The sequence below is a fragment of the Tachypleus tridentatus genome, chromosome 11, assembly GCF_004210375.1.
Source record: "Tachypleus tridentatus isolate NWPU-2018 chromosome 11, ASM421037v1, whole genome shotgun sequence".
NCBI classification, from domain to species: domain Eukaryota; kingdom Metazoa; phylum Arthropoda; class Merostomata; order Xiphosura; family Limulidae; genus Tachypleus; species Tachypleus tridentatus.
The window spans coordinates 66,659,112-66,896,970 of NC_134835.1; the positions used below are offsets into that span (position 1 = coordinate 66,659,112).

The following is a 237,859-nucleotide window of genomic DNA, read 5'->3' on the forward strand; positions in this document are numbered from 1 at the left end:
ATGAAAAGGCAGGGATTTAAAGTTTTAGTATGTTTTCCTTTGTTTGATATGTACATCTACACTTAAATAAAATAGAATCACTCCCTTTTGTTGTATATACTAATAAGTATGTGTATCAGCTAAGAATGACCAATTTATAGGTTTGATTTTGTCACCCTTTCTTTCTAGTTTTGTAAAAGAATTAATTCTCTGTTTCCTATTTTCATTGTGTTTTTAATGTTGTATTTAAAATTGTATTCTCAGTGCTTTTATTTTATTTTTTCTTTCATCTTTTGTTTTAAGTTATGAAATAATTTTTTATTTCTCTTCATGTACAAACTTTAAAGTTTTATTTTAACATTTTGAATTTTGGCTTTTAAGGACCTCAGTTTCTTTTTAGTTTACCTTTCTGGCAGATTGTTCATTCCTAAAGTTGGTTAGGTATGTGATTTTAGTAACTATTTTTTGCGACTGTAAGTGTGTGATGACACTGTTAATTGGTTATCAAAAGGTAATTTATGTTTTATTTTCTTGTTTAAACGTAATACTATGTCATGTGATATGATATTTTAGTACCGAGATTTTAAAGTTTAAAACTTGCTTTTTCATTTACTTTAGAGCTTGGGTCGTAATTATCAGTTACCTCAAATTTTGTTTCCTGAATTATGGTTAAAAAAACTTCTCACAGTAGAAGTTAATACTATGTAAGAACATTAATCTTCATTTTTATTCCCACTTAAATTCTTCTTTTGTTAAATGTTTATGTCTGTATTAATTGTAATCCATTTTTAAAGAGTCGTCTTGTGTCATGTACTGATATAATTTATTTTTAAAAGCTTTTGTGTTGTCTTTGTGATGTGCAAATATTTTAGGAATAAGATGAAAGTAATTATGTTGCAAATTTAAAGGATGATTGTTTTAAAAGTTAAATTTAATTGTCGGTTTTCTGAAGACAGGTCTGAGAAAGGGGAAGGACTGTGATATGTAATCCCATATTATGGGATTCCTGCATTTTCTAGTAACATATAATTTTTTCAAATTATTTGTTATTCGTTTTATACATTTAATGTCAGCAACACATGGACAATAGTTGCCAGCATTATACTGTGCTGGTCACTTCACTGTAGGAGACATATTCTATTCACGTTGCATATGGATGAAACGAGTTGAAACTAGAATAGCCTTTGCTGGTCGATTTTAATAACAAATGAAACTGGAAGACACTCATGATGACGGGAAATCCACTTGAAGCAAAAATGTATTCTAAAGAGGACTGATACAGGTATTAAAACTTTAATTAAGCGTTTCGACCTTCTTAGGCTATCTTCAGGTTAACAAAGAGTTTATTTTAGAATACAAAACTGGAAGACAACCAATGGTGTCTGGGAGAAAAGATCACAAAGTGATGTCGTCCACCAGGCCAAGAAAGTAAGTTAACACTCTGAATCCAGAGGAGCTCTCTCAGTAAAGTTTTTATTCTAGATGATCTACAGGAAGGACGTGTTTTTTTTTCTTCACTCGACGTTGTCTTGTTTGGTGTTGCAGCATTTAATCTTAAGAAGGAAGCGAGAAGACTGAACAACCGTTAGAGAGGAAAATTACTGTTTACTGTCAGTGAGAGACTGCATGCTGGTTCTAATCTTTCTGTTTATTGTTAGAATAAAGATCTTGTTTGTTTATACAAAACAAGACGTGACTTATTATTTAACTTATATAGGGAGAAAGCCAGTCGCATAATCTCGCAATAACACTCATAAATTCCATGGCTAACTCTGCAGTCATTGTTGGGCATTTTATCTCACACTTATTGGGATATCGATTTTAACAGACACTACCACACCAGTGTCAACAGTTCTGCAATTTATAAGCTAAATAGTCAGGTCTTCTTGTAGAACTAGGCCTACATCATCATAATACAGTCATTACTTTGAAGTATTATGGCAATACTTGAGCTTCTAATAATTTATTAATATATACAATACTTACAGTTAATTTAATCTTAAAATACTTAAAATTAAGTGAACAAATAACAACAATTACATATATGTCGAAAGAAACCGACATATCTACCGTTTTTTAAAAATATTTGATCACCTAAATACGTAATAGTTATATGGCATTTTCCTAGCACATGCACCTCCAACGAAATAGCACACGACTGGTACAGCTCATGAGTGACGACTATATCTCCAGTTTGTATCATATAGAATTCATCGGTCTAGACAAAATAATTATTTGTGTGAGAGTCAAATAGTAAAGAAGTACTATTAAGAGAACATTGCGTAATTTTCGAGTTAGTAAGATTTAAAGACATCCTGTTATCATATACATTAACATCTGTTAATAGAATTCTCGTACAGCTACAAAATATTGCATTCACAGACAGAATAAGTTGGAGAAATATCTTAATGTCATCAGCTACACATTAAACGAACATTTGAATACTGACAGCATCATTAATGATCAGCGGAATGTCATACATCATGAGAATACATTCAATAGTATAATAACTTAGAATATTATAATACATTTTCGTATAATACAAAATACTTGTTTATGCGTTTGTTTTTCTTATAGCAAAGCCACATCGAGCTATCTGCTGAGCCCATCGAGGGGAATCAAACCCCTCATTTTAGCGTTGTAAATCCGTAGACTTACCGCAAAACTAGCGGGGAGGCGCATACAAAATAACAAATGATTAATCAGATACAATTTATAAAACAATATATGATACAACTGGGCAGTTGTTCTATGTTTACTTTAGTAATTTGGACAAGCACGGCTTTAAGGACAGGAACTGCCCTTACTAGTGCGTGTTCTTATATCCTATAAATGAAAACAAAACAAAACACAACAAACAAGCAAAATCTAAAGGAAAACAACTTGAAGTTGAGATTAAGAAAAGTTAAATGGCTATGTGAAATCCAAGTCCAAATTTAGTAAAGAAATTAACTTAAAGCGTTTATATAATTTAAGCAAGTGTAAAATGTCCGATATGTATGCATATCACAAGTATACTTCTATAGTAGATAATGTTTATTCTACCTAAGGGATACTGCAGCAACATGTAGTACCTGTGTTGAAAGAATTACCTGCTGTAATGACTTTTCTGATCAGACTAGCAATGTCTGTGTGTCACAGCTAACCAATGCTGTGAGAGAACAAGGATCATGAGGTGACGCTGGTGATTGGACAAAGAAACTGAGTTTACCTCTACAACTGAAGCACGTTTTGTTACCTTAGTTCTACCTGAAGATCCACAAGTTCATTCAGTTTGGAAATCAAAAGAAAGTTGCAGACCTAATCACAGTCTAGTTGAAGCTACTGTCGTTTTGTAACTGCAAGTGCGCACACTTTATTTTTGTGTCGTTTGCTTATAATAAAGATTGGATTCATTGTATTAAACTTGTCAAACTTCACTATTTATCACACGCAAGTAAACTCACTGAAGTTTTCTCACACAGATTGCTATACAAATGTTAGGGTCGAATATTCTGTTATTAGCGTATCTAACTACCTGATACTTGTAAAAAAAATCAGTTAAAGTTTGAATTTTGACTGTGGAAAGTGTGACTGAAAATCTTAAGTATCTTAAGACGAACAACAATGTAACCTGTAAGTGTTGCAATACTATAAATGGGTAATTAAAATACTTAGAATGGTAAAACATATTTGGCTAGTATACATTATATTGTAAGCACACGTAATATCGGAACAGATGTAATATTGAATACTTGGTACAATAGGAACATGTCATGTGCTTAGTATACTGATAGAACCACATTCTGGTTAGTTAGTTTCATGTATATAAAAATAAACTACAGCCTTTTTGATAAGATGCCTCATTCACTGATGAAGAGAGCCAAAGTTTAAATCATTTCTGCAATTATTTAACTGCTAAATATTTCTTTCAAACAACATCCAGGTAATAAAACTCACTGGTCAATTAACAAACAGTACTGATAAAATAATCTCAAGGATTTGTTTTTATTAAATGCTATAGAAAATGGAAAAGAGGAAGAAAGGCCGACTAGACTTCCAAATTTTTTAATTTCATACCTGTAATCCAACCAACTTAAACCTATCCTATTGCTCCAAGCATATATTTTCATTTATTTCACAACCATATGTTTCAACTGTTTCTAGGAGAATAATTCACACAAAACTCAAGTTCTATTATTTTAAAGAAGATTTAATATCAGGTTAATATGTAACGATAATTTATTTTAGTATACAGTTGAAGCTCCGATAAAAATTAATCTCTCGAAATCATCACAATTTATAAAAACAATTTGGTAATGAAGTAGAATAAGGGTGAATGATACTGTTTTTAACTGATACCCAGATTCATGGTAATTTTTTTCCAACATTTCTTACCCTTGTACTAGTCTTTCAGGTCTAGCGGGTAAAATTCGAGTTATTGATATAATTTTAGCTTTAGTTTAGTTGCCTTTTCTTCTATTAATTTAACAAGCGCATTATTCCATAGGAGATTTTGGTATTTGTCAAAAACATTTATTTATACCGTAGCATCTAGAATTTTCAATGCTTAAGAAGAATTTGGTATATTTGTTATACCATATGCCCATATATATATATAAATACACATTCCAGTTATGTTGTCCTAAGATGTTTTATAGATTTAATTATTTACGCATTCTCTTATATTTAACAGAGCACTTTACGAAAAAAACGTAGGTTTGGCAATACATTAACTATCTAAAGTGACCTATGAAATAAGGGCGTCATTGCTATGCTTCATATGTGAAAAGTTTCTTGAATATTGTGAAGATGTTTGAAGTATGACATGAATGATGACGAACCCACAGAACAAATTTTTATTTCAGCGTAAAACATATTCAGCGTAAACATAAGTCCGAACTTAGAAATCTCTGAATTGGCTAATTATCTTATAAGAACTCTTCTGGTTTAAAATACCAAAAACCAATAATCTGATATCACTTTACCATGCCAAAGATATTTATAAAAATACCTTATCCAGTGTTTCTTGTAAATTATTCAGTTTTACATCAAACTTCGTGTGTATAGAATAGTAGATATGATTTTATCAAATAATAAGTACCCACGTAGTGATGGCACTCTCAGTAATAACTTTTTATAAGCGGTGGCTAAACCATGTCTTATTCAACGCAGTTGATTTGCGTTACTTTGAGAATAACCTTCGTGATAACGATGTCTCCAAAATATATGAAGTTATTTAAGGTTGTTGTGGTAATTAAGGAACATTTTGAGTATAATATTTTCCATTTTAATCAACTTTTTAAGACGAAAAAATCAGAACTCACGATTTTCTGAAAGCGTAATAAATTCAACAGTAAACATTCTGTTAGGCCACACTGCAAACAGGGTGTAAGTTAAATATTCCACTACAAACACATTACAGCTTACACTATTTTTGCCGATTAATTATGATGGATACAGTCACATGTATCCTGATTCATTATGTAAAACAATAAAGACAAATCGTAATTTGTAACACAATATCAATCACCTTTTCTGCTCTTTGTAGTACAGATCACAAGATGATTATCAATTACGTGATCTGAAAGTAGGTATTGGCTATTCAGTCTTTGGTTTTAAATTGGTTTTACACAATCTTGTTTCACAGTGTTTAAAGTATTCTAAATCATCCATGAATCCTGGTTAAATATTGAAGAAGACATCTGAATGTTTTGTTCATTTGTATAGCAATCAGACCAATGGAAACTAACCAATCACAGAAGGCTGTTTTTAAGTGTTCTTAGAAGAATGTGAAACTACACCCAAATCAGTCATAGAGTTTTCAGACCAGACATAGAAATAAGACGAGACAAAACAGGTCATCAGTCATAATAATGGTGAACAATAATAGTTTGATGTTAATTTTGACTCGATGCAGTCAAAAGGAATCAGCACCGAAACTTAATTTGATGTCTGCAGCCGAGAATGGATACCTGCCAATTAAGATACTAAAGAAGAAATTTTACAAATTCCAGACGGTATGATAAATGACCAGCGAAAAGCAAATTACAAAACAAGGGCTCGCCTACAATGGTATTAAGAATGTGTCCAGTGAACTAATAAATATGAAGTAATATGCTTTTTACAGGTGAGTTACGCTTCACCATGAAACCGGATAGCGGGCGAATACTCATTTAGTAATAAATTGGAACTAAGTTCAACTTTTTTTTTTTTTACAGCAAAGTGATGTTTATGAAGTGATGGAAGCATGCTCTGAGCAGGAATAATCATTGGTAGATGTGACACCCTTTACATCCTGTAGAACACCACTATTGATTTCACAGACTATGGAGGCCACATCCTATGTTCATTTTTATACCTTGTGTCAGACTAATGATGATAACGACCTCTTCCACCATTTTAAAATTGCCGACGCATTCTTTGAAATATACACAATTATTGGACTTCAATCCTATCAAGTTTGTGTAGGATTCTGTAAGGGTACGTTTTCCATCTCAACAAGTGACTACAGACACTAAAATACCCTGTAAAGAGGTCTTTTAGAAGAGTACTTCTGAGAACATGTCAGAGTCTTATCAGCAATTTGGTTTTAAATATGTAATATGAGCACCGTATTTCTAGTTTACTTCTGAAGAAGGAAGATCTTCCTCTCGAAAACACTCGGATTTTAGGGTATCGTATTTTTGTGTTCAATTAATTACATGAACCTACATATATTTCTAACATCAATGTTTGTTATGCTATTCTCCACACTAAAGTAAAATGCATGAATTGTAAAGATGTACATATACAACAACCCATACAGAATGTTTATTTATGAGCATGTGTGGAATAGCCAATCGTGAAGAGAAGGGAAGGGGTGATTAACATTTTTTTAGAATACTGTTGTCTTGCCATAACTAAAATATCATAAATTCTGCCTATCCTTTAAACGTTTGATCAAGTGTAATACGACTTATTTGAAAATTTATAACACAGTTTATTTTCTATTGTCTCTGGAGACATTTCCTTGGCACATAGAACTAAAAATACTATACACATTGTTAACAGTTTCAGAAAGTTGTAATTTTCGATTTACCGCAATTAACACACCAGTTTCCTATTGATTTTAACTCGCTAAATCTTTGGAGGCAGTAAGTTTCTCAGGAAAAAATGTGTTGCTTTCTAACAGCTATTAGTAATGTCATATACAAAAATAGTACTTAGAAGAACAAATATAATAGGATTCGTATTTATGAGAAAGCTATTAAGGCTGTTGACCACCACATTCAGTTTTAGAGTGCTGACCAGTGGGAAGGTTGCCAATCATCATCCACACTAAGGACTTTGTATGTTATTCTTAGAACACACCAACAGATTACAGTGTGGGAATATTTTGTGGCATTGCACGTATTCGAGTCTCGTTCGCCAGCTTCGCAATCAAGAGCTCCATAACAAGAACAACCAACACGCAGAAGTAGAGAACATGGGATATTACCCTTCTAAAATAACAAAGTAGTTTTCGTAATGGTTTTAGTTAAAATATCTTGCTATGTTCACTTAATAAATGTTAGTATATATGATTTACTTTGGAAAAACACTTATTAGTCATTGATTTTATGTTACATTCCCCTTAAAATCCTGGCAATAAAAACAAAATACTAACAAACTTTTAAAAGTATGGTATAACTGCAATGAAATATTATTTTATGTCAAATAACAAACAAACCACAACGCCTGTCTTGTAAAAGTACCAGTCGAGTGAATCATGTTTTTTTTTTCCTTCGTCTTGAAATTTCATTTAAAAACGCGTGCAATTCTATTAGCGAAGGTTGGTTTTGAGGTTAAGCAGCGGATGATATTTTCTAATGAAAGTTAATCTCGTAAGCAGCAAACTATGGTGAAACGTTTCACATAATACAAGATAGACTGAAATGTGGTGCTTAAAATACCTGTACAAAGTAATTACAAGGGATTCCGAAACCCTATAATGACCGTTCATCTCCAAGTTTGTAATGGCCATCAGATGAGTTGACCACATGGTCACGAGACTAAAACACAAGCTCACCAACTGTCTTACGAGGAAGCCAAATAAGAAAAATTATTAGACTAACACAGGAATCAAATACCTTTCTTTTATGATCGTTGACAGCGTATGGGATTTCGAAATCATAACGAGATTTCTTTTTGGCGTTCGTAATCAATTTACTATTGGTTGAAAAAAATTACACGTGCGTGGCATCATCTAGTTAAGGCGGTAGAAGCTGTTTGTAACCGTACCCTGAAAAATATTCTGGAACGAAATTTTCACTTCCGCTTTCTAATATCTGTGGTCGCTCTTTTTACGAAAAAAAATCGTATCATGAAGTCCTAAATTTGTTGTGTTACTCAGGTATATATTAAAACAGACAGCTAAAGTCTGTTACCTCCAGTTATTCTTAAATTTGTGATCCCACTTGTTTCTGTGTTATACAGGTGTATGTCAGTAAAACATATTGCTAAAGTGCATATATATATACGTGTAGCTCTGTTTAATTTCTTAATTTGTGAAACTTGTCATGGAGTATAAGTCTATCAGTGAACACATACCATTTAAGACTCTGCCTGATCCAGGTGATCGGTTTGAAGTACAAGAACTCGTTGGAACAGGAACTTATTCTACCGTATACTCTGCAATCGATAAGCAAACAAGTAAGAAGTCGTTGTTGGTGTTGTTTTTTTCTTTTCAGTATTACAGAAAAAAAGAAATTTTGTGAATTATCGCTGCTTATAATTTTACTACTTGAAGCTATGGTGCTCTGTTTCAGATAGTATATACAAGGCAAAGAGAAAAAACGTGTGCTTTTGTACGAGCCTTTCGTACATATATTTTGATTATTTATGCTTCGTAAAAATTTCATTCAGGCAAAATACCTCGAAAAATTAGATGCTAAAATAGTTCTAAGACAATTAATAGTTACATTCTTTAGTACATATTATTGTTTTTTACCCTTCTATAAAATAGAACATTCATCTATTGGTCAAAGCGAAAGGACCTGGGTTTAAGCTTTACATTTTAAAAATACAAACCAGTTAAGATGAATAGGAGTGAAAGCTGCTTAAAGCATTGTATGTAATAAAGCATAAGTTGCTTTCTTCATTTTTCTGAGCCAGTACTACAGATTAAGTTTCATTTAATCCCATGCAGTTTGGCTGTTGCTTAATATACATCTTTCTGTATACAGTTGATGTACTAAGTTCTTTGCTTGCATATGATGGTTTCTTTCGTCATTATTTTTACCACGTTCGTTCTGTCTTCAAAAAGCATCATAAAAACTATTCAATAAGTATAAATATGTGATAAGACTAATAACTAAGCATTAACTTTTAGCTTTGTTCGATTGAAATTATAGATTATTAATTACGAGACTAATGGCAGTCAATAACAACAAAAACACGTGTATATGCTAGTTGTGTCAAGTTGCGTATGGAGGGATCCAAAGTTAGAGCTGTATTATTTCACTGAGAACACTCCGTATGGATGCATTGTCACTGTGATAATCAATTTTGTTATCAGATAAAGAGCAACAATGTAAACGGAGGGTTTTGCTTGCTGTTTATCTTTCCTGTAGTTGGTAGTTCTAAATTAGAGATGTCTTTACTTGAACCTCACGGGTGTCTGATCTGGCTGTTTACTATAAGGTATCGTTAAAGTTGAAATTGACAAAAAAAAAAAAAAAACGCCTGAAAATCAGTTTTATAGTATTTGCAATGTAATGAACAGGAAAACGAACCTGTCTTTCCACAACTTAGTTTTTATACTACCGTGGTATTTTTGAATTCATGAACTTTGTTCTAAGTTATTCATTCTCCGATTCAGTTCGTTATTATTTTCATTTGTAACTATGAAGTTTCATAGCCCTTACATTAATTTAGCTTGCACTATTATTAACTCATTACTAAATTATTTTACAGATACACATTTAATAAATTTTATAGTTTGACCCAAATATATTAATCTAGTAGACTAATTTCAACGAGTGTTTTTATTATAAACAGAATATCTTAACAATATGTAAATTTTCATTTAAAGTACATGTTTAAAAATATAAGTAAATTATTATAAAATATTAGTAATGATGAGGAAAGAAATAAACTAATGAAGAACCTGATTATCGTGTCAATTTCCCACAAGTCTCTACGTGTGGCATTTGAAAAACACGTGAATCTGTATCCGATATAGTTGCTTTACTTTCCAATCAGTCGTGTAACAAGTAGTTATCGTTTTAATTATCACGAAAATACTGTAGCTAGTTAGTGTTTTAGACCTCCTTTCGTTGAACTTTCTGTTCATTACCTGTTTCTCTTGTTTTCTCATTGCTTCTGTAAGACAAGAAGGTAGCGCTGAAGGTTATAGGGCACATTGCAGAAAACCTACTTGATATCGAAACCGAATATCGTACTTATAAAGCTGTAAGTGGAGTGGATTTTTTCCCCGAATTTCGTGGTGCTTTTTTCAAGCGTGGTGAACGAGAAACTGACAATGAAGTATGGCTGGGGATGGAGGTATAAAGTTTCTTTACGTATATTTATATTTAGAAAAAGCAGAGAGAACTGATGACTGGATTTCTTTTAACCTTTTCTCAGATCTATTTTATTGAATTTTTCAGTTTCAATAATTAAATCTTTATGTCAGAAATAAGATGTATCAACTAAAAATTCAACACTGAGATATCTGTTCTTTAGAATGAAAGAGAAATAGAATTTCATTGTGAACCTGACGATGACCGAAGGTCGAAACGTTGTTCGTTCCTCTACATAAAAACTTTTCTCAACCCAAACAAGCCGCTTTTACATATACATTTTTCTCTACAAGTGGGTTTTCTCGACATCACTGAGAATTACCTACGTTTTGAATATAGATAATACTAAATTTTAAAAGAACCTTTTAATGTTGATAATCGGAATATATTTTACATCTAGATTTTAATGTGTTCGTAACTGAATATTTGAAAATATCTTTAAAGTACTGACAGACTTTGAAAGTTGGAATGAAAATTTGCTTCAGAAACTTAATTCTATCCATTCCATCTTGAAAATTGTATTTTTCAACATGATATCGATATCTCTGAAATTCTCACCGTTTGTTATGATTATATCTGTTCCTTCTTATTCTTGCACACTGTAACAATAAAATAATTCAGGGTAACATGCATCGTTCACTTAGGTGGATTAACAGTAAGGATTAATCATATTCGGTTTTATTTTAGAAATAACGGGTGTTTTAAGATCTATACGAATCTGGTTATTTTCATAACAGTAAAAGTTCTGGAAAAAATAGACTATCTTCATACTTTAGTCACAGTTTCTGTAACAAAACCAACTTGGATCGTTCCCAACATTATGCTGAATGTTTTATCATTTTATGTTATCTCACAGTTCTTGGAAGAAGGGACAGCAGCTGACTTACTTGCAACACACAGAAGGGTTGGTATTCACTTGAAAGAAGACCTGATTGCTTTAATAATCAAGGATGTTGTGCGAGTAAGTCATACACTCATTTAAATCACTTGAAATATATTATACGAGTAAATTATAACTCATTATATGTTGTATAGGTTATAATTTCATTTAAATTACTAGAAAATCCCAGTTTCACAGATACATTATATATTAATATCAATTTTTTGAACGTTTAAAACGAATTTGAATTCATAGGTATGTAACATAACGAAATTGTAATAATTACTGTAAAAAATTCAACTGCAAATAAACTGCTTTCTTTCAAATGAAACGTCGTTTCGTTTTCATAAAATTTTGTAGACAAAGATCGTACAAGATACGTACACTATTCTGATGAAAAATATATCTGAAATTGACTTATTGCAATACTTTCATCCTTATTAGACTTTATCTTCTCACACGACACTTCACGGGAGAATGTTATTTATTATACATGATACTTATATGTTCATTTAACTATTGGAACTCAGATATATTCGTTAGTCAAATTAGATCCACGACCTTCCCGATTGCTGTGCCACCTACCATTTAATCATTTATATTGTATGAAAAATGTTGTACAAGTAAGCTATAAATAACTTTTAATGGTAAAAGTACCGTAACTATTTTATGATGAAATTTTGTTAATGGATGTGTGGTTGGTTATAAAAGTTTATAACTGGCCAATGATTGGTTATTGAGGTTTGTAAGTGGACATGTGATTGGTTATAGAAGTTTGTTGTTTTCAGGCTGTGCAGTACTTACATGAAAACAGCATTATCCACAGAGATATTCGTGCTGCCAACGTAATGTTTTCTAAGGAGGGATATGTCAAATTAATTGATTTTGGTAAGTTTTATTTATAATCTAAAGAATTAGCATCTCCATGCAAAATTTATATTTACAACTTACTACTCAATAAAATTATTTTCACGTAATTTTTTGTAGTTTAAATGAATAGCTTCTTCATAATATTTGCCATTAAAGGATCATAGTATGTCAAAACTATTCAAAATGAAACACGAATTAATCAAATGGAAATTTGATAAATTTTGGTTCAGGGAAAGAACCTCTAATTAAAATGAGCATTGTTATTAGAATATATATATATTCATTAGTTAAAGGACCTATATGCTAATTTACGGTTTTATTAACAAGTAATTCGCCGTAATTAAGTACAGGAATGTTTCACCTGATTTTTGTTGTTGTTTTTAAGTTGAAGATAAACGTGCTTAACTTTATGAGGATTAAGAGAATGATAAGTTTCTAGAGAAGTAGAGATACTTAAACTGTATCAACTAATTTTCTCTGAACTCTTTAATTTAACATAACAAGTTTCTGAAACCTTATCTGTTCGTGAAAACAAAACTTGTTATTTATCATGAATCACATTTCTGCTCGATATAAGTTTTGTATTGTATGGATGCTATTCATGCTTTATATTATCATAATAACACCACAGAATCCGCTTAACGAATATAGTGTCAAATTACAATTACCCCAACTTTTTTATAAATGAATTGATATTTTTGAAAGGAGGTATTTATGATCAAGCTTGATGCACGTATATATATATATTGCATATTTTCAGGTCTCTCTGCTTCGGTAAAAAACACGAACGGCAAAGCACAGTCTTCTGTGGGCTCCCCCTATTGGATGGCTCCCGAGGTAGGATTTCATAAATACATAAGTAAAACAACTTATAATATTGTAAAGATTCGTTGATCGTTGATAAGGCCGAAACTATTCAAGGCGCTATCTGCGCTGTGTCCACCACGGGGTATTGAACCTCAGATTTTAGGGTTATAAGTTATAAAGCTCACTATTGAGCAAGAGTGGGCCAGATTTTAAAACTACATATTGAGAAATTCTATAGTTGTGCACAAATACTTTAATATGTAGACTTGTTTTTACGAGGAAAAAGAATGATCTCATGAGACCATTTATGAATTTACAGAAAGGACAATATTAGTAACAAGCAAATTTAACCAACAGTGGAAGCTTTGTTACTCTAATTCATACTTTACATCGAAAGAAATACTTCCTTCCACTGTTTTTCCTCTCTAAAAATTGCAAGTTTTTTTGTTTTCTAATGATGTTTCTCCCTGAGACGCAGAATAATTTTTATTATTGAAATATCTTAATGTCTCTTTAAAATGTATCTAAATTATGGTTGCAATATCTTCAGTTTAGTGGATATTTTGGCCCTTTCATCTCTGGATATTCTGGATATTCCAAATTCGTAGATATTACACCAATTTACAACCGTGAAATACTCCATCCCTTTGTAATTGCCCTGAGGTCTATTAAAAATATGTACATTTGTATCTTACTGCCATCTGAAGTCTAAATACTTATGTTTCACATCTAATTAATATTTGTTGTTTAAACTTGGTTTTGACGAAGTGTATAAGGTAAACTTGATGTAATTTATTTAACAGCTCTAACAAACTCCGTGTATTTTGTAGGTGATATCATGCGACTGCCTTCAAGAACCTTATAGTTATGCATGTGACGTTTGGTCTATTGGAATAACTGCTATAGAATTAGCAGAAACAGCGCCTTCACTGAGTAATATCCATGCTTTACGCGCCATGTTCCGGATTAACAGGTCAGCATTCTTAACTAAGGTGTTATTTGTTAGCATAATGGTTATTCTAAATGATTTTGATCTGATAACCTGTAATACAAAACAGGTTTTTACACACTTTTCAGGTTTATAAACAGTTCTTCTTCAAGTTTCATATACTTCTGGTTGATGTATATTAAATTAATGTTCCGTTCAATCAATAACGCTTTCTAACAGGTGAGCTTCACATTTCTAGTATTCTCGTGCATTTTATTCCACGTTCGTCAAATCAAACCTTAATTTATTATTGATCAGATTTCAGCCACAAATAAACATTTAAGATAGAAATGGAAGAACTGAAACTGTTTAACTAACTTTTTCCACCACTCAGTAACCTAACTACAAATTAATGGAATGATTTTGTATAAACAATATGTCAGAAAGTTCAGTAAATTGATGTTACAAAGTAACATAATAAGAATAAATTCAGTAACAAAGTTATAACACATTCTCACAACATTAAGCACAAAGTAGTTAGGCTTTAACAGTTAATTGCTGTTATAACATGCATACTAATGTAAGACAAGATAGATATTTGAAACAAATTTCGTCTCATTCTTGAAAACAATATAAATTCTAATTTTACTTATCAATAGTATAGGAAGGAATTGCAAACTTGGGGTGCCTGCTAAGCCTAATAATAATATAATTTAAAGTTGCTATATAAGTCAAATATGTAAAAGTAGGGGTGCTGTACCCCAGCATCCTTGGTTTATATTGATAAGCATTGTGCATTCCATTATTTCACTGACTTCTTTACGTTTAACTACTTTGGTTCTTCTTGGAAAAGTTTGCTTCTTATTCTAGTTTAACGCTGATTGGTTGAACATTTAGGTCGATTTGCTTCTTCTGTTATAATATATTCTAGGCTATAATCTTATTTAAATAAAGTATTATTTCGTTTTTCTTTTGTATAATATTGTTTTAATTTTATTATAAATCTCTACAGTTTCGAAGTGTTAAGATACATTTTATTTGGTAATTAGAATTATTATTTTCATGCTATTATTATTAAAACACATGTTATTTTTACCCAGAAATCCTCCTCCTAATGTCAGGAGAGAAACACGCTGGTCAGAAACATTGAAAGATTTCATCAGCGAGTGAGTTTTGAGGTTTATCTCTTATTATCATTATATTTCATGTTAGTTCGTTTATTAGAGTATCAAAATGTTTAACGTAGTTTGACTTCTATTGGCTATAAAGGAAAAAATCTAATTGCATGTATTTATTACATGTTTTAGTTGCTATATAAAACATATAATACGCTGTGCAGTGTTGTAACAACTTGGTATTTTTATGATAAACGTTGGATTGAAATAATTCCTCAGTACAATATCGTAATGTGATAAGTTATTTTAGAGCACGCGATGTTTGATGATAATGTTAGCAAGCTATTTTTGCTGTTCAGAAGCTCTCTATTTCATACAATCTGGTACGTTTATAAATTCAATATCATTTTAAACAAAAGTACCAAAACTTCTCGTTAGTTTTTGTTTCTATGTTTCACTTCTAATATTAAAAGTTATATATATACTATTACACTAGTAACATTAAAAGATACATTAAAATGTTGTCCTAACAGCCTCAACTATGACATGAGTACAATGAATTATTTCTCATCATTCTGATTTCAATATATTATTTTTTGTTTACCTTTATTATCTATAACCAAGGCTTAGCGGGTAAACAAACTGTAGGATTGGCGAGAAAAAAAAATAGCAATAAGAAATACAAAAATAAAGAGAAAACTAAAGTTTGGACAAATTAAGTGAAAAAAATGGAATAAGGAAACTAAGAGAAAGAACAAAATAAATAATATACAGTTTAACACTAAGGGGAAGAAGAAACTGATTAAACCGAAACACAGCAAAATTTGTAATGCTAGTAATACCATTGTAGTAGAAAGGCATTAATAACGTTTAAATACATGAATACTTATTTTTTTCCTGAACTGGACTGTGCTGCGCCACCTATTGTTATAACAGAATATTATAAATCATCATGGAATCACCTAGGTTTAGAACCTTCTCGAATTTACTCTGAACCTCAGTACAACGACAAAAAAGTTGTGGCCACAGCCGGAAGGTTACAAGTTGTAGCCATGTTGTTGTGTCCTTGAAAGAGAAACTTTACCTTGGTTTTGTAATAGGTAGTTGAGGTTAACCTAAGATGACCCATCCAGATGGAATGTGTTACCTTTCTTATCTAATAAAACTGGAGTTCAGTACTGGATTCTCTGTGTCGTCCAGGCATGCGATGGACTTTGATTTAATCTAAAGTTTTGTGACGCAAATTACAGTTTCCTACTATTTGATTGTATTGCCAATTGGTATACAAAGTAAAGTGTTTCATCCATTTTTTTTATTTCAGATGGTAGCCACCGTATGTCTGAATTAACAAATTTAATGGAAGAACCAGAAGACACATGTAAACGTCCTATTAAATATTTTTTGAAGAAGGATTGTCAAATAGTTAAATAATGGTTATATAAAGAAGACAATGAGCAAATGTTAACAGCAAGAAAATAAGAGATACTAATGCGTTTTTCCAGGTAATGAATAATCAAAGTTTGAAAGCAGCTCTGAAAACAAGAATTAGAAAACTTATAGCTATCATAAAGTTTTCAGTTTCTTACACCTTGAAAAACTTCAGACTGTCTAGCTGAGTATAAGGATGGTAGATTTTTGATATTAATCCACAATCTTTTGTCATTTTTATCTTTTAATAACATTTGAGGCCAACGAAATGCAGAGAACACTTAAATTAAGAAATTAGGAAATAACTCAAAATGAATTGTGCAGATGCTATATATAATTTGCAAAATCATTCACAAAATAACAAGCTAAGGGGAAAATGTAAAATTCTACTTTTTTTTATGGATTGTACTCCAGATGTGAGTTACAAAGAACACTTGACAATGATTGTTCAGTTCATTATAGAAGGTTTTGATAAAGTCAAAGCTAGTCAAGATCTGTTTAAGAGATTTATCAAAACAAAAGGCTCAGTGACATTCATGACGGAACTGGTACTGTAAAAACTTTACTTCTTAGGATTCAGTCTTAAGTTTACAATAATTCGAGTCAGAAAGATAAGAACAGTGGAATTCATTCTAAAGTTCTGGCACACAATGCTATTTCAATCATCTAATTTTCTTGTTAAAATGGTACTGGAAAGACTTGTCTGAAAGCTGTATATTTTCTTTTCTTTTGAGTGATTCAGATATTTTTTTCTTCTTTATATTTTCTTTCTGTGTTCGTAAACAAGTAGAATGTTCTCAAGAATTTTGTAATTACATTAATTATTAATTCAGTCTCAGGCATACGAAGAGAGAACAGATTAAAAGTTGTAGTTGCTGTACGTTACCAAGTTATAGAGGAGTAGAATGATTGGTTTATTAGCCCTAGCAGAAATCAATTAGCTCTTCAGAAGTTAAGGAGTGTGTGTGTTTTCTTATAACAACGTCACATAGGATTCTCTGCTGTGTCTACCGAGGAGATTCGAACCCCTGATTTCAGCATTGTAAATCTAAAGACTTACTCCTGTCCCACGGGAAGTGGAACTCAAGGAACAATAAGGTGTGAAGCTTATCTTTGGATCCTCAAATTTTTATGTTGTCTCGTGATTTATTTTATCAAATGAACAAAGAAGTAAAATACTACAAACCTCTCACTTAGATTTTTTTTTCATTTGCGATTCCTAAAAATATATTAAGAGATTTGCAAAACCTCTGAAAGGTGTGAAATACTTGTAGAAGAAAGGGGGATTGGTGTGAAATTTCAATCAGTGTCTGAAGTTTGTTTAAAACAAAAGAAATATGTGTTTTGATCATAAGAAATGGAATGAACCTGTTCAATTCGATGCAACAGTTGAAGATGACTTTCTATACAGTATTGAACACCGCTTTTCAGAAACTGAAAGAAAGATTCCTTCACATCACATCCTTCCATTACATGTGTGCTATACTGAAGCATACAAGTAAATGAAAATTCAGACGAACGTCAGAACGTCCACTGAATGAACCTATTGCTTTTTCAGGTCAAAATCTCAATCAAGAGACACTGAAGCTCTGTGGTGACAAAGAGTTAGTAATTCCACTGGGAGTGATCCCAATTCACGCAGTGGATCATCTAGTAGAAAATAAAGTCATTTCTCTATTCTCACATCTTCTTACAATTTAGTTGGGAGCGAGGCTTCTAAATATCTAAAGTAATCAAAACTCTATTGAAATCCAAGATGTTAAAAAGACATTTAATTGGTTTCTTTGTCATATAACTGATTATCACATGGTGAATCGTTGTGTTAGAAGGAACTGGTTCTATCCTTTGTTTCATTAACAAAAAATGTTAGCTTTTGTTTTCGTTTTCGTCATGTAGGTATTGCAGCACAACATGTGAAAAGTTTGGTTTCTAACGGAAAATTCAATTTAAAAATTTTACGTTTATTTAAGGGCAGGATCGTTAAGAGTTCATTAATATACGAGATCATCCTGTAATTTTGTTAAATGTCTCATTTCCGGGACAAAAGCTTTAGAACGTATATATCAGAAGCCATTTTGGTAGGTCCGACCTCTTTAACAATTTAGATCTGTCAACCTATTTAGGCTGTTGTATGTATTTTCGTTATATTATAGTTTCATTTTTAATAATACACATCAAGTTTATTTTAATAAACTGTAATAAAAGAGAGATTTGCTTAATATTTTTTTTTGCTACCTTGCGGTGAAACACAGAAGTCCATCTGTCTGTTTGTTAAACCAAGATTCTTCAACATATAAATAATTAATATTTGGTATTAGTCTTAGCTTTTTTATATATTACGAATATTTTCACTTGAGGAAAAGATCGTACAAGTTCAACCTGCCATTGTTCAAAGCTGTTTTATTACGAGACTCCATGCAGAACATTGCACAATTTTAGTTGTTAAACTCTGTGTAACGGGAAAATCGAAAATTATAAAACGCACGGTGGTGAACAATTACCAACAAAATTGATTAGTATCCCGCGCATAGCCAGCTTTTTTTAAATTCAAATGTCAAATTAAACGTTGTCAGAAAATGTGTTTGACACCCGTTAACTGAATTAATAGAAACATAGGCACTAGGTGATCAATTAGTAAATTAGTAAAACTAAAATTATATTATTATTTGTGTAATTTAATCTGATGGCTGTGAGTTTTGATAAATGCAGGAAACCCCATTTTGTTTAAATTTCTAATATTTGCTTGTTATTATTTTCATTTATTTTTTTGCAGATGTTTGGTGAAAAATCCCGAATATCGACCATGTATCCAAGAAATTCCCCAACACCCATTTTTAGCTCAGATTGAAGGGAAAGAAGATCAGGTTTGTGATCCCAGTATCTTTTCACGGTGTTATTAAATATTGTTTATAAACATTATACATGTTCATTGAGAGAATACAGACAGTTAAAAGAATTTTGTTAATCAAATGTATGTCAGTATGTTACATGAGTTTCGCACATTAAATTATTAGAGATTGTAGTGTATCTTCGATGAGAAATATACTGTTAGATTATATTCATTATTTAAAAATTAAAAAAATATAATGGTCGAGATAAGACTTAAGTAGAAACAACTTGTAAATGTAAAGTAACGTTTGTTTTATGATGATATGCTTTGGTATCGATATATCATTGTAATTACATTATTGTTTTTCAGATGTTTTAAAAGAATTTTATACAAAATATTGTGTTGTTCTTTCATTGTGCTGGTTGTGTTAAGGTATTGAGTTCAAATAAAGCCCAGTTCACTTTACGATTAAAAACTTTTCACTAGCTGCTTCCATTTCTACAATGTTGTAGGCATAACTTTACAAATGACATTCAAACGGAAATACATTGTTAATGGTAGTGTACTAAAGAAAAAATAAACTTAATTTTAGGCATAACTTTACAAACGACATTCAAACGGAAATACATTGTTAATGGTAGTATACTAAAGAAAAAATAAACTTAATTTTAGGCATAACTTTACAAATGACATTCAAACGGAAATACATTGTTAATGGTAGTATACTAAAGAAAAATAAACTTACGATTTCGTGGCTAATCGATTGAATAATTGAACACATGCGATAACTAACGCTGATTCAAACACTTTACTCAAAATGCACTCTTAAAAACAACTGATTTTTCATTATTAATTCACAAATCACCATTCTCTTGAAGTAAGACACAGATTCTTGTACTTATGATCTACCCATGTTTCAGGATGCTTCAAGAAGTTACTAGATATTCATGACGTGATCTGGGTCGTTCTAGGTCTGGTTACAAAATTTACTTGATTTCGTTTTGCGCTAAATAACGCGTACGGAGACACGTTAAATTTTATTTTGAGTTTGCTAGTTTTGAATATCGCGCAAAGCTACACGAGGGTCATCTGAGCTGGCCGTCCTTAATTTAGCAGTGTGAGACCAGAGTAAAGTAAGTTAGTCATTATCACCCACTGCCAACTCTTTTAGCAACGAATAGTGGGATTATCCGTCACATTATAACGATTCCACGGCTGAAAGGACGGGCATATTTGATGTAATAGGAATTCGAATTCGTGAACTTCGCATTACGAATCAGGTGCCTTAACCACCTGGAAATGCTGGGCATTGATTTTTAGAAGGAAAAATTTAATAAGTGTGTGTTTTCTTTTATCAAAGCCACATCAAGCTATCTGCTGATACCATCGAGGGGAATCGAACCTCTAATTTTAGTGTTGTTAATCTATAGACTTACCGCTGTACCAGGGGACATTTAATAAGTAAACAAAGGCTTAAAATGTTTCTAAAATCTTGTTTTTCTTCTGATATTTGAGTAAAGCTCTACATGGACTATGTGCACTATCCATTTGTAATGTTGAATTAACAGACTAGAACGGCAGCTCAACAACAACACACACCGAGAACTCTTGGTTTACTTTATTCTAATTTCAAACTTTGATCAGTTCTCTTAAAACGCTCCTACGGCTCCAAAGTGCGAAACGCAACTTTGTGGCACTGGGCGAACCACGAACCTTCACACTCATAGTGTAGCATACTAATTATTAGGCAACACCCCCTCTGCTTCACTAGAAATAACTGGTAAATTCAAAGTGACATTTCATCTGTGCTAATATGGTATCCTCATATCACTGAATAAAACTTAAGAAAATCTCAGTTTCATAAAGAATTTCTTGAGTTCAGTTTCGCATAAATATGTTTATCAAAACGTAGATAAAAACTGTTAGATCGAATCTGTCGTAAAAATTAAAGGTACATAATTTTAAATTTTATAGATTCGCTCAGACCTGGTGGATATCTTGAAGAAGAATTCTGGGGAAAAGTTGCGACATAAGCCACACAACGTAACTTTCAAAAATGGTCATCTTAAGACAATCAGTGGACAACCACATGAGAAAATTTATGTTGATGACCTGGCATTTCTTGACAACCCGACGGAGGTACGTATCCTGTAGATAACTAAATATTTTAACCCGCGATCCTTAGGCTACGAGTCGAAGTACCATAATCACCTGGCCATGCAGGTCCCGACGTGTATTTGTTTTTATAACAAGGACACATCAGATTACTTGCTATGCCCATCGAGGGGAATCAAACTCTTGATTTACACAACGGGCTATCCATGCTCTGCCCACAACGGGTATCAAAACCACATTTCTATCAGTGTAAGTCCGCAGCCATACTTTTGTGCCACTGGGAGCTCAGTACGAAGACTTACTATTTAAGTTGCTGGACGCTGTGACTGTGAATTTCTATATGATAGGAGAGTAGAAATGGAAGCAAGTAAACTGTCGTCCTTGTACACTAGGAGGATTGTGGAACGTCTTCATAGAAACATGCATCGGTTTGGACATGATAGTCTTAGACCAGGCATAAATATTGTTTTTAAAATCACAATTTTTCTCGTACAATTAATCGAAGCTTGGATAATATTTATTTAATGTTTCATCGTGTCTGACACGTGATATAAATGTCATAGTGGCCTGGCTTCAGGAACAAAACACAATAGTCTGATTAAGCAATCAGTTGTGTCTTAGCTATTTGTATATACATTACTTCTTACCTTTAACCTTTCCTTCAAGAATTATAGAAATAAACTTGGTAATCCTGTTTTTAAATGTTCTTTATTAGCTGAGTTTAAAGAATATTTTGATTTTAGTTTAACAGGGAAAGAAAAGAATAAATAAAACTAACTGTAAACTAAACAATCCACATCTCATTCAGTTGTTGAATGAGACTAAATTCAACATTTAGTCAACAATTCTCATTCAAATGAGAATTTCTAAAGAAACTGGAGTGTAGATACTTAAAAAAAGTTGTTCTTATATATTTTATACATAAAATGGAGAGGAAAGTTTATGACATCGCTGTTGTTTATATGTACGTTACTATAGGAAGTAGTCCTGGAGAATCTGGAGCAGCGATATAAAAAAGGAGAGATTCATACATTTGCCGGAGATGTTTTGCTGACTCTAAACCCTGGCAAAGTTTTCCCGCTCTACGGAGATCAGGTAAACATAAATATCTTTGTTGACTTGCAAAACTAAAAAAATCACTTACAATCTATTCTTTGAGTTTTAAAAATAAAATGATTCCTTATCGAATAACTTGTAGTCCTTAATGCACATAAAACCTTTAAGTTGTATATTCAGTAGCGCAAGACTCAAAAAAATATCGCAAACGTATGTTAGGTGCAAACAATTTAAAGGTTTTTTTACTTTACAAACAACATTGTTTGTTCAGTCGTTAAATGTACGGTTTTTGACTTAATCGAACAATGTTCGATCACAAGAGAGCGCTGATTACTTTCTTTGAAAAGAATCTAGTATTTTAAGTCTAGAAGATAATCATCCACAAATGACGAACACTTCCAGAGATATGATGAACAAAAATGGATACTTTTATGCACAAACTTAGACAAATTGGTTCAGAATACACAGTCTAGGTGCAGAAAGATGTGTTCTGTCGAAATACAATTGCACTAACTGCTCCTATTTTTTCAGCAATTTACTAATACACAGGCTTAGATTTCTATCTGTACAAATGTACCTCATACTTGTAGGCGAGTTGATCAACAATGTGATGCTGCAGAATCTGGTTTTGATCTTTAGAACGACCAAATTTTATTGTAACAATAACGAATGGTATATATACACACACAAAAGAAGTTTTATTTTTAAATGTTAATAAGTATAAATTTAACCAAACTCGTCTCAAAGAAACATGTCATTTCATTTAACTATCAAGAGAAAAACTTGATGCCACAAAGACTTTGAATTTGTTTTCATTCTTACTAATTAGTCTATGGGTGTGTGTAATATATTGTTTCTGTTCTGGAAGCTAGCAAAAGTTAATATATATATATATATAAGCATAAGTACCGCTTTCTGTTTTAGATACCAGTGACAGCTAATGTATCTATACCTATAAGAATGAATACTGATTTCTGTCCTGGTTAGTAGCAACAATTAATATATTTATATCTAAAAACATAAATGCCGGTTTCTGTTCTGGATGCAAGCAACGGTTAATACATGTATAAGGATAAACACCGGTTTCGTGTATTCAAGAATACTCTTCAGCTTCCGAAACTTTTTTGATAACACCTAAAACATTGTTTGTTTTAAATGAATAATAATAAAAGAGTTTTAAGATGTATGTAGTTTCTGACACACAAACAAATATAATATTCACAGAATTTGATTTGATATGTTTAATATTTTTTGAAATAAAAAGATTGTTTGAAGTTCCAGACACTAATGTAGAAATGTTTTTAATAGTTTATAAATTTCTTTTTACTATTTGAATGCTTCTAATTATTAAAACTTAAACAATCGGTTTCAGTATCAGTTGCATACTTAAAAGTATACAACAATTTTAATCCCTTTTTCCTCATTGCTACCAAATTTTTTTTCTTTCTTCTACATGCATTTATAGATTTATAAAATCTAAACCTCATTTATAGTCTGCATTTTTGGAACTTTGAAATATAATTCTAATAGATAAATTACCTAAAGAAATATAATTTCAACTTATTAAAATAATCAAATAGTTTGGTAACAGGGATTTGTTTTCACAGCAGGTTATTAATTCATTTGGTATAACTTCATCTTATGCCAAGTTATAACGACTTTTTTTATTAAATTAACAATAATTTTAAGTAATACAGTTATTTAAAAAATCATCATAAAGTTTAGTTACTTAAATATTTGTGATTTTTATGTGGCGCAACGATAAAATCGAGCAAACGAACTTACACAGTTTTTCTCGGACATAGACTGCTGCAAAATATTGTGAAAAAGGAAGATCGGATAATTCGCCTCACGTTTTCGCAGTAGCTGATCGAGCTTACCAGCAGATGTTACATCATAAAAGCCCCCAGGTAAGATTTGCAGGAATGGATTTTGAGCCAATCAAAAACAAAAACCAAAAACGCGCGTGCTTTCTTTCAGCAAAGCCACATTGAGCTATCTGCTGTGTCCGCCGAGGGGAATCGAACCTCTAAGTTGAGTATTTCAAATCCCAAACTTATCGCTGTCCCAAAGGAGAAGACAACAACAACCTACAAAACATAGACATAGTTGACTTCAATGATACTTAGTTCTAGTTAAGCACAATCTTTAATTTTTAAGGCTTAGCCAGAATGTTTAAATTATTGAAATAAAATTATGCTTTGTTTTCAGTCAATATACATTTTGAGCTTCAAATATGAGAATAATGCAGTTTGATTGTTGTTTTGTGGCTAATATGAAAATATATAGTTACACCTGTCATGACGTCTTTATACTCGCAATTTAAATTAATAAATTTTCATGTTTCTCATTTTTCTTAATAACAATATTTGTAATTAAACATCTTTAATAATGCATTTAAACTGGAATATTAAACTATATTTCAAATTTTCCTTAATAGATTTATCTTATTATTTCTTATATTTACACGGCAGCTTAAGTTTAATGCGAGAATTATGATTTATATAGTTTATGTTTGTTTGTAATTAAGAGCATAAGTCTACACCGTGGGATATCTGTGGTATGCCCACCACGAGTACTAAAACTCGGTTTCTAGCATTGTAAGTCTACAGACATGTCACTGTGACACTGGTGGCTATAGTTTAGGTAGTGCGAATGTTAAATTTAGTTATTTTCAGAATAGATAATTTATGACAAGCTTGTTTACGTAACTGTTTACGAATAATATGTTGTATAGTTCGATAGTCATGATTTGGAGATTGTTATATTATTGTGTCATGTTACTAGAACCTTTTGAGTCTGGTATTTTCCCGTTATACTCCCATAAAGTTTTTACAATATAAATACATTGCTTCTTAATATATTTTTAGAAATGTATATATTATAATCATTATACAATTTTTTTATATATAACATTTATTATATTTATTGTATAACGGAAAAGTACCCTGTGGTTTTCTCGTTATTTTAATTGTGTATTATTCCATCGTAATATCTTGTAATGTATCTAGAACGTTCTTGACCTTTGTCAGGGTACAAATACATTTTGAAAATTTAGCTTCATAAATAGATTTAGACTGTGTATTTATGAATTTAGTCATAAAGAGCATATAATGCGATTTTAAAAGTGAAATTATCACAGATTGTATTGTAATAACACAGTAGAAAATAATAATTTGCTTGTCAGACTGTGTTCTAAAGTAATTGAACCAGCTTATGTGAACCTTGACGATAAAGAGACTTTTATTTAAGGCTTTATATACAACTGTGATAATCAATAGCATAACAAACATTTGTATATAAGTTTGATTTGTTTTAATATATTATTTAAAAAAAAAGTGTATTGTGTGCTGTTTATTTATAGTTGAAATTTATCTCCACTTTATTCATTTATAGGCAGTTATTTTGAGTGGTGTAAGTGGATCAGGGAAATCATTTTGCACTCATCAAGTCGTTAGGCATTTAGCCTATCTTGGAGCTGTAAGTACAAAGTATTTCTAGATATCTGTTATTTTGCGTATCTTTATATTTATACATGTCATTCTATGCATTTATACACCTGTTGCTCTGTAATCAGCATTTACATGTGAATTAATTATCGCAGAACGCTTCACACCCCAAAATATTACATATTAACGTGAGTACTATAAACACTATAATATAACGTTAATTTTAATGAAGGTAGAATAGAGTATAAAAATATCTTGTTTGTCGTTAAACATGCAGCTAGTTGCAGTCGTCTATTTATGCTCTACCTACTTCGGTATCATATACCGATTTTAGTGTTATAAGCTTTCAAACTTATCCTTGATCCACTGGAAGGAATTATAACAATACAAAATAAATGAAGCACATAGCTGAACAATGAACTTTGTGCACTTTTCCCACTGCAGAGATCGAACCACGCATTTTAGCATTGTAAGCTTTAAAGCTTGCCACTCAATCATAATTAAAAAGTGTTTACAAAGCTTGATACAGTGAAAAAGAGTGAAAAGCCCTAGTGGATATATTTTTTCTTTGCAATACACCCCTGCCAGGTGGCTCAGTGATAAATCTCACATCTTGTAACGCTGAATAAGAGGGTTTTGGGAAGAGCATAAACAGCCCACTGTGAAGATTTGTGCTTAATAACAAACAAAAAAAACGTTCATGTAATACACATTTTTCTTTGTTTCGAAGAAAAACAGAAAATGACTGCAGTAATTGCTTGCTGTGTCTTTGTTGTAACCGTTCTTGTTCTCACATTCATGATATAAATTTTCAAAATAGATAAGTCAACCCAATTTCACGGTATTTATATCCATAAAAAAACAAAACAAAAGAAGTAGCTAAAACATGAACAAACAGGGTTGAAACAAACATGTAAAAGAAGCATTGTGAAAATAATGTTCATAGCTTTGTTGTCCTGGGGAGGATTGAAAGAAAAACAATTTAAAATCTTGTTTTTATATCATGGACTTTAAATCCGGACATAGAATTGAACGGGAAACAATATTTGATGGAGCTCAAATTATTTGTTTATTTTCACGTATTACTACATATAAACGGACACGTTAATTTGATTTCTATCAAAACACCTGTTTATGTTAGCTGAGTTTATAGTAAATGAACAGTTGCTTCGAAATGTCATAGGTATATCTAAATCATACTTCATAAAATTATTCGTGAAATAACAGTTCATATACCAGCGATCTGTTTATCATTACATGATATATATAGGTCATCTTCTAGCGAGAAAGGAAAATAAAATTATATAATTTTGAAATTGGTATAAAAGGCATTTCCGACCGTGGTGATGTCTTATTATATCATCTCTTACAAGTGTCATCCAATGTCACACATTTCGCTACATTACCCTCTCTTTAGAAAACTTCAAACATTTTAAACAGTTTTAGCTTTGTCTACTAGAAGTGTGTTTCATCAAGCACTCCTTGGAATGGTATAAATCATTAACAATATTGTGACGAAAAATTGACTAGTTTATCAAGTGTATTTTATTGTAGACTAGTGTCTCATTCTTTGTGCGATACTTTTTTGTTTCAGCAAAATAAGGAAGGAATGAGAGAAAAGTTTGAGTATTTATGCCCTCTGCTGGACACTTTGGGAAATGCATATACTTCTACTAATCCGAATAGTAGTCATTTTGTAAAAATTTTAGAAATTACGTTTACTAAAACTGGCAAAATAACTGGAGGTAAGAAACGTTTCTCTTACTCATTTGTGTTTTGTAAATATACAGGTGAGGTTTCTTCAGTAATATAGGCCAACACAAAATACAGCTAAAAAGAGACATATTTTACAACTGAACACATTACAAAAATCGTTTACATTTATCTTCGGGTCGGTTTTACTTGCTAATTGCTTAACAAATTGTCTCAGTAAATTACATGTAACATTGGTAAAAATTCGGTTTTGTAGAATAAAATATTTCTTGCTTACATGCAAGTATTAAATATTTGCTTAAAGGGTTTAATATGGCCAGGTGGATAAGACACTCGACTCGTAATGTGAGGGTCGCGGGTTCGTATCCCCGTCACGCCAAACATGCTCGCCCTTTCAGCCATAGGAGCGTTATAATGTGACAATCAATCCCTCTAATCGTTGGTAAAAGAGCCCAAGAGTTGGCGGTTGGTAGTGATGATTAACTGCCTTCCCTCTCGTCTTACACTACTAAATTAGGGACGGCTAGCTTTGCGCGAAATTCAAAACAAACAAACAATTTTGCTTAAAGTTCTGTAAAAGTGTCTTCTATTTCAGTAACTAAGGCGTTTTGATTAATGTTTAGGCCAAAAAGTTTGTTGGTACATAATAAAAACTGAAAACGACCTGTTAAATGTTATTTTTCTATCATGCAATATTTTCGAAACAAATTCCGCAGTTCATGCTATTAGATCTCAAAAATGATTTAAGTTATATCGTCAAATAAGAATCTAGTAATTTTTTATTCATTACTATAGTAGTTATTTTGCAGAAAAAGTTTTTAAAGGTCATAAAAATATGTACATTTATCAAATATGAGAGAGCGTATGTAAAAACGCACCAAAGTGTATGACGAACAACTTACAAGTTATTTTGCAAGATGAAACTTCTAAAGTGTTGTTGTGGGACAAACAGCTTAGTACCAAAACGTACTCAGCCCAGGATGATATAGTGATCATTAAGTATGAAAAGTAATGATGGATGATTAGAATCTGGGCAATATAAAATATATTGTATTTGTCAATACTTTTAAACAAAATTTATTTAGGTTTTTAGCATAAAGCAGTATTTAAAGATGAGGCTATTACAGTTTCATCTAAAATGATAATAAAAATGTGCAGAAAAACTTATTATGTCAAACTTCACACATATTTCAGGTGCAATTAAAACACATTTCATTTTTAACATTACATTTCTTATAGCATTCCAACTGCAGTGAATATATTGCAAATCTTAAAATAGAACATCAGTTACATTTTACGTGGACAAGCTGTATACGTTGAATTGCAGTCGAAGATGCTATGATAGCTGTATTACCACGAACGACATTTTTACCACTTATTTCCTGGGTTCAGGCAAATGTCACATTTATCGACAGTGAAATGTTTCAAGACGTAGACTTATGATTCGGTATTAACATATGGTATTTCTAAAAATAAATCTTCATATAACAAGACTGTTAACCAATGTCAGATCAAAGTAGCTTTCATTTGTTTTCATGATGAAAAAAACAAAAAATTGAAACCACAACAATATTATTCGGCCACCTACCTGTGAAACGGCCCGGCATGGCCAAGCGCGTAAGGCGTGCGACTCGTAATCCGAGGGTCGCGGGTTCGCGCCCGCGTCACGCTAAACATGCTCGTCCTCCCAGCCGTGGGGGTGTATAATGTGACGGTCAATCCCACTATTCGTTGGTAAAAGAGTAGCCCAAGAGTTGGCGGTGGGTGGTGATGACTAGCTGCCTTCCCTCTAGTCTTACACTGCTAAATTAGGGACGGCTAGCACAGATAGCCCTCGAATAGCTTTGTGCGAAATTCCAAAAAAACAAAACAAAACAAACCTACCTGTGAAATCTTCCAATATAAATCAAGTAGAATTGTGTCTGTAATTTGCTTCGTATGGTCTTGGAAACTGTAAGTTTGGTTAAAGTTTTTTTTTTAGATCTATGATCTAAGAGTTATCTCATCAGTTTTCGTGAAAACTTGTCAAAATGGAAATTGCATTGTCGCACAATTAGCGCACATTCGTGGCAATCAAATTGAGCACGTTTGGCAATGGAGAAAATAGTTACAAGGGAAAGGAGGTTGCAAAAGATCTTTACCATGAAATGCAATTACCCTCAGTACACTACCATTACAGTGAACAGTGATTAAGCAGTAAATCTAAGTGTTCTTATGATACGCCATTTATACATTCCAATACTTCACGTATGCTGTAACTATATACGAGATGTATTAAACTGTACTACCATGGGATATAAGAATTTTCAATATATAAAAACCCAACGAACAATTAGCAAATATATTTAAATACTTCTGTGTGTATATGTGTGTATGGTGAGCAATACTTGTTTTGAAAATACCGAACAAACATTTATTGTAAAACTAGTATAAGGTAGTTAAGTAAAGTAACTGAAAAGTTATATACAGTTAAAGGTTACGAAACTTACTGCCACAAAAATAAGATAAAAGCAATTATTAACATTTACTTTTTCTTATGAGAGATACTATCTTATTGTACAAAAGAATTTTTAATGAGCTTGTTTTCTTACTAAAGTTTTCATTACTTTTACTTTTAATTTTATTAGGCCAAAAAAAAAAGTCTAAAGGTTATGCCTCATGATGATACGACTGTTTTGGTGTTGTGTTGTATATTGTAGTTATTTAATTTTAATACTTATAGCATCAAGCGGATAAAACAAATATACATCTTTTGCAGCTATTCTTTTTACATTTTTACTGGAAGCAAGACGACTCACGGATATTCCAAAGTGAGTAAAGAGGAGACTCAGCATTTATTTACCTTTTTATTTTGAATTGAAAAATCACACGTCGAGTTCTATCATGGTTAACAAAATATTAGGTAAAAATGTATTTGGATTTATCTCATCCTCATCCTCATCATACTCATCCACTAAAATCATTACTGTTACATGAGTGACGTAACATTACTCACTTAGTCACTGCTTTTATCCTACTTTATGCATAAAATGAGAATTTTTAATTTTTCTTTCAGGGGTGAAAGAAATTTTCACGTGTTTTACTACTTTTACGAGGGTCTGCGATCTGAGGGAAGACTAAAAGAATTTGGACTAGAAGAAAAGAACTACCGTTACCTACCGGAGTTAAAATCTTCCAACTCGTCAGAGTATGTTGAAGGATATCAACAATTCTGGAAAGCATTGACTTCTTTGGCTTTCACAGAAGAGGTAGGCCTAACTAGATCTGTATTGTTAACCACAGATATTGGAGATTATATCAATTATAATGAATCGTAAGGTACGCATGGAATATACGTTTTAACAACAACAACAAAAAAACGACAAACACTAAATGTTATAAAGAGTTAAAGTAAAGGACTTTAAAGTAGTCTAAAGAATTATTAAATTCATCAGTTTGGTATGAAAATAATTTCAAAAATGCCAAATACCAATCGTCAATAAAAACAGTTGTTAACTGAACAGTTAATAATATTAACATGAAATATGAAATTAGATAAATTTGTGTTATTATTAGCACAAAGTTATATAATGGGTTATCTGTCCTGTGCCCACCACGAATTTCTAAACCCGATTCTTAGCATTATAAACCTCATTGCGGACTGTATAAAAACATATTTTCAAACATACTTGTTATTTGTATTTCATTCTAGCCGCAACTGAAATTCTTGACATTTTCGAAAAAGGTGTCGAATACCTCAAGTTTTCAGAAGAATTTGAGAAACCCTTTTAGATTAGATTAATTTAGACAATGGAATTGTGCATTTACATAATTACGAATAGGTTACCTAAAACGCCAAAGCTTTATAAATTGTATTATTACTGGCTCTATGAACAATTATTATAAAATAAAAATATTTTAACCTATTGCAGCTTGTGTGGCTTCACTGATATCTAATTACCTAAGTGTCTTAATAGGAAATTTTCGCCATTCAGAAAGTATTAGCAGCCATTTTGTTACTAGGAGAAACAGAGATTCAAAACACTGCAGGTAAGTTTATTTTACTGATCTTTATTGAATTTCTAACAGACACACTCGAAGTATGTTGGCGGAAGCTGTCATTAATATAACAATAATAGACGAGAGGGTTTCTTTTATGAAAAAATTGGATTTTATTGTTACTCTTACAAAACACCCACAGTTCCAAAGTGTGGAGGGCATAACTTTAGGGGTAACTGAGCACCAATCACGAAAGATCAAATTCAAATCTGCAGTGTAGAATACTAAGCACTGGGCCACGCTTGGCTTGAGCAAGTAAATATTTACTGTTTGATTATTGATGTCCACAAAACTGCACAATAGGATATCTGGGCTGTGCCGATCGCGCATATCAAAACCAGATATTTAGCGTTATAAGCCCGCTGATATATCACTGAACCACCAGTAGCCAGGTAAGAGTTGAAAAACTCGATTAATATTCAGTATAACTGTTTTTTTGTCAGGTTACATCCACAAGCTAGGGCATAGATATCACTAGAATCAATTATTGTTCACCGTGTGATCTTAGCTTTGTCTGTTACTGGTTGTTTTTATATGTTAATTGTGTAAAGAGCAAAGAATTATATGCTAATAAAAGTTCCTCATTACCCAAAAATAAAAGTTTCGGTTTTGAGTTTAATCCTTTTTAACCCTTTGTTTTCACGAGACATTCATGACACTAAAGTCATACAACAAAATATTTTCCATCTTTATTTTAGCATTTAAACTTTTGGGTGCTCAGTCAAGCGAACTGGAAAACACCCTAACTGAAGACGTCAATGCACGAGACGTTTACGCACGAGCTATGTACCTCCGTTTATTTTCTTGGATCGTTGCAGTGGTGAACAGGCAGTTATCATTTTCGCGCCTTGTGTTGTAAGTAAATAAAAACTCCACAAAGTAGAAGAAAATACACGTTTAGTGTTCTTGTCAAAAGCTATATTTATTCAAATGCATTTATGTAAGGAAGAAAGATATTTCTCCGTAAAAACAAAAAACAAGAACACAGAAACAGAATAACTAATAACACCTGGACATAATTTACATGGTGTAGAAATACATAATTTATGCTCATTGTAAATAGGAAGTAAGACCTACACATCTATTTACACTATCTTCTGCAATTTCTGTTGTTTTCTTTTTGATAGAGAAAGAATTTGTTCCTTAAACTAGTATTTATTTATTTTCAACGGTTTGGTTTGATTCTCTTTAAGAGTACTCCTCTCTTACTTGACTGCATCTCCAGTATTATTAGTATTTTGCATAATTTACGATGTAGCATAAAGAATATGGAAAACTAGGAAATCATTTGATTATGAAAGCACTTGTTAGTCTTAATTTTTATATAACTACTAAAGAAATTTCCTAATTGACAATCTGATGTTAAATTCAAACTGTGATTTTAATAGTTATGAATAATTTTACGGAATTTTATGTAAATGAGAAACACACAAGAAACATTCATCGCTAACGTCATTCTCAGTCAGCATTATTTTTTATAGAAGTTTGTTGGAAAGGTGAAAACTTTAGATACATTACTTGTGTGTTTGTTTGTGTTTTCTTATAGCAAAGCCACATCGGGCTATCTGCTGAATTACTTGTGTATATTACAATCAATAATTTGTTTGTTGCTAGTGGAATATGTTTTACGTCATATTGCGGTTTACTAACCCTTTTATCAAACATCTTTTTTTTTTTTTTTTTAGTGGTGACGTTTATTCTGTGACAGTAATTGACTCTCCTGGCTTCGAGGATGGATCCCACAATTCCTTGCGTGAACTCTGTGCTAATGTTATCAGTGATAATCTGCAGAATTACATTCAACAAATTATTTTCTTTAAGGAACTGGTAAAAAGAACACAGCAAAGATATTTCTTTAATTGAACTACTACAATAAAACTGGTTTTGTTTTTCTGTAGTACAAAATATTTTGCGAAACGAATATTATCTTATAGAAATAGTAATCTAAAACTTTAATCAGTGATGTCAAGAAAACCCACTTGTAGAGAAATATATATGCAAAAACGGCTCGTTTCGGTTGAGAAAATATTTTACATAGAAGAGCGAAAACGTTTCGACCTTCTTCGATGACCTGACGATGACCGCTCTTCTATGTAAAATATTTTATCAACCCAAACGAGCCGTTTTTGCATATATAATAATCTAAAACTTTAATAATTTGTATGGATAATTCGAATGTGCATTTATTTAACTCTTCAAAATATTATTATAGTAATCGCAATACGAAATAATACAATAAATAATTTTGTAAAACACGAGTATTTCATAAATATTTAAACCTCATTGCTAACGCAAAAGCTAAAACTGAACTATGCAATATTCGAATAAAAAACTAAAAGCCTTTCTATCTATGTTGTTATGTAGCAATTCATGTTTTCGTTGATATATAAACAAATATACATATATCATAAATAAGCCGTTTGTGAATATGTTAACATTAGGTTCGTTAGACAGTCCTAGCAAATTTATGTACATAATTACCCAATTATTCTAAAGGATGTGACAGTTAGATAGATAAATGTTTCTAAAGAAAATTTCTTTGTAGGAAGAATATGGCGAAGAAGGCGTAACTGTTCCTTTCAACTTAGAAGGAGGAGTTGACCACAGGACTTTAGTGAATAAGTTGATGGATAGTGGTCAAGGATTACTAACTGCTATAAGCAAGGCAACTCAATACCAGAGAAAAGGAGAATCCGGATGGATGGGTGAGTTTTACTAATCAGCACTTACCTCATACTAAATCCTTTTTAGTCAGTCTTTTACTTACAATTATGAAACCCGCTGTTCTTTTAATTTGCATTTTTTACTGAATTGTTAGCTTTCAATGTGTAATCAGTCGTGAAATAGGATACGTTTCATGGACAAATTAGCGAGGATTAAATGTTTTTTGAAAGTGTCTGATTTAGTTGTGATTCTAATTGTACTCTTTTTACATTTTAAATATTTAATCTACAATGGACATTAGTGTTTACCTTATGCTTATACACATTATGAAAGGTAACATTCGGGTTCAATAGGAAGTCGGCCCCCTACGGCCAAGTGGTTAAGGCGCTCGAATCGTAATCTTAAGGTCGCAATTTCAAATCCCCGTCACACCAACATGCTGGCAGTTTCAGCCGTGGAGGCATATATAATGTTACGGTCAATCCCGCTATTCGTTGGTAAAAGAGTAGCCCAGTAGCTGGTGGTGGGTGGTGATTACTAGCTACCTTCCCTCTAGTCTTACACTGCTGAACTAGGAACGATTAGTGCAGATAGCCCTCATGTGGCTTTGCGTGAAATTCCAAACAAACAAAGAATCAATCAACGGAAGGTTGGTAAATAGTTTTCGGTTTTCGACAAGGATGGCGAAAGTTTATTACAATAGAAATTGAAGTATCAAGCAGTAGTATTGTGTAACCACGACCATCATTCTTGACGATAGAGACACAGGTATTTGTACGAAAACAGTATTTATGGGAAGAAAAATAATAAATTGACTGTCACACTTATAACGCATCCACAGCTTAAATTGCATAAAATATATTGTGGTATCACACTGATTAAAACCCTACTCATCAGATCCGAGCTTCAGAGCCTCACCACATGACCAAAGATACAAGACCTGGAATATCAGTAGTCTTGTGTCTTTGGTGACAGATACAAAACCATTGTGACATAAGAAAGTGTTTTATTACTTGAGAAATAAGCTTTATGGAAATGTATTATTAATAGGGATATCATACGAGTACAAGTTTTATGAGCGTGTATTATTTGTTAGTGATAAGTTTATTTTTTTAAATGAAAGTATGTTTTTAGTTAAGGAATCTGTTCTTAGCAACACATTTTAAACCTAAAGAAAGTGTTTTAGTAGCGAGGGAGTTGTACTTTTTAAACCAGAAAATTAACGAAAGTGTAATTTGTACAGCAATGTAAAGGTTAACCGGAAATATCAATCCCATGCAGATAAGGGTAAAGTTTTTCAACTGTACGACTAGTAGCAATATGTGCTCATGTTATAAAAGTGTGTTACAAGATGATATGTTTTATTAAAATGAGTCGATTGTTGGAACAATAACTTCTTATTTTAGTGTTTTATCAGCTTAACATTTACATTATTTCAAAGTTTATTCATAACAGATGTATACATTATATAAATGCATGCAACTAACCAACGAATTTGAAGCGGTGGAATAAGTTTTATTTAAGTTGTTATAGTGAGTACAGTTTTATGAAAAAACGTGTTATTAGCTTAGGTTTTATATTTTATAAATTGTGTTATTATCTGAGGTAGCTATATAGCCAAGTACCAAAGTTTGGGTATGCCTGGCCTTATGATAGACGGACAGTAGATGTACACACCCTTATAGGTGAGTCTCAGTGTTCGGATGTGAGACCCACCAAATAGAGTACGAGTACTCATAGGGGCCTGGTATTAAGTGGGCAAGTTACAACACTGACTTGAGGCTGTATGGTTCAGTAATGTTTGACATTAGCTGAAAAAATAAATATTATGAAAGCGCTAAGTTGTAATGATATACATATCTTAAAGCTATTCTTTTATACAGAGATATATATTTCATGCAGTTGTGTTGTTAAGTACAGGTTTCTGTTTTATGTAGGTGTATAGTAGTGCTATTATATAGGGGTATATATACATATATTTTTATGTAAACGTGTAGTAATAATGTTATATAGGGGTATGCACTTTATGTAGGCGTGTAGTAATAATATTATAGAGAGTACATGTTTTAAGTACGTTTGTCGTGGTACTGTTATATAGAAGTATATGTTTCATATAGGTGCGTAGTAGTATTGTTATATAGAATGTATGTTTTATGTATATAAAAGTATATTTTATAAAAAAAATGTTATTTTATTAATCGGAAGTATATATTTTTTACATAGTAATATTTATCAGAGAGCATATATTTTTTTAAAAAATTTACACATTGAGTTATTTGTAATCTGTCCACCGCTGGAAATCGAAACCCTGATTTTCGCAATGTTATTCTTGAGACTTACCAATAACGCAACGGAAGGACATTAGTGAAGGTGATTACAATTTATTATTTAAATGCTATAGATTTCCAACATATTGATTGACAATATTTTATTTTTACAGCCAGTCTTCAGGAAGCAGACAGTGAAGAATTGGTTGAGTTTTCTAACGTAAACGGTAAACCTATCGTTTCGGTAAAACACATTTTTAAAAAGGTTTGTGGCGACTTGTTTTATGTTAATAGCACAATTTTTGTCATATCGTAAAAGACAGTAAAACTGTTGCTAAAAATTGTAACGATTTAGAATAGTTGTTTTTTCTTGTATAAGTTTTACCCCTTTACGACTTTAAGTTTAACTAACTTGGTATCGGTCGGTTCTAAGCCAAGAATGTTTACAACTTAGTGGCTGGCGCAGTCAGCAACAATATAAGACCAGCATGTTCGGTCACAGGGTTTCAAACTCGCGATCCAAGCGCCTAAGTCACCAGACTTTTGGAATGTACAACGTTGCTTAATTATTCAAAAATTTATATTATATTCTCAAGCTATACATGAACATATCTTACTTATTTTATTTTACCCTATCACTGCTGTGATGATTCCTTTTTACAAGAAACAAAATAATCGAACGAGAAAACAAACATCAGAAGTTGTACATACTCAGTGTTTAAAAATAACTTTAAAATACTTACCCATTTAAAAGTATATTGCCTTGAGAAACTCCAATATTCACTATTTTCCAAGATATATATACATACAACTTTTTTTTTTTTTACCGAAGCTGTCATAATCTGAAAACTTATAGTATTTATAATAGAAGTATTTATTTATAGGTAGAAATTTGGAAATTCACTTCAGGATCATCAGAACATGAAATCTATAAACTTATGCTAACAACAAATAATTTTTTATCACTGTAAGTACAAACTTAGTGAGATAACTAGATTCAACTGAGGAGGTTTATAAAGAAGTTACCCTGGTTTTGACATGTCATTATGATCAAATACTATATCCGGTTACGAAAAAAAAATATTTTCGAAAAATACTTTTTTTTTTAGAAATCAAGTTATTGAAGCAATTCATTAACCGAACAAATAAACATAAGCATTAAATAAAGACTGGATTATTTCAGGTACATTACGATGCAACAGACTTGGTTAAGAAGAATGTTGAAGATAAAACAAGAACTCTGACGTTAACCATGCAAAGATCCTGTTATCCTAGAATACGAGCGATTTTTTCTAGCGGTAAGTGTGTGTGTTTTCTTATTGCAAAGCCATGTTGGACTATCTGCAGACTAGTGGTATGTTTAAAGAGTCTGTTCTGTTCAATTTCGCGCAAGGCTCTCCAGGGCTATTTGCGCTGGTCGTACCTAATTAGAAGTGGAAGCCAAGTCCAAAAAATGAAGATAGTTGATAAAACATACATTTTGCTGATAACGTTTGAACGTTTCGGAAAAAATTTATTCCACCTTCAAAGAAATCTGATAATCGTGTTACGAAGATGATAATTGAATAAAATTATAATAACATAATCATTCGTTTATCTAGTTATTAAGAACAGCAGTAAATGAACGGATAAAACAATGATTATATATATATATATATTACACAACTATCGTCAGGGTTACCAAAGGAGCTAAGCAGTTTTATACTTCTGTTTATCATAAAATAACTTTCACTGATCTCTACACTAATTTCAATAGTTTGGCTCAGCATGGCATTCGACTCGTAATCTGAGGGTCGAGGGTTCGAATCCCCGTAGCACCAAACATACTCGCCCTTTCAGCCTTGGGGGTATTATAATGTGACGGCCAATCCCACTATTTGTTGGTAAAAGAGTAGCCCAAGAGTTGGCGTTGGGTGGTGATGACTAGCTGCCTTCCCTCTAGTCTTACATTGTTAAATTAGGGACTTCTAGAGCAGATAGCCCTTGTGTAGCTTTGCGCGAAATTCAAAAACAAACATACAATTTCAATAGTTTTTATCTTTAACTTCTTCAAACGTATTTTGATTATACCATTATCAAACAGAATGTTTAACCTTTGTTTCAGTTATTTTATTTTACACAAATACATTATTCATCTACATAAACACGTGTTAAGTAATGACAACCAACTGATTTTTAACGAAAATTATACCCAATCTTCAAAACAATAAATTCCAACTATTAGCGAATGTACGTACTGTCCCTGTATTTCACCTAATTATTTAATCTTCCTTTTGCGGGTTCGCAATCTTAAAAATTAAAAAAAAAAACTCTCTTCCTTGATTAAAAAAAAAATTCTACCCTCAAATTCAGCTTAAAGTAATATACAGACCTAGCTTCTACATAAAACACTTGTTTCAGTACAAAGATCAAGTACCTAGACTCGTACTGACTTTAAGAGCACCTACAGTTGTGATACAAAACGTCATTCAAAAACTAGGGTCTGTGAACATTTAGGAGTATCTAACAGAACCAGTTTTCCATTACTTACACCCAGTCACTCTATTCGTTTTTTTCACATTCTGAAACCACAGGTCACAATATTTCATTTAACGATTTCTCTGTCATTACCACAGAATCTTCAGACCTTGAAATCTACATTAAAGAAAGTCAACGTATAACCAAAGACCGTGTGATTTACAAAGCTCTTTAGATTTGAAACTTTTCTCAATCCTCATATTTAAATCAGCTGTTGTGTAATATGTATGTAATCACTATTTTATACGTCCCTTTACCGCTCATGACTACATTATTATATTGTACTTTTGTTAATAATTATCTCTGTAATACGATTTTCAGATATAGCTGAAAATGGAATAAGCTATTCAGAATCGTTCGAACCTTGTAAATAAAGTATTTGGCTTTTGATTAACCGTCTTCATTAATTTGTGGCATTTTGTTTTGTTTGTTTGTTTGGGAATTTCGCACAAAGCTACTCGAGGGCTATCTGTGCTAGCCGTCCCTAATTTAGCAGTGTAAGACTAGAAGGAAGGCAGCTAGTCATCACCACCCACCGCCAACTCTTGGGCTATTCTTTTACCAACGAATAGTGGGATTGACCGTAACATTATACACCCCCACGGCTGGGAGGGCGAGCATGTTTAGCGCGACGCGGGCGCGAAATTTTGTTTTGTAAACACGTTTTCTCTGACCAATCAAGGACGTTTGATAGAATTGAAAATTATGAGAGACCTTGATAAAATTATGTTTTTTCTTAGTTTATATTGTAAGAATTAATTTAATAACGAGCATTTTCACTAAACCAATGTATTTTTTTTTCTGCAAATACAATACTGATTTACATAGCTTTTTAACAAATACTAACTTCCGGATATATTTTAAAAACAAGTCAGTCAGTTATACCTGGTTTTAATGTTATCCGTTTCTCTAAGGTAAAAACAGGATTTGTATGTAGTTTTATCAAGATTATTGTAATTCAAAAGTGATTATAAAGTAAATCTCTGTTTAAATGGCTTTGTAGCTAATGTTTGTTGTTTTTGTTTCTAATTTCGCGCAAAGCTACTCGAGGGCTGTCTGCGCTAGCCATTCCTAATTTAGCAGTGTAAGACTAGAAGGAAGGCAGCTATTCATCACCACCCACTGCCAATTCTTGGACTACTCTTTTACCAACTAATAGTGGGATTGATTGTCACATTATAACGCTCCCACGACTGAAAGGGCGAGCATGTTTGGTGCGACGGGGATTCGAACCTGCGATTCTCAGATTACGAGTCGAACTCCTTAACTCATCTGGTCATCTGTAGCTAATGAGTGATGCAGTTTTTAATAAGTAGGAAGTGGATTGAAGGATTTCATCAAAAACAAGTTGTACATTGTTTTGGGGTGTCGGTAACAATATCAGGTGTTTGAATTACCCTACCCCCCTCTCCATCACGTCCCCATGCATAACAATTTGTGCATCCAAACTGAAAAAGATGTGATAAATTGTTGAAGCCGATTTAAATCAGTTTAATAAGATTTCTTTACATGAAATCGATTGATAATTAAAATAATTGCAATACTTGATTACGGTGTGATTTATAACGTGTTTTAGTTGCATAAATACGCAAGTAATCCTGTACCCGTAATAAGGTTTTATAAGGTAGTTATGAGCATTGGACTCTGCTTTCTACCATATAATCCTAGGTTTTATCCCCTTTCCTTTTTAAGCTAATCTTCTGTTTTTACCACAATCTAACTTATAACCACTTTTATACCTCTTGTTTTAAGAATCTATAAGTAAATATCCTTATGTTAAGAAAACAAAGTGTTGACTTGTAAAAATATTTAAAAATAAAACAAAAAGTTTATTTCATCCAGAAAACCCGATTCCATTCCTGAACAGTCCCCGAAGATCATCTATTCAGGTAATGTTTATAATTTTCTTTACTTAGTAACTAATTGTGGACAAGCTTACAACTTGTGACACCGTTAACTAAACGATTGGTTTGGTTTTTGGAATTTCGCACAAAGCTACTCGAGGGCTATCTGTGCTAGCCGTCCCTAATTTTGCAGTGTAAGACTAGAGGGAAGGCAGCTAGTCATCACCACCCACCACCAATTCTTGGGCTACTCTTTTACCAACGAATAGTGGGATTGACCGTCACATTATACGCCCCCACGGCTGGGAGGGTGAGCATGTTTAGCGCGACGCGGGCGCGAACCCGCGACCCTCGGATTACGAGTCGCACGCCTTACGCGCTTGGCCATGCCAGGCCGCCGATGATGGAAGGATTAGTCTAAGGGTTGGCTTTTGTAACGCAAAAATAGGATCATCCTTTTTATAAAATGTAATATATCCATAGTAATCAGATACTTTTGATCGAGATAGCTAATAAATGGACGTAGATGTAATTTTTCACATGTAGAGAAAACAAAACAAAAATATTTCATCTTTTGCATTGATTTATATCTTTTCTTCATAAACTATTTTGAATATTGTGGACGTCTAACACTGTAACTAATAATTCAACAGTGACACTTACCAAGAGTCGTTGGAAGTCGCTCATGTACGAATTTCATATTTTTAAACATATAATTATGTTCCTTAGCCAATAGAAAATCACTAGTTATGATGTCGTTTGTTAAATATGAATTGTCATACGACATTCAAATCCATGTTAGTTTATAACTCAATGATACTTAACTTACAATTACGAATATAACTTTTAATTGTCTAAAATTAAATTACTTCTGTGCAACAACAGTAAAATTACCAGAAGCTAATTAAATACTTTTCAGTTCCAACCTAAGGACGCCAAAAATACAAAAAATAAATTTAGTGGTGTCGTCTGCACTTTACATTTTAATATTTTAAATCAAATGTTGTTTTATATTTTATAAATTCTCGTCATCCATGGTTAAAATAATCTTATATTTTGATGCGTACATTTTTTATTACATGATGAAAGATTCGTTTTCTTATAGCAAAGCCACATTGGGCTCTCTGCTGAGTCCATGGAGGGGAATCGAACCGCTGATTTTAGTATTGTAAATTCGACGACTTACCGCTGTACTATCGGGTGACGCGATGAAAAAGAAAACGCATTCTGTTTATTACACCAGAAATAAACAGTTTTTCTCTACGTTTAAATTACTGACATTAACGTGTCATGGAAAAAAAACAAACAACTAAATATCGCTGGATGGAAAGATCTCTCAGAATATTTTATAGCAATAATAAAATTTCATTAATAATAGATAGGAGACTACATGACTGTTTAATCAAGAGTGACAGCTTCATGTTTATAACTAACTCGTATTAAACAGTTTACATTGAACTAACATACTTTTCGCTTTGAAGCACAATTCATAACTTTATTGCAGGAAAAGCTGTTTTTATACTTTACTTACTTAGCTAGTGGGACGCTCACTCCAGACTGAAAAAAACTTTATTATGAGACTTCACTGATTTACTTTGTGGTACGCTTACTCTAAACTTATAAAAACTGTTTATTGGACTTCACAGATTAACCGAGTGTGACACTTAATTCAGATTGATAAAACCTTTTACTAAACTTCACTGATTAACTTAGTGGTACACTTACCTCAAATTGATAGAAACTGTTTATTAGCCTTCACTAGTCAACTGAGTGGGACACTTACTTCAGATTGAACTAAAGCTATTTATTGTATTTCACCAATTTTCTCCATTAGTCCTGACCACATTGTGGATTGATATTTTGTTTTGTTAATCCAGGAAAACATGCTGTTACCAGAGAGGACAGTAACTGATTCTCTTCATTCAGCTCTCTCTTCAATTTTGAATCTTGCCAGCACCGAAGATCCTCCACATCTAATTCTGTGTGTGCGGCCACAGAAGAAAGAACTGACTAGCGACTATGACAGTAAATCTGTCCAAATCCAAATATATGGTCTCAATGTTCTAGAAACAATCCTTATCCGCCAGTTTGGATTTGCTCGGCGTATTCCGTTCGTCGATTTTCTCAATCGGTATGCTATTGTTTTGTTTTTTCATAGACAAGATTGAAACATCTAAATAATGATAAATGTTAAAATAATATGATTATATTCAATTCTAAGAAATAATATGTGTAATCCAAAATACCAATCGATGTTTTAATGGATAATGGCAAAGAAAACTGTGAAACTCATATTGTGTTTTTAACCTATGACTTCTGTTATTCTGTTAGCGTGGGAAAAACTCTCAAGTTTGGCTTGTTTTTTATCCCAGATATTCTCTAAAAGTCTGTTAAAATTCACAATGAACTATTTTATTACATATGTGTTAGATATCAGTATCTGGCTTTTGATTTTAACGAGAACGTTGAGTTAACCAAGGAAAACTGTCGTCTGCTGCTACTTCGACTTAAGATGGACGGATGGACCCTAGGGAAAAAAAAGGTTGGTGAAATCCTTTTACCTTTCCATAAGCTTATAATTTCCTCAGTAGAGACTGACGTGAGAAAAGTGTAAAAGTCAGAGAAGAAAGTTTATTTCTCAAGTTTCATCATCCATTCTCTTAAAAATTGATCTAAAGAGCTTTGAGCTTGAACTTTGAATTGTACAATTTTAATTGACTTTATCTAGAATAATTACCACAAGATCCCTCACGTCTACTTGACTTTCTAAAGCAAGATAACATTAAAATTATTTGTGCACTGCTTGTCTCTCTGGAGTGTGATAACACTAAACGTCTCCCCACATATCTTGACTTTCTAGAGAATAGTACGACTACTAAAATCCGATTGCCCTACTTGTCTTTCTGGAATATGAAAACACTAACAGTACCCGGCCAGGTGGTTTAAACACTCGACTCGTAATTTGAGGGTCGTGGGTTCGAATCCCCGTCGCACCAAACATGCTCGCCTTTTCAACCGTGGGGGCGTTATAAAATGGTGTCCAATCCCATTATTCATTGGTACAATAGTAGCTCAAGAGCTGGCGGTGGATGGTGATGACTAGCTGCCTTCCCTCTAGTCTTACACTGGAAAATTAGGGATGGCTAGCGCAGTCAACACTCGTGTAGTTTTGCGCAAAATTCAAAATAAACCAAATTATAAATAAGAGTACTCGTACATTTGTTTACATTTTAAAGAATAGTAATACTAAGAACCCCGTGTACTGCATGATATTCCTGAACGTGATAACACTAAAAGTCTCCCCGCAGCTCTTGACTTTTTGAGAATAATAATATTATTACTCCGAACACTGCTTAACGTTCTGATGTATGATAACACTAAAAAGTCCCGTACACTTCTTGATTTTAAAAAGAATAATAATAGTAAACACCTCGTGCACCTTTTTCTAACTTTTTGGAGCATGATAAAACTAAAACCTGGAAGCAATGTTTTTCGGACTTACTTTAATTTACATCACAAAAATCAATCATTTTTCATATTGTGAACACACATATAAGGAAAAATAAAACTTAACTGATAAGCGTATAAATAATACACATTATGAGAAGACACAAGTGTTGTAACTTTTACAAAAAAAAATCCAGAACTGGAAATAATGCAATCCAATACCTTATTCAGGATTTTTAATTATTTTCTGACATCACACGATGATTAAAATATAATAATGAATTAGACAAATAGTAAATACTGGCTGCTATTGTCAGTTTATACGGCATTATTTGTGACAAACAAAACATTAAAACTCTGAAAGAGTAAAATATTCGTTATTTTAAGGTTGTTTGTCTTGCAGGTGTTCCTGAAGTATTACTCAGAGGAGTATCTCTCACGTATTTATGAAACCCACATCAAAAAGATCGTCAAGATTCAGGCCATTGCAAGGAAATACATCGTCAAAGTTCGCCAGTCAAAGACCCAAACACGCTAGTTGTACTGTGTAGCTACAGTTGCACCGTTTTCTTAGTTTCTACTTAAATGATTGAAACTTCATGTCTTTATTTGAATTTACATACTTTGTGAAATGAAATTTAGCATTTGTTTCAAAAGATTTGAAATTTGAGGTTTACGCCTGTTTTTAGTATTATCTTATAAATCTGACAGTACTAACAAATATGAATCAGGCAATACTAAATATATAACTTAATGGTTTATCATAGAATATATAATAAACATATTTATATTATGTGCATTACTAATATTGTCGTTAGCTTTTCATGTAGTGCTAAGAAGAAGATTGAAGTAATTGTGTGTAATGTGTAATTTTTATGTTAATGAGTAATAAATTAGGCTTAATTATGCAGTTAATGGTAAAACTACCTAGATTTAAACTGTTTTTTTTCAGTACCTAATGTTATAGTTTGAAATGAAACAAAGCACTTATGGTGGCAGTGACTTTGAAATAAAAGTACAGTAAATACAGTAAGTGTATTAATTAATTAGATAATTATTATAATGTAAAGACTATCCCAACGTAAGGAGACAACTACAGCGTATTACTAAGATGTTATTCTAATGTAAAGAGAAACAAATAAAACTTCAACGTATTACCAAAGTGTTAATTTAATGTAGAAAATAACAACAAGAACAAACTACTGCGTATTATCAATGTGTTAACCTAATATAAAGACAACAATAAAACTACGATATATTACCAAGGTGTTATCCTAATGTAAAAAAAAGAACAAACGACAACGTACTGCCAAGGTGTTAACCTAAAGTAGAAACAAACAAAACAAACGTTTATAAGTAAAAAAAATCTGAAGTATTTATTTCGATGTCATTCAAATTTCTTTGATATTCTATACGTCGATATTAGTGTTATTATAGTCATGAGTCGTAAGCTCAGTATTGTCTGTATCTTAAATCCCGATAGGCTATAAGTAAAGCTCTTGTATTCGTTACATAGTACAGAAATATACAAATACAGGATTGTGTACAAACACGAGCACGCGAGTCTACATATATCTAAGTCGAATTTATGCCAACAAAAATATTGTAAAAAGCTTGTCTCGGACACAAAGATAGATAGAAATATCGACCTGAATTTGATTTTGAACTACATTATCAAACTTATTGCATACTCTTGAAATTTATCAAGACACTACCTACGTTTATTTCAAAAACAAACAAGTTAAAATTTATTGCATGTGGTCAACGTATTAATGGATCAAATAGGAGAATCGTTGAGGGGATAAGACCTTCAAAAAATTACACGAATTTTGCACTTTTTGAAGAAAGAGTTAAATATGGCACAGGCGTGTCTTTGGGTTTATGGAACATTGCCACAATGAGACCTCCCTGGATCCTGTCTTGGAAGATTACTACAGGTTACTACGCGTTTTCCTGCTACAAAAACAAATCTATAGTGATAATAACATACATTATTGTTTCTCCAGATGGAGAGCTTAGTGTGGTTTTCCCAAACGAATAAGTCATGCTATCTCATGATGTTTAGTGTTATACAGTCAAGAGTAAGTGTGTGTAGAGGATTAAGGGTACACAAACACTTTCTGCTACAGTTGTTACATAATTGTAAAGTGAGCATTAGAACTGTGACACACTGTTGAGAAAATAATTGTGAACTAAATACATTACTAATAGGTTGTATCTAATTTTTATCGAATATATCAAAAGGACACATTAATTCGTTCACAAGGAAACCTTCTACATATTATTGATACTTATAAAATTTTGCATATGTTCAAATAACACGACACCGTATAAACAGCTAATGGTCCATAATAATTTTACATACACTACTAGTAAAATCAAATAATTAATGAGACATATAGATGTTGCTGAACAATGACAGCCCTCTATAATATAGCTTTTAAAAGGTGACAGGATGCTTGTATGGAACAATGGTCTGCAAATGTGCCTCTGTGCTAGTCAGTTAACCACGACTGTCTTCACTGTAGCTACATAGTATTTCATGGAAATTTGCAAACCTTCCCTGGCTTGCAGGCACATTTGGTCAGCTCTTGTTTACAGCTTGAGAAAGTGTTGCCCATTTTGGCTACCGCATTCCCATCTCCAATTTCTAACTCCTGATAACTGGAGTGGACAATGCAAGTAAAGAGTTAATTTTATATGTTGGAACAAGTCTGTTCTTGTACAAGGTATGCTGTCAATTTATATGGATGTTTTGGATTTGTTGACATTTTGCCATTCATGAGGATGATGAACCTTCTATCATCACTACTATCTGAGATTTACGACTTACTGCTTGACTGAATCTGTCACGAGAAAAATGTCCTTCTATACGACTTACACTATTACATTATTGAAAATTAAGTCTTTTTGTAGTTTTGAAGCACCCACAGAAGTTTCTTGTTTGTATCCTGGTATATTTACACATAGATTCCATCTCGTTGTTTTTGTTTTTAGATGTAGAAGCAGGTTCCATACTTTTTATCATAGTCATGTTTCTCAGTGCATTGTGTGTCTCTAACAAATGTGTTGAAACCATTATCTAATGAAATGGGAAAACTGCATATATGAACCTGAAGCCAAAGAAGAGAACACGTGCTGACAGACAGATAAAACGAAACATGGCCACAAAATATAATTAACAACAGATAAAATGTTTACGATTTGGACTCTGTCCACTTTATTACCTCCTCTCTTCCACTGAAGCTATATTATATGTTAACTCATATTTCTTTCTAAAATAATAGTCGGTGATGCAATATATAAAACACAGACGCCAATGGATGTTTATCTACCAGGTTGTTATGTGTTTGATAAAGGTTTTGGTATTTCTCTCACAAACACTGAATTGTCAACCTGCAAATGTTGAAAAACAATAATTAAGTGGAACATTTATTCATCACTGTTATAACAAATTGTATATCCTTCTGGCCATTTATGAATGTTTTGTAGTACATATTCATCAATGTCACATAAAAGTTGGAAAGAGAATATGTAAACAAAATTACCCTCAAGTGCCACCCTCTCCCTGGTGATTCCTAAGTGTGATTCATGGTGACCTTATTCTGAAAATATTTACTGTAGTCCCACAGTTTCGTACTGTGCAAAGTTAATGGTCGTATTTCCCATACTAGAAAAGAATATTGAAGTTAACAGGAAACTTTCTTATTGGTAGGGAAACAGCAACAGACTGAGGCTATACTTAAATATCAAAACATCAACCAGAATAATTTTACTGTTTAATCCAGAACTAATAGAAAATGTGTAGTAGAGTAAAGAAAACAGACGCTCTAAAAGTAAAAGCAATGATTTCAAATAAAAGAAATCCAAGAGTTAAATCTAAACTGAGCCTTGTGACTCTAAAAAAATTGATAAATAATAATGTTTTTTCTTTCATATTTATGAGTGATACTACAAGCTCTGATATTTTGGAACACTATAAATTGAATACAAAATCTGAAAATTTCGTTAGATAAAATATTTAAAGTCCATCGTTTTCTACATTAGCAGTTTTAATGTAAAAATTATTCTCCAAGTCAGTTTAGTAACAAAAATAGCAGCAAGAAATAACAGAATATAGATTAATGAAAAGTACTTTACATTAATATGGCTAGCGGTGCCTGTTAACTTCTTAACCGAACTTAAAGTAGAAGCACGATTGAAGACGCCGTACAATTCAATCTAATATAAAACATAGTACTTGATAAAGCGGATATTGACTGCTCCACGGTGCTGCTTACGAGAGTAGCTCGAGAGCTGTGATTTTTTGTGTGTGAAAGGATTCAAAGAAGAACTTGGGTAAGTTTGGATTTGTCAGTACAATATGGCAGATGTTAAAGGTAGTATTGGTGATTTGAGAAGCCTTGTGTGTAGGTTAAATAAAGTAAACGGTAGTTCCAAATTGGAAAGTACTTTCACTTTCGATTAATGTTCCTCTGGCCAGTCTATATAGCCTGCTCTCTCTCTTTCCTCTGATTAGTAGAAAGCCCGATGTGTCTTTGCTATAAGAAAAACACACACTCTCCTATGAAAAGAATGTAGTGGCTAGATAACACAGTGATAAGTACAGTTTGGCTAAACTGTCGTATTAGATGACTCAACGTAAGTCTGGCAAATTAGCTGTAACAAAATTACTCCTCACTGGCTCAGCAGTAAGTCTGAAAGACTCTCACGCTATTGAGTTACGGTACCTGTTATGGGTTCAGCACACATAGTCCATTAAGTACAAACAAATAAACCAATGAAATGCGATTAACAAATCCTCTAATATAATAACATAAAATATGTTAAATAAACGAGAAGATGAAACATATATCTTTAAGTGAACCGATACAGTGTGTGATATTCAAATCAATACGCACAACACGTAATTGACTAAGTGGCTAATATGCCATGTGTCTGACACATATTAACGATTTCTTGTCTTCGTGTGTGTGTATGTATATAAATATAGACGGTATATGCTACAGATACCTAAATATAGTGCATATAACTAATACATAAATTCCATGAATATTACAGATACATAAATATACGTATAAAAGCAACTGAAACGTAAGGAAAATGAATTGTTTATTTTACATTTTATCAACATCAAAGTTATTATTAAACCATTTGCAATACAAAATCACTGTAAGCAAAAAATATTGAAATATAAATTAATTTTAATCATATTTCTCGTTTTTTTGTTCATTTCTAATAACTGTTGCTAACAGCCTGCTAAAACTTATTAGAAGTATGAAACACAGAAATATACATATGTGTTACTGATAAATCTTACGAATTTCACGAATATTTATTAAACTTTCGAAATGTTTTGGTAAACGAAAATTTAGGGTAATAAAAAAGTCTGTAAACTATCTCATGGTTTCTTAGCTTAAGCTTCATTTTAAATTATTATGTGATTTAGTAACAGAAACTATGATATTTATTTTCGAAATCGTCGCTTCATCTGTCCCTTATTTGAGTATGTATGTGTGTTTTCTTATAGCAAAGACACATCGGGTTATCATCACCGAGGGGGAATCGAAGCCTTAATTTTAGCATTGTAAATCCGTAGACTTACCATTGTTCTAGTAGAGACGTTTTTTGAATAATATGAGTTCTTACAAGACACCATTTTCTTATCAATTTCTTTTTGTTACAGCATTACCATTAATTGACCTCTACTGGTATGCTTGAGATTTCATAACGCTCAATTTCAAGGTCCAATCCAAGCAGAGAACAAAGCACAGACAACTATTAGGTTGACAATTTCAGCGTCGCTTTCTTAAAATATCTCTCGCTCTACCATACCCGAGACAGACAGACAAAAGAAAGTTGGATACAATCTAAACTAGGTTTCGAGAACAACCGGTAATTGTTTGGGATTTTCCACAACCTGTTTGAAACCTTAGTTTTCCGAAGAGCTCTTGCTTCACACGTTAGGTGAGTATTTAACCTAAATTACTATGTATAAAAGTTCTTCTATTTTCGGACTTCTCATCATTTTACTTCACCTGACAAAACAGCTTTGGGAGGCCAAAAGTTGAAGAAATCTTTCTTAAAGTAAGTACCATGTTCATTATAAGCAAAATGATACAAAGAATGGTAACAGAAAAGTTGTCTTTTATACGTTTAGAGTGGGTACTACTATTAAAGTAAAAAATAACATGCTTGTTTTGTTTTTCATTGTGAAAAGGTTTAAAGTTATTGTACGTTTGTAAAGGGCACCGCATGACAAGGTGGTTAAGGCACTCGACTCATAATTCGCGGGTTCGAATCTCCGTCATACTAAACATGCTCGCCCTTTCAGGGCTTTATAATGTGACCACCAATTCCATTATTCGTTGGTAAAAGAGTAGCCCAAAAGTTGACGGTGGGTGGTGATTACTAGCTGCCTTCCCTCTGGCCTTACACTACTAAACTAGGGACGGCTAGCGCAAATAGCCCTCGAGTTCAGCTTTACGCGAAATTCAAAACAAACCAAACATTTGTTAAAGCGAGTAACGGATTGTAAATTATATTTTATTCATATAAATTGTCTAAGTTTTTATAAAACCAATGACTTGATAACGAATAAAAAAATCGGTTTATGATTATTTTTGTAGCGAATGAGTACTAAACTACTGAAACTTACCGAAAATATACAGTTGTTAGGTTAGGGAATCAAAGCTTAAAATTAAAATGTCTTATCCTAGATGAACCTAGAAAATACGAAGAATTAACCAAATGGATTCGAAGAGAAATGATGACGTTATGTATAATTGATGCAAAGTTTCTAAACAATGTTAGTTTTAAAATACCTTATCTACTTTCCAACGTTGGTTTCCCTTCCTATGTATCAGATACGAGATTCACTACTTTCACTTTGTAACTGTTCTTTATTCCCTTGATTATTCGTGAAAATCAGAACAAAAACAAAACCGAGTTGAATTTAACGCAATGCTTTTCAATTACTTATTCGATTACAATACAATATTAGCTGAATTAGCCAAATGACTCGAGGAAATCCGAGAAAAGACAATGCCTTCGTTATTTAACTCAAAATCACTTTGATGTATGCCCCAAAATTTTATTAAAATATTAATTTTCATTTTTTTACCTTTATTATTTACAGAAACAGATTTTACCATGAGATTTGTTGTGCTTGTGCCCTTAGTGATTGCCGCCATGGTCACTGCAGTAATGGCAACTCATTATCATAGAAAATATGGAGGTATGTACCCTTTAAATCTCGTTCAGCTATTTAAAGCTTTAAAGAAGGACTAAAAACACTGATTTAGCATAATATCTATAACTGTTAGTGTAACCATGAAACTAGTCATTCAACTTGGCCTTTTCATTAAAATATTTTCTTCTTATTATAAACAATCAAATTAAGTCCTCAATACAACTTAACCAGTTTAACCTAAACTGTATTGTATATCACAGTACAAGAAATATAAAGAAATTTTCGATGAATAATACAGCTGTTAAAGTTCCCAAACCAGCACGTAAGCAACTCTTCATCAAAATATTCAAATCACAACCTCATAATTTTTATCATTTCTTTTTAGATTCTATCGTATTTCCAGGTGAATATCAAGGCGGCTATCACAGACACTACGGATTCTCAGGGCATCTAGGTTCACTAGGTTACCACGGCTATCCTAGCTACCCTCAGTATTACCATGGCTACAGTCGGCCCTACGCTACTTACCATAATCAGTACCACAGATTCCCACATCGTGAATTTTACTAATCGATCCACTTTGTTTTAGTAATAATTTTATAAACATAACCTGTCTGTATAACCTAAATAATTTTTTTTTTTTATAATATATAGTTTTAATTCTCTTTCATTTCTGAGGCAGTGGTCAATCATACCATTAATAACGTTACTTTTGGCGTCAGTTCAAAATGTATAGGAGAAAGTTTATATAAACGTATCCTAATTATCTGTTCGTCGTCGTAATATTGCAAAATTTTCGAAGGCAACCTACTGAAATGTTCTAATGCATTTTAGCCAATAAAATAAACCACTTTTTGATCTCCAGTTTCCAATCGTTATGTTATTTTAAAGTAAGCATTCAAAATTAAAGAAAACATTTTCTGAATAAAAAATATATTTTTCGTCAAACTTTATTCGACTAATAGTTTAATTAAATGACACATTGAGGTGAATCAATGAAATTCAAACATAGTATATCGGTATTAAGTAATCAAAACATATGGACACAAAACAAATAGTGTGAAATGAAACCATGTTGTCACTACTTACTCACATCACAGTAGCCAAAGAAAAGTCTTATAAAACAGGGCTTTCTTATCAATATTTTACCGTATTTTTATTGTTGGAAGTGAAAAATATTTTATTTAACAGTACATCCAAATTCTGTGTGAACACTGTGATTGCTTTCTGTATTACATGAACACAAAATTAATAACAAGCATTAGTTCAGAATAATTATAATTTTAAATTGACTCAAACTACAAATATTACACATCTATGTCGAGCAACATATGACGTCCAGCATTAACTGCCATGTGATGGTTACCAATTAATTTTAAATATTGATAATTTCATACTTTGTCTGTTAAGATTACTTCTTAAATAACTTAGTGTTCTAATATTTATTTTATCTATTATGTATTTTACCAGTCCGTGGCAGGTGCAGGGTTTGCAGTTAGTTCAAGTACTGGTTTATAGTGTATCATATGTTGAGAATAGCATCTGTTATCACGTGTCCCATCTTCGGAGTTTTGAGTAAATGCCTCCTCTGGTATTTCAGATTCGCTTTTCACATAATTATAAATATTTGACAAGATAGTTTCGAGTTCATACATTCAGTTGATAAGCAAGAAATATGGGAAACTGGTGACTTGAACGTTCTTTAAAAGAATGGGAATATGTATACGTGACTAACTGCATGTTAGGTAGGTACGTACTTAATTAACCCTCAGTAATGTGGCAGGTCAAACTGCGTTTGTCGCGACGAATTAGCTAGTTACGTTCAAAATTTAATTAAATTACTAAGTTATCATGGTATAATAACGAACTTGACATCAGACCATAGATAATAAACCAACTTTTAATATTGTATAAGTTTTAAGCTTTAATTGTATATGAAAATATTTGAAAACAACCACACCATAGTGTGATAATTTGGATATTTGTTGTTGAGCCGTCTTCTCTACTGGATTTTTTTTACCACCCCTACAAATCTATGAAACATTAAGTAATATATCTATAAATTATTCATTGGTCATGATATCTTAAATCTATATTTTTATATTTTTTAATTTTATGGGGTTAAAGAGCAGTCAATAAAAATTTAGAAATCATTTTTCACGTCAGCCTCTGACATGCTTTAATTTATAATTTGCTAATTGATTTTTCTGAGGCCGACTCCAATTATATTTATAACCATTAGAAAGACTATATTTGAGCTGCTTCATTCCCATAGTCGTCGTACCACGTGAACTTACAGATAATTAAAAATTGGTTTGATGTGAAGAAACATTTTGCCATAAGAAGACATTGGGAAGAATAGTTGTATTTTAACTGCTCAAGATATATGATTAGAGATGCTAGAGTATTAATACCATTGCAAACTCTCGACATGTGTACGAAGGTCACTTTATTTATGCCAATATACACAGGACTCTGGACACTAATAAAAGAGTTTCTTATTCTGTTGACATGTAACACATGAACATCCAAACACATGAGTTTACAAAAATGAAGTATATTAACATGGATGCTTTTTTTATTGCTTGCTTACGAAGTTACCCTTGACATATAAAATCCAAATTTGATTTCGATATACTATGGGTATATTTTTATTATTTACGTAAAGTTATCATTCTGGTATAGTAACGTAGAACCAGGCTTTCATAAACGACAGTAATATAACATGCAAGTATTTCTGTTATTTGAAAAATTGTTATTCATAACATATTGCAATATCACATCCAAATTTGTATAATTTAAATAAGTATAAATAACTGTAGTTCTTTCTGCGAAAATCTTAGATTAATTGTAATTTACAACAGCAATAACACAAAATTAGTTACTGAAGTTTCCACCAAAGGGTGAAATAAAAATGTGCTATTTATTATGTAACATGTTTGCCTTGTTGAAAACATTGAATCATGATATAGAACCTAGTAATGTGTGTTGAATTTGGGTTTATGGATTATATATAAGTTATGTTTCTTTGCTGTAAGCAGTATAGAGGTCGCTGTGCAAAAAATAAAAGAATGCAAGCCTATCTAAGTTGACGTCATGAGTTCTGGATGTACATAAATTTTGTCTCCAACTAACTCAGAGTGTTAACTGTGTTCCGCCCACAAAAATTTTATTTATTTTCTATTCACGTAGAGTTTCATCTCTGTTCAGATCACGTGTGGAGATTTGTCTATAAATAAGTTATCTTAAATGGCCCGGCATGGCCAGGTGGGTTAAGGCGTTCGACTGGTAATCTGAGAATCGCGGGTTCAAATCTCCGTCACATCAAACATGCTCGCCTTTTCAACGGCGGGGGCGCAATAATATGACGGTCAATTCCTCTATTCGTTGGTAAAATAGTAGCCCAAGAGTTGGCGAAGAGTGGTGATGGCTAGCTGTCTTCTCTCTAGTCTTACACTGCTAAATTAGGGACAGCTAGCGCAGATAGTTCTCAAGTAGCTTTTCGCGAAATTCACAAACAAACAAACAAGTTATCTTAAATGACATTTTGTCTACGATAATACATCATAACATAAATGATTGCAAATTTTCAAGTATTTGCTTGTGATGATTATTATTATATATTAACCGATATATCTAACTACACTGCACAACAATTTTTTGAAAAGTTTTTGCTGATTGTGACAGGTACCTGGTGGGTATGCACAAATATCGTTTTGGTTTTGCTTCGTAACGTAGGAACTCTGAGAAATAGACAGTTAACTGTTTACCGGCAATAACGTATTTAATTGCGTTTATGTTTCTAATACGCTATTAAGTTCAACATAATTAAAAGTGTTTTGTTCCTAATTTTCGTTTGTATTCAATGTCCGGTAAATCACTTTGCAGTGTCCAACAGTGGTCAGCAAGCATTGATGGATTCCAGTTGCCCTGATATCGTTTTTCCATTGTAGCAATGTCCTGGTGAAACTGAAGATTTCGATGAAACGGTACGTGATGGGCAAATTTGGATGTGATTTTCTTGATCAGCAGCCAAAAATCTATAAGGAACACACAACAGTGTTCAAGAAGCAAAAACTTTGTTGTGCAGTGCTATCGGTATGGAACTGATTCTACTTGGAATTTTAAAAGTCATCTTTTTTATCTTATGTAATGGAAAGCCAATATTTTTCATTATTGGTCTACATTTAAAATTTGAGAACTAACAGCAATCTTTGCGTCCTACAAAGTTATCCTGTTTTTAATATAGAAATGAGTCAAAGAGGTAACTTATATACAACAAAATTGTGCGTATATACTTATAACTTTGTAAACATACTGACTTAATTATAACGAAAGAATAAAGTGTGTGTGTTTTTCTTATAGCAAAGCCACATCGAGCTATCTGTTGTGTTCAGGGGAAGAATCGAAGATATGAGAGAAAAACGTTAATGAAAAGTGTAAAATATACATGTAAAAACAGCTCATTTGGGTTGAGAAAATATTTTAGGTAGAGGAGCGAACAACGTTTCGACATTCTTCGGTCATCGTCAGGTTCACAAAGAAAGAAAGAGGTCACTGACTGGAAGCTGACCACATGTTTGAAAGGGGTTGTGTAAAGTGAAGTGTCGGAATGTAGAGGGCGTGCTTAAATGTTTGAACATATAATTTTATATTATTTATTTTCTTCTTATTATTAGTTATTATATTATTTTTAATATAGTTGTTCCTTTATATTGGTTTATTTTGGGCTTGAGTTGTTGTATAAGTAAGGCTTCTTTAACTTTGCGTTTGTTTATGTTTGTTTCTTTATTTAGTATATGAGTGTTTTCTTTGGTTATGTTGTGTTTATTTGACTTGCAGTGTTCGAAAACGTAAAGTGACTTTTTATGTTCTTTGAATCTGGTTTCCTTTTTTCTACTTGTTTCTCCAATATAAATGTCGTGGCAGTTATCACATTGTATTTTATAAATAATGTTGGTGTGGTGTCTGTCAGTGTAGTTTTTACATAGTATAGACCTCAATTTTGTGCCTGGTTTTTGAATAAATTTGGTATTAACTAGAATGTCATATTTTGTTACTAGTTTTTGCCAAATGTTGGTTATTTTTCTGCTTATGTCGGGAATATATGGTATGCAGCAACACACAGTTTCGTGATTTTTTGATTCGTGAGATATATTTACTTTTGTTGGTTGATTTTACTTTCTGTCTAGGTGTGTACGTATAATGTTGTCTGCGGTTTGTGGAGGAAACTTATTAATGTTGATGAAGTATTGTTTTATTTTATCTAATTCATCGTTAATTTATCTGGTGAGCATAGTTTTATGGCTGTGTTTATTTGGTTTCTTAGTCAGTTACCTCTTCCTTTCTTTGTGAACCTGACGATGACCGAAGAAGGTCGAAACGTTGTTTGCTCCTCTACGCAAAATATTTTCTCAACCCAAACGAGCCGTTTTTACATGTATATTTTTCTCTACAAGTGGGTTTTCTCAACATCACTGATTAATGAAAAGTGATTACACCAATACTGTCAAATATATCAACTAATAACAAAACATCTGTGAAATTAAGGACTCATTATTTATGAAAACAAATCACACAAATATATCGCTAAAAATCGGATTTCGACACCCACTATGAGCAGAGTACAAACAACCCATTGTGGAACTTCGGTTTGGTTGGTTTGAATTTCGCGCGAATCTACATGATGGTTATCTGCACTAGCCGTCCCTAATTTAGCAGTGATAGACGAAAGGGAAGGCAGCTAGTCAACACTACCTATCGCCAATTCTTGGGCTACTTTGTTACTTACGCGCAGTGGGATTGATCATCACATATAACGCCCCACGGCTGCGTGTAGCTTTATATTTAAGTATAAGCAAACTCTCTACACTGATATTTCGTTAGAGAAAGCTATTAGTTCGCGACCTGAGTTGACTACCTTAACTTCAGATACGATAAACGGGTTATAATATCATTGACAGTTAAATAATAACATATTATATTAATTAACAATTAAATAATAACATATTATATTCATTAACAGTTAAATAATAACATATTATATTTACGACTAGGTCTTGGGATGAGTATACAATCAAAACTTGCCGCACAATTATAAATCGTATATTTTTTTCAGTCACAAAATCACATTAATGAGTAAATCAAGTATTTAAACTGCAAACACCCACATTGAAAGTCTACAGTTAAATATGAACACAAATCCGGTTTAGTTCTAATATAATTTTAAGAATAATTAGTAAAAGTTATCGTCTGGTTGTTTGTTGTTAAACGTAGAGCTACGAATTGTACTACGCGTGCTAAGTCTACCGTTGACTTTCAAACCCACATTTTTGCGTTGTAAGTCCTCAGACGTATTACTGAGCCTCAGGGACAGGATGATTGCCAGAAAGTGTTTTTTTTTTTTTTTAATTTCGCACAAAGCTACACTAGGGCTATCTGTGTTAGCCGTCCCTAATTTAGTAGTGCAAGACTAGAGGGATGCAGCTAGTCATCACCACCCACCGCCAACTGATCGTCACATTATAACGCTCCACGGCTGAAAGGGCAAGCATGTTTGCACGACGGGGATGCGAACCCGCGACTCTCAGATTACGAATCGCAAGCCTTAACACGCTTGGCCATGCCGAGCCCACCAGAAAGTGTTTGTGGCATGAATAAATAACTAGTTTAAACAATTTCTATAAATGGAATGAAATTAACAATAATTTCATTATTAGTAATATCAGTGAAATGTTGAACGAATTCTCCACTCCTTAAGTCTTAAAACTTGATGTGGCTAAGAAACTAACAATAGCGTTACCACATACACTACTATGAAAGAAAAATTCTATTTATTAAGAACTTAACTTCAATCTTAGATAGAATATATCCACAATATATCCACATATGTAAATTATACACATGTTTAAATCTGTCTGAGAATTTTTAAGAATGTCACCTTTATGGCTTTGTATGTATGTCCAATCACCTAGAGTTAGTAAAACCAGATTTGGAAGACAAACACGCGGGGACCTAAGGAATATTTTTATATATATAGCATACTCAACTTACTAAGGAGGCACCAAGAGTGGCTAAAATGCCATCGAACGATCACCCAGGATTAATTTCAATCTACAAACTTAATTGTTCTGGAAAAACGAGTCTGAAGTGACCCAGCAGTTAGAGCACTCGACTCACAATATGAGGCTGGTGGGTTCAAACCCCATTACTAAATATGCTCGCCTATTCTGTCGTAATGGTGTTATAATGTGACAATCAATCCTCTATTCGATTAGAGTAGCCCAAGAGCTGACAGTGGATGGTATTAATTAGCTGTTTTTCCTCTAGTTTATCGCTTCTTAAATAGGCTTGGCTAAAGCAGATAGCTCTTGTGTAGCTTAACGTGAAATTGAAAAAAAAATCGAACAAAAACTTGATGCGCAGTCGAATACATAAGCTCAAACGCTAGAGAGTTATCTGTTCGTATAAAATAACATACTGTTGGGAAATCTGAGACCTCGTTTAATATGGTGTACGGCTGTCTTACAAACTTTTAGCCTCCTGCAAGGTATTTAATTATATATACATTCATAAACCGAATTGGCGCAAAACTGGAAAATTTGTATAACAGCTTGAGAGCTATATAAGATGAACCAAAAACCATTTTCAAATATATTTTGATATAAAACTCTTTATTCTCATGGAAACAATGGGTTAAATAACTAGATCAGAGAACCTTATGAGTAAGGAAAGCCGTCCCTAATTTTGAGATCCGAATCAGAGGGTTGTAAACTAGTTAATAGCATTCACTAGCTGAACTGAACAGCAGGAATAGCTGTCACTCTTATATTATACTTAAATTAAAGTAATAAAAACTGATTGATAACATCACTTTTCGAACTTCATATCCCTAGTCCGATACTTTAACAACTAGACTACTTTTGGACCTTGTATTGTGAAACACAATATAAATCTCACAAAGTTGAAGCAATGCTAAAATTGTATAAATAATATCAGCATACATAAATGCACACTGTTCACGATGGTCTTATATTCAACGAGTTGTTTAAGTTACCACAGTAACCACAATCTTAGCGGAGGAGTTGAAAGTATTGAAACATGTTAGTTTCTGTTTATCTATTTATTTTGTCATGTGATTTCCGAAAAATAAAGACAATTTCTAGGTTAACTAAAAATGTATAAGCATTTTGATTTCATAAGCTTTCATTAAATAATGGGTAGTAAAATTAGTACTACAATGCTTAAATGCTAAAACCGAAATAAAACCGGTTTCTAGCAATATAAGTCCGCAGATATACTACTGTGGTACTTGGGGACGAGGTTTAATCTATTGACACATAAAATTTTGTATAAAAATCCTAAGTATATCTAAGCAATAATTTATTCATATTCCCTATGGCCCCGGCATGGCCTAGAGCGTTAAGGCGTGCGACTCGTAATCTGAGGGTCGCGGGTTCGCATCCCCGTCGCGCTAAACATGCTTGCCCTTTCAGCCGTGGGGGTGTTATAATGTACGGTCAATCCCACTATTCGTTGGTAAAAGAGTAGCCCAAGAGTCGGCGGTCGGCGGTGATGATTAGCTGCCTTCCCTTTAGTCTTACACTACTAAATTAGGGACGGCTAGCACAGATAGCTCTCAAGTAGCTTTGCGCGAAATTCAAAAACAAACACACTTATTCACTATTATGATAAGGTTTAAAATCACGGCAGCCGTTTTTTTTTTCATTTTTAGCTTTTAGCATGTGTAACGTGTATCAAATCATGTTAAGCAGCTTCCTGCTTTTACTTGTAGATATAAGTTCAATGTTGATAGCGTCATAAATATGAATTTTACCAATACTCCAGTAATATGAGTAATTACAGAATTTTTTCCCCACCTCAGGCCAAAAATGACTTAAAAAAGGTCCTAGAGAGGGGGATGTCTTTTTGAGATAATTATTCATCAAAAGACAGCAAAACGTTTAGATGGTAAATTTCAAATTTTTGATGTTCTGAATAATAATTGTTCCATATTGCAGAAGACACAAGTATTAACTTTATAGTTAATCCACACATTTGGAGATCACCAAACATATTTTTATTATTTTTAATCCAGCATGGCCAGGCGGTTAGGGTATTCGACTCGCAATATGAGGGTCGTGGGTTCGAATCTCCATCACACCAAATATGTTCGCCCTCTCAGCTGTGGTCAATCCTTGATAAAATATTACCCAAGAGTTGGCGGTGGGTGATGATGACAAGCTTCTTTCCCTCTAATCTTACAGTGCTAAATTAGGAACGGCTAGCGCAGATAGCCTTCGTGTAGCTTTGCGTGAAATTCAAAACAAACAAGCAGTTATTTTTAAATGTTTTGCATATTTGATAGAAATATAGGAGGGTCCTTCAGTGAATTTCAAAATAAAATAGCATGTGCTTTAGGTCAATAATGACCGCGTAATCCTCCAAAACTATTTGAAAAAACGTTAAACTTTGTAAGACGTGAAGTTAAAATAACCCCCTATTTCTTTCTTTCTTTCTTTTTATGACGAATGAGCCATTTACTCATATTCATGTTTTGCTTTTTGTCTCAGGTTTTGAGTTTAATGATCAGCCGGAGCGGAAGTAAACGAAATACACCTCTTTCAGAAACTTTAGGGTACGGGTGAAAAGTTATTTCTCTCGGTCTCTTTTAATTACAGTTAGTATCTGGTTAACGTAAGTATAAGGTAATATATTTTGATATATAGATTTAACAGTTTGGTTTCGATCCACAAAAGTTTTTACAAGATTTTGTTATACCCAGTTTGACAGATACGAATATTACCATGTAAAAGTTTTAAAACCAAATAAGACAGGCCAACCCTAGTTCAGAAATTAGACACTAATTTGACTAAGACTGCAACATGAGAGTGACTAATGGCATTAGTAATGTTATAATTGTTAGACTTGGTGTTAAGTGAACACAAATATTGCATGGCTTTAGTATATGTTAGTGTTTTGACAACTTCTAATTATTTAGTTGTTGCATTATTGCTGATTAAACTATGTACAATCCTGCGTGAATATGAAACTGTGAGTGTCACTGGGTGTGAACTATTTTTACAAGACCAGCACAATGCAGTTATCGCTACTGCATGATTCATTATATATTTTGATAGTAGTAGTATCAATAATATAATATTAATTTAATAAATCATACCTGGTAGGCCATTAAGCCAAGTTAGTATATAAATATTTTATATTTTTAAGCTATTCAATTTTATCCTGTTCTTGGCTGTCTTAAATTATAGTTATTAGCAACTTTATGGAACTTTTCGAATGATGAGGCAGATGTCATCATAAATATCAATGGGATGCAATGGCAGAAACATGCACAGATGATTCTTCACATATAATAACTATAGCCAGTTTTTACATTGTATCACCATTGAGCAATGACTTCCATGGGAACAATTCTCTAGGATTACAAAACCTGTCAGTGGTATATCTCAAATACTTTTTCTGAGTTTGTTCAAACTTATCATTTTCTTTGTTATCATAATAAGTGCCCACAGCAATTGATTTTCACAACCAACATAGAAAGTACTGCAATATAACTTAGTAGTATAGTTCATCAGAAATAGGAGATCTTGATTCCACATTTAATGGTTATCACTCAACCATATTAGTACAGGTAGGGTTGATTTTATGCATATCAGTACATGGCAGTAACTAAATAATTATTCATTGCTTATAATGATTACATTTGATATATACTACCTTGATAAACACTCAAACTCGATATTAACACTGAGTTTTCATTCTTGAGTTTGATTCAAGCTGTAGGCTCAACATTGCTGCTTTACAGTTTTACCAGTAAACAAAAATTCAGTTGTGTAAATTTGTACCCATTTATAAGACTTTGTTAGCCTCAGTACTCAACAGTGGGAAGATTATATAGATATTAAGGTGATTATGAGTACAGAAATTTTGGTATTGCCAACTAAAACTTCTCTTTGTTTGCATCTTTTAAATGTTTAAATTGTTACTTATATCTAATTTTGAACATTGAAAATTTGCTACCTTTTAGGTGAATGTTTCAGTTTTATTTTGGTTTAATGATAGATTCAACATTAATGATTTTGGCCTAAGCCATCTCTATCTATTCTCTGGTACCCTTAATTTGATTATAATTTTGCAAAGATACTCCTAAAATTAAGGTTGTTATACTTCATTGACTATTTTTTGACACATTTAATTGACAAAATCAATGTATTTGTGTGTGTGTAAAAGTGTGGAACTTTATAGTGATCACTATTTGAAGCTGTACCTTTCTGTAAATAAAAATTGTACCAATAATTTGAAAACTAGCTTCAAATAAAAAAATTACTTATGAAGGGTTCATTATAAATTAATAGCATTTCTTACAACTGTGAGTAGGTTCTTTTTATACTTTTAATGATATTTTGTCTGCTGTTTTGTTAAGCTTGGATAGAAAAGATTTGTTTGTAGGTATTACATTATATTTAATTTCCTTCTGATTTTTATGTGTTTTAAGTAAGAATTATTGAGAATTTTGTTAGTTTTGTGTTTGAAAAATACCAACACATTTTTGTCAAAAAATTATTGTGGTTGCATAATTTGCATATTTATTTAATCACTGTTTATTAAATTTTGTATTTATGTATTTGATATATACTTTATAATGTTTTTTGTCCAAAGTTTGAATGTATTTTAAGACTTAATTATTTAAACCACTGAATTTTGACACTGATGTATATTATTTCCCAAGAATGTTGCTGTCATTGCTTCTGAGTGATAACGAGATATGGATGTACATGTAACTCATTTTTTGATGTAGTAACATGTAAATCTTTAAAGATAAAATCTTATATTTACAGTACATAAATATCTAAGAATGCTATCCATGTTCTTTTATTTTCTGATAAAAATGTGTTGGAATATTTATGTTTACATATTCAACTATGTATAACATAATTTAAAAATGTAACAATAACTTGTCTTTTCTTTGTTATTGTTAGGGTTTTAGCAGTAAATATTATTATTGTAATTTTTAGTCAAAATGTCAATGTGGAAAGCAACTGTTGGGAGAGATGTTAAAGTGAATAATAAGAATAATGCAGATGATGACGATTGGGAGACAGATCCAGACTTTATTGTAGGTGTCGCTCATACTTTGTTTTGTAAATTCAGTTATTAAATATTGTATATGCATGATGGCATTTTATGGGAGTAAACAATTCTGGTTGGTGTTCTATAAAATAACAGCAACAACAAAGGTAGCTAAGTGTTATTGTAGTGTGAAAAGCCTGCAAGAAGTTGAAACTAATTTTTTAGCTATTGTATAACAGCATGTTAATTTTGTAAATGTTGAATGGTAAAGAGCAAACACTGAATTATTAGTAACTTGAGATTAATAGGAAACTAATTGTATAAGTATAACCAATAATAATTTGCAATTAATGTACATCTATTGAAAATAATAGTGTAATGATGAACTGACTAGCAAATAATGTTAAAAATAAATAAGTGAAACAACACTTTACTAAATAAAACTGCTTTATGCCAGTTGTATAAATGAAATTAATTTGGTGCCAAAAATAAATGCCTAATATTACATCTTACTTTGTATAGTATTGCTATCATATAGATGTAGAAAGTAAAACTTCAGATATAGTGCAAAAAAAAAAGTTTACAGATATACAATGAAATGACAATAGCATATTGGTTCAGTAAGTTATATAGTATAATACTTTAGTTCAAATTAAGAATGCAAGAACAATAAGTTACAAATAAACTAGGGGTGAAAGTCACTTCTTTAATGCATAATTTAATTATAGAGTGACGAACCTAAAGTAACTAAAAGTTAAAACTACAATAAATTCTGTTTTCTAGAATGACGTAACTGAAGAGGAACAGAGATGGGGCTCTAAGACTATTGAGGGATCTGGCCGTACAGCTGGTGCTATTGAGTGTGTGAAAAAAATTTCTCTCTTTTGTTGTTTTCTGCTCAGTTATAATATGTGATGTACATAGCCTTGATCTGTAATTTAATTGTTTAATCACAAGCAAGATCTATTATGCACTATTCTTTAATAAATTCACATTGGTTTATGAATTAAGGAAGTTCTTACAAGTAGAACAGTGTTGATTTTGTTGTTGCTTGTTAAACTTTGATTTATGAAAAACAACCAAATTTGTCAGAATTGGCACTAATTTTAGAAATTATATAAAGCAGGTTGTGAAAAAGCATCCCAGAGAAATTTATTTATTTGGGTTCTTTGAAAGATTATAATAACAATTTTGCTAAAATTGTACTGGAATTCACATTATTATATCATGTTTATGAATTTATTAAAATGCTATTATGAGTTAAAATATGTTCAAGAACACTTAATGCTATAGGAAGCAATGAAGTTCTTGTGATTTAATTTGTAAGATTTTGTTTAAAAAAAAGAAGACTGATTTGCATTAAGAATGTTATTAAGGTGATCACACATGGTTTGATATGTGTTTCAGATTTTTACATGTAAATGAAAGTAATAATGTGATACAATAAAACAAATTGAAAAGCAAGTTACTCTTTACATTTTGTTGACCTGAAATCTTGTATATATGATATATTTTCTCAGATACTGCAAATGCAAACTGTTTAAGTTGTTTTGTACTATCATGGAAATACAAATGTGGAAAAGAATTTGTTAAATTTATGTAAGGCAATAAGCCATATTTAATTAATTGATTGTGCTGAAGAAAAGGTTCAAGAAAATTCTCTATCATAGTCCAAAAATATGTATTTCATTCCTACAGTTTTATTATTCCTGACATATAAGTATTATAGTGGCCATTTTTAATTTGCCTCCTTTAAAAAGATCAGACAAACTAAAACTGTAAAAATAGAATATTTTTACATAGCTACATATCTTAATCTTCTAATTTCATAATGTTCTGTGGTCAGAAAGTAGGAATTGCATAATAGTTTTCCTTGTGGTTGATTGTTGAAGTGCATCTTCAAAGCTGTTATTTGACACCAATGTTGAGATGATTTTTGTACATGCACCAAACTGTGAATGAAATTCCCAACCCCTATGCATATTAATGTGTACTGAATTGGTCTGTGCTTCAATTAGCATTACACCATAGCTACTCACATGTTCTACTGCAGTACTTCTTCTGAGCCCACCGCTAGTTCTACGCTAAAATGCAGTGGGCTGAGCAGATAGCCCTATGTGGCTTTGCTATACGAAACACACACAGTACTTCTTCTGAACATATTGTATGTATACAAATGCTATTTATTTTCTTAGCATTACAAATGCTTCAGACCTGTCTTGTTTTCATTATAAATCATGGAAATTTTACACTTATTTTAAGGTTTTAGTTAACATTCAGAATGTTTTCTTTCTTAGAAAGATACTGTATTTACTAATTTCAATTAGAATTTTTGGAAAAAATTATCTTTATAAATTTAAATAAAATTATGAGATTTGGGACATGTAACCCAGGGTTTCTGATATTGTTTCTCTGACAGAAATATTCTCTATCATTATTTACTCAGTTTGTATTTCAATAATTAGTATCAATTTCATTATTACATCTATGACCTCAATGTTTTTGTTTTTTTAAAATCTAAATAATTCTTAGTTACTAAGCGTGATAAATTAATGAAATTCTACATATCAGTGTACTTATTATTTTTTAGTATTCAACTATATATATAAATCCTAAAAAAATTTTGATATGCTTTACATGTGAAATTTTAAAAGACTTAGCAATGAATGCACAGCAACTTGTATATTATACCGAGCTGACTGCAAGAGGGTGAAGAAGAAAATTTAAAAAAAATTTAAATTGTTTCATGGATCAGCTTGACTATGAATTTGCACATTTGTGAGTTTGACATCTACTGAGATCCTGGCATTCCAAAACATGAGTGATTTTTTATAATTTAAATATCAGTTGGAGGTATTTTAATAATGTTTTGATGACATGTCAAGCTGTTTTAAGCAGTTTCTTTTGCTTCTGGTCCTTCCTCTCATGTTGAGGGACAAGTGATCCCATTTTTATATTTTACTGCTTTGTGTACACAGGTACATGACCCTTTTTCTTCATTTTTTTTACTGAATCTGAGATCATCCTGCTGCATAATCTCTTGGTGTGGATTCTTGTACGTGGTGAGGGGACCTCACAGGGAAGGTTCTGTTCTTTCAGTTTACCTCCTCTGGGATCTAAACATCCACACATATGTTTGCTGTGTGTGGTGACTCATGTAGGGGAGGAAAGGATCCTGGTGGTTGAGGGGCCCAACCCAAACACACCACTTTGGCCTTGAATTCCTGTAGACAGGTCACCTTGGGGTGAACCTCCTTGGGTCAGTTGGCTGGTCCATTTGGGCTAGGGTCAACCAAGTACTAGTATTGGATGTTCTCAACAGGTGTAGTGGACATTGTATCTGATACTGGTGTTTGGGTATATTGCTCACGAAACCCTGGCGTTGCTGCAGTGTCCTTGTTTGACACTGCAGTGCATCCCCTCGTAGGGCTTCATGGTGAGTGGGGTCAGTGGGCACTGAAGTATTCCTTTTTTTTTATTATGGATCCTCAAAATAAAACTTAAATAAAATAGTGAAAAAACAGTCCATAGGTAAATGATCACGTCTTGAAGATTCTGAGCAGCAATCTTCAACATCTGTAACTCCTGTTGTACCTCATTTTCTAATATGACATTTTCTTTTAGACAAACCTTCAGGGCAAATGTCTTTCTTTTTCGTTCAGAAGGGACTAGAGGGACTTGCTGGTTCTCCAAAGTCAGTAAAGAAGCTTCAATCTGGTGATATGTTGGTGGAAAGCATCCATATCTCAACACACTGAACTCCTTTTGCATTCAAAGGCAATTTGAGATATACCTATTGTGGATACACCTCATGCTACTTTGAATTCTTCACAAGGAGCTGTTGTTAAGAGGGGTTTAAGGAACATCCCCGAGTCAGAGATTCTCGCTGGTTTAACCACCCAAGGAGTTTCTGCAGTGAGGCATATCTCCACTTGCAAAGATGGAATTATGATGCCGACTAGTGTCCTCATTTTGACATTTACATCATCATGTCCACCTGCCACCATCAAGGTGGGTTATCTTAATTGCAGGGTATGGCCATACATTCCAAACCCTCTCAGATGTTTCCAGTGAAAGTGGTTTGGTCACTCAAAGACATCATGGTTCATTGACACATACTCATTGTGGTGGCAAGGACCACAATGCCTATGAGTGTGAAATGGACCTTCATTGCATCAATTGCAATGGCTCTCACCTGTTCTATTTTTGTTCTTGCTCTAAATGGTTGGAAGGAAAAGAGGTGCAGCATTTGAAAATGATTCAAAATGTTACTTATTCTGAGGATCGAAAGTTGCTGTCCACCACTTCATTTCATCCTAGACGTATCCTGCTGCACTTAGTTCCACTACTACAGTGGGAGTGCAGACGGATCTCTCTGTGCCTCCAAAACAATTGTTCTCAAACTAAATGAAAAGTCTTTTGACCTCCATGGTTAAAAACGTTGAGTTGACTTCAACATCCATCTCTGTCCTTAACATACATTCCAGCAAATCCCAAGATCCATCTCCTTTGATTTCAGGTATGGGCATTTCCACAGGTACATCTTCTCCCACCCCAAGATACCAAATGATCATTTGTTCACGTCCTCAGTCACTAGAATTTTCTTCGAACATCAAAGACCTGCCTGATTCACCCAAGGCAGGATCCATGAAGGTTGATAGACCTCCGTCAAATAAAGAGAGTAAAGAAAAAGGATGTGGTTGTAAACAGAAGGGGTCTCCATCCACTTTGTCTACACGTAAATGATCTGAATGACATCAAAACACTGATTGTTTCCTACTATCCCATATGTCTTTCCTTACAGTAAACCTTTTAAAACCTGCCAATATAGTCACCTTTTGGTGGTTTTATTTGTACAGAAATGACAGGCTGTGTGATGGATGAGTGCATGGAGGGGTGGCACTGTTGGTTGATCAGCATGTGCCCACTCTGTCTTGACACACCCTTGGAGGCTGTAGCCATCCATGTTTCCTTGGGTCATACCATCACTGTTTGTTTTCTCTATCTGTTACCTGGAGAAACCTATGATCAATCAGACCTTTATGCTCTCATTGAACAGTTGCTGTCTTCCTTTTTAATCTTGGGAGACTTTAATGGACTACATCCCCTATGCGAAGTGCTGATATTGATGGTAGGAGTCGCTTTGTAGAGCATATGCTCTCTGATCAAAACCTTTCTCTTTCCAGTAGCTGTTCTTATACTTATTTTCATGCATCTAGTCAGTCCTTTACTGCTATTGATCTCTCAGTTTGCTCCCCTTCACTATTCTCCCACTTTTCATGGAGGGTTGACAATAATCCAGGAGGCAGTGATCATTTTCCTGTAATTTTGAGAGGGACTGGCTGTGGTCAATTCCACCTGACCTGCATGCTGCTGTGGAAGCTGGATCAAGCAAACTGGACCTCTTTCACTGCTATCACAGAACTTGATCCTGCCATCGTCTGTAAGCCATCAATAGATGATGGTGTGGCAGCAGTAACTGACTGTATTATACAGGCAGCTGCTGAATGCATTCCTAAAACCTCAGCACCTTTTCCACGATATCCTTGTCTGTGGTGGAATCCTTTCTGCCACATGGCATGGAAGGCTTAAAATTGGGCCTGTTATAATTTTTGTAGGTATTCCACACTTTCACGCCGCATCACTTTCCAGTAGGCCCGTATACATGCTTGGTGGGTAAGATGTCAAAGCCAGAAGGAATCTTGGATTAAGTTCGCAACCAGCATATCTTCTACCACCATTTCCAGAGTAATAGGGGACAAGATTTGAAAGGTCAGTGGGCAGTGTAATTCTATCCACCTCACAATCTTGTGCTGTGATGGCCAGGAAATACCTGATACCCAGAGCATTGCTGATACTGTAGGTGAATGTTTTTGCTGGGCATCTAGCTCTTTTGCTTCTTCCATCACATTCTTAGCCATCAAGACTTGGGCAGAGAGATCACCTTTTTCCTTTCAAGCTGATTGTCTCTATGACTATAATTGCCCCTTTACACTGGTGGAACTCAAACTGGCCCTTCATCGGTCTGGCAGTATATTGGTCAGATCTGATGATATTCACTTTGAAATACACATCATCTGTTTTCTGCTTCTCTTGCTATTCTTCTGATTGTTTTTAACTGGATCTGGCAGGAGAATGTTTTTCCTCTCTTCCACCATTTGGGGAGCAGATCGATGTTCTATGCTAAAGATATATTGTACTCTTATTAGATTGAAACTCAACTATGGATCACTGGTCTATGGCTCTGCCAGGACCTCAGCCTTAAAGATGCTGGGCCAATTCATCATCAAGGACTTCGGCTCTGCATGAGGGCTTTCCACACTTTTGCAGTTTAAAGGTTATATACAGAGTCTCATTAACCTTCTTTGCACCTCTGCTATTTGCAACTGTCTTTACTATATGCTTTGAAACTTCATTCCTTACCAACGAATCCAACCTGGGGTTGTGTTTTCCTTCCTTGGTGGGCTATACTTTTTTAGAACAGATGATCTGCCATTGCTCCTTTTGGCCTTTGTATCCAGGTGCAGTTGGATGAATTGGGCCTGTCCTTGGATAACATTGCTGTATCCACTGGTCAGCCCATCCCACCATGGCTTCTTACAGTTCCCAAATGTCACCTATCTTTAAGTCATCAGAGTAAAGCAGACACTTCCGATTGGAAATACTGTCTGTTATTTGCTGAACATCTTTTGAACCATCCTTTCATTTCTATTTATACAGATGGTTTGAAATCAGATGACTATGTGGGTTCTGCCATGGTTTGTTGTGGTTTGGTGGTTGTGTGCAGAATCCTTTCTGCAGTTTCTGTGTTTACTGCTGAACTTTATGCCATTTCTCTTGCCCTGGATCACATAGAAACTAAGCAGTACTCAAACTTCACTGTTTATACTGACTCACTGTACTGATCTTGGAATTGCTTCATGCTAGATCACACTTGGTTCTCTCCAATATTTAAGACTGACTGGCCCATTTATCTTTAATACCTACTTCTATACAGTTTTTCTAGATACTGGGCCATGTAGATATTTGCAGGAAATGAGCTCTCTGACACTGCAGCTAAATCCATCTGCTCTGGCACTATCACTGCTGTGACTGTTCCATGCATGGACTATGGTCCTGTATTCAAGGCTCAGCTGCATGCCAGTTGGCAGTCGACTTGGAATGAGAAACATCAAAACAAACTTTTCCAAATAAAACCCTATATTGGACTTTGGCCATCTTGCTTCCGTAAGGATTGGAAAGAGGAAGTTGTTTTAACTAGACTACTCATGAGTCACAGTTTTTTAACTCATTGTTTTCTTTTATCTGGAACTGATGCACCAGTATGTAGTCTGTGTAACTCTTAGATCACAATAAGCCACATTTTACAATCTTGCCATTGTTATGACTCTATGATGATACAGTTTTAAACATTTTCTGTCCCAAAGTTTATCCATAACATTAGACAGTATTATTGGTGATGGTCACGCACTCTATCACCTTGGGAATGTTTTTGGTTTTTTTTAAAGGCCATTAAACTTTTTAATGCTATTTAAGTTTTTTAATTTATACATTAGACCTCTTTTTAATGTGATTCCCTTTTAAGAGTCAAAGTACATCCAGTTTGATTTGAAATTAGAAAATGGCTATAACGTCATATAACATGAAACCAGGACTGGAAAGGCCAACTTCAGGTGACTAATGCTGCTGTTTGAACTACTCATTAGTCATGCTGTTGAATTATAATAATTAAAATTTTTCCAGAAGTCTTATAAAACTTGTATTACTTTCTGTAATTGGCCATAACGTCAAGTAACTCAAAAGCAGGACTGGAAAGGCCAATTTCAGGTGACTAACAGTGGTTATTGAACTGGTGAGTTATGATAATTACAGTTATGCTACAGAAAGTTCTTTACAACTTGTATTACTGTAGTTTTTCTCTTAAAGCTGTAGATTAGATGTAAAAATTGGATTTATTGGTATTTGTTTCTAATTTAAAAATTAATCTTTGCCTTGTTTCACCTTAATTTCCTGTTATGAATTTTATTAATTTTACTTTAATTTTAATTTTTTACCAGATGTTTAGTGCAGATAGTATGGTTGCTTTGTGCCATAAAACACCAAACCAACAAATCAACCTATTTGGTGACTCTTTTCACCACCAAGTTTTCACTTTTTCTCTGTTCCTAGTCCATAACTCTGCAGTTCTGATTGTAGATGCTTTGAGCCAGAATTGATTGAATTTCCTCTTGAATGTTTTTCACTCTCTTATGTGTCTTCTCTGGTCATTTCTGTTTCTTTGTCCAGTTCTTATGTGCCTCTTCTGAGTCTTTTTAATCAGTCATTCTGTTGATCTGGTTCCTTTGTTTAGTACTCAGGGCTCCTACTTGTCCTCTATTTGAAGTTTTGAGCAACTCTTCTATATGCCATCCTTCTTTAAAAATGTATTTCTTCTTGCTTGTGAGAGATATTCACAAACATCTTTGCCTTTGATATCTCCAATGCTATTTATCACGGGGATAGGTTGATTTTATTCTCAGACTGTTCCTTTCTTCCAAAAATTGGACTGGCTGGAGGGCTGCTTGGATGTTTCCCTTATCACACTTCTTTCTCTCTTTTCTGTATATGGTCACATTTATCTACTTTGTCCTATTTTCTTGTGGGATTCTTCTTCCTCTCATGACATTTCTGCTGTTTTGATCAGATGGATCAAATAGTTCATGTAGCTAAGTTTATTCCACAATGGAGGATTACACTTGTTGTTTTTGCATGTGTGTCAACTTCCATAAAGATTTTCATCTCATGGCATATCTTGTCTCTGGCTTGTGTTGTACTCTGGATGATGAGTTCTTGTCAGGTGGATTTGTAGATGATGCCAGATGCCTTTGTGTCACGTTTCTCACAACATTATGGTTGTCTGCTTGTGGTTTTTCATTATCTTCCATTTGCCATTTTCCAGTTATATACAGAGGATATAAAACTGTGATTTATTGATTATTATTATTTTATTTTTTAAGCCCCCACAACTACCATGTTATTAGCTTTGTAACTATATACTAGAGATATTACAACCTACCACATGGGTGGTGTTGCCTCATGGGGTATACATTTCTTTTCTAAAATCCACATCAAGTAGAGGATTAAAGATAGTGTTAAGCTCATCTCTGCTGGCTCAGTGTCTGTTGCTGAGATAGAGTTTTCTGCTAGATTGTTTTGGCAGTGTGTGTATATATATTTTCCAGGTTGTACTTCAAGAGAAAAGTAGAAAGAAAAACATGATCCTATCCACACACCTGGCTACAGTGTGGGACTTTTTGCAGATGAGATGATTTCTGTTTTGTCAGCCTACCTTTTTAGTATTCACCCTTTTATGATTCTAGTTTCATATAGTGTAGCAGAAGAACCTTTGTTTCTTCAGTCCCAAGCTACTGGGATGATCAGTATTAAAAGTTTCCCCTTGATTCAGTGTAAATACAAAAGTATGGGACTGATTGGATGTTCCCATCAATCAGAATTAGGGCTAAGGTTTTACCTTTCAGTGCAATATGGGCCATCCCCTAGACCTAAGGCAAGATCAAATTTTGTGCATCTTAAGGCCACTTTAATTTGTTCAGAAACATTTCATGTTTATACATGATTGATTTAAATGAAGGTTTTGCTAAGTTTATGTGTAATATGATCAAGCCAAACTGATGGAGTCAAGTTTTGAGTAGTAAGTTTGGGAACTGGGTGTGTAAGAAAGTGTAAGTTCAATGTATTTTTCTACACTACATACCCAGAGTCTTCTGGTTATAAATGAAATGATTCATACCAGCATCAGTTGTATTGAATCGTTCAACACTTTGTAACAATTGTTATGCTAAAGGCACATGCTAGAGAAATAATAAGTGGCTTGTAGCTTAGGCTTCTCTACATTAAATGTATGGAATTCTTGTCACAGCACAGGTGTTGCTGTGTAAAGTCATGTAGTAAGGGTGCCTCAGGTTTGATCTGATCATGAATGCCTAAACCACTTGTATACCAAGATGTTTAATGTTGTTACTACAAAGTAACAAGAGGGAATCTTTCATGTAAGATTAGAGTAAATTAATCTATAAACCTAGAACATGGTTAAATACATCAGTCAAAAGGGTTTGACTTCTTGAGACCAAAATGTAATTAGATCTTAAATTGGTGAAGAGATGTTGTGGCTGCGAGCTAAAGCTTGTAGTTGGAAAACCTTGGAGCCGTTCTATGAATTACTTTTCTGGGGGTAAAAAAGTAGTGAATAAAACCTGTGTTTCAATAGATCTTTGGAAAGTACTTATTGTTTGACTTTTAACTGCAGCATTGCTGATTTGAGAGCAAGGGTCACTCAAGATGATGCTGATTTCAAGAAGAAAGAAATGGAGTCAGGGCCCAAGGCTTCATTTGGATATGGGGGAAAGTTTGGTGTACAGCAAGACAGAATGGACAAGGTGATTAATTATTATAAAACTGTTACATTTTACTTAAGTATAATATTAATTTTAATAATGTATAACCAAGAAACTAAATATTTAATGCTACTCAAACATTGTAATGGCACTTTTACATAATGATATGCAAATAAGTTAATAAATAACTGAACTGAAAGAATTTATTACATAAGTAGTTCATAATTTTATCATATGCAACTGATAATTTTAAAATCATAATTTACGTGTGAAGCTAATTGCTGAAATATTTAAACCCAAAGCTGTGAATTCAATAACCTTTTTTTTATTAGCTACAAATTTATAATTGAGTATCTCCAGTAAACAAAAAAATCATAATTAAATAGATAAAAAAAAATGAGTAGTTGAATAAAATGAAGTCTCATTCAGTATCAGTACAAGGTAACAAGTTATCATTCGGTATTAGTACAAGGTAACAAGTTATTCTTTGGTTTTTGTGAGGTTTTTCTTCACAATTATGAGGTTGAAAAACAACTCAAAACAGTTTACTTGCTTTTTGTTAATATGAGTTCAGTGTGAGTGTAAGTGATTTCTTCTCGTTAAATCTTTACTGCTTTTCATGTGCTAGGAGATTTTAAATTATGGTTTTACACTTACTTTGCTAGAACTTCCTTCAGACACTGTAATTCAGTGTCTGATAAAATTTTAGTGAAAAAATCACAGATTTTCTGGGTGTTATGTCATTTTTATAATGTATTATTCATGATGTCATAACTAACAAAGAAATGTAGGAAATAACAATCTAATAGTAAATTTGTTTTCTAGAGGTTTAATTAAAAAAATAACCCACTGATAATATTTTTGCATACAGTCTGCTGTAGGACATGACTATGTAGCTAAAGTGGAGAAACATGTGTCACAGACAGATGCTGTTAAAGGGTTTGGTGGAAAATATGGGGTGCAAAAAGATCGAAAAGATAAGGTAAGTTTGAAGGAAAAAATTAAATATCTAGAACTTTTTATATAATTATTACATATTTGTTTTACTGAATAAATCAGTGATATATTTATAGTATACTATTGTATAGTGCCCGGCATGGTCGAGCACGTTAGGCGTGCGACTTATAATCCGAGGGTTGCGGGCTCGCATCCCAGTCGCACTAAACATGCTCGCCCTTTCAGCTGTGGGGCATTATAATGTGACGGTCAATCCCACTATTCGTTGGTTAAAGAGTACCCCAAGAGTTAGCGGTGGGTGGTGTTGACTAGTTGCCTTCCCTCTTGTCTTACACTGCTAAATTAGGGATGGCTAAGGTTTCTCCTCCTGGTTGGGGGTTGTGTGGTAGGCTAACAATCTACTCACTTAAAAAACCAGCCTATTAATGAATCTGCAAGAGATTGCGGCCCTATGTTCCTTCATGGAATCAAGAGGCATAAATAATAATATAATACTATTGTACGATTAACTAATGATTGTATATTGCTAATACCCTAGGATTTCTCATACTATTAAGATTGGTTTTGGCTGTAGAGTTGATGGTAATAACGTTTATTAATTATGTATTTTAGTTAAGTATTTTTTGTAGTGTTGAGAATGATGCAGTTGCAGTCTTTGTAAAATTCCAACCTGGTTTAGATTTCACAAAATGTTTAACTAATTTAATTTATATTTGGCTGATAAAGTTTTGATTACTATAACTTATTAAATGGTAAAAGGTGTTAGTATGATCCTGTATATATTTATTGAAAGTTAGTGGAGAATATTTTGTTTGACTTTGTAGGAATCCACTTTTTATTTTTCATGAAATTTCTGAACATATTCAAATATATGGGTGCTACATGTAGATTGTAATTGCAAAAAGAAAGTTTTGTTGAAATACTCATTTAAACATTAGTATTTTTACTTTTCTTCCAAAATAGATACCCTAACAAAACACCTTGTAAGTAGCTGCTGTGAGTTTGAATAACAGTACTACAGTGTAGTTAAAACTTTATGGGTGTATAGTTTTTTTTAATCATATAATAACACAACAGATTCTTTTAAATATGAAATTAGAGAATTCATCTTTTTTATTAATGCAGTCTGCACTTGGATGGGATTATCATGAAAAACTGGAGAAACATGCTTCTCAGAAAGGTGAGAGAAAGGTTTATACTTGATTTACATTTGTGTGTGTATATATGCATATTTGAATCTCATCACTTTCAAAAGATTGACTTGTAACTGAAGTAATTTTCATAATCCCTAAAAATACATATATGTTGAGTCCAGTCCAGCATATTTTACTTATATTTTTGTGCAATTATTATTTTTATATCATATTTATAATATGATATCAAATAATAATTTATAATGTGATATAAAATAAAATAATGAAAAATGAATTTCATAATTTTTACTTAGCATTTAGTAGTAGGCTTTGTGAATCATTACAATTAATGAAATTTGAATGTAGTAATTAACAATATAAACTCCACCCTCCCTGTGTAATTTTCTCATCATTGAACATTTTAGTCCCTTTACAGTCATATAATTACCATCTTTAAATTTCAGATTTTCTATTGATAAAAATTTTCCAAATGGTTAACCTTTCATACTTCAGTCTGTTATGGAGAGATGTTTTAACTCATTTCATACAACAAATACACAAATAACAAAAATACTAAGTTAAATGCATGTATGTGCTGTATTTATTTTGGATATTAAAGAATTTACTAAAATGAAATGAGATCTTTCTCTTCCTTCTTTTCATGTCTAAAGCTGTTTGAGTGAACTTATTTTTTAAATTCATCATAATTTCTGTGATAATAAATATTTATTTTATTGTGGATAAGTAGTTTTTATTTTACAGTCATAAATATAAACAAATTTGGTATTTGCTTGTTTAACATAAATTCAGTGTAACAGACTCTTGATAAGAATTTTGATCTGGAAAAGAAGAATCTATTTTAGCATGCTTGATAAAGTCCATAATTCTGATTCTTTTTGGTCTGTATTTTCAATTAAATATTTCAAAGAAGCAAGTACTGAATTAACACTTATCATGAGCTTAGTCAATTTGACCTAAATCTTAATCTTAAATTGACCTTTAGAGTTTCCATGTAATTTTTAATATGTTTTGTGTATCTTCATAACCTTTTAAACCTTAAATAAGCAGTACAAGTCTTTTATACAGAAAATATTAGAATATTTAATGAAATATTTTGTTTTAAAAATTCTTTGTGAATAGACAGAGTCAAAATCTAACTGTTCTAAGTGCATAATAAGTTTTATATTATGATGAAAAACACTTTCTTTTATCAGAAAATTGTGAAATTTCATTTACATCATCTGTATAATTTTATCAATAAATTTCAAATATTTTAACAATGAAACTTCGTTTTATTTTCTCTACCTTAATTCTATATGCATTTGATCAAGTTGACTGATTTTGTAACCACCATAGAAAAATATGAAATAAATCTAAGTTATCCCTTTTTCTTTCTAGAGTGACTTAAAATTGAAACATGAAACAACTTTTATTTATTTTAAATAGCTTACAGCTGGTATCATCTATTTGGACTTAAATTTTATTGTTTCATTGCTTTTTGAACTGTAACTGATAATTCGACCATACAAGTTATAAATCACTCAGCTAGATGTGTAACTGTTGTTACCTCATTGGATTGTGTTTCTTATGTGTCTGTCTTGTGAAAATTTGTTTTCTTTATTTTTCTTCATTTAACATAAATTTCTAATTTTTAAACTTCACAAACTTTATAATAATAAAGAACACTCATGTAAAATGAGAAATAGAATACTTATTAGGTTTGTTTTTTTTACTATAAATTGTCAATAAAACTTAATCCTACTTTTTTATTTGTAGTAATTGTATTACTACACTAAAAAATTATTTATTTAATTAAATAATGCATCTAATAAAACAGAAAAATAACACACAAAAAGCAGATAATACCCTATAAATCTTAATTTTCTGGATTGCTAACTATGTGATAAGAGCCATTAAAAATTCAGCTAAGCTTGTTGAGGTGTTTTTTATGAGACTATAATTTGAACTGGAAGCCAAATAGATAAACAGTGTAATGTAATGTCATTCTAAAACATACCATCTACAGACAGTATAGCTATTTTTGGACATTTGCTTTGCCTATCTAAGCATTTGTCTTGCATGCTCCAGTATTTTGTGCCAAACTTAAATGCCACTGGCAATATCTAATTTGCAGATTTATTCACTCTCGCTAGTGTGCCCTCTATTTTAGTAATGTATATGAGCACATCAGTTGGATAATGTAATAACTTTTTCTTGACAAAACAGTGATCAAGGTTTGCTCTGATAAAGTGTTACATGCCATCCCATTATGGATTGAGATTTTCATGCTGCCTTGTGTATTTCAATATAATCATAATTTACAAAAAACAAAAAAAAATTTTCATAGACATGATATTTGTGGGTATGGATCTCTGTATTACTCTTGTTAGCAAGGTGACTGACTAATTCAACCTCCTGTACTTCTTTATTATCTAGCATCTCTCTATGGTTGGGGGGCATACTTTTGGTTGTAGATGTCCATGTATATTTTTTTCTCTGAGAGATGGACATACTCAATTAGCCTGAGGTGTTTTCTCCTAGATATTCTGAAATTGCTTTTTTGTTGATCCTGGGAGAGAATTTGTATTCTGTTTTATGACACATTTCTTTACAAAGTTGGCTTCTCATAGGTTCAGTTTGATCCATTTCCTACTCCTTTTCTTCTGTTGGTGGTTTGGATTTTTGAGATTTTGGGGTTTTGTTCCTTCTGAGTTGGTTGAGGAGAGAAGGATTATTTAGTTTCTTCTCCTTCCTGATTTTTCTGGTTTAGGCTGGAAGATTTACTGTTTTATTACATGACAGGATACAAAAATTGTATCTTCTTTTATCTGTTTGCTTGCCTTTGTTTTCTGCTTCTTGGTAGAACATTTTTTTTTGGCAGCTGACATGTTGATGTCATATGTTGGAGTTTGTTGGCATGTTTGTAAGTCTGTCTTTCCTTAGGGCCTACTATATCCTGATAGGTGCTTTCTTTTTAAGTCTATGGCAAATAGGGAAGAAGATACATCCATCTTTGCAGTTATTTTGCCATATGTTTTTAACCTTTGCAATCAATTGTAATCTGATTGATTTTGACCTATTGGATGTGGAAGTGTTATGTGACCTACTTTATCTCCTTTTGTGGTGATTGTCTTGACAGTACATATATTAGGATACTTCAGTTTCCCTTGATTTTCCCATTTTCGTAGAGGTAGATTCTGAAAGATTCTTTTTGTATATTTGGTCTTTACAAGTGAGGTATCTTTTGAGTTACATCTCATCTAATTTACCACATTTGTCTTTTTTGCCCATTTCATTTATCCAGTTTTGGACATTTTACACGTCAGTATTTAGACTTCTCCCAGTGCTTTTCTCTCATGTTCTTTACATACTTAGGCAGCTTTTCTCTGGAGCTTTCCTCTACCTTATGATCATTTTTAACAACATCAACTGGATTATAATGAGAGGAAGCACTTTTATCACAATCTTGTCTTTTGGTTTCCCAGAGTCCCTTATGTCTTGCTTTCACTGGATTCCACTTTATTGTGAATGTTACCCATACAGATATGCTTCTCTCAGTCCAGTTCCACACTAACAACCACTCTGATTATCATTACTACTGGTTGCAACAGGCTATGTAGAAGTGAGGTGTTTCATTAGGTTCTAGGTGCTTATTGTATGGTATTACCATATTATTATGGATTGCTTCTCATGTACTACCATGAGTAAAGCTAAAGGAGATGCTGCCTGTCCCTGTTGGTCTTCAGATTGAATAAATTGGTATCAGTTTGTTTTTAAAAATTTAGGGTACTTAGTTCTACTGCACTGTTCCTTAGGGTTCCCCAAAGAGTTATATCCCTTAGTTTCTACTAATGGAGCTAGGGAGTTCTTACCACCACCAGTTTCCAGTCACTGGGGTAGTGGATAGTGTTAAAGTGTGTTCCTCCATTCTTGGAGAAGAGGGTGAAGTTGAGATGCCCACTTACTCGGGTCCTTGGATGTTTTTCTCAGATGTTAGTATAAGTGACACCAGCCTCCATGAGAGCCTACTTGTAATTCCAATTCAGATTTGACACTACTCTATCTTGCTGGTGTCTACTTGGCCTTTTCTTTGATCAACATTGGCTTTGTATATTGTTTATAGAAGGAAGTCCACTATCTTCATGTAATTTTAAGCATGAAGTGCTGTCATCATAAATTTCTGGTTGAGCACAGGTTCCATGTCATCTCCATAATTTCAGGGGCAAGCGAAATACTCCTTGCATACTTGACTTGGGAATGAGGATAAATGTTCATAATTCTAGACTGGATAAGTTCTCCTTGATTGAGTATGGCCTACATGAATCTATTGTTCTGAGCCTAGAGTGTTGTATTTTGGACCTCTTCAGGTGGAGGAGAAAGTTTGTCCACTGCGGTGTTTCTTTCTCACCGTAATTCTGGTGGTGCAAAATGCACCACTCTCTGGCTACAGAATGAAATCCAGTCAAAAGTGTGTGTGTGTGTGTGTGTATATATATATATATATATATATCTGTTACATTGTAGCCCAATAGTACTAGCTACCAATGTGGAATATAGGGACCAAGACCTCATAATTTCAACTCTGAGTTGTGGATCTTCTACTGTCTGTGTGGGGTTTGCCTATACTGATGATTACTCATGTACCTATTCTATCCTGGGTACAGGAGCTAGGTTCCAGGTGAAGAGCATACCTGTTCTGAATGTAGTGTAGCTCCCAAACTTGTATGCCACTTATATCTTGGTATACTACTGTTCTCTGTACACTTTCTGTATGGTAATGCTTGCATAAGCCCTTTTACTTTCTCAGTATGTTCTAATAATACTTTTCTCCTTTGATACTTTTCCTCCCTGCCTTCCCAATAACAGCCAGTATAAGTCTTGAAAAATGAATACATTATTTATGTGAGGTGCTTATAAACAGTAACAGGATAGAGGGCATACTGATGAGGGTAGAGAGATTTTCAAAGTGCATATTGCCAAGGGCATTTAAGTGGAGTATAAAAAAACAAGCATGCAGGACCAATGTTTAGATAGTCAAAGCTGATGTTGAATAATAACTGTATTATTGGAAATACATTTTCAGTTTAGGAAAATGTTAACTTTGATAGAGTAAAACTTTTTTTTATTGGTTAAAAATAATATGGTATTAAATGTCGGAGAGAATGGTAATTTTTGAAAGAGAGAATGACGGGGGGGCATAGTAAGAGAGATCTGATTTTTTGTTTTATGGCTCTATAACTAAATAAGATTGAATGTTATAAAAATAATGCTTTGCCTGAGCAATGATAACATTATAATGAGTGTTTTATGTTAAATTTTATACTTCTTGGAGGAATGGTAAATAAATTAGAAGTAGGATACCAAGAGAGCAAATGTCAGACCTCTTGTGCTAGAAGAAATACAGAATTTTTGCAATAATGATTTACAAAATTAAGAACTAAAAACTTGTATTAAAAATTTTCTTATTAGATGCATTCTTATGCCAAGTTTCCTTTATGTACCATGGTGATAAAATATTTTAATTGAATTTTGAATGTAATTAAACAGTTGTGACATGCACACTTACTTTTGGCTGTTCCGTAGCAAGAGGATTAATAAGGGTTTGATTTAGAAGTACAATGATCATTTTATGTTTAAGGAAAGCACTCAGTATATTTATAGATAGTAAAGTCCATGTATGAAAATTTGTAGGTACAAAAGAAAGGAAGATAGTTTTAATTTACTTAAAAGTACTGTTCTTTAATGTTCTTTAAAGTTTCAATTGATAATTTATAAGAGTATTTCCAAAACAAAAATTGAGTTTCTTATCACTGTTAATCTCACAGAGTAATGAAATAAACAATTACAGATATTCAGTCATTTTGAAAAGCATCTGATGATGAATGTTGACCCATTGAAGTTCACTTCTTTTCTGCAAATAAAATATATTGCTTAATTATAAATATTTTAGTGAAATATTTGTATTTTTTTGTATAAGCCCTGCTTAATTCTGTATACCTAAACACAAATCCATAATGTTAAGGTATTAAAGTTAAAGGCTATCAAAGTAACATTAAGGGAATACTCATAATTATAACTCAAAATTTAATATAAGGATAGAAATTTTGAATCTTGAAATTTATCTTTCATAATCTAGTGTACTGTTGCTATTTAATCACAAACTTGATGTCTTAACATCACATTCTGTAAATGCACTTGAATGTTCCAAGTTTTTGATCAAAAGTTTTCATAAGGTATCATCCTTTTTTTGAATGGAAATAAACTTCTCATTTTTTCAGAGCACTTATCCACATTGAACTTCTGTCTAAATAATATTTTTCCAATTTGATGGTAATTATGCATTTTACATATTAATAGTGAATTTTAAAACAGTAAGTCTGCATACACATGGTAATACAAAATGTAAGTTGTGATTTGGAAATATTGATTCAGTTTTTTTTGTTTGATACGTGATCAGATACATTTATTATGCTAGACGTAAGTTGTGAAAAATACATGGTAAAAGTAAAGTAATAATAAGACTAGCCTTAAAGTCAATCAAATGTTTGTAAATAAATAATTAGTGAAAGTGGTTTCAGAGACTTAGTATTTGTGAAAATAGAATTAATATCTCACCATAGGATGAGTCAGGGACTAGCAAGTTAACATGATTTGGAACTACTTGTAAGAAGGTAGACTTTATATCTTGGAAAATTAGTGTACATACACAAATAGACTTTATTGAGAAGATATTTTTTTTGTATTAAATTTGTTTCCAGATTATGCCACAGGATTTGGTGGGAAGTATGGGGTTCAAGAAGATAGAAAAGATAAGTCAGCACTTGGATGGGATTATCATGAAAAAACACAAAAACATGAATCACAGACTGATTATGCAAAGGGTTTTGGTGGAAAATATGGTGTTCAGGAAGATCGACAAGACAAGTCAGCATTAGGGTGGGAGTATCATGAAAAAACACAGAAACATGAATCACAGACTGATTATGCAAAAGGTTTTGGTGGAAAATATGGTGTTCAGGAAGATCGACAAGACAAGTCAGCACTGGGGTGGGAGTATCATGAAAAATCACAGAAACATGAATCACAGACTGATTATGCAAAGGGTTTTGGTGGAAAATATGGTGTTCAGGAAGATCGACAAGACAAGTCAGCATTGGGATGGGAGTATCACGAAAAAACTGATAAGCATCCTTCCCAGAAAGGTAAATACTATTGTATTAACATTTATTATAGCATTAAATATATATATATTTTCTGAGTAGAGCTGGGCAATTAGTGGAATTTAATTATTAATTTATCATTGAGCTCTTTAATTAAGTACATTCACCAAATTATTCTCATACGAGATTAGGATAGCTGGAATAATGAAAGAAACTGTACTAATTTTGATTAGTTTGTTATTTTTGTGAGACATTATACCAGTAGAAGGTGAACAATAAATAGATTAACATTAATCATAAGTTTTTTATTTGTCAGTTAATTTAAATGACACTAATCAATTCACATATTTCAACTGAGTTATATGCCCTGCTCTATATTTGAGTTTTGAGTAAATTGAAAACAATCAGCTAAATAAGGTATATGATTTTTGTTTTTGTTTTATAACCTTGGAACAGCTCACTTATATAAATACAATTTTATGTCTAAAGCAATAATTATTATGATACATTACTCTCTTTTTTTTTTTTTGCATTAACACAGTTTCATTTCAGATACTATAAAGTATTGATAGTTTTCTGGTACTTGATGAAGAAATCTTATTTAATTGTTAATTAATATTACATAGTGAAATATTCTCTTCTTTATTTCTTAAATATTTATCTTGTAAAAACATGAATTGGTTATGGTGTTAATGGTTTAGCATGCATAATCATGAATACAATGGTCCATGAACCATGTCCCACTGATGCATACCCATGGTTTAAACTTTGAAGCTGAGTGTGCATTATAAGTGTGACAGTTAATTTCCATAATTTGTTCACAGTAGTTCAATAGTTGATGGTTGATACCGCTGACTAGGAAAGTGTAGGGGATGGCTGGTGCAGGTTGCTGTTGTGTAAGTGTCTGGGAATATCTAAAACAAACATTTGTATTATGGTATATCCTGCATGAAGTTGTGCATTCAGTAATAATGGTATGTTACTCTGCCTAGACTATTCTCAAGGATTTGGAGGAAAATATGGTGTTCAAGTGGACAGGAAGGACAAGTCAGCTCATGGATGGGAGGAAGTTACCAAGGCAGAAGCACATCCTTCTCAAGTGGACATGAAAAAGGGTTTTGGAGGCAAATATGGAATCCAGTCAGAAAATCAAGATAAGGTATCAATAACATTGTTATGTGTTGAAATTGCTTTGTTTTGGAACAATACATCATTCAGTGTGGAAAGATATGTATGTGAGATCAGGAGTAAATGTCAAAGTGCATATTTCATGACATTTTAGAGTTACATTTATAATTTACATAAACTACTTTACTATTGGTGGAGATGGATAAACTTAAATTAAAAAGTCTTCATTCTCTGCTAGTATAAGAATTGCAGCATTTGTTTTCTAGATCTTTGCTCTTCTAATTTATTTACTGTCCTACTGAGAAATATGGAATTTGATATAAATCACTCATTATAATGTAGATATTACTCAGACAAAGCATAATTTTTATATTGTTCAATCTCGTATGTTTATATTATCATAAATTAGAAAATCAGACTCGCATGTTGTGCCCTATTGTCAAATTCCATATTTTACAAATTGCCAGTAGTTCTATCTGACATTTTATAGTATATATTTATAACCAATAGAAAACCAAAGTATATTGTATTTCATCATTCAGTTTCAAATTTATTCCCAGAGGAATCACATCAATGAGCATTGTTGAATTTTAGAAGGCTCTTATCACATAGAAAACCAGATAATTTATTATAGTTAAGACATTGTTTGCATTTTGTATGTCTTTTTTTCTATGGTATTAGATGCTGTATTTAATTAAGTTAAGAAATTGGTGTTGTAGTACATTATAAAAAAAGTAGGCTTAAGTTTTATCATCAATCTACAGCAAATAGTAAGCACTATATTTCTTGTTTTTTCATGAGTATTTATTTTATTATAAAAGTAATTAAAATGTAAAAATTAGGAACTTAGGTAAGGTTAGATAATTAAGGTAAGATAATAAAAAATAAATTTTTATTAGTTATGTTTGTGAACACGTATGCTAAATAATTTGATATGGTAATGTGAGCTACATGTTTTTGATACATTTACAACTTGTGTAGCAGGATTATTAGTTAGATATGATTTAAGCTATCCAAGTGTAGTTTCTCATTAGAATTGGCAGTCATTCTAGAAAAAAAAGATCTAAATTTCATGTTTCTTATGGTGGTTATGAGGGCAGTATAATTGGTTAAATGCATATAGAGTTAAGGTAGAGAAAAATAACAGATAATACAAAGTTTTACTGAGAAAACATTTTAAATTTATTTAGAAGGTTTTACAGATTACTTAAAAGAAATTTGACAAATTTCAGATGAATAAAAGTATTTTTGATCTTAACATGAAGATTACCGTACTTGAAGCAGTCAACATTGTGACTCCAAATATTCATGGAGAAATTTTTGGTAAAAATATTTAATTAAAAATTCTGAATTTTGTTTATAAAAGATATGTGTACTGATAGCTTACAAAATTTTGTGAAGATACATGAAACATATTGAAAGTTATTTTATGGAAAGTATGACATATGGCTACTTTGGAATCATGGACTAGGTTAAATTGGCCAAAGTTGTAGCAAAAGTGTTAAAGAAGTTGTTTTATAAATTTATGTGGCAGACTTGTTGGATTGATTTTTAAAGAAGGTTACTATTGTAAAAATGTTTTAAGTACTCTGTGTTTTCATGAAGTTGTGTAATAAATGTCAGTATATTAGAGCAAGTAATAATCTTTACATGATGATGAAACAGAATGGTATATTATTTCAGTATTGTAAATGAACTTTTCTCTTCAGTCAGCATTACCTTACACAGATGTAGAAAAGCCCAAGTCTTCCTATGAAAAGGTGAAACCAGAAAAAGGTTAGAATAGCAGCATATGTAATTCAGTACAGGTTCTCTGTGATAGTTTTAATGTAAAAACAAGTATTCGTGTGTTCTGTAAGGTTAAACTTTATTCTTTCTTTCTTTACTTTAATTAACAGTATTGTTTAGAAGGTATTTTTATTCTTATACTTTAATGACAAAGACCGTTATGCATTGTTAACTTACTATATGGAATTAGGACTAACCTAAATCTTCAAAGCTGGCCAAACCTCATGAAATGTTATTTACAGCTGAAAATATTATTAACCCTGTGGAGTAGTTTTCTGAAGAAACAATGTGTTCTAATGTTTATGAGTAAGAACTGAAGTATATTTAACTGGCTATACTCATTACTATGTTAATTTAGTTTTGATTTAAACAGGTAGGTTGTTTCAATTGGAAGTCAATATTAATTTCTGCATACATGAGAGAAGGTTTGCTTATAATTGTTTGGATGAATCACAGCTACTCTGACATTCAAGTGGTCAAAATGTATAACAGATGAACTTTATAATTTTCTAAATGTGTGTATATTTGTGTATCTAAATTTGCCATTGAAAATAGCATAGGTAAATTTATAGTGTAAATAATTTAACAAATTTTGAGTAAAGGTTTTCTCTTAGAAATGTTTAATTATATCATTTCAAGAATAAGCTATACATTTGTAACATTCAGTAAACAATTGTGCTATAAAATATAAATTGAATTTTTGGGTAAAAAGCTTCAATGGTTGTAAAATAAACTTTTATGTCTCACTTTTGTCAGGAACATGAATATCTTCAGGAAAATTATTTATCAAAGAATTTAAGTTCCATTAATTAATTTTCGTTTGGTTAAGCATTGATAATTTATTACTTGTTTGCCTTTCTAGTTTATCTCATGAAGCTTTAAAAAGTAAAATTTCAGGAGTCTGAAAATAGTTGGAATAAATATAATTAAGATGTACTTTGTATAACTAAATTTGTCTTTACTGGGTTGATGCTGTCTGTGAGATGCATATGGAGAGGATTGATCTTCAGGAAAATAAGAGATTTAAAAAGAAAAATTAAAATGTAACTATAAAGTGAAAATATTGACTTTTGAAATGTAACCATAAAGTTAAAATATTGACTTTTGAAATGTAACCATAAAGTGAAAATATTTAGTTTTAAAATGTAACTATAAAGTGAAAATAATGACTTTTGAAATGTAACCATAAAGTGAAAATATTAATGCCCCATTAGAGGTTAAGCTCAAAGAACAAAATCCCTCAGCCACTGAAGTAAATGAAACTTTTGAATTCTTCCTCATATATCACTAATTATAAAATTTTAAAATGTTTTGTACTATAACTAGTGTCACCTGTATTAAACACCTTAAGCTTTTAATTTCACCTGATCAATACGTGTGCAACTCACAATTCTGAGAAGTACATGGTTTCCACATTTGTAACAAGTAAACTGTGTAATTGTTGTTCTAGTGGAAAGCCGAGATCGTAAATACAAGTTTAAAGCAATAAACTATTATAAAGCCTGAGCGGTACATCAGTGACTTTGAGTTCATACCTTCATAAATAGTTTACATAGTTCATACATTTTGCTGCATAGTTGGTGGTCTAGCAATGTAGTGGAGTTTTTTTTTTTTTTTAAATTCACAATTATTATTTGTTAGTATATTCAAGCATGATATGGGTATAAGGTGAAATACATAATTGTTTTCCCTTTTTAATTTTGTTATTATGTTTGTAGTTACACTGTATAGAAAGTGTGTGTGTGTATACGTAATGTATTTTTATCTTGCAGTTCCCCAGAAAGCCACTGGCCTCAGAGCTAAGTTTGAAAATCTTGCACAAGCTGAAAAAGAAGAAGCAAATAAGCGAGCAGAAGGAGAAAGAGCAAGAAGGTTGGCAAGGGAACAACAAGAAAGAGAAGAAGCTAAAAAGGCAGAAGAGGCAAGTTTATGATAGTTGTTCTTGGAAATACTAACAAGTACTGTTGCATTTGTCATTACTTGCCACAAGGCTAATTGTACAGACATTGTGAACTATTTAGATTAATACTAATTTTTATAAAGTTGAATGGTATGCATGCATTAAATTCCCATGATATTATGGCAATGTAAATTTTGTGTTGTAAGTTTTTGGATGCTATTTTTTTGGAGTCCTATACAAAGTAGAGATTGCAGGACTGGAATTTTTTATGAAGTACCCATCTTTTTTTGAACTTTGCGTTGAGTTTGTGAAAAACGTTTCAGGTTAGAATTAATAATAAATTCAAGTAATGCAATGTTTATCTTATAGTTGGCATTTCAAAAATTGAATTTCTTGTAGGAAAGACAAAAAAAATTAGCTGAAGAAAGAAGAAACATGCCAGAAGAAATAGAGGATCAACCACAAGAAAAAGCTTTATCTTCATTTGAAGAAGAAACACCTAAAGGTCCCTACATTCCAGCAGGAGCTCAATCTGTCATTCCTCAAGTATGTTTTTATATTAAATCTATCAGCAGATGTACCCAAGTAGTAGTTTATTTAGGTAGGAGCTAGATGTGGCTCAGTCCCAGTGCCCATGGTCTTAATAGGGGCCCATTGATAATTTTATTCTGTGTAAAATTACATGGGATGTAGGGCCCACAAAAGTTGTTAGTACTTGGGTCCACACAACCTTAAATCTGCCACCTCACCCAAGCTAGGCGTGACTTTATTTTGTTGGCTTTATGGTTGTAGGATGATGGTTATTTATTTCATTTCATGGTAGTGAGACAAGGGAGGGGATTTAAATCACTGTTAGACTCCTAAGAATTATAAAATAAATAATGTAAGGTGTCTCAAACCCTCTGGCACATAACAAAGAATTCCTGAAAGCATCATAGTCATTGGAAGTCGGGATGATGGAAAATATTATCAGGCCGACAAACAGGAGCCACTTTGAAGTATATGTAAATTTAAACTCCATCTGAGTTTCCTAAGTGAAACCTACATTAAAGCTTAAGTCTATGACAACTGACATGCAATCTGCATGACCTAATGTTATTACAGCTATATTTCTTTCCAAAAATAAAACTAGTTGATGAAATAGGACAAAAGTTTACTAAAAGTATATGGTTTCAAAAATAAAATGTTTAATTTTTATTTTTTATACTGTTTTTAGTAATTTATTGAATGTAGCTATTTGCAAATTTTTTTTTTTGTGGAGATACAACAATATGATCTGCAGAAGGTCTGCTTTAGTACTTAATATATGGCATGGTGTTTGCTCTTGCCACTTTTCACTGTGCATGACCAGTGAAGTGACAAGTAGAAAAACTTAAGTAATCAGTAGCCCTTTTAATTATGAATTTTAAAACATAATACACAGCTAACAAGTATGAAAAGTAAAACCTAAATACAACTTAACTGTATCATACTAATATGTACAAGTCAAGAACAAATATCAAAGAGGTAGGAACACTGATCTCCACAACAGGTATAAAATGGAATTTGCTTGTCATTTGAAAAATATTCTGTTACTTACTTGCTCCTATTCTGCAGAGATTGTTATATCTACTCTTTCTATTGGTTATAATAATCCCATTCAAGGGTACTAAAGACTGTTGCTTAGCTGCATATTACTTTAGAATGTGAGCTTGGTGTCTAGCAGGATTGGTTGACATAAATGTTTTCTTGGAATTCTAGTCATGTTGTGACATAAAAGTAATATTTGGAATTTTAACTTCTATGTTTAGAAGGTCATCTGACCTGTTATAGAGGTGTCAAGGGTGAACTGTAAAGACATATAAGCTACCACATGTAAGATTTTTCAACTGCACAGACATAATATAACAAACTGAAGTTTTAATTGTTTGTTTCAGATGTTTCTTTCAAAATAAAGGAACAATAATCTGGAGAATATAAAACTTTGAATTATAACATACTTGATAATGTTAAGTTCACTAAACTACTTTGAAAGTAAAGTACTTTAATTAAATTTTTAACGTAACATAAACATTTTGTGCTGTGCAAAAAAGAATTTAAAAAGTGTGCCAGTAATCATAGAGTCATGATTACTTATGAGATGCTCATTAAAGCTTCTGTGGGAAGTTTAACCGCATTCTTATGCCCATGTTAAGAATGTAATGTGCAATTCTTTAAATATACTTATACATTGAAATTGCACTAAAGTTGAGTCTGTCATTTGTGATTTAAAAAAACAAAAACTAAAATGGTATGAGGATGAGAATTGATGGAAGGCTATAAGGTATTATGCAAAGTAAATGAAATATGCTAGAAAACTGCATTTCAGCTAAGCACTACAACTGTGGTATTGAATGAAAATTGCTATTGTTTTTGTTTTATTTATTGTAGTGCTTCTGGATATGGTGTTGAAAGTTAGTTGATGACGATATATATTTAAAGAGTGCAGTCTCATCATTAAAAAAATAATTATTTCTGAATTTTCACATTGGATTAAATATTCCCATTAGTTGAACTTGCATACACAACTTTTTAATAAGACAGTTTAACTTTCTTTTCGTATTTACTCCATGCAACCCATAGAATATGAACATGAAAAATTTTGTGTGTCATGTATGTAAGGGTGGAGCTGGTAGATACAGAAGTTTACATTTCTTAAAAGAATGCTTTGAATTTAAAAGAATGGTTTTATTCAGTTATGTTTTTCACTTTTAAAAACTAAAGTTCATCTTTTAGACTGCAAGTTTCTTTTGTATGTAAACTTCTTTTAATTGAGATTTCAACAAATATTTTCAGATCTACAAGCCAGATGTGCCTAACCTAATTTTACTACTCTTTGTACCGGGAAATTGGAGCTATACTAATGCCTTGATTATCCATGTTTTGTTTTTTTTCTCCATGTTTTCTTAAAATAATTGTGCTATTATATTTCTACATGATAATTTACAGAAGTTCAAGTTTTGCGTGATGTTTTTGTTTTATTTAATTCTAAGAAGATTAATGGAACTGTCAGTTAATCTTCAAATTTAATTTATGTACTCATAGTTTCAAATTTCTGCAAATAATTACTTTAGTTTTTGTTCAATAATTTTGTCATTGTTATTGTTATCAGATATGTTTAACTTTGCTATTTATTATTTTTTGTTAGCATTAGTGTAATCATATGTTATGAAAGGTTTAAACATGTAGTTAATGTGAAAAGGTATATTTTTGAGTTAAGCTATGTTAGATGTGGGTCAGGAGAGCAGACCATGGCTTCATTTACTTTTTGTGAAGGATGGAACTTCATTATTTTTTCCCTTATTGGCATGTACTAATTAATTTAGCTTGTAAATTGTGTTATAATACTAGTATCATTACATATGCAGTTTGTTTTTCCTTTCCAGAGTCTGGTCATGCGACATGTGACAGAGGAACCTCAAGAACCAGTCCAGCCATCAGTCATAACTGAGGAACTTCAGCCACCCAGTCAGTTTGAAGATGAGTCAAAAACTAGTCAGGAACTTCAGGAAGAAGGTAAATCATCATGTGTGCATTTTAACTCTCTTGCTTTGTATTTAATATTTATTCATGGACTTTGGGAAAAATGGTAATTTATCAGTGATATATTTTCTTTCTCCTGATTGATATATAATATCTCATCAGATCCTCAGGAAGAAGATCTTACATGTTTGCACCATTCTATGTAATATTCATCCTGTAACTACAATATAATGCTTAAAATCTTAGGTACTTGAGGAAGTAAAACTATATAAAAATCATAGTTTAAATTATAAACAAACAGTTTTTGTCATTATCATGATTAGTACTGTTGGTTTTGTACTTAATTAACCCTTGTGTTTCAATTATTAACATGCAATTATTTTCAGGAGAATTGTGGGTGATAGATTTGAATTTGTCTCCTGATTGGAATACATTTGTTTTGACTGACACTTAACTAAAATTATATGACTGGTTGTCAAGACCCTACTGATTAATTCTGAGTAACCATGTGAATTTTGTAGAAAAGATAAATTATGCTGCACAAGCTAAGAGTGTTTTCTGTTAACTAGATAATTTCCTTTTCTTGTTGTCATTTTTGTATTTTATCCATTATTATGAAAATCATCCTTCATGGTATAATGGGTCATTAAGGTATCTATCTATTGTATTCCTGAATTTGTATCAGTGTATCTTGATACTCTATTCTGTTATATACACATCTGGTTGGGAACCTTGGGAATACAATTTTATTTACACATACGTATTATTTGTACATATTTTTTGAGTTTCAACATGGAACAACTTCCCAATTTATTTATTGTTTGTGATTTTACTCTTGTTTTTTGTTTTTGTTTCATTACCAAGTGTGAAACTGTTCACACAACACAAAGCTACCAGAGGAACTGAATAATTTGAAGTATATATTCCAAGATATATCAAAAACATTACTACTCTTATTATCATTTCAGTACTTTTATAGACTTGATATTAAGGGATACCATAAATCTGAATAGGAACTTGCTTACTCTGAAATGTATCTATAAATATATCCTCTGGTAACTTTGTGTTGTGCGAACAGTTTCACACTTGGTTATGAAACAAAAACAAAAAACACGAGTAAAATCACAAACAGTAAATAAATTGGGAAGTTGTTCTATGTTGAAACTCAAAAAATATGTACAAATAATTAAAATGTATCTATAACAACTGCATAACATTAAAATGTATCTGTAACAACTGTGTGACGTTAAAATGTATCTGTAACAACTGTGTGACGTTAAAATGTATCTGTAACAACTGTGTGACGTAAAAATGTATCTGTAACAACTGTGTGACGTTGAAATGTATCTGTAACAACTGTGTGACGTTGAAATGTATCTGTAACAACTGTGTGACGTTGAAATGTATCTGTAACAACTGTGTGACGTTGAAATGTATCTGTAACAACTGTGTGATGTATGATAATTTACTTTGGAAAGTTAGGCATCTTTATTATGACTGCTTATTTTGCTCATAATTGTAAAATGAAGTACCAAAACTAGACTGTTACACCAGATAGAAGTAGTGTTTAATCAAAGGTTTAACAGTTTGGAATGTTTGTTTTCTTCAGTGCACTATGAAACACTTCAGCCTGTGGAGGAGATTCAACAGAGTTTTGAAGTGCCTGCTGGATCAGGAATTACTGCAGTTGCATTGTATGACTATCAAGCTGGTTTGTATTACCGAGTTTATTTGTGATATTTATGGTTTTCCTTTTGCAATTTGAGGAAAGATTAAAAACTAGGTATTTTCTACCTGTAACAGGTTTTATGTAATGTAGAACTGTGAAGACATCAATTTACAGAATATTCAAACTTCAGAAGGTTTAAAACATGTTGTATCATGTTAATTCTTTAAAAGTTACATCCAGAACAGCTTTCTACTGCTACTTGTATTGTGTAATTCTAAAAGAAGTAAAAGTAATTAATGCATGATCTTATAATTATATGGTGTTATTACTGTACCTAATATTACACTGAAACTTTCAGTTAAGTATTTCATTTTTATAAAAGTATTTACATTTTCATATATCTAATATTTTTTAATGGTTTTCTCAGCAGTTATTATGTTAGTTGTGGTAGTATTCCTGTGTTATTTGTTATGAATTATGTAGATGATAATGTTTTGTTAGTGTTTTATTTTAACCAATTATTGTGTTTTTTATAGCTGATATTGATGAAATATCATTTGACCCAGATGATATCATCACAAACATAGAAATGGTGAGTTTTTGATTTTGAAATTCACGATACATCGGTTTAAAAGAAAACATAGTAATACTTCTAAGATTACCTTCAAGACTTTAAGGATAATTGAAGGGTACTTCCTAAAAATTTTGTTTTGAAATGTAGGTTATATTACCATCTTGTATACTAGTTGTGGATGAATCTGTAAGTTTATTCTGATATTCAAAAGTCAAAACGGGAACAACAGGAAAGAGGAAAATAATTTTTTTGTTCACTATTTATTTGTGAAGTTGTATTATTTTTATACAAGTGAGATACAATGCCCACACATGAATTTAATCTGTTCTGATGAAAAAACGAGATGAGATAAAGAACAAACACTTTAAGTGTGCCAACAATTTCCTTGTTTATTTTTCTTTTTCAATTTAAAACTATAATTTTATTTAGTTGTATCATATTTTAGGATATGAAATTTCCAAACTTTTGAGTGTAAAAAAACATGAAAAAAAAATTTTCATTCTGGGATTTCATTTCCTTTTTTTAATGTTGATTAAGAAGACCTATTTGATGTATGCAGTAGTTTCAATGTGATTGGTAATAATTTTTTTGATATTTTACTTTGACAATTGTAGTAGCAGTCACTGTTAATTTTAAATAATGAAAAACATATTAGATAAAAGAGTAATAGTGATGCTTATTAAGCGAGATTTCATGATTTTTAGAGAATGTTGTATTTGAAAAATATAATTTCTTCAGATGGAAAATGAAGTTAATTCCAAAATATATCACACACTAAACATGCTTGCCCTTTCAGCCATGGGGGCATTATAATATGATGATCAATCCCACTATTTGTTGGTAAAAGAGTAGCCCAACAGTTGGTGGTGGGTGGTGGTGATGACTAGCTGCCTTCCCTCTAGTCTTACACTGCTAAATTGAGGAACAGCTAGTGTAGATAGCCCTCGAGTAGGTTTGCATGAAATTCAAAACAAAACAAAACCAAAATTTTTGTCTACTATTTTTGTCCATAAACTTAGTTTCTCAGATTACATTTTTTCATATGAATGTATTTACAGAACTCTAATCATTTGCTAGTTTTAACAAAGATAGTAGCACCAAATATAGCATGCTTTATCAAACCTAAATTTTTAAAAAGTAGCATTGGTCATCCTTCTGTAACTTATTTTTAAAATACCCCTCTGGTATCACACAAGTTAAGTTTTTTGCCTTAAAGAGAACTTGCCAGTAACTAAAATGTCATTGTTAACTGGCTAGATAGAGGTACAGGTGTTATAAATTTAAACAGCTCTTATTATGTCTCCAAAATTGAAGACACTTTAAATGACAGAACAAACTTTAAACCCCCCGATAATGACTGGCTTAAACTTATTCTCAGGCATGAGGAAAAGCTACAACTGGCTTTAAGATATTTTAAAAATTGTAAACTCAACCAATAGAAAGCCAGCATTTTCATCTATCACATGATATGTTATGTTGCGTTCTGAACAAAAAATTGCCAATTTCTCATAGTAGAAGCTTTATTCCCATGGGAAAAATAAAGACTAACTTGGATGAATTTGTACCAGCTCTTGTCTTTCTAGTTAGTAAGCCAGAAAAATTGTGATAGGTGGAGGAAATTATCTGCTTTTTGCTTGGTACTGTTTTCTATTTTGATGTATTATTTAATTGAAAATTATTTTATTACTATCATTAGTTTAAAAAAGTAGTGTTAAGTGTCATCGATAGCCAACAGCAAAATAAAGAAGAAAAGTGCAAGTACTTCTAGTTTTTCTTGTTTATTTTTTATTTATTGTTATAAAAGTAGCTAAAGCACAAAAATAGGGAACTTTTTAGGTTTCAGTTAAGGTAAAATACGTAATACAATAAAAATGTTTCACAAGGCATGCATGCGAGCAGGTCACGAGTAATATAATTCAATAAAAGTACTATTTATTAAAAATATTTCACAAAAAATATGGTTGTGTGTGTGAAAGACTTATTGCATACTGAAAGATTCCTAAACTTTTGTGAAGATATACACAGTGTATTGAAAGTTAGAAGTCTTGAATCTATAAAGACTGAGTACAAAGAGGTCACATGGTGGGTCAAATTGATCAAGTTTGTATTGAGAGAGCTGGACAAGTATGCCATGTTTTACCATACATTCCATTATACTTAATTTAAACCTGTTCTTTCTAAACTTTCAGTTGAATAAAAAATATTGCTCAATAGCTAATACTATTTATTATGGTTGGAATATTACAACCTAAGTTTTGTTTTGCAATTTTAATGCTTATGCTTGAATTTGAGGAAATTCTCAAACATCTGTATTAAAGATTTTTTTTGGGTGATACTGTGTTTTTTTTCATTTATAATTTTATTAAATGTTTCATTTTGTTGTTCAAGTCCTTTATTTGAGTAAAATAATTGAACAATAGTATTCAATAAACAAGGGTTTGAATTATCAAAATATCTTGACATCACCTACTGTACCCTCTAAATCTAGGCTTATCTTAATTCTTGTTGTAGAATAAACGTTGTGTAATTTTTAAACAAATATGAATTAACATGAAAATATTATCAGTTGCAAAATAAAATACAGGGTGTTCGGAAAGTCACTGTGCAGTTTTGTCTGTTAATAAATATATAAGTTCACAGTGACTTTCTGAACACCCTGTATAAAAGAAACCATAAAATAACTAGGTCTGTGTTTTGTTCCTAAGTCTTTAAAAACTTTGTTAGATTCCTGTTTTTGATCCCTACAGAAGTTGTAGCTAGTATCTGTGTACATAAACTATAGATTACAGACTAAGAATTGAATGTTTGAACAGTTTTTCTTTGTGAATTATAGTAAATAAATGTTATCAAATAATGCAGTATTAATCCTAATGTTTTTGAAGTGAAAATTATAGAAATAGATAGAGTTCAATTTCTCATTGATACAATTTAATACAATTTTATTCAGAATATGTAGTGCACATTTTGTTAAGAAATCATTTTTTTTTAAATGCTGTTGACAGTAATTTCAGTATCAAACCACAAGACAAATTCTACACATTTATGCAGCATATAATAAGTTTTCTAATTGGTCAATGAACTGCAGTGGGATGTATCTCATTTCATGATTATTTATATAAGAAACTACTGATACGTTATTGCTGATTCAAGAGAATTGTGGAATAATGATTTCATTAAGTATTAAGCCATGGTTATGAAAGAAGACTGCATGTTTAGCATTTATGAGTTGTGTTGAATTGTCATTAGTGTGTTTTAGTTATCAAATGTTAAATGTATCTTTCAGATTGACGAGGGCTGGTGGAGAGGAGAATGCCGAGGTGTACTTGGATTGTTTCCAGCTAATTATGTTGAGCTTCTTAATCACTGACATCCAGCAAAAAAAAAGAAAAAAGAAAGAAATAATGTGTTACCTGCGATCTATGAATTATAACTATATTTTTGTGAATTTTTTCTGGAATAATAATAATTAATCTTAAATAAATTCACCCAGGCAAATTGCTGTTGCTCGAATTAGGTCTACATCTGGTATCATCATTTATTTGTATGATCTGTTTCTTTATAATGGTTTAAAGAATGTAGAATACAAAATGTTCATCAAATTTTGCAAAGAAATATATTTTTAATAATGAAAAAAGAAAGTATAATATTTTTCATGGTTTCTATAAATATGATTTTTTCAAGTGTGTTTGGAAAATAGTTTTTTGCTTTTTTTTACATTAAATAAGCTGACAAGAGGTCTTCCAGTTGTGTCTTACAGAATCAGCTGTAACTAGAAGTTTCATTTGTCATCATGGAATTTACAGTCGTTGTAATCCAAACAGTATAAAAGAAAAAAATATATTTTTGAACTCTTGTTTATGAACATAATTTTCCTTGTGAAGCAAAGCTTCAAAATTTCTTTTCATGGTAATAAGCGTGACAGAATACTATTGTTTTATTTTTTTCATTGTCATATTAGGAAATTAGGTTCTACCTTCATGAAGAGTAATTTAAAAATTAGAATAGAAAACAAAACTCAACTTTATGTTTAAGTAGGAATGGAATGTCCACAAAGCATTGAGTAGTTGTATAGTTAGTATTTCTATGTATTTTAGTCTTCATACTTAGTCTTGTTTATCAAGCTGCAGGTACTTGACAAACAACTTCAAAATGTGTATTATGTTTTCCTCAATTTTATACATTTTTATTAAAGTGTATTATGTTGTATGAAGAAACTTAATTGTTCAGAAAACCTGAACCTATGGTTTGATTTGATTTAGTATTAGCTTTGTTTCTCAGTTATCCTGATGTGTAGTGGTAAAAAATTCAAGGTCCTAGTGAACATTTTTTGAAAAAAATTCTATTATACATATGTTTTTCATCACTGAAAACATGTTATAGGATACTTTGTGCATTATATGTTAAAAACAATTTAAAGTAAAGCATACTCTACTATCACCTATTCACAACAGAAAATACTGGTGCTTAAAAATGTTGTTTTTTAAAAACATTTAAAATATGTTTTGTATAATATTTTATGTATGTTATATAATTCTAAAAACTTACAATCTAGGTTTCTTAATGGATTTGAAAATTGAGCTTGCTTAGATTGAATTAACAAATATTTCTATTAAATAAACAATGTAATGGGAAGGATAAAATAATTTTTGTTATGAAAAATGAAATATGTTGGTACTGAAATAAACAGTTTAGGTTATCAAGAAAAAACTTCCATTCTAATCTTCTTTTTCATGAACAATGCACTGAGAGTCTGTACAAAAGTAAGTCTTGGAAATCACAAATCCATTTTTGAAACTGAATTCAGAAATTATAATGTCTATTACATCATAAATCCTAAAAATGTTTAAGAAGTTATAAGATTTATTACATTTCTTTTAGTGATAACATTTGATCTATTTTTATTACATACATTGTTTTTGTTTTTTGTATATGTAGATATATCAAGCACTAGGCTTGAACTACATAGATTCACCAAATGACATTTATTAGATTTCTTAAAATTTGTGATTTATGTACAGGATATTAGCTTCAGAAATTCTGAAACGAGCTTAGGCCTAACAATGATGACATAGTTAATGCTATTACTTTCACCTATTCAAATTTTATATTGAATTTATTTTTAAAATTTTCAAAATTACACAAAGCTATGGTAGACTATGAATGTAACTTCAGAACAGAACTTGGAATCCATGTTAGGTGAGAGGGAGAGAACTTGAATCACTTTGGGCATCATAGAGTCTTAAGACTATTTCATGTGTATTTAATCACATTCAACAAAATATTAGTGTTTGGCATTTAAATTACAATTGATAACTGGAACCAATTCTTATTTTGTGAATATTTAAATTATTAGGCTTGGTAAAACTTGATAGTTTATTAGGATCCAATAACAGTATGAAGCATTTTCAATGTGTGACATATAACTGTCCACCTGTATGTTGAAAATACTTGTTTCATGTCATTACAGGTTTATTTGAAGGTTACATTGAAATGGTATTTTCAAGTAGACAAAACATTAGGACTTTATTATATGTCAACTCAAATGAGCTAAATTTTATACTTAAAAACTGTGATAAATAACCCAGTAAATAAAAATTGTTAGTTGTTAAACATGAAGTACTTTTAATGTTAGGAAGACTTTATCTAAAGATTGTGACATGTTTACTTAACCATATTTTTGAAGAGTAGTTTGTTTTTTAAACATGCTTTTCCTGTTACAGCAAAATTTCAAAAAGTTTGGAATGTGCTAATAACTTAATGTATTAAATTAATTATACTTAGTAACTCCATTATTTACAAAAATGTACACCCAAACTTATACCAGATTAACTGTGTGCAGTTGGATTACATTTAAATTTGTAGTTGATCAACATTGTAGAACTGAAAGCTGTAAATGAGCAACATATTACAGTTGAAATCTTCATATGTAGCTCTTTCACATTGTGATATTCATCCAGTTATATTTACTGGGTTTAGTATAATACAGAGTGAACTTAAATTGGAAATATTAAGTAAGTTGAGTACTGTTCTATATTTAAATTGAACAATTTTGGTGTATCGAAATCCCTTCAAGTAAACAAATATGATTGTCAAAGCACTTCCATAGACAGTTATATAATACTGAATTAAATTTGAATAAGTATTGATTAAATTATAATGAAGTGATTTACAGGTGACTAGCTTTCCTTTTATTGTGATGACTGTTTTGTGCATCTCACTTTGCTTGTTAGATGATGCTGCATGGTTATATTACTTAAAACTTTCAGATAAATATTAATATTGTACTTATGATGCATCTGCTGGCAGATTCAGGTGAATGGTGTGAAGTGTTGGACTTGGAAAAGCTGAGATACACAATTTTTTGTATCAGTACTTTGATCCAATTTGTATTATCAGATTACTGAATAAAACAACGATTTTCTTAGATACAAGGATAGCTTATGATCCAGTATACTTACTTTCAAAGTCTATACATGCTATAATATTACATACTTTAAATACAGGTGAAATGAAACTGATATTTGAAAACATGGAGCACTGCTATTGCAAAAAATGTAAAAAGTTTGCCACTTTCAATTATCATAAAGTCTCAATTCCTGAGAAAATGTGTCCACTTACACTGTCTTTAAATAACAGACATCACAAATTGCTTTTGGTCAGATTGATATAAAATGTATATGGGATATATAAAAAAACTATAGATGAAACTAGTTGCAACTTCAAATTTTAATCTGAATCACAAAACTACTATTTTAAAGTGTCATTTGTATGGTAGAGAACTAATAAATCTATATAATAATTCAAATCTTGCTCTAGGGCTAAATAAAGCTAAAACTTTATCCATCATTTTATAAAACAAAACTTCCACCTCAAGTTATTTATCATTTATTGGATAAAAGTATCTTGTAAGTCGTAATGGAAGGATAACCCAGTTTCTTCACTTTGGAACTTCTCTTCAATCCACTCATCCATGACTTGATTCATTTCTTTAGTGAAGTAATTTTTCCAGTCACCTACAATTCCTGCAAAGAAAGTGTTCTACAATGATCACAGGAAAACATTCTAATTAACTTTATTAAAGCAATGTTTAAAGCATATGGTTAATTATATGCCCAGACTATATTTTTATTCCTTACTAACAACATACACAATGGGTGAATATCATGAGCACACAAAAAATATGGATCTGCAAGTTTGGCATTTGCATCCAATTACACTAAAATCTAATAGTCGATCAGTCTAAAGCCATCCATGCAATAGATTTTGATGATGAGAAATCCACTTGAAATAAAAATGTATCTCAATGTTTGGTAAGGATATTAACACTTTTGGATAAGCAGAGAACAAAATTTTGACCTTCCTAGGTCATCTTAACCTGAAGATGACCTAGGAAGGTTGAAATGTTGTTCGCTGCTTATCAGTAAAAGTGTTATTACCCATACCAGCCATTCTGAGATACATCCAAGCAGTGTGCTATTGCAAATAGAATTTAAGATTATATCTACAGAAATATTGCATACAAGTCTAAAGAGGTTATAATTTAATTGTACATGTCACTAGTTAGGTCACATTTGGAATATTGTGCACAGTCTTAGGTTCCTTTCCTTGGGAAGGTTATCAAATTGTTGGAAAGGTTCAGAGAAGGGCTACTAGAATGGTGCCTGGGATGGAGGGGTTTGTCCTATGAGTAGAGACTAAAATCTCTCAAATTGTTTTATCTTGGGGAAAAAAAAAAGAGAAGGGTGATCTGATTGAGTTGTTTATGTATCATCTTTCTTTGTATTTAACCAAGAATAGGAGGAATATGGAGTACAAGTATAAATTTTGGCAGGGAAGGAGTCATCTTCAGCTGAGACAGTTTTATTTTCCTAACAGGGTGGTTGACCTTTGGAATAGGTTGCCTTCAGGTGTTGAAAAAGCACTAAATGTAAATACATTTAAGAAAAACTTAAGTATACAAATGGTAAGGGGTTGCTTTAATTTTTGTTTGTTTAGTGTGTGGAACAGCTGAAATAGACCAATAAGTCCCATGTTGTCCCAAAATTTTACAATATGTTACTTTAGTAGTCAAATTTTATTGCAAGTCCTTTTGTTGAGAGTAACTAACCATGATAATAAGTTATCATGTTTGTTTTGTTGTATTATGTATTACTGATACTACATCTTTCTTTAACACACAGTTTGCAATTTATGGTTGAAATAGTTATGTGTTTATTAGTATATTTCATACTTTAAGATTTAGTTTTTAGTATGAAACTACAGCATACATAATTATGCAACATGTTGAAACTATAGCACACATTATGATGCTACATGCTCACTCCTACCCCTCCAGTTATAGCTGCTTAATGCAATGCAATGGACAAGTATAATTAAAACTATTTTAGTAAAATAAAATGAATGTTTTAGTACACTTTTTTTTTATAAAATGTGCCATGTTTGTGATTTTTTACACTTAGAAATACTATAATGTTTTTTAAATCCGTTCACTACAGAACTTTTTTTTTTTCTGATGAAATATTCAGGCCTGTAATGGTAATGTAATTTTGATGTAAGTACATACAATACAAATTAGCATCTAGTATTCAAAACTTGCTGGTGATAAATCTTGGGACTTCTTGACATTTTTCAGGTGATAAGGACAAAAACCTCTTGTATAAATTAAGATTATAATAGCCACAGAGCAACATACAGTTGCAAAATCAACAACTACTGGAGTGGCCACAAAGATGCATCCCTAAACTTGTGTGAATTAAAATTACTCTGCTAAAGATATGTGGTAGTCACATTACAAAATTACATGGTCAACATAATATATAAACATTATGAAACTTACTTCCTTGCAATGGAAACCAAAGCAAATACACATGTACAGGGATATAGGGAGAGAAGGCTAGTTACACATTATGACTTAAGGATGACCAAAATATTTTTCAGTCTCATTACAATGTTGTTGGTTTTTGTACTAGTCATTATTGTTTTATAGTGCTGATGTAATTACCCTTTGACAAATAATACATTTAATAGCATTAGAATTATTGATATATACATGTACTAAAGATGTTATGTTACAATTCACATAGCAGGAATGAGAACATCTGATGAAATTTTTGGCTAGTCTGAGGTCCAAGCCAAGAATGTATAGTGCCCCAAAATAGTCTAAAATGCAGGAGAATCAGTAAACATTGGACTTCTGCTATTTTAACTATTGTTTTAATGATAAAAACTGGTAATTTTGTGAAATATTTTGATACTGCCTACAAGTATTTATAACTGCAATGATTACATCAGTTCATTAAATACTGATTCATTACTTGTACCTATTAGCTTTCTTCAGATCAAATTACTGATCATTAATTTACAAACTTGAGTCTTTTAAAATGTAGTATGGAATATTAAAGATACATTGGTGCATGAACCTCTACCTATCCTACTAGATTGTTTTCAATTCTAAAGTACGATGTATATTGAGATTTTTTTTTATTGTGACATTTTCTTAGTACATGTTGATTAATAAAGAGATAATGGATTAGATCAGTAAGATGCAAAAATATTTTTTATATTAAATTTGTCAAACAGGAAATTTGACTTGCATTTAAATGCAAAGAAGTATTATTGTGTTATAAAATGTAATTGAAATGGAACTGTTTGTTGATTCCTTAATAGCAAGCTTTCTGAGCACACAAAATACATTAAATATATAAATGTTATAAAACTGTTGTTTGTTTGAATTTTGTGCAAAGCGAGATGAGGGATATCTGCACTAGCTATCTCTAATTTTGCAGTGTGAGACTAGGGAAGGCAGCTAGTCATCACCACTCACTGCCAACTCTTGGGCTGTTCTTTTCCAAACGAATAGTGGGATTGACTGTCACATTATAATGCCTGGCGAGCATGTTTGGTGTGATGGGGATTCAAACCTGTGACCCTCAGATTACAAGTCAAGTGCCTTAACCACCTGGCCATATCTATAAATACTGTATTGTAATATGTGTTCATTCAGTTTATTTGAAACAATGCAAAATGATAGCTTTTGAGGTTGAAAATATTTTTGGATTCCTTGACATTTAATATGTTTTCATTCACAACAGAGTCCTCAACTACTGAAAACAATTTTGTCATCTATCTGCTCTCCTCAAGTTTTACCAGACTATGTCTCTCTGTCATATTTAGGTTTCATTTAAATTATCACAACCATGAAAGAAACATTCTTAAGGCAATGATAAAACAAGTGCACATAATTAAGGCAGACGGAATAACATTCAAAGTCTTTCTGATTGTCTACCATAACATTTGAAGGAGTTAATACAATTCCAAATATTCAGTAACCTATTGGTGTAACTTATCAATTTGATCTTAGTGTAAACATCACAGTAAACAAGGCAAAATCTAATCAAACTTATTAAGACAATTGGGTTGTCTGCAATCCCAACTTTTCTCTTACCAGATTTGAATGAATTTGGTGAACAACCAATTTGACAAGAGAAATAGCCAAATAGCGACCATATCTCAACACTGAAATGTATATCCTGCTGTAGACTTTGTGCAGTGAAAGGGTTAAAAATTAATTTTGACAGACATAACAAAAAGTTCTGATGTATTAAGATAATACACACTGTATCTTGCAAGGTTTTGCAAAAATTAATTTTTTTTGTAGGAAAGTTACTGACATTGGTTCGGAAGTAAATCATTACATAGAACTGAATATAGATGTAATGTTTAAAAATTATCATAAATAAATGCACACAACATTACAAAAAATAAAAGATGGAAACTTAATTTACATAAAGCACAAAACTGTAAGTTAATGTTGTTACCTTTCCTCATAAACTTGGATTCATTCTTGTTTCGAAAATCAAGATCATCCCAGTGTGAATAATTGACAGAAGGATTTTTAGCCATTTGTTGAAAAGAACAATGATAAGCAATTCTTTTTATTTCTTCTTCAGTAAGAGATTTTCCAAGAAAATCAGCAATCCTCTTCACATTTGCCACAATATTCTGAACAACATTTGTGAAAAACAGAAGTCTAAATAAATGTATGTTTATTTTATAAATTTCACCTACCCAACAATGTGCAGCAGAAAATCAGTAAGAAAAGCTAAATAAGTAATGATGACTAGAATTATTACCAACATAAGAAACCTATCAAACTAATTAACTAAATGTATTTCAACACTAACATTTTGAATGAATTTAACAGCTATTTATCTATCATTAATATTATTATTTATCCACCTAGAGCTCAGTGCTCTTTAAACTTGAATATGAGTTATGTATCTTCCACAACATTTGAAGTGTTAACAACAGCTGACCAACAATAATTAATTTCATTCACAACACTAATTTTATGAGTGACTTGTAGTGTTCCCTCTTGGCTGTGTGACTGCCCAACAACCAATCAAATGCCATGCACTTCATTATTCCAGCCTCTCACATCCTTAGTAATGGTGAACACATTGATAGTCTTAGTGACCCTGACAGTTGATACACCTAAGGCTCAAATAGCCAAATGGTAGCATTTCAAAGCAGCCTAATAATCCAATAGGGTTGATGATCTTAAAATAACCCCAACCTCTAAAAAAAGCTAGTAGTGCACATGAAAAAATTCATTATATATACTGATTATAAAAGTTAAAGGGAACATTGGTGATTTGCACAGAATATTAACGTGCTTGTAAATGTATGATAGGTAGTAATGATAAATATGTGTATAATAGCCTTTCTACAATTTCTTACACATTTATGTACCTTGTGAAGATCTTCATAAAAAAGAAACAACACATTTTCATCATTCCTGTGTTCCCACCATTCTAGGTAATGTTTCCATATGGGTCCATAAGGAACTAAATAGTAATAATGAAATTTATGATAAAACATTTCATGGAAGGGAACATAAAACTCTGCTGTAAGTGACACAAAATTTCTAAATTAGAACTTGAATGTGCATGCAAGATGACTTTACCTTCTTTAATTTATTCCCTTCATACATATAAAATTACAGAATAACTAAGAAAGAAAACAAAGAATACTACCGAATATATTTTTCATTTGCTTCAAATAACACCTGGGTCATTAAAACAAAACTTAGTACATATTAGGTCAGTGAATAAACACATTTATTTTTGAAAATTATAAAATATTTTTCAAGTAAGGGTTCTACACTTACTTTTACCATCAAGAAAGCTTTTGAAAAATTCTTCAAAAGAACCCTTGTAACTTATTTCTTTCACCATGCGTAAAAAGTGGTAATATGAAACCAATACATCCTTAGGGTTACGCACTATGTACACTACCTGAAAACAGCAAGTGAAAAAAGCTATTGGTAAACTGTATCAGATGCCTAAATATTACTTTGATAATTATAACATACAAATGACGTTTAGAAGCAAGACAGAGCTTTCAATAAGCTTAAAAAATCTGATTTCATACTAATAACTACTCACATAAGTTCCAAATTAGGTTTTTTTTCTCAGGAGAATGTTAGTTTCTTATCAACAACAATAGTCATATTTTAATCAGATATGCTACTGTACTTGACTAGACAACTGTAATTAAATCAGAAAGAAAGTTACTTTTGGTTTAATCTGATGTGCTTCTGGAGGAAGTAATGAGTATGGGAGATGGCTTTTCAAGAAACGAGGGGAAGACATCTTCTTTATGGTGTTTAGGCCAGGATAGAGAAATTCTATAAATGGAAATCGCTGTTCAAGATTCTTTGCTTGAGCAGCAGTGAAGTCCATATCTGTTGCTATGATATAAACCAACTCTTGAACCCAAGTTGTTCCTTTTGAAATAAAATATGTTTTTAATAATAAAATCTGTAAACTATATTTTCATAATTTTCTGTATAATAAACTAGAAGGCCTTATCCTTGTAAAGATGTTACTCCCATTAAACAACTTGTTCACAATGGTGTGGTTAACACTGCAAATGTTTCTCACAAATCCTCTTTTCTAGTTAATAAGAATTTATTAATTATAAAGACATTCACATGAAAAGTACGTAAGTATGATTATTAAGTTTCAAACACTGATCACAACAACTTTGAGGGAAAAAATTGGTTTGTACAAACATTCTTTGCTTATGTTGGCTGAAAATCTTATTACAAAATTGCCTTTACCATAACAATCTTTAAGGACAGTGGTTCCCAAACTTTTTCAGCTTGTTACCCAATTTAACATGCCACATTAAGCATATTATCCCTTTCACAAAATGTTTTCAACATTGATATATATGGCTAAATTAAACTAGAGATATATTGCACTTTATTTATTTACAACTTATTTACACTGAATAACACTTTTAATTATTGTATTTGATCATTGTGCATTTCTAATGAATATTGCCAAAGATGTCAAGAACATCAGTGGGATGGATGGAGTTGCATACTTGAAGCTAGTTCAGGAATTCTTGGCTTTGTGGTTGAAAGTGCCAGCCTGGCATCATTTGCAACATTCAAGCGAGTCCTCTTTTTTGTTTTCATCCCCAGCACGGTTGAGAACCCCTTTTCGCACAGATACGTTGTTGAGAATGATACCAACAACTTCAAGGCTCTCTTGGACAGAGTTGGCGAGTCAGCTAGTTGTGAAATCCAAAAGGAATCTGCATTTTGGTTTTGGAATTTGACTTTCAAGGCTTCATTTGCTCGCATTGTGATTCACTCCTCCTTTGCAGGGAAATCATCATCATGAATGGCCTCATCAGGTACAGAAAAGGGATGAATGATCCACTGAAGACTGGCTGTTTTTAGGTCACTCTCTGGAAAGTAGTGCTGCATGCTTGTTTCAAGCCCTTTCAAATAGTCACTCATCTCTTAGTTGATGGTCTGTAAAAGTGATCCAGTATCATAACTATTCTCCTCAACAAACTGGTCTAGGGTGGGAAACTGAGCGATCACTCCTTTCTCCAAGCGTCGAATCCAGAGTCTCAGTTTTCCCAGAAATGCAGTCACAGTGTGATGGGCATCAATGACAGTCGTGTTTTGGCCCTGGGTTGCAGATTATCACTGTTCAGCTCGCAAATATGTCAGCCAAGTTACAAAGTCGAGCAAGCCACTCCTTATCAGTGAACTTGGTAGCAAAGGAGATTCTTCTTGTTTCAGAAATTCCTGAAGAGCCGTTCGAGACTCAATGACTCGACGTACAACCTTGCCTGTGACAACCAGCAAACATTGGTGTGGTAGAGCAGAACTTGATACTGCTCTCCCATTTCCTTGCACAGCTCCCTGAATATGCACAAATTCACATCCCTGGACTTGATGAAATTGACGATTTTCAACACATCTTCAAACACTAATTTCAGATTACCAGGCAGGCTTTTTTGATCCAAGAGAGTACCGATGAATGATGCAATGATCAACAGAAATTTCTGGATTCACAGCTTGTATGGGGCCCCGTAATCCACGATTATGACCCATCTCTTGATGGTGCTCCATCGACCTAGATTAAAAAAAGAAAAACTATTATAGATTGCGTCAGTTAGTCATTCTTACTTATCTTTTGCTTTATAATTATATGGTTTTAATTTAATTTATTTTGGTACTTTAGTATTTCAGTATGACAGGCATGATACTTTTTTGTGAATTATGTATAAAATATTAGCTACACTACAGCTACTTGTACAATAAATAAAACTATATGAGTATATGCCATGTAATTCATTGTATTTATACTAATCTAGACTTTATATAAACATCTCTCCCTACCTGTTGAACGCTGTTCCAATCCAATCCATTCGTGGTAAAGAAACTGTTGATGATATTGAAGATATCTTCTCCCTTCGTGGTTGTTAGCAGATCTTCGCATAATAGGAACTCTTCTTTGATCTTGTCCTGGTGGGCGTAGCGAACGAACCCAAGGAGAACAGCACAACTGGCTACATCACACAATTCATCAAATTGCAAGGAGAATTTGCTATATGAGCTTTCCTTGATCTCTGTTGTAACTTGGGACAGAATATCTGATGCCATGTCATTGACGGATTGTGTTGTTTGATAGAGATATAACACTCAGTTTCTTCGCTTGATCCTCCCCACATACCTTGCTTACCATCTGTATGCACAAGGCATAATCAGATTCTCTGCAATGGTGTGGCATTTTTGTTGTTCGGCAACTTTATATGCAACAAAGTAAGATGCTTTGACCGCAGCTTGAAGCTTTTGGGCTTGAATTCCAGATGAACCGAACTGGATATTCTTCAGTGCTACAGCCCAGTGCTGAAAATAAGCCTGATCCTCATTTTGAAGATTTGGATGGCACTTCTGGAAGTGAGCTGAGAGTTTTGATGGCTTGAGGCTTTCATTTGTCAACACTTTGTGACATACTACACATTGTGGCCGATCCTCTCCACCAAAAGGTAAATTCACAAAGCCATAGCGAAGAAAGGCGTCAGAGTAGGTGCGTTTTTTAGACATTTTATTGTTTAATCTGCAGAAAAAGAAAAAGAAAAACTGCATAAAAAAGTGTGAACAATGTGAACTTATTATTTATTTTTTCATGACATTCTAGATAACATTAAAAGAGCTTATTCAGCAGAGGAATGATGTAATAGTAGGTAAATACTAACTATACTGCACAGGGCAGTACACATACATACCAGGTTTTGTCTACCTCGGCTGATGCTCACATAGAAACTGACAGTGTGAAATAGAGGCAACCTCAGGCAGTGAGTGATGTGTACTGGATACGTCGATGAGTCATCAGGGTTACTGAGTGACTTGTGTTCTGAAGCATACTTGTCAAAATACTTTTAGGTTACCACACACTTAGATACATATTTTTTCTTTTCTACTACTGCATATTAGTTTTTGATGTTTATTGTTATTTGGTTTAACTTTATTACATACTTAAAATAGGTTTAATTTACAACATTACATACTAAGATTAAGTTAACATTAATCCTAATACCAGCTACCTCAAAGTTTTCTTGATTTTCAGAATTTTAACTTTTTTTCTGTCACCCCTCCATTACCCCCGATAAATTGTTAAATTACCCCCAAGGGGTAATTTACCCCTAGTTTGGGAACCACTGTTTAAGAACAACAAAGGACCTACTGGTCCATCTAGGCTGTCCCTTACTTTGAATTAAACTAAAATTATTAAATAACCAAATTGAAAGAAAAAGGCCAGCCTTTATTATTTATATAGTTATGAAGATTTCTCTTAGTCACATAAATTTACTTCCCCTGCAACAACTGAAGGTAACCCATACCATAGTCCGACCACTTTGCTAGAAAACTAAAACTGTCTTAACTGAAAATGTTTTCTACTTTATATACACATATATTTCCCTTGTCTTACTGTTTTTGCCATTAAATATGAAAAAAAAAACATGATACATCTACACTAGCAATTTCCTTTACAATCTTAAACACATCAGCCAGATTCCCTCTAACTTTTCTTTTTCTAAAGAGAAATCCATTTCAGAGGTCTTAACCTCTCCTCACATCACACCCTTCTACTCCAGGCACCATTCTAGTAGTCCTTTTGAAACCTATCCAACAGTTTAATGTCCTTTCCTAAGGCAAGAAGCCCAAGACTGAACACAATATTCCAAACATAAAATAAAATTATAACCTCTTTAGACTTGTATTCCATATTTCCGTAGATACAACCTAAAATCCTATTTGCCTTACCACTATCAGCAGCACACTGCTTGAATGGCTTTAGAGACTGATCAACCATTACACCAAAAGACTTGTAAGACAAGATATTCCCTTGGTTTTGAATTTGGCTCAAAGCTACATAAGGGCTATCTGCACTCACTATCCCTAATTTAGCAGTGATATATTAGAGGGAAGGTAGCTACATAACAACAACACCATATCTTGGGATATTCTTTTTTTGCTAATGACTAATGGGATTGTCTATCACATTATACTGTCCCCATGGTTGAAAATATAAACATGTTTAGCAATGGAGATACAAACTTGTAACCCTCAGATTAAGGGTTGAACATCCTAACCATCAGGCCTTTATAAGATTGTATTTCAAATGAAGGTATTGAGTAATGACCAAAATGCCCACAATGTATTTTATAATACTTAATGATGGACAATAAAGTATAACAGAATAACTGTATTTCAATCATTAGAAACTTAAAATTCAAAAAGCGAAATTCCAATTCTTTCAATACGAGAGTCCTGTTTTCATTACCTATTCTAAAATATCAAATATAGCACACATAAATCAGTACATTTAGACTAGTATCCAGAATGTTAGCTTGTTAATAATGATATACTACTTTTGTACATCGGCTCCTGATATAAAAACAAAAAAAATTTTGTATCTAAAAATTTCTTAATGCCTTTCAAGTTCATAATAGTAAAATACATATAGGGTTATAAAAGTTTGATACATCAAGATATTCGACAAAGCCCAAACACTTCTGACAAATGCAAGTTTCTTCTGAAAGGACAAAACTATTGAAAGAAATTGGTTTTCAATGACTTTGTTTAAATATTTTTGAGTAAATTTACAAAGTTATAAAATTGTTAAAAGTTAATCCTATTTAAGTATTACTCTTTATGGAAATCTAGCATAAAAAAAGAACTGAAGAAGTTATAATAATATAAAGAATATTTCATTTTTTGACAAATTTCAATAACCAGTTTGCCATGGCAACTAAAAATTTCATCATGGCATCTAATAACTTCTCCCATTTTATTCATGCATAGGGTTATACTAAACAGAACTCATTCCTGAATAATTCTGGGCTCTTGGCATGAAGGTTAGGTGGACGTGTGGAGATGTATGCAAATTTGCAGTTTCACATTCTGTGTTTTTTATTTTTTTTGGACATTTTTTATAATTACATATAAAGGAAGCAACTTTTCATGTTCTAAGATGGCTTGTAATTAATCATGAATTTACATAACCTCTGTCCAGGAGATGTGTACTCCAGCTACTAACTTAATATTGTTATTAGTCTATGCACTTAAAGTATAAAATGAAATGTTAACATAATAAAAATTAAAAAAATATTTGTTGATTTTGTAATTTTAGAGTCTCAGTTTATTTAAAGAGGTTTTTTTAATTAAAAATGTTCATGATATAAGAGAAAATAACTTAATAGAAAAACGGTTTGCTTAATATTCAACTGATATATCTACTTTCATAATAAATTTTATACAATTGGCTATAGTCCAGGTGATTTCATATTGTGTCTTTACTTTAGGGCTTGCCATATAACACTCACTAACTTTATTTGTAAAGATGATTGTTCACAGTTTGCAATTACAAGAATTTAAGGTTAACTTTTCAAATCTGCCAACTTTAAAACTTGTTTTATAAACTTTCAATTCTAAATGAGTAAATACAAATTCCTACTTAAAAGTAATAAACACAAAAACACAATGCATATTTTTATCTTTTCACTTTTTGAAGGCCTGGCATGGTCTAGCAGTTAATGAGCTTAACTCATAATTTGTGGGTTGCAGGTTCAAATTATTACCAAACATATTCACTCATGAGAGCATTATAATGTTACAGTCAATCCTACCATTCATTTGTAAAAGAGTAGCCCAAAAGTTTGCAGTAGGTGGTGTTGACTAAGCTGTTTTCTCTCTAGTCTATCACTGCTAAATTAGGGATGGCTAGCATAGATAACCCTTAAATAGGTTTATGACAAACTCAGTGTCCACAAAATCCACTTTTTGAATGCAATTACAGATATGAAATACAGACATTACTACATTCCACTTTTACATGTTAATAGATTGGGAAATTAGATTATGAGTGGGTCTCAGCAGATTTCTATCCATATCTAATTAACAACAGTCATCACTAAATGCTCATGATCTTACCTAATTTCATATATTCATTTTTTGGATAAAGCATGTATATAGTTTATGATGGGTATATTGGGTTTCAAAAAGTAATGCTATAAAAATCATTTTTAACACTTGAGTTATTATATTTGTAATATTATATTATATTTATTTAAAATGTATTTTCAACATAAAAAGTCTCAGTATTCATTTCATGAAGTATGTTGTTTATTATATGTATTAACAATACATATAAGCTTCATTGTCTGTAATATTTCTAAACTTAATCACATTTTACTTTCACTTAGTGTTTATTTTATTCAGACACACATGAAGATTTTTAAACAACTGAGTCATTATTTATAAAACGAGTTTCAATGTTGAAATTATTAAAATATGAAGGTATGAAATTTTGCAAAAATATTTATTTTTCTTCAAGAAATAGGTATTGAAAAGTTGTATAGTTGTTGAAACAAGTATGAAGTATACAGCCTAGTGTTTAACTGGCATCTATGTAAAGAATTTCTACTTTAAATATATAAATCTGTAAAAGTCCAGTGAGGCCAGGTTTTATTTGAAATACTGTGTTCAAACTTAGCCTCTTGACTAAACCTATTTTAACTGCATACAAGCACGAGTAAAGACATTAGCTATTACACTTCTGCCTAGTTTAAACATTTTGCCAAAAACATTCCAAATAGTTGGACTAATTTCCTGTATAGCTTACATATAGAAGTAATAGACAAGGCTTGAATTAGAAGTCTAAATTCATTAGGGGCTAAAATAGTCTTTCTGTGACATTCTGTTTGAGTATAGCAAATAACAACCACATAGAAATGCAAACTTAAGTGGTAAGTGGAAAATACAAACTTTGAAACTTAGACCCAGAAATGGTTCCTGAAAAAAAGTATTTGTATATGAGATTTAAAAGCTTATGGCACAATTTATCACACACATTTTTTTATTCTGCTAATTTAAATTTTATACATTTCTCATGTGGATGTGAAAGGCTACATTTGGGTTTGTTTAGCAGTTTTGTCAATTCCAATGGATCAAGTTAGTTACTATAGCTTAGTCCTTCTTTTGTTCTTAACTGCTAATGAATATATTTGATAAAATTACTTGTAGACAAATAGATGTAAATATAGAAATCAAAGAAAATACCTGTTTTGGGAAAAGAAACTACAAAAATATCATCTTCACGCACTTTAAAATCCATCAGGTCTCTCATGATACCTTTTAGAAATAGATTCTGTGGAATAATATAGCCCTTGTACCTCATAAAGACCATATTTTCTGAGTAGTTCGAATCATGGGGTAGAAGCTCACAGTCTTGTAGTAGTTCTCTCTTACTTTTTTGTCGTTTTCTTTTCACAAAGATTGTTATTATCAATGTACTACCAAATAAAAAAGTTGAAAAGAGTCGTTTTATTAATTTCCACTTCTTTAAATCTACATGTTCTGATCCAAACCCACTCATAAAATGCACACATAAATGCAAAGGGTTAGACATTGTTTGTAAAAGTTTATTAGGAGCATTTCTTAATGTTTGTGAATAAAAGGTCCTAGTATTCAACAATATAAACATTTGATGAGCTTGAGAAAACCAACGTGTTGGATGGTGACTGCAAATAGATGAATACTTTTGATACAGATGTATCTGCAAATTATTCACAAATTGTCTTCCCAACATACAGTGAAATATTCCCATCTTGTTATTCCAAAATGTTATTGACCTATTAAAAAGAAATAAAAAAAAACATGCAAGTAAATATAAAATAACATTATATTTTAAAAGTTGTCTTGATTTTTTTAAACAATCCTTTTATAGAAAAAATCAATTCTGTGATACCCAGAAAGTGAAGGAATTTTGACAAATATAACAGGCAATGAAAAATTTATGAGCAAAAATAGTTTGCATAATAGCAAGTAACAAACCAAATCAGAACCCCATCTAGTACGTGTAACAGTTTATCTATGTATATATATATATATTTGTAGGTTCCTAATAGTGGTACCAATTTACAGAGTGAATACTGACTTAATAACCCTTCAAATACTGCAATTCAAATAATAGAATATTTTCAAAAAAAACCAGTCTCTGTAATAAACATGAATAAAATAATAAAAGCAACTGATAAAAATATGCATCACTATCAACTAACATGGACCATTTGTGGTAGGATATGTCCTACATATGTCCACCAAGTTGCAACAAAATATAATCATTTCTGACTGTGTTATTGAGAAGAACTAGCATGAAAATCAATCCCAATTTTAATAGATAGAGAATTAATTTTTTTTTTTACATTTTAATCTTGACTTTACAAAAGCTAGTAACTTCTATGTTGGGTCATATTCCAAGTGTATACTAACTTTCATCCACATCAATTTGCCAATTTTCAAAAAATCCTGTTAACAAATGCACATACATACACACATCCTTGGCAAAAAAAACAGCTCATAATCTACTTTAACTTTTTTTACTTTATACATGGCAATAATTTTGACACAACAATTTAATACTTCAAGGATGTCCTTGTATATTTTGCCTCTGAGAAAAAAAACACAGTATTTAAATACATCCTTTATTTTTTAGAAAATAAACTATTTCAAAGTACCAGGCTCCACTTTTGCTGATATTAACTTGTTCCACAAGGTAAAAAACCTGTTGGATAAAAAACCCAAAAACACTGTCTTAGTTGAGCCTAGCTTGACTTTTCTACATCTTAAGCTTATGACCTCCTTACTTACTGTTTTTAGAACACAACATAAACAAATCAGAAACCTTCCTCCTATCAAATCCACTTTTTATCTTGAAGTCAGGTACTCATTAACGATTAACAATCAATGCAAAATGACATCCATTCCGTCCCTCCAGTTGGATCCTTGACCATTTGATAAAGAAAATCGTTCTGTATCAATTAAAAAAATTTTATCTACTTGAATTTATACAATTCCAATAATGAAGTCTAAAATTAAAGTCTCTAATGATTAGTTCATCAATATTTTAATCATGATCATAATCTAAATATAAAATATTTTAATTAACATTACAATACAGTTAAATATTTTAAACTTTTCTTTTATTGGTATTTTTAAAACTAAATTGCTAAGAATGTCCATTTTGGTAAACAATACTGATTTGAAACTGAAAATTAGACAGTCTTAGAATAAAGAATAATGTGATAAAGGAAATCAAAGAATAAAATTGTCTGTAATGCATGATGTAGCTTTGATTTATTTAAAATGTTATTCAAGGCTATACTTCAGAAAACTTAGTTTTCTCAATATTTCACTATAAATTATTATTTCATCAACAGAACTTGTTACCCTATATCAGCATAACTGAATTCACAAACATATGGGAGAAATTTTGGTGTCTCGTTAAAATGACAAAAAAAAGTTACAATTATTAATTACTTTCTGAAACTTTTGGTTGAGTTTATTTATTTATTGTTAAAGAATGTTTTTCATTTATGAATAAGGAAGCTGTGGATATTATACAAGACTTTGATGAAGTTTCTGCATGCTATTTCTTATTCTTTTTTACAAAATACTAGAACACAATGATACCTAATTTAAGAATTATGATCTAAAAAGAAAGGCTTACAGTTGTATATTTTGTAATGCTGTAAAACTAGATATATCTTAACAGTAGTATTTGAAACTGAGGTCTTAAACAAGCTATATTATTATTATTATGCATAGATATAATTATTTTGGTGGTTGGCAAGGGTAAGTTAGATGAGTGTTTTATGAACTTGTGTATCTGACATAGTTTAGCATGAGAATATTAAAAAACTTAGAAGTATAAAATGCAAACTGCTACAGGTTGTCATAACAGTAATATCAAAAATTTGTAAATCATTTATGCAGTTTTAATAATAACATCCCTTCGTTACATGTTGTATTCATACTTTTAGTTATATTCTTATCAACAGGTCCAACAGATGTGTATATGTATATATTTTACCTATACATATAAAAGTAAATTGTAGGTCTGATGATTCCTCATTTGACCAATCACCCCCAAACTTGGCACCATGACCTCTACAGTCTCCAAAAGTAACATGAAAGAACAAGATTTCCACTTGGTTACCACAAAACTAATTTTTGGCTTTTAATTCACTTACTGTCTTTATGCCACATTCCTTTTGGTTGTGCTTAACACTATATATTGTTGCTTAGGGATAAAACTATCACAATATTGTTGTTAGGCCAACAATGTTGTTTACATTGAATTAACTGAACCCTTAATGTATTTGGTAGTTTGTGGTTTGTTTTCATTTTCCTGTTTTTATCTTTGGTGATATAAAGGTAAATGGTTGAATTCAGAAACTTCTTCTTACGTTAGTGTTGGAAAGTTTCCAATCAATCAATCAAACAACTACACTACTATGCTAGACAAATGTAAAAACTTAGTTAAGGATGCAGAACAGCTAAAGGAAAAGTTGTTCCCTAATGTTTGTCACAATTAGTAATGGTTGTGTGAAAGAGTAATCCTTACACTTCAAAATGATATTGTTCATGACATAAGTGATCAGTTATTGCAAAAGTTTCCTTGGCAAGAATTCACCTATGGCTCAGCTGTCAGTGTTCTGGTTACACTTGATGGTGTAAATTAACCAACTGAGTTTGTAATTTTTCTTGAACCACCAGATATGTTAGGTCACATTCTGAAATCAAAGGTTGGTTCACCAATAATGTTGTCAATAAATTTTCATCCTCCAGAATTACGTAATGCCATAAGTTTAGTTTTAAGACTTTACTGCCACGTTATTGAAGCAACAACTACAACTGGCCATGCCAAAAGTGAAGATGCCCTCATTTTATGAATTATTTTGCTATAAAGTGCTTACTTCTTGGAATTTAGAAGACTCCAATTTCCAGTCACAATTTATTTTACAATTTCAAGGCACAAGGTCAAAATTTAAAGATTTAAAGCTGCTGGATTGTTCCTAAAGCAACCTTGCTTTTCACATGGCCAATTATATCATGTAGAATGTAAATGGTTGGAACTCATCAAAACCTGTTTATGTTGTCAGAAGGAACAACAGCCAATGTTCTATTTCAAGAAGTTTAATTTAGATTATATAGTTTTTGTTTTGAAAATCAAAAGTTTAAACAAAAATTAAATTGTTATGAAAATAGAATTTTTAAAATAAATGTTCTTTCATTGTGTTTTTGAATACAAATTTCAAGAAATTTGGGCACATGCAGGAAACGGGTAAATCAGTTAATACTAGTGATACATATATACTCACACACAAACACATCTGTGTGTTGCAACATCATACCTCAAAATCGAAAATTGATTAATTGAAAAGTCGTGACTTTCAATTACGTGACCTTAGTTGCTACAGAATTAAATCCTAAAACACTACTCACTTTCCAATACTATGTAACACCAAACCATTCACATGTTAGTCGTTCTACATCGTTAAAGCAAAGCGTCTGCAATTTGACGACATTTTAGGGGCCATTTAATAATTAAAGTATTACCTTATTTTAGAATTAGACATATTCAGTGTTTTTAAGAAAGGAAATTAATATTTATTTTTTTTAAAATTAACCTGTAAGAAATTATAACTTTATAACACATTTTTTTATTTCTAGTCCGATAAACGTCTATTTGTTATTACCTTATAAAACTTTTAACAGCACACATATCATTTTGTCACTTTAAATTATCTATAACATTTGAATTAAATATTTTTATAACTGTATTAGCTTACCCATGTTTTAGTATTTAGAATAACTTAATTGAGTACTATTATAACTGCACTTAATTAGTTCATTTTCTAACTCGGGCTTGATAACAAGTATTAAATTTGGATCCTCATCTCATGAGGACTCAGTCACAGGGTCAAAGTGAAAGGGACCTCTGGTCATTGGTATACGCATCTTTACTTAAGCAAAAATATTAGTATATGTTTACAACCCTTGGAAATCTGTTTAACAAGATTGCCATGCTTCGAGCCACTGGCATACCACCTACGGTGATGTGTTACAATTTCAATCCACTTTTTACATTGAAACTGAATTTCAACACAGGGTTATAATGCTAAAAGTTATTGTTCAACATCCGTGGTAGGCACAACGTATATACCCCACTAAGTAGCTACGCTCTTAAACACAAACTAAGAAACAAACTGTGGTGGCGAATAGGACTTTAGTATTTACTGTTTATTCAGATTGAGATCCGGTAATTATGTTGATTAAAAAAATGATTAAAGACATTGTTATGCTTTTCTCATTAGTATTGGTCAATTACAACATAGTGGGTTTCTGTTTGTTTGTTTGTTTGTTTGTTTTTTGGAATTTCGCACAAAGCTACTCGAGGGCTATCTGTGCTAGCCGTTTCTAATTTAGCAGTGTAAGACTAGAGGGAAGGCAGCTAGTCTTCACCACTCATCGTCAACTCTTGAGCTACTCTTTTACCAACGAATAGTGGGATTGACTGTCACATTATAACGCCCCCACGGCTGAAAGGGCGAGCATGTTTGGCGCGACTTGGATGCGAACCCGCGACCGTCAGATTACGAAGCAAACGCCTTAACGCGCTAGGCCATGCCAGGCCAGTGGGTTTCTTCTTCCAGTTACTCATTGTTTGTTCGCATTTTTTATTTAAGGCATAAATAAAATATTGCTTTCATGTTTGTATTTAAAATAAGCAGTTTTCACAATGGTTGTCGACTGCTACAGGCGTGCGACTCGTAATAAACATGCTCGCCCTCCCAGCCGTCGTTATAATGTTACGGTCAATCCCACTATTCGTTGGTAAAGAGTAGCCCAACAGTTGGCGGTGGGTGGTGATGACTAGCTGCCTTCCCTCTAGTCTTACACTACTAAATTGGCACAGATAGAGTAGCTTTGTGCGAAATTCCAAAACAAACAAACAAAACAAAAGCTACATAATAAATTCGTAAAGTCCTTCTCATATTGGAAGAACTATGAACACTGTTGAAAGTCAAGTTGTCTGAGGTAGAGTATGATATCTATTGCATTTTATGATTCCACCCAATCGCTTTCATTTTCAGTTTGTCACAAGCGGCTGGCAGCCACAATTTTCTCAGAAGAAAAAATAACCTTTCAACTGTCACTGCTTTTAAACTCAAATGACTTTAAGCAGCTGGTTATAGAATCATTTTTTGATAAAGTTTCTCCTAATTGACATTTCTTTGGAAACTGAATAGGTCTTTGTTCTTATCCATTGTTTTGCATATTTAATAATAATAATGATATTACTAGGACTCCATATTTATTGTTTTCAAGCAATCGCAAAGCATAATTAGCCCATTTTACATATGCAATTAAATGAAGCAAAACAGAATAAATTTAAAATGTGGCGTTCTTAAATGTGGAATAACATTGTCAAAGTTTTTGTTGAATTGTTTGTTTGTTGATTTGTAAAGACAGATTTACACAAAAGACTAACTGTGGGTGAGCTCACAACGTTTAACGAAACCAAGTTTTTGTTAAAATTCTTCAGACTTTCCGCTAAGTAAACGGGTGGGAGACTTGTTGATTTGATTATTATATTTCTTACATATGTATAAACATATATATTTATATATAGCTGAATGTTATTATAAAGTTTTAAGGCTTAAAACTTTACCCAATTTGAAGCTGCTAAAAATGGCAACGAAAACGAATTAGATTTTATATTATTTTGTTGCCAAAACAAATACAGGTACAGTTTCTTAGCCAAGTGATTACCTTCAGTTGTGAGGTCGCCTTTACTACATTATCTGGAGGAGAAGTTTTATCATTTAAATGAATTTTATATAATCCTGGGCATATTTATCATAATTATTTTTATCGACTGTTTTCAATCCTTGGTCTTAGATAAAACGTTGTGCACTGTCCACTCACCTGGCCCTCTATCTGACTGCTTTCAGGAGAGGTGGGAAATTTAACAACAAATATCATTATTTAGTTCTCAATAAACTTGAAGTTGCAAATTTATTTTTAATTTTACTTACTTTTTAACTAAAAACAGTTAGCCAAATCTTCTTGGAGTATTCATTAATGTTTACTAGTGATGTTCAAGGTTTAAATATTTTTGCATTTTCCGTACCTCGTCATTGCGAGTACTATTTTTGTCATTAATTTTCTAGTATTAGAAGAAGATCAGTTAGGCACGAGTGTTTTTGAAATAGCACAACAAAATAGATAGAGAGAAAAAGTGAAGAAATGTAACTCATTCACACTATCACTAAGTGTACTCCAAACTGCTCAATACATGCTTCCCTACAGGGTTATGGAATGCTATATCAACAGCTAGCTCAACATTTTATTAGAGCTTCAAATAACTATTCCAAGAGCTTTCTCAACAGTGGCTGCTCACTGGAGCTACAGAGAGCTATACTAATAGCCTATTAAACTTTCACTGCTCATTAGAGCTATACAAACAGACTGCTTAATACTGGCTATTTACTAAAACTACAGAAAACTATACCAACCGCTTTCTCAACATTGGTTGCTCACTAGAGGCACAAACAGCCTGCTGAACATTGGTTGGTTATTTTAGCTATAGAGAGCTATATCAACAGCCTGTTCAACTGGCTGCTTTGCAAGAAGCAGAAGAAAGTTCATTTGTGATTTAATTTCTTGTCACTCCAAACATGCTCGCCCTTTCAGCTGTGGGGTCGTTGTAATGTAACACTCTATTCCATTTTTCGTTAGCAGAGTAGTAGCCCACGAGTTGACGATGGGTTGTGATGATTAGCTGGCTTTTCTCTAGTCTTTCACTGCTAAATTAGGGATTGCTAGTGGAAATAGCCTTCATGTAGCGCTGTGCGAAATAAAAAACAAAAACACAATAGCAATACTGATTTGACAAGGGCTTTCTGGCTGTTTCCTGCACTATTGGTTTCCCGTTTTGAATTTACCAGATATTCCGTACAGTAATTTGTTTTTCGGTAGTTTTATCCCTTCTGAATTGAGTGGTAACTTCCTAGTGCAGACAAGAATAATAATATTTCAGTAGATGATACTGAATGGTTTTTATTCCATGTTGTTTATTAACAAGTAATCGTAATTCATAAATTTACTGTTAACTACATTCAATTGTTTGTTTTTAATTTCGCGCAAATCTACTCGAGGGCTATCTACATTAGGCGTCCATAATTTAGCAGTGTAAGACTAGAGGGAAGTCATCACCACCCACCGCCAACACTTGGCCTACTTTTTTACCAACGAATAGTGGAATTGATCATCACTTTATAATGCCCCCACGGCTGAAAGAGTGAGCATGATTGGTGCGACCGGGATTTGAACCCGCGTCCCTCAGATTACGAGTCTCGTGCCTTAACCACCTGGCCATGCCGGGCCTAACTATATTCAGCTGTAATACTGCAACATAAGTTTTATCTGCACAAATACCTATCGGAATTTAATTACGAAATTAGAAATGATTTTACTTATTTATTAAGGTTAACTTTTACCTTTTTTTATTATTAAAGTCGCATGGGGCTATCTGTTGTGCCTACCCATAGGAATTGAACTACTGATTTTGGAATTATGAATCTGCAGATTTATTGCTTTCTCACAGAGGGGCTGTTTAACTTTTTCAGTATCAACAAGAAGCATGTTTGTGTTGTGTGTGGTCCCTTCTCCCTTACCCCAGTATTGTCCAATGATTAGGGTCAATAGTAAACTGTATTTTTATTTTTACTTTTGTATTTCGAGTGCATTTTAATTTTAGGTTTTCGATCTGTAATGTGTAATTTTTATGTATTTTATTTTTGTTTATTCAGTTGGTTAACGTGTCCAATTATATATTCAGTTTTATTTAATTTTGTTTGTAAGGGGTTGAATCTGTTCTTCGTTGGGACAGCGGTAAGTCTTCGGATTTACAACACTAACATCAGCCGTTCGGTTCTCCTGAGTGGACACAGCAGATAGATCAATGTGGTTTTGCTATAAGAAAAAAAAAACAGCAACATAAAAACACACAGAGACGGTGGTTGGAATTCTAATTTTCTTATGTATCTGATGTTTTATTTAGTTTGCATTCGTTTTATTATTATTGTTTGTAATTTGCGTGTATTTATAATTTACATTGACTAACAGTTAGCTTCAATAATAAACTGTCAAATAATTGTTTAGATTATTATTATTACTTTTTACACTTGCCTTGTTAGAAGTTAATTCTATTCTTAGGGTCCTTTATGGTACTAATTCTGTCACACAGTATATCCTAATATTTATAGGTTTTTTTCCCTATAAATTATTTAAGTTAAGGAATGTAAGGAAGTTAAGTAATGAGGAAATACCCAGTAAGTATTACTATAATTGTGTATGCCGTTTCAGCATCGTCTTTATTCTCGGACTGACATGAAGAATCATCGTCGGCCCGTTTTAACGTTTGCTTATTGGTTTGACAACTCACGGTGTTGAACTATTATTTCAAGATTTTTCGATCTATGATATTCTGGTGCCTTTAGATTTAAGATTACGAAAGACAGCTTTTAAAGGCACAACTTAAAACAATTCGAAGTTTTAAAATTTTCCTATTTTCCTTGGAAACTGGGTAGAGACAGTCGTAAAGACACAACCATTTATAGTTTCTTTAATTATCAGTTGAAAGATAGATCTATCTATAGACACAGAGTAATTCAGTGACTAATAACCTGTTAAAACAAAGTTCACCCATTCCCTACGGCTTTGATGTATACTTTCTAGTTCCACACCCCCTCGCGCTGCGTCTGGAACAAATGTTTCCCACTATCGACGCATTTTACATTTCCCTGCTAGTTCCAGGTTTATCATTACTAGGAGGAGAGCTAGCATTGACTTGTCTCGTTGTCTCTCCACAAACACGCATTTGAACTGGACACTATGTGACACACTTTTACTATCTTCTAAACTATCTGAGTCAAGCGTATCAACATATTTACACAGTAATTAGGGTTATTACTCGCTGCTCTAGCGATGCGGATAGTGTCGGCAAACAGTTACCATACAATACTCTAGGGCATCTTGTTGAACAAAGAAGAACTGAGCGGAAGACAATGAGGAAAACCATATACAGTATTAACATTAGATGTGATGTCAGTGAATATTTCCCAACTCATTTTACAACTATATGTCAAGCGCGTCAGTTTTGAATGACAACAAATCACAGTAAGTCAGTCGAGAAACATGTACGGAACTGAAGCAAATGCCATGATCGAGACAATAAAAAATACATTCATATAATTCATACAACAGTAGAATAACGCTCAAAACGGCATAGACGTTTTCACGCTCGTAATATCAATTGCTAAACAACACCATATCCCTATTATACCACACATTATACATCTATTTGTAACCATAAATACCACATAATATACTAACAGGATGTCTGCAAAGCAAATATAAAACTACCCAATACTAGCTTCACCTACACTGGCCATAAGGTAAAATCCATGAACTTCGCCCTGAAAATGACCCCCGCTAGTACAGAGGTAAGTCTACGGATTTACAACGCTAAAATCAGGGATTCGATTCCCCTCGGTGGACTCAGCAGATAGCCTGATGTTGCTTTGCTATAAGGAATAACACAACGCCCTGAAAACAACTGGATAATATAAAATTTAAAACCAAGCATAAACTTGTTTGTTTGTTTGGGAATTTCGCACAAAGCTACTCGAGGGCTATCTGTGCTAGCCGTCCCTGATTTAGCAGTGTAAGACAAGAGGGAAGGCAGTTAGTCATCACCACCCACCGCCAACTCTTGGGCTACTCTTTACCAACGAATAGTGGGATTGACCGTCACATTATACACCCCCACGGCTGGGAGGGCGAGCATGTTTAGCACGTCACGGGCGCGAACTCGCGACACTCGGATTACGAGTCGCACGCCTTACGCGTTAGGCCATGGCGGGCCAAGCATAAACTAAATAGCATTAAGTATAAGTTAAAATGTTTGTCAAAGAAGGAGGAAGAGGTCAACTTGAATCTGACCTTCCCAGGTCTTCAAGACCTGAATACTGATAGGTCGCAATGTGAAGGGGTGTGAGCACTGAGGAATAAACGTTCCAATTGCAGTGAAAAGTTATAAATATGAATATTTAATTGTGCATTAAAATGTCTGTACATATTTTTGATAAAAGCCGCGTTTTGCATTTAAAAAGATTCTTTAAATATGCGTATTGTAAAAGCAACAATTTTTATTTTTAAAATGTTTAACATTTTGGCATTATCAATTACCTGGTGATTATTAATTTTAGCTACATTGTTAAATTCTTTTGAGTTTACGCATGATAAAACGTAAGACCTTTGCTGGTTCTAATTTTATGTAGCGACTAATTAAACTATTTAAAAATAATCAGCTGAAATTTGTTGATCTAAAGTAGGTGATCAGATGTGCAATATTTATTTAACATCACTTCCTTCAACTGCCACAAATATTCTTTTATTTCCGTTATAATTAAATTTAGTGATGAAAGGTTTAAGATAACATATAAACCACGTTTTGAATATTAGCAACCTTAATTACAACTAGAGAATGGAGCTGAAAGAAGAATTTTGAAAATGATGTCAAACACTGAAACAGTTTAGTGGCTGAATATTTTGAAACGAAAACACTGATTCTGATAGATTTGAAAGAAAACAAACAAATTAAACCTGTGACTTTATTATAAGCTTCTTTATAGGGTTTTAATTCCCCAAATAAAATTAGAGGTATTCAGCTGGATGAAGTGAAACTCTTTTGAAAAAAAAAAAATCTATGTGTGAGCATAGAGAACGACAAAGAAGCTCAAACAAGTCCCGGCACTAGTACCGCTTTAAAAAATAGTTCCAGTAGTTAGTACCGGTGGGTATCGACAGAATTTCACTCCTGCTTCCAAATTTAGCTTTACTTCTCCAGATAATGTCTTATGAGGCAATTGTTTAGCTTTTTGCTATCTATATGGTGATCATACTTGTAAAATTTTGATAGTGAGGCTTGTGAATAAGCTAAAAATATTGTACTGGTGCCTCTGTCTATTTGTGGTCTGTTTACTTCCAGTCAAGAGGAGACTTACATTATAGTTTCCAACTCCATTCTTCTGCTACTTCTAAGAAACTTGAATGCTCTATCATCCTTATGTAGTATGCTTTTGTTCTACAAAATGGTAAATGCTGTCTCTGGTATATGGACCATTTGTGACCATAATGAAAGGTTTTATGACTGTTCCCACACCATTGCACTATTTGCTTACCCTTGTAATGAATCTTGCTTTCGACTTTAACTCTGTTAGAGCCTGTGCTGCACACCAGAATGTTGTTAGCCAAGGTCAGCATACGACATCTAGTTGTTTCGTTGAGGCAAAAGGTGTAGATTCAGAAGAATACTTGTGCGAGGGGTTATTCTTAAGGTATACAAACATTGATGGTGGTCCAGTGTAATTGTTGTCCTTCTATGGATCATGATGTATCATCTAGTAGTTAGTGCAGATGTAACACATTTTACACATGTTACACTTATGTCTAGTCCGAGCCTTTCAGGAAGAATGGGCAGGTGGAATGTATTGCAAACATGTTTCAGGTATGAAATTACCATCTAGGTGTTCTGACTAGTTTCAAAGTTTTCTCATGTATCAGTTGAGATTACATCAGCATTGATACAAGTTACTTTTTTACTGTGATATTAAACACCTAATTATGATAGCAGTAGCTGTTAGGTTTGATAGGAAGCTAAAGTATTATCTGAGATATTACCAGTACTGTTTTGTAGGGTGAACATTCAATAGCTTTCAAGCCATAAGTGATCCTTCAAGAGTTGGATTAGGATTTGATAAAACTATCAATCAATATTTCAAGGATGATATCTGCTGCTCAGCTACTTAACTATATAAACTTCTTAAAGGTGGAGATTGTTACACTATATGGACATGGAGTCTTGCGCTTAGACGTATGTTTTTAAGCCCTTTGTTCAGGCTAAATTTGATTTCTATATCTACCTGTAGTTACAGCTCAGATAAAAATTGCTATAGTTTGAGTTTCTTCTGCTTGTTACCATGGTCATAATGGCTGATGTATTAGCACATGAATGCCTTGTCTCAGTCTTCATCTGTGTATAAAGGGATACTATCATTATTGTAAGTGACCTATATTACTTCGTGTTTTAAGTTTTTATGCGAACTATAAGTTTTTGGAAGTCCAAGTATGAAGTTTGTGTTAGAGTGTCCTTAGTGTATAGGTTGTTCCAATTCGTGTCATGTTCTTATATAATATGATTGTCAGAGAGCATAGGCTTTATTATACACAATCTGTGCCTTCTCAGCTAAGACTGGGTCATTTCTTATTTAGATGAGCTCATTCTGGATTTGTTTTCACAGTCTTTATCCTTATTATTATTTTACAAGTATGGCGTGTTTCTTTTACAGAATTTGTTGACTTTTTTATCTTTATGGTGATGAAATGTTTCATAGTGGAGGGGATATCAGTGTTGCCAGAAATATTTGGTGTCCTTGTATGGATTTCTAGATTGCTTTATTCAACTCGCGATCGAGTTGAACACTGCGAACATTATGTCTTCTATGCCAGGTTAGAGTTATCAAAAGCAAGGTATATACAGGAATCTCTATCAACTTGGCACTCAGTGATTCTTGATTCTCTCAAGTTTAGCAATATAATGTTGGAGGTTATACTGTGCAATAGAGTTATGAGGAAATACTCCACGATATAGAGTGGTGGAGAGCTATACCAACATCTTTCTGGAATATGACTGCCATGCCAATCAGAATTATGTACAAATCCATACTATTACTTGGGATATCAACCCAGGTAACGTGACTATAATATTGGTATTAAAAAGACAAAATTTCAACAAACATTTCACCTGAAAGTCGCATAGTCTGTAGTTCAATAGGCCTAGGATAACACTAGTGACTGAACTCGTCAGGAGTGGAGAGTGCATGAAGAAATTTCTGTCTGTAAACCATCATAATATTTTTAACGAAAGGTTCCAGAAATTGAGAACACAGATATAGGTTTTGGTAGGTGGTCATTTGAAGCCCATCTAAATAAAGAAGACTATCACATATAAGATAGATGAACAACTGAATTACTACGTACCTATTTACCTAGCAACTCAATTAACATACAACTTGGCCGAATCAACCATTATTCACACTAATGGTGTCAGCTAATGGAACTATTTCAATTTAGAATGAGTAGCCACGGAATGACAGGGTGATGTCAGTTGCCACTAGGACAATGTTTAGTAGCTTTTCTGTAAGCTTCAAATGTGAAAAAGTTTTTCAAACATTATGTCTCTAATAAACCTAATAGGTTATGTCTCTTTATGAAACTGTTTGTAACCTGAGACTGATCAGCCAAGTAACATTTAAGGAGCCTCACTATACAAAATATGGAAAGTTTCTTTAAGTAAGTGAATTAGATGTTAGACAATTCCTTTGAGTCTAAATAAGAAAATACTAACTGAAATGGCAAATACTCCTGAAAATCAACTGCAATATCCTGTCATAAATCAGCCTAAAATTTTATTTTATTTCTTTTTTTTTGCAATTTAGTCTTAATTATTGTTAAGATCGACCTTATGAAATTTGGGTACTTTCTTGGAATAACACTGCATATGACTATCCTATGTTGTTTCCATAGAATGTTGTATCTAGCTAATTGTCTATTTGGTGAAAAGATTAGTAGTGAGGTAAGATTAGATAGAACGCTTCCGACTTCACAAAAGGTTGACAACGTATTTGAATTGGATTAGGGATTTTATTTAAAGAACCAAGCATAGCTTTTATTTATCAATTACTTCGTATCTCATAGAACATTTTTATGTTCAGTTCTTTTTTGTGGGGCACAAAGTTATGCAATGAGCTATCTGTGCTGTGCTTTCCACGGGTATTTAAATCCGGTTTTTGGCATTGGAAGCTTTCACACTCACCACTATGGAGGCTTTATGTTCAGATTTAGATAAAAATTACAAGGTTATTATAAAAAGAAAAACATATTTAACTTAAACGTACTTGGTCAAGAGAAACAAATGTTCAAAAAGGGACATTAAACATCAAAAGTTTTATTTAGGAAAGTATAGGCATAATACAGAAGCTTCAAACCTTTTAATATTGAATATCTAAAATTGTTCTTTCAAATCAAAATTATTTTATTTTTTCCTGTCTTTTTAAACAATAAGAAACTGATGATGATATAAATACCGCAAGTCCAAAGAAAATTATTACTTATCTTTCAGAGTACTGACAACTTTTAACACTCATATAAAGAACATTTGAATTATGATAAGCGAGAAACCCACATATTCGTATTAGAAGTTTCTGGTATCTGACAGTTAATAAATCACCACAATAACACTAATGGGTAATAAAGCTATTGTTTCATGATTGTTCTGGGCAATACTAGACCTTTCTCAGACTTACATTGAAGGCATTTTCCTAGAAAGCAAGTGGTTCAATCATTGTAAAGTGTATATACTTGTGGCAAATTGTTACTATAAAGAAGATAGGTACCCATAATATACCAGTTTCAGGAAGCTTGATAATGCATTTAAGCAAGTAAGTGTATTTTCTCTAGAAAAGGTAGTAAAATTCTTGACTCGTTGGCATCCCAAAAAAAAGGGTTTGTAGACATAAAAATGATGTCTCATTTAGGTCAAACAATAATTGTAGGAAACTTAATTGCTGAATGGCCTTGTGGTTGAAGAAGATTAATAATACGCGGTTCTTTATAATTCAGTTGATTAACACAATACTGAACCCAATGCACTTTGCATTTTTAATCAAATTTGAAATGATGGAAGTGCCAAATGTTTGTTTGTTTGTTTTTGAATTTTGCACAAAGCTACTCGAGGGCTATCTGTGCTAGCCGTCCCTAATTTAGCAGTGTAAGACTAGAGGAAAGGCAGCTAATCATCACCCCCCACAGACAACTCTTGGGCTACTCTTTTACCAACGAATAGTGGGATTGACTGTCACATTATAACGCCCCCACGGCTGAAAGGGCGAGCATGTTTGGCGCGACAGGCATGCGAACCCGCGACCTTTACATTACGAGTCGCACGCCTTAACACGCTTGGCCATGCCGGGCCAGTGCCAAAAGATTAGTATATTGCTCTAAGTGGTTTACTAGGATTAACTAGAGATACAGTTGAGAATTCTGAAGCACAATGTGTTTCTTTCACTTTTATACACTCGTGTTACATAAAAATTGACTCAGGGTGCTATTGACATATTTTAATAAAAGCCAATATTCAATAGTCTCAATAACATGAAATAGCCATACATGTGGATATTGTCTGGTTTATTGCTATATTATAGAATACTTCAGTCCTCCCTAAACTATTATGACAGGTGGATAATGGCCGACAAATTAATAAATATGGATCTATTTCTTGAATAAATGTTAATTAAACACCCGCGAGTACTTTTACAGAGCATTACGGGCATGGAGTTTCTTTCCTAAATTTATTTCAAATACACGTGAGAATTCTGACAACGGGTAATGCCTGATCTTTGCAGTCAAGGTTAGTAAACAACAATTTTTTCCTTTCAAGAAACCCTAAAATGCATTTAAGGTAGTTGGTTATGTTTATTATTTTATCGAAACCTATAAATATTGACTTTATTTTTGTACAGCTCCTGAGAAAAAATACAACAGATTTTAAATCTAGTTTAGTCGAGATCTGCACACAGAAATATTCTCTTTGAATCGAGTCTTGAGAAAATATTCACAAGAAATTATGTTTTTTGTCTTTTTAGTTAATACATGCAATGTTTAAGTTAATCAAGAGTTACCAGATGTTTTTGCACTGTTTTTTATTTATCTACTAAAACATTATATTTTCTTGTACAGTAAGTAATTCTATCCCATCGTTAAACTAAGATTCCTTTATTGCATTTTCTAATCTGATTTTCTATCTTGTGAGCATTTATCCTTGGCTCAGTTTGAATACATAAACAACAAATGGAGTACATTCGTTTTAATTAATCAGGGACATATATGAAAACCAGTTAACTCCTGCAAAGTTTATATGTCGACAGCTGCAGCTTCCTTGATAAATTCAACAGCTCGTTCAGCAACCATGATAATAGCAGCATGAGGTGGTCCTGAAGTTTGACTGGGGAAGACGGAACCATCTACAATTCTGAGTCCCTTCACACCTCTTACCCTGAAATTTCATTCCAAACAAGACGTGATCTAATAAGCCTATTGAACACCCTATTATTAATAATTTCTTAAAGCTGTCACTAGCTGAGTGAGATGTTTTTATCTGAATCAATTGGTGTTAATGATTTTGACTCATGTGTTAAGATGGAAAACCTTTAATTTTTTCAAGACGATATTTTCAAAACAGCAACTATGTATGATATTTCCCAGGATAGGAATGATAACTGTTCCAAGTATTATAATGTTTTGTTATTTTTATCATACATGTAAGATAAAATTAATTCATTTATCTGATTCACGTACAGATTAATCTGAGAATAAAGTAATACTTTACTTTTTGTATATTTTTAATATCGAATACAACACGATATTGATTATTAATACCTTCACGTTTTTACTAAAATAACAAAACAAAGACAGACTATTTCTAGGAAGTGTAGTTAGAATGTATCTAATATTTAATTGGGTTCTAGAGAGAAAAATCATTTTTTTACAATGAAATATACGGTAATGTGCAGGTCATGATGGGAAAAATTTATAACAAACAGATCGGAATAATAGAATTCTTGGATTAAAAGATTAGTTGAATAAATGTCATATCGACCAACATTTAGATTGCTGCAAGAGAACGGGAACGGATTAAATAATGTTTGCTTAATAATTTAACTTATAATAATAGCACAGAAGGGATTACTCATTTAAGTAGTTAAAACTCTGAAAATAATTAACTAATATTCTACGAAACATATTTTTATCAAAATGACGTTTCAATATATAAAATCACGTAATTTGATTAAATCAAAATATACTTTGATAAGAAAAATTATTGTGAAGTGTCAATGTAGACGCAGACAGACCTCCTGTTTTTTACTAAAATAAAACGATTGTTTGTTTTTGAATTTCGCGCAAAGCTACGCGAGGGCTATCTGCGCTAGCCGTCCCTAATTTAACTGTGTAAGACTAGAGGGAAGGCAGCTAATCACCATCACCCACTGCTAATTCTTGGGTTACTCTTTTACTAAAGTAAAATGGGATTGACTATCACATTATAACGCCTCACAGCGAAAAGGGCGAGCATGTTTAGTGTGATGAAGATTCGAGCCAGCGACCCTCAGATTACGAGTCCAGCGCCTTAACCACCTGGATATGCTGGGCAAGTAAAACAAAAGCAGACTCTTTGTAAACTGCAATTAAACTGATATAATTGGATTTTAGTGACATGTAAATTCTGAATTTTGTTTCTGTAAAATTATAAATAGTTGCCAGTAGGTTATGTCAACTCAACTAAATTAGTATTCGATGAAATACGCCACCTGTCTGGTCAATATTATAACTTACCTGATGTTGTCTCTGTCATCTGAACTCATAAAATTAATCCGTGTTAAAAGAAAACGAACAGTGTTAAATAACTCGTGAGAGAAGTTCTTCACTAACTTGAACGTAATTTCTATTCATTTATTTAAATTTGTTCATGTTAAAAAATAAACCTTTGGAGCCAAATATTGACCTGATTTTAATTTAAACCATTTGTTCCTACCTTAGTTTAGAGTCCACCACAGAATCGGGATTATTGTCAGTTCCCATGCGACACGTGCTCATTGGATGGTACCCTGTTATTCCACCAGTCCTTACCCAGCATTCCAAATACCGTAGATCGCGCATGGTTTGGTTGTACTGAGAACATTCTGAGTAATCTGGGAGGTGAAGTTTAACTCCTAGCCGTCGGAAAGGCTCAGCTTTAGCGAGACGAGCAGCAAGTTTCATTGCTATTAAAATATTCCATTATTTCATTCTCAATATAAAAACGAATTATGTGTAATATATAAACTATAATTCTAGAAAAAAAGCTACCAAGGATTCTGGGAAATATATATCGTATAGTTATGACAGTTCCTTCTTATTTAGATACGAACGAAAGAGGAGCATAAAAATTGCAGAATTTGGTCATAGAATTAAGTTATTAACCTAATTCATTACACATTTAATGGATACTTTATTAGGTATACCTATCTAGCACTTTCTTTTACTTCCAAAACAGGCTGAAACATTTGTAAGGGATTTTGGTCCATGCTGACTCGATAGCATCACGCGGTTCCTGCAGATCTGTCGGCCACATATTCATGCTGCGAACCTCCCTTTCCACTTTATCTCAAAGATTCTCGGTTGGATTGGGATCTGGGGACTGTGCAAGCCATTGGAGTACACTGAACTTGCTCTCAAGTTAATGGAACGAGTTTCAGATGATACGTGCTTTGTGATGTGATGCATTATCCTGCTGGAAGTAGCCATTAAAAACGGGTAGACTGTGGCCATAAAAGAATGCACATGGTTAACAGTAATGCTCAGGTACGTTGTGACATTCAAATCATGCTCAATTGGTATTAAGGAGCCTGATGTGTGCTAAGAAAATATTCTCCACACCATTACACTACCACTGCCAGTCTGTGCGGTTGATACAAGGCAGGATATATCCATGGTTCCATAATGTTTACACCAAATTCTGACAGTACCATCTGCATGCCGCAGTAGAAATCGAAATTCGTCAGACCATGTGATGTTTGTCCAATCTCCAATCGTTCAGTTTTGGTGATCCTGTACCAACTGTAGCAGGCTCGGCATGGCCAGCTGGTTAAGGTACTTGACTCGTAATCCGAGGGTTGCGGGTTCGAACCCCATCACACCAAACATGCTCGCCCTTTCAGCCGTGGAGGCGTTATAATGTAATGGTCAATCCCACTATTCGTTGTTAAAATAGTATCTCAAGAGCTGGCAGTGGATGGTGATGACTAGCTACCTTCCCTCTAGCCTTACGTTGTTAAATTATGGATGGATAGCGAAAATAGCCCTTGTGCAGCTTTGCGCGAAATCCAAAAACAATCGTTTTATTTTAGTAAAAACCAGGAGGTCTGTCTGCGTCTACATTGAAACTTCACAAGTGGTCTTCTGCTGCTGTTGCTCTTCTGCCTTAAGGTACGACGCATTGTGCGTTCAGAGATATCCTTCTGTACACTACTATTGTAAAGAGTGGTTATTTGAGTATTTGTGGCCTTTCTACCAGTTTGAATGAGTATGGCCATTCAGCTCTGAGCTTTTTCATTAGTAAGCTCACAGAATATCCGCTTACTGGATGTTTTTTTTTGTTTTTCACACAATTCTCTGTAAACTTTAGAGACTGTAGTATGTTAAAATCCTAGGAGGTCAGCAGTTTCTGAAATGCTGAGACCATCACGTCTGACACCAACAATCATTGTACGCTCAAAGTCGCTTAGATCACACATCTTCCCCATAATAATTTTGGTCGAACAACAATTGGATCTCTTGACCATGTGTTTATACCTTATATTTTGAGTTGCAGCCACATGATTCGCTGTTTGGCGTTTTCAGCGTTAAAGAGCAGGTGTACCTAATAAAATGGCCACTGAGTGTATTTTGATATGCGGAAAAGTCATATTTTCATTTATGTTGAGCTAAAATCTATGAAAATAAAGCAGGACATCTGATTACATTTATCAAGGATGATAAGATTTTCACAAATCATCAGAATTAACGCTAGATGACTATACAGGGTGCTCGGAAAGTCACTGTGCAGTTTTGTAATCATATGTTATTATATTTCAGATTTTGATCCCAATATGGTTTTAACAACAAAATATGAAGGCTGTATTGATCCAAGCCTGTATTGATGCCAACAGGGGTCACTTTCAACATTGTTTATAACTGTCATTCATATTTACGTCCTGTATTCTATATTAAAACATGTTTGTTAATAAATATATAGGTGCACAGTGAATTTCCGAACACCCTGTATTTTAAATTAGATTTTGTTTTGAATTTCGCGCAAAGCTACTCGAGGGCTATCTGCACTAGCCGTCCCTAGTTTAGCAGTGTAAGACTAGAGGGAAGGCAGCTACTCATCATCACCCACCGCCAACTCTTGGGCTACTCTTTTACAACGAATAGTGGGATTGACCGTAACATTATAATGCCCCCACGGCATTAAGGGCGAGCATGTTTGGTGCGACCGCGATTCGAATCCGTGACCCCCGGATTACGAGTCGAACGCCTTAAATTAGACAAGTGAAAAACGTCGGACGGCAAAAGTATGAATACAGAAGTATTTTACAACGCTAAAATCAGGGGTTCGATTCCCCTCGGTGAGCTGAGCAGATAGCCCTTTGTGGCTTTGCTATACGAAACACACACACAGAAGTATTTTGCTGTTATTATTACCATAATCTGTTTAAGCTGCCCACACACATGGTATTCTAGAATGATTCATAATAATTTGTAAGAATATATTAATAATTATGAAGGTAGGTAACTGGTTTATAAAACAGTACATCATTCTAAGGCTGAACATAAAAGATTCCAGAATCATTACAGTGTTGTTTATTTCTTTATAATTAAACACAAAGCTGCAAACTGGTCTACTTGTGCTCTTCTCATCACTGGTATATAAACTTGGTTTTAGAATTATATGTTCGCAGACATTCTTCTGCGTCACTGGAGGGTAATTATTAGTAACTACAGCTTTGTACTAACTTTTCCATGAGAATAATTAAACCGACTTTCAATAAGAATAGCTAGAACAAGTGTTTATTATTCAATATTTTTTGAAGCTAAAAATATTTATTTCTACTTATCTATTACAACACTTCTATCAAATGAGAACTTCTTATCACGTATGTTACATTATTTTATAAATATGCTCTCCCCAGCGGCACAGCGGTATTTCTGCATACTCACAACGCTAAAATCTGTGTTTCGATACCAGTGATGAGTAGAAATCGGATAGCCCATTGTGTAGCTTTGTATTTAACTTCAAACAAACAAACTTTCATAAATATAAGCATATGTTAGCCATTTCCGAAAGATCTGTGTATATCACACAGAATTTTCATGGTTAAAAATTCAACCGTAATATCTTATCACACATGTATTTTGCAGGAAGCGATAAATGAGGCGAAAAAAATCCAGAGTTACTACGTAGTACCTGGCCTGGCATTGCTAGCGCGTTAAGGCGTGCGCTTTGTAATCTGAGGGTCGCGGGTTCGCGCCTGAGTCACGCCAAAACATGCTCGCCCTCCCAGCCGTGGGGGCGTTATAATATTACATTCAATCGCACTATTCGTTTGTAAAAGAATAACCCAGGATATGGCGATAAATGGTGATGACTAGTTGCCTTTCCTCTAGTCTTACACTGCTAAATTAGGGACGGCTAGCACAGATAGCCCTCGAGTTGCTTTGTGCGAAATTCCAAAACAAACAAAGCGTAGTACCTAGTGAAGCTACTGTAATAGTTATCCAACAGTTTGCGACAATTTTAAAAATATGTGTATCAGAGAGTGGGTGCATGTGGTGGAATTAATTAATGTTTTTTGTAGCTGAACTTGTTTATATATTTTCACGATCAATATGAACATTTTGAAGAGCTTATCAACGCTAAACATGATGATTTTCATACTAGCACCTGATGGATAACTCTAATGCAATTTGGTCCGGGATGGCCAAGTGGTTAGGGCGCTTGACTCGCAATCTGAGGGTCTGGGGCTCGAAACTTCATCACCACACATGCTCGCCCTTTCATCCGTGAGGGCGTTATAATATGACATTCAATCGCACTATTCGTTTGTAAAAGAATAACCCAGGATATGGCGATAAATGGTGATGACTAGTTGCCTTTCCTCTAGTCTTACACTGCTAAATTAGAGACGGTTCGAAATAAAAAAACAAAAACAATAAGTGTTTTAAAATTAAACAGACAGTAGAAAGTTTCAATATCAGTCACACAGTTAATAAGTGTTAGTTTGAACTATCGATAATGTTTTATAGATTATGCAATTTTGTAGCAATAAATAAATAATAAAATATCAAACATAAATAGTGCCATGTTTAAACTGTACAGTTAAAGTAATATCACTTTCAAGTGAAACATATTGCTATCATTCAGAACTATTTACCTTGTATCGTACATTTAACATCATAATCTTCTTCTAAATAGTGTGGATCAATCACAGGAGCGACCGATGGATCTGATGAAGTTAGGTATATTTCTCCTTTTGAACGTGCGTGCAAGCAGGAAGCCAGAATAATAAATCCTTCTTTTGAATCGTTGTGATTGTCGGGAAAGGATGTTCTAAAAGTCTGAGATTAAGTGTTGTCATTAACAGAAAATGCTGTTTTTAATCAAAATTTTAAAAAAATACGGTATAGTAAATATAAACTAATTAGATATAATAGGCTTTTGAATAATTTTACAAGTTAAGTGTTTGGAAACAATAAATATTATCGTAATGACTTCCGTCACTTATGAGCTCTTTTAGTATTTTTCGTTAAAACAAATACTGCAAATTGCAGTCCAGTTAATGATAACAAGTACAACTTGTTCAAGTTCTATGTAACTAACGATAGGTCTGACTCACAAATAAATAATCTCAGAGACTTTACTTAAATATGTTCTTATGCGTACGCTACATCTTTCGTCTCTTGTAGTTCAATAAAAACTCAAGTTGAAAATTGGCATCTCAACAATATCAAAATGTCTGACTCAGTAACAAATTAACCATTGCAACAGACTCCCAAAACCAATCGGCAGTCTTTTCTGTCTCACCTAACTCCAACAGCATATTTTTCAAATCTCTTCTACTTTCTCAAAAAAATCCAAGTAGTTATTTGTCACGCACCTATAACGTGATAATACTGAAACCTCCCACTGGCCAAAAACAATACAAATGTCTGAAAACCACACTCAAGAACACCATATATATATAGGTTTGTTATAAATAAAAAAAAAGCCGAAACAAAAACAAATTGAACAAAGACGCTGCATCAATTGAATAATTCCGAGGTACAAGCTACAATAACCTAAGATACATCTTATAATTCCCCATTGTAGCTTGTACCCTGGGATCTTTTCAGCTGATGTAGCCTTTTTTGTTTAATTTGTTTTTGAATCATAACAAACTAATATGATTAGTAAGAGGTTTGAATTTGCTGTTTTTAACGTAGTCCTTCCTTGTGATTTTACTTATTTTACTATTTAACATAATTAAAATGTATTTATTTTCACTAAAAGTGTGTATACATATGTAAGTGTCTTTTTTTCTCTCTCTTTTGTTGTTACTGCAAAATGTTTAGTGAAAGGCAGCACAAAGTCAAAAGCTAAAATATTTGTTAAACAACACTGTCTAAATTTACAAATGACATCTGTCAACTTACGTCGTCCTTAAAGTTAGCTATTTTAGCAAATATGTCAGCATTCACTGATCCCAGGTTGAAAAGCATCAAGAAAAGAGCCGGATCGAGGGATGACTGTGACATTGGAGCTCTGAGAAGTGCTTCTATGCCGCTTTCTGCCAACACACCTGGAAGAGTAAAAACGTTCTTAGGTTTTCCAGAACAAAATGTCGTTTTTGAACTGCGAAGTTTGGAAAAGTATGCACCAATGTTGTAAAACATGCTTTAATAAAAGTAAGCACCATTTGCTTCAACATACTTTTGCCAACGTGTAACGATGTTGTTTATGCCCTGGTGAAGAAATCAGAGTTTCTATGGTCAATGAACTCCCTGAAAGCTTCTTCTGCAGCTGCCTGGTTTTGAAAGCGTTTATTAATCAAAAGGTTGTAAAAGTGCTTGAAAAATGAAAATCTGTAGGGGAAAGGTTTGGGGAATAAGGTAAATGAGACAGAACCTCGATTTCTAATTCGTTCAATTTTTGGAGCGTCATCCTTGACAGGTCTCATAACGCCGATTTTGTTGACCTTCAGTCAGCTCATGCAGAACCCACTTATTCAACCTTTTCGTCTTTCTAATCGCACTCAGGTGGTTCCCAATGCTTGATTTGCTGTGCCTAACTTTTCTGCAAGCTCACGTACTGTTGTGCTAGGGTCTGTCTCAACTGCTTTCCTTAATATGCTTTTATCTAATGGCTTCCTTCCACGACCCTCGAGGTCTTCAAAACTTTCATCTCCACGTCGAAACCTTTGGAACAAATGCTGATCTGTACGTTCAGTAACAGATCCATGATCGAATGTCTGATTGATGTTTCGTGTAGTTTCGGTACATTCTCGTACAAGTTTGAAGTCGAAGAGAAAAATCAAAAGTCCTTCTTGTCCATGATGTCTTTGAGATTGAGAAACTTACTCTGAGTATAGTTGAAACAGCAGACAATTAAGACACCTTGTAAGCGACAAACGTTGGATCAAACCAACCAACGAATCAACGATAAGCTACTCAATATTTAGCTTCTAAATGGGATCGTGAGAATTCCGACATTCATTTCTGGACAATCTAATAGTTTCCTGAGCCTCAGTAAATACACATGATAAGTTACAAACAAATAATAATGATAATAATAAGACCAACTTCCATAAACACAAGATATACCTAGGTTTATACGTGTAGTGAAACTCCCAACAATAAATATGTTTGCTTAGTTGAGGAAAAATCTGTTTCTTAACACCAATCATCACCAACTCGCGAGCTAGTTTTACCAACAAATAGTAGGATTGCCCATAACATTTTAAAGCCATAATAGTTGAAAGAGCGAGCATATTTATGTTTGTTAACGAAATTAGAACTCGCGACACGCAGTCTGCGAGTCAAACGCTCCATGAATCAGGCCATGCCAGACTAATAAATATAGATAGAGTTATTCATTCTGTTGCATTATTATGGATATTAGTATTGAATATAAGTTATCCAATATATATATTTATACTTTAATTCTTTGTTCCAATTACTTTTTATGTCTTCTCTTTTTCTTTTTGTCCTTATATAGATGTTTCTAAATATTAATTAATAAGTTTTTAGAAGTATTATTCAGAATACTTGTTTATATGAAGTATAAGGAGAGTTAATAGCCTAGGTTTGTTTGTTTTTGAATTTCGCGCAAAGATACACAAGGGTTATCTGTGCTAGCCGTCCCTAATTTAGCAGTGGAAGACTAGAGGGAAGGCAGTTAGTCATCACCATCCACCACCAACACTTGGACTACTCTTTAAGCAACGAATAGTAGGATTTACCGTTGCATTATAACGCTCCCACGGATGAAAGGGCGAGCATGTTTGGTACGACGGGGATTCGAACCCGCGACCCTCAGATTACGAGTCGAACGCCTTAACCCACTTGGCCAGTGAGGACTTACCTTTTCCTTTAACAAAATAGTTCCACATTTGCCCAAGAGAGCGAACTTTCGAGGTTGTTATACTGACTGGTTTGGATAAATGGAAGTACATAGGAACGTTTAAATGATCGACGAGTCCTTGCCCAACGGCGGGAATGCTGGCCACGACCGGTATCTATAAATTCAAAGGATTTTTATTTTAATTATGTAAATTGTCGATTCAGAAACTCCTAAGACCACAATTTTACAGCTTGATTGTCGTCTTACAGTTAATCTATAAAACTTTTAAGATCAGAATTCACAGCATAAATAAGCTAGGCCTAGTTAGGAAATTATCCTCAATATTTATTTGGGCTTTAAACGAATTTGTATTTTGATACGGTTAACATGTTATTACCAATGCTATTAAGTGTTTTGTTTAGGTTGGTCAGATCTTACCTTTAAGCTTTGTAAGTCCTTCTGAGGTCCTATTCCACTCAAGAGAAGGAGATGGGGAGAACCTATAGTTCCTAAACTAAGAATGATCTCCTTCCGAGCACGGATATGTTGCACGTCTGCTGTAGGAATCTTTAAAGTTTTGACAGCTATTGCCCTTTTTCCTTCGAATATTAGCTGTTAATCATATTAAATACGTAGAATGCATAACTATTATATATATTTATTTATTCATATAATTTTACTAAACTTAATTAGTTAGTGTGAGTTTTGAGCTTTTAGACTTGTGTTTCGTCCATACAAATTAGTTGTAAACGTCTGATCTACCAGCCTTTAAAATAGGTCATTGGGTATTAGCTGAACAAAACAAGGAACGTTTAAATACCTAACTATTCTTCTGGAAAAACTACACATTCTAAATCTAATTACTCAAATATTCTTCAACTCTAACCTCATTTATAAAAAATGACATATTTTTTGTTTATGCAGGCTTAAACACTGATTAAGAAAAAAATAAAGTTTTTTTTTTCACAGCGCACCTAACTGGAAATCGATCCATAAGCTTCATACAAAAATCAAGAGATTTTGATGTTAAATATTTGAAGAAAGAAAATTCAGTTTTTCAAAAGATTTTTTTAAAAATATGTTTATAACAATATATTTGTTTGTTTTTGTTTTTTTAAATTTCGCACAAAGCTACTCGAGGGCTATCTGTGCTAGCCGTCCGTAATTTAGTAGTGTAAGACTAGAGGGAAGGCAGCTAGTCATCACCACCCACCGCCACATCTTGGGCTACTCTTTTACCAACGAATAGTGGGATTGATCGTTACATTATAACGCGCCCACGGCTGAAAGGGCGAGCACGTTTGGCGCGAAGGGGATGCGAACCCGCGACCCTCAGATTACGAGTTGCACGCCTTAACACGCTTGGCCATGCCGGGCCTATAACAATATAAGTCAAGTATAGAATCTGTCCTGTACTAGTAACTTCATAGCTTTTGCAAGAACGAACTTATTGCTACACAAAAGCAATATTAAAGTAGATGGTACTTAGTCAAACGAAAATTAATTTTTACATGACATATAATACGAGCACTTACATGCTTTTGGAGGGAGGTAGATCAAAAATGGGATTTGGCTAAGTTAATGGTTCGAAAGGATAAATGTTCGAATCCATGATATACTCTTGAAAACACTTCGCAGTTTCAGTTATGATGTCTTTATGATTTTGATAATCATTCCGTTATTTGGTTATGAGTAATAGACGGAGAGTGAAACTAATGGTTCCATTACTTCTGCTTAGCTATCCTGATAAAGGATGGTGAAACCTGAATTTTGGTATCTCAGCCATGGCCATTTACAGCAAGTGTCGCCTGAGATTCAATGGATCACATTGAAGAATGTCAGCCAACAAAGGTTACATTGGGACTAACTATGTGGAAGTCATCTAGTCAAAAGTTGTTTTTATTAAACAAAATTGGACATCAAAAAAAGAAAGAAAATGTTTTAAACATTTGGTGGTAACTAACTTACACGATCTTATATTGAACAATAAACAATATACTCTGCTCTTTATCATTTTATCGTAGATTTAGCGTTTATTGTTAATAGTGATGAGTAGACTGTGCCCTGGCCATTCTGTGGAAAAGTCTTAGGACCAAATCCCAACCATTAGCATCACAAACAGAGCACTTCCCTGAACATGGCAGCAGAATAGCATTCAACTTAATGGATATAAATAAGTTAGTTTGTTTTTAATTAAGCACAAAGTTACACAGCGAGCTACCGATGCTGTGTCATAGACTTACCTCTGAGCCGCTGGAGAGATAAGCCTGTTAACAGGTAAATAAACAAAAGGTAACTAATAAAAATTGGACTTAACTGACCATGTAGTTTTCTCTGATTGTAACGATTAACTGCTTAATAGCACATCGTTTTGTCATTGCACAAACACTTCTCGAGTTTAATACTTAACACCACTGTTGTTTTGTTTTCATCAGAACACATGATCATTTTAATGTCCAAGGAAGTTATAGCTTTCGAGAAGAAAAGTTAGGAACTAAAAATAACGGGATTATTTTCACGAGAAAATATGTTTAGATTGTATTATTATGCAAATATTAGCGCTATAACGATATGAGCACAACATAATGTATTAAGAACATGCGTGGATGAAAGCTGTAAAAACTTCACAAAATAAAAATGTCATTAGCATTCAACAGATGTCACTATTCTGTAATGAATATACCCGAGCCTGACCATCAAACGTAGCCCGGCATGGCCAGGTGGGTTAAGGCGTTCGACTAGTAAGTTAAAATCGCGGGTTCGAATTTCGGTCGCACTAAACATGCTCGCCCTTTAAAGACATGACCAAGCGTGTTAAAGCGTTCGACTTGTTATACGAGGGTCGTGGGTTCGAATCCCGGTCACACCTAACATGCTCACCCTTTCAGCCGTGGGGGCGTTATAATGTACGGTCAATCCCACTATTCCCTGGTAAAAGAGTAGCCCAAGAGTTGGCAGTGGGTGGCGATGACTAGATGCTTTCCCGCTTACACTGCCAAATTAGGGATTTCTAGCGCAGATAGCCCTCGAGTAGCTTTGCGCGAAATTCAAAAGAAACAAACAAACCATCGAACTTTTCATTTGAAGAAATTAAAACATAATATTTGCATACCGTGCTTGTTTAAATTATTTTAAGTAATGTTAAAATTACAGTGAAAAAGTAAACAAAATCGAGATAAGGACATGTAAAATTTCTCAGACAACTCATAAAGACTCAGATATTATTGAAATAAATATCGAGAAACAAACTGAAACAAGCATTGGCTTTAAGAAATTCAAAATAAGTTATAAAAACAACAATAATCAAAATATTATAAAATCTTATTACTGCGCTAGGTTTAGGATATAGATCTGTTTTTATCTTAAGAAATAGCAAATGCTTTCAAATTAATACTTATTTTTCAACTACTATCATTGTCATTATCTCTACATTTTATTGTCCTAACGAGAAGCGACGAGAACATAATGCTGCTTTACCCGTACTAAATTGGAATCGAAAATATGAAGATATAATCAGATAAAAACGTGTAGTTAATGTCAGCCAACTAGTTTACCCGAAAACTGATTAATACAAAAAAGCTTCACCAAATGTATACCCACTCTGGTTGCGACGGTCTCAATTACGACATCGAGATTTGGTAAACCAAGAACTGGCTTCAAATAGGCTTGGAATGCTGTCCATCTCTTTCCTTGGTGAATGTTGCCTGAAAGAAAACAAAAATCGCAAATTGTTTAACTAATGTGTAAATAAGACGCGTATATTCACTAAAAGGATTCGTGATGTTCACACACAACAAATAAAATTAACATTAAACATTACAGAGAAGTAGAAAGTCTTCTTGCACCTTTCATCCACTCTTTCATAATTCATAATCATTGTTGTTCAAGCCGAGTGCAACTTCTTATTTAATAACTGGCTACTTTCCTTGTTTTCCATCTTACAGTCTGTTTTATGTCTTTCGTTTATATATATGTATTATTTACTGTTTCTGTGAAGTTTCTCAATGTTGATTATTGTTCTTGTACCAATTATCTAAGAGAAAATGTGTGAAAGTGAGAATGGATGAGTAATCACAGAGAAATAACATTTTAAAATGAAACATGCAAGAGATTTGTTTCACGTGAGTAACATTTTGGTGTTGTTGCATGATATCAGCCTGATTTTTAGTTATATGTTAATAAAGCATGTAAATAAAGAGACAAATCAAAGTTTCTCTAAGTATGAAACGTGTTTCGATATTTATAGTTGTGCATCTCTCATTTATCCTGAATTATTGTATAATTGTGCATCACTCAACCATCCTGAATTATTTTATAGTTGTGCATCTCTCAACCATTCTTAATTGTTGTATAGTTGTGCATCTCTTAACCATTCTGAATTATTGTATAGTTTTATATCTCTCAACAATTCTGAATTATTGTATAGTTGTGTATCTCTTAACCATTCTGAATTATTGTATAGTTTTACATCTCTCAACAATTCTGAATTATTGTATAGTTGTGCATCACTCAACCATTCTGAATTATTGTATAGTTGTGCATCTCTTAACCATTCTGAATTATTGTATAGTTGTGTATCACTCAACCATCCTGAATTATTGTATAGTTATGCATCTCTCAACAATTCTGAATTATTGTATAGTTGTGCATCACTCAACCATTCTGAATTATTGTATAGTTGTACATCTCTCAACCATTTTGAATTATTGTACAGTTGTAAATCTCTCAACCATTTTGAATTATTGTATAGTTGTACATCTCTCAACCATTCTGAATTACTGTTTAAATTTTACATGTATATCAAAGTTGTCTGTTTAATTTTATTTTTAGTCTTTGTTCGGAAGCGTAGAAAATTAAAATGAAGGAAAGGTACCTGAAACAAAAAACAATAATCAACATTTTCCCGTATTTGAAAATCTTAAAAAGAAGTTCTTCAATAGTCCACTGATGACTTTGCAATCGTACAATCATAATTTTTCATTATTTACGCGCCGTTCCTGTGAACTTGTTTTGTAATTTTAACTTTTTCTTACCAAAATTATTTTTAGTCGAGTTGTGGAGTTGCTCTTTCTTCCATGGTTAGTTTTGTTTAATTATTTAAAATTCTATACCATTTTTACCTCTGTTTTATCATTATACTTTAAACCAAACTCGAATGCTTTTGTCGTTCTTTATCTTTTTGAAGAGAAAAGAAGACGACAAGATACGCATTATCATCATGATTATAATTTTTCAGAAATAAACAACTGTTTCTCCTGTTTTTCAAGTATATCATACCAATATTTTACTGGCTTTGATAAATATAAGTTCATCATACTTTGACAAGGCATTGCACCTAGCTCGAGTTCCCCATTTAGATCTCCAATATCCAGTCCAGCATCGCGTGCAGATTCGAGGAAACCTTTAGCCACTGGAGACAGAGAAGCATCAAATTCACTCACATGTAAGGGACCTTTATATCCACGATGACCTGTAGTTGGATTAAATATATGTCTAAATATTATCTAAGTATAGATGGACAATAATAATAATAATAAATTTTATCTTTATTTTTCGAAATTATAAAGGAAACTTTCATTACCTTTATATTAGATTTTCTATTTGTTAAGTCAAATAAAGAGGAAAAGGACAATAAGTAAGAACAACTTTCATACGATTAAACATGGCACCGAGTATTTACATGATACTAAATACTGAATGAGAATTTTTAATCTACATGAAATAATAGTCAGCTAAATGGTGATTTTTTATGATTTTAAAAATATAAAAAATATATACGTACATTTTAGATATCTTCTCTCATGCATCTAATCAATCGCCTAACTTACGTAATCTAAATATACTTTACCAGTTCTGAGTATATGCTAAATATTAACTTGCAGTTCCAAGAAAATAGAACAATGCATATAATGTTCGTTAGTTTTAGAATTAAGAACTTAGTGAGATCTACATATAGTATCTAAACCAGTTGCTAATTCGTAATGCTTACAACAACATTATGAGTATTCTATTTTGGGGTTGAAACAATAATGTCTAACTATTTAATGTATTTATTTTCAGAAGAAATGTTATTAAATTCAATCTGATGCACTTAATATTATAATTAAGTGTTTTAAACATATTTCTACTCATTCATTTCAAATGTTTATATTTGCTATTCAGACCAACTATTTAAATATTCAAAACAAAAACAAATCTGTAGAGGACAGGCTCACAGTTAGGTCTATCCACTGACAACTCACCTGTATGCTTTCTCTGTGATGTAAACTCTTCACTTCTCTGAAAAAATGGAAGCACGTTTTGAAAGCTCCAATCTTTGCACCCATTCTTCTTTTCCCAGTGATTAAAATCTTGTTTTGCTCCCCAGGTGTGGATAAGGTAGTAAATAGAACTACTTCCGCCCAAAACCTTTCCCCTCGGCCATGCAGCCTGCTGATTGAAGATATAAAATTTCAACAATTATTGTTGTTACTTAGTCTTTAAACACTTACTATGTCTGAGTAATAGAAGTATGTGTTTATTTAGTGGATCTGGTCGTTATGATACGACATAAACAAGTCTCACAACTAGAAAAGACCATAACCTTACTTTTGTCTAATGTCAATATCGCATGCCATGTAATTTTTACCTAACACCATGTTGTACTTTTAATTTGTTCCTTAGTTTTATCTCAATTATTGATCACTAGTTCTCTATTTTTGTAGTTTTTTAATAATAAATATCTATATCTTAAAAATATTATCATCTTCCATAAAGAATTATTTCAAAAAGATGGACGTACGAGAAACACAGTTCACAACAACTACATACACCAGAAGGTTCATTTGTTTGCTTGTTGATATTTGCGCAATGGTACTCAAGAGCTATGTGCGCTATCCATCACTATGTTAGGAGGGATATAGTAGAAGGAAGGCAGCTAGTCAACACTACCTGTAGCTAACTCTTCACAAACGAATGGGTAGATTGACTGTATCTTGTAACGCCACACAACTGAGACTGCAAGTATTTGGGTTGAGAGGATTCCAAACGACAAGAACAAATACGAATGTGTTTTTTCTTTATTTTATGATCTCAATCAATTTAATTTTAAAATTCAATAAAAGTTTAATAGATAAAATATGATACGTTGCGAATCTGGTTTATTGTACATTGAAGTTACTGCATAACTACAACCTTCAGAAGTATGTACTTTAGAATTACGAAATAGCTTTACGTTTTTACTTTCATTCGTATAATATTAAGTACTTGGTAAATCATTCATTTTTCCAGAAACTAAAGAGTAATAAGTCTCATATAGTATTAAGGCATGATTACAATATGGTTATAATCTCAGTTCTCGTTTAATTGATTCGTTATATGATATGAAACTTGTATATGATTACCAGACTCTACTGGAAGCATCAACATTGGTACAAAATTTTTCAACATTATTTTTCGTTTGCTCTTAGTTATGACAATAGTATTTTCTCTATCTGTGACATTATTAAAGTTTCTCATAAAGTGTTTATGGGAACATCCACGTGCTTGCATATTTTTTACGATAGAAACTAGAATTAACCATTTCTGAGCTTCTTGAAAATAAATCTCTCCACATTTGTGTCATTAAGGTAAGAAGGCAGCATATAAAAGTACTTTGAAAGTAAAGTGAATATATTTAATACCGCGGAATCTCTGTGAATGTTTTCAATTATTATTACTATCATTAACACATTAAGTTATTGGTTATAATTTTGAGCTTTACGTTATTCGTCGAAATGTGTGATCTACTTAAATCATTAAAAAGAACTATTCACAAAGTAATAAATTAAATGAAGAACAGTCTCTCAGTCATCCTGGAAACTTTATTTGCAAGTAGTGTTTTTTTTTTGTATTTTGGAATTTCGCGCAAAGCTACTCGAGGGCTATCTGCGCTAGCCGTCTCTAATTTAGTAGTGTAAGACTAGAAGGAAGGCAGCTAGTCATCACCACTCACCGCCGCTGCTTGAACTGCTCTTTTTTACCAACGAATAGTGGAATTGACCGTCACATTATAACGCCTCCACGGCTGAAAGGGCAAGCATGTTTGGTGGGACCAGGATTCGAACCCGCGACCCTCATATTACGAGTCGAACGCGCAAGTAGTGAAATGGCAAGCAAAAATCTTTACAGTAATAAAGAAAGAATCCACGCTGCTAAATGTTGGCTTGAATAATATCAATAATCACAATAATGGCCAAGTGGTTAGGGCACTCGATTTGTAATCCGAGCGTCATGGGTTCGAATCCCCATCACACCAAACATGATTGCCCTTTCAGCTGTAGAGCGTTACACTGTGACGATCAATCCCACTATTTAGTGGCAAAAGAGTAGCCCAAGAGTTGGCGGTGGGTGGTGAAGACTATCTGCCTTCCCACTAGTCTTACCCTGCTAAATTAGGGACGGATAGCGCAGATAGCCCTCGTTTAGTTTTACGCGAAATTCCCCAAGAAACATACCAATGGTTGTTTTATTTGGTCATAAACTAATAAAATTAAATATAAATATGTTGTTGGTTAATGTCAGTCATGCAGTTGAAATCCTTTAGATTTAACGTCCATATCTTTCAAAATAAAACCGAATGGTAAACTAGAGTAAAGGCACATATTTAACATTACCCACCGCCAACTCTTGTCTGGCTGAATAATGTGTTTAACTGTCACTCTTGTAGCACACTCAAGACCTTACGTGCGGAGCGCATTTTATAGCAACGGCCTGCGAACCACGAATTCTCAGGTTTACAGTCAAGCATTCCGCGCCAACCGCTAGGCCACGTTTATGGACTACTGTATTTCAAAACTCCAGGTCTCTGGCCTGATCGTTTAGCTTAAATGCAGGTGGCTGTTCAATTTGAACATTCCAAATTATTAGAACAAATATATGTACAACTAAACAAAAATCGTCTCGAGATGTTTCAATTTATACGGCAGTTGATTTTCAAGTGAGAAAAAATCGTAGCTTAACATAAAGGCAAATCAGTGTCATACAGATTTTGTTATTATTGTTATTTTTAAATTATACTTCCATTTTAATTACAGTAGCTCTTTCGAAAAATTTCTTAATAATACCTGGTCATTCAATCCCCACATAGCCCTTGCTTGTGATACAGTTTTGTAGCCCCAGTCCACTGACGTCATTTGCAAGGATGGGGAAAGAAGAGGTATCGAGGATATCCATGGTGGTTCACTACCAGCTTCAATTATAAGAACACTGTAGTTGGTTCCTTCCACAAGACGACGCGCCACGACACTACCAGCAGTACCTGCACCAACTGAAGAGAAAATAACAATAGAAAATATTCTATATGTAGGATAGGTCCTTGACGGATCAAAACGAAATATTGTAGAACATTCGAAACTAGCAGTATGAAAGTAAAACAAAGCTTTCTCTTAATTCAATAAGAAAAAAAAAAGATGGACCAAATTGTGGTCTTCATATCTTTTCTAGATATTTTAAAATAATTATATATATATATTCATTCATTCATTCACCACTCGATTCCATCAAGGAACATAGGACCGCAATCGCTTGCGGATTCTTCAACAGGTTTTTAAGTGAGTAGGTTGTTAGCCCACTGCACCGAGCCGTCCCTCGGATTACGAGTCTCACGCCTTAACGCGCTTAGCCGTGTCGGGCCATATATATATATATATAATAGTAAAATTGGTGGTCAAAGGTTGAATTAGTACAAATAACACTATGTAACACAAATTTTGTTCCTGGATAGTATGTGTTATTTCTTAATTGATTATACTGTAAAAGTACAGAAAATGGCTATTATTCCTTTCAAACTTTGCTTTTGTGACCTGGTTAATGAAATTTAGAAATTAACCTATTTTATATGTAAAAATGGGCAAATTTGCACATTTTTATTTACATAAGGTCTGAATAAAACAACACATGAATCAAGATTTACATCTATTTATGCTAAAGTTATACAAAAATGTTTAGAAGTGAGTAGTTTTTCGAGATTTGCGACTGTAATGTAAATCACTTTCATGTATCAGCCCCCAAATATAGTCTCCCATCATGTTTTCCTTATATGCTCCCAGGTCACAAAAGCAAAGTTTGAAGAGAAAAATAGAACTTTTGCATTTACTTTAGGCATAAGCAGTTTGGAAATAACACTTTATGCCCAGGAACAAAAAAAATTAAAAATTTTGTTACATAGTATAATATTTCCTAATCTTCTATACTTTCTGAACGAATAGCAGAATTAACAAGCTTTATTTCTCTCTTGTTTCTCAACGTGCCAAGCATGAAATAACAAGTGTTGAGGCAAAATGTCCACGAAGACTACAATGTTCACATAAAAGAGTCCACTACTCTGCAGAATGAAGCCAATTTTTCACATATTTAAACAATTTATTTACCCCATGAAACCAATGTTTTTTTACCAATAAGTGGGAAATTGTATTTATATCGCTATTATGATTATAAATAGTTAATCTTATATTTATTCACTGCAAAACATCCTAGCATTTCGTGGTTGTCATACGTCACTTTCAAAAAAAATACTTACTTATAATAAAATCATACTCCGCTTGAGGAAATTCTTTGATTCCAGGAGTAGATCCAGGCCACAGAAAAAATACTCCTAATACCACTGCTAATAAACCAACCACACTTCCTATAATGATTAAAATTGTTTATGTTGAGCAGATGAGAATGAATAATTAAATACGTTGCGTAAAAATGAATCATATACAAATGTAATTCAAACAATAATACCTGTTTTAACATGAAATATATGATCAAAGTAACAACTATCGAGCTGTAAACTTCAACAACTATGTTAACAACTGAAGAAGTTAAAATCATGATTCTAAATTAAGTATTGTTTTAATGGTTTATATTACTAAGTGGGCTTGTAGATCTTGCAAACATTACAGATCATTTAAATTACAATCATTATTTTAAGGCTTAAAGCTTTATTAAAAATTATTACAATAACATAGAATAATTAAGACTTTTCGCTGTTTATATACCATAAGCAGCAATATGATATTTTGTTTAATATATTCATTAGTAGATGCCCGCTAAAACAATCCAACAACAAAGTTTCTCTAAAATAGTGATGATTATATGTATATATATAACGTGTAGTCATGTTAATAACTTAGATCAGAGCATATAATATGATTGTTTAGTGGGCCATTTACAACCATATTTTGTCATTCTGTATGTTAATTCAATAAAGAAAATTGCATTAAGTTTGTTTTTAAGCAAAATAGGCTGAATACAATGAATAGTTGGCAAAAGTGCTTATATTTTAAAACAATGAGTGCATCCAGACCTTGTTCTTAGTAAGTTCTTTCTCATATTGAACGCTCAGCACATACGAAGGCAGATGGACTGATATTGATATCGATATGAAAATTTAAAAACTGCGAAAAAATGAATAATTTTGCTGTAATGTTGTATTAAAAAAAGCATTATAATATATACATTTTTTTTTCTACGATTCATCATTCAGGAGATACCGAGCGTGACAAACACAGGCATTTAGTTATTATATGTATCAGGTCATTCCTTAAGTTATGTCCATTATTATTAATTATTTCCTGCCAATGATTCACAAGCTTTTGAATACCACTTCTATAAAATTCTTTGGGTTTGGAGGAAAAGAATGTAGAGAGGGTAGTTTTGACATCTTCATGTGTTCAAGCTCTTTTCCACCAAGGTAGTTTTGCAAACTTTGGAATAGATGATAATCAGATGGGGCAAAGTCTGGAGAATAAGGAGAATGTGGAAGTTTTTCCCAGTCTTGCTTTTCAATCTTTGCAGATGTGATTCTTCCTATATGGGGCCGTGCATTATCCTGGTTGTAACACAACATCTTTACGATTGATCAAAGCAGGCCTATTTTCTTTCAGTGAAACATCCAAGCACTCTAACAGTTGACAATAGAAGTCTGATGTAAGCGTTTCATTGAGTGGCAACAACTCAAAGTGGATCACACCAACAGTATCAATCAAATGCTTAACAAAACTTTTCTAGGGTGGAAGTCCATTTTGGTCACTTTACATGCACTGAGTCATTGTCTGCTGCGCTTAACATTTTTTAATATATCCACTTTTCATTTCCAGTCATTAACCTGTCCATAAAAGGTGACTTACGTTCACAAGAGTGCAGAGAAATGCAAATTTCCACTCTTGTTCTGAGGTTGGCTTGTGTCAAATCATGAGAGAACCATTTTCCAAGTTTTTACACCTTTCCAAGCTGTTGCAGATGACGGCGAACTGTTGAATGAGTTGAATGAGTGTGCTAGTTACAGCACATTATTCATTAAGTGCAGTCAGCAGCAAGTCATCATTAAACTCAATAGGACGAACTTAACATGGTGCATCACTTAAGCTGTAGTCACCTGATCTGAATTTCTAAAACCACTTTCGACTTTTTTCTTTCATTAAGAGACTCCACACCATAAACACCTTGAATGTTTCGTGTAGTTTCTGCTGCACTATTGCCTTTTTCAAACTCATAAAGCATTATATGCCTAATGTGCTTCTCAGACATATACGTCTTTATAAGGGATTATTTGATTAATGATCTGACAAAGTGGAGTTGGATTAGTTTCTTTTATTTGACTAAACATTTTTATACACGTCCTACTACATATTTTAGTCTTTAAAACCTTCTACAAAGACAGAAATGGCAATGCACTTTCAGCTATTAGATAAAATAGTAAAGTACAATGTATGCATTACATTGTACAGTTGATATCCGCTTATTCCAAGCTCAAATGGTTGTTAGTCGAGAAACTGATGACTGAAAGGGTGTTGTATTCCCTTATTTTCTAAATACCCAAGTAATTTTCGCTGTCCTTCTCAAAGAAATGGCAGTGCATCCACACTTGGAAAAAGTTTTTGAGGAAATTTCTGACACAAAGTATTTATTTTGTGAGGCCTGTAATACATTAATTAATTAAACATCACACAAATACTACCACGTAGTCAAGTATTCCTTGTAAATTACTATATAAGTGGTGAACATACATGAGAAAATCTGTGGAAAGCTACCTGTGTGTGAAAACGTGTAGAAGCTGTAGACTTACGTGTATGTAAACGTTTGTACGTGATTGTGTAGAATTTTATGAACGTATTCTACATATATACAAAGCAAATTCACAAGAAACTAATCATTGGGTATATGATAAAGTATGAATACGCGGGCTTGATCTGAATGTTAAACATAATTATGAAGTTAATCTGTAAGGCATTACTTGATGAATGAGTGAGCTGTTGTTTTCATTTATGCTTTGAAACGTTCAGTAGGTACTGGTTTTTTGGAAATGGATATAAGTTATAAATGATTTATATTACACTTGTAGGAATATACAGCCAAAGTGATATTCATATACAGTGTAGCTAATTTAACCTGTGTAAGCTAATTTAACCTAACCTGTGTAAGCTAATTTAACCTGTATAAGCTAATTTAACCTGTGTAAGCTAATTTAACCTATGTTAGCTAATTTAACCTATGTAAGCTAAGAGTAACAAAGGTTTATTTATTTATGATGAAATATTTTTATTGAAACAATTCAAAGTTCCTCAACTGTTTAAAAACATTTCTGAGCATTCATGTAGCACAAGCTCATTTATAATATATGAAAATGAGGAATGTGGTGTAGGAGCAAAAGGTGAAAATTGACAAAATCAGCAAGACAGGTGAATGGGTGTCTGGGTATTATATTACTGTGAGGAAGATCATATGGTAAATCACGAAAATGTATTAATACAATGGGAGAAGGAAGTGTGGTGGTTCGATTCTATGGAGATATGGAGCGTAATCAAAAGTGTTTTACTCCTATTTTGCTGTTATGCAAGTGTTGGTTTATCTTGTATCTTTATTCTTCTAACTGTTTTAAGGATCTTTTGTTTCATTCAGTTAAAGGTTCACTGTAAGGTGTAACTTTAAAGGGTTTATTTTCATTATATGTATTGATCTGAAAAACCGATGGCTTAATATTATGCTAAAGGGCTTTTTTCATGTTTTTCATTGTTAAAAATTACACAGTGGTATCTCGGTTCTCGAACTTAATCCGTTCCAGAAGGCTGTTCGAAAACCGAATCAATTTTTTCCATAAGAAATACTGTAAATTAAATTAATCCGTTACAGACCTCCAAAAATTACGCATTATTAAGCATTTTAAGTAAAAATATTGCTTATTTATACCTGTATAATAATACTTACATGCATAAAGTCAAGCACAAAAACTATAAACACAATAAAAAACAATAAATGAAAATTTAACTGCACTTTATCTGTGCTGAAGACAGCTGATGGCGTAAGTGAAAGGTGGTGAGGAACGTGGAAAGTAGGAGGGTTATTATTGTTTGGAACGGGAGTCACCTTCCATAAAAACGTTAGGTAACTCTCCTTCTAGGGTTTTTTCTCCTTTCTCTCTCTTTGCATTGCTACAACGTGCTTGAGACTCACTGGACCTATTTCTCACGAAAAACTTGTTTAATGAGGTTTGTTTCTGCCTGCACTATAAAATGTTTCTGAAGTAAGACATGGCATTGTCATTGAAAAGGTTTATGCTGCGGTTTGCTACAGCTTTATCAGGGTGAAATTTTTCCACAAAACTTTGTAACTCTCCCCATTTCCACACATTTCCTTGATTAGTGAAATAGGAACATCCTTCCTTCCCTCCTCCTCATCTGAATACACTTCCTCAGTTGCCTTCTGTTGCTGCTCCTTCTGAAGGTCTTGGAGTTCTTCCGTGGTGAGCTCAGTGTTGTGGTCTTCCATCAACTCCTCCACATCATCACCACTCACATTCAAGCCCATACACTTGCCTAGTGAGACAATATCCTCGACAACAGGCTCAGCCTCAAAGCTTTCAAAGTCTTTATCTGCTACTGAGTCTGGCCACAAATTCTTCCAGGCTGAGTTCATGGTCCTCAAAGACACTTCTCTCCAGGCTTTGTCTATGATCCTCAAGCAATGGAGGATATTAAAGTGATTTTTCCAGAACTCTCTGAGGGTTAACCCTGTGTCAGAAATCACTTCAAAGTACCTTTAAAACAGTGCTTTGGTGTAGAGTTTCTCAAAGCTCGATATGACCTGCTGGTTCATGGGCTGAATGAGAGGAGTCGTGTTCGGGTGCAAGCGCTTCACCGTAATGAAACTGTACTCCTCCACCAACCCGTCCTCCAAGCCTGGTGTTTGAGCAGGTGCATTGTCCATCACAAGAAGGGCCTTGAGTGGCAACTATTTTTCTGTGAGGTAATTCTTTACACTTGGGGCAAATGCTACATGGACCCACTCCATACAAAATTGCCTTGTTGCTTTACTATTAGCCCTCCACATGACATTTAGTTTACTTTTCAGGACATTATTTTTCTTAAAAGACCCTCGGGTTCTCAGAATGGTACACAAGCAAAGGCTTAAGTTTTAAGTCCCCACTTGTATTACTACATAACAATAGAGTTAGCCTATAGTTGTTGAACATGAAGTTTGTCTTTATCGTGGTGAATTCTATGAGGGTTGCTAACTGGTTACTGGGAATTTCTATAGTTGGGTTAGGGTCTCGGATATAGAGTTCTAAGGCTATCTTGCAGGCTTCAGTGGTTGGAACTTCTGTAAAGAGGGATATAACATCGAAACTGGCCATTAAGGCTTTATGATTAAGTTGATTTAGATTAGACTTGAAATTAAAAGAGTCTTTGATAAATGAGCTGGCTGATGTTACATATTTGGAGAATGCCCATGCTATGTATTTACCAAGGTTGTAATTAAACGATTCATATGTGGACATTATTGGTCGTAATGGACAATCTGGTTTATGAGGTTTGGGGATGCCGTATATTTGTGGTGTGCGTGAGTCGGTTTTACGTAGGTAGGAATAAAGTGTTTGTGAAATTGTGTTGGCTTTTTCATTTGTAGTAGTAATTTGTCCCATGTCTTCACCACACTATGTATGCCACTTCTCTTCCTAAATTTTCCAAACCACCCCCTACTAGCCTTAAAGGCATCACTTGTATCAGCACTCGTTCTAGGGGTGTTTTTCAGGAGGTCAGCATGCAACTGCTTTGCTTTCTCACAAATGATGGTCTCAGAAATGCTGTCACCAGCTAACTGTTTTTCGTTTACCCAACTCAACAACAGTTTTTCTACCACTTCTATTGTTTGTGATCTTTGTTTCGTAAGCACTGTCACTCCTTTTGCAGCATCAGCTCCTTTGATGACCTCTTTATTTTTCAGTATGGTGCAGACTGTAGACTTCGCTATACCAAACTGTGTAGCAAGATCAGACACGCGAACACCACTCTCATACTTCGCTATGAGATCTTTTTTCACCTCTATTGTGGCTCTAACAACTTTTCATTTTGGTTTGCTGCTTTCATTATCATTCTTTGACCCCATGGCGGCTTATTTAATCAGATATGTTAGAAAAACAACAAAAAACAAACAAAAAAGAAAAACGAGAACGTTCACAGCAGATTTTAGTGGTGGTGTGAATTGAGTGACAGGTGCGGGTAAAATGTTTTGGGCAAGCTTGGCGTGGGCCGAAAATGGTCGAAGGGTGGTTCGGGTCATCAGTCGGGTTATTTCTGGGGTTCGAGCCACGACAACTTGGTTCGGGAACCGAGCTTATGTTCGAGAACCGAGACATTTTTTTCTCAAACAATATGTTCGAAAACCGAATTGTTCGAGAAGGAAGTCGTTCAAGAACCGAGGTACCACTGTATTATGTATTCTACGTTTTTCATGTTTTAAGGAGCTCGTGTTGCAGTATGTTTATTGTTTTTATTTTAAGTTTTATTATGTACTGATGAGTAGTGCATTAGACTACCTCGCCTGAAACAGGTAGGTGATTTTTTTCAAAAAACGTTTACATGTGTTTCAGCATTAAAGTGTATTTTGTCCTTCTAAGTTTTTCAAGTGAAGCATAGCTTGTTAAAGAACCCTATCCTAAACGAGTGGACAAGCTGTTTATTCTTGTTTTACCTGATTTTTTTCTTGTGTTGCTAATGAATATTGTTAGGAAACTGCTTTTAGTGGGACGAAATGAATTTATCTTATCTTTGATGACACAAGGCTAAAGTTTGATTTTTATATTTCTCGATTTAGTAGCGCCCACGTCAGTTTATGAGGTAAAGTGGGGGGTATTGGTGGTTGGAAGAGATATGGTGCATGATGGTATTATGGGTTTGCTACCCCTTCAATTAAGATATAATTTTTTTTCAAAATGACTGTTTTTCTTCAAAGTTTACAGTTTAAATGCGGGTTCACAGAAGTAGATATTTGAGCTTTATGTATAAAAAATGTGAGTTCACTAACTGGCAATTAAATAAATTTCTTGCAGGGAAGATAGCATGTGGAATCCAGAAATAGAAAGCTGTTTCTCTGTCGGCAAGTTGGATAATTGTCAGGAACCGCCGTGCTACGTAAACAAGAATTATCTGTGCAAGGTGCATTCGTGTGTAGGTCTGACTTAGCTAATGCTATTAAGTTTTGTTTTTACACACAGGTTTATTCCTTTAAAAAATAATTTAACCCTTTCCATCTCAAGCATTCCAGATTACAACGTAGAAAATGTGCAATATCACATGTCGAAAAATTACTTGTGATGTATCTCTAAAATCTAAAAAGTTTTCCAAAATAAAATTATAATTAAAATGTTGAGGTTTTAGTAACTGCGCATCAAATGCAAGACCTGTCTGTAAAGTCTGCAGCCTATTGTAAATAACCATGGATTTCAAAAGTTCTGAAATGACCATCTTCTATGGGAAACTGTACACCTTTTGTGACTTAATTGAGTTAACATTTGGCAGAACAAGTGCATGTTCTAGACAAACTATACCTCATTAAGATACCCTTTGTAGATACTTATTCGATAGTTACATATTACAATTGTTTTAAATAATATTTTAAACACTATATGGTGTTTGGCAGAACAAGTACATGTTCCAGGCACATAACTAACTATACCTCATTAAGATACCCTTTGTAGTTACATATTCCAGTTGTTTTAAATAATATTTTAAACACTGTGTAGCTGTTTATTGGTATCTTGTCTCATAATAGTGTGATAAGATGTATTAAATCACTCCTAATGTATCATATACACCATAATGTAATTATATAAAATTAAGTAACATTACTAAATGTGAAATACTTTAAAATAAAAGTTATACCACCTTTAAGTAGACGACAGTTGTTATGTACAGGTACTTCATCTGAAACTTTACAGTAACAAAGGTGCAGTTTAGGGCTTCATATGCATGTGTTTAACTAGTATTTAGGTGAAATCGCTGAAGCCTTTTAACGTACATTTCTGATACAATCATAAAATGGACATTTATGAAACCCACTTTCCAACTTCTTACAGGAACAGATTAACAACAAATTTTATGCATACATATCTATACCATAGAAATATACAAAAGTAACACGTTTCCATATATTTGATCATATGTGTTTAAATTTTTCTGAGTGTTTTCTTCTTCAGTCAGTAAACAAGAAACAAAAAAAAATACCTTTGTTATATACACGTAGCATGTCGAATATGTTTCAAAACAGCAGAATGAAAGTAATTACCAGGAACGTGAGCCCCATTTGTATTTTACGTGTTGTTATAACATGAAAAACATACCAACTTTCGTTTATAGATGTCTCCGTCATTAGTCATGGAATGATAAGGCAGTTTCCATGACTTTATTATACATTTAAAGTTGGACTGGAAAATTTTATAAAATTATGAAAATTAAATCGGAAAGACAATTAAATTTCACACATATTGATAAACCAGCAGCAAGACTGACACTCAGCTTCAGGTAAATGTTAAATAAACTGAATCTACTGTAAGGCCACTGCTGTAAGTAGACGAGTTACACAACTGGAAAGCATCACCATACGAAAATGTAGCTATTTTCAGCAGACGATGTCATTCACGTCAGACATTACAGGTGGTTGTCACGCAATGTACATGAAATGTACAGAAGGATCCCACCATTATTAATCCATCATCGAACATAACAAGTGCGTCTAATTTTGTTTAAAGTGGGTGTAGAAATTGGGAGAGTGTAAGATAGAACTTGCAAACACACGTGGCGAGAAAATGTTCAAAGTAAGGTGAACGTGTTCCTCTTGCCACTTGTGAAACTCAACCATTTTCACTTTGAAACATAATTTACTATTACCTCTGAAGCACTGACGTTTGTTGATATACCCTTACAATGGAATTATTTTTATTTTTTAGTATTATAAGCTAACACTTCAGAGAACAGGATAATGGGCGTAGGCCTACACTATTACTCATATGGAACGTGTTGTAATGTGATCTCTTGAACAAAATGCTTTCAAGCCGTAAAGCTTTTATGACAACAGAAATGTCATAAATGTCCATTAACTTCATAATTTTATTACACTGCATCTGAGCTAAATACACGTTATATATTGAAATACTATATCTACTTATCTTTCCAAACTAGCTTGCAGTACATGTTGAGGGATGCTTCTACAGTCTGGAACAAAATAGTTTTCTATCATATACAACAGGAATACGTTTAATTATCATATTACTAGTTTATTGATAAATTGACTCGCTTAACAAGCCCGGCATGTGAAAGCATGTTAAGGCAGCCGTGTTAAGGCGTTCGACTCGTAATCCGAAGGTCGCGGATTCGAATCCCGGTCACACCAAACATGCTCACCCTTTCAGCCATGAGGGTGTTATAATGTGACGATCAATCCCACTATTCGTTGGTAAAAGAGTAGCTCAAGAGTTGGCGGTGGGTAGTGATGACTAGCTGCCTTCCCTCTAGTCTTACACTGCTAAATTAGGGACGGCTAGCACAGATAGCCCTTGAGTAGCTTTGTGCGAAATTAAAAAAACCCAACAAACAGACTCTCTTAAGGCAGCTAAATGCCTCGTCATCTAATTAGCGACGCGCATTAACGGATTAACGAGATTCCCACTGTCTGTATCTACTATCTAGCGAAACCACAACCAAGGGAACTAGCATGTATTAACTTCGCCCCTTTTCTTTCTAGAAATTTAACAGGGTAATAAAAATGTTTCGTTACTTTTACATTTTCCAGACAATTTTAGCCAACGACGTTCCTACTCTCATAAACCTAAAGTAACCCAGTAAACATAAAACAAACAAAACATCAATGCATACATTTGCGTATGACTGTCTGGGTGCTGTTGCTGACTCACATATCTTTAATGTAAAAAGATAAATCTTATTTACATATATTATCAAAAACTATTAAACAAAGTTATCAAGAAACGAGTTAACTGAATTCGGTATCCTGATAGCCCAGTGGTAAGTCTTGTTTGTTTTGTGTTTGAATTTCGTGCAAAGCTACACGACATTAGAAACACAGATGTAGCTATTATCTTGAAATTTAAAAGATGTTTTTATGTTTATGAGTTTTAATATTTGTTTGTTTTGAATTTTCCCCCTGAAGCTACAGGAGGGCTGAGCTAGCTATCCCTAATTTGAGCTACTAATTTACTAACAGAAAGTGGGATTTACTGTAACATTATAACGCCCGCACGGTTTAAAGTGTGAGCATGTTTAATGTGACGGGGATTCGAACCCGCGACCCTCCAATTGAGTGTCGAACACCTGAACCATCTAGCTATGTTGGGCTCAGAAATAATGCTTCTAACTTATGATGCTAAAATTCGGATTTCGATACCCGTGATGGGCAAAGTTCAGAACGTCCACTTTATAGCTTTGTGCATAACAATAAAAATAAAAGCAATACATTGAAAGAGAAGATCAGAGTTTTAAAAATGATATTTTTTAATTTTTCTTATCCATTTGCAAATTATTCTTACTCCATAACTATTCTATTATCCAGTAAAGATTGACTTGAGGAGAAGTGTTCATACTCAAATACCCATAATTAATCCAAAATTATCACACTATGCTTGCTTCCTTGTCGGAATTGCGTTTTCACTGAATAAACTAATTTAGTTTCGTACTCTGATGTTATATAACGTTCAAAGGAGATTTAATTAGTTAATTGAAAAATAATTTAAGGCCGACTTTAAAAGTTGTATTAGATCCAGGTTACTTTTCATTCCTTACAAAAGCACATCGATGAACAAAAGAAATGGAAAATAACGCTAATGCTCTGCAGTACTAAAATTTGTCAAAATAAGCAAAACAAACTTATTCCTATCAAACTTTTAACTTCTAAATGCGTAATAATTTTAGAAGGAACATTGATTCATTCTCTGCTTATTGCTAAATATGAAGGAAAAGATACAAAAAGCCATTCAGAACAGACCAAGGGTAGCTTTATGTTTTGAGGAAGTGGAAGAACTAATTAGAATAGCTGATGATTATGCCTCTCCACTGTCAAACTTATCCTTTGAACTCTAATTAACATTATATTTAAGCTACAACTATATTAAATATTTTAACTATGAGTCTAGTTTATTCTACAGTAAACTCCACAAGGACAAGAGAACATAAATATATAAATTTTCACTTACCTTTCCATAGAAGTGAACTTATCTGAATCATTACAAATTTTCAGTAAATCAGTGTTGATAATATTCTACAAGTTGATGTGTAATCTTGACAACGCACTACCCAATCAGCACTTTTCAGGAATTATATTTATGGGTAGGGATTATGCTCAATTCCTGACGTTATATAAACTTTCAAGCACTTTTCACATTTGGTATCTCTTATATGCAATTAACGAAATATATCGTATAAGAGTCTGGTATAAACTATGTGTTTGTAATTATACTATGGAGTAATAATTATCCTGTCAGGAATATATTTTCACCAGTTCTCTATATTAATTAAGACGCAGCGCGCTTTCAGTAGTATCTTAATTTTCCGCGTTTTGTTTAACTGATGAAAGATGTTTCAGATTATAGATGCTGAACTGTTTCTCTTCTTATCATATTGTCCTGTATTTTCCCTAGTTCATAGAACGAAAAGGTCACTTGTAGAGCTTCTTTCTGACCGGTAACTTTCTAAATGGATCTACACAGTTCGATCAATACTCGATGTTTAATCTTTCTGTGCCGCGCAACTCTAGAGTATGTTATGACGAAGATGTGGTTGCTCTATACAACAGACATAGAATAGAGGACATTTACTTCGTGTAGGCGTTTCGATCATAAAAAACAAGTGCATAAAGAACTAATAAAATTTTAAAGCAGTTTGATGCATGCATGCTTTGTTTTTAATTTAATTTTATTTTTCACACCCAGTCGTATATAAGAATGTATCTCGCTTGTGGTTTATGATCGTATTAATGAATTGTGCATAGTTGTATTTTTAAATAATTCTGTAGTATTATAATTTCAGAACGAACTTTGTATCGTAATTTAAATTAAAGCGTTTTTATCAGTCGACAATTCTCACCTATTTGGACTTATTTTCGGCTAAAACTTTGTACATTCATTTCTGTCTCGACTATTGTTAAATATTTTGTATTCAAATGTTACGCTTTTTGAATAAAACTATTAAATATAAAACAATATATTTTTGAGCTCATAGATTTAAAAACGTATTCTGTATTTATACTCTAACGATGCGTGCTATAGAGATGCAGGTTGACATAATAAATAAATCTATATGTAATAAATAATACAAAGTACATACGAAGATAAAGTAGTGCAATGTAGCTGTAGGTTAAAGTATTCGTTAACTCTAAAATACATTCTGAGAAAGCAGAATGTTCTAACTTTTGAATTATATTTGGTGAAAATAATGCGTAGTTCAGTCTCCATGACAATAAGGAATTAATTTGTTTCTTCAATATTATTTGTTACGCTCGCGTTCATTTTAGACCGAGTTTGACAATCTGTGTTTGAGCAGAAATTCCGAGACTAATTGCAGGCTTCACTTGGAAAACAACTTTTCAGTGTTTAAACTGCGAAACATATATCTTAGTTAATTAGCTTTGATAAATGATAACACGTAACTCATCAAGTATCTTAATAACAATGTACACAATTAAAGTTAAATATCTCCCACAACTGGCTTCAGACAGCTAAAGGCAGTTGGAGTTGAAATGTTGTGGCTTCATATAATCAACTTTTAATCCTTAAATTTATCCACCTTAGCTGCTGGCAAATTGCACTTCAGCATTTATATTGGAGGACAGGTAACTCAAAGAGTTATCAATAATGACTTAAGGATGACAACATGGAATGATAACGAAGGCGTAATTTTGAACTTCAATTTTAATATATTGTTTTATAGAGCTGATTTTAATCGCCTAAAAACAGTTAATGTAGAGCATAGCATTAGGTATATGTATGTCAAAGATTTCTTTTCTTCTTCACTAGAAAAAAAACCGTAAAGGTGTAATGCATTCTTTGACAGGCCGTACATTCTGCTGTGTACTGCATTTTTACCTAAACAGCTTGGATCAACAGACCAAAGAAATACCAATGAGCTTCTCATAATGTTGAAGTGTATATAATATTCATGTGGTTTTTATTTCGTTTTAGTTCACCATATAGTAGCCTATATTAATTAAAATATGTTAATAAAGTTATTACATCTCCACATAAAACCTCTACATTACAGATTCTCTTGTCATTTTCATATCTGGAATGTTCTGCAACTTCACACATTGCATAGAACCAGGATGTTTACAATAATGTTCTTTACTGGCGAAGTAAATGATGTATATATAGAGTTTACAACAATAACCATGCTGTACAAAAACTATCAGTTGCATGATAACGTATATTACTTCTGGGTAAAAACAAAATTGCATATTTAGTACATACTATCAGTTTTAGTCAGGATACATGAAGTGTTATTTGTTTATCAGCATAAACAGTTCAAAGGAAATATATTTGGAGGTGAGAAAACGTTTTTACTTTGAAGATTGTTGTTCACTTTCCATAACTTGGCCAATCTAAGCTTAAAATTATTGACAAGTGTAAAAAATCTGTGCAAAATAATTAAGAAGTAAGAATGGAAACACAAAACTAAAAAAAGCGGGGTAGAATTAGCACGATAACATTACAACACTTGGTGGGTTTTTTGACACAATGAAAACTCAAAGTGCGTGTGCTTTTTGTAATTGGTAATTTTTTAAAACTAAACGCAAGGTGCATATAATTAAATTTCTTGGTTGTAAACTTTGTTTCGTTAATCAAATACACGTACATATTACGTACATTATGGTCATATTACGTAACGCTAACGAAATGCATGGCATCACAAGGGAGGTAGGTGTTTACTGTCGAAAGTTAAGTAGGAAGCTTTGCTTATGGGAATTGCTACATCTACCTGACTGGTAAATGGGTGAGTTAAACAAATAATATAACAATCGCTGCTTTAAAATTTTAAAAATTCGTTGAGTATCTAGAACAGATATTCAAGTCTCCAATTGAATCAAAGTTCAAAGTGAAACATGAAGTAGAAATAGGCGGAACGATGGCCAAACCTACTCTGAGGTTAAGATCACCAAATGTTGTGATGTATTCCCTCTCATTCCTGCATTGTTTTCTTACTTTTTAGTACTCCCATTCCTACTTCCTATTTTTTTTTACAATTGTCTCATAGTTTTTAATATGTCTCATAGTTTTTAGTCTCGAGAGTGATAAGGCTGGAGGTATCCTTCTCGTAACTTTTCTTAAGCCTATTCCTTGACATTTTCTGGCTTTTGCTGATATTTTTGCGATAGTTTTTCTTCCATCTAGCAAGGGTGGAAGCATTTTATCATTTTCTTTGGCTGGAACAAAGACTTTTCAAGGTTATCGAGATATTTTATTCTTCTCTTGTTTTGTTTCGTTGAAAGGAGTCCCCTGCTGTATAGCAGTAAGTCTACGGATTTACAACGCCAAAATCAGGGATTTGATTTCCCTCAGTGGACTCGGCAGATTGCCCAATGTGGCTTTGCTATAAGAAAAACACAAAATACATACTCCTTAAAAGGCATATTTTAGAAATCACACTGTTTTAGGTACAAAGGTCAATAAGTCAACTTAGTTTGAAAACAGTGCAAAGATAAACTAAATAACTTATCATTTTTGTTTTCAGTCCAAATCACTCGAGCAAAGCCGTGTCACACTTCGGCAGTTGTCGTGTTCGTCCTTATGTGAAGACTCACGTCTTGAGCATTGACTGCTACGTTAGAATTATTTTGTTCAGCACAGATCCCTCTAATGAGATGAATAAAATTGAAAACTTCAGTTTTAAAGTTAGATCATCGTTCGATCCTAGAGAACCAATATAGTCCATGTATTTTTATTCAGCCGATACAGCTCCAGGCTGATCACGTAGCAAGTGCGCATTAACGATCGTGCTCGTGCACGTGAATGAGGACAGATTATTACTTGACAACTCACAGAGCATGCTCATAATCATAGAATATGGTCATTAATGTATTGTTAGCTTGTTAGTAGTGTTTCTAAATGATTTTTGTTATTACCAAAGTTATAAGTAAAACTTAGGAAAATGCTTTCGGTCAAAGTAATTTTCAACAAAAAACGTTGTTATTTCTTTACCTACTATAAAATTTTGAAACTAATCATGATAGAAACACATTTCAATATATTTAATAAATTACCCTTTATATTGTGTTTGAATAATAACTCCTAACTATTTACAAATTTTGTGAAAATACTTAACAAAACATGAATTTCATATGGCTCTGTTAGTTTACTAATCTACCAAAAGAAAGAGAACAGCACTTATTCCTCAGACATTACCTATTTAACTACCTTTTCTATGATTAATTGGAGTGCTAAAGAATAGATAAAACTAAAGTTTACTTATTAAATTGACAGTTTTCATTTCCCAAGCTTTGAGTAGTTTATTTAGAATGTAATGTAATGCTCATAAAACCTTTTGTGCAGACTTGTAAAATTTATGGACGCTGAAAAATGGAGAAATATTTGAAAACGAATAGTCGTATAATTGTTATAAATGCAATTAATTTGTTTCGATAACCAATTTTTCTGAGCATGGTTCTTTATTTTTAAAATCTGCATTCTAATGCCGCCTCTGAGTTTTGTTCGACAAGTATTTTGATGCTGAATCACAAACATCAATATATTCTTACAAGTTATATACGTTATTTTAGTGTTTGATGCATTACGATAGTGTCGAGTTATTCCTAGAATTTTCAGGAATATTAATAAATAATAGTTTTTACAATGTATCTAGAACAAAGATTAGATTACAAACACGGATGAGCTAGTCATTTAGCTATGTAAGCTCACAATGAAATAGTGAAGGATCAAGAAGATAAATATTTATTTTCTAGCTAATAGAGTGAATTAGTCAGTGGATGTGTGTTAGCTATATATGGATTTACTTTTTACAAACCAGCTAATTTTCATATAAGCTTGGTATATCTGTAACTGGCCTTTGACAAGTTACAAAAATACATGCCTGTAAAGAAACATTAGGGAGGATTGTTTGTTTGTTTTTGAATTTCGCGCAAAGCTACACGAGGCCTATCTGCGCTAGCCATCCCTAATTTAGCAGTGTAAGACTAGAAGGAAGGCAGCTAGTCATCTCCACCCACTGCCAATTCTTGAGCTAATCTCTTACCAACAAATAGTGGGACTGATTGTCCCATTATAACGCCCCCACGACTGAAAGGGCGAGCATATTTGGTGTGACGGACGTTAGGGAGGAAGTGAAGCTAATTTGTTACTGTTATGTGATTCAGATAATTTAAAACATTCTGCTACTGAAGGAACACTGCTATCAGGAGTAAATATAAAATAAAACTGAACACTCTAGCGAAAGTAGCAACCACAAGATCAATAACTAAGAATTACACGAGATACAAAAATAAAACGAGACCAGAAAGAATGATACAGAAATTAAAAAAATAAGTTAAAAATAGCTATATTATTTAAAAATAATTGAAATAAAAATAAATATTTTTGAATAAGCCATTGAGAACATACAAACGTGTTACAACAACCAGTTTGAGGCAAAGCAGAAAAACATCAAAGAAATACAAAGAGGCTCTAATGATAATATTGAATAAGTAAAGCAAGGCTGCAATGATACAATTAATGAGATTATGAATGACATCAACATGGTACCAAAGGGTATCAACGAGATATAAAGAGGATCACTGAGATAGAAAAAAACATCGATGGCAGAATGAAACACCTAAAAAACGAAAACTAAATGCACAGATTAAACCAGTCACACCTTCTGTATTGACTCAAGAGTTCGTACTGAGAGTACAATCTACTACAAAATTTGGAATAGAAGAGCTTATTGGTTTACACATATTTCCACTACTACTGTGTCATTTATTACTGAAGAACCTTCCTGGACTATTCCAGTAATGACACTACCAAATCTAGTTCCATAATTTAGCTGACCAGTTTAACATTAGCCAACTGAGAAATAAGTGGACTATGATGTTTAGTTCGAAATAGTTTCCAGAGTAAATGGGAAGAATATTGAACAGTAAGCCAAGCTTCTTCCTGCCCATTCAATAGAGTCAAATTTGAATAATTAAAGAGCCATCCAACTGACACTCATAAAAACTGTCTAACATTAGTAGCAGATTTCTCCAGCACATAAAGAGTAGTGTGCCATAAAAAAGTATTCAGAGCAAAGTTGTGGAACAATGTGTGAAGCAAAGAATAAATCTTAGCTTAACTTGTGTAGTTATCTTACCTGAATGTTCCTTGTGAAATGATAGATTTATTGACATGTGTCGAATTCACAGATGCCATAACAAATGACAATATGTGAATTAAGCAAGAAGCAATGTAGATGTACATCCGTAGATTTGCAGATAAACTACAAAAGGAACCATTTAAAAATTATGGTAATGTCACATTCTGTAGTATTGAAACAACAAGTTCTCCTAATTTCTGTAACAGTAGTTTATAATAGTGTGTGTCAGCTACTAGTCTGTGAACTGATACCGGTTCATTATAACCACCTTTTCAGTCTGTTGGATTTATTAAAATCAAAGAAATAAAAATTGATTAAATATTCATTTTTAAGTCACAATGCTTTTTTCTTGTACTTGTATTTTGGAGGTTTGCAAGAGTTTAGAGAGCAGTGAGTCAGTCCCTCGCATCAAAAATGTTCAAAAACACTGGAAGATGAACAGTAAAAATTGGTTAGACACAAAGTTACAGATTGAAAGAAAGACAAAATAAATAAATAATCCAACTGTAACATGAAAGGACATATTGCAGGAACTGTAGGTTAAAGCTTGCATTGAATAATAACCCCTCCCAGAGGATACTAGAGAGAGGTAACTGTTATAATTTGGGAAATATGGACATATATCTATTACATCCGAGACTATGAGGAATCACCAGCTGTTACTAAGTCAAGAAGATAATATTTGAAGAAAGAGTCGTTGAGCCCAAATAAGGTGAAGGAAAATAGGTTTGACCAGAAATTGAAAAGAGAAATTTCTTGGACTGATGTGACAATGTTCAATTTAGAATACTCCACCTGCCCTAAATTAAGAAAAAAATTTATTATATGAAAAACAAACGTCGTACATTATTCATGTGCTTATTGACGGAAACCTTCAAATATGCTGTCTGACACTGGTTCTAAAGCTGAAACTGTTCGACTCAATTTACTAATGAAGAACGGAAACTTATCTTCAGAAATGAAGAAAGAGGAGGGACTGATGTAAACAACAGACGAACATAAAGCTCTAGCAAAAGTGAAGTTTGAAGTTATCCGTACTGAATGACAGTTCTCTTTTCATCATGACTTGTGAGTAACTGATATCAGTGAAGAGTACCTATTACAAATTTGATTTCATTGGAGATATGAATGTTAGTTCAGGCTAGTTTCAGGTAGTTTTACAATAAAGACCAGAAAATTCCTACACATTAAATGGCAATTACTATACTTGAAGTTCAAGTTCTATTGAAAACGGGAATGATGGTTATTACAGCCACTACGAAGTGCGATCTTTTTCTTCATGTGTCAAATCTGCGGCAGACATCGACGACCATGGCATGCCAGACTTCTCTGTTGTGAATTCTCCTTATCAACTCGGTGTTGCTCATTGAGTTCTTGGTGACATAGTTATTGAGGCTGTCGATATATTTAGTTCTTTGACACCCTCTGCTTTTCCTCCCTTCTATTTTTCCATATAGCATCTGTTTCTCTATCCCATTCTTCCTACAGATGTGTCCTAGAAATTCCATTTGTCTCTTTCTTATAGTTTTCATGAGGGACCTTTTGTATCCTGCCAGTTCCATGACTTTCACATTTGTTTTTCTTTCAGTCCATGATATTTTTAGCATCCTTCTAAGGAACTACATTTCAGCAGCTTCTAATCTCTTCTCTGTATCTTTGTTCAGTGTCCAGCTCTCACAGGCATATAAGAGAACAGACCATACATATGTTTTCAAGGTGTTAATTTTAGCGACATTTGTTATGTTCCTGTTTGTGAATATGGACTTCATTTTATAGAAAGTATCCTTGGACATTGCAATTCTTTTCTTTATTTCTGTGTCACTCTTTGCATTTGATGTTATTGTATATCCAAGATATTTGAAGCTTTCGACTTGTTTTATTCTCACGTCCTTGCAGGTTATGCTACATGTGGGTGTAATTGATTGTTTTGAGATAACCATGCACTCTGTTTTCTTTGCGTTTAACTGCAAGCCTTTTTCTTCACTCTCGTCTACTGTTGTTGTGAGGAGAGTCTGTAGATTTCGTTCGGAGTCCGCAATGAGGACTGTGTCATCAGCGTAGCGCAAGTTGTTGATATTGCATCCGCCTACTTTGACTCCCTGATGTTCAGTGATGTTTCGTAGGATTATTTCGCTGTATAAGTTAAAAACGAAGTGCGATATTTACACCAAAATATATTAAAAATAAATTTAATCTAGTTATTGACCCGTAATAGGACCACACACTCAGTACGTCTTGTTTGATTAGTAGTGGTCGGAAGTGCTATTGTGGATGTGAAGAATAAAGATGTTTTAGAAGACTTTATGCAGGAAAAAATTAAATCACCTTCTCGTAAAATATAAGATAAATACGATAATAATACTGATAAAACTGGATTTAATCGATCTCATATAGTTTAACTGAGCAGTGCTCCTCAGAAGAGAAGATAAAGTCCAAAGTTAAGTAGGTGTTCATAAGATAAGCAATCCAAATCAAAGGTCATCTACTATGACCGTCTTTAGAAGTACGTCAACAAGATAACCACTAAATGGATAACTTTAGAATTTAGGGATGAACTTGTAAGTGGAAACTTAGCTTGCTAAAAGACGGAAGCTACTGTCGAAACTACTTCCAAAAGATCATCAAGAACAGAAGGGTTGTCAATGGATTCATTTTATCATCGACCCAGGAAGAAACTTCTTAGCGACAAGAAAAAGAGACAGGACACCCATTTGTATATCATGTGCCTCAGAAAAGAAAGCTATATAAAAAGAGTTGATGAAAGGACAGTTTAGTGTCGTGTTTTTGTTGTGTTTTTTTTTGTATTATGATCATTCAACAGAATTCACAAACCAAAAGGGGCAGTGTTTTAAAATAGATATTTTTTTTAAATGTTGTTATTTGATTTTAACTTGAGGGCGCATCACGTTAACATGAAGTTAGTCTCAGAACATTCAAAAATATCAATCAATGAGTCTCAGCAAAATATCTAAAACAAGGGTTAGATTATAAACACAGGCTAGCCAGTTAACTGGTTTATAGCGAAACATCAAAAAGATAGAGAGCTATTTTCAAGCCAATACAGTGAATCGCTCAGTGTGATTACATTTGTAGATCTGTGTTAGTTATTGAGTCTGCTAAGTTACTTTGTTCCAAAAGTTGATTTTTACGTTAGTGTGACTGCGAGAAGTTACAATGTCCAATATTCTCTGGACAAACGTCAAGGAGGAAATAAAAGTAATTTGTTATTATTACGTAGGGTGGTTTGTTTGTATGTTTTTTTTATATTTTAAGTAAAGCTACATGAGGTCTATCTGCACCAGCCGTCCCAAAGTTAACAGTGTAAGAACTAAAGGGGAGGCAGCTTGTCATCACCACCCACCACCAATTCTGGGACTACTCTTTTACTAACGAATAGTGGGATTAACCGTAATATTATAACGTTCCCACGAGTGAAGGGGTGAGCATTTTTGGTGCGAGTGGGATTCGAACCCGTGACGCTCGGATTACCAGTCGAACGCCTTAACCCACTTGGCCATGCAAGGCACAGTATTATTTAACACTCATTATCAATATTGGAATAGGTTGCAGAAATTTTGTGCAGTTGTTCATGGAGACCTAAAGTTTTTATAAAAATTTTAAATTTGAACCATCAGAATTAATTTTCTTAGACCGGTAATCAGTGCAAACTGATATCACAATAATATTTTGCAAATACTAGTATATAAAGTTTTACACCTCAGTATTCCTTCTAGCTATAAGACCGAAACCCTTGAGGTATTGTAAATTTTTAGTATTTACAGAACATCGAAACCTTTATAAGTCATAATTATTTACTATTATTATGTTTAACCATAGTATTTATGAGTCATAGATATTCGATCGCGAGTTCGAAGTGGTGGGTAGTGACGACTAGCTGCCTTCCCTCTAGTCTTACACTGCTAAATTAGGGACGGCTAGCACAGGTAACCCTCGTGTAGCTTTGTGTGAATTTCAAAACCAAGAAGCCATAGATATTCCCAATAAATATAAAAAAATCATAATTATTCCAGGTAGAAATATTTAAAACATCATTTTTTTTTTTATAAATTATACTTATTTCCAATAGCTTCAATAAGAAGCAATGATAATAAAAGACGAACTTAATGATTTTATTTAGAAAATACTTTTGGATAAGTCAATAAACTTTCATGAGCCAACACTCGCAATCAACTTAAAACATTCGCATCATTGGAGAAAGTTGTCAAGCTAACGACACTACAAAAAAAAAGTAGTACAACTCTGTGCTGAGGGAAATGTTTTTGCAGAGTTGGTTATGCTATTACAAGAAAACAACATCCATATAGAAACGGTTTTGACATACCCACGAAGTTCTGTGCCATGTGCCTCGACTATAGTAGATGGTTTTCTTTCAAAAACAAACAAATCAGCAATTAACCATCTGTTGGATAAAGATGTACCACCTGGCCATCTTTAGTCGGAAAATATTGTATCTATAACTGATGGTAATGCAATGCTGCATACTCTGGTTTATCGCCATGATAACTTTAACTGTTTAGCAAAGCACATATCTTAAGCTCTACCAAAGGAAAAACGATTTTATTTTGTTATTGGATCTTACTGCAAGAATAAAGTAAAAGATGTTGAGCAACAACGAAGGGGACAAGGACGAAATTCTTTCATCAATGGGCCAAATACTAAAGTCATCAAGATTGGAACATTTTTCTGATGAACAATGAGAACAAAAAACAGCTTGTAAAACTGGTTCTGTCTGAATGGCAAAAATACTTATGCCGAAAGTTTTCAGGGATGCTATATATATTATTTGAGCGAAGAATATGACACAAAGCTGACAAGTGCAGATGGAGTAGCAACAGTGAGTTGAATGGAAATTGGCTTGGACTCTGGTCAAACAGAAGCAGACACTCGAATCATCATTCATTTTTCACCTGCTTCAGCCACAAACTCGGAAAACACGATTATAAAAATATACACAGACGCAGATGTTTTCATACTACTGCTAAAATATGGCCAAGCTTTACAGAATAGCATACTATTTGATTGTGGGACTGCAAATAAGAGACTATTTCTGACTATCAAGGCTGCCATTACCAAATATGGGGCTGAACACTTCTAGGTATATTTAGCACTTTATGCATTGACATGACACGACACAGTCAGTGTACTTGTCGGCCATAGGAACATTTCTGCCATGAAAATGCTGAACAAGGAAGAAGTATGTGTCAAGACAATTGTCACGTTTGGAACAACTCCGATATTTTCAGACGAGATAATAGCTCGACTAAAGCACTTTGTTTGCTGTCTGTAGAGGAACTCCTTATACACTGATGTCAAAAATCTCTGCTATGATATGTTTAGGCAATGATTCCACCCGAAACCTGGGAAACATTATCAAGTAAAAATGGTATTAACATGAACCTCATTCCGTTTCGCAAAAAGTTACTGCTATTGCATTTTAAAAAGGCAAGTTATCAGATCTGTATTTGGAATTAATAGACAGTATTTTCAAGCTGTTATTATGTTTCGTTTTCATATGTTTGATAAATTACATGTTCATACAGTATATTTGTTACTAAGCGACCGTTGCTAGGCAAAAGACTGTTATGAAGTTGTTTTTATAAGTGAAAAAAGTCTGTCCATCCACAAATTTTGCATGAACCACGTTTAATGGCTTTGTTTGAAGTTGAGTAACTCCACCAAACTGTAACTTAACAATCTGCTAAAATGAATAAGTAGTAAAATGATAATGGTACCCTGTATACAATCTATAACTTTATATATTGTTACACTTTGGAGCTAGGAAACGTTTGAATTCTTATTACAAATTGAAATTCCTCGAAGAAAGCATAGTCTCATAAAATCCTCAGATGGGTTGATGTATTAGATATCTGGCTATCTGGCCCGTAGGCTATTATCGTAGGCCTGGCATGGCCTAGCGCGTTAAGGCGTGCACTTCGTAATCTGAGGGTCGCGGGTTCGCGTCCGAGTCGCGCCAAAACATGCTCGCCCTCCCAGCCGTGGGGGCGTTATAATGTGACGGTCAATCCCACTATTCATTGGTAAAAGAGTAGTCCAAGAGTTGGCGGTGGGTGGTGATGACTAGCTGCCTTCCCTCTGGTCTTACACTGCTAAATTAGGGACGGCTAGCACAGATAGCCCTCAAGTAGCTTTGTGCGAAATTCCAAAACAAACAAACAAGCTATTATCGTTTTATTGTTATGTTTAAATGAGACCAAATCATAGCTGCAAGTAACAAACAAAACGATTAAATAGAAACATCTATGTACAACTACAGCATAAAAACTAATTTCAGGTAACAATATAAACTTTGATCACTCATCAAATCTTACAGTGTACGGGGTTACATTTTATACTAAAATTCATGAAGTGTAGATATAGATGGTGTAAAATATTTAAATGGATGTAATAAAATGTGTTCATCAGATTTTTGTACCAGTCTACGATTATAATTAAGATGATGGAATTTGTTTAAACATTTAAACTGCTTTACGAATAAAACTATTACAGTATACTCAAGTCCTCATGGGTATTGATGATTGCTAATAAAGTTTTACTTACCTGCATAAAATCTGAAATACAGTTATATGTTTAATGTTCAAGAGAAAGAATAGTTCGTAGAGAAAATTAAAACGATTATCAACAGATGATTTTTGATTAAATGAACATTTTACTTATCATTCTCGTAATTTAAACTGATGCTTTGTTTATTTATAACATGCAACTGACATTGTTTTATATTTACATCGGAATACTGAAATCACATTATACAATAAATATAACTGTAATTGTCACAAGCATAAATATTTATTCTGAAAACAAGTTCAGAAAAATAGTAATTCAGGACCTATATTTTCTTTACGTACACAAAAGCAATAGTTTCCAATAGTTCATATCCTGAGCAGCATATGAGTGTAAGCATTAATCTAAGGCACTCTCCCCCCCCAGTTTCACAAAAATGTTTTCATCAAATCACTAAACATGCTCGCTCTTTCAACGGTGGGGGTGTTATAAAGTAACGGTCAATCTCACTATTCGTTGGCAAAAGAGTAGCCCAAGAGTTTGCGGTGGGTGGTGATGACTAGTTGCCTTCCTTCTAGTCTTACACTACTAAATTAGGGAAGGCGACCGCAGATAATTGTCGTGTAGCTTTGCGCGAAATTAAAAAAACAGACAAACAGACAATTAATTTCAATAGGAAGATTGGGCTTGAGTTATTGTCCTACTCACTGCTATTATTCCCATTAGTACAAATATGACAAAATATGTATGCTAATAACCTATCCTTTTTTTTTCATCTTCGTATCGGTTTTCTTAAAATTTTAACACAAGTGCAACTACTTTATTTTAACACAATCCTAAGATATTGTGTGCCCTTCTAACTTCCAGCCTTCCACAATTTTTGAACCAATGCGCTAAAGAGAGTCTTGGAAATACATATATCTTTATATTAAATATGCTCCCATTCATACTTTTGAAATGCAATTACACATTATCACTCGTTTTTCCTTTGTTGTATTAATCCTTTTGTATTTTCATATAAAACTGTCACCCGCTGATACAGCTATAAGTCTATAGATTTACAACGCTAAAATCAGGATTTCGATTCCATTCGATGGATTTAGCAGATAGCTCGATGTGGTTTTGATATACGAAAAAAACACAAACACATTTTACTGATATGTAATGTATGTCTTCACTCGTCGATCTTCTAGAAGTTTTTTGTTTTTTCTAAATGTGGAAAATAACACATACCACCTATAGCACTTTATGTAAATTATAATGGGTTACTTCTCTGAGCAAAAAATGAACTAAACAAAAATAAATAAAAAATAAAATACATACTGACAGTCATTTGTTTAAGTCTGAGCTACCATGATTTAAAGTTCTATTATAGTCTTCTATAATTGGCCCTAGTGACACAGCGGCAGGTTTACGGACCCACACCGTTATGAAAACCGGGTTTCGATACCTGTGGTGGGCGGAGCACAGATAGCTCTATGTGTAGTGTTGTGCTTGATTACAAACAATTAATGCAGAATTTTATTTGGGAAAAGTTCACCCGTTTGTCTACATTTCCATGTGACTGTATTTCTTATTTTTTGTATTTCGTTTGCTGTAGAATATATATATATATATTACAATTAAAAAAGTGCTCCTCTGATTTTAAACTCTTTGTATCACTACGAAAAATCATCTAGTACTCTTAGAGATGGCGCTTAATCATTGGAAGGGAAAGAAAAACAAGGGAAGTTTTTTTTTACCGAAAAGTTTGAACTTTACGTGGTATTACTAACCTGTTAGTGGTGGTAGTTCATAATTATGTCTTAAAATAGTTATTATAAATGCTTTGAAGGATTCAACGTGAAATAATGGTTATATTTGCTTTGACACTTGTTAGACAGTAAGTTTTATTTTTAAATTTTAATGTTGTTTAAAACTGTAACAAATTTAGGGTTAAGGTTTTGAAGTTTGATTACATTTACAACTCTCAATTTTAGTACTATTACTGCTGGTGTAAGACTAGGCCTAACTCGTAATGTATTATTAGTACATGAATAATAAATGAAGGAATTAAGAAGAAATAATTAAATATGTTGATGGTTATTAACGATTAATAAGTGTGTTTTGGTTATTAGTTTTACTGAAAAGTTAAATCTAAAGAGAAACGTAGTTTCGTTCTTATAATCTTTTTCATTGTATTAATACTATTTCTGGCACTTGCACCAGCTGTGTCACACTCGGTGTATGACTGTGGAATCAGTGTCAATTCAGAACTTTAACTCTTGAACTTCAGTATTGAAGTTGAATGTTGGTGATTAACTTCTAGTATATCTAACTTTGCTTTATAGATTTTTTAACTAAAGATTTAGCAATTTGTATTACACTGACAAACTTAAAAGTTATGAGTAATGTATTGCTAGTTTTGAGACAGTGTGATACAGAATTGTGTTTAACACACTGAGCACTTATTTTAAGTTTCTCCTGTTACTATTGTTATCTTAATGAAATTAACAAAAATTTTATCTGGATTAAATATAATTGGTAGCTAGTTATAACTTTTATGTTTAAAAAAGAACAAAAATTTTGCCTTGGATTTAAAATTAAGCATTTTTTATTGTAATATATAAATGTTACTGCCCTCAAACATTTTAGTATCTTATATTCTTACTGTAAGAGAAAGAATAACAACAAAGTTACTAATTCTGAAAAAAATTTAACATTGTAAACCTTACACTGATAACAATGATTGGTTTATATAAGCAAGTACATGTTAATACATAGCTTATTTGATGTTTTTTATTGAAACTTGTAATATGTTTGATGTATTAAGAGTGATACTGGCCCTAACATGTATGCTATACTGTGAGGGACTGAAGTGTTAATTTACAACATTGGTCATCAATTAAAGCTAAAATAATGCATTTCATCATCAGGCAAATAATTCACAAGTTTTTATTTCAATTGGTTAAGTAATTCTATAAGAAAATATTAATTATTTTTAGTGCATAAGTGTATTATCTAATATTTTATTCCACTTCTCAAATATACCTTTGCACACAATGTTTGCAGAACACAAGTGTAAAGTAATGGGACAGTATGTCCAATTATGATAAATACACCCATCACAGTTATTCAGCCAAAACTTGAAATTAATTGGAACTATTCACATCTTTGTACCAACTGTGTCCACAGTTTAAGATTAAAGTAATGGAACATACTTAGTAAACTGTTCCATAGGTTTATAACCAATCAAGTTCTATTTTAATAAGCAAACATACATTTGGGTTGTCAAAGCTTACATTTACTGTAATAATATTATATGGAGTTTTGAAATTTGTATTTTTAATTCATGGCTCCAACTGATCACAAGTTAGAATATTATCCATATCTAACAATTTTGAACAGATGAATCAAGTTACCTGTTATTTTTCTTCACTACAAAAGACATCTGTCCACATTTTTATATCTCTCCTCACAACTAAAAACTTGGCTATCCATAGCATTTCACAAATATAACTAAATAAACTGGCAGAATATTCACATGTATATTGTAATGGAGTTTTGTTATGCATGTTATAACAGTTTAGAAAAGGAGCAAGTGGATAAGTGATATGAAAAAAGTTGAAAAATGTTGATGTAGAGGTTTGTAGGGTAAAAGAGTGATAAATATTGTTTTCATAAGTCAGTTTAGTGGTAAATTCAAATAGAAAATTATTTGTGAAGTTATTAAACACACACACACACACGCACATCTATGTAAAAGAATTGGGTGAATATAGAACTTAGCTTCTCAGGCTATTACATTTAACAGTGAATAGATGATGCGAAGGATTTTCAAAAAGGCTGCAGATAGATCATGGAACAGGAAGCATATAAATTGGATTTGTAAACTGTTGTCAGAAATTATAAGATATATAGAATTTAATTGAATTAGTGGGGAGGTTAAGAAGTGGATAAAAATAAATAATTACCTGAAAAATGAAGGGTAGAACTAAAGTTTTTACTTATGGGTTGTATGTGAAAGGATATCAGTGGAGGACAAAATGGTCCACTGTTTATGTGTTATAATTTGAAACCAAAATTTGATGAAATATTACTTTTTTTAAGACTTGGGAATTGGTTTTCTTCTTGAAGAGTATTATAATCAACTTCTCAGAATAACAAGATTACATTATACAGCTAGGCTTTGAAGACTTAAACTTAAGATGCTGAGATGGCTGACTGTATTGAAAATGTTTTAATCGAAAGACCTATATAGCATTAGTGATTTTTTCAAGAATGCTCTAAAACTTTAGTCATGTTAATCTGTGCACATAAGTATAGAAATAGGACCTTTTTATTTTGTGTGAATGCATGAGATGATTTATTTTACATTTTGCATACATAAATTGCTAAGAAAATAAGTTTGTATAGCATTAAAAAAAAACAGCTTTCATTGTGCTGCCTCAACATGTGTCTAATATGCTGTCTCAGGTATGTGCAATATAGAAAGAAAAATATTACATGAAAGTGGTTGAATCAAAAGAATGTTTTCTGTAAAAAGTATTTTAATATTATATTAAGAACTTCTGTAAATTCTTAACTTTCAATCTGTTACTATATAAAGCTTTCTTTCATTAAACCTACTCAGTCTATTTTTCTAGCAAAGACATCTTTATCTTCTAAAATAGAAATTGGATCTTGTTCTGAAAAGAGTAAATGTATTAGGCCTTACTCCTTAAAAAACTTTTAGAGCAGCAGTGCTATCAGTTTATCATCACACAGAAGATTACTTTTATGAATTGAGCAAATAAAATTATACAAATTATTAAAAATCTCAGATATTTAGTAAAAGTTGTACTTTGTGTTAGGTAAGATGAGATTGAATCAAATGGAATCAGATTTGGATCACTGAGTACAATGTAGTATTGAACTGATTTTCTGAAATGGTGCAAGTATTTACAAGTAGGTATAACAATGGAAGAGCTGTTAAAGTATCTGAATATTTAGCATTAACAATAACAGTTTTTGTTAAATTTGTAGGAATTCTTTATTTAAGAACAGAAGAATTAATGCAAGGTCTGAGACCTCATTTGAATATTGTAAGTGTATCTTTTAGTCCTCTTATTGAAAGAAGGATATCAAGATGCTAAGAAGTGTACAGATACATACTATTGGAATGTTATCTGTTTTAAACTATTCAAGTTAGAAAAATAAGCTTCAAGTTTTAAATGTTTCATCTATGACATACAGTAGAAGAATTAAACTAGGTCAGATTTATATGTTAAAAAGTGTTAGTGGTTTGAATAATATTCATGTAGGTTGTTTATTTAAGTGCTGGATTGAAAAATTGGACATACAAAATTTTTCTGGATCTATTCTGGCTTCAGTGTACCCAATGATCTGTCTCCATCTTTTTTCTTATGCTCGTATGTAGTACAGCTTTCAAGTTTAAGCTCAACCTGATGCAGACTTGTCCTTCAATAAAATTTTTTTTTTGGTTTAGTTATAAACTCGTAGGATGACTTGCCTGACATTTTGTATGCTGTTAATTTATATTATTTAAAATGTTACTGGATACCATAGGTATAAAATATGAACTGTATCATTAATTTTATTTAATTGTTTGAAAAGAAAAAAAAACAAGAAGAAAAGTTAGTAATTTTCTTTGATAATAGTTGATTAGATTTGTTTACTGATGAAGCAGATATTAAAAGTAAGCAAAGTAAGACACAAGTTATATCTGAAAAATAACCTAAAATAAGTATTCAAGTCTGAAGTAGATAATTAGTTAAAATGGGATTTAAAGTTAATTTTTAAGAAACTAAAACAAAATATCCATATTTATGCATAAGTTGTAAAATTTGCAATGTATAAAAATATTAGGTGTTGGTCTAAACAACAAAGTATGACAACTTCAAGACAGACATTATAACTGATGTAAATGTTAATATCACAATTAGAAATTTTACTAGTTAAATGTTTTTGTAATTGGATATCATATTAAATATTTTAAACCACATAATTACAGATGGCACAAACATATTATAAAATGTTTATACCCACAAGTACTTGTGGGTCCATGACATTTATTATACAATCTCATTATAGAGGCACAAAAGATGCAAATCAAATACCATCAATATTGCAGTGAATAACATTAAGCACTTCTACAGTTTATTAAGAATTTTATATAGAAAAAAGGGTTTTCTCTTGGTGATTTTAGTCAGTTTTATGCTGTCTGTTGTAGTAATCCCCCTCCTTTTTGTTTTGTACATTTCCTTGTCTTGGTTTTGAATCAAGAACTTTTTGGACATAATGCAAATTATCTTCTATCTGAGCTAAAGGGTTAAAACATTAGTTTTACTACTAAAGAACTTTATCAACCCAAACTAAAACACTCTTCCTCTTTAGAGTTGTGGGAATGTTTCAACTGAGAACCAGTTGTTCTGTGGTAAATGTCTCAGTTTCAAACCCAAGATCTATCAAACACCAAACAATATTCTATTAGCTTGGTTAAATAGTTAACCTAGAAGCACTTGCTGGTAAGGCAATGTTTAATAGCTTATACTAACCACTGTAATAGGCAAAAATAAGATTATTCACTATGATGTTTTAATTTTAGTAAACTGTATAATAATATAACTATTACACTTTCTCTAGAACTAAAAACCAAAAATATGCATACATGTAAGATTTGAATTTTGAATTTGAATTCTCAGTAAAGACTAATTCTTGTTTGGATAGGATTGACTTGTTCCTTTATTGTGCACCAAAATCAGGTTTTTCTCACCCATTTCTTTTGGATCTTGTTTATGTACATGTACACATAATCTTTCACTGCACTCTTTAGATAACTTTCTTAGTTCATTTACAATGTATACTATGCTATTAGAAATCTTTTACAAATGTGTTTTGATCTTTAGTGCAGTGAAGTACAAAAAATCACAAGTTTCTGAAACATGTTAATTCTGGGTCATACAATGGGGTAATGATGATAAAAAATCATCTGTTAAACCTACCAGCAAATGGCCAAATGAACAAAGTTTTGCATCTGTTTGATAGCTGTGTAGCAATAATATTTTATGTTTCACTTGTGAATTCTTGCATTTTTGTCTTAATACCTTCAGTTTGTACTATCACAGTTACTGAGAATAACATTAAAATATTTCATTGATTTAGACAGTAATGAAAACAGATTATATATGCCATATTGATTTGACAGTATAATATATTCTAATTATAACTCCTTTTTAATCCAACATATGAATGTTCAGTGAGCCTTAAGAATATTGGAAATGAGCCCAACATTTTGGCAATTAGTTTTTAGAGCATTTGTAATATTTTGTAAGTGATCTTAATACTTCAAACCTTGACATTTTTTTGCAGTCTGACTTAGCATTAAACATCAAAGAAAATGCTGACAATGAAGTTACAGAAAAAGCTAAGCTTCTGAAGTAAAATGTGCACAGTTGAGGGAATGTCCACCACTATTAATCTGGCATGTCTGTTAAGATCCCATTAACTTGTAATGTTTATTAAGACATAATATATGGTTTAAATTAATTTTCAACAACAAATATTTTAAAGTTCAACCAAAGGTAAAATGTATAGAGAACAGATTGGTAATGGAAACTAAAGATGCCTCTTTTTATTTATTTTTTTAAAGGTGGTAGAATAAGTGATGTTTATAATTTATTATAGTAGGCAAGGGTTTTTATGCTCAAGTAAACTCTAAATACATTTGTGCCAAATAGATATTTTTTTCACATGATTGATAAAAGATGAGTGCTAGCAGAAACACTTCACCTTATTGTTTCTTGTTGTGGCTTCTCATTTGCTACTGAGCTAACAAAGCTTTAAAAGCATGTGGACAAGAAATGGTTAGAAATAATAATATTTCCCAACTGGACAAGGATTTGTAGTTTAGTATTGTGTAACATTTACAAGTTAGATCAAGTATAAAAAGTGTATTATGTGGAAACGTATGAAATGCTTTCTAAATGTCCAAAAACACCAAGGCCACAACATCAACCATAAATGTAACATTTTATAAGAAAAAAAAATTATAATACCTCTTTCTAAATTTATGCTGTTTATCTTTGCATTATAAAATTCAGGTAAATGTTCTTATAAAATTACTTTGGTATTGTGTAAAGAAGGGATTAGAAATAAAATATGCATAATCAAACTATTGGATGGATTATCACAGTGTTTCCATGATGTTAATTATAATGTTTTTAATATGACTACATTATAAGTTTATATCTGCTTTCCTCATTTTCCGAAATATTTGGTATCCGGTAGATGTTTTCTGCTTATAATTGTTGAAAATTTGAGATGTGTGCTTATTTTGTAAATTTTTTTTTTTATAAACTAATTTTAGTTGTCCCCATATACTGTAGTGTAGTGTTGGAGAATAAGGAACTACTGGTAATTCTTAATATTTATTTTTCATTACCCATTAAGCTTGATAAGTTTAAAAATGATTATGCACCGTATGATGTATGCATGAGATCCAGTTAACTTCCATTTTTATCTTCAAGCCATACATTTATTGCATGCTTACATATTGAGAACCATGGGCGTATCTCCATTTGTAAAGACTTGTTCATTAGCAACACAATTTACACAATAAACTAAAACTTACCCAACCATTGAACTAAGAATAATTGTCCAGTAATTATGTGGACAGTGTCTATTCCTTAAAAATCTTTGTGACATTATCTAATATCAAATCTTATGTCTCACCATTGTTAACATATTAATTAAAAATTAAGGATAATTGTCCATGAATCAACTCTATTTTTTTCTTCCTTCATTATGCGAGGATATTATATGGTTCAGACACCTTGTATTCTTTGTTTTCCTATCTTCAGTTGATCCACTCTGTATTTTTGCTTGTAAAATTGGATGATGAAAAGTATTAGGATCTTAGCATCTCATACTTCTTAATTAAAAAAAATCTTATTTTAATTTTTTAAAGCTCACATTCCATTCTTATAATTCTATATTTTCTAACATACTTTAAAAAACAATGTTAATGTATTTTGTCATCTGTTTGTCATATACATTTTTCAATTTCATAATATTTTAATTAGCTCTTTAATAGCCTCTAGAGCTACAAAATTTTCATTCTGTTTTATTTTTTATTTTCAAAGTATTTAATGGTTTTTTGTAATTCATTTTAATTTGGTTTCCCTGGTAAGCCATTAAAGTTTGCATTTTTTTCATTATTTTCGTAACCTGGCTATATCTTCATCGAATCTTCATTAGTTTGTCAATGAAGGTTTCACTTCAAGATAAACATCTTGAATAAACTGTGTTCCAGTTTATTTAACGTAATTCCTTCCTCATGGTATTGAAATTAGCTATTAAGAATTCAAACTAAGATACTATTAACCTTGATTTTTGCATACAATAAAGCCTTAAACCTAATTATTCAGTTATCATTGACTTCTAAATTCCCTCACCTCAACCTTCTGAATATTTTAAACAGTAGCTTTGATTAAATACAAAAAAGCATTGTTTGTAGCTGGTTTACCAAAATTGTTGATGAAGAAAATTGTCTTTAATCATTTTAAAATTGTCATTACCCTTATTTGACTAAAAATAACCCTAGTTAATATATCTTAAAAACCTTGCATAAGTTGATCAGCCGAGAGAAACATTTCTAATTTGATAAATTTCTTGAATCTATTTAGATAATCAATAGAATTTTTTTTTAACATTTGCCTTTTCTCTCCTTCCTTTTTATTTTTTTAAACATAAGTTGTTGAGTAACGTATACCCAAGAATTTCAAAATTATTTTTGTTATCAAATCAAGCCATTTTAAGTTATACAAATAATATTAAAGTCCTAACTCCCAACTAAAATCCAAAATTCATCAGATTTATTTTTGACATACTGGCATTTAAATAACAGCAGTTAAGCCTATGTTTATAATGCAAGGATATTTTTCTAATGCTTTCAAAATTCTCTCACCACTTTTTAATAGTAATTAAAAAAATCTCAATTAATAAATTTAGCGTAGTAACATTACAAAAAAAAATGTTGATTCCATCTCTGCTCACACAGATCATCTGTTTCATAAATTTCTTTTCTTTCCAATAAACGAATCCTGTAAAGTTTCCCACTTATTTTCAAAATAGCACATGCATAATTTCAGCCAGTCATTTAGGCCTATTTAGCTGTTTACATGTAGAACTTCATCACAATTAAATTTCAGTAACACCTCTGATGAAGATAATGTGTGGTCTATAAATTTAAGACTTCATCAGTTCTACTTTTCAGGTAGTTCTTTTAAACTTGTTTTCCCTATACCATTAACTGCAGCATGTACTACAAAAGGAATATGTAGGCTGAGGTTTATAAAAGAAAAGATATTAATTAATATTTTTTTCTAGGCTTACTTGAAATAACTGACACGTTGTTTATGCTATTAATAGAATATAAGCTTATTTTATGTAAGAATTCTAGTTTAAAGAAATTTCGTAAGATAAAACTGTTTTGTTCGTGGGAGGAAGAATGATTTCAGCATGTCTGGGATCCTAGATCAGAAAGTTGTTTCACATCTTGTTTTTCTTACTGAGGAGATTGTGACTGCAGTTGGAGAATGTTTAACTGCAAGTAGTCATAACATCTTTGATTTTAAAATAGCTGGGTTTCCAAAAATTGTAGACTGTAATAGAAGTGAAAAGATTGGATGTTTGAACTATATGAGAAAAGTAACAAGCGTAAAAAATTTAATACATATGAAACCAAAATAATTAGAAATTAATGTATTTCCATCAAAACTTATTCTTAAATGAATGAATGGGGCACTTAAAATTATCATTATAGGAAAGTGTTGAACAATAACTTAAAAACATTATTAAACTTGGTAGTAAAATGAGAGTCACTGGGGTTCATTAATGTAAATGGAAAGAAACTTCAAGACTCAAGGGGTTTTGATGCTTTTATAAAATACATAAAAGAGAGTTATAGGTAACAGTGAATATTTAAGAATTATAATGAAATTGTGATGATTTAATATCGTATTTTCCTCCATTTGTAACTATTTTAGAATATTTGTTTATATGGATATATTCATATGATTTGTATTCATTAATTTCCTTTAAGTTGCTGCAGGTAGTTAATGATATCCATTCTTACCAGATATTTGAAGGCTGTAAGTGTATTAGTCACTGACCCAGGTATGTTGCACATTGCAGTATTTGTAAGTCACAGGTTAATGTGTAGTATTTCTGTATGTACTTGTAGAAAAATTAGCCTTTTTTCAAGGAGTTTATAATACAGAAATCTGTACAAACTGATTTGGAATGTTTCAGGTTATGTATGTGTATTTGTCAGTGGTTGATCAATGTAACTTAGAGATTATGGAATACCACACATTGATCTTGGTCTGACCTTAGAAAATGGGATGTATCATACACTGTTGTCTTTCATACCTTAGTTTTTACACGAATTTGCTTTTTTACATACTGTGTTGCTGTCATTCATCCCAATAAGTGATACATAGTCAACAAAATTAGGAGCCATATCAGGTTGGTATTGTAACACTGTGCTTTTAATAAAGAGTTTTGTGTTAATAAGCTCACTTGTGTTTACCTGATTGTTGTTTTCTTTTATTATAATTGTTTGAAATCATCTTTTGCATAATATTTCCTGAACCTGTTGTATTGTAGATGCTATTAGCTACTAGTTGTAGCAACCACAAAAATCTTTTCAAGGAGAAAGTAACCTGGTTAGTTTTAATATTTATAGCTATATTTTTGCTAACAGAAAAAAAAATAGATGTCTTGAGAACATAGACTGAAATGGCTTGAGCTTTCAAGATGTTTAAGTAAGCATTTTCTGGAAAGAATTTCTTGAATGTATTTTGATAATATTTTATAGATTATTTCAGCATAAAATTACTTAAATATTTTCTTTTATATGTATGGTTAGTTGTTTTAGGAAGTTGATTACTTATTTATTGATGGATTGAAGTTTATTACTGGTTTTGATGATGATATGTGGTATGTTTGCTACAATATGAACTGTAGCCAATGGCTGTTGAATACATACTGTTTTAACTGCTATTCCATAAACAATGGTTTTTGTTATGTTTAGGAATGCATTTGTTATAGTTTCAGGAAAATTGTACATAGGGATGGGATAATTTCTTCATTAGTATTTTGTATGGAACCCAAATAGTTATAATGTTAAAATGAAAATAAGTGACTCTACTGTGTTAAACTTATTGAAATGTAGTTTATCTATAAAATCAACTGATTACATCCATGAAGTGGGAGATATCCTTCTAGCATTTAGTCTCTTATGAGCTTTGAAAGCCATTAGAACACTATTTGTATGGATAGATCATGCTACAAATATACTACATGAACATAGAAATTAAAACTATATTTACATAGTGTGTGTAAAATAGTGATAATTTTTAATGGACATAATTTGTCTCTTTTTATGGTTAGTTTGACACTTGCACTGGTGTATCAAGTTTATGTTTATACAAACATAAAAAAAAAGCCATTATTAAAAAAAAAAATCCAGTCGGTATTTATGAGAAAACATTAGAGTACTGGATCATAGATGTTAAAGGTATTGCAAACAAGCCTGAAACTTCAGTGCTTTTCAAGAATGGACTAGATTTTCACAAGGTTGTTTTCAGTATCTTTAAAACACTTGATTTAACTTCCACATACTGATGTGATTTTATTAGACAAATTGTATGCAGTATGATAAATCATTGAAAGTGTGTTGTTTTGAATATACATCTTTAATATTTTCATTCTAGTGGCGAGACTGGGCACAACAAAGACAATGTCATCCAAGGTAAGATATATTGCTGATATGGTGTGTGTGTGTATAAATATATATATACATACACACACACACACAAATAAAACCTAAGTACATAAAAGTGAATGGATTTAAGTGATGTGCTGAGATTTTTTTGTTTTTTTCCTTTTCATTATATGCATGTGGTTTGGTTAAAAGGCAATAGAAAACAGCTGTTTCTAGTATTGTTTATAGTTTAAGTATACGTCATTTAGTTTAAATGATGTTTCTGTATCATATAATAAATGAAATGTTTTTTAATATGTTCAGATGAACTTTGCATTTAACATTTTAAAATATATTAATATCAAAAAATTATCATTACTGATTATTCTTATAGATATTTGAAACAACTTTGTATTATTTCTTAGTGATAATGTGAGAGCGCAACATCACCACTAACAGTTTTAAGATAATTTATATGTTTAGTAACTTTTAATATACATGTAAGTATACATATAGATATGATCTTGTGATGAATTTTCATAGGTAATTCCATTTCAAGTTCTTAGTTTGGAGGTGAGCCTGCAGCCTGCATATTCTTGTTTCTTTATTCATAGAAGACCAATTTTATTAAAAACTCGTAACTTTCAGTTGGCTTTAAAAGTTTTTATCTGTGGACTTATAATGATCTTTTAAAGTGAACTTAATTTGTGTGATTTACACATTGTGAAAATATTTTACTGTAGGTTATTGATAATTAGTTGGAGTACCTCTGCCCTGGATGGAAGTTATGTAAATTCATGGTTAATGAAAGGTTATCTTAGGACATGAAAAGTTTATTTCCTTATACATAACTGTAAAACTGTCAAAGACAAAGTGGAAAACCACAAATTTGAGTTTATATTTTAGTAGACCCAACAAATCTACCTTTATGCCAAATTTGATGAAGATTCATCAACAAGGGGCAAAATAGTGTTAAAAAATGCAAAAATTCCCATAATATCTGCAAAGTACAAAACTTAAAATGTGTATGCATCTCCTCATAAACCCAATAAACCTATATAATCAAATATTCAGAAGATTCATCTACAGAGGACAAAGTAGTGGTATAAATTACCAATAAAACTGCAAAATGCAAAATCTGAAAATTCATATGTAATCCTTCCCATGGACCCAGTGAATATTCTAACCCATTTTGATGAAGATCTATTCACACCCTGTGAAGTAGTTACATGGACAGACAACAGACAGTATTATTATATTTGTATAGATTTGTATACAGTTACTTCTACATTTAGCTGTTATTGTTCATGAAATGTTTATTTGTCCAAGTTTAGATGTTTTGAACATTATGCATTTAAAGATAAAACTTTTTAAAGGGCAATTGGATGTACCGTTATCTGAAACTGGATTACAACAAGCTGAGCACTTAGCCCGACATCTGCAGCATCAAAAGTATACTCATGTATTTACAAGTGATCTTAGTCGGGCAGCTCAGGTAAGTTTATTGTGTATTATTCATGACTGGTACATCCTTGAAATTAGTTTTGCCTTCTAACCAGATTTATCAATCTTAATTATATTATTTTATTCAAATAAAAACAATGTTTTCTTTTTATTATTACTGAAAAAAAATTTTTGCTATGTACATGTTTATGGACTTTTTTTTTATCTATTGATTATCCATGGAAACTATATTTGAATAGCCTTTGATCATTACCAGATTGATTTACTCATTTGATTTGAGAAAACTTAAAGTGAAGTGTATTTTAATTATGAATAGGCTTGTTATGTATCTGTGAACTTGTGACATCTATATTAGAGTGCACAACTTTCATTTTGAAAACCAAAGTTACACCTATACTTATGTGATCAAAACAGTAATGCTAGTGGGATAATTTAGTGATCAAAACTTCAGTAAATACCGTTTGAACTTGTTCAGTTATTTCCCTAAAGGTTAACATTTTCTAACAGTGAAAATATATTTATAATAGGTGCTTAGCTTTTTTCACCTAAAGCTCTATTGACTTTGATTTGACCTTGAGCATTTGAAAGTTTTCAGACTTACACTGGTCAATAATACCTCTTCATTTGGACTGTGAGCTTCTAGTCTGTGGCTCTGCCAGGACCTCAGCCTTGAAGATGTTGGACCCTGTTCATCATGAGGGGCCTTCCACACTTCTCTATTCCAGAGTTTGTACACTTAGTTTTATGAACCATCTCTAATCCTTTGCCATTTGTAACTGTCTTTACTGTATGCTTCAAAACTTTGATCTTTACCACAGCATCCCACCTAAGGTTGTATTTTCCTTCCTTAGTGGCCCATGCTTTTTCATTGTTTCTTGTAGCATTCATATCCAGGTGCAGTTAGATGAATTGGGTCTGTTTTTGGATAATAGCTTTATGCACTGATCAGCTCATTTCACCATGGTAAATTATCATCCCCAATTGTGATCTTTCTTTAAGTCATCTGAAGAAGGTAGATTCTCCCGATTGGAAGTATTGTCATCTATTTGCTGATTGTCTTCACATTTCCATTTATACAGATGGTTTGAAATCAGGTGACTCTGTGGGCTCTGCCATGGTTTGTTGTGAATTGATTGTTGCACAAGAACCCCTCTACAGTTTCTATGTTTACTGCTGAATTGTATGCCATTTCTTTTATCTTGGATCACATAGAAGCTATGCAGTACACGAACTGTACTATTTATATGGACTTGTTTAGCTCTGTATTGGCCCTGAAATTGCTTCACATTAGTTCTTACCCTGTTCTTCATAGATATTCAAAACTGACTTGCCTATTTCTCTCTGTCTACTTCTATCAAGTTTTTCTGGATACCAGGCCATCTCGCTATTCGTGGGAACAAACTTGTTGATATCGCAACAAAGTCTGTCTGCTCTGGTACTATCACCACTGTGCCTGTTCAATATATAGGCTACTGTCCTGTATTCAAAGATCAGCTCTGTGCTAGTTGGCAGTTAACTTGGAATAAGCAATGTAATAACAAGTTTTCTGCATGAACCCTTCTATTGCTCTTTAGCTGTCTTGCTTCCATAAGGATCAGATGTTGTTCTGGCTAGGCTACACATTAGTAACAGGTTTTTTAACTCATCGCTTTCTTTCGTCTGGTGCTAATGCACCAACGTGAGGCCCGTGTTACACTTAGATCACAATAGCCAACATTTTACTTTAATGCCATTGTTATGATCAAGAGTGACAGCACATTTTAAAGATATTTTTACCATGTGTTTGCTCTTGATGTTGGATAAAGTCATTGGGCGATGGTGACACCATCCACCTCAGTTGTTTTTAAATTTTAAGAGCCATTGGTCTTTTTAACTCTTATTTAAGATTTCAAATTAGAAATTGGACTCTGTTTTGTTTTAGCCTGATTCCTTTTTATATATTTTAATGATTTACTTTTTTACCTTTTTAGTGGTTGTTTGGCACAGATAGTTTTGTTTCTTTGTGCTAATAAATGCTAAACAACCAACCAATCAACTCTTTGCTCTGGCCTTTACTGGAGCAATAGCTCCTACTCTTTTCTGTGGTCTGGTTTCTCCTTCGACAACTGTGATTGGATGTTTTTAATTCCATATCAGCACACTTGATCTTCATATGAAAATTTTTCAAGTTCTGTGCTTCATTTCCCAGACTTACCTGTACCATTCATTCTTCCTCCTTGTTTGTGTTCCATAGACTTTGGTCTTACTTCAGACTCTGATCTATCTGCCATGGCTTCTGACATTCTCATCTGTCTGTTCTCACTTGTCCCAGTTTTCCATCTAGTTTGATCAGGGTTTGTATGTTTCAGCTGTTGCTCTATGTAGGACTACTCTGTCATGCACCTTCCCCTCTCCCACTTCACCTGAAAGCCTTCTCTTCTCCAGTTGCTTCCTTCCTTTTCTGTTCCTTTGTCTGGCCCATCTGCCATTTTCCTTTGTTCTGCTAGACTGAGATCTCCATGTTGTTGTTCTTGCCTGATTTTGTGCTGCCTCTGACCCCACCACCTTTTTCCCTTAGATCTAATTTCTCCATCTTCTGCATGAGGTCGTTGTTCCAATATTTATGCCATTGTTGTTTCTTGCATTCTTTATTGTTCCTTGTATGTTAACTACTATATAGATTGGGCTTTCCTTCCTTTCCAGGACATTGGTTGCATGGAAAGGCTGTTTTGCTTTCTCTCCTATTTCTTTACCTTCTTTTTACCATCCATATTCCTGTTTGGATCTAGATCACTTAACCTGTCCAGTTCATTCCCTCCTTTATTATATATTTCATACTGCCTTCTTTTGTGGGCTATTACCTGACTAATTTGCCCCATAGCATTTCTCTGTTTCCTGAGATCTTTCACCTATTGTGCTCACTAAATGGATTTGCCAACTCATACAGCTGGTGTATTTCAACATGTTCATGGCAGTTGGTCACTGTCTTCCTAATATTTCTTCATACCAAATTAGCTGCTCAAAACTTCTGTATTTTGGAGAAGATTGTTGGTGTAGGTATGTAGACAACTTCCAATGCAATTTTCACTTTTTCTTTGCACAACATAGCTGTGTCTTACTCGGGTAGGTATTGTTTTCTTATAGCAATTCTACATATCTATTCACTTTTGACTGGGGTAAGTCAGTATATTATTTTTTGTTGTTGATATGCATCATCTTTTAGGATCCCACTTGGTGGCAGGGATTACCTGGTTAGGAATGTAAAATTTTATATCTTAGCTCAAAATCTCCATAATTTAACACTCTGGAGATAGTGTTTCTGTAAGATCTCAGGCCATTTATCTAGTGATGTGTATGTACCTAAATTTATATCACTCTCTCTTTCTCTGCATGCACGTACACACACAAGCATGCATGCACACACACACACGCACACATTCCTTATCACTGTGTAATATATAAAAGACTCACTCATGGATGTCCTGCGTGAAGCAGATGGGAATTTCTGTCCATCTACTGACCTGTGATTCCTGTGATCAAGGTCTTTCTACCTTTCAAAATAGGGAATTGTAGACACCCATTGCACATCTTTCAGTGTATTGTTCCTCAGGAATCCCAATACATATTCCCCCTCTTTTCTACTGGTGGAGTATGTGATTCCTTACCATTTTCAATTCTCATTTGCTGGAGTTGTGGACCCTGAAGGTTTCTTTAGGAATAGGATTTGTATAATAAATCAAATCAAAAATCATAGATCCTTTGTACCTCTTCAGTGAGAAGTCTATTATATTTAATATTATACACTATTATAGTATACTCAGTCCAAGGCACTTCTTCATGATGTTTTTTACTTAGGTGGACCATAAATGTTTGTCATGAAATAAAATTTTTGTGTTTTGTGAATGTTTTCTGTCTGGATGGACTGCACCTCCTATACTCAGTAAAATTTAAAGTGCTTTTCCTGGATGTTTTTGCCTGGGCTGATTGCACTTACTGTTGACATTTTTTTTTTTGTAGGCAAGGTGATTTCTGCCTGGTTGGACCACACTTGACATAACCTAATGTATACCAAGGAGCTTCTCTCAGATGTTTTGCCCAGGTTGACCACACTTGTCTATCATAGTACATATCCATATGGGGTGCTTACCATGCATGTCTTTTGCCTGGGTGGGCTGAACGTTTTGATCTTACTAACTTATGCAAGATACTTTTGCTGTTGTTTTTGCACAGATGAACTATAATTTACATAAACCATTGTATTCCAAGATGCTTCACCTGGATATTTTTTGCCAGGCAGACTGCACATGGCCTATTCATAATTTGTTAATTAACCCTATACATGTACTCTTATATCACAATAGACATCTTGAAATCCAACTGTTATTGTGTCACATGCTCATTCTGGTTACATATGTGGACATCTTACATACTACCAGTTATCCATGGGGAGAATCTGTCTTACATTACATGTTGACTGTCTATTAAGGTCTGCCTTGTGTGTCTCACTTTGCTTGTGACTGGATGCAGAGCATACATGTTTTAGAAACAGTGTCATACCCTATGGATGTGTTTCCTTTTATAATTGTATCACACCCTTTCTTTCATGGTAGTTGTTCTCCACTTGTCTGATTACTTTTGCACATTCACTAGACTCTCTCAACCTTTGACATGCAGGATTTTAGCGTTGAGTTAGAGGGAGGTATTACTGTTTCAGAAGTTAACTTTTCCAGACATTTACCCTTCCTCTCCAGTGATGTGCTGGTGTTTTTAGTTTATAACTGCCAATTTCCAAAAAAATTAAGAAATGTACTATAATGGTAGAGGAGCTACTTTAGCAATGTAGATGGTGCAGTATGATTGGAGAAATATTGTCACATGATCAGCACATGTCACTTCAATCATGCAAAAGAGAAGGTGTATTGTTGAAAATTTTAGCAGTTATTAGAGAGCAAATCAAGGTCTTTCAGTGAGAGGAACTAAGAAATTATCAGAAATACACTTTCACTGTCAGAAAATATTAACTTTCAAGACAATGACTGAACAAGTTCAGATGTTATTTACTGAATTTTTGGTCATTAAATTGTCCCACTACCATTACTGTTTTGACCATTTAGGTATGGGTGTAACTTTGGTTGTGGTGGGAGGAGATGGTTGCTTCTTTATATACTTCATAAAAAATGCACCTTATGATTCTTGTCTAAATCTGCCTTTGACATTGATTTTTGTTTGTTTGTAGAGTAACTGATAAGCATTGTAGCTGATAATGAAGAATATGCTATTTTTGTTGAAATAGGAAGGAACTCATCGTTGATAACATATTTAGACAAAGCGTTGATCTCTGAGCATTGGTGTGAGTTGAAGGACCTGAATTCAAGTCCTGGCCAGAGCAGCTTTCTTAATATCCTAATACATCACAAGGTGTTACGTTACGAGCATATGTAGTTCATTGATTACTGAAATAATTGGTGTGCTAATTGTTTGTAAAACAAGTTGTTAATTATTTTAGAGAAGTTATTTATTATTAATATTTGAACCTGGAAGGAAAATGTGGTATCATTGAAAATTTAAGGTTTGTATTATTGTGAGGAGATTAAATTCTGTTGTGTATTGAGGTAAATGAAAAACAAAATTCTACTCTACATTAATTTTTATTCAAAGAATATATTCAAATTTTAAACATTTTCTTTTACTATAAAATCTGAGTCAAATGCTGGAAGTATTACTTGCATTAAAAAATGCAAAAAATACCATATTGGCCCAGTTTTAAGGCAGTGCTTTTGATTGCATTGCTGAATATCCAGATAACACTCATATAAATATGCATGTGCTCCAAATGTTTGCTCAAGGTTATTGCTAATTCTTGCAACTAATCCCCCTGCAGGTTGTTTGGTGATGTTATTGATTTCATGGACCTAAAAAGGACATGATGACACTCGTATTTTTTCCCATAATTTCTGGAAATAAGGGTTGTATTATATTCAAGATTGCCTTGTAATCAGACCAGTATGGTACTTTGATGTGATATTGTACTTCCATTTAAATAAACATGTCTTGTTTATTTGACACAGACTGCTGACATTATTATGAAGAGAAGTCAGGTAGATAAAGGTTCTTTGGTGAAGGATGAAAGACTCCGGGAAAGAGTAGGTTTAATATACTGTATAGAAACTTGAAATTCATCTAGAACAACATGAGACTAGATTCTTTGAACAGCAGTGGTAATTTTTTAAATACAAGATAATTTAAATTGATAGTTGGATAAAATCTTTTATAAGAATTTTATAGTAAATATGTATCAGAAAATAGAAAATTATAACATTAATGTTAATGTATTTACAGATATATATTTTATGTTGTTACAAAACATACAGAATTAATTAGAAAACAAAAGTTAGCATCCTGGGTGACTTATAAGGTACAGTGTATTTAAAAGAAACAGACAAAACTCAAGCTCTTTTCAATAGATAACTATTCTTCAGGAGAATAAAGGCTGATAATTAGTGAGTGCAATGTAATCTGTAGGTATAGGATGTCAACATCACATAAGCTGAACTTTTGTTATGTTGAACATGGAGACTGGCAAATCATAACTAAAGACATGGATGTTAGGTTTTGTTAGTACATAGTAAGTGTGAACTAAACATGAAAACTTCATAAAGAGTGACAATAGCTAAAAAGATATTAAAATAATTTTCATAGAATAAAAAAAATACACGAGATAGAAATTAAAGAAAATAATGATGAGAAAACAATTCATAATAAATATATATTTTTTTAATTTTGTGTGATAAGTAGTGACCAATGGAACATAGTAGTAATTTGTTCTGTTTCAAGGCAGACTTGCAAGGAATGGTGTTAGCTTGGTCAGCTTGTTGAATCACAGTGTTCTCTTTGTAACATCTTTCTGTTATAGTTTATTTCAAATAATTAGTGTGACAGTAACAGTTCTTACTGTTAGAGCAGGTTTTTCTTTAATCAGTGCTTAATTAAATATAATGTTACATTTGTTGTGTGGAGAGTGTGATGGCTTTGAACATGCAAGTATTGTGGTCTATCAGGTTGTTTTCTTTACAAATCATTATGCAGAAAACCATTTTTTAATGCTATTCATGATTTTAAAAAAACGTGTAGGTTCATGAAGTCTTTATAGAAATGAATAAAAACCCTATAACCCAAGTGCTTTTGAAAAGTGAACCTTTTTTCTAAGTTTGCATTGAGAAAGAAAAGCCCATTTTTTGAAAGTGCTCAAGTTATAGGGTTTGTACTCATCACTTAAAGTTAGGTTTACATTTAAAATACCTATTTGGGTAGTGGAATAAGTTAAATATAGTAGAATAACCTTCTCAGTAATAAAAATCAGTTGTTCTTGTATCCTTAAAAATATGGATGGTTTTATAGTTTTTTCCAACTTACAAGGATTTGCACATAGATAATGACTTCAGGAATTTTTTTTTTCAAATGTAAATAACTAATATAAACAATATTAAAAAAAATGATTTTTGGTCACTCCCAGTAAACAGAAAACCACAATTAAAAGAGCTTTATTAATGCATTTGAGGGTGAAGTAATTTGGGCCACTAACTCCAACTTTATAATAACAAAATAATCTGTCCTAGAATGAACATTGTGCTCTAATTTCACTGAAACATGATAATGATATTATCATTATTTGTCCTTTTGCAAGGGACTCAGTATAAAACATGAGTTCATATGCACACAACTTTTAAAGCATTATGTATACAGTTTCACAAATTTAGTGAACATTGTCTTTTTTTTTACATGAAATTGGATTTTTTTAATGAAGTATCTTTACTAAAGATTTGTTTGTAAATATATTAAGTCCAAGTGTGCTTTTCATATTATGATTTAAAATATTATTTGCCATCCCCAAAATCTCAAATATCATTTGTGTAATATATAATACCTCCTGAATACCTTTCAAGTGTTTGTTTCTAGTCAAACTTTATATTTTGTGTTATTTTCTGTACCCTAACTCTATACTGTATACTTCAGTTTGACCAAATTTGTAACCACCATAATAAAATTAAGGAAATATATAAATAAATTTTTATTTTGGTTCTAGAGTAACTACAAATTATAACACAAAAAATAGAAATATTTTGCTTAAATAACTTAAACTTATATGTTTATATATTATCTTTATTATATTGATTTTTCAGCAGACCTGTCTTACATTATAGAAATTACAAGGACATGGTACATGTGGACTCACATTACTGTATCTGAGAATATAAAATTGACATTTAGTCATTACAAAATGACTTGTTTTGGCTTTGCTTTAGTAGACTAGTATTTGCTGTAATAGTCACATTTCAGTTATTACATATTTTGTACATATATAGATTATTGCTATTTACAAATAAGTTCTTAAACTTCTTTTTTTACCTAAATCATAGAACAGTAAATAGATAAATATAGTAAACAATTATATATTCTAGTATGATAACATTTGTACTTATTTGCTACTTGCTGTATGCTGCTAAGCCTTGTGAAATTTTGCAAATGTGGGATGTGAGGTGAAATACTTTTTCTAAACTTTCATATATACATTTTAAATTAACCAAAAATCATAAATTACTGTAAATAGTAGAGAATTCCACTGTAATTTATCATGCTTAGTAAGTAAGCTGTAATTGGGTTTTAAAAAAATGACATTTTGAGATCACTAAATATTTATATTTACTATTTGAAATCTGCCATGAAAATAACAAGTGAGCATTTAAATAATTTGGAAAGGCTCAGAGAACCACATAGGGGACATCTATTAGATGAAGTAATTTTATATGTTGTTTTCTGTACAGAAAATGTTTGTTTCAAAACAACATTCACACGAACTAGCTTGGATGAACTTGTTACATGGTTAGAAAACTGTAAAAATTGTGATTATTATAGGGTATTTTCTGCTTTTTGCATGTTAGTATTCTATATTTTTATATTTATATTACATTTATATAATTAAATAGAAATTTAGTGCACTATAACAATTACTGTAGAAATAAGTTGGGTTAAGTGTTTTCAACAATGAAAAAGTCCTGGTGAGTACTTTATTTCTTGTTTTCATGTGTATTCTTTATTTATTATTATAAAAGCTATAATTTTTCACACAGCAAATACAATATAACATTTAATTATGCACCTTGATTAGAGAAAAACCTGCTCCAAGAGTAAGAAATATTACTGTCACATTGATTATTTGAAACAAACTATAATAGAAAGAGGTTACAAACAGAACACTGTGATTCAGCAAGTTGACAAACACTATTCCATGAAAGTCTGCCTTGAAACAACTGGCTAAAACAAATTATCTCTATTTTCCACCAGTCAGTTCTTATCACCAAAAATTAAAAAAAGGATTATTTTTTTTTTATATATTGCTTTGTGTTATTATTATTTTCCTTAATTCCTTTCTAATGTTTTTCATGTGATTTACATGCTTTTGTACAGGCTCTGAACTAGACACAAATGTCTGTAGTTATGATTGGCTAGTTTCCAAGGTCAACCTCATTGGAATGGTTGATTATTTGACCTCAACATACTTTACCTATGCATTACATTGCAATCACTAATTATCACCCTCTACTGCTTGAAGAAAAGAAAAAAAATCAAATGTGCACAAGTTTTGATCTTTTTATAAATTTATGAACAAGGTAGCTTTTGCTTTAGAGAAATTCATACTGTATCTCTGCATATACAGTTAAGAAAGGAATACACCATTTCTGATTATTTAGCAGTTGCATTCTGAAATTAATAATATAGAAATTTAAAGTTTATTATGAAAAAATTTCTCTTACCATTTAAAGAAAGCGAAATTATTTTGCACTGTTTCCAGATTTGTATAATTTCATCAAAATTTCTTTTATTTCAGAAATTTGGAAGTGTAGAAGGAAAAAGCTTCAAATATCTAAAGCAAGCAGCAAAGGAGATCAATGACTCGCCAGGATCATTTACTCCTTTAGGTGGAGAGAGTGTACATCAGGTTAGTGTTGATAATTTGATAAAACATGTGAGAAATATTCTTATTTCTGTCAAGTATTTATTTAATCATTAATAAGTCTCTGAAAAGGGTAGAAGTGTAGATGTATAATTTACTTGTCCATAAGTATATCAAACAAATTGTTTATGATTTGTTTATATCATTGTGTGGTTAGTAGAAAGATTGATTTTGATAATGCAAGTTTATAAAAATATACATAAGTAAAAGTTCCTGAAGTTTTTGTAATATAAATGTCTTACTCCATTGTAATTAAATATATTCAAGTAAAAATTAAATTTAACAAGCTTTTTTTTTCTTTTTGCACTACCACAGCTGCTAGTCCATTAGAAAAACTTACTTTTTAAAACTTTCATGCATCCACAGGATTTTGTATAGTCAGTAAGATTTCTTGTTTTTTAATAATTTCAGTGAAATTATAGTTATTTTTTAACATTTCTTTGTTGTTTGAGTTGATTTAATTAATAAGCTATTTAATTGAACTCCTTTCTATGGTAATTAAAAAATTTGACATGAAAACTTAAATAATAATGCAAATTTGAAGTTTTTAACTTTCTAAGGCAACATAAGTCCCCAGTTGTTTCTAGTATGAGAATTGTGACAAAATATGACAGGCTTTTATTAAAAATTACAAGTTTTTGCATGCAAAAAATCAGATTATTTATGAAGTATTTTTTTCCTAAAGGTTTCTCTGTGAACATATATACAGGGTGTTTGGAAAATCACTGTGCACTTGTATATTTATTAACAGACAAAACTGCACAGTGACTTTCCAAACACCCTGTAGTATTTTCTATATACCAGTCTAAATGTTAAGTGATTTCCAATCAAAGGTTAAAAATACTTTTCTTCATCTCAGAAATACTAAATTTTAATTGCATAATCTGTAAAACTTCCAAAATAAATTCTGAATGTTTTTTTTTTTTTTCAAAACACTTTATCTCTTATTTTCTGTACCCCAACTTTCTACAAGGTTAGTCAGTTTGACTGACTCATAAAAGTGTACATCTGTTTATACTGAAAATTTATTATTTTATTGTTCTTTGAACCCTAACTACCATTTGCACATTATAAATTGTAAATAAGTTGACATATGTGCAACTCACATGAACTACAAATTACATTATACACCAACTACTAGTGAGCATGCCTCATGTAAAAAAAAAAAAAAACTTATTAGCCACACCATAGTGGCTTACTGAGTGGTTCCCAACTAGTTATTTTGTTGTTGTTTTTTTTCAACTATGGTATCTTAGGTCATACTTTTTTCATATCTTGGCTGATTTGAGATTCTAATCACAGTTTTGGATTTGGGAGGTCAAACCCTTTCAGCTTATGTATTTGGCAATGCCCAGTGTCTCACAAATTAATTTAATCTTTCATAAAATAATTTAAGTTTGAGGTAAGCTGAAAATGATTTTGATCAGTCATAAAATGAAATCAGGCTTGGTATTGGTGCATCAAAAATCTAACTAAAAAAAGGAAAAAAAAAAGGTATTTAGATTAATTTATTCTAATTCTGCCTCGGAGAATTTCATGTGCCACAGCTATAAAGGATTTCTTCATGTTATATATTTAGTATTATTACTTATTTTGAATAATCTAACTATAACCATATAACCATGATGCTATTTTTAAACCCCTTTCTGTGCTGTGTTACATTTAAAATTTAATTGCTTTACTGTCAATGTATTTTAATGAAATTATAAGTATCAAGTTCACTGTAATCAAAGTTTTATTCCTTTACTTCGTAAGACACCTCTAAAGTATTATTTAAAACTTGAGTTTTGATATCTCCTTACACATTCATAATTATGATTCTCAGCTTTTAAGAACTGATATAGAAGAACATTGTATTTACTGTAGACAATCTTTCAAGATGTTTAAAGTATGGTTTGAAAGGTTCTTTACCAGTATCTTGAGTACATTCCAAGATTTTGACCTTCAGAGGAAATGATTGTAAGATTATTTTTATTCAAGGTGAGCTATACCCATATGCAAAGCTTTGTTGCTAAGCAACAGTTTTAAGTTGAATGGTGTGCTTATAACCAGTAGAAAGAGAAAATTTCCCATTGGTATGTTTCTAAATTAAAAATAAACATAGGTCAATATATGTGGTTACATATGAGGTAAAATAAAGCTTAATGCATTATTGGGACAGGGTCCATAGTGTTTGAGTAGTTTTCTCCACCTTATATGTACTAGTTTGATACAGTTAAATTGTATTTCAAATTTATTTTTATATTTTAGTCAATTATATATTATTTATGTTTTAAAATTTATATTTGAAAAGTTTAATGATCAAGTTTTTCTACTTACCACTTAGGTAGTCATTGTTATAAAAAGAGGTGAGAGCAAACATTATAACATTGGCTAAAGTGGACTGCCTGCAGATAATAATGTTAGATTGCTTGTGGAGATCTGTGTAGGAAAATATAAGAAATATTAAAGGAAAATAAAATGTAAAAACACTTATGAAAAGAAAATTATTTGAAATTAAACACATGATCTAAAGAAGAAATTTTAAGATTATTCAATGAAGAGATAAAAGGTAAATATATATTACCATTTCTTGATTTTAAATATTTCGTTGCATCATACATTAGTTGCAGAGAAAATGGAAAATAAAACATAAAAGCCTGAACTTTGAGTATCAGCTTTTAATATTATCAGTTGTTATGTTGCTTTTCTCATATATAATTCCAGAAATAAAATTAGTTGAAAATTGTTTAAAATTTGACAGGAACCCTTCTAAAAGTTTTTTGTTCCAGAAAAATATTTAATTTTTATTTTGTGTTACTATTTCAAATAAAATCTTCGTTATTCAGTGTAATTATTTTTAGTAGAAATATTGAATAAAAATTAATATTTTACTCAAACTACATACTTTTCTCAACATTCTTGTCAGTTTTTAAACAATTTTATCCACTTATTTTATTTCTGGAAGGAAATATAACAACAACTTTGCAGCAGGTCATCATTATTAGATTCACTAGCATAAAATGTTTCTAATTTTTCATTTTAGTTATGATACTAAATAAGGAATATATGTAAAAAATAATGAATATGTACTTGGATCTTCTATTTTGTTTTATTTTTCTATTGACTGTCAATGACATTTAATCCTATTTTTTATTCTAATGGTAGCATTGCACTAAATAGATTTCCAGTATTAAAAATGTATTAAAGTACACAGAATTATAACAGCTAGAAAGACAAGGTTTCAAACTATCAAATGGTGTATGTATTTTTTGTACAGAGATTTGTGTGTTTCACTTCTAGTTCAAACTTTTTTTGCATGAAAAATACATGAACAAGCATAACTAGATTTTTAATGGCTCTTTTTACATTGTTTGAAAGCTAGAAAAATTATGAAAATTATAGGAAATTGTCTGATTTTTGAATGTTCTTATTCTGTGTTTTTTGTTGCATAAGTTAAATAAATCATTATTTAGTGCGATAGTACTATTAGTATTAAAAAAGTATGGTTGAACGTCATAGACAGTCAGCAGGGAAAAAACAAACGAACAGGTAAGTACCTTATTTCTTATTTTTCATGTGTATTCCTTATTATAAAAAATAACTAAAATATAAAAATTAGAGCCTTTATAAGGTAGAGTATGTAAAATAGAGAAAAACAATAATTATAAAGAATTTATGAGGTGTGGTCTTGAGTATCCGATCGTTATATAATTCAGTAGGGTAACATGAACTACACATTTGCTAAGTGATTTGCAGCTTACGTAATTAAATGTGAATAAATTCCTTGAGGCATTTTATTTAGTCAGACTACATGGCTGATTCCTCTGTTCTCTGCTTACCAGTTTTAATTGATCGTACAGATATAGACAATTTGGTGCTTACCTTGCTGTCATTGTCAGCATTTGCAATTTTATGACTTTGGGAATTATTCTGAAAGAATTATGATAAAAATGGTGGTTATTTTTCATGAAATAAAAATTTCCAAAAAAAAACTTAACTAAAAACTTCAAATGCAATATGTTATTTATTGTTATTAATGTTGATCTTATGATCAGTAAAATTATCCATTCTGGAAAATGTGTCATTAATCTGTTGCAAATTCCCACCATCATGGTGTAGATATTTGTTATTTTACCTTAAATGATGTCTGATCATTTGATTGATCACAGTTTAATGTTTTTGTCTTTATAATAATGATCACCACTGTTGCCATCGTAGTCTATTGTGTAAACATGAAATTTATCATTTATTCAGCAAATCAGATCTTAAGCTGGTTAGTATAGCTAACCAAAAAATGCCTATATTTTATATATATAAAACAACAAAAACATTATCTCATTAGGAAGTGTGCACTATTTATTTGTGTATAAACAATTTGTAAAATGATGAGATTTAATTACTGTAAACACTGAAGAGATTGATCACACCTCTGGTTGGATTACAGATGCTTTCTTTATGTTATTAAAGAACTTGATTATGAAAGAATTGAATTGGAATTGGCCTTTAAGGAGTTAAGTAAAATTATAAATCACACTGAAGAACAACAGTTTTTATTTTGTTTTTCAAACTGAAGTTTTGATTTTCAAGGGGTCAAGAGATCAAAGTAAATAGTTAACTATTAGGAAAATGTATCTTGTTTGGTATGTATAAGTGTTCAATTTGATTAATGGGATTGATAAAATAATTCATGAACTATTTTGAGATGCACTTTCTTCAGTTCTTGATTATTTGTTTGTCTCATGTTTGAAGTGCTTACTAAAGTTGGTTTTAAATGTTTTGTAAAATACTTGTTGTTATCAGTTAAAATCAGTCATGGTGAGCATTGAAACTTTCTTATGGGGACTTAATTCCACTTGAGACTTCTTGGATTAAATAGTTATTAGCATCTATACAGCATATAATTTGGAGAGATATTAGTAAGTAAGAAGCATTATTAAAAGTAATTTGGTGTAAATTACACATCAAACAAATTTTGTTCCTTGATAGTATGTGTTATTTCTCAATTGCTTATGTTGTAAAAGTACAGAAAATGGCCATTATTCCCTTCAAACTTTGCTTTTGTGACCTGGTTAATGAAATTTAGAAATTAATCTATTTTCTGTGTAAAAGTGGGCAAATTTGCACATTTTCATTTACATAAGGTCTGAATAAAACCACATATGAATCAAGATTTACATGTATTTATACTAAAGTTATACAAAAATGTTTAGAAGTGAGTAGTTTTTCGAGATTTGCGACTGTAATGTAAATCACTTTCACGTATCAGCCCCCAAGTATGGTCTCCCATCATATTTTCGTTATACACTCCCAGGTCGCGAAAGCAAAGTTTGAAGAGAAAAATAGGTCTTTTCTGCTTACTTTAGGCATAAGCAATTGGGAAATAATTCTTTCTGCCTAAGGAACAAGAAAAAGTAAAAATTTTGTTACATGATGCTATCATAAGGAAGTACAATGTTCATAAATCAATTTTGTTATTTGTAATCATGTATAGAAAGTGAAATTTCAGTGGAATTCTATTTTTGTACAATATTTTTCTTGCTTATTATTATAAAGTTTAAGTAATAATTATCTTCAAAGGCATGAATAATAAAGGTAGGTGATCTTGTTTGTATATATAATCATACATTTGGAATATGGTCCAAATACATATATAGTTTTAGTTGCTTGTTATTTTTAGGAAAATGTTTCACAAATTGAAGAGAAATGTAGCAAAAAATGTGTGTTAATTTCTTACTTGGCAAAATTTGACTTGCAATTGTGTATGTAGTATATTTATTGAGCAAAATATTTTTTTTTTATAGGTTGTATATATGTCTTGTAGTAATAAGTTATTAAAGTGAAACTCTCTATGCTTAATGCAATTTTTCTCTATAATAAATAATTTTTCTATTGAATGTTACGTAGCTTCGTCAACGAGTAATGGCATTCTTCAAAGATCTCTGTCAGAAGATGAGGGATGAAGAAGAAAGCAACTATCAGAATGTTTCATCTTCTGCTGTAGTGTTTGAAGACAGTAGTGAAAGACTGGTCAAACAGCCCAGTCATAGTGCAAGTACAAACAGAACAGAAAATGTAGGTGAGAGACTAGCTGGAGGTAAAAGAAAACGTGAAGATTCTCACAGTGATTGTGGATTTCATGATACTGGGTGTGTTGCTACAAACAATGAGGATGTTTCAAACAGTGATCAACTGAGAAATGAAAGCTTAACAAATTGCCCTCTTAACCAAGCTACTGATCTGCCAATTTCTATTGTTCATGAGAATGGAAATAAACTTGCAGATTTTCAATTCCCACCTATTGTCAGCAAAGAAGGGAGACATTTTGATTTTCCTGTTGGTCAAGCCAATGATGGGAATTCTCCACAAAAAGAGAAGTCATCTAAGAGTACAAAGAATTTGTCTATAGTTTCCTGTGCTCATACCTTTCCACCACCAGCCAATGCCATTGTGGGTGCTCAAGCTTCACTCACATTTAAAGACAGTGTAATACGTTCAACCCTTAGTCCTTGCACCAGCAACTGTGACAACTGCAATTGTCCTAATGTCTCTTTATCTCCTTTAGTAGAAGAACAGAACAATCTTACAGTTTCCTATCTGGAGCGTAGGAACTCTGGATGTAGTTCCAGTGATGACATGGAAGATGCACTTCCTCTTATGGCTGATGTGTTAATTGTGACACATGGTGGTTGGCTGAAAGAGCTTATTCGTCATTTTGTTGAGGACCTTGGGTGTGTTGTTCCTGGGGGAAAGAAGCAAGCAATGCGAATTAGTCCTAACACTGGTCTGTCTAGATTTACCATATGTTTTGAAAAAGAAGACATCAAACCTAGAGTAATTTGTCACCAGATTCATGAAAAAGATCATCTCATAGACATATTGAATGATATTTCAGGAGGGCTAGCAGATGTTGTAGCTTTGTGAGGTGATTTTGTATTTTCTATTATATTAGGATTAATGTGCCATATTTTGCAGGAGGAGTTGAATCTTGCCAAATTTGGGTATGTGAAACTACTCCTATGGAGTATTTTTGATATTATTGCTTTGGTATTGTCCATAGAATGAAAAAAATATTTCACATGTTACACTTTCACCTTACAAACTAATTTTTTTCCCGTCCAAGTATTCTAACACACTTCATTGTTGCTTCTTAGACTGTTTATATAGGCATAGTTAGAGATTATGTTTTAAAAATATTTTAGAATTTAGGGAAATCCAAATTAAAATTACAAATAGTAGGTTATTTGTACTAACTAAGATATTCTAATTTGTTAATTGTTTTACTATGTTGGTTTTTAATTTCATTAGATGAAAATTGACAGTGTAAACTAAAGGTTGTGATGTGTGAGTATAAGGAAACCCACATTTCCCTGTCATTTTCATGTTATATTCACATAAATTTTTTCTCTTATCAACTATCTTCTGACATGTACTAAGTGAAAGCAGCATCGTTTTCCATGAACTTGTGCTTTCATTAATACACAATAGAAGTTAGTTGCAATGTACAGGGTGATTATTGTTAACTTCGTCACAGACAGCATGAGAAGATTCCTGAAAACGTGACAATTTGCACATAAACCTTTACTGCAATCTTATCTGTATGATACCAGAAACAAAAGTTATTACTGTATTCAGGATGTTGAGTTATTGCTGTGGGTGCATATTGTTTTATTTTTTATCCAAAAAATACATCTTGGTTTTTCCAGATAACTTTAAAACTGATCAAGTGTGCTGAATGATTATTCAGGATGTAGAAAACTGGTAATCTTTAGTTGTTATTAATCAGAATTATAGAAACAGGCCCCTTTATTTTGTTAATACAAAAGATGCTACAAATGCATAATTTGTCTTCTTATCCAAGGTGTTGCTAAAAATAGTGTTGTTAGTAATCAAGATGCTAGAAACTGATTAACCAGGTGGAATGTTTTTGTTCTCAGATCTGTATATATGAACATAGACTTCTCTGTTGTATATTAAAGTAAGCATAACGTATATGTAGAGTAAATAATTTTCACTTTGAAAGATGTTCAAAGGATGTAAGTTGAGAATCAGTATCAAAAAACAGCAAGTTCTTATTGAGCTAATTGACATTTATAAGCACACAACTAATTAATAATAATTTCTTAAGTTCTTTCATTGTTATAAACTTATTTGACTAGTAGAATATCACTTAAGTTTCAATTATAAAAAAAATTGTGTAATGAAATATGTGAGGGATACATTAATTATCAATTTTTTATGCATATTATTTTTATCACAACTACAAAGTATACTTTTTACAACTTCAAGTATCAATAAGGCATAAGTTTGCAGCTGTGAGTAATTTAATATTGTAATTTCATTTCTTTAGTCATTTCCAGTAAAATTAGTTTATTTTTTAAATTATTTTAGTGCCATCTCTACTTCAAAAACTGATATAAACAAAAGAAATGTATGACTTCTTGTGTGTCATCTTTAAGTTTCAGCACTAGCTTTGGTGTGTCCTAAATGTGATTGTCATTTTCTAAACATTTTGCTTGGATAATGATTTCTCACATACAGATGTTATTTGAAACTTCAGTTTATTTGTGTCTACAAAATACATACAATATATTTTTTTTTTTTAAATTTGCTGCTTTCAAGTGTTTAAAGGTGTTTATTTTAACTTAAATAAGACAGTTGGTGGTTGCAAGTTTGCTAGTTACAAAGATACTTGCAGTAAAGAATTAGTTTTTTCAGTCTTTAGGGAAGATTGTATTTACCTTGGTTTTGGTGTATCATGGTATTTCATCATATTTGTTTACATATATATATACACACACATATATCACAATATATATAATAAAGATGTACATTACCAAGTTACAATAGATGTTTTGAGTCACATTTAGGAAATGTACAATTCAAAAAAAAAAAAAGCCAATTCTACTTGTGGAAATGTGAGCAGTATTATTTAGCTTCTTGGTAGCTTTATTTAGATTTTAATGAGTGTTTACTTGAACTTCCTTTGCTGAGGATTTTTGTGAAATAAATAAAATCTGTTTATTACCAAATAAAATTTATTAAGAATCCAGTTGGTTGTGAGAGGTTTAACTGTATTTTGATATGCATTTTAAGTACTTTAAATTCATGAGATTAGATTGCATGTTCTGCTTCTAATGATTTTTCAACTGTAACTGCATCAGATAATTTATCCACAATAGCAATGATGAAAGATTTATGCGTATGTTTTAAAAGTAGAATTCCTTCATTGTAGCTGAAATTTGTTTTTGGTATTATATACCAATTGTGTTCTCATTTATTTAAACTTTCATATTATAACTTATGCTATATGATTGATAGACTGAGATTTCTTGATCTCAGTGTACTTTAGAATGTTTTTTTTTTTTAATCTATAAACATCTGCCATAATCTACAAATTTTGATCTAATAAGAAGCTTTGGTGCCTTGGATAGTTAGAACTATGTTAAAACTAATACTTTGTTGAGTACAGGAGATTTGTCCAACTTGCAAGAATTCTTTTGTGATAAATCTTGTCAATGATAAACTTAAATTTACAGAATCTAACACTGTTGTAGATATAGAATAGAAGGGAGAAAGCACTTAAACATGGTAATCATCTTGTATTTTAAAAATCTTATATTTGTTGAACAGTATTGTTGTACAATCATCTGGATGGTTATGTAAGAAAACAAATGTGAGTTTAAACAAAACAACTGACATTCAAAAATGCTGTGATTATGTAAACATTAGAGTTTTCTGGCTTTAAGTACTCATAGTAAGAATGTATTATTCTGGTAATGTTACAGTCATTCTCATGTATTTATTTTTACATAGATTATTTTGTTCAAACCATCAACTTTGTGTTAACCTCAGAGTAATTGTATATTAAACATGTTTTTTTAAACTTATTCACAAATAATGGATAGTATTTAAACACTGAATATCTTAACTTGTACAGTATCACAGAAACAATGATTATAATATTTAAAGCACTTCAACACAAGTTAATGTTGTGACAAGTACAATTTCTTCATAAAACTATAGGATCTGTTAAAATGTATTAGTACAAGGCTTTTTTAGAAAAACATGAATAGATGTGTACTTAAAACTGATTATTGGAATTTACAGTGTAAATGTTGATGAAAACAAAACATGAAATTGTGTTTGAAGTTTTTTTTTGAGAAAGCTATCCTAATGATATAAGCTTTTAAAATTGTACTGTTCAGTGTGGGTACAAAAGGTAAGTTATATACATACTAATCTGAAATATTCCTTGGTATATTAAAGTAAATCTGTTTTCATTTCACATTATATAATTTGTTGTCTGTTTTATTAAGAATATAGCTTTATTAAAACAATCAAATCCTTTGATTACTTTCTATTTGGCATACATGTTGACTGTAAAGAACTGTTCAGAAAATAAAAATAGGCATATTTTGTGATTGGTAGTAATGCTCAAAAATAAGGCATTATTAAATATAGGTATGAGATCAAAGTAACATACATAAATACTTTTCATACTTTAGTTTTAAATTATGGATGTTGTAAAGTAATTTGGTGCAGTGTTTGATATTTAACTTGTTATTAATGCCAAAATTGGTGTTATTTACTAAACATTTTGCTTATGTCTTTAAAACTGTCTAATGTTACCCTGGTCCAAGGTTGGAATGAAGTGAGATTTCTATCACTTGCTGAAACTATACTAAACATTACTGGAGTGCTATAAATTTTCAGTTTAGTTTCAGCTAGCAGATTTTGATGATACTGTTGGTGTAGTATTTTATAAGTGTCTGCAGTTATCATAATGGTAGGTTTTGGTTATGTTTTGTAAGGATACAAACATCAAAATTATATACATGTTTGTTTTCTATAAGTTTTTTTTATTCAAATGTTAATGTTGTATAGTAAATACAAGTTTATTAGTGGAAAATAATTATTAGGTTATTTTAACCATTGCTTTTCTTATTTATGAAATAACTCAATTGCATCAGCCATTTTGTGAAAATTTGTACAGAATTTAAATGGGTGAAAATTCAATGGGATTATTTATTGGGTATTTTAAAATAAAATATTTTTAAAGGTTTCTATCATATTCATAGACACACATTCAGAGATATGGTATCTTTCAAAAATAAACATGAAAAGTATCCACAATTTATATATTTTTGTATTTTTGGAATTCACTTATCTAAGATCAAAAAAGTAAAACTCATTCAAGATTGTACAAGTTTTATTAATTACAGTTTCAAATCAATAGGAACCATATCTTAGCAAAGGGCTTTCTTCCAGATAAGAGTATTAAATGCTTATGAAAATTACCTAAGGGGCTTCAGTGAGAAGGAAAGGCAACTTTATTTACTTTCTAGCTACAAGCCTGTTTGTGTACAAATTGATTGATTTGTTGTGACAGTATATATCATGACAGTGTAGTAGATTTTGGAGAATCAAGTGGAGAGCTTTCTTAAACTACTGCATTTATTTCATTCTTCCTAAATAGAGCTTATTACCTATGGTGCTTTTTATACAGTGTTAATGTGCATTTGTAAGTAGAAAGAGGTGGAATTTTGAGTACTTTTTTAGTATTTTACAAGTTAATCTTTACTGGGTAATTCAGTCAAAACATTCTGAAATTGTATCAGTTAAGAAGTTCACTACAAGTACAAACAATATTCAACAGAAACACTCTTTGATATAATAATTTGACAATGATACTTTATTTTTTCTTCCTATATTACCAAATTTCTGTATTATTCAGACAAAAGAACTATTTAGGGCTGATTAAAGGATGTTATTGAAGATCTTGAAAAAATGATGAAGAAAGGAAGTTGTCAAAGCATACAATTAAGAGAAAAGAGGTTTTGGTTATATATTTCCCTTTTTTTGTTTTTACAGAGAAACAATTATACATTTAGATATAGAAAATGTTTCTGGAAAGAAGTACTAAAATGCCACATGCTGTTAAATTTCAAACTTGTTAATTATCCAGTAAATGAATGCATGGGATTTTGTTTTGTTTTGTTTTTTGTCTGTCTGTGTGCAGTTTGTATGATTGTGTTTACTGAGAGGTTTGACAGTCTTTTCTAACTGAACACAGTGCTAGTGTAGAAAGGTGAGCTTTATATTATGCATTTATATTAAATACATGTGAAAGGAAATACCTTACTATATAATATTTATATTCTTATATTGTCACAAGAATACAGATGCTTATTGTTTCATAGGTATGTTTGAAAGTTTATCTAATAAAAGCTGTTCAAGTCTTTGTGGTATGAGCAGCAAGAACATAAAACCAGTATTAGTGGTTATATTAAATATGAAGTATGAAAAAAGTTATTTTATGGTACATTTATATGTATATCTATAATAACATGCATTATAGTTCTGTGCTATTCTTAATGGGTTACAAATGCTTTAAAGAAAATGTGAAGTAGTGGCAGAAAGACTGATTAACACTTAATTGTTGATGTCTTACTTAATTTCATTTTAAAATTGAATAATTTATTATGAAACTAATTTAGAATTCTTCTTTTAAAATTAGTTTTCTGGTATCTTTCATTTTTATTGTATGAAGCATACATAACATACTGTTTTTCTCTATCTCTCCCTCTGTCTATATATATATATATATATATGTATTGAATTTCAACCAAACTTGGAATTTTGTCATAAGTTTTATTTTATTGTATAAAGTAGTCTAAACAATCTAACGGCTTGATCATATTCCAGACTGTTTAAAGATTTAAAACATTTGAATACAAATTTATAATGTATTTTAAAGCTGATCAATGCACATAAAAGAATGTTAACCAAGTCACTTTATAGGAAGTACCATATTGAATAACATTTTTCATGCTAACAGATTTTATGCTTGTTAACCTTATATATTAATTAGTAATCAATAGTTTTGTCATTTACATATTTCAGGTATAAACTAAAGAAACATACTGTTTCATTAGATTTTATTATGTTTATTAAAGAGCTTTATTAAAGTATATGGTTGTATTAATATTTGTTTTTCTGTAATCAGTAATGGAGTAGTGGGTTATAGAAAGACACAGTGAAACAGTTACCACATTTCTGTTTTATTAAAATATATTTACAAAATGATTGTTCTGAAATGTTTTAGAACAACTAAAACAAAATGTAACAGCATAATCTGGCTTTATTGTAATATATTAGAACAGTAAACTAATTGACTGAGGGTTCAAGAACATTACCTTGATTTTTGGCAAGTCTGTTTTAACAGATTTATTAAATATTTTCCTAATGGAATGGAGCAGAAATTTTCAAGCACTGATTGTACTCTAGTATATACAGGAAAGTTTTTGCATGTAATATGTGTATGAAGTGTGTGTTTTTTAAAGCATTTCTTATGTTTTTCAGTGTGATGTAACACATATTCGTATATTCTCTCCTCTTACAATGTTGAGGAGCATTCGCTTTGCACTATGGAAAGAAAAATGCAACTTCAAAGATAATGATTTATTCATTTATAACATGTTTTTCTTCTGTTTGGTGTACAACTTAAAATGTGAATCATGAAAGTTTTTCTTTTTTAGTATATTGATAATGTTTTATTATAACGAAATGATTTTTTTAATTCAAAAAACTTATCAGTTAACAACCTACTTGTAACTATAGTGTAATATAGTTTTCTTCTTAGATGTACATGTTGAAATAGAACTTCTATAAAATAGATGTACATTCATTTTATCATATAACAGTATTGCCAAACTAAATATGGCCCAGAAGAATAAAAAATAGTGTAATATCCTTGTATTTGTGAAATTTCTGTTGTCTGTTACTAGTTCATTAATAATCTTAAAATCACTTTACAAATTTGCTAAAAGAAATATAATCCAGTTTCACATAAATTTTGCTTATTTTTGTCTTTTTTTAGTACTTAGAAACAAATGTTTTAAGAAAACTTTAATAAAAGATTTAGTAAAAATATAAAAGAAAGCATTCTACCAATATTTTTTCCTGTATATTAAAATGAAAATATTTTTATTGCACATTAATATTTTTCATTGCAAGTGAAAACATCTTCCCAAATGTTGTTGTTGGTTTTGTGTTTTAAACTAGTACTTTTATTAGATCTCTGAGTGATTGAACTTTTTCTCCTTGTAAATTGAGCCTGTGTAATTATTTTGTGTGATTTTTCTAAACTAAAGTATATGTAAATTGTCCAATATGTTGAATTATATTAGAAAATTACAATTACAGAAATGGTAAATTAATTTTTGTCAAAATTCTTAAGCACCTTTGCACCGTCTTAAAAACTACTAATAGTTTTTTTTAAACAAAGTTTATATATAAAATATAGAAGTTTTCAAATATAAATTGAAATATAGTTTGGAAAACTAGTTTAAAACATTAGAGGGGAAGTAGATCCACTCTTAGTATGAAATACCATTTTCATGAAAGCCCTTTTATGTCTTTAATGTTTTATGTATCAATCTCACATTTTGATGTTTTTAAATAGGCTATGTTCTATTCATACAAGTCATCCCAGTTTAATTTTTGGCATTTTCTCACATATGGGTACATCTAAATGCATTTAAAATTTAATGCATTTGAGCACATTTGTATAGATTTAATATAGCACGAAGAAACCAAAATATGTGCACACAGAAGCACTTGCAGTTTCTTTTATTGAAATGATATCACTGAGATTTATATGTTTAGTGAAACAAAATCTGATGTAGTTTGTAAAACATGGGGATTAGTTGAGCATCATAGGTTTAAGATTTCTGAATTGTTACAGTATAGTTTTGTACTCTTGTTATTAAAAGTTGTAATATTATGTTGTATGTCTGTACTAAATAACGTTCATGTATTACGTTAAACCTTCATCACCAGTACGTACTGAAATAAATTTCTTTACCAATCCGAACTCTCAGTTGAACTGAAAATGTATTTGTACTCATAATGAATTTGAACAACGTTAACGTAGATACACAGATAAATATTCTTTCTATTAGAAAATGCAGAATTCACCCTGTGCACGTTATACCTGCTTTACTTGAGACCACATGCCATTGTATGTGGAAACAACAACAGAGAGTAGTAATTTACTTTAAACGTAATGCAGGGTGTATTATTCTAATATTGCATAAACTGTCAAACTTGTGTAAGACACTCATTAGCTGCTGCTGTTTTTTGTTTTTGTACTAAACTAGTGAAATTACGCGGCTTCGATCGGGTGATTAGATTGATATGTTCTAGATGAATATATCAATATATGCGTTTTTTGAACCCATTTTAGCATAAAAAGTAACCCGTATACTTAAATCGCGGAGCAATATGGCATAAAAACTTGTTGGAATGCGTTGTTACCAAAATGCACGGGCTTTTCTCTGTATTAAAGTTGTTATGTAAGGAACCACTTCTTTTCTATTTGACTTTTCGCTATCTTGCCTCGTTAAAAAGATGTGTATGCACATGGATAGGTGATAGCCAGGTGCACATTCTAAAAGTCCACTTAGTACGGGTGTAAAATTTCAAGTTTTCAGGTTTTTTTACTCGTGGAGCTATAGCAGACTTCTTTTCTATGGGTTTTTTTCGCTAGCTTGTCTTATTAAAAATGCGCGCACCTGTTCCAACTTGGTATGGGTGCACAAGTTTCGATTTCAAGGATCACTAAGATGCTCTGTTGGGAAACTTTGGATTGGCTTTTAGCAGATTGAATGGCCATTGCTTATGATATTATTGTCACAATATTATCTTTGATAGAAATACTGTATGTATGATCACTGTGGTATGTGGTAATCAACACACTACATTATGTATGTACTTGTAATATATACATAGCTACTGTTACTGTAGTATGCGAAGGCTGTAAACGCTGAATTGGAAGAACTAATGAACTATCAAATGGATGTACTTGCAATACATATTGAGTATTATTTATATTTATCTATAAACACATGCATAGTATATATAGTTAATTTTAAAATGTGAGGATGCATACGTATATATTCATCGCAAATATAAGAAATTGTATGATAATAGCATGTGTGTAAGAATAAGCATTTTAAATATTTCTTATAATTGTTTTATTTTCCTCTCCTTACTCTCACCTAATTAGAGGCCAATCACGATTTAGAGTGACATTCTGCACACACTACACGATCGTAAAGGTGTTAATTAGCAATTATGAAATGATTATATTAATGTACTCCCTTTCCATTTCTCATGGAGTTTAGGGCGTGACACTTCTATGATCCTCTCCCACTATGGTGAACCTAAATTCAGGTGGGCCATTACTGCTGTATGCTTAAATTAATTATTTTCTGGATAAAATATATAGTTACAAAATATTTGCCTTATTTTTTATATCCTTGAATCACCATCTGCTTGCACTGTTTTTGTCACTCTTTATGTTCAGATTTAACAATGGCTACTTTAACTGAAGTATCTGATCTGTAAAAGTTGCAATTGGTTAGGATCGGCAGTCACAATAATTACTGTTCAAATTTTCTAAATTGAGCGTAATATATGTATTAAACTGTGGGGTAAAAATGTCTTGTAGAAGAATAGTATGTCTGTGTTTTCTTATAGCAAAGCCACATCGGGCTATCTGCTGAGCCCACCGAGAGGAATCGAATCCTAATTTTAGCGTTGTAAATCCAGAGACATACTGCTGTACTAGCAAGGGCAGAAGAATAGTTGATAAGAGTTCATGATAATTTATTGTAGCTATTGATTATTTGATTGCATTAATTTGAGATGTAAAATGTTAAACTACAGCTGGAGATTGTCATGATGCTTTTAGAATATAGTGAGAATTTACAGTTTGTGTAACTAAATTCTCTTTACACACACACACACACACGAGGATTCCATACGTAATATAAGGGGTTGGTTTCTCAGAAACTGAAGGTATTGTGTCTAAAACTTTTATTATCTACACGTTAGTCATCTAATATTAATCTGTAATTGGCTGGTAATCCTTTTTCACCTTGTATTTAAGCTTTACAAGGTGGGTGGGGTCAGTGGGCACCAAAATTTCCCTTTCTTTATTATGGATGCTTCAATTAAAAATCTTAATAAAATAGTGAAGAAACAGTCTATAGGCAAACGACCACGTCTTGAAGATTCTGAGCAGCAATCCTCACCATATGTACCACCTGTTGTACTTCATTTTAGTATATTTTATTCACTTTCAGACAAATCTTTAGGGCAGATGTCTCCCCTTTTCATTCAGAAGGGACTAGAGGGACTTGCTGGCTCTCCAAAGTCAGTAAAGAAGCTTCGATCTCGTGACATATTGGTAAAAACATCCACATCTCAACACACTGAACTCCTTTTGCATTCAAAGGCAATTGTGGATACACCTCATGCTACTTTAAATTCATCTCGAGTAGTTATTGTTGAGAGGAACTTGCAGAACATCCTAGCATCAAAGATTCTCGCTGGTTCCTCCACCCAAGGAGTTTCTGCATTGAGGCGTATGTCAACTCGCAAAGATAGAATTATGGTGCTGACCAATGTCATCATTCTCACAATTACGTCATCACGTCCTCCTGCCACCATCAAGACAGGTTATCTTAATTGCAGAGTATGGCCGTACATTCCAAGTCCTCTCAGATGTTTCCAGTGCCAGCAGTTCGGTCACTTGAAGAAGTCATGTCATGGTTTCTTAACGTGTGCTCGTTGCAGTGGCAAGGACTATGATACATACGAGTGTGAAACGGACCCTCATTGCATCAATTGCAATGGCTCTCACTCGTCCTACTTTCGTTCTTTTGTTAAATAGTTTGAAGAAAAAGAGGTGCAGCATTTGAAAACGATTCATAACATTACTTATTCTGAGGCTTGAAAATTGTTGTCCACCATTTCATTTCGGACATGCTGCTGCACTTCATTCTACAACTACAGTGGGAGTGCAGACAGAACTCTCTGTGCCTCCAAAAGAATCATTCTCCAAACAAATTAAAGTCTTTTGACCTCTATGGTTAAAAAAGTTGATGAATCAACTTCAACACCTATCTTTATCCCTTACATACATTCTAACATATCCCAAGATCCACATCCTTTGGTTCTAGGTACAATCTTTCGTTCACGTCCTCATTCGCTAGAATTCTCTTTAAACAGCAAAGACCTGCCTAATCGGCCCAGGGTAGGATCCATGGAAGTCGATAGATCTCCCTCAAATAAAGACAGGAAAAAGGTCGTGGTCGTAAACAGAAGGGTTCTCCAGCCATTTCGCTTACACATAAATAAAAATGGCCACCCTAATACAATGGAACAGTCGGGGGTTACCTCAAAATCTGGATGATATCAAAACACTGATTGCTTCCTAGCATCCTTTGTCTTTCCTTACAGGAAACATTTCTAAAACCTGCCAATACAATCACCTTTCGGCGGTTTTATTTGTACAGAAATTACGGGCTGTGTGATGGACGAGTGCATGGTGGGGTGGCATTGTTGGTTAGTCAGCATGTGCCCACCCTGTCTTTGCCACTCGATACACCCTTGGAGGCTGTAGCCACCTGTTTCCTTAGGTCATACAGTCACTATTTGTTCTCTCTACCTGTTGTCTGGAGAGACATATGATCAATCAGACCTTGATGCTCTCATTAGACAGTTGCCGTTTTCCTTTTTCATCATGGGGAACTTTAATGGAGATCATCATTGGGAAGTGCTGATATTGGTAGGAGGATTCGCCCTGTAGAGCATATGCTCTCTGATCACAACCTTTCTCTTTTCGATACTGGTTCTTCTAATTATTTCTATGCACCTAGTCAGTCCTTCTTTTACTGCTATTGATCTTTCAATTTGCTCCCCTTCATTATTCTGCCATTTTTCATGGAGGGTTGATAATAATCCACGAGGCAGTTATTATTTTCTTATAATTTTAATAGATTAGCCGTGGTCGATGCCACTAAACCATGCGTGCCCCAATGGAAATTGGATCAAACACACTGGCCCTCGTTCACTGTTCTGGCAGAACTTGATCATGCCATCGTCTGTGAGCTATTAGTAGACGACTGTGTGACAGCAGTAACTGACTGTATTATACAAGCAGCTGCTCAATGTATTCCTAAAACCTCGACACGTTTTCCACTATATCCTCGTCCATAGTGGAATCCTGCCTGCCACATGGCACAGAAGGCTCAAAAACGGGCCTGGAATACTTTCCGTAGATATCCCACACTCTCGAACCACTGCTTTCTAGCGGGCCTGTGCACATGCTCATTGGGTAAGACAACAAAGCCAGAAGGAATCTTGGATTAAGTTCACAACTGTCAGATCTTCTACACCAGTTCCAAAGTCATATGGAACAGGATTCGAAAGGTCAGTGGGAATATAATTCTGTACCCCTCTCGATCTTGCTTTCTGATAGCCAGGAAGTAGCTGACACCCAGAGCATCGCCGATACTCTAGGTGAAAGCAGTCACCTCTTTCCTTTTGAGCTGATTGTCTCTATGAGTATAATCGTCCTTTACACTGCTGGAACTCAAACTGGCTCTTCATCGGTCTGGCACTACATTGGTTGGACCTGATGATATACACTATGACAAGCTGTGCCATCTATTTCCTACATCTCTTGCTTTTCTTCTGATTGTTTTTTCTAATGCCCGGTTTCAGGCTATTGTCCTACCTTTCTCTAAGTCTGGGAAGAATACCAAGATTCCTTCAAACTACCGTCCAATTGCTTTTACGAGCTGTCTCTGTAAGACCTTAGAGAGGATGGTTAATGCTTGTCTTGATTGGTTCCTCGAATCAAACAACTTCCTCTTGCTCACCCAGTGTGGGTTCCAATGACAGTCCTCCACCATGGACCACCTGATTCGACTCGAGGCGTCAATCAGAGAAGCCTTTCTCAAATGACAACATCTTATATTAATAATTTTTGACATTGAGAAGGATTATAATACAACATGGAGGTATAGCATTTTGCAAGACCTCCAAATATATGGGTTACATGGCCATTTGCCCATTTTTATTAACAATGTTTTAATGGATTGGCGATTCCAAGCTCGTGTAGGTTTAACACTTTTCTGTTCTTTTCCTAAGGAACTTGGAGTCGCTCAGGGTTGTGTTCTGAGTGTTACATTTTTCAGTATAAATATTAATGCCATCACTCAAAAACTCCCTCTCACTGTTGCAAATGGGCTCTCTATTAACGATTTTCATATATCATGTCAGTCGTAGAATGTGAGGTATATTGAGCAGCAGCTACAGACTGCTCTCAATCATTTACTGAAGTGGAACAATGCAAACGGCTTTAACTTCTCTCTCTCTAAAACCGTTTGCATGCACTTTTGAACTCCGTGATGGTGAAGTTGTGCTGTTTGTGGTTCTAACCTTTATACCATACATCAAGCAGCTGCGGGTCAAACGTACAAGAACATCCTCCGTGCCCTCTCTTCCACCACTTGGAGAGTGGATCAACGTTTTGTGCTAAAGATATATCATTATTTTATTCGATCGAAAGTCGACTATGGATCAGTGGTCTATGGCTCTGCCAGATCATTGGCTTTGAAGATACTAGACCCTATTCATCATTAAGAACTTTGGCTCTGCACTAGGGCCTTCTGCATTTCCCCAGTTCAGAGCTTTTACATAATCTCATGAACCTTCTTTTCACCTCTGCCATTTGCAACTGTCTTTACTATATGCTTCAGAACTTCGTTCCTTACCAAAGTATCTCACCTTTCTCAGTGGGCCATACTTTTTCAGAACAGATGGTCTGCCATTGTTCCTTTTGGCCTTCCTATCCAGGTGCAGATAGATGAATTGGGTCTGTCCTTGGAAAACATTGCTGTACCCACTGGTCAGCCCATCCCATCATGGCTTCTTGCAGTTCCCAAATGTAGCCTATCTTTAAGCCATCTGAGAAAAGTAACACTCCTGATTGAAAATACTGTCTGCTATTTGCTGAACATCTTTTGAACCATCCTTTTATTCCTATTTATACAGATGGTTCGAAATCAGGTGACTTTGTGGGCTCTGTCATATTTTGTTGTGGTTCAGTGGTTGCGTGTAGAATTCCCTCTACAGCTTCCGTGTTCACTGCTGAATTATACACATTTCTTTTGCCCTGGATCACATGGAAGCTGAGCAGTACTCAAACTGCACTATTTATATTGACTCGCTTACGTAGTTCTCTACTGGTCCTGGAATTACTTTACGTTAGCTCACACCCAGTTCTTACCGATATGCTAAACTAACTGGCCCATTTCTATTTAACATCTACTTCTATCCAGTTTTATTGGATACCGGGCCACGCTGGTATTCGCGGGAACGAGCTTGCTGACACCTTAACTAAGTCTATCTGCTCTTGCGTTATCACTGCTTAGCCTGTTCCATACATGGACTATGGTTCTGTTTTCAAAGCTCGACTCCGTGCCAGCTGGTTATCGATTTGGAGTGATCAACGCGACAACAAGCTTTTCCAAATGAAACCCTTTATTGGACTTTGGCTATAAAGTTGTTCTAACTAAACCACATATTGGTCACAATTTTGTAACTCATCATTTTCTTTTATCTGAAACTGATGCAACAGATGTGTAGTTTATGTAACACTCAGATCACAATAAGCCACATTTTACTTTTTTGTCGTCGTTACGATTATCAACGACGACACCATTTGAAACATGTTCTGTTGTAAGGTTTGCCCTTAACGTTAGACCGTGTTTTTGGTGATGGTGACACTGTCTACCTTGGTAATGTTTTTAGTTTTTTAAAGGCCATTAATCTTTTTAATGCCATTTAAGTTTTTTTTATACATTACACCTTTTTTAATGTGGTTCCTTTTTAAAAATCACACTTCATCTAGTTCGATTTGAAATTAGAAACTGGCCATAACATTAAATACCTTGAAACTAGGACTGGAAAGACAAACTTTAGGTGACTAACGCTGCTGTTTGAACTATCTGTTAGTAATTTTGGCGAGTTATTATAATTTTGCTACAGTTCTTTTAAAACTTTTTTATTACTTTCCATTTTGAAAATGGTTATAACGTCAAATAGCTCAGAACCAGGACTGGAAAGGCCAACTTCAAGTGACTGACAGTGCTTTTGTACTTGCCTGTTAGTCTTCCTGTCGAGTTATGAGAATTACAGTTATGCTGCAGAAAGTCCTTTACATCTTTAATTACTGTAGTTTTTCTCTTAACGTTGTAGACTTGTAAACATTGGTGTTATATTATTTATGTGTTTTTTATCTCTGTTTTGTTTTACCTTAAATTCCTTTTATGAATTTTACTAAATTTACTTTTAACTTTTTACCAGATGTTTGGCGCAGATAGCCTAGCTGCTTTGTGTCATAAAACCAAATCAAACAACCTATATTTGGGGAAAAAGCAGAAAAATTGAAACTATATTTAAAGAACACACAAAAACACCCAGATATTAAGTGGGGAAAAATATAAACAAACACAAAATCAAAGAAGCTCTACTTATACCACAACTAAAACCAAAATTAAACCAATATAAAGGAAAACATTTAAACCTATACTAATTAATATCCTAACATCCACATGCAAAGCCCCTACAATCTGGTAGCCCTTGATTCTCTCGTCCCTGAGGCTTGCTTGGTTTTCTGCACCATACACAGATGAATAGAACCATTTCAAACCACATGGTTCCTGAAAGTGCCTCCTTGAGAGAAATGGTGTCTGGTACCCATATATTGTCACACTGTTGATTTTGCATATCCCTTGGCGAACTTGTCAATTGTTAGCTGATCATGATTCATGAAAGACATGACAGAAAGTGCCTTTCCATGCTGTGTTTTTAGTCATCTGAATAATCAGCCATATTTTCAAGGATTTTTTTTTCAACTCGGTTCTACAGCTTCTGTTCTCCACAGTGCCGAAGCTGCAATGTAACATTCACTGAAACTGCTGCTTGAAAGTCACTGACTTGATCCTTGTCCAGATGCTCTAAGGCACTAACTGCAGAGCCATCTAGACTGCCTGTTCCTGAGTTCAATAACGTGCATGAAGTATTTGAGGAAAAGAGTGCAGGTCTTTTGTTATGTTTTTGATTACACGTTTGTGGATTTGTTTTGCCTCTTTTTCCATACTATGTGATGGTGCCAACTGGAAACTGTTACCAATTTTTCCACTCCCATGTAATTGAGAAGTTGTGTAATGTAGGAAATGCTTTTGTATTTGTCTGGAGATGCATATATCCTTATCATTGCAGTGTCCTTAGGTAAATTTTTCAATTGGATAGCATGATGCATCTTATAATGCACGCCATTGTTGCTATCATTTTGATGTAATATGGGACACCACATACTGTCATTCTGTCGAGTCCTTAGCTTCTGATCATGGTCTCGAGGGTATCTTTTTCTGTGAAATGTCTGAAAACATTCTCAGAAATATAACATTACAAATTATACTTACCATCTGCTGACACTGTAGCTATTTTTGAATCTCCAGAGTTTCTTTTATTTGCTCATCTGAACGTTGCAAACACTTGGACCAGTCTTTTATATCCTACCTGAATGCCTTAGTCAAACTTTTTTTTGTAAATTTCTCAACCAACTTCAATCTGCTCTAGCTAGGTTCTGTAAGCATCTCATTCTGATAGCGTAATTACTTTTTCTGGACAAGCTTTGGGGTTCCCCGTATTACATTTAACCCCACTCCTTCCATATTAGCAGGAAGAATGGCGAGTAATTACTTTCTCCTGATATTGTTGTTAACATTGGGAGATTTGACACTCAGTTATGCTGTGGTATAGCTATGCCTTGTTCCATACGTTTATCGAATCAGCATACTTTAGTGTATCATCACCAGGATGAGGCCTTCTCAATGGATGGACACCATTTTGGACCTGCAGTGTTCAATATTGAAACCTGTGATCACTTTTAATAGACTAGTTTTTCGGATTCACCTTACTTTCATGACTGTCCTGAGATAATTATTTTCATTCCAAAATTTATCTGAAGCTTATTAATGCTCCCTTAGAAATTTGAGGATGAATTGGAGATTGTACTGATATCTTCTTCAATCAGATTGTCTTCTTCATTCTTTCTTTGGTTTCCCATGTTGTTGGGTTTTATTGCATAGAGATGATTTGTGATAAAGAGTTTGTTTACCATTTTCTGTCCTCAGCTCAGAGAGTTATAGAAAGATCATTTTCTCCATCCACTTTTATTTATTGGAACTCTAGAGACATTAATTAGAATCACGAATTGATACTGTCCATCTACATTCTTTTTTTATCATGGTTGGCTTCTGGTCCCTCTGACTCTAATTTGGGACTATTAGCCTGTAGTATTTCCTGAACCCCTTCTTAGGTTTTTAGATCTATTTGTTCCCATATTCTCAAGGATATTTGGCTCGAATGGACCAACGTTAACAGCGTAGGTGTCTATTTTGATGGAAGGGCAATGGGAGTATGTTTACATCACTTCATGGACAACTGCATCTCTTTCACCACGGATCCATGGGACCTTCGTTTTCTGGCTGCAGGGTTGGTTATTCAATTTATAGTACTTCCATTGTCTGCTCAATCTATTGCCTTTTCTCCTCTAGCAGACCCATGGCGAGTGAAGCTCCATTCCTGGACCATAAGAGAATTAGTGAAAAAGGCAGTAGAGAGGGTCGATCCCATTTTTCCAGAATTTTATTCCCATTTATTTGTTGTACCCAAGAAGACAAGAATTGGCATCCACTCATCAATCTATCTTGATCAAATTCAGATCCTCCTCTTTTTATAATGGAATCTTTTCTTACTGAACAATGGCACTTTGCACCAGGGCTGTGGAAGACCAAGCTAGAAGTTACTGATACCTGTCTCTATATTTTCGTTACAGAACCTTAACAGTGGATTCTCAGTTTGGTACACAAGGCTTATGTGCTATAGTTCCAGGCCCTTGCATCAACATCTTATGTCTTCTGCACAGTTCAAGCGTTTCTTCGTCACTTGCATTTCTTGGGCTTGTGCAACATCATTATATGGACAACTGGCTCTTTCTTGCTCCATCCTGTCAATTAGTAGAACAATACTTTCATATTCTCCTTTCAGAAGCCACAAAAGTAGGCTTCCTTATCAGATAGGAGAAATTATTTTGTCATAGACACAATATCTTGTCCATTTAGATGTGTTTTTCAATAGTCTCGTAAGTCATACTCTACCAATCCCTCTCGGGCATCAAGTCATGGAAAGAACCATCAGGCTTTTACTTATATCTCTGCTGCGTGAATAGTTCTCTCTCTTTTGGTGATATGACCATTCTCGAGCCTTTCATTCATTTTGGGCAAGCATACTATGTGACCAGTGAAACATGCATTCTAATCCTTTTATACCATCCTGTCTCATTACTCAGGAGTAATATCATAAATTGCAAATAGTAGTTGGATCAGAGTAACACTAATATTGAGTATCTATTCCACCATCTCATCTAGAGGTCAATCTGTTAACAGACTCATCTCTTCAGGATGGGGCTCTTACTCTTCAAGATAAGGAGTTCCAGGGTATTTGGACATAAAACGAATCTACTTCATATCGACGTTTTCATATTTCTTGCAGTACATTGGGCAAAGATTCAAGGTCTGTTTCTCTCCCCGTTGCACCAAACATGCTCTCTCTTTCAGCCGTCGAAACGTTATAATGTAACGGTCAATCCCACTATTTATTGGTAAACGAGTAGCCCAAGAGCTGGCGGTGTGTGGTGATGGCTAGCTACCTTCCCTTTAGTCTCACACTGCTAAATTAAGGACGGCTAGCGCAGATAGCCCACATGTAGCTTTGCGCAAATTTAAAAAACAAAACAGTTTCTCTCAAGAGGAAAATTGTCTTAACACATTTTGGTAATTGCACATTTTATCTTAGATTTTTCATGAAGGAGGCGCACGTGCTCTAAATCTTTGTTTTCATACTTTGGATTTTTTCTACGTGGCTTATACCCATCATACCAATTGTTTATCATGCTATGTTCCAGGATTATGAATTGAATTGCAGATCACTTGTCTAGACCCTGTTGGATTCTTCATTCTTCTGATGGAATGGATGCTACCTTACGAGGTTTTCAGTGGATTTCTTTCAGTTTGGATCTTCAATGATCAAGACCTTTACGACTCATTGAAATTCTCAAATGAAGTTGTTTTGGTCTCCAATACTTCATTGTCAAACATTGACAGTAGGTGCATTCTGTTAGAACTTGGCTCAGTATAACCAAGTGGTTAAGGCACTTGACTCGTAATCTGAGGGTCGGGGTTCGAATATTCGTTATACCAAACATGCTCGGTCTTTTAGTCGTGGAGGCGTTATAATGTGCAGTCAATCCCACTATTTGTTGGCAAAAGAGTTGGCAATAGGTGGTGATGACTAGTTTTTTTCCCTGGAGTCTTACAATGCTAAATTAGGGATGGGTAGCACAGATAGCTCTCGTCTAGCTTTGCGTGAAATTAAAAACAACCAAAACAAAAACTGTCAAGACTTGATAGGTTTACGTCTATATGCCTTTCCCCTAATTTGGCTATTGTCCCAGATTTTGACTGTTGTTCATTCTACTCCCTGTTGGGCTCCTTTGGTTATACCTAATTGTTCAGTTCAAGCATGGTTCCATTTCTTCAGTATCTGCAGGAATATCTAACTCTACCTTTTCTATATTGGGAGTCTCTGAGATAACCTCGATCAGACATTTTCCAATCAGATGATTGGAAACTCAATCTTCATGCTTTGAAGTTATGCGATCCTTTGCCCAATATAAGAGTTTCGCTTCTAATGTTTTTCTGCAGTTCACTAAATCTCTTTGTAGGCCAGTCATGTTCGTTTTTCAACGAAAATGGAGTATTTTAGTCAGTGGTTTTTTAAAAGGAATTTAAACCCTCTTCATCCAAAAAGTATTTATTATATACCATTTTCTAACAGTATTTAAGAAGGGCATTGCTTTATCTATGATGACTTTATATAAGGCATCATTATCCACTATCTTAAGTATTCTAAATATTGAAAGGTTTTGAATTCCCAGTTCTATTAAGTCTACTAAAATACTTTCACATTATTTAGTCCATCGACTTCTTCAACTACCAAACTAGGTTTTTATAGATGTTTTACATGCACTCTATCATCCTTGTTTGGGCCATTAGCTTCTTGTTCTTTGTTTTACATCTTTCTTAAATTATATTTTGTTGTTGTTGACATGTGGACATCGTTGATTAGAGTTGTTTGCAATCCATATGCATAGAACTCTTTTTATTCCGTATTTGCCCTTCTTTACCCCAATAGGTGCCAAGAATTTGGCAGCCAGGGAATGGGAAGATCCTTCTCTCCAATTCATTTGCCAGTCATTTCTAACCTTCGTGACTGATCGGATTCTGATAATATGTCCTGTTAGGGCCCTCAAATGTTATGTGGCACATACTAATTCATTTCATATTGCTAACTGATTGTTCATTCAATGGGATCCTTCTCTTTTCTGTGACTTATCTCCCACTACTTTCACAAGCCGATTTCACAAGCTAATTCACTTGGCCTGTAATGTATTATTGTTATAGGAGAGGAATATTTTGCGTATCACATCTCGCTAGATTTATCATATCTCTATGTCATTAGCTACTCAGACATTGTATGGACTGGTATGTTGACTACTATTAATGTTTTCCTAGGTCATTACTTTTGTTTGGCAGAATATTGTTTCGTAGGGTTTTTTACTCTCACCGTGTAGAGATGCCAACCATTACGATTTGAGCGTAATCAACACGATTTTGGTGTATTTATTACGACTATATGCTCATACAGACACATATTACGACTTGTTGCAACTCCCAAATTATTATATATTACATAGGCCTATACAATAAAGTGATAAATTGTTTCCCCAGGGCTTGAAACGGGTGAAAATTTCTAGTGAGATACAAATAAAGTTTGATAATAAATAAAAGACATAGCATAAATGGCTACTTGCGATAATCATGTTTGTGCTGGAAATAATAAAAAATATTTGTATCTCCGACGTCTACCAATAGTTTGAGTACCGTGCTTCTCCATACTGGGTACGTGGGGAAATCTATAGTTACGTCATTAGTGCTTGTCAGCCAATCAGCGCTCGCGTAGATGGGTATTTCTCGTTTTCTAAGCGGCATAGAAACACCAATGCGATCGTTCACAAATTGGAAAAAAGAGGCCTCGTTCACCAGATTTTATTGTTTCTGGCAAATCTAAAAGGACTAAAACTGTGAATCAAAAATTTAGGAAAGAGTATAGTGCAAAATATCCTGTCATTGCATCAAAAGTCAGTGACAGTCATGTGTTTTGTACAGTTTGTCACATCGTTTTTTCTGTGGCACATGGCGGGATAAACAATTGTTCCAGAGATAAAAAATCGGCATCTCACCAACATAAGGCTGAGGCGAAGACAAAAAATGATGCAGATAACGACATTTATGAGTAAGAATTCAGAATATGAAACCATAAATGTAGAAGTGATGTTCACGCAAGTCGTCATTGCTTATAATTTACCCCTAGCTGTAGCCGATCATGCAGGACATCTATTCAGAAAAATGTTCCCAGACTCTGATATAGCGAAAAAATATGGCTGTGCTAGAAGCAAAACTACAGCCATTGTACAAATGTTGGGTTGTGAAGATGACAAAATGATTTCAAGCATACTTACTAACAGTGTTTACAGTTTAGCCACAGATGGATCCACAGACATGGATAACTTAAAATTGTATCCAGTGGTTGTACGATATCTACAATCATTACGCTCAGTCATTTGAAATAGTTGGCATTTCTGTAAGTCTAATCGTATCTGTATGAAGAAAGTATGTCATGTTCTTCTAAATAATGCTTGTTAAGCAAGATATTTTAAGTAATATTATTGTTTCATTGTTTTGGCAATTTAGTTTTGTTTATTTCAGTTAACGAAGGCAATTTTGTTTATATACTTGCTTTAATTCGAAAATGCTATTTTAAGAGTTAATTTCTGTTTTCAATGACAAATCTATTTCTTACTGACTGTACTAAACATTCGAATGACTTATTCGACCAGTTGAATTTTTACAATTCCAATTGAGTCAATTTTTTTCCAACTTATTTGTTACCCCGTGCTTGTTAAGCAGGGTATGTCACAAAATAGTTGGTTTATATTCTCAGTAATATAAAACAGTCAGTGGTATAGAGGTAGAGGGAGTGTTAATGAAGAACTATAAATAATATGATGTTTTAGCTGCATAAAGAAGTGAGGGCCTGTTGGGTTTTTTATGGTGAAAGTATATGTGCATGTACAAAATAAGAGAGTCTGTATCCCTCCAATAGATATGACTCGGTAAATAAAGTTGGCATTGAGTTTTCAGGATTTCCGTATCGTGCACATCAAACTGATGAATGACATAATCAAATACGAAACAACATCAACACATCTGTCTCATTGTAAGTGTAATAAAAAATTGTATATTTCGATATTAAACTGATTTTAGTTCTCAACTACTCATCAACAAAATTGATAGCTCCATCAAAATGATTTTTACTTTAAATTTTAATAAATAGTTTGTAATTGTTATTAATGAAAAGAAGCTGTTTTATTTTTTTAATTGCTCATGAAACTAGTGCTGAATAGCTTCGCGTCATCTAGCCCAGAAGATGCTTGCCATAACAAAATCACCAACTGCAAGTAGTGAATTGTTACATTTTTTTTTACCAGTACAGCAAGCTGTCTTCTTGTTCTTGTGGTGAAGGAGTATAAGTGAAATAAGATTTAATTGTGAGCTGTGCGTCTCTTTTTATCATCTTGATTTGTATAGAACTGTAACCCTGCTAATAATGTTCTTTTTCTTGTAGCATCAGATAGGAAACTAATTGAACTGCTACAGGAAGCTGTCTTTGATACAACTCTTCAGTCCTCACTTGTTGGATGATGCTCTTCAAATGTAGAAGTGGTTATTTGCTTCTGTCTTTCCTAAACAAACCTAGTTATCATTTCTGTTTTCTCTTTCAGGGATTTCGTAACACTGCCCTTTTTTTTTACATCAAAAAGTGAAACTAGTTTCACTTAATCACTCAAAGGGAAGTGGTTGTCAAGCCTATGAAAGAAATATTTTGTTTCAGAGCTTTAATGTCCTCACGTCACATTCGATTTTATTGCCTACTCTTATGAGTGTAATGTATGAAAATGTGACAGCTTCATTGTTTATGAGGTCTCTAATCTAAATGTTTTATAAATTTGCATAATTGTGTCATGTGTTCCAGTTTAAAGGAAGAGAAGTATAAGTTAGCCGACCCAGTTCGTTTTAGAACATTGTTCACTTCCCGTTTTTAGATGCAATACACTTTGAAGCATTGCATAAATAGAGTTACAGTGAGTAGATGCTTCTTGCTGTAATTAACATCTTTTTGTAATTTATGTTACTTCCAGTTGTTAGCCTTCATTAGACGTTAATCTTATAGGGTATAAAGTTGGTTTGATATAAAAACACAATACTGTCAACAAAGGCAGGTTTTGCACATAACTATTTTTCACATGTTATTTTCACCCGTTGCAATCCAAGCATATGAACATGGAAGCCCTAGAAGTTATATGATTTGCAGAAAGAAAAAGCTTTTATCTCGCAAAGCTATAAGTTATTTTGTCTCCAAGAAGACATGGTTAATTGCTAGTTAATGAATTCACATTCTGTGTAAGCCAAGAAAGAGAAAATCATTATTTAATTTCCGTAGTGCATATTGGTATATAGAAGATATATTAATACTAGAAATAAACTACTTTATATACCAAAATGATTTTATTTAATTAAACACTTAGCGTTTCGCTTTATAGTTTCTTCAGGAGTGTTCACTAAAACACAAACCGAAACTGACAGTACCAAGCTTCGAAAGCAGCTCTCTGCATCTAAGCTGGGACAGCTGTAATTTTTCCGATTTACAACGTTAAAATCAGGGTTCGATTCCTCTTGGTGGACAAAGCAGATAGCCTGATGTGGCTTTGCTATAAGAACACACACATTTCCATGATTTAAATTTTTGATGATCAATATTGATATGAATAGTGCTTATGTTCAGAAGGGATGATAGTATTGTATTTTCATAGTTGTTGAACTCTGTCAGTTTTTTCAGATTTATTTTATATTCTTCTTTGAATCAACTCTTGAGAGACTTTTCTATTTCTGATCATTTTTATTTTAATGAGCATGGCTTCATCTTTTGTTTTTACATTATGTTTGCTCTCTTTCTTCCCATTACGATTTTAGTGATGTAAAGCCTTATACATGTAGTTAGAGGTGGTATTATAAGCCTAAGTAAAGATGTGTGAAATCACCTAGCCTAGAGCCAAGTGTTTAAACTTTTCAAGAAAATAAAAATATCGATTCAGTTCGAAACTTAAAACATTTTTAAATTAAGCTACTTTTATGTTGTAGTAAGAACGTTTTTCATGAAAAAAAATATTTTTAATCAACGGAGAGTAACTTAAGAAATCAAAACATATTTTCCAGTTTTGTTGTATACATATTTCATTTTATACTTTCAGTACATAGACTAAAAATAATGTTAGGATATACTTTTACTGCTTAGCCAAAACGCACTGACTTTCTATACATTAGAAGGTGTTAATCTAACCGATTTTTACCAATAATTATTTTACAAAGACGTCACGAATTCGTTTCATGAATTATATTAATTTTGGTTGGCTTATGAAGGAAGTTACCAACATTTGATTGCCTCAACTGCACTTTTTGCCTCATTGTTGGCCAAGCCTGATTTGGCAAAATTTATTTTTATCATTTAGTTATAAAATGTGAGGTTGGGGCATATTATGAGGTGGAGTTTATGTTACGTGCCTGTAATTTTTGAAAGAGTATACACTAGTACAGTATTTAAAGAAAAACATACCATTACATCATACCATTTCATACCCATTACACTGTTGATTATTACGTGGACAAAAGCATAAAATAAGAACCAATAAAGATGTATATTTTAAGCAAACCTTTTAAATAATACTGAAAACAATTATTTTGAATATACTATGTTACCGTAATATTTTTACGCCGGACAAATAAAGCATCTCGCTTCATATGAGGCAGTAAAGGTTAGCTTCAGCGAAAGTTCGAGGTGACACAGATGTAAAGATCCTTTCCTTATTTTTTTTACTTTTTGGGGGTCATTCAGGTTCAGGATTGTCTTGCAGTTAGTACTTTGTGTTTACTGATTCAGGCGCCACTATTTGTTTTCAGGAGTTCGAGTCTTCGAGACGGGCATCATGATGGCAACTTTTTCACCATGTAGGTTCAGTTAAGATAATTAAACTTGTCTTTTACCCTTTTTGGATCAACGAATATTTGCCACTTCAAATTATCACTTGTTGCTTTGAAGGTAATATTTTAACCAACAAGGCTGTTGGCCAAACTCAGTCTATCAATTTCTTAATTCGGTTGTTCCACTGTATTCATAGCTACCTTTCTATAGTTCCGCCGAGAATAACTAAACCTCAACTGAAGTTTACTTTTTTTTAGATTTTAAAGTGTTTGTCCTCGCAGTTTTGATCGAACAAAAGTTGATGGTTCGTACAGTGAGTTGTTTGTTTTGTTTGAACTTGAGCAGAAAGCTATACAATGGACTATCTGTGCACTGCCCACCACGGGTACTTAAACCCAGTTTCTAGCGTTGTAAGCCCATATTCATGCCACTCTCGGGCATTGCATTACAGCGGGTCTTTAATATTTTGTAATTATGCAGGTAAAAACTATTATGTTAGCATTCTAGAATTTTCTCCTCTTTCTAACTAACTTTTTATGTCGATTATCAAGCATTAAAAACAAGTAGAAAACACATGTAATTTTTAGTTGGCCTCCCAAGATCTCACACTATATGTATTCTCATTAACAGTGGAGTTTTTATTTCTTTCGTACTGAGTAGAGTCCATCTGAAACGTTAAAAACTTGGTTTCGTTATTTGTGGTAGGCACAGTACAGACACCGCATTGCGTAGCTTTGTAATTAACCTTACTCAGACAAACCAATAGGCGTGCGACTCGTAATCTGAGGGTCGCGAGTTCGCATTCCGGTCACGCCAAACATGCTTGCCCTTTAAGCCGTGGGGGCTTTATAATGTGACGGTCAATCCCACTATTCGTTGGTAAAAGAGTAGCCCAAGAGTTGGCGGTGGGTGGTGATGACTAGCTGCCTTCCCTCTAGTCTTACACTGCTAAATTAGGGACGGCTAGCACAGATATCCCTCGAGTAGCTTTGTGCGAAATTCAAAAACAAAAACAAACCAATAAACATTCATTGAAAAATTCCGTTGAAAGTGAAAATAACCAAACTGTTTTTACTGCAGAGAGCAGCCTATGTTTAGTAATCACTTTAACCTTTAGTGTAGTTTAAGTGCTTAAATATTTTTACTTATCACAACACATTCGGTTTCAGTAACTATCCAAAAAAAAAAAAAAAAAACAGGTTGAAATCACTCATTTTCTATTTAAAATACGCAGAAAACTACAGCAATGATTAATGTGATAAATTTTAATACCGACGATGTTTTTGTTCATAAATAATTTATATTTTTGGAAGGCCGATTACCATTATTCTGATAACAAGAACATTCTTCGCATTTTGGGTCCATGGGTACGCTCTGAGAGTGCTAGTAAATCCCATTATTCGTGTTTGTGTTTTATTATAGTAACATCACATCTGACTGTCTAATGTATACACTGAGGGGAATGGTTCCCCTAATTTTAACACCGAAAATCAGAAGGCTTACAGCTGTTCCACAAAAGGACCCTCTTATTCGGTCATAGAAAAGTAATCCAATAGCTAGTGAGTGATATAGATTAGCTGCCAGTTTCGAGTTTATCATTTCAAAATTAGGGACAGCTACTCACAGGTAATCCTTGATATAGTTTTGCTCGTAAATCCTGAAATAAAAACGAACAAACTGAAATATTTAATTGTAATGCAAAATCGAGGACCTTCTGCTATCTGTTTTTGTATACTAGTTTTACTTTTAACTTTGTGTTTGTTGCTCGATGTTATAACTACTTGCTTCCACGAGCAAGACAGTTTTGTATTTACAACGAATGACTCGATGCTGTGTAATGTAACAAAAAAATGACGACCATTCTGATATTACAGGCTTCTTAGAACCACTATTAATTTTTACCAGGGAAGTTGTTGTTTATATCTGTATTTGTTTCTACTAATTAATAATGAGTTAGAGATGAAATTCTTCCAGTGATATAGCTGTAAGCTTACTGATTAAAATGTCAAAATTCGGGGTTAGATTCCAAGTAGAAGACAGAATAAATGTAGCCCAATGAGCAGTTCTGCGCTAAAACCTACCTACGAACATTTGTTCCTGGTGCCTCAGCGGTAAATCTGGGAACTTATCACTCTACAAATCTGGTTTCGATACTCGTGATGAGCATAGCACTGATAGTCCAGTGTATAGCTTTATGGTTAATATCACACAAACGAACTCAGAAACGGTGCAGGGTCCTGTAAAGTACGTGGTGGTGCTCAATATGAATTTACTTTTGTGACACCAAAAGCAACTGGAAGAAAACCTGCATTAAATAGTTCATTTCATATATAATGAATGGTATATATGTTTATTTATGAATATTTCAATAACGTGCGTGTATAGTACGAGCATTTCAGCTGGACTATGGTCTGAGAAGTGTTATAGCTTTCACGGAAAGTTGAGCAATAGACTATAGGAGCACATTTAGGAATATTAGGAAGGAGGTGCAGTTATGTGCTCAAAATTGAAATAGAGAATAAACAATATAGTTTTCAAAATTTGAAGCTAAAACAATATAAAATTGATATGATGACTGGGTAGCTGAAAGAGGTAAAAAACTGAAGTGTAGTTACAAATGAATATCTGGGTTACTTGACCTACTGGATAGAATTAATTACATAATATTTCTAATTGGGGAAGGAATAAAGGTGGATTGATCTAGTTTGGAATAAATTGAAGTGTTCAGGACAGTTAATGTTAATAATACTATAAATGAGCAGAATATATTATTTTTTATTAAGGATGTCAGAATAAAGTGAATATTTTGTGCTGGTTGGTGTTTAATGGAATTTTGATAGTTTCTTGGTAGAATATGGTGACGTAATTGTTATAATTAAGACGTGCTTATTCACTTTGAGATAATGTTAATAACTAGTTTCTAGAATTATGATAATTTTCTCTGGGTAAAGGTAAACTATATGTTTCTCTTATCTCCATAACACCGATGAATATATATTACAATGCTGTAGAAATCAATATAATGTTAATATTAATAACCTTCAATTAAGCTGATGGGTCTTGTTGCTAAAATTCGAAATAGGTTTCTTTCAGGTTTCTCTAAATTTAAGCTCAAATTATCTTTCATCACTCCAAAGACCAAGAACAAAATTATGTTTTAATCTGAACCTTCCTCATCTGTCCTTATTAATATAAACTATGTTATCCACCTCCTATCACCGTTATAAAAGTAAAGTCACAATGTGTTTCAACTTTTCTTTCTGGGAGTCAGTATAACCAATTGTTTCGCTAAAACTTATAATTTGTTCTGTTCATTTCAAATTGTGCCTTTTTTTCTCTGCCTATTTCCATAATTTGATGGAATGTATCTTGTAATTCTCACCATTGATTCGAGGGGACCACCAGAGTCTGATTTGAAGTTCAATCCCAACTGCGATTGGATAGAGATCAGCTCATCCTGTTTCTCAACTGTGTTGGTTTTGAAGGTTGTATATTGTACAAATATTACATGCTTTATTTTTTATTTTCTTATAGTGAGTGTATGTATATTTATCATTTCTATAATATTTTCTTCACATTTTTCTACATCCTAGTCTGTAGCTGACTAATTCCGGTTGAGGTTATGTGCTATGTTCAGCAGATGCTACTTTGTGTACACTGAACATTCAAGGAAGACAAAACAAATTATAAGAACTTACATTGAAAACAAGTATTATACGATAGATGTTTTTAATTTAAGAATATTTCGGGCCCTTTTGTGATTTTAATTTTTAATGGGTCAAACGTTAAAACAAACGTTTATTATTTATCATTAATTTGTGGTATAACTCCCCCTTTTTAATTTCGATTTCATTGTATTACAGCGGTCTCAGTGTGATCAGTTAAGGAACTTATCTGCTATGTTACGGGATAGTTTTATTATATCCTACATACTCGTGTGTACAGAGGATAACCTTTCGAGTGTAAAATGTAGCAGATATAATTCTACATTGTAGTATTCGTTTTCTGATCGGCTAACTACAAAGAGAGAATGTGTATCGTGATGAAATTTTGGTGCTTTTACAAAAAATTCACTTCAACCATCGAGGAAGAAGTTTCGTTCCTGGACCTGAGAGAGAGCCAAGACTTGAGTTTTGCTACCGTCTTATTCTTACTGATCTTGCATATTATTTTGGTTTATCTTTAAATAAAGTTAATTTTTAGTTTTAGCTTCAAATCAAATTCAGTTCATCTTAATCCAGCCTCTACTACACAACGAAAAGTCAACACGCTCACAAGATTGGTCACATTATAAGGTCAACTCCAATTGGCTTTTATTTTTGTTCTTACTTCACTTCACTTGTGACAAATCGCCACACCTGTCTTTTCACATACTAAATCCACAAACCTATAGCTCCTTTTTGAAGTGCCTGTATGCTAGGTTCAACCTTGAGATTACCATAGTAACTTTTTTAGTATTCTGGGATTTTATTCCAGGTTTTATCCTCATAAGCTAAACATTTTTCATTCTTTTCACTTTGCCTTCTTTATTTGACAGTAACTCTCTTACAGTCTTCTCCTGCTCATATCTCTACCGCCCTCCAGTGGCAGGGCGGAATGTCTGCGAACTCCCACCGCAAGTAACCAATTTTCGATACACGTGGTGGGCAGAACACAGATAGTTTGTTATGAAACTTTGTGCTTAATTCCAAAATACAAACAAACATATTCCTGCCATTGTTCAAATATTGTCTTTACCACAGTTTTTCTTTTTTTTCCCCCTAATTTTTGCGCCAATCTCTCTCTTTTAGTTCATTTCACTCCATGAAGTATGAAACTTTTAAAACAGATCCACTCTTGATGCTAAGAGCTACTGGGCCACAGATTGTAATGTAACTTCGATGGTGTTGTATATTTCTCTGTCAGTCATTTATAAGTTATCGGCACGGGTTTCTCCCATAAGCTTTCACACTCAATGGAACAAATATTGTTTTTGTGTTTTTACGTATCGCCCAGTCATGCCTGTTGTTGTAATAAAATCGTTTTAATTCTCAAAGCAAAGTGTAGATTTTTTCTCCAAAATCCCCACCCCCTCATCAAAATGGTTATTTTATGAGGTGAACTGATTGCAGCATGTTCCAAATCGGCGTTGTTTATTCGTCAGAATGCTCAACCTCGTTCTCGCGACGACCTTGACATGCTATATAAGGAAAACCAAGCGTGTCTTGGTGTATAAGCGAAATGTTAGTATTCTATTTATACTTGAAGTTTGGTAATACCTTGTTTTCATCAGCTTACCATATACAGTTAAGCATTCTTTAATTATTAAGGCTTAGCTAAAAAGTTATTCAAATAATCTTAGGAGTGTGTAACACAATGTTCACGTGAACTGTCATTATTAAAGTTTTCATTGTCATGAACAACGTTACTGCACTGTGTTAATAGCCAGTTTTTGATTTCACACATTTTAGTCGCAGTCTTTTATTACCAGCAGCATTTAACTGTTTTTTTTAATAATTCAAGAGAAAAAAAAAAGATCAAAAATGTGCCTCACCCTCTCAGACCCACCAGAACCAAAACCGTTGTCAACCATTTTTTTTCTTGATCGCAATATTTTTTTCACGTATTGAATGTGATTTTAAGGGAAATCAAACTTTTTTGTGATTAACAAAGCTAAAAAGTACATATAGGTACAAGTGTGAGCTGTAAATACATGGATTTTACAGATACATGCATACGTGGATTTATTACGGTAAGCGTCAATTGACCTGAATATCTGTTGAATGTCCACCAAACAGAAAAGCTGTAAAAGATTAAAATACTTTCAAAGTGGCATGGTACAATATTATATTGTTACATATATGCAAACCATCACATGTTGAAGAGACAGTACTATATAGGTTGTATAATAAGATGCATTTATCCTTTACAGTTGTAGGCCTGGACAAGCTAGTTAATCGAGATCTGGTGACAGTCGATTTTTCAAGTTAAGAGCAGGAAACTTCCTGTAAGTTATTTCAGAACCATTTAACTTGTTAGTTCTGCTGGTCTGAGGAAAAATCCTTTACATAGTCCCACTCTTTTTACTGTAACAGTTAAACCTTGTTTGGTTTGCGCGAAATTTTGTACAGGCGTAAAGGAAACGGTACTACTTTCAATATGTACAAAATTATTCTTTAAAACTCATTACGGTTAGATGCCTAAAAGACATTGACAATGAAGAAAATCATAAGCGTTGGCAGTCCATATCTCAGTTTTGGCTGCATGTGTGTTCTTGAAATGTGAGGTAAGCAAACTAGAAGGCAATAAAGGCATGAAGTTAAGAGCATTTAATAGTTACACAGTTGAATATCGCAAGTCATTGGTTTCTGTAAAGAACGCACTGTGTCTCAATGTTTGTTTTTGTTGGTCGCACAATACACTACCCTACGTCTTGATTGAGACATCTTATAATTGCTAAATATTTAAACTACGTCCAAAATACTTTCAGTTGAGGAATTTTGATCGAAAACATTGTTTCAGAACTAATTTAGAACAAAACGAGCATGTTTTGGAAGATCTCTTGTACATTAAGGTAAAAACAACAAAAATGAATTAATAGGTATGTATGGTCGGTAAATTCATATGCATTCCATTTGCTTTTCTATACAAGGTGCTCCAAAAGTCTGTTACAATGAGTTGAATACCCATAAACGTTTAGTAACTATTCTCAAAACAAATATAGTGGTGAAGACATTCAATCTGAATTAATTATATGTGTCTACTAATAGTTGGTAGAGGTATCTAAGCTACGCGCAAAGAAACAAGAAAATGAAAATTTCCTTGACGTTACAATCTCCACTTGCTTCTGAAAAACCATGTAAAAATAAATGGTCGAAAACTGTCATGGTAACGTTCCCCACGCTATTACACAACTTACGAAGACTTGCACTATCGCTCCAGCACAAGAGTCTACAATTTTAAATAAGGACGAGTGTGTGTGTGTGTGTGTGTGTGTGTGTGTGTGTTATTTTCCTTATATCAAAGTTACATCGGGCTATCTGTTGAGTCCACCGAGGGGAATCAAACCCCTTATTTTAGAGTTGTAAAAACACAGGAAGAAGTTGAGAGTGCTTCATTACATGTTTTCATTTATGCTGTGTGTGCACAGTAGGTGTTCCAAGCATCGTTGAAACCACGATTTTTCCGTTTTCCTACCGATTGTCAGTTGTCATATGATGATTTTTACTAATGTCTTTCATACGATACTGTTGAAGATGCTTGATTTCTCATTACTATTCAAGAGCTTGGTCAACTGAAGATAATCTGGTGAATTTACAACTCTTCAATCTTCTTTTATGGCGGTCTGTCACTAATGGCAGTAAAACTTTAAGATTTTTTAATGGTGTATATTCAACTGC

The 237,859-nt window shown here is 32.6% G+C and overlaps 5 protein-coding genes and 1 long non-coding RNA gene across 19 annotated transcripts; 4 read left to right on the forward strand and 2 right to left on the reverse strand.

Moving 5' to 3' along the window:
- The first annotated feature begins 8,177 nt into the window (after positions 1-8,177).
- LOC143232356 (neither inactivation nor afterpotential protein C-like) lies at positions 8,178-45,633 on the forward strand. Its single transcript, XM_076467680.1, has 25 exons — positions 8,178-8,631; positions 10,310-10,485; positions 11,359-11,463; positions 12,171-12,270; positions 13,013-13,089; positions 13,890-14,032; positions 15,088-15,153; positions 19,304-19,394; positions 21,335-21,499; positions 22,454-22,570; positions 24,337-24,441; positions 25,928-26,011; positions 27,575-27,725; positions 30,452-30,503; positions 30,749-30,941; positions 31,650-31,722; positions 32,430-32,586; positions 33,417-33,558; positions 34,277-34,436; positions 36,836-36,927; positions 37,846-37,960; positions 41,022-41,068; positions 42,901-43,154; positions 43,454-43,565; positions 44,874-45,633. Exons 1-25 carry the CDS (start codon positions 8,499-8,501, stop codon positions 45,006-45,008), a joined length of 3,045 nt encoding a protein of 1,014 aa, XP_076323795.1. The 5' UTR covers positions 8,178-8,498; the 3' UTR covers positions 45,009-45,633.
- Positions 45,634-50,438: 4,805 nt separating this feature from the next.
- LOC143231515 (uncharacterized) lies at positions 50,439-52,529 on the forward strand. Its single transcript, XR_013016958.1, has 3 exons — positions 50,439-50,557; positions 51,609-51,707; positions 52,048-52,529. It is a non-coding gene; the product is annotated as an uncharacterized LOC143231515 (long non-coding RNA).
- Positions 52,530-61,215: 8,686 nt separating this feature from the next.
- LOC143232357 (uncharacterized) lies at positions 61,216-100,390 on the forward strand. Of its 3 annotated transcripts, none has more exons than XM_076467682.1 (15): positions 61,216-61,358; positions 63,701-63,801; positions 64,539-64,615; positions 74,062-74,191; positions 75,021-75,131; positions 76,232-76,286; positions 82,998-83,441; positions 84,392-84,558; positions 86,237-86,303; positions 88,088-88,236; positions 88,615-88,761; positions 91,620-91,749; positions 93,326-93,427; positions 93,922-93,977; positions 97,243-100,390. In XM_076467682.1, exons 2-15 carry the CDS (start codon positions 63,706-63,708, stop codon positions 97,324-97,326), a joined length of 1,815 nt encoding a protein of 604 aa, XP_076323797.1. In that variant the 5' UTR covers positions 61,216-61,358; positions 63,701-63,705; the 3' UTR covers positions 97,327-100,390. The 3 variants fall into 3 exon arrangements, with proteins under 3 accessions (XP_076323797.1, XP_076323796.1, XP_076323798.1); XM_076467681.1 differs by having other exon boundaries at positions 61,231-61,369; XM_076467683.1 differs by having other exon boundaries at positions 61,252-61,299.
- Positions 100,391-100,669: 279 nt separating this feature from the next.
- LOC143232359 (sulfotransferase 1C4-like) lies at positions 100,670-118,249 on the reverse strand. Of its 8 annotated transcripts, none has more exons than XM_076467684.1 (8): positions 118,120-118,249; positions 115,483-115,643; positions 113,893-114,464; positions 106,535-106,746; positions 106,129-106,255; positions 105,711-105,805; positions 104,777-104,960; positions 100,670-100,981 (listed from the first exon to the last, which is right to left on the reverse strand). In XM_076467684.1, exons 3-8 carry the CDS (start codon positions 114,437-114,439, stop codon positions 100,845-100,847), a joined length of 1,302 nt encoding a protein of 433 aa, XP_076323799.1. In that variant the 5' UTR covers positions 114,440-114,464; positions 115,483-115,643; positions 118,120-118,249; the 3' UTR covers positions 100,670-100,844. The 8 variants fall into 8 exon arrangements, with proteins under 8 accessions (XP_076323799.1, XP_076323802.1, XP_076323803.1 ...); XM_076467687.1 differs by having other exon boundaries at positions 115,483-115,616; positions 118,120-118,179; XM_076467688.1 differs by having other exon boundaries at positions 115,483-115,616; positions 118,029-118,140.
- Positions 118,250-128,750: 10,501 nt separating this feature from the next.
- On the reverse strand, positions 128,751-162,030 carry LOC143232360 (choline dehydrogenase, mitochondrial-like). 3 transcript variants are annotated; one of them, XM_076467694.1, is made up of 12 exons: positions 161,466-162,030; positions 150,519-150,626; positions 149,065-149,267; positions 146,224-146,410; positions 145,299-145,451; positions 143,582-143,685; positions 140,420-140,593; positions 140,003-140,156; positions 138,076-138,221; positions 136,818-137,001; positions 132,395-132,623; positions 128,752-130,858 (listed from the first exon to the last, which is right to left on the reverse strand). In XM_076467694.1, the coding sequence occupies exons 1-12, from the start codon at positions 161,494-161,496 to the stop codon at positions 130,717-130,719; spliced, it is 1,815 nt and encodes a 604-aa protein (XP_076323809.1). In that variant the 5' UTR covers positions 161,497-162,030; the 3' UTR covers positions 128,752-130,716. The 3 variants fall into 3 exon arrangements, with proteins under 3 accessions (XP_076323810.1, XP_076323809.1, XP_076323808.1); XM_076467693.1 differs by having other exon boundaries at positions 128,753-130,858; positions 146,224-146,413; positions 161,466-162,029; XM_076467695.1 differs by lacking the exons at positions 136,818-137,001; positions 138,076-138,221 and having other exon boundaries at positions 128,751-130,858; positions 146,224-146,413.
- A 13,781-nt stretch (positions 162,031-175,811) lies between these two features.
- LOC143232361 (uncharacterized) lies at positions 175,812-213,207 on the forward strand. 3 transcript variants are annotated; one of them, XM_076467697.1, is made up of 7 exons: positions 175,812-176,032; positions 186,909-186,946; positions 188,275-188,393; positions 194,410-194,484; positions 198,228-198,338; positions 204,240-205,257; positions 210,070-213,207. In XM_076467697.1, the coding sequence occupies exons 1-6, from the start codon at positions 176,001-176,003 to the stop codon at positions 205,254-205,256; spliced, it is 1,392 nt and encodes a 463-aa protein (XP_076323812.1). In that variant the 5' UTR covers positions 175,812-176,000; the 3' UTR covers position 205,257; positions 210,070-213,207. The 3 variants fall into 3 exon arrangements, with proteins under 3 accessions (XP_076323812.1, XP_076323813.1, XP_076323811.1); XM_076467698.1 differs by having other exon boundaries at positions 211,698-213,207; XM_076467696.1 differs by having other exon boundaries at positions 175,813-176,032; positions 204,240-213,207.
- The last annotated feature ends 24,652 nt before the right edge of the window (positions 213,208-237,859 follow it).

Bases quoted from the DNA above. Each gene is read 5' to 3' on its own strand.
- LOC143232356 (XM_076467680.1), top strand. From the start codon at position 8,499: ATGGAGTATAAGTCTATCAGTGAACACATACCATTTAAGACTCTGCCT. The intron at 13,090-13,889 runs GTAGGATTTCAT...TGTATTTTGTAG, and splicing joins CCTATTGGATGGCTCCCGAG to GTGATATCATGCGACTGCCT. The intron at 37,961-41,021 runs GTAAGTGTGTGT...TATTTCATCCAG, and splicing joins ACGAGCGATTTTTTCTAGCG to AAAACCCGATTCCATTCCTG.
- LOC143232357 (XM_076467682.1), top strand. From the start codon at position 63,706: ATGTCAATGTGGAAAGCAACTGTTGGGAGAGATGTTAAAGTGAATAAT. The intron at 63,802-64,538 runs GTAGGTGTCGCT...TCTGTTTTCTAG, and splicing joins AGACAGATCCAGACTTTATT to AATGACGTAACTGAAGAGGA. The intron at 88,762-91,619 runs GTATGTTTTTAT...TTTCCTTTCCAG, and splicing joins CTCAATCTGTCATTCCTCAA to AGTCTGGTCATGCGACATGT.
- LOC143232359 (XM_076467684.1), bottom strand. From the start codon at position 114,439: ATGGGAATATTTCACTGTATGTTGGGAAGACAATTTGTGAATAATTTG. The intron at 106,256-106,534 runs GTAACTTTCTTT...TGCTGTTTTCAG, and splicing joins CACATCAGATTAAACCAAAA to GTAGTGTACATAGTGCGTAA. The intron at 100,982-104,776 runs GTAACAACATTA...CTTTCTTTGCAG, and splicing joins ATCCAAGTTTATGAGGAAAG to GAATTGTAGGTGACTGGAAA.
- LOC143232360 (XM_076467693.1), bottom strand. From the start codon at position 161,496: ATGATTCAGATAAGTTCACTTCTATGGAAAG. The intron at 140,594-143,581 runs GTGGGTATACAT...TATGATTAACAG, and splicing joins TTGAGACCGTCGCAACCAGA to CTAATATTCGAAGGAAAAAG. The intron at 138,222-140,002 runs GTAAGTCCTCAC...TTACTCTTCCAG, and splicing joins CTATTTTGTTAAAGGAAAAG to GTGTGTTGGCAGAAAGCGGC.
- LOC143232361 (XM_076467697.1), top strand. From the start codon at position 176,001: ATGGTTATATTTGCTTTGACACTTGTTAGACA. The intron at 176,033-186,908 runs GTAAGTTTTATT...TTTTCATTCTAG, and splicing joins GCTTTGACACTTGTTAGACA to TGGCGAGACTGGGCACAACA. The intron at 194,485-198,227 runs GTAGGTTTAATA...CTTTTATTTCAG, and splicing joins ATGAAAGACTCCGGGAAAGA to AAATTTGGAAGTGTAGAAGG.